Raw genomic sequence first — 288358 nt, 5'->3', positions numbered from 1 at the left:
AGCTTTTAGTCTAATAATTTCTAATATACTAATCTTTTAAATTATATAGAAAACAAAAAATGAAGTTACATATCATTGTTACAGCAATATTAGCTTTTATAATTGTCTATTTATCTACTTTTACTGAGATTTTTATTTCTTCCTGTGGCTTCAAGTTACTGTCTCCCTTTCATTTTAACCTGCAGGATTCCACTGGACATCTCTTGCAAGACAGGTCTGGGGATAATTCCCTCAGCTTTTGTTTATCTATGAGAGTCTTAATTTCTCCCTTACTTTTGGAGTACAGTTTTGCCAGATACAGGATTCTTGGGTGAAGAAGTACAGGATTCCTGGTTGAGGAAGAATCTTGAAGATTGGCTTTCTGAGTCTGTGCCTGTCCCTGAGCATGTACGATGACTTTCTCATTTCCCCAATATATATGGTTGCTTTTGAAAGTCCTAGTCTTTGATATCTGGCTCTCAAAGGAGAAGAAATAGAAAACTGAAGTGGGTAACAAAGGTGCCAGCTTTTTAAATACCGTGGAACTCAGCTCATCCAGAGGTAGACGGGCTTGCAATAATGTGGGAAGATGCAACAACAATAATGGCTTTTTCATTGCCAGCACCCCTGTGATCAGAAGCAGCCATCAGCAGTCAGAGTACAAATCCCTGATATTTGGAGGGCAGGATCCTTTTGCCCACCCTGCCTCCAACAAGCTGTGTGCAAACTTCTCCAGGAACACATGCATGCTGCCTGCTCAAGAGAGGAGGGTCCAGAGGTGAAAGATAGGTAGCAGCTACTGTGCTAGGAGCAGAAAATGATCAAAATTAAACAATTTACCATCCAAGCCTTCCCCTAGAAGTTGCAAATATTCAATAGACTCCAGAATCCCAAAATAATCATGTCAGACAGATATTGCCAATGCTATTATTGTCTAGATGGGGAGAGGGATTTCTGGTATTTCCTACTCTATCATCTTCTCAGAATTCTTCTGACAACTTTTAAAACTCAAGAGAGGGCTGGGCACAGTGGTATACATCTGTAATCCTATTGCTTTCGGAGGCCAAGGTGGGAGGATCCCTTGTGGTCAGGAGCTCAAGACCAGCATGGGCAACATAGAGCTATCCCATCTCTACAAAAAAATAATTAAAATTTTACCTAGGTATATGGTGGTGCATGCCTGCCATCCCAGCAACAAAGAAGACTGAAGTGGAAGGATCACTTGAGCCCAGAAGTTGGAGGCTGCAGTCAGCTATGATGAGGTCACTGCACTCCAGCCTGAGTGACATAGTGAGACCTTATTTCAAGAAAGAAAAAAAAAACCCAAAAGAATTTTTACTTCTCTTAAAAATGAGAAGATTTGGCAATATAGAGAGTATATTGTCACAGAGCAGCCATCAACTTAGTTGAGTATGACTAGTTACAAGAAGCCACTGAGCCTTCTGTTTCACCATATTGTCTTACACATGGCCCATTTAACTACTTTGTATTGCCTGCTGGACCTTGTAAGTAATCAATAAGGAAAGCACCATATCTGCCTCCCTTATTGATTATAAATTTTCTATGAAGAGGGTAAATCAATATTTACTAAATAATCCTGTCACAGGCAGAATTCTAAGATGGCCCTCAAGATTAAAGCCTCTGGTGTTCACACACGCCCTCCCTGTTATTCAGCAAACACCAATATAGGTGCCGCTGTGAAGGAATTTTGCAAATGTAGTTAAGGCCCCAAATCAATTGATTTTAAGATAGGGAGATTATCCTCTAAGAGCCTGACCTAATCAAATGAGCCCTTTAAAGGGATTGGGCTTTTCTTGGTAGAAGATATTTGAAGTTTGAAAGGGCTACCATGTGAAGGAGATTGTGGTTAGCTTAAAAACAGAGGCGTCCATGTGGTGAGAAATGTGGGTGATATCTAAGAACTGACTGATCCCCTGGCTGACAGCCAGCTAGGAGCTAAGGACCTCTGTCCTGTAACTGCAAGGAATTGACTTCAGCCAACACCTGAATGAGCTTGGAAGAAGGTTCTTCTCAGAGTCCCCAGAGAGAAACAAAACCTGCCATCCTCTTGACTTCAGACTTGTGAGAACCTAAGCAGAGAACCCAGCCACCCCATACCTGGAAGTCTGACCTACAAAACTGTGAGCTAATATATGGAAGTTGTTTTGAGCCTCTATGTTTATAGTAGTGTGTTATGCAGCAATAGAAGACTAAACAAGTCTTTTATTTTTCATCAAGGATAAGTGGTTAAAATAAAAAACATGTTCATGTTTCTCTCTTACATCATCTTTTTTTCCTAAACAAGTGAAAAAGCCACTGATTTTAAAAATCCAGTGTCTAGGCTGGGCACAATGGCTCATGCCTGTATTCCCAGCACTTTGGGAGGCCGAGGAAGGAGGATCACTTGAGTCCAGGAGTTTGAGACAAGCCTGAGCAACATGGTGAAACCCCATCTCTAAACAAACACAAAAATTAACCAGGCATGGGGGCACATGCCTGTGATCCCAGCTACTTGGGAAACTGCGGTGGGAGGATTGCTTGAGCCCAGGAGGCGGAGATTGCTGGATCACACCACTCCACTCCAGCCTGGGTGGCATAGTGAGACCCTATCTCAAAAAAAAAAAAAAAAAAAAAAAATCTAGTGTTTATTGAGTTTAGCTTTATATACAAACCTCACCATGAAGTTTCCCTTTTTGTTTAACAGAGTCCTTTGGTCTTTGGATGTATATGGTGATATTGTGCCATTTTTAACATTATTTTCTAGGTTTATAATATAAAGTGAAGGATAACATCTGTATAAAACTAACTGATACCAACTAGAGTAGGCTAAAAAATATTTAAAATGGCCAGCTGACAGGAGTGGTTCTATTTCTATAAAATCTTCCCTCAGAAGATATGCCAGTTCGGCACAAGAATTGTATGGCACCATATTCAAATGCATACATCTTTGTTTAAATGACACTGCAGTCTATCTGGAGACGGATGTTCAAACAACAGCCTGCATTCTGTCTGATGCTCTACTGGATCCTGAATTAGAGAGCTCCATGACTCATTCTTTTTTGGTGAGGAGCATAGAAAACAGAAGAGAAATGGTCTGGCCTCACATGCATGTGCTTTGAAGAACTTTTCACCCAGAAGGCTGCTGGAGTAGGGATGACAACTCCAACATGAGTCAGCTGCCCACTTCCAGATGAGAGCTCTTGGTACACATTTCTGCCAGCTGCTGATTGGTAAGTAGTTTTCAGCTACCCTGAAAGGCATTTAACCCCCACGGTCTAAGAAATATGTGCTGGGTTTTCCTAGAAAATATATGTCATGCAGATGGGCAGCAATACTGAAAATATTGAAAATGGTTCCCATACATCCGGAGCCACTTTTGAAAGCTGAGTCTCAGTTCTGTGATATGAAATTAGGCATCACAATAAACCATCATGGGCGGCGAATTCAATATAATACCTACTGATATTTATGGGATCATAAGGAAATGTCCTAAATAAATAAATGTCTCTTTCATTTCTGAAAGGAAGAGAAGAAATGAAACAGAGAGGAGTGGAAGTTCAAGAAGGGGAAGAAAAGGCAGGGAGCCCCAGTCACTCCCAGCTCAGCTTCTGGGACCTCTCCTGGGCTAGCTTAGGGTCCCCTGTGGCTCTGTGCCTTCCGCCAGTCTATGCTCCCTGACCTCAGCACTCGTTACACTTCGTTTTTAATGTTTGTTAAGTTGCCTGTTCAACCCAACATGCTGTAAATTGTATGAGAGCAGGAAACTTGGTTTGCCTGGGTTTTCTTAGGACCAGGAGGAAAGTATCCTGGGTTCCCTGAAAAGTAGAACTTGGGACAAGGAAATGAGGGTGAGGAGTTTGTATGGGAGGTGATCCCAGGAGGAGAGGGAGAAGAAAGGGGAAGAGAGACAGGGAAGGGAAGGCAGCCCAGTCAGGATGAGTGAGAGACCAGGTTATTAGTGTGGGCATCTGGGGTGCTGTTCCCTGGGAGCCAGCGCAGACATGCCGCAGAGTCGTCCCACTGGGGAATGAGGAGGCCGGGGTACTTATCCTCCAACCCTATCCTATCATTACCAGAAGGTTCCTCCTGCAGTACATGGCTCCCAAGCGTGCAGCCTGCCTTGCACAGCCGGAGAGGAAGCCCTAGAGCAGAGGGTGGAGGGCGCTCTCCCCCGGGACACTGTCCGCGTGTGCAGAAGGGATGAGTGCTGGGGGAGTGCGGGCTGGCACCAACAGCCTCGGCAGACATTTGTTAAGGGAATAAATGACTGAATGAGAAAAGCCACTGATTTTACTCCAATTTCCTTTCCAGGTTATGATCTGTTATGTGCATTGCTTTGATTTTTTCTTCATCTTCTTAACTGAGAGATTTCATAAGGAACATAAAGTGCCCAGTCTTAGATGCAAGCTCACTGGCTTCCGTCCATGCAAACACCTGCATATCCCCACCCAGATCAAAATAGCAAACTTTTTCATCACCCGCTTAGGTTCCCATCTGGCCTTTGTTAGTCAATGCCAACTTCCACCCAGAAATAACCACATTTTGAGGTCTATCACCATAGATTAGTGTTGCCGGTTCCTGAACTTTCTATGGAGGGAGGGCTTTATACAGTACATCCTTATTCGTGTCTGATTTCTTTTCCTAAACATAATCCATACATCCATGCTACTGTGAGTACTGGTTGGTTTTGGTTTTTTTTTAATTACTGTGCTATGTTCAGCCAATTCACTTTTGCAGTCAAAACAATGAATGAGTGAATTGCTGTGTTGCATCCAGCCCTGCCTTCTGGTAATGCCATGGGGCACAGCACTAGCTCCTGGAAGTTCTGCCATGAAAAATTCTCATTTTCCCCCACCAATGGCCTGGTATTTGGGGAATTATACCATCTTCCTGCCTATAGGCAGCTTGTATCTTTCTCACAGCCATGAATCAGACGATGTTTTACATGACCTGTCCAAAGTGGTTTGAGCACTGGAAAAGATGGGCTAAATTTTAAACCCAGATCTACCACTAACTAGTCAGGAACCGCTACACAAGTCATGTTAGGTCTTTGGTGTTCAATCTCCTCATCTGTAAACAAAGGCATTGGGCTGAGGCTTTCTATGGTCCCTGCTGCCCTGTCCAACATCATCATTCTCACGTACTTTCACAAGCAAATGGTGCAGCTCACTTACAGAAACACCAGCTCCTACCCTTCAATCCAATTCAGCAGGTTTGCTTTGGATAAACAGCAGTACTCACCTCACGCAGCAAAATCCTACAAACTGCATCAAGGTGAGAGCTTGCAATGGGATGAAGCTGGGGTCTGGGATCTGGCCTGGCAGCCTCAACGTTTTTGAAGCAGGAAGGAGAAACAGAGGCTCCATCCTCTGGGGAGGGGCTTGTTAACAACAGCAAATAAGGCGCAGAAGCAGGCTTTTTGATATGTTAGATGGAGGGAACAGGATTTTTACTTATGAGTTGAATGGGGATGAATATCTGAGCTCTGTCTTTCCTTAAGCATAAACCTGCGTATGTATTTTCACTAGAAAGCGAGCATCGAGAGGGTTTGCTTCTGCAGTTAATGCAATGAGTGACCCTTCCCCTGCCCTCTCCACCCCATCCATTTTCACCTTAGTGTGCTCCAACTCACTTCCCTGGTAGTTGCAGCTGCCCAGATAGACACTCCCGCTCAATCCTCCTCCAGGGGGATCCTCAATCCTCCTCTAGGGGATAATTCCGTGGTTACGTATTTTATACCATTTCCCAAGGTCTCCCTGAGGAACAAGCACTAGTCACCCCCAACTTGGTGACACAAGCATGTGCCCTGTACAGGCTGCCTTCCCCACTCTGCCTGCCACACTCCTCCCAAATGTACTTTTTCCTCCCAAACCCTCATCTCAGGGTCAGTTTCTGAGGGAACCCAGACCAAGGCAATCTCTTTCCCTATTAATAAAGTGCAAATCAGAGAAGTAAGAAACACCGTAGTGCTTCCAATGGCCATGATTTAACTATGAGAAGAAGAAAGTTGTGAACAAAGAGTTTTTAAAATTTGTTTTATAAAAGAAAATCTTACTTTTATTCTAAAAGCTTTCTCATCTAGATAAATAGGTGGGAAGACATCCCTATAAAAGGTAGGTTTCCACCAACTACTGTTTGTAGGAAGAACTGACCGAGTGGTGTCCTCATTATCCCTGCCTTCAAATCCACAGATGTCTAGTTGGCTTCTGAGATTTGAGCTTCTGTCCTGAACCCTGCAGCACTCTGGGTGCCTATGGTCAGTGACATGGGGTGTGAGGGAGGCATCGTGACAGAAACATTACTCTTGAATTCCACTTCTTCTAAGTCCGTTTACACTCATGCTTCTTTGCAGATTCTTCCAGGTTAACAGGTGGAAAATCTGCCTTTGTTATTGAAGCTACTGAGAACTTCTGGGGACAGAGGTGGGGGTTGAGAAGAGAGAGGCTGGGTTCATAAGCAAGGGCTGAGAGAGCACCATGAACCCCTCCAATCCTCACCATCTTTATATACTCCAGATATTTCAGACCTCAGCTCTGTAGCTGTTTTTATGAGGGGAGAAACAGCACACTAGGGGGAAGAGATGCTAGAACAATTGACAACCAGACTAAAATTCAAAGAGTTGTGGGCAAGGAGAAAATGTAACGTGGGTGCCCCACCCTCCGAGCCTCCGCCAGTTAGTTGAAGCTCGTCTCATTAACCGATGGGATCCTTATTGGCAGAGTGCTGAAGGGACTGCTCTGTGTTGCAGGAAACTGAAAGCCAACCCTGGGCTCCCTGAGCCTGCTACAGAGACCACGTGTGCCCAGTGGTGATCATCTGGTCTCAGTCACTTCATGTTTTATTGTTTCCTTATGATGGTTATTCAATTCATTGTACTTGAAAATATTAATGTTTTCTATTCTGTATGGATATTTTAATTCTTGGCTTTCATCTCTATAGTTGGGTTTGTTTTAAAAGTGCAGTTTAAAAAATTGAATCCACCAAAAATTCACCAGATCTCTTAAATGTGGTCCCCACTACATTTTTGAAGTTGTGACTTTAAGGCTGAGAAATTTTTTCTAGGGAATGCAAGTTCATCTTGAAAGGGAACAAGGTGAGGCTCCATATGGTGATCCTCCAGGCAGGCGGTATGTGGGGCTGAGCCTGGATTCAGGCGGCAGCACCCCCATCTCCTCTTCAGGAACAAGCTGCTCCCAGTTAATTCCTTACACCTAGAGAGGGCTTCACAGTATGCAAAGTGAGTGTCAGCTCATTTCTATTTAGACAATCGCTGCAACATGGGCATGGATCAGGACAGATTATGTTGTCAGCACTTGACCAGGGAGGACACTAAGGCTAAGAGGAGTTAGGTGACTTGCTTAAGGTCACACAGCAGAAAAAAGGGAGAAGGCACATAACCAAGACTTGAATCCAGAGCATCACCAGAGAATTTTGGTGATCTCTCCATTACTACCAGCCTCTTGCCTTGAGGAATATTGGTCCAGGGGAGTATGTGTACTAAGGATCTAAATCACTAGACAGAATATGCATATAAGGGCACACATCTGCTGGACAGACTTCTGCTTCCTCCACCATCTCCTGAACTTAATCTGTTTTATGGCCAGTCATGAAAATTTCTTTAGTGCTAAAGAGTAGCCCCCTTTTATCAAATGGGAAGTCTCAATATAATCTGTGCCCCAACAACATCAGTGGTATCCAAAGTGTATTCTGCAGACCAGCAGCATCGGTTATCTCCTGGGAAGTTGTTAGATATGCAAATTCTTGGATTTCACTCTAGTGCTAACCAGAATCCCTGGGTGACATCCAGCTATCTGTGTCTTAGCCAGCCCTCCAAGTGACCCTGATGTTTACTAAAGTTGAAATTGTACTTTGCATTTAGGAGATGTTTATACACTTTCAAAGACACAAATCCTTGGCTGAGTGGGCTATTTATAGTCTGACATAAGCTTCCCAGACAACAAGGGCTAAGATAGCTCCATGCTGAAATTCCCAAATTGGACTAACATGGATTGAATAAAAGGGCAAAAATAGTATCAGGAATAATGAAAATCATGGAGCTTAAAATCGTCACTGGAATACTTGGGCTTCTTAATAGAAATTACAGGGGGAAAGAACTTCTGAAAAGCATATAGAAACTTGCAGGAAGAGAACCCTGAATTTTGGGGAAACATCTCGGAGGACTGAGATTTTAAACAGCATGCAAACTAACCTTAATTCATCCTGAATAGGACCATCAGCCTCCTTACCACACCATCTGCACCCCTCCTTGTACTCCAGTGGGGCCTCTCTACCTGTGCTCCCAGAGATCTTTCCTTTCTGCTAAAAATCTTGGATAGATATAAAGATTTTTATACCCTTATATCAAGGATATAGATATAAGCCACCACAGTGTGATAATATTCAGTCTGTTCTTTCTTTTAAGACTCTACGTTTCATTGTAAAAATTTGATGTCAAATATTTAAGATAGAACTTTTAGAAGTGCATGCTTCTTGTTTTTTACGTTATTAATCTTAATTTTTATACCTCCATATTTCTAATTATGCCAATTTCTTGGCTAAAAGACATCATCTTCTTGCTTGTTTTAGCATTGAGGCTGATTTTGGAAATATTTGAAATGTAATCAATAAGAGGGAATTTATCTGGCTGTCCTGAAATGCACTATATTGCATTTTCTTGTTTTGCAGCACTTCTCAAAATCATCTAGAAATAAATCTTAGAATTGAAAGTCCTGTTCTTGGTTTGGCTTTATTACCATGAGTGGTGAAGAGAACATTTGAACTGCAAACCGACCCCATCGTGGGTAGAAAAATTCTAATCATCCTTTAACTCTAGATCACTGATCTTGTATTCACAAGAACTGGTGACCAGTTCTGACTCTGACACTTATTAGTTAATTCTCTGCACCTCGATGTTCTCATCTGGAAAAAGGGAATAATATAGGATGTGTACCTTACAGGGCTCTTGTGAAATTCAGTTTTTTGAATAATATAATATATATATGAAAGAGCTTTATAGACTGAAAGGTATTTATCTTATTTATTCTGGTGTTATTATTACATTAGTATAAATTATTATTATTATTTGTTATTATTATTATTTGTTATTAATTATTATTATTATTTCTTCATCCAGGCAATCTCTCTGGAAGATATTTTTCTAGATATGGACTAGCATCTTTTATGAGATCTTGATTTGATGACTGACCTCTGTGATCTGTTCTTTGTCTAGGAGTCTCTGATTTTGACTGTTCAGGGAAATAGGCTATGCCTTTGGTGGCCCCCCTGGTCCCCCAAGCACCCACCAATCCTGAACATGCAGCCTGATTCTGGCTGAAAGCCCAAGTGACCTTCTGCCTGAGGGCTTTCTCTGGCCATGGAGCTCTAGGGTAGATTGAGTGTTCCAGGGGCTTACGCCTCCAAGAGCACCCTCAATTGATGACGGATGGGAACTGGATAATAAATACCCCCATCTTCCTTGCCCCTCAATTGAGACCACTCTGCAGTATGTTGTACCCAGCCTCCGTGTGACTGTGCTCCAAGTGCCCACAGTGATCACCTGCTCATTAAAGCACAGGGTGCTGTCTGCCTTCCCTGTTCCGCCCCACCCTCCACTCCCCTACCTGTGCATCTTGAGGCCACCTCTTGAATAAGCCACTTGCATTCAAATCCTTGTCTTAAATGTGTTTCTGGGGAAACCTAAACTAAGACAGAGGCTTTTATTAGAGTTAAGGGCAACATTAAAGACAAAGAAGAGCCAAGGAGCAGCAAGCAAGCACAGGGAGGCGTAGACAGTTTTGGCAAAGTAGAAACATGTTGAAGAGTCCAAGTTCTGCAGGTTTTGCATTTAACGGAACATTCCTACTAGCAAGGGTGGCACTACATAAGTGAGAGAAATATTGGTCTTCAATTGCACAAAGATAAATGTACAAGAATGCTTACTGAACAACTATTTGTAATAGCAGAACAATGGGAAATACATAAAATATTAATTTATAGAAAAATAGAAAATTATGACACCTATATTCTATAGAATATTACACTGTCATTAAAAGTAGTAGAGTGTATTTTTATATACTGATAGGGAAAAATGTTCTTGATATATTGAGTCAAAAAAGGCAGAAAAATCTTACAGGATGGCCCAATTTTTTATTGTTATTAATTCATCTTTAGAGACAGAGACTCGCCACATTGCTCAGGCTGGTCTGGAACTCCAGGGCTCAAGTGATCCTCCCACCTCGGCCTCCCAAAGTGCTGGGATTACAGATGTAAGCCACCATGCCAGCCCCAATATTTATTTTAGATACGTCTATCTGTGTGCTTGTACCTGGATTTACATTGTTTTAACAAATGAAAATACACACACCACACAATTTTTTTTGTTTGTTTGTTTGTTTTTTGAGACGGATTCTCACTCTGTCGCCCAGGCTGGAGTGCAGTGGTGCAATCTCGGCTCACTGCAACCTCTGCCTCCCGGGTCCAAGAGATTCTCCTGCCTCAGCCTCCCTCATACCACCATGCTCGGCTAATTTTTTGTATTTTTAGTAGAGATGGGGTTTCACCATGTTAGCCAAGATGGTCTTGATCCCCTGACCTCATGATCCGCCCGCCTTGGCCTCCCAAAGTGCTGGAATTACAGGCATGAGCCACCACGCCCGGCCCCCACTCTTAGTAATAGCTCCAAGAATTAAAATTAGAAGAGAGCTGAGGGAACGGGAAGCTTTTATTTTCCTGTATTATCTGGACTTTTGCAACACAAATGTATTTTACACTTGTAGTTTTAAAAAATGTATTTTTACAACTAAAAATAATAGCTTTAATTCACTGTAAAGCAATGAATGCCATATGGTAATACATCATTTCTGCCTGGAAAGTCAGGGCCAGCTTGGCAGAGGAGGTGGCATCTCTTCTGGATCATGAAGTGTGGCTTTCAGTTAATGCAGCAGTAGGAAGGGGAGCATCTCAAATGGCAGAAATAACAGGAGAGGAGGTGCATGTGGTCAAACAGAGAAGCATGCCCCTGGCCTAAGAGCTCATGTGGACAGGAGCAAGGGAAGTGTGGTGAGGTGTCCTGCCAGAAATAGTGGATTGAAGTAAGATATGTGAGGCCTTGACTTCCAGGCCAAGAACATTATAAGTAGAATTTGTAAAGCCATGGAGCATTTTTGAGCCCAGGAATGATGTCATCAGAGCTCTGATTTCAGGACTTTTGTCTGGCAAGAGTGTGAAACGATAGTGCTATGGTTTGAATGGCCCCTCCAAAATTCATGTTAAAATTTCATTGCCATTGTAACAGTATTGAGAGGTGGGGCATTTAGGAGGCGGTTCGGTCACGAGGGTTAGTATCGGAGGAGTAGGTTCCTGACAGAAGGATGAGCTCAGCCCCCACCCGCTCTGGCTCATGCAAGTGTGCTTCCTCACCACGGGATGCCTTCCCCCACAGTATGAGGCAGCAAGGAAACTCTCACCAGATGCAGCCTCCAGAACCATGAGCCAAATAAATCTCTTTTCTCTATAAATTACCCCACCTGTGGTATTCTGCTCTAGCAATACAAAAGAGACCAAGACAGATGGATATTAGGAATAAAGCATAGAGACCAGGAGGCTATTATAACAGTCCAGACAAGAGGTACCAAGGTGTTGGGCAATGTAGCCCACAGTGAGGTCCTGTGGGGGGCACCCCAGTGCAGAGCTTGTGCAGAGAGTGGACTCAGATCCCACAGGGCTTAGAGGCCAACCACCAGAGAGCAGGAAGGAGTCAGAGGTGTTGCCACAACAGCCCTTAGAAGCCAGACAACTCCATGCCATCAGCAGAAGAAGGGAACCAGGTGGCAGGGTGGCAGGTTTTGTTCTGTTGTGTCTGAGTTAACCATGGGGCTAAAATACATCCCATCCCGGTACAGCATGTATTTTGGATCACATTTCAAAGGAGCGCAGAAATTAAGCAGAGATTTTAATCTCTAAAAAAAAACACTCATGCCCTTTAGGTCAGACCAAAACTACATTTTTTTAAGTGCATGTAGACCCATTTCCTTTTTTCTGGAAAATTCCCTCTTTTACTCTCTCTTGCTGGAGCCTAACAAAAATTAACCAGTCACACTTCCTCCACTGTCAGAACTTGTCACCTCCGAGAGAAAATAAAATATCCAAGCCCACAGAATATCAGCGACTTGTCCCAAACACCATGGCGGAGAAGCAATGCCTTGTGTGACTTTTGAGGTCAGTTGCCACTGTTGTGTCTACTGCGTTGTACTATGATGGTATTTGGGGTAGGAAGAGAGCAACGAGGAGAGGCAGGAAGAAAGGGAATGAGGGCTCCTTGGCCCTCCCAGCACCTGCCAGTGAGGAAACTCTGCCAGCTGTGTGTGAACGTGGGGAATCCCTTCCCTGTGGTGCAGGCGCACAGTGTGTGCGGTGTCACTTCCAGCTAATACGCATACAGAAATGATGAACAGCAAAGAAATGCAAGGATGGGATCTCATGACCTTGATTTTTTTAAGTTGAGTTATCTGTGCAGTTTGAATGCACTCCTGCACTGTCTCATGTACTGTGTGATGGTATGATTTTTCTTCTCATTCTACAAAGAAGAGACAACACATGCTGAAAGGTGGAGTTCAAGAATGGACTGAAAGCCCTTCGGAAAGGCCACATTGTGCCCCCCTGAAGCTTGTTTTTCTTGGGAGATGGTGATAATGAAATTCTCTCAGAACTCTGGACCCTGAGGAAGGCTCAAGAAAGATACGAACTGTAGCTCTGGTTCCAACAATAATGTGAGTTACTCTATGTAAGAATGTAACAGACTTGAGTCTGAACAAGTGCTCTGTGTCTTAAATTATGTTAAATAAAATCTTATTTTTTCATGGGCTTAGTATTTCACTTCTCTTTTTCACATAGCCCAATAATAATAGTAATAAAATCAAAATTTTGATTAAGACCTTAGAATTTACGAAGTGCTTGCACATAACTTATTTAAGGGAAATAACCTGATATTTAAAGAAAATTGTTATGATTCCTAAGTTCCTATAATTCTTTAAATTGCAATGCTTAGCTTCTAATTTCTGTTTGCTACCTACAGAAATGTTTATGTGAGAGTTTCACTAAAATGAGGCACAACTAAACTAATTTAGTCCTCAGAATTTGATCATAGAATCTCTGTTCATTCCAAATGCTTTTTTTTTTTTTTTTAAGATGGAGTCTCACTCTGTTGCCCAGGCTGGAGTGCCATGGTGCTATCTCGGCTCACTGCAAACTCCGCCTCTGGGGTTCATGCCATTCTCCTGCCTCAGCCTCCCGAGTAGCTGGGACTACAGGTGGCCACCACTACACCTGGCTAATTTTTTGTATTTTTAGTAGAGACGGGGTTTCACCATGTTAGCCAGGATGGTCTCGATCTCCTGACCTCGTGATCTGCCTGCCTCGGCCTCCCAAAGTGCTGGGGTTACAGGCGTGAGCCACCACGCCTGGCCTCTAAATGTTTTAAAGCAGGATGATCATTACTAATTGATAATAGCATCACATGGTGAGGAAGCACATGTGCATTAGACAGAGAGGGTGGGGGCTGAACTCATCCTCTTATCGGGAACTTCCTCCTCTGATAACTAACCCTCATGACTTAATCACCTCTTAAATGTTGTACCTCTCAATACTGTTTAAGGGCATTAAAATATTAGATAAATTAGTCAAAAATGCTTGACATAAACTTTCTCATATCTTAATTCCAAAAGCTGGAAAACACTCAAACTAAAATCTAACACTCTTAGAAAATGAGTTAAGATATATAGGGAGGAAACTGTATGGTTTTCTACTAACAGCCAAAAACTTTCACACTATATGACAACACCATAAATAAAGTTAAGATGAACTACAAAACTAGAGAAATATTTACAATGCATGTAACAAAGATTTAATCGTCCTAATACACAAATAACTCTTAAGTTACTAAGAGAAAAAGAACACCCAACAAAAGACATGGGCAAGAAACATAGACCTTTCACAAATAACCAGAAAGAGCCAATGAGCTTAGATATATTTTCACTATAATGAAGCTACCAAGGAAATACAAAGAAAAATAAAAGTGATACATATGGACCTGTCAGACTGGCAAAGGTAGATTCAATCAAGCATACCATTTGGAAGAAATAGGCGCTTCTATGCATTTTTATGAGGATGACAAATTGGTAAACTTTTGACCTGGTACACTTTTATCCAGCTGACCCATTTCTGGAAAGCTGTATAACAAGATTCACATTTAGCATTGCCAAAAGGGATGCTATGGTTTCTGTAAGTAAGAAAGAGAGAGAGAACCTGAAATTCCCTGGTGATTCTGTCCCCCAGCCCAGCCCTTTCACACAGTAGGGACATGTCAGGAGGGGCACAGGGGCCTGCTTCTCTCTTCTCTGGTCTCTTGTCGTCTAGAAAGGCCTCAAATGAATAAGAGTATCTCACCGTATTGGGCTTGGCCCTGTATTTAAAGGTAAATGTATTGTTCATTTTTCACACAGCACATGACCCCCGCCAAAATGCAAGCCAGCTATTTCAACAAGTGCTTGCTTCAGGAAACAACTGTCTTATCCAATACAGGAGAAAAGACTGGCTATGCTGGACTAATTGGAGAGGCCACGTCTTTCTCCAAAGTGGCACCAAACTAATTTTGCATGGTGATATTGACTCCTTGAAAACTTTACTGGACATATCGCCTTTCCTGAAACCCCCATGAAATGTGACTTCACTGAAAAAGAATGTCAATCACGGCGAGGGTTTATAGTACTGAAAATCCGGGAATAACATCTAGATCCAGCAGCAGACATTTGAAAAACATTGGGAACATTCATTCAGGTGAATACTCTACACCCATTAGAATAGAAGACGCCAAGTATTGTATATTGTTATGAAGGTGTCCAATACGTTGAGATACAAAGGAGGCTACATAAGAGCAGGTAAAATGTGAGTCACTTAGGCAATGTTTAAGGTGTTTTCAGAATAGATGAATATATGAAACTGAGCATGTTTATGTGTTTATGTGTGTATGCATATGCATGAGATATATCTAGAAGGATATTTACCACAGGATAACTGTGTTATCTGTGTGGTAGCATTTAGGGTAAATTTTGCTTTTAGGTTTTCATTTTATCTTTTAGTTTTTTGGTCATTTGAATTTTTCATAGCCAATATGTATATATTATAAATCAAAAATAAATAATACAGCTATTTCCATTTTTATGTAAAGTTTTTTTAAAACTTTTAGATTTTTTTTAAGTAAACTAAGGCCAGGCATGGTGGCTCATGCCTGTAATGCCAGCACTTTGGGAGGCTGAGGCAGGAGGATCACTTGAATCGAGGAGTTTGAGACTACAGTGAGTTATGATCATGCCACTGCACTCCAATTTGGGTGACAAAGCAAGATTCTGTCTCCAAAATCAATAAAAATATTTTTTCAAAAAAGTAAACTGATACTAATAGGACAATCTTCACAGGAGCTTTCCAAGGCTTGCCTACCAGTGATAAGGCATGACACCTGCCAACGACCACAAGGAATTCCTGCAAAAGACCCTGACAAAGTGTAGCAAAGAGGCCAGGCCCAGAAACTCATGCTGTAATCCCCACACTTTGGGAGGCCAAGCCAGGTGGATGACTTGAGCCCAGCTCAAGAACAGCCTGGGCAACATGGTAAAACCTTGTCTCAACAAAAAAATACAAAAAATTAGCTAAGCATAGTGGCACATGTCTATAGTCCCAGCTAGCCAGGAGGCTGAGGTGGGAGGATCACCTGAGCCCAGGAGGTAGAGCCTGCAGTGAGCTGTGATCACGACACTGCACTCCAGCCTGGGTGGCAAAGCAAGACCCTGTCTCAAAAAAAAAAAAATGTAGCAAACAAAAAAATCTCTGTTTCAGGATAGCCCAGCATTGAAGATATTTTATTGTTGTTCTCTTTTCTCTGTTCTCTGCATGAGAAATATTGATGATCTCATACAAACTTCAACAAACACATATTGATTACCAAGTATATTGCTAGGAACTGAAGATATGGAAATGAGCAAAATGCTTTCCTGAAACCCTTAAGAAGCTTTTTGGGGAGATGATCATACAAACAAATAATATCACTGATAATCTGCTCTAAAGGGAGAAGCAATTAATATTTCCTAGAGGATTGAAGTAAGATTTCCCAGACAAGACGGCATTTAAGTTGGGTCTTCACTGAACAGAGGCGAGTTAGATAAAGCAGGAAAAGGGAGGCATTCCAGGACAGGGGCCCTGCCCAGGTAAAGACCGGGTGCAGGATTATATTTTCTATTTCATGACCAGAACAAAGAGTAGAGGGCAAGAGGGCATCCAGGAGGTTGGAAGTGAAGGTGGGGACCAGAATTCTGCTAAGTGGTTTGGACTTCATGCAGCATTTAAAAGGTCTATGAGAGGAGGCCAGCATCATCAGGTTTGTTCAGCTGGAGAGAAGGACAGAAAGTCCCAGAATGGGACCACCTCTGGCCTGCAGAGCTGTGGGCAAGTGTCCCTGTCCGTTCTCCAGCTTCCCAAAATTTCAGATCGGAAGTAGTGGGTAAACACACATCGGTTGAATGTGAATGTATGACCTGGATTTATGGAAGTTTCCACTGGCCTAAAAATGTGGGTGAAAGTGAGAAGCTAGTCTAAACAGTGGAGCTAATGTCCCCAGAGTAGAGACATGGGGGGATCTTATCCCTAGGAGTGGCTTCAGCCTCTGACTTGGCTCAGCAGCCCCTGTTCTTAAGGCTGATGGACACAAGAGAATCTGCATACACCTTTCTGCTCCCTCTCGTCTGCTCTTCTGTGTCACCTTTCTCATGGCAGCCCTACTGTAATCTAAGTTACTTTAAAAAGAAAATAAAATTCTTACATGTCTGTCACCACAGCTCTTTGCAGTGAGAAATGGAAGGTGTGGCTTCTTTGAAAGAAAAATGACAGGACAGAGAGAGTATTGGGTAACCACAAGGTGTTGGCATGTAGGAGTTGAGTTTATTCACCAAGAGAGACGGAAAACCCTGGCTGCCCTTCCAACTCTTTTTATAATAAGTTTTAATCGCTGTTTATGCTTTCAGGATGTGGTGCTTGGCATGAAAACTAGTCCCCTTGCAGTCCACATTTCAGGGGAGGCGCTAGGCGACTGTGAGTAAATACCACGACAATGGAATTCCACCGAACCCAAGTAGGTCTTTCATCTGTTTGCGGGACTGACAAGCAGGTCTGGCTTTTTTCAGCCTGCAGTGGACGCACAATGAGGAAGCTGAGGCTCTGCGGGCTTGTTTGCAGAACTTACCTAGGAAACTGATACCCTCTGAAAGTGCCCCTTCATTCCAATGTCACTCCAGATCAGGCAGGTAAAAGGATTACTCTGGTGTCTCTGGCCTCTGCCCCATTGTCTGCACAAGTCGGCACTAAATGGGGTAACTTAACCCCCAAAGAGATAACCAACTGCTGTGTGTGTACTCACATTTAAAGCTGCCAATTCCCATGAAGTGACTGGGTTGTTTCCTGGGCCTTTTGCTTCTAACATGTTGGTAGCAGAACCTTGAGATAGTTCTGGACCAAAGAGGTTAGGTTGTCTAAGAAGAAGTCCAGGGTCCTGCCCCTAGATCCCTCATGCCAAATAAATCCACTGGGAGGTGTTAACAAAGGGAACCCATGTTAAGACAATACACACATCTTTCAAGAAAATTTTTTTTTAATTGTGAACTTGACTTAAAAATCTCAATATGCTTTCTTTGAAGAAAAATTTGTTTTTAACCCCAAAGAAGAGAGAAAATGCATTTTGAGGCTGTGATAAAGCTTGTGGTTTCTGTTTTGATGAAACAAGCAGAAAAGGCCAAAGTCTGACCCAAGCTCTTCCTCTGTGTATGACTCTGAGGGCCTCAGGGGTCTGCCCCACCACCAGCAGCCAGCCTAGACTCACCCCAACCAGCACCAGCCAGCCAGAAAACCCAAAAACTAAATCTCCTACCATTAGCCTGGACATTCTCTGGTTTTCCTTTATTGATAGAAATCTTCCACAAAATAAATAACATTTACTGTGTTTTTGAAACAGAAACATATAAGAAAGCAAAGATCATTCATAATTTCACTATCCAGGTAACCTTGTTGACAATTTTTCTTTAAAAATGTAAGTAACATAATATACACATGGTAAAAAACACTCAAACATAAGGAAAGTAAAAATAATTTTAAATAAAATAAACCTTTACCTCAAAGGTAACTGCTATTAACATTGTGTTGGGTTTGCTTCCAGACCAGAAAAAGAAATGTGCAGTGGCCCACGCCTGTAATTTCAGCACTTTAGGAGGCTGAGGCAGGCAGATAACCTGCAGTCAGGAGCTCAAAACCAGCCTAGCCAACGTGGTGAAACCCCATCTCTACTAAAAAGGAAAAAAAAATTAGTCAGGTGTGGTGGCGCATGCCTGTAGTCCCAGCTACTTGGGAGGCTGAGGCATGAGAATTGCTTGAACCCGGGGGGTGGAGGTTGCAGAGAGTTGAAATCATGCCAGCTGAAATCCAGCCTGGGCAACTCTGTCTCAAAAAAAAAAAATGCATGTGCATTCATATACCAGCAAAATATACACAGCCTTTTATAAGCAACATCAAGAAAATAGCAAAACACCCACCCTATTCTACATCCTTCCCTTCTCACTTAGTTATACATTTTGGGAGCTGGGCACAGTGGGTCACGCCTGTAATCCCAGGACTTTTGGAGGCTGAGGTGGGTGGATTACTTGAGGTCAGGAATTCGAGACCAGCCTGGCCAACATGGTGAAACCCTGTCTCTATTAAAAATACAAAAATATTAGCAGGGCGTGGTAACTTGCACCTATAGTCCCAGCTACTCAGGAGGCTGAGGCACAAAAGTCGCTTGAACCCAGGAGGCAGAAGTTGCAGTGAGCCAAGATCATGCCACTGCACTTCAGCCTGGAAGACAGAGTGAGACTCTCTCTCTCTCTTTCTGTATATGTATGTGTATATATATATACACACACACATATATGCACACACACATCTTGGGGAGTTTGTCACATCTACTGAATATGGATCTACCTCACTCTTTTTAATGGCCCATTCTATGGATGCATCATAACTAACCTGTCAAGTCTCCCATGGGAAGCTTAGAAAGGCTGCATGAACTGTGGCCCATCCATTCCTCAGTTTCCTCATCTGCAAAATGGGAGTGACATAGTAACTGAGTGGACACACAGAAAACACTTCAGCGAGCATGCAATACACACAGTAAGCCATTAATTTTACTAGCCATTAGTATGAGTACAGTTCTCCACTAGAAAGTTTTTAGACAAATATTAGCCATTATTTTAGGTAAATCTGAAAGATGTCACTACTAAAAGTAGACCAACGTGAAAGCCTGCCCTGTATTTTTGAGCCAACCCCTTCAGAACACCTAGAAAGACTGAAATGTCTATGGCCCATTGTGATGACAGCATTACATTTTCTAAAACACACAGAAATTTCCCAAATGAAGCCACAGCTTCAGACAACATTGTCAGAAGGCATGTTAGTCAAGAGAAATCATGAAGAATACTGTAGCCAATTGACAATGCAAGGAAAATCACAGTGACAGAATGTAATTACCTGAACTGGAACTCAGCCAAGGTGTCTATCTGCCCATCAAAATGAAATTAGAACAGATGTGTGGGGAGAAGGTTTAGTTTTGGCCAACATTTCCCAAGATAATCTTTCCATCAGTAGTAAGGTCATTGCATCCAGGCATTAAGGAGAACCACAGAAGGTTAGGTCTTGAAGAAACAATTTCTAAGAGACCAGTTAGTTTAGCCCCATCATTCTACAAACGAGAGATTAACTGACTTCCCCAAGTAACAAAGCCAGTTATCAGAAGAGCCAGGGTTAGCTGAAAATCTCTTAACATCCAAATCAGTGTTTATTCCATCAAATTACACTGGCTTATTTGTATAGAATCCTAGGGTACCCATTTGCTACTCTTTATCAAAAATAAATCAAGACATGTGTGAATTGGGGAATAATTAAATCTTTTAAATTAGTCCCTGTCAGTGATGTCATACAAGTATTTAAGAACCTAAGAGATTAGGACATTTTTGCTGTTATTAGAGGGCAGTAGTTGAACCTGCTTTACAGCCTAGGGGTCTTCACCTAAAGGAGAGGCCAAAATGATGGAATTCTAGATCTCCGTCCCTCCCTGTTCCCACTTTGACTTCAATGGTACTGTTTCTGCAACATTTTATATATTAGATGGTTTTACTTAACATATATTGATATAAGGATTCACTGCTAAAGCAAAAGATTTCAATGCTGTTGTTTTTGGCACAAGATTCCAATGCTATGTAATTTTTAAAAATTCATTTGGGAGAAAATTTGGAGAAATTTGAAGGAGGAATATTGAATGTTCCCAAAAAAAGACAACAGTTGTCTAAGTAGGTCTAGCTTTAAGAGAGTTGTTTTCCCCTTATACCACTTTTTATTACAATGATGACCTGGCATTTCCCAAAAGCCGTTTATTGGGAATTCATAAAATTTATTTAGAACCAGCCAATAAGGAGAAAAAAGCCCAAAAGCTGAGGAGCTTTACAGGTGAATGTACAGAATTTATTCACGTGGTGTCATTGGTACATCAGCCTTAAAACTATATCTCGGTACACTTTTTGGTAATAGTTTCTTAAAATTTTCCAAAGAAGATGACAGAAATCTTCTGGAGGGACATTGCAGCAAGATGTGACTATATGTAACACTACTGAACTGTACATTTAAAAATGGTAAAGATAGTAAATTTTATGTTTATGTGTGGGTCCTTTAATCAAAACTAAAAATAAAATAAATTTAAAATGAAGAAGGGTGCCCTTCAGTTCTTTCTCCTTCCTGTTGTCTGGAATGCAGATGTGATGTCCGGTACTCCAGCAGCCATCTAAAACCATACAGTGGAAGCAGCATGCTGAAGATGGTAAAGCAACAAGATACTGAGTAAAGAGCAATAAGATGTTATGTAACAGAATCTGATCTCTGACATTGAAGGCACCATGCCAAACCCTTCATGGCCTACCTCTAGGTCCATTGTGTAAGAGAAAAATAAATTTCTATTATATCTAATTTTTTTAAAAATTACCAAAGAAGATATTTGTGTCATATGTATTAATCATATCAAAAGAATGAGACTGTTGTCCCAAATCACTTTTATCCTACTTATTTTCCTCGAATGTTCAAATAGACCCATAATACACAGCCATATTTCTCAAAGTGTTGTCCCTAAATCAGCAGCATCAGCATTACCTGGAACTTACTAGAAATGCCCCTAGATATCCTGGCTTAGACACAGCAGGTGCTGAGCCTGGCAATCTGTATGTTAGTCATCCTTCCAGGGTATTCTGATGCACAGCAAAATAAGAGAACCATTAACACAGGGTAACACAAAGTATTCCTGTTTGTATAGTGTCTGTGATAAGAGCTGGGGGCCTGCAATCAAGAGTCCTGGGTTTGAATTTCTTCTTTATCACTTAGCATCTATGTAGCACTTGAAAAGTGACTTCATCTCTTTAAGCCTCAATTTCTCCAATTGTATCATGGACAAGAATTAACATTATCCATATCCAGAAGTTGTTGAAAAGACTTAATAAGAAAATTTGTGTAAAGCTCTTAATTGGCAAATGTATACTATTAAATGAAGGATAAGTAATAGAATCTTATTCTTGTTTCATGCTCTACAGAGCCCCACGGCTTGACACAAAACAAGCATGATAAACAGTTTCAAGAAAATGGAGGAATGCTGGGGAAGCTCTTTAGAGAAAAAAAAAATGAATAGAACTGAAGGAGACTTAAAACTATTTGCAAGAAAAAAAGGAAAACAATATTAATCATAATAGGTAACATTTATAAAATGCTTACTACATAACAGATGCTATTTTAGCCACTTTGCTTGTTTAACTTATTAAATCCTCATAACGATTCCCTGCTACATATACTATAGTTCTGCCTGTTTTATGAGGAAACTGAGGCATGGGGACCTTAAAAGATGAACCCAAACTCACACAGTCCCCGAGAGGGAAGGCCAGTTTCCATCGCAAGAATTTAGCTCTAAAGCCCATTCTTAACCATGGCCCCTGCAGTCTTGGGTATATTTCTGCCTCTCTTCAGTAGGATCACAAATGGAATGATGACCTCTTACTTGGGTTAGAATGAAGGGGAAACTCAGTTTATTGATTTCTACTGAACACTTGCAGTAGGTGAGTGTCTTCATTTGGGGCCCCCAAGAAGTATTACTGATGCAAGGATTTGAGTGTAGCTTATTTGGGGGTGTAGGGAACACCTTCAGGGAAAGGAAAGTAACACAGAAAAGGGAAGGCAGATTACAAAAGCGGGGCTATTACACCAGCTATCAAGGTGGTGATTGGAGCTAATTCTGCAAGGGAAACTGAAAAAGTCACTCCTAGAATTATCCCCCACAATGGAGAGGGAGCTGGGATAGTTAGATCTTGAACAAGGGCTGCCTTTGTAGGTGTTAATTTCCTGGACACTTCTGGCTTGCCGTGTTGCCCAAGAGCAGAATCCTTCCAGGATTTAAAAAAAAAAAAAAAAAGAGTTTTAAGCTGAAGTTACTTATTTGTAAGGTAGCATTATACAGATCAATCGTTTTTACCCATGAGCATGCCTCAGAATCCTCAGCATGTCAAAATGTAAATTGCTAGGCCCATTCCCAGAGTTTCCGATTGATTAGGTCTACTTGGGGGCTGATACTTTGCTACTTTGCATTTCTAACAAGTACCCAGAGAATGCTGATGCTGCTGGTTTTGGACCACATTGTGTGAGGCCATCTGTTTTCACAGCCAGGAAGGATTGCCACAGGCTTCTGAAGAAGCCACTATACAAATTGTGTGTGTGTGACAAAAATATTTAGAGGGAAAATGACAAATAGCTCAAAGGCTCACTTTGATCCTGAAACTTCTAACTAAAGAGGAAATAAAGCATCCCACTTGGTTGATCATCAGTCTTGGCCAGGTACGCAGTCTTTCCCCGGGTCCCCAAGGTATGGAATAATTCCCTGGGCCCTAAAAGATCTCTCTTACAGAACAGAAAATTATATAAGCCTAAGTAAAAATAAATAAATAAATAAATTTACTTTTCAAAACTACACTCTTGTTCGTTTTCTGTTTTAAAGGAGAAGTCGTAAACTGCTTGTTGACACACATGGAGTCATCAAGAACTCATTCCTCTGTTAGCTGATCCCGAATGCCCCACATTTCTGAGAAACCAGCCCCTGGAGCCACCAATTTGCAGACTCTGTGCTAAGATTACAGTGGACTCACGCAGGATAATAATCTGTATTTTGATGAAACTCAAAATTATCAAAATACCATCTTATGGTTTGCTGAATACTATGCAGAGGAATCATCTTAAGTTACGAATTTCCAGAATCAACAGTGTATCACTTTACTAATCCAGGAAAGCAAGTCAAGTTTTAGTAATTTGATAAGGCACTGAGAGAGGCTCCTGGTGAGTTTACTTTCCTGGCACACCGGTGAGGCGTGATTAATTACTAACCATCTTTCATATGTCTCTACCATTTGACTTTGGATATTGTCCAACGACCCGGAATTAAGAAGCTCTCATTCCTAAATAAAAGTTTGCAATACAAAGCATTTTATTTCATCATATGAACATTTCTAAGCAATTGCTCAAGATTCAAAACCAATTAGGTTTCTAGTGTGTGTGTATTATTTTTCTCTGTTACTGCTAAAAATTAAATGTTTGAAATATCCACAACTGAAAAAATATATAATAAAAATTAAAATTTAATGTCACAAATTACTGGTCATTAAAAATTTAATAGTGGAAATAAAATTACGGAAGAAGGTAGAGAAATGTTTCAACTCAGTCCTCAGACTTTCTCATGCATTTGTTTGAAGGCCACTTAAGACCAATCCACAACTGAGTGCTCCATAATGCTTTTATTTTGAATAGGCTGGCTTGGTCTAGCAATTATGATACCTTTTATTATTTCACTTCATATTGCTCTTTGAGATATTTTGGCACACTCTTTTTATACCCTAAACGTTAATTATTTTTAATTTGGACAAAATGATGTCATTCTTAACCACAAGCTATGCTTTCTAAAAATTGCTGAATCTTCATTTTAAAAGGTGGAAAAATCACAGTGGATTGCTAATTTGATGAATTTGACTTGAAACACTGTTCTTTAAATCCAAATGTAAGTTTCTTTCCAAATAAAATTTTTGCTATTAAACCAATGCTGTGACTTCATGAAACTATTCATACAGTCAAGAGATTTCCTTTTTGTCATTGAACTCTACATTCCTGTATGTTATTTGATATTTGATTTTCCTAAGAATCCTGAAAAAAATTAAAAACACTCCTTCTCTGAGAATAGTTGGTTGCCCCAGTGTCCTTGCTTATTTTAGAGAGAAGTTGATTTTGTTTCAAAACAATAAATCTGCATAATTATGAGAACAGAAGACGCTTATGGCCCTCTCATCTGATGATCTGATGCAAACTGATGGAACTTGATATCATATCAAATAGTGTTTACTCTCAACAGTGGGGTCTGCATAATGTTGCCACAAAATTCTGTTGATTTAGTGGGTCTTGGTGAAACTATTTTTTTAATTGACATATTCATGGGGTACATAGTGATGTTTCGATACATATAATGCATAGTGATCAGGTAAGGGTAATTAGCATATCCATAATCTCAAACATCTGTTATTTATTTGCCTTGTGAACATTCAATATCCTCCTTATAGCTATTTGAAACTGTCCAATATATTAGTGTTAACTCTAGACATCCTACAGCTATCCAACACTAGAAATGATTCCTCCTATCTAGCTGTAACTTTGTATTCTTTAACGTATCTCTTCTTACCTTTCCCTTCCCTTTACCCTTCCTAGTCTCCAGTGTCCTCTGTTCTGCGTTTTACTTCTGTAAGATCAACTTGTATTAGCTTCCACATGTAGGTGAGAACATGCAGTGTTTAACTGTTCCTGGCTTGTTTCACTCAACATAAACTTCAGTTCCATCCATGATGCCTCAAATGACAGGATTCTTTTTTAACCACTGAATAGTATTCCATAGTATGTATATATACCACATTTTCTTTATCCATTCATTTGTTGTTGGACACCTAGGTTGATTTCATATCTTAGCTATTGTGAATAATGCTGCAATGAACATGGGGTTTGGAGGTGTCTCTTTGATATACTGATTTCCTTTTCTTTGGATAAATGCCCAGAAATGGGATTGCCAGATCATATGGCAGTTCTAATTGTAGTTTTTTGTGGAAACTTGGTGGGCTTTTTTCTGTTGAGATGTTTGAATTCCTTGTACGTTCTGCAAGTTTCTATTGCTCGCAGAAGCCACTACAATGAATTGCTTCTGTTTAAAATATGGTACTTTCTGTGTGTCAAGTTACTCCAGGACTATTCCACATAGCAGAAGGAATGCTAAGCATAGAAGAACAATAAAATCCTTCTTACATGAAAGTTTTGCAATCGACCTTCACACTTTAGTTGTGATTTTTTAAAAGGTAAATTTACTTACTCTCTTGTTATTCCTCAGCAGAAATATTACCAAGGAAATTCCTGCACACTTGCTACCTGTACTTATAGAGAAATTTTGTCTTTAAAACCTCAAAGAACTCTGTGATATTCATAGTACTTTCACCACTTGCTGTGGGAGAGAAAAGTGAACACCTATATGTGAAAACATCAGACCTAGAACCTACTTCTGTAGTAAAATCACAGAGTATGCAGAAATAAAAATATGGTGCTTTAAAAACATGATTTCTTTTCAAACATACATTTACTATGCAACCCACTCCTGAGTATTTGTCCTAGCAAAATGAAAACTTATATTCACACACAAAGAAACTATAAGCAAATGTTTATAGCAGCTTTATTCATAAACACCAAAATTCTAAACAACCCACATGTTCTTCAAGGGATAAATGGTTAAATAAACTGTGTGGTACTCCGTGACATAGGATATTATTCTGCAATACAAGAAAATGAGCTACTGATACATAGCCACATGGTCAACAGGTATCCAATGCTGAGTGAAACAAGTAACAGACCATACAGGATATTGCCTTGTTCCATTTATTTTTCCACTTTGGAAAAGATTAAAGGGACAGAAAACACATCAGTGGTTGCCAGGGATTGGAACGGGGGGAACAGATTGTCTATAATGGGAAGCAAGGAAATTTAGAGGGGGATGGAACTGTTCTATATATTGATTGTGGTAATGGTTATATAATTATTTATTATAACTACTTTTTTTAAAAAATTATTATTCTCCTACAGTGAAAAATATTGTTGCTTGCTCCAGGAAGCACTCATCTGCCTTGGTGCTTTTTCCTCCTCCTTAACCTTGGAGAACTTGGACAATCACAGAATTTCTAAGTTTTGTCATTCAAGTAATCTCCCACTATTCCAGAATCCACCGTAGATGTTCATTAGAAAAGGAGATATGTCTAAAATATCTCTACAATATGCCCAAAAATATGTCTAGCCTTGCTCCAGACCCTCAGCAAGAGAGAGCTGACCTTTCCTCAAAACTCACAATGTGATCCAGGACTTCCCTTGTCTTGGGCAGCACACGCTTATATGAGCTAATTTAGGAAAACGATCCCATTCTTGCTGTAGTTGGAACCCCCCAAGTTAGTTCCATGCACACTGCTGTTAGGCTACCACCCCTTCTCGAACTTGGCCTGCTGAGCATTGGAACCTACCTTATGAGACGTTGTGCTGATCCCCTCTAAATGCCGTTTTATTACATTCTGCATTAGCCAACATGCTAAGCCTTTGATTCAGCTGCCCAGATTGCTAATGGCAAACTTGATCAAAGTCCACCTGTGTTTTCACCCACCTTCATGATGAAAATGTTAATCCGTCAAATCACGTGAGGATGAGATGCCATTTCCTGTCCACCAGATAGAAAAAGAATAGATTTTAAAAATCAGAGAGGATCCAGATAACATGTTCTCCCTTAAACGGCTGGTAAAATTATAAATAGTTAAAGACCTTTAAAAGGCAGTGCAGTTGTAGCTACCAAAGGCAAAGGATTTGCTTCCGAAATTTTACTTCTAGAAAGTTGTCCTAGAAAACGATTCACATATATACAAAATTATACATATGAGGTGTATTAGTCCATTTTCACACTGCTGATAAAGACATACCCAAGACTGGCATTTGACAAAAGAAAGTTTTATTAGACTTACAGTTCCACATGGCTGGGGAGGCCTCACAATCATGGCAGAAGGCCAGGAGGAACAAGTCACAGCTTACATGGATGGCAGCAGGCAAAGAGACAGCTTGTGTGGAGAAACTTCCATTTTTAAAGCCATCAGATCTCATGAGACTCATTCACTATCACAAGAACAGCACAGGAAAGACCCGCCCCCATAATTCTATCACCTCCCACTAGGTTTCTCCCACGATACATGGGAACTGTGGGAATTACAGCTCAAGATAAGATTTGGTTGGGGACACAGCAAAACCATATCACAAGGATATTAATTGAAACACTATTCAAAATAGCAAGTAATAGGAAACAATTTAAGGAAGTCGTTAAATGTTTATACAATTATTATAATAATAAATACTTGGGTAGAACTTACTATGTGCCAGGCGTTTGTTCTAGGGCATTCCTTGCATTGTTTTATTTGAAGTAGGTGTTATTATTATCCCCATTTCACAGATGAGGCACCTGAGGCATGGGAGGTGGTTATTTTGCCAAGGTCACATGACCTGTCCACGGGAAAACTGGGACTCAAAGCCAGACTCCAATGTACAAACTTTTCACAACTACAATCCTCTGCCTCTCTAATGATTGAGGTGGGAAGAGTTCTCAGATTCATGAGTCAGAACAAGAGCACCCAAAACACATGGTTGAATTGAAAAGAAAGGAGATCCCTGAACAGTACATATGGTTTGATTCTACTCACACTGGGAAAAGCAGAGTTGGAAGAGAAGTGAAGAGGGATTTTGAGGTTTTCTCTGTTGTATACTGAGTAACGACAAACAAACTTTAAAGTGGCTAATGCACAGAACTCATCCTCATACTCTAGGCTTAACTCACTGTTGAGGTGAAGGCCTCCATCAAAATGCCACAAGGACACGATGGATCCTGTCTAGTTTAACATCTTTTTTCTTTATTAATGCATTAGTAATATATTAATATAACTAATATACTGATGTATTATATATAATAGACATAATACATTGTAGTATATTAGTATTATATTAGTATTTTGTACTAATATATTAGTAATATTAATATATTAGAGCCTTTGACACTCATAAAACAAATGTATTTGCAAATATCTCATCGGACTAAAATAGATTAATTATGTTAATATTCTAAGCAAACAAAAGTTATTTAAATCCTCCATTTTCTTCAACAACATTCTACCCTTTAATGAGAAAACCCATGGCTTTCTAATTTCTAATTTTCTAAAACACTCTGGAAAAATGCAGTAAGAGCCAAAAGCCACTGTTTATTAATAGTTTCCTAACGTTTTCAAGATGCGCCCAGCTCTCCATCAGAGAGCTTTGTCCTCTTTGTCCTCTAGTGTTTCTTCTTTCGATCTCAACTTAAGTTTGTAGAACCGCCAGACTGGATTCAAAGACAGGGTTTGAATCCTTGTTTGGTCACTATCAAATTCTGGGCCACTAGAGAATGAGGGTGTTCACAGACACTGGGAGGGAAACATCACACACCGAGGGCTGTCAGAGGGTGGGGGTCACAGGGAGGGAGAGCATTAGGACAAATACCTAACGCATGTGGGGCTTAAAACCTAGATGACAGGTTGACGGATGCAGCAAACCACCATGGCACATGTATACCTATGTAACAAAACTGCACATTCTGCACATATGCCCCAGAACTTAAAGTATAATAATAAAAAAAAGAGAGAGAGAATGAGGGTGTTAAAATGCATTCTTCTACTGCTAACATTTGCTAAGGTACAGACATCCTGTCTGTGAGTAATTTGCATTCTGTTGGAAATAAAGACAGGCCTTCTCAAACATGAAGCTACGATTTTTAAATGTTGAGGAATCAGGTAAGATTATACCATGAATGGATGCATAAATACATGTACACTAGGGAACCATTTAGTAATTTACAAATCATGTAAATTATGCCAATGTGAATTACAAATTATGAAATGCTTTCCTGTTAATTGAAGATTTAATGTTGCTCCCAAAATAGCTTATCTTCAGCCCTAGGAATAATTTCCCCTGCAGACAGTGGCTAATGACTTATCATTTGCTACCCCACAGGCATCTATTTGTGAGTTCACTAATGACTCTAAAAGCATCACTTATGCCCCGCAACAAATATGGAATGAATTAAATATCAGTGGCTGGTTTTGTAGTGTCGCTAAGAGAAATTAAAACTTTAAAAATATGATGAGGCAAACTTACTTTCATAAATGAATACAGAACTGTTATCTTTGAAGTAGTTAAAATAGCACAGAATAAATTAAAACAATACTCATAAATCCAGTGAGCTGTTTCAAGATTTGACGATGGTGTTTAGTAAGCAGAAATTGCATTTGATTTAACTTATCTACCTATCAGGATGAAGTATGGGTAGTGGGTATGAATCTTCATCCACAAACTCAAGCGTGCAAGAAAGATGCACTTTGTGCTGAAACAGGTGAGAAAAAGTCTGGCTTCCTTTGTGAATCAGGAAAAATAAAAACACAAATCAGTATCTCAGAAAGTCATCCTTTTCCATTTGCCCTCACAAGTCCAAAGGGCCTTGTCAGCACCTCTTGCTGGGCAGGATTTTACCTACTGGATTGCAACCGTTGTCATTCCCAGGACTGTTTAGCAAAGGAGATTTTAGTAAAATAGAATTTCATATGATAACATTTTATATAAAACCCAGTGATTCATTCAAGAAATACTTATGAGCAACTACTGCATGCTGCATCCATGGGGTAATGCTAATGGTGAGACAGACCTGTTCTCTACCCTAATGGAGCCAAGGGGCTCTTGAGAGAGAAGACTACAGACCAGTAGACAAATAAATATTGAGCTTCAAATTGTGCTAAGTGCTGAGAGGCAAGGGTCACCCTCAACGGAGCACAGTGATAGAGAAAACATGAGATGGGAGTTCCCTTTGGAAGGAGTGTTCAGATAATGCCACCCCAACATGAAAACATGAAGAACAAGGAGGAGCCAGTTTAGGGAAGAATGAAAGGAACAGCATTCCAGACCAGGGAACAGCACATGAGCTGGTAATGAGCTGAGTGTGCTTGAGCAGCCGAAAGAAGACTAGTGCAGTTGAAAGGCAGTGAAAAAAAGCAGCAAAGGGAATGAGATGAGGCTGGAGGGGAAGGCAGGGGACTGGATACCTGGGACATCAAAGACAAGTTGGGATTTTACTTTAAGGGAAGCAGTTTATAACAGAGTGACTTGACCTAATTTGTGTTCTTAGATGCTCACTCTGGTTGCCAGGTGGACAGTAGATTAGGGAGGGGCAGGAAGCCTACAGGGTGACCAGTGTTGATGCAGTAGAGTAGTCAAGAGATGATGTGGGCCCTGCCTAGAGAGCTGGGATAAAGCGATGATACAGGAAACAAATCTGAGAAAAAATAGCAGAAGAATGACAGGACTTGGCCATCAGTTGGAGGTAGGAAAAAAGGTGAAGAGGGGAATGAATCAAGTTTTGTTTTCATGCTTTACAGATGTCCATGCCCTCCATCACCAAGACTTGGAACAGCTCAAATGCCCATCAATAGGAGAATGGATAAACAAACCATGGCACACTTACATAATATAATGCTACTCAACAATAAAAAGGGTGAAATAATGTACACTTAGCAACGTGAATGATCTCAGAACAATTACGCTGACAAAAAGGACAAAACAGAACACACATTTATTCTTCCATGTTTATGAGGGTCTAGAACAGGCAAAACTAATCTGTGGTGTAGATGTCAGAAGAGTGGTTGTGTCTTGGGCATGGACGGATGAGAAGGTTCATGTGGAACTTTCTAGAAATATGGGATTGTTTCTGGATAGGAGTGTAGGCTACACAGTTGCCTGCATTTGTCAAGCTGATGGAGGTGCACACTTAATATGTGTGCACTGCATTGTAAATTATACCCCCATGAAAAGTTAATATTTTTAAAACAACAAATGTTTATTATGTTATTGCTATGCAAAAGCTAAAAATATTCAAAACAATAAAGGAAAACTCTAATTGATATAGCTATTGTCATTTTGTCCACTTAGCAACTTAACATGAGTAATTAGAAATTAAAATTATAAATGTGAAAAAAAAAACCTGTCCATTTATACCCTCCATCCCACTTGTTTCTGTAAAGTGCACAAAGCTAGTTTTGTTCAGAAATAGTAAATGAGCTAGTCAGAGCTCCAGGACCTGCTTATACCTGACTGCCGTGTTTTCATCTACACCAATGAGACACTCCAGGTATTGGAATGGATGGAGGGAAGTCTATGCCTGGGTTAAAGAAGGTGAGGGTGCAGTGAGATTCTTTCTGATCCTAGGCTCTCAGCACAGCCTGCTTCTTTTTAATCCCCCAAGGTTCTGTGGTGCAGCACTCTTTATCTGCCTTTTCTTTCCTTTCCCCCATTGGTAAAAGATAGATACAGACAATTCTGAGCAGTAGGGAGAGATGGATGTCAAGGGTCTGGACTTTCAAAAAGGTAGAGCTGTTTGGGAAAGATTTCTAACAGCACTGGGCTAGGAGCCAGGCAGGCAGGAACTGTCAGGAGCTGTGTACACAGACACTTCCAGTAGGAGGAATGAGTGGCTTTTCATATTGTAACTTGGTCACTCCAGAACCTTCAGTAAAGACTCATCAAGGGTTATGGCCTGGTCTTGGCTGAGCTGTGAGGATGTAAGAAGTTTGTGTAAAGCCTGGCTGTGAGGGGCAAATGGGGGAGCAGCAGACCCAGACCCACAAGCTCACCGACCTCGGGTGGGCAAGCCACAAGCAACAGCATCCCTTAATGTCCTGTGCACCTTGCTCTGAGAACAGACGTCCCAGACTGACCCCTGAGTGTACCCGAGCTCCTGCTCCCTCAGAGGGAGGGAGAACATCCAGGACCAATTTATATAAACACAAAATCAGCCCTCCAGATCCGTAAAGGACGACTCAGGGAAACAACTCGGCTTCCTGCTAACCTTGCACTGCGAGAGCCACTGGGAGATCGGTCAGGATTTGTGTATAAACAGTAGCACCTGTGACATGACATTCGCATGTAGATGTTACAACAAAAGAGGAAAGATGATGATAGTTTTCACTTGAGCTCCTCAAGTTCTTTCAGTCTGCATTATAAACATTGCATTAGGGGTCTCAGAAGGAACCATCAACAGGCACTGAGTAAATGAGGGCATTTGTATGTCAACTCTTCCAGAAGACCCTTGCAGTCCACACTATTGGTGCTCCATTTGTACACCCTTGGCTCTCACTTTCCTGTACCAGCTGCCACTTCCTATGGCAAACACATGTGACTTTTGGCTAGAAGGCATTCTTTGGCCCCAGCAGCATGTGTGGCCCACATGCAGGGCTGGACAGAAGTGCCAGGCAATTGACATGCCCAGGAGCCAAGCTTAAACCATGAATAATGGGAGCTGGTGGAGAAATAGCCCCCAACCCCCTGCTCTTCCATGGAACCACTCTGAGGAGTGTTCTGCCCACTCTCCCAGAAGTCCCCGCAGGACTGAGCCTAGCTGCCCAGAGTGGTAAGCTCTTCACCACTGCCAAGGTTCCTCCCCTTCCCTGCCCCACTTCCCCACTCCCCTGCTCACACCCCCTGGGACCCCTTCATTCAAATCCTTGTCTCGGATGCTGCCCCTTGGGAACCCAAGTTTAACCAACCTCAAATTGTCCAAGTTCCCTACAGTTCCAAAGACAATTTTTCTTTCATTTTTCTAAGCATGATGAGGTGAGATTTACATAAATAATTCAATAAAACTATTAAATAAAGACGAGTAAAGGAAAAATGAAGTAAGATAGTTCAGTGAAGTCCAGGGTAGCATCAGTTCCCAAAAATGTGTTCACAAAGGCTTAAGTTGGGTGGCCTACAAACCTGGAGCTGAGCTTTGCAGGCAGACAAATGCTGTTATAGGATTCAGGGGAACCACAATTTTTTTTTAATCTGGTAGCTCAAAAGAAAACCATTTTTCTTCTGCCAGAGGCTCCTACAAGGAGTTTCTCTTGTGGTGTCTCATCAAAGGGTCTCTGTATGAACAGTACACAGTGTCTTCATGACACACAGGCCCAATGAACACAACGCACACTCCACATGATGCTACCCATGGGCAGTCCTCAGCAAACTCAGACCCAAATGCAACCCTGCACGCATGGTTCTCCAGGACCCAAAGCAAGAGTATGTCTGTACATGGCTGTCTGATGATGGCTCCAATTTGGGGTAGATTTAACCTATCGGAAATGGTGGTTTTCAAACTGGGTTCCATTTGGCCACTTGGGAAGGTGGCAGTGGATGGACGGTGAATCTGACATTCAGAACCCTTTCTCCCAGCAGCTCCACCTAAATCTGTTTGTATATTAGGTTGGATATAATGCCCCATTTGAGGAAAGGATTATGTCAATTTTTAAAACATGAAAATGACAAAAAGTAAAGAAGTCCTTCTTATCCATCCCAGTCTAGCGCTGGATGAAAGTCAGGCAGCACATTTGAGGCTACACTCTCTGGCAGGAAACTAAAGAAACAGCCTCAGAACACAGAGAACTGGCTCTGGCCATTCCCCTGGGACATGCCAGCCCCAGGGGCCTCAAACCGGAGCCTTATCTCCAGGACCCACAAAACTCTAGACACAGCCAGGACCTGCCAGGGAGACCAGCCTCCTCCGGCAGCCTGGGCGCTGCTGTTTCCAACACACAGTGATAACCCGGAACCCATCCTCAGAGTTACTCAGAAACACGCTCTGGAGATGGTGCCTTCCGAAAGACCTCTACTCCCAAGGACCCTGGGGACAAACTTTGCAAGAAGCTGTGCAGCCAGCCGAACCCACACCAAGCCATGGCCCTGTCCTGCTGGGGTGCAGCCCAGATGGGCCCCTCTGCAGGCACCTGCATGCCCATGCTGCTCTGAACTTCTCCCCATATCTCAACACACCGCGTCCCCTCTTCCGCCTCCCCAGAGCCCTCGGGAACCTCCTTTCTAGGCCGTCACTCTGCTCTCCATCCGCAGCCCCTCCCTGGTCCTAGCCCTCTCTGAGGCCTGCTGCAGGTCCTCGAGTGCCTCATCTGTCTCGGGGCGGGGAGGTGAGAGCAGCTCCCTTGTCATCCACAGCATCCCGCTCGGGTCCTGACACTCCTCCTGCCCCTCCCACACCCATCTCGCCCAACAGGAGACCTGGCAGCTGCGGACTGAGTGTGTCTCCCGCATTCGCATCGGGAAACCGAATCACCCATGCGCTGGTATTAGGAGGTGGGGCCTTTGGACGGAGGTTATGTTTTGAGGTCGGAGCCCGTGACTGGGATTCGCGACGGTATAAAGGAGGCCCCAGCCTGCTCCCTCGCCCACGTGAGGGCAGAGAGAAGGCGCCACCGGGAACCAAGATGCAGGCTCCACCAGACACCTAACCTGTTAGCACCTCGATCTTGGACTTTCCAGACTCCAAAACTGTGAGAAATAATGTTCTGTCGTTGCTAAGCCACTCCGTCTACAGCATTTCGTCCATAGCAGCCCAAACAGAATAAGACCCTGGAGTGCCCGCCCCGACGCCCTCAGCCTCTGTGGCCCTTTTCTGGATGGAGGTCCCGGAGGACGGCGTCAGCCCCAGGTTCTCCGCAGCCAGCAGATGACAGAGGTGTCGGGAGCTCCTTCTGCCTGACAGAGCCAGGGCTGAGGCTCTGCACACAGGCCCGGGAGTAGCCCCTCCATCCTTGTGCTCTTCACTGCCCTTCCTCCCTTCTCTCCCTTCCCTGCCAGCCCTGCTCCTACCCTGTGCCTCCTGCAGCCATCCCCCAAATAAACCGCTTGCACCCAGGACCTTGTCTCGAGGTCCGCTTCTAGGGAACCCCCAGGAAGCCCCAGCTCCCGCCTTTTACGCGAGCTGTTACGGCTTGCTGCTCTCTCGCGCCCCCTGGTGGCGGCTTCGGACTGAACCCTCTGCTAGTCCTTTGCCCACCGCCGGCTTCCCCTTGGAACACGGCATTTCTGGGGACCACTAATCCCACTTCTCATCTGCAGGTCCTGGGCTGCTCACCTCCAGCGACCTCCCTCTCCATCCCACCTTGGCAACTCTTTCACTTGGCTACACCTTGGATCTTGCCATCCCTAGAACCACCGAAATTAAAATTCACACTTCGACTCTTACCGGAAGCCCCTTTCCTGCCCCCTTAGTCGCTTGGTTGCACCCACCTCGCTTTTCCTTCTGCTCACTGAGAGCTCAACTTCCTCAACTGCAGCAGGCCCTTCTTCTCCTGTGTTCTGGGACCTCCCAGTCTATCCCATCAGCCCCATTCCTGTCCATCACATCAACTTTCTTGCCTCACTTTTATGGCACGTACCCAGTGAGACCCCAACCACTAATCAATCCAACTGCTGCTACGTGGACCCAAGCCCACACCTGCTGACAACATCGTAACACCTAGTGGGCTGGAACCACCATGTTTGATGATGGTTGATGGTTGATGATTTCCAGCATCAACCTCAACCAGGCCCTTGACACAGCCCAGGGCTCCCTTTGTCATTCCCATTTGTCTTTGACAAAGTGGATCCTTTGTCATTGACCCACTTCCTTCAAATAGTTGGCCAGCTCATAGTGCTCCTCTCGGCTCAATCCTAAGACATCACCACCCACTCCTCCCCACCAACAGATAACAACCCCTGCTACTAAGCAGACAGTAACAGCCTTCAGAGGCAGACCTGTCAGCTCCCTGTTCCAACCCAGTCTACGTGCCTGGCTCAACACCCCCCACATCCCATGCATTTCACAAATATTTATTGCACACCTATTAGAAACCTGGCACTATGCCAGTCACTGTGGCTCCTGGAGCTCCATCTCCATGCCAGCTCCCTCCTGGAGGCCACATCACCACCCAGGTGGCCACAGGCACCTCCAGCTCCACAGACTCAAAGCGAACTATCTGTCCTCCCAACCTTGTCTCCATCTACCCCACGGCCAAAACCAGAAACTTGGGAGTCATCTTTGGCCTAACTCCCCCAATTTGCCAGGCCACCTACCCCCAAGTCTGGTAGATTATACTACCCAGATGGCCTCCCACCAACTCCCATCTCCATCATATCCCACCTGTGTTACATGTTCAGTCTCCCAACGTGATCCCCTCCAATCCATTCTCCTTGGGGCACTTGAAATGACTTTTCTAAAACAGAGGCATCTGGCAAGGAGATGGCCTTGAAGCGTCTCCAGAATCTCTTGAGTGGGAAGAGGGGTGTGCTGAAGCAGGAAGGAGGGAGAAATGATTTCCTGTCCATCTCAATTCAGGTACAGTCATGTCCCCAAATTCTAAGCCATAAAGCATGATTTTCCTGGAAGTCTTTCAAAGCATCTCTGCACATGGCCCACCGTCACCCTAAAACCTTATGAATAATTAGCTACTGAGTGTTGGGAAAGTATTTCTTGTGTGGCCACAGATGTGGCTATGATGCGATAGGGGTAAAAAAAAAAAAAGAGAGAGAGAGAAAGAAAAACGCGTATTTAGATGAAGGTAAACTTTAGTTCAAATCCTGGTTGTGCGATTCATTTGCTAAGCCTCAGACTCCCCAGTTTAAGGAAAATCCTCCTTCATGAGGTCAGATAAGATTATACATGAGAAATGCGTTGCACAAGGCCTGGCTTAGGCTCTAAATAATCAATAAAATATCATTCCCTCCATGCTTGCTCTGTGATGCTGTTAAAACAGTGTTGATTATATTTATAACCTATTTGACTGTTCTTCCATATGTTTTCTTATGGTTTTATTCATTTACAGGATCCTTCAATAAAACCAAAGGATAAAAATGTAAGCTGTTACTATGTTAAAGGAGTGGATAGTATACGTGTATATACACATATGATCATATGAATATACATCTGGCTCCTTGATATTTTTGAGATTCCAGATGTGACGCATATGCCTACACACACATACACACATACACAAAACATTTAACATATTTATATTCTAGTATCACAAGAAGGAATATGTCACCATATGGCACTAGGGAGTCAAATAATTGCCTACACCCATGTACCATGTTTCAGATGTGCCATCTGCTAAACAGTGGAAGTGTGTGCTGAAAATATGCATCGTTATATTTGCTTGACAAACTGAATGGCAAAAATGTCCCAGTTGGATGAGCAAGAATGTCAGTGGTATTTACAATGTAAAAGAAAGTCTGCATTTGCATGGGGTCCTAAGTTTTCTCCCATAACTCACCTGAACAGGCAGGAGGCTAGAACACTGGTCCAAAGATGGGCATGGGGCATGGTGGGACTGATCCCATGATGATTAAGTTTATGTGTCAACTTGGCTAGGCTATGGTACCCAACAGCTGTTTGGTCAAACACCAGTCTAGATGTTGCTGTGAGGGTGTGTTTGGATGAGATTAACATTGGACTCGATGGGCTTTGAGTAAAGCAGATTCCCCATCACACTGTGGGTGGACCTTGTCTCATCGGTTGATGGCCTTAAGAGAAAAGACTGAGGTCCCTGCATAAAAGGAGAAAATTCTCCCTCTGGACTGCCTTTGGATTCAAGCCTACAGGACTGCCCTGCAAACTTCAGACTTAACAGCCACACAGTTGCATACATCATTTATTTAAAACAGATCTCTCTCTCTCTCTCTCTCTCTCTCTCTTTCTCTCTCTCTCTCTCTTTCTTCTCCCGCTCCCCCTATTGATTCTGTTTCTCTGGAGACCCTGACTGACAGATCATCAGGCTTCAAATTTGGAACTTGAGATGCAGAAAAATGAAAGTCAGGGGGCCACCCCAACCAAGACATCAACAGGAACGGGCTGGGAGAGAAAGAGATCCTATTAAAGGAAACAATACCAGGGAAAATCAAGCCATTTTTCCCCTCCATGCAAATATTTATTTTATTGCAACAAACTAAAACAATACATGAGCAAGCAGAACAGTGATTCTCTCATTGGATCCATTCAGCAGGAATTGTCACAATAAGATCATTAGCCTTCTCCACCCTTTCTTTCAGATTCCCTCTGCTCTCTGAAGTTTGACAATCCTGGACTGGAAGAAATGGAGAGGTTTGGTACTGCTCAAGGGCAGTGAGGAGGAGCTGGAGGAAGGAGGGTGTAAGAGACAGACTAAAGGAGGGGCTTGGCTGGGGACAGAAGACCAGAGTCATTTTCCATAGGCTCTGAGATTCCAGCCCAGAAGGTAGTGGGGAGTCACTGGATGTTGGAGGCCAGGGAGTAACCAGATTCAAATGTGCATTTTTACCTACAATCAGCTCATGTAGGGAGAGTCCTGAAGTGGGGGACAGTGAGAAAACTGTTCATCTATTCAAGGATGATCAGTATCTGATGCAGACTTGTGACGGTGGGAATGAAAAAATGAAGTGTGGATGGGAGACCTGGTGAGGTAGGAGCATGAGGAAGCTGATTGGATATGAAGGGAAAGGGAAGAGAGAAGACAAAGATGACTGGGAGGTACCCAGCCTGCAGGAAAGCAGCATCACAACAGAAATGGGAGACCAACTGGAGGAATTGGTGTGGAAGGGCTGTGAAGGAAGAACAAAATGCAAGAATTACTTCAAGTTGAGACATACAGACTACTCTACATCTTCTAAATCTACAAGCACCCTGTGATCCAGGGAATCTGCTTCTAGGTACATACCGCAGGGAAGTCCCCACCCCGGTCCATCGGAAGATGTGAACCAGGATGTTCACCCAGCATTGTTTGTACCTGTGGGAAGCTGCAGGTGATTGAGAGACGGAGAACTAATGCAGTAAGGAACAGTCAGGAATACCATGAAGAAGTTAATGCAACCAACCAGGTGCATCGGGCGCAACAAGGGTAGGTCTTAAAGCTACAGTGTTGAGTGAAAAAGCGTCAGGAGCCAGGGGACATCCCCCATACACATCCATGTCAAATAAAAATGCCCTTCAGAGCTAGCAGGAAGGCAGGAAAGAAGGACACACATCAAACCTGTGAGGATGGCTGCTGAGGAGAAAGGAGAGTAAAAAAGAAGCAGGAACAAGAGAGAGGACGGCGCACTCCAGGGACAACAACAGGCAAGCCTCCGCGCCTGAATGGATTTCCCGCCCCCATCCACCGCACGCCCTGCCTTGGCCCTGGCTACATTTGCACCTGCCAAAATTCATTTTTATGGATTAGACTGCTAACTTTTTAAAGGATGTTTTTATAGGCAATTATGTTGTTTCTGCTTCCCTGCAGAATGTCTCTCGATAAACACAGTGTCCAACAGTCATTAAACCTTGTTGTTGCATTCACTTATGGGCCTGGGGTGGAGCCAAAAGTCCCCAAATAGCTGAAGAACATCCTTTTTTCTTTATAGACTCAGAAAACCAATCACAAAAAATATAGGCTAGGCACAGTGGCTCATGCCTATAATCCTAACACTTTGGGAGGCCAAAGCGGGAGGATCACTTGAGCCCAAGAGTTCGAGACCAGCCTGGGCAACATAGTGAAACCCCACCTCTACAAAAAATAAAAAATTAGCCATGTGTGGTGGTGGGCACCTGTAGTCCCAGCTACTCATGGGGCTGAAGTGGGAGGATTGCTTTAGCCTGGGAGATCAAGGCTGCAGTGACCTATGATCGCACCACTGAACTCCAGGCTAGGTGACAGAGTAAGATCATGTCTCAAAAAAAAAAAAAAAAAAAAGCCAAAATACTGTCCAAGACTTTTGTTTGAGCCAATTAGATAGAATCATGGCTGTGCTTCCATGCACATGTCCAGACTCTACCTTAAGCTCTCATCCTGGACTGTTCCTGAAAGTAGCAACAACATTTTTCTTGGAGAACTGAGTCATGGTGAAGAAGATGGGGAGAAACCCAAAAGATGAGCCTCAGTGTTGTTGGGTCTGCATTTGCGTGTGGATCTGTAACCTGGACATACAGTTAGCACCAAGATTTTTGGCAAACTGGCCTCGAATGTTGGGGAAGAGAATCTCCAGTCTCCTCCCTCCACAGAGAACACACACACACACACACGCATGCATGCACACACAGGCAAACACGCACATAATGCACACCCATGCATACAAGCACACGTACATGTATATGCATGCACAAGTGCATAAACATACGTAGTCATTCATGTGCACGTGCACTTACACATACACACACACATTCACATACACACACATGCACATACACACACACAATTTTATTTATCCATCCCAATTTCTATTCATTCTTTCAATGAATGACCTCAGGATTTGTCCTCAGAATCATGGAGTGGTTTTCTTGAGATACAAGTAATTACTCTTGCAGTTCACTCACAGAGCACTGTATTACCTGATATAGTAATCCGTTCATCATCAGTAACGTCTTGGAGTCTTCAAATAGGGTCTTGATCTTAGGGGAAGTTCATATCCTCTTATTAGAGTGCTTGCTTATTCCCATTATCCCCAGCAATTCAAAAGCCTCCTCCTGAACTTCTTCTCACTTCCTTCCCTCTATCTCTAAGGATATATTCACCAGGCTTCTGCTGCAATAATGTTGAGTAATGAACAACTTCCACATCGCATTTACCTATAAGAGCAAACATTTATTCCATATGCACAGGTCCCAGCCACACCTTAGCTGATCTCAGCTGAACTCCAGGCTTTGTTTTAGGTTCCAGACTGTTCCATGTGTCTTCATTCCAGGACACAGGTTGAAGGAGCAATGCCTACTCAGGGCATGATTTTCCCATGGAGAAAGCTGAAGCTCAAAAAGCCAAGCCAAATCACGCAAGCACATTTGAACCCTCTGGCTAGACACAACTCACGCCTCTGCTCTCGGCTCATTGGCCAAAGGAAGTTCCATGAGGGAGCTGATGTCAGAGGGTAGAGTGAGATGTACCTTCTGTCTGCTGTGGTGGGAGGCACTGCTAAGTCTCCAGGCAAAGGTAGAAAGGACAGCCATTACATGGAGGAAATGAGAATTTGAACCGTAATCTAATCTACCTCAAGGATAGATTGATATTGAAACTTACTGTTGCATTTACCCTGGGCTTGATTTTGAGGACATTATTTATTAAATCCTTTCTGTGAGGACCCACAGGAGAAATTTCTCTTAATCTCAGGACTAGGATAGTTATACTACTAGCAAAAGATTGTTTTCTTTCAGTAGACATCCTGCATCATGTCTCACCCTGTGACACTTCCCTTCACTATTTTATTTGCTGCTAGGAACTTCAGCCCACCTGCAGCATCCACGCATAACACAGGATTTCACCCTGGCTTCATCCTAGTGCTCCTACCTCCATTTTCCCTTTACATTCATTTATCACTTTCTTATCATTTAGTTTGATTTGGATTAATTTTGTAAGCCATTTCTTCTTATATAGTGAATTTATAGTCATTTATGCATCAACAAATATATTTTTAAATTATCTTTCTGTGACTATATAACACAGGCACATGCTTAGGAAACCTAAACAATACAAATGGAACAGAGAACAAATGACTTTCTCTCCCACCCTGCCTCCTGGTATCCAATTCCCAACCCCAGAGTTAGCCACTGTACCATATTCAAATTCTGTGCACATGAGGGAGTCTTTCTTTTTTTTCCCCAGAACAAAAGTTATAACTCCCAGGTTTTTTTAAATTAAACTTTCAGTTCTGGGATACATGTGCAGAACATGCAGGTTTGTTACATAGGTATACATGTGCCATGGTGGTTTGCTGCACCCATCAACCCATCATCTAGGTTTTAAGCCCCGCATGCTTTAGGTATTTGTCCTAATGTTCTCCCTCCCCTTGTCCCCAACCCCCTGATAGGCCCCGGTGTGTGATGTTCCCCTCCCTGTGTTCATGTGTTCTCACTGTTCAACTCCCACTTATGAGTGAGAACATGCTGTGTTTGGTTTTCTGTTCCTGTGTTAGTTTGCTGAAAATGATAGTTTCCAGCTGCATCCATGTCTCTGCAAGGGACATGAACTCATTCTTTTTTATGGCTGCATAGTATTCCATGGTATATATGTGCCACATTTTCTTTATCCAGTCTATCATTGATGGGCATTTGGATTGGTTCCAAGTCATGGCTAAAACACCAAAAGCAATTGCAACAAAAGCCAAAATTGAGAAATGAGATCTAATTAAACTAAAGAGCTTCTGCACAGCAAAAGAAACTATCATCAGAGCGAACAGGCAACCTACAGAATGGGAGTCTTTCTTATCTGTTAGAAGAATTCTGGTGGAATTTCTGGGACAAGGAAATCCATGCATTTCAAATTTGGAAAGATATTGCCCAATTGTTTTCCAAAAACCTTGTACTAGTTTACACTCCAATTAACACAACCTCACCAGCACTATGCATTCTCACTGGTTACCTCAGTGTATTTTCAAAGTTTTCATCTCTGTTCAGCTAATAAGTGATAATCTTTTAAAATCATTTACACTTCTCTTTGCGTTCATAAGCTTTGACCTTTTTATTGACTTAAAAGAGCTCTTTGTATATTAAGGAAATTAGTTCATAAAATAGCATATCATCATTGCACCTTCAAAGCATTTTGAAAAGAGATGAATAGATAAATGCATAGGTAAGTAAAATAAACAGAAAACGCGCATTTAAAACACATACTAGGAAATGAGCTAGTCTTTGGGCCTTATCAAGAAATCTTTATTTTCTCATACTTCAGTTATTTTTCTCACTCCTCACTTGAAACCCGTACATTTTGGTACCGTGGTCCCTCTCAGGCAAGACAGAGCTCCTTACTCAGCAAGTGGAAATGAGGTTAATGAACTCTCCAGGGGAGAAGCCTGCTGCTTTGACAGCTGTCTGGCTGTATATTAATACATTTCTGAGCATTCTGAGCATTTGTCAAATACTCTGGATAAAGATTGCATTTTCAAAAATCAGCGCCTAAGTAGACAGGCCCCATGTTAAGTCAATGGCATGTTTCCAGGTAATGTGAGTCTGTAATCAGTTTGCCCCTCTCCAGCAGGGCCAGCCTCAATGTGCGGGTAGGAGAAAGGAGAAAAGTTTTTTTAACGTGGGCATGCAAGTGCCAAACTCACATCTGCCTGCAATCTCGGCTCCCTCAGATCCAAGTGCTGCTGTGGTCACGGCCAATTCACTTGAAAGCCAATATGTTTCCAACCTCACATTAGTAAGAAAACAAAGTTTCTAGTCCTTTCCCAGTTTCAGTTAGGAGCGTTTTTGTTGTTTTGTTGTTATTCAAAAAAGAAAAGTTCTAACACAAATTTGGCTTATAGATCACAGCGGCTGTGACGGGTTTGTGTGTGAGCGAGTTCAGAAATCTTCATGCCACCTCTGTTTTTCCAAAAATCTAAATCATCCTTGATGCTTTAAAATAAAGCAATATCTTCAGGATTTAAAAAGAGCATTCTTGCAATGTTTCTGGTATTCTTAACCATTTGCATATAAGTTATGTTTGTTTAAAACAGTATGAAAGCATCTACAACTTCAAATATTTGAGTCCATTATTTATAGACTATTAACAGCATTAAACCACGTGCAAATCAATTGCAGTAGATTGAATTTTGGAGGGGACTTGTTTTTTGCTAAAAATTGAATGTTTCTGAAAAACCTGTGATAATGCCAAATAACTAAATCCTGGTTGCCACTTTCCAGCCATTCAGTTTACCTGACATTATGCCCTTATTTACTTACTTATACATACCTTGCTCAAGAAAAAAATTTAACAATAACATTGTAAAATGGTCATGTCCAGGATTCAAGGTTCTTGCCAATCCATCACCACATAGTTCCATTTGTCGACGGCCTACTGGCCTGGTGTCTGCGGGCGTCTGTTGATGTCCTCCTCTACCGGTACATTCCTCTCGACGTCCAGCTACTTGTGTCTCTGCCTGCTAATGTCTCAGGGTTTTTACAGGCACAGGATGGGGGCATGGTTGGCCAGAGCGGTCTTGGGAAATGCAACATTTGGACACAAAAACAGAAATCCCTGTCCTCACCTAGGTCCATGGGCACAAACCCAGGGATGGATTCCTAGCCAGGGACCATGCCCTTCCCTTCCCAGCACTTCCCTGCTCCCCTCCTATATCAAAATAAGGTTCTCAGATCACTTTCTAATTAATGTAATAACTTAATTTTTTTGTTGCTAGAACAATAAAATATTGCTTTACTAAATTTAAAGCTCAACAAATATCCCAGAACATTTCACAGTATATAAATAGAGTTCAGGCAATGTGATGAGAGGAAACACACTGCTTCATCCAGCACATCCTTCAGTGGACTGCAAATAATCTACTCTTCTGTCAGATGTGGTAGCTACTTGGTTCTAGTTGAGTCTCCCTTTCCACTTGCTCTTTTGTTCTAGTTTCAAAGACTTTTCTAGTCAAAGTCACGTTGCACTGTGGAATTTGGGTTAGAAAAGCAATGTGTCATACACTTCATTTAGTTTTTTATTCAATAGAAAAAGTGAAATTGCAATTACTACCTCCTCATCTCAAAGAAACATCAAGAAAATAAGGTCAAAAGTGTCTAAATTATTTTAGATAGTTACTAAACTATAAAAGAATTATTCTTCTTTACGATTCTGAAAAATCCAGTAAAATCATGTTTTGCAATGTCCTCAATATTTAAAGAATCAAATACTCGCTCATGAAATCTAAAATAAATATATACAGAGAAAGAAATGTATTCAAAGCCAAACTCTCCTTATATATCAATTATGTTTCAGCAATAGAATAGCAACATTTTTTCTCTAAACTACAATTTAAAATTAGATATCACCTATTAGAAATTCAATGGCACATGAAGTAAGTTCACAAAACTCCCCTAATAGTGGTTGGTTTTGAAACAAATTTAGGTAGTTAAAGTAGGAAATCTATTGTATGGTTAAGAAATGTATATCTGACACTGCTAATGCTCTGAACATCCAATGATTGGAACTTTAGAGTTGGAGGGGGCTTTCGGAGTCACCTGAAACAACCCTCTCTGTGGTGTTCCTGATGGTGAACCAGTCTGTATTTGAAATTTTCATGTTTAAAAAATAAAGAATTTAATGTTTGGCTCATAAAATTCTACATTCAGAAAAAAGACAGAACTCTGGTTACTACAGCAGTGACCCAGGTGTTGGATACCACATCGTAATGTCCTTGTCACCTGCTGGTCTTCCAGTGCCATCCTATAAGAAGGTGCTCACCCAGGACAAGGCCCCAAGCCCTCAAAGGAAACCCAATCAACAGTGGCCCAAGAGCCCCTCCCTCCTATCCCCAGAGCCCCCATTTCCTCTGCTTTGTCTCACATTTTCTGCTGCCCACCTGGCCCCAGGTTCATGTGTTTCTCCACACGGCCCTACAGCATCTGATCTTGGCAGTGTCCCTGTCACCAAGGTCACTGCACAAGTTCTGGTGTCCTGGGACCTCTGGAGCAAGGGTTGATGATTTCTCTTGCAACCCCCCACCTCTGGCCAGTGACACACTCCACCTGTCTGCCCTTCCACTGCGCCATTTGCTCAAGCCTGCATCTGGGACTCTTCCTAGAGTTCTCCCCATTCATCAACTCCCACCCACACCACACACACATACACACACACAGGCACACACACACAGAGACACACACACACGCAGCCACACACGCACACACAAACACACATAGGCACACACACAGGCACACACACATGGAGACATGCACACACACAGGCACACACACGCAGACACATACACACACACACACACACACACACACAGGCACACACACTGCCTCATTCAGCCCACAGGTTTTGATACTTCTAACTCCCAAATAGTCCCCAGCTCCCTCCTCTGGTATGGTTAAGAAATATATATCTGACACTGCTAATGCGCTGAGCATCCAATGATTGGAACTTTAGAGTTGGAGGGGGCTTTTGGAGTCATCTGGAACAACCCTCTCTGTGGCGTTCCTGATGTTCATCCTCATGGCGGCTGCCCCTGTCTCAGCCACTGCAATCTTAGCCCGTACTTTGCCTGAGTGTCTCTTGTGGACTCCTCACTTTTTGCCCTGCCTTCCCACCACCTGCTCTCCCTCCACAGCAGCCAGAGCCAAGTCCTTCCCTGCAGCCCTCCCTGGGCTCCCGCTCCCATTCCCACAGATCTTGAAGTATCAGCCCCTCACTGTGTCCTACAAAGCAGGCATGATCTGGCCCCTGCTGGCCTCTCAGACCCATGACTGTCCCTCTCCACCCATGTCCCTCGGTGGTCTCCCTCAGACCCTCACACTGCTACCTAGAGAGCTCCCATCCTCACTGACTTCAGGGAGGGAAAACAGAAACAAAATTGGCTGGTGTCTTAGCGCAGGCTGCCGTAACAAAATACCACAGACTGGAGGGCTTAAACAATGGACATTTATTGTTTGCTTTTTCCCAGTTCTGGAGACTGGAAGCCGAAGGTCAGGGTACCAGCATGGCCAGGTCCTGGTGAGAACCCTCTTCTTGGTTTGCAGATGGCTGCCTTCTCCCTATATCTTCACATGGCTGAGAGAGAGAGGGAGGGCCCCACCCACAGGACCCCACCCTCAGTGTTCCACACTCATACCCTCATCTAAACCTAATCACCCCGCAAAGGCCCTACCCCCTAACAATGTCACATTGGGAGTTCGGGCTTCTGCATATTAACTTGGTGGGGAGGGGCACAATTCAGTCCACAGTGGCTGGAAAATGCAGAGCTAGGGGAGTTTTTGCACTTTTTTTGGAGATGTGAACAAAATCTATATAAAACATTTGCAGGTACTTTATTGCTACTTTTCCCAGCTTTGCTCCCCTTCCACTCCTGAGGGTTCCCCTCCAAATGAAAGGCAGAGAATGCCAGACCTCTACTTCCCATCCAGAGTAAGAGCCAAAGTCTTCACAAGGCCTAACCTGATTGATAACTGATCTCACCTTCAGGCCCTCTCTGTCCTCAACTCGTCCCCAACACCCTGCTCAGCCCCACTTCAGGTACTGACCCTGACTCAGGCCTTAGGTTTTCTGATCTTTTGTGTTTTCTAATTGGGACCCTCCGTTACCAGACATCTGCATTGCCTCCTTAGGTCCTCCCTCCATTCCACAGGATCTTGTCTTAAAGGCATTTTATCTGAGGGTCTGCCCTGGGCACAACACCAAACTAAAACACCACTCCTGAACCTCTACACTCCCCTACCCTGCCTCGTTCCGATTCCTAAAATTTCTCTTTCCTGACACTGTGCATTTAGTTAGTAGTTTGTTTATTGCCTGTGTCTTCTCACTAAAAGGGAATGTATTAGTCCTTCTTCACACTGCTATAAAAAACTACCTAAGACTAGGTAATTTGTCAAGAAAAGAGGTTTAATTGACTCACAGTTCTGCATGGCTGGGGAGGTCTCAGGAAACTTACAATCATGGCAAAGGGGAAGCAAGGTGCGTCTTACATGGCGGCAGGAGAGAGAGACAGCCCACGCCAAAGGGGAAATGCCACACTTTTAAACCATCAGATCTTGTGAGACTCACTCACTATCACAAGAACAGCATGGCGGAAATCCACCCCCATGATCCAATCACCTCTCGTCAGGTCCCTCCCCTGACACATGGGGATTATAATTCGACTTGAGATTTGGGTGGGGACACAGAGCCAAACCATATCAGGGAAGCTCCGTGAGGGCCAGATTGTACTGGTTTTTTCACTGCTGGGTCCCCAGTGCTGGAGCATGGCAGGCTCTCGAGCAAGATTTATCAGGTGAGCAAATTTCATGAACAAACTGAAGAGCAGATTCAAGGAAATAGGAATTTGGGTCCACTTCTCTTTCCTCATTATTGGCAGGATTTTCAATTATTGGGGAGGTATCTGACTTGAAGTAAATTCTCTGTCAGGGAAGTTTCTCAAATTTCCCAGAAGCACTTGAGTCTACCTGAGTTCTCTTTGGTCATGGTTCCACTCAGTCAGTCTGCTCTGCACACACAACAGATGTCATTCCAATATCTGTCATACTTGATGCCCTCTGCTGGGCACCTGGGGCTGTGCATTCCTGGAGAGCTCTGCCAACCCTTGTTCTCTTGCTTGAGGAGTCAGGTCAGAACCCAAGAGAGAATGAGATTGTGACAGCAAGACATCATGAGGATGACGTGGGTTTGCTCTAGCCATATAATAACAAGTCATTTCAACATGTACTTGTATATATTTATTAACAAGGCTACATACTACCAATACTAGTGTTCTGAGATGCTCTTGGTAAAATCATTAGACCAAATGGCTTTGCACAGTCACCACTAAGATTCTGGTTTTGTTCTGCAATGACTCTCACTTTGACTAGACAGAATCAACACATCTCTATAAGCCCCAAATCACAGGCAGATCTGGGAGGTCAATGTGTAGCAAACAGCAGGTGCTCCTCTCCTACACCACTTCAGGGAATAGTGCCCACCTTCTCATCATCAGCACCAGTACACTTCAGCCAAAAGGACTTCCTGCACTATTTTCCTCCATGTGGCAGACCAGAAGAGCCTTTGAGAACAGCCCTCAAGCTCTGACTGACAGGAGTTGGGGTGTAAATACCCCAGCTCCCTCAGTCTGAGGCATGTCCCACACTATCTCCCAGGGTTTCCAGCTGGATGAAGCTCCAATGGCCCCAAGAGGTAAATGGATTGGTGCTGCACCATTATGGGCTGCCTTCTCTTTTGTCTCACTTCCCTGCACCCCTAACAGTGCTTCCTGAGATTGCCTCCCAATTAACTTTTCCTCTCTGCTTCTCAAGAAACCCAAACCAAGACAGAGTAATAGAAATATTGGAATGAGGAGGAAATGGAAAGGTCACCCAGTGCCATTCTACAAATGGGGAACTAAAACTCAAGAGATAATTGGTTCACCATGAATGCAATAAGTATTTGAGATTAGAATCCAGACTTCCAGATTCTTAGTCCAGAATTCTTTCCAGCATACCCTTATCTCCAGATACAACCTGGGCATGAGATAATCAAATGTCTACTTAGTATTTCTTTCTATTTATTTATTGTTTGTTTGTTTGTTTGTTTGTTGAGACATAGTCTCCCTCTGTCACCCAGACTGGAGTGCAGTGACACAACCACAGCTCACTGCAGCCTCCCAGGCTCAAGTTGTCCTCCTACCCCTGCTTCCTGAGAAGCTGAGACTACAGTGTGTTCCACCACGCCGGGCTAAATTTTTTTTATTTTGGTAGAGATGGGGTGCTTAGCATTTCATATCCTAGAATCTGTGACGCCCTGATTACAGTGTCATAACAAGTAAATGTTTTATGTTCACAGAAACATACTTTATTTGAAATAATTTCTATGCATTGACATATGTGAAATTCTTAAGGAAGTTGATTTCATCATTATAATAAATGGCAATTTCATACTTTTCAATATACTTCTTTTGAGATTTAGGGGTAAACTCAAAACCTGAGCATAAGTACACACAACAAAACAGGAACAGTTTTAAAAAGTGTAAGTGTATACCTAAGATAGCCCTCCCTCGGCCACATTTCCTAGAAAATCCAGTGTGAAAATATTCGAATTACAGCAAGAAATGGAATCTGGCTGGGATAGATGGATAGAAAATTGCATAAAGGAACATCCATGTGGAATAATGGTCAGACTTTGGAGGGGGAGTTAGGTTCAAGTCACTTGAGTAAACTATAGCAAATCATCCTCTATAGATTTCCAAATATCTTCACCTATTAAAATGGAGAAGCTTAGGCTAATGCCTTAATAGCACAGTTCTAAGTGTTTCAAATATTAACTCAGTTCAACTTCACAGCAACTCTTTGGGATAGGTACTAGTCTTACCACCATTTCACAGATGCATAAACAGAGGCACAGAAATGTTAAGTAGTTTGCCAAAGGTCACACAGTTAGAAAGCGACAGAGCTGGGATCTGAGCCCAGGCCCAGTTTGTGCACTTGGCCACTGCTCTTTACTGGGCTTCTGGGAGTGGCCTCAGCCTCCAAGGGAAACTCAGAAGCAAGAGTGCCTTGTAAACTATAAAGACACACCAAATGAATTACTAGAGCTGCTCAAAGCGCAAACCCACTAACTGATTTTACGGCAGTTTGAGTGCACAGGGGCTGGAGAAATTCATCATGTGGATCCCCGTCCATAAGCCTGGCCAGTCACCTCCTCAAACCCAGGTCTCTCCTCCCACCAGCAGCCTGAGAGCACCAAGTTCCTCAGCACTCTAGCCAGGAAGCCCAAAGGCTCCTTCAGCCCCTGAGGTAAGTGGTTTCTCCTCTCTGATTCCAGAATTCCTGCCTCTGGCAGCCATGTGCATCACAAAAATCATTTCAGAAGTCCAAACAGTAATATTGCTGCCACCAGAAATGAGCCGCCTAGAGAGAATTCTTTAGTGACCTGTCATCGATGAGAAGCCACTGCCAGCAGTCAGCCTGAGTGACCTCGTAGTGGTTGAAAATGCTTCCTTGGACTTCTAATTTATGGTTGGCTATATAGGTTCGAACTCCCCCTGCTAATGGCTTCCTTCTGTTTGTAGCATGCTTGGTGAGTTCAAAGAGTGATCATTGGGTGAAGAAAGTTAGAGACTTGGGACTGCTGTCTTGACTGGCACAGAGGTTAAATGGAAATTGGGACCTTAGAAAAGGTCAATGAAGTCTTAAAATAGTGGAGGGAAAGGGAAAGAATGTATTTTTGTGGGCAGTGAAATGATGCGATACTTGCCTTTCTTCTGATGTAATCTTGACACTAATTTTCCCATTTAATCCATGATCTCTTGATGTTCACTGCTCAAGAAGAGTTTGACAATAGTGTGGGTAATACGGAGGGCTTCCAAAAATAAAGCAGCAAATCATCTCAAGCACAATTCTATTGGGCTTTGCAATTAGGGCTACTTTTTGTTGCTGTGTTTGCATTTCTACTTTTAAAACATTAATGGGTTTTTTTTTTTTGTTTTTTGGTTTTGTTTTGTTTTGTTTATTCTCCAGTACCATTCCAATTGCTTCAGGGGATTAAATTCTTATAAGACACAATTTCTGCCCAAATGGAGGTAGCAAAGAACACATAAAATTTGAAAGAGGACATTGCTGAAGACAGAATTTCAGAGACATCACATTCTCCTGAAATGGGATGTTCCATTCTCCCTAAGTCATGTGGTGGGAAAAGCAAAGACGTTGGGGTCCAGTTGATCTGCACTGGAATCCTGACTCATCTGTCAGCTTGCTGTGGGGCTTTGTCAAGTTACTAGAACTCACTGAGCCTCAGTCTTCTCACCTGTAAAATGGGATCACCACGTACCTTTAAGAGGCATTTGGAAGCGCCAATTAAATGACTTATGTAAAATGTGCCTACCATGCCCTTCACTCTTTTGAAATTATTTCTTAATGTTCCATGACAGTTGTAGAGAAATAATCCACTAGGCTGAAGCTTCACAAGGACAGAAACTCTGTTTCTCTGTTTCCCAATGCCTGGCAGAGTAAGGGCTCAAAAAACGGGTCTGTCTTTACTGACCTCTCACTTCCACTCTCACAGGACGCTTGTTCCTTGGAGATGCTGAAGCAGTAGCTTCCCAACACTCCCAAAGCCACATGGATGACCCATGGCAGCTGGACCCCAGGTCACATGCCTCACCATCAGGTGTGGCATCCATGGCTGCTTCATCAAGTCAATGGCTGATTAATAACTGCCAGAAGCAGGGTTCATCAATAACTGTCATCTACTTCTCTTTATCAGTGTGTTCTGGGAGGAAATTGCTGTAAACAAATTTGTGAAGGAAAATCAAATAGCTTATATCAAATTCCAACTAAATTTACAACTAAATTCAGAATATCGTTGCAATATTGTTAGAGACAGAGAGAGAGAAGAAGAATAGCCCTTGACATGGAGTGAGAAAACCTGGCTTCTAGTCCATGCCATTTGGAATTGCAGCTTTAGAAAATCCTGTGTGCCCTATTATCTTGTAGCCAACAAAATATAGTAAATTTGCATGTCCTAAAAATACTTAGCTACTGCACTGCTTATACCTTGGGATATGGGGGTGGCACACAGAGCAATATCAAATTTCCTAAAAATGGAAATTTCCAAATTCACAAGCCTGGGCTGTACTTTAGGCTACTTGGATTGTAGTTCCTAATATACACTCTCAGCCATGGGCCACTGAGCTCCAGTGTATAATGCCACCCCAGTTGCCAAGAAAGTAAGACTGACCTTGGCCCTGCCAGGCTGACTTGCTTGAGTTACCCTGTGGGGTAAACTGTATTCTCTGCTTGCAACCCTTGCTTCCTTCCCACCCTTGCCATGAGTCACTGTGAATGGACTTCATTTTCTCCGTTGATATTGGGCTTGTCTATATATTGTGCTTTGGCCAATAAGATATGGGCAAAAATGACAGTGTGCCAATTCTGAGCCCAGGGCTTCAGAAACATCACATTTCTGCTCACCCTTATTTGGCTTCAGCAACAACCATGAGCTGACTACATCCTGGGTCATCAAGGGTCCCAGAATGACAGACAGATGGAGGAAGCCTGAACCCACTGGGAACTTGAAGCCAAGATCAGCTCTCTGACCTAGAGGCCCAAGATTTTTAAAGAATCAGTGATTGTTGTTTTATGTTGCTGAGATTTTTGATGGTGTTTATTACACAGCATTAAACACCTCCCAAAGCTAAGAATTACATGAATTTGCATGGTCTGTGATTTAGTGCCTCCTGTTTTACCTTCAGCTCCATCGCCAGCCTTATTGATTTATCTGACTTGATATTTACTAAGAACAGAAAGATTTCCCAGGGACACTGTCAGGATCTGAAAAGAGATTGTCCCATAGCTCTCATGTCTAAGAATCTCCTGTGAATAGACAACAGTTTGACCAACTCATAAATGAATGTGGGGGAAAAAGGGAACTGTCCCTGGTTATCGTCCAGTCTTGTTCAAGAGACCTGGATATTTCTCCATTGTGAACCCCACAGCTCCAGGATTTGAGACTAAAACATGTTTCATTTACACCCACAAGATTTCATGGGAAATGAAGACATCAGGCTTCTACCTTGTTTTCATAACTCTGTGTGAAACCCAAATCTTTCTAACAACTTTTGTATAAACTCTTGCAGTGATTGGATGCAAATCTAGACAATCAGGGCCAGAGAGAAATCTGGAAATGGTCCTGATGCCTCCTGCCCCTTCCGCTCTGCTGTGGACTCAAGTGTGGTTTCTGGAAAGCTGTTCTCTCACATGTGCCTCAAATGCCTCTTTGGTCAGAGCAGGAAGCACAAGGAAAGCTTTTGGGATTCGGATGGACAGACAGATAGCTTGGTATGTTGTTTCTTTGGGGTTGCCCTTAGCAACCCGATTAAGGAAATTGCTTGCAGGCAGTTTTCTGGAAGAACATGGCCCGGGGCAATAGAGGAGAAAGATTTTGAAAAGACCATCTTTGGAGCTTGAGGGGGTTTGGCAAGACCACGTCTCAGCAGGAGCCCCACTGCTTCTGCAAAACACTTGGAGAGCACACAATATTGTTGGCTCATATCGATGTTTATACAGTGCTGACTTCAGATATAAATACTTCCCCACTTTTCTAAATTATCCTATGTCATTTTATGAGATGCTAGTTGCCATTTTCAATCTTCTTCCAGCATTTAAAAGTGGGAGAAAAAAGGATATTATACTCTGCAGGCATAAAAAATGAGAACAGATAATATTTATTGAGCACTTACTAAGTACCCAACACTGCCTTGTGTTTTCGTATCTCATTTAACCCACACAAAAATCCTAGGAGATAGGTACTATTAGAAACTCTTTTTCCTATAAGAAAACTGGATTTAGACACATTAAATAACTTGGTTGAGTCTATAAGGCTGGAAATGGAATTGGTACTTTAAGGTCCCTGTCATCCTGACTTTAAGATTGGTTTCCTTAATAGCTACTTTGAGTTAGAAGAGTGTCCATGAATTGTAGAGTACTGGCCTTTAAATTCCATGTGTCATGAAATGAGCTCCTTAAAGTTAGATGAGATTAACATGAAATCAGCACAAGAGAGCGCTACCTTCTGCAAGTGTCAGTGATAGCCAATAATCACAACATCATTTAATTGATTCATCAATCAATTCATTAATAGGGAGCTGAGCACCCTTTGTGAGCATAAGTCTACAACTGTAGGCTTGTTCATGACAAGGGTGTCACAGCTCCATCCTGTAACTTACCATCTGATATTAAAAATGTATTAATAAATTTAAGTAATAAATTGTATGATGGTTATTTTTTAAGTTTCCTTAGCTGTTAAAAGAATATGGTGAAATATTTATAGTAGAAAGATATCTGAGATTTACTTCAACATAATATGGAGGAGTGACAAAGCTGGGTGCTAGGGATGTAGGAGTTCACAGGCTATACTCTCTATTTTTGTATATGTTTGAATATTTCTACAGTGACAAATTATTTTTAAAAAAACTTATCACCTAATGGGCAGGCCTAATAATTATTTGGAAATAAGTTGAATTGAGGGAAATAAGGTTAATACTTAAAAGATAGACCCAATTTACAAGGATAACTTTTTAAAAGACAGATCAATTCAGTTCATGATAATTCAAAGAAAAGAGGGAGAATGAGCCTAATTGGAGCCCAGAAATAGGCACTTTCAACACGAGGCTAGACAGGACGCATAAAACAGTGGTGTAGAGGAAAAGAGGAGGGGACCTCAGTGAACCCCACTGATTACCTCAGGGGTTCTTCCCACAAAAGGAAGCATTAAAGAAAGGATTTCACAATTGTGAAGTCTCGTGATCAGTGGAAAAGAGGAAGAGAAGAGCTGTCCAGGCTAAGGGAACCAACTACACACAGGTTCAGAGCATCCAAGTGCAGAGACCCCTTAGGAAATGAGCTTAAATCAATACAATAGGTTATAAGGACATGTGGAGGAAGCTAGTCGGACACCCAGAGGTTGACACTCTATCCTGCAGACAAGAGGGACCTGCAACAACCCATATTTCAGGAATGTAATGCTGGTTGCTGCATGAGATTGGTGAGAGGGGGAGATCCTAGAAATAGGCAGCCCAGGATGGTGAGAGGCCAGATCCTGACCCGGACTGCAGCAGGGATGGAAGGGAAATTGAAAGATATGCATCTGAGATTCTGGAATGATGACCTGGCCAATGGGATGCTCCCACAGAGAAGAAATACTGACCTGACTCTAATCATGACAGCATCTTCAGCTGTCTCCGCGTGACTCTCCCTGGAAGGAGGCAGCCTCCTGGTTGAAGGAGCTCTCTCCCAACCAGCCTCCTCCCCAGGTGCCTCATGGCCAGAAAACGCATGCTTAGGGCTTCAGGACCAAACTTTAAAACAGGCCTCCCATCATCAACCAAAAGTTGATTATGTTTCTGACCCTCTTGAATTGAGAACATTCTTGATCACCTCTTTTTCCTGATTAACAGTGGCCCTGGCTTGAAGGGAGCCTGTCCTGCCGCTAGAGCAGAATGAGGGGGTTCTAGGGTGAATCACGCAACTCTCCCAAGAAATTCAACCAGGGCCAGGTGCGGTGGCTCATGCCGGTAATCCCAGCACTTTGGGAGGCCAAGGCAGATGGATCACCTGAGGTCAGGAGTTCGAGACCAGCCTGGCCAACATGGTGAAACCCCGTCTCTACTAAAAATGCAAAGATTAGCTGGGCATGGTGGTGGGAGCCTGTAGTCCCAGCTACTAGGGAGGCTGAGGCAAGAGAATCACTTGAATCCGAGAGGCAGAGGTTGTAGCAATGAGCAGAGATCGCGCCACTGCACTCCAGCCTGGGCAACAAAGAGCAAAACTCCGTCTCAAAAAAAAAAAAAAAAGAAAAGAAAAGAAAAGAAAAGAAGAGAAATACAACCAGAACCCAACCATAGGAAACTCGACAGAATGGTTTGGGGGGTTCTTGTCTCCTCCTCACGGCACAGAGCCATGATTATGTGTGTTGGGTGTTTGGATATCCAGCTGCAGCCATGGAGACCAGCAGGGCTAGGTTAGGACAGGACAATGCCAGGATGACACCACATCCCCTGAAAGGAGGAGCTGGGAAGGGTCAGCAACTAGAGAAATACTGCACTCAAATTGTCTCACGTCCAGAAGAGGCAGCCAGTATCCCACGGGGAGCATGCAGCTGTCTCCAGTGCTGATATTCCGGGTGTCAGAGTGAGAACTCAAGGCGGGATGGAAGGGTGAACTTGGCCCTTGGTCACAGCCATTTGGAGTTTATGTGGCAGCAAATAGAAGCCAGTGGGAGGTGTAAAGCCCAGGTGTGGCAGCGAAGAAAGGGGCCAGGATAAAGATGTGAGGTGAAGGCCTGCTAAAAGGAACCATGTGAATTCCCAGGCAGTGAGACCCACAGGGTGGAAAGAGATGACAGGCTGCCAAGGCCTCTCCAGTTAGTGGTCACAGCAAAACCTGCACTAGAAAACTCGGTATCCAAAGGAAAATAAGTCATATATCAAAAATACCTGCATGCGTATGTTTATCGCAGCATAATTCACAATTGCAAAGATATGGAAACAACCTACTTGCCCATCAACAGATGAGTGGACAAAGAAAATGTGGTCTACATACACCATGGAATACTACTCAGCCATTAAAAAAATGAAATAATACCTGTTGCAGCATCTGGATGAAACTGAAGGACATTATTCAAAGAGTGAAGTAACTCAGGAATGGAAAACCAAATACCACGTTTTCACTAATAAGTGGGAGCTAAGCTATGGGTTCACAAAGGCATACAGGGTGGTATAATGGAGACTCAGAGGCGGAGGGTGAGGGATTAAAAAAAAAACTACATATTGGGTACAATGTACACTACTAAGTCAAAGGGTGCACTAAAACCTCAGACTTTACCGCTACAGCATTTATTCATGTAAACAAAATCCACCTGTACCCCAAAAGCTATTGAAATAATATATATATATATATATATATATATATAAAAAGAAAACTCAGTAGTCCAAAGTGACTTCAAATAGTTTGATTTTCATTTTCTAAACAGGAACTGTACCATTTAAATAAAGCACACAGCCTCAGTTTCCATTTTTTGCTTCCTCTCATCAGTGCTTTTATTCTCTAATTCATTGCATTGTTGTCTCTGTATCTGTTCTGGACTATCAGCAGTGTTTAGCTAAGGCTTACAGATGGTAAAATAAAAGGTGTTTTATAAGCATAAGGCATAGTCCATTCATCCTCTTACTTACCAAAACATAGATTATGACAGGAAACAGAGTAGGAAGAAAGCCTGCGTCACACTGAAAGGTTGCATTTCATTTTGGGTTGGAAGTGAATGTGCTGAGATTTTAGTTCTATTAGCAACAAAAAACACCCTGTAGAATGAAAAACATAATATTTTTTAAAATCATATTAATTAACTTCATTTTGTGTGTCAGTTAGTTCAGAAAAGATTTCATAGCCCTGACTATGGAAAGAAGTAAACCAGACAAGGGAATATTTTATGTACTATATCTGTTTCTCATAAACTGACATGTCACTAGTGCTGTCATCACCGATTGAGAGAATATTCTATTTGAATTCTCCCTTCCTACACCATATGGACTATCACTGTTCAATTCTAGAAATCTGTTTATAATTTAATCAGAGTACAGATTACATTGAGATGAGACCTGAAACTTCTTTAGTAACCATTGTCAACAAATGATTCTTGTGCTGATAGCTAGTGTACAAAACAGAACACCAACATCGCAGGATAAAAGTCTCAGAAATAATGTCATTTGGGCTTTCACTGTGAAAAAGGAGATTTTTTGAACTATGCCAGTCCTGTCTGCCTAGGTCACTATTCTAGGTCAACCTGTATCCTCTGATACAAGTAGATGGAATTTCTCTTGATCCATTTGTCTTCCGGAAAGAAACCCACTCTTCCAAATCCACCTTTAACGTGTTCTTCCCCTGTGACAGGAAGGGCTGAGCCCCCTCACTGCCTTCTTCCCTTTCAGACTTTGCTCTTTGGTACTATGTCCAGTGAAAATGAACTCTTGCTTACTGTCAGACGTATTTACTGCTTCCGTTTTACCCTTTGCCTTTTACCCTTTGCCTCTCCTTGTCCTCAGTTCTCAAGTAACAAACACACACAGACACACACATACACACTCGCATACACATGTGCAAGCATGATTCACACACATTCACATACTCAGGAGCACACGCACGTGCACACTGGCAGGTCCGTAAACAGTCCCATGAGAGGCCGACATTCATGCCTCTGAGACTCTGTGCTCTTCTGGGCTTCCTGTCTTGCTCCTTTTGCCGGTCTTGTCAACTTTCTATTTGTCCTCCTCACAATTCCATGCTGCCTGGACTCTGGCCAGAGGTTTCTATGAATCATAGACTCCCTAGGTTCTCCTCCGTTCACCTACTCACCTGTATCCCCCAAAAATGTGAGCTCAGGCTTTAGACATTGTTACATTCTACAAATATGGTTAAATATCACTGGGGACCCACTGAAATAATAGAAATAAAATATGATATAAAATGGAAATAACATATGTAAATTATATAAGTACATAATATCTAAACTTGCAGAGAGAAAATCTAATAAAAATAAATCATGACACTTTGGGAGGCCCAGGCGGGCAGATCACGAGGTCAGGAGATCGAGACCATCCTGGCTAACACGGAGAAACCCCATCTCTACTAAAAATACAAAAAAAATTAGCCGGGCGTGGTGGCAGGCACCTGTAGTCCCAGCTACTTGGGAGGCTGAGGCAGGAGAATGGCGTGAACCCGGGAGGTGGAGCTTGCAGTGAGCCGAGATTGCGCCACTACACTCTAGCCTGGGTGACAAAATGAGACTCTGTCTGAAAAAAAAAATAAAAATAAAAATCAATAAATCATGAAACTTTGGCTCAATCTAAATTCAATGAAGGAGAAAACAGAAGCATAGCAAAGAGTCAAATAGAAATTAAAAAGCAAGATGAGAATAGGCAAGCTCAAATGTATAAATAATTACAATACACCAGAATGAATGAAACTCACTAATGGAAGGGGGAGCTTATCAGCTTGAAATAAAACAAAAACATAAGCCAGCTCTACACTGTTTACAAGACACATAACTTAAGCTAAGGACATGGAAAGGTTGAACAAAAGATGCAAAAATAAATGCCAGGTAAATATTAATCAAAAACAAGCTGGGCAAACTATGTTATAATTAGACAAAATAGATTTGAAGACAAAAATCATTAAGAGGGATAGAGAGGGTGGTACATCATGATAAAACGGCCCTGTCTTCAAAAAGCTGTTAACAGTTCTAAACTTGAATGCACTTAATAAAGTAACCTCAAAATTAGTAAAGCAAAAATTGATTCAAAACCAAAATGAGACATTGACAAACTTATTATCATGGTAGGAAATTCCTAATTACTGCTCTCATTGATATGGCCAATGGACCAAAAAATATTAAGGATTTAACAATATCAACAAATTTAAAGTCATACGTCAATAAGGTGACCATATTTATGTAAAATTAGAATAAGAAGAGAAACAGAGAAGATAAATAGGGAAAAGAAGATGAAAATAAGAATTATCTAAAAATTTAAAACACTGAACCAAAGAGCTAAAACTCAAACTATAAATTATACACTATTAATAAGCCATGTAACATTTTATATCAAAGCATATCAGATAAAGATTAATCTGTACTCAAAGAAAAATTTACAGCACTCATGCATTTATCTAAAAACGAGAAAGACTAAAAATAAATTATCTAAACTTTTAGCTCAAGAAGCTAGAAGAAGATCAAAATAAGCATACAGGAAATTTATGAAATGAATGAATGAAGGTAAAAGAAGCTACTAAGATATGACACCAAAGAATTATAATTAATCTATTAAGCCAAAAGCTATTTTATTAAAAACTAATAAAATAGGCAAAGCCTTAGAAAATCTGACTAAGAAATTAGTAGAGAATAAACAAATTTAAGAATAAGAAAGAGAATTGTAGAGAAGACTTTTTTAATTGGTAAAATTAACTTTAAGAAAAAGCAGAAAGGCTGAGTAGATGATAAACTTTGGAAGAAACTGCAAAAGCATTCAAAGCTTTAGTCCTTCAATAAAAAAGAGAGGGAAAAAAGGACACTAGGCCCACACAGATTTAGGCATGAGATACTACTGAACATTAAAGAAACAGACCCTCTAATACAGGAATTGCTCAGGGGAACAGAAAAAGACAAAAAATTACTAATTCATTTCACTAGTTAAAAAAAACAAGAATATCCAAATCAGGGAAAGACAATTCCAGAAAACAAAATAGTAGGTGCTACTCTTTAGTGAATATGCACCCAAAAACCTTAGTATAATACTATCAAGTCAAAATCAACAATATATATTAAAAGAATCATATGTTATATCCAAATAAGGTTTATATTAAGAATACAAGACCCATTTGAAATTACAAAGATCTATTTATGTTAACAACTGTGTTAATATATTAAATTAGAAAAATTGTATGATAATCTCAATAGAGGTCAAAAATGATTTAATAAAGTTCAAAACAATACCTGGTTAAAAAAAAACATGTTTAGCAAACTAGACATCAAAAAGAATGTGCTAAATTCAATCTACTAGACGTTTCCAGCAAGTCTCATGCTTAATGGAGAGACATGTAAATGACAAGACCAAACTACTCTCACCATAACCATTCAATATCCTATTAGAAGTACTTGTCAACACAATAGAATAAGAAAAAGAAATAAGACACTGACAAAGGAAAGGAAAACTGTTATTTTCTGTACATGATATGATTATCTAGAAAATTCAAGATTAACTGGCAAATTTCTTTATTTACATGAGAATTGAGCAAAGTTGCAGAATATAAAGATCAACATACACAAATCATTTAAATTCCATTCAATCTACAAAGACAAAACCAACTATTAAATGGCTAGAAATAGAAATAAACAGGAGGAAAAAAGAAAATGAAAAAAAGGAAATATTCAAAACCTACAGGAAAAAAATTACAAAACTTTACTAATAGCCATAAAAGAAAGACTTGAAAAAGCAGAGACATGTACTGGAGTCTAACAAAGGCAGATTTACCATAAAGCTAAAGGAGCTTAAGCCTTGGGATTCCCACTTAGAGACAAAGCCCAAGTCTCAGTGGGCAGCTCCTATTTAGGGAGTCACAGGGACCTAAGCCCCTTTCACTTTGTGGCCCCCTGTATCAGTTAGCTATTTCTGCATAACAAATTACCCCCAAAACTTAGCAGCTTAAAACAATAGGCATTATCAGTTTCCATACATAAGAAATTTGGGAGTGGCTTGTCTGGGTGGTTCTGGCTTAGAGTCTCTTGCAAGGTGGCAGTCATCTGAAGATTGAACTGGGACTGGAGCATCCACTTCTAAGATGATCTCTCACATAAATGAGAATTTGTGCTGGCAGCTGGCAGGAGGTCTTAGTTCCCCACCACATGGACCTCTCCACAAGACTGCTTGAGTGTCCTTATGACATAGTGACTGGCTTCCACCAAAGAGAATGATGCAAGAGAGGTTACAGCAGAAGCCACATAGCTTTTATGACCTTGCCTTGGGAGTCACACACTGCCCTTTCTGCAATATCCTATTGGTGGCACACATCCATCGTACTCAGGACAGTAGAGAATTATATGGGGCATGAATACCAGGAGGCAAGGATCACTGGAGAACATCTTGAAATTTTGCTACCACACCCCCATCTTCAAAACATGGCACCCAAGTTTGCTGCAGAAATGGAAAAAAGCACGGAGGATTGCACAGGAAGTTTTCACGGGTCAGGCCCCAAAATGGCAAACATCACTCCTGCTCACACTCTTCTGGCTGGAATTCTGTCACATGACCATACCTAATCCTAAAAGAGGCTGTAGAATTATGTCTAGCTGGAAAAAGTGGGTTTGGAGATTAGCTAACAGTTACATAAATTCAATAATCATAACACTAACAATGAATAAAAGAGAGAAATTGGATACCTTATGCAACATCAAAGTGAGAGAGAGTTGCAGAAGCAATATTCAAGACCAGATCTGCTTGGATGCTGCCAAAGAGAGACGTGGCTGGTTAATCTGATAGGGATTTTACAATACAGTTGAATCATAAATATGTCAACTTCCAATCATAAGATAGATTAGAAAATACTAAGGGCTATAGTAGAAGATAAGGAAACCACTCTGCAGGCAGAGATGATGAGGGAAGGGGGCCTTCCAGGTAAAATACCTTTTGTCTTGGTCCGTAAGAGAAGCCTTCATGGAAGAGAAGACACTTGCTCTGCATCATGGAGCGTGCTGAAAATCGATTTAAATCAGAGCTAAAGGAGAGAAAATAGATTCCAGAATGAGAGAACAAGAGCGAATCAGGTGTTGTTTTGAACTTTCAGGCTTCCAGGGTGAACAAGGACACTGAAACCTGAAACCCTAGCCGTGAGAGGCCCCAGGTGATTGACACAGAAGGGCTGCAGGTGGGTAGCGAAAGTCCAGTTGAGTAGGTGAGCTGGGATGAAGCACGATGAGCCTTGAACGCCGTGCTAGCCCCGTACCCTGCCTCTGTCTGGGAGTTTACGGACGGGGTTTGTCTATAAATCACTCGCTCCGCCCTGTGATTCCCACATCACTTCCGCAGCAGTGGTAAGGGTGGCACAAGGGGACCTAGGGCTGGCCCGAGGGAGAGCAGCTGGGGTCTAACGGGCGGCAGAGGGAGATGGAAAGGAGACTGCAGCTAGGCAGCAGCAAAGCGTTAAAGAGGAGAGGCTGGATGCGAGCCTCCAAGGACACAGCCTCAGTGGGCTTCGGGGTCATGGGCGATGGCGACCCTCTCGGCTCCTCATCCGCACAAGCAAAGATCTGCAGCTGCACCTGTTCCCAGACTGTCATGGGCTCCGTGTTTTCCAGATACCTTTTGTCATCAGTCCCAGATTTTAAAGAGGGAGGTTTTGGAGTTTTGTGTTTTTTGTTTGTTTGCTTGCTTGCTTGCTTGTTTTTCAGAGGAAAGTGGGATGCAATTTCAGAGTTGAATTTATTCTTTCCCTCCCTCTAGTGAAAAGATGAACTAACAACTTATGTGCAATGCTTCTAATCTGCATAACCACAAGCTGGCAGCCATATGAGGTACATCACACATACTGTAGACTGACCTAGTAAAAATATTTACTAGTTGTTATTTTTATTCACAAAGATTGCAAAATATGTGGAATTCAACAGAAAAAAGGATACCCACTTCACAGATAAAAGAAGTGAGGTTTAGGTCAGCCTTATTTGGCTCCAGACCTCACAATTTAGTGACAGTGACAAATATAGATTTCAACACCAAAGTCTCCTCCAATCCAGCAGTTTCTGGTATCCTTTTTTCTGTTGAATTCCACATATTTTGCAATATTTGTGAATAAAAATAACAACTAGTAAATATTTTTACTAGGTCAGTCTACAGTATTGTGCGATGGTTAAGCAGACCACAGGCTCTGGAGTGAGACTACACAGCTCAGACCCCAGCCTTGGGTTCATCATCTGTAAAATGAGAATAATAACATGTACCTCATATGGCTGCTGTGATGATTAAATAAAATTGTGCTTGCAGTGCACTTAGTATGGGGCCTGGTACCTGGAGACCGCTAAGTACTTGTCATCCATTATCACTGTGGGCGTCATCTCCATCACCATCTTTATTATCACTGTGGTTTTGAAATTTATGGTACTTAGCTGGTACCATGCTAAGCCTCCTTCCACCACCACCACCATAGATTAACTCATTTAATTCTCACAACAGCCCTGTAAAAAAACTGACGCTCAGAGAAGCTCCATAGATTGCCGAAGTCACCACCTTGTGGGCAGCCCAGCTGGTATTCGAACCTGATCTAACCCAGAAGAAATCATGCTCCTCTGTTGCTTGTTGTTCACAGAGAATAATGACCTGAGGTAAAATCAATTCAGAAAGAAAAGCTTGATCCGTCATTACTTGCAGTCAATGTAGTTGTGCAGCACTGTAGGTATCATTTTTTAGAAAAGAAAATTAAACACTGTCCTCAAAGATCTTGCAGTTCAATAAGTATGTAAGTTGATTACACTACAAGACAGAACAAAACCACTCCTTTCACAGTGGCACCAAAAGTGCCGGGCAGGGATGCTGGGGGGTCTCGGAGGAGGCTGCATGATGAGTGTGGCATCTGAGCTAGACCCCAAAGGATAAGTGAGGCATTTAAGAGACACATTGGGGTAAAATCATTTAAGACTAAGTAAAGAGCTTAAGGAATAATAAATAAATAAAAAACAACTCTAGTCCTGGGGTTTGACATGTTTCAGATGTGAAGTCTGGTGTGGTTAGAAAAAGTGGCATGTATCCAACAAATACTAGTCCTTTACAAGACTAATAATAGCTGCTATTCTGTAAAGGGGAGAAACAGATTCCATGGTCACATAAGTTGGGAAACATTAAGTTAAACAAAATTAAACAGATTTCTTCATTTCAGGACTTCTCAAGAGTCTAGAATGTCCTAATGTACCACTTGAATATCCAAGAGTGAGGCAAAGGGAGCAGTGCTCTCCAGTTTCTTACCCTGAAACCCTTCTGCAGAGGAGCATCTCAAAGTATCCGCATTCTGTGGAACACACTTTGGAAAAGTGCTGGTCTCGAGCACATGGAGCATGGAGATAGAGGAACATGCAAGATAGGAAAAGAGGGAAGAGGGGAAAAAATGGAACGATGACAGGACAGCCTTGAATGCCAGAAAAAATGATTTAAACCTTTATTTGTAAGTAATGGAGGTTTTGGTGGTAGGGATGACATGGTCAGATTCACCATTCAGGAAGACTGCTCTGGTTGCAAAATGGAGGGATAAATGAAGGGGGAGAGTGCAAGGAGTCATGAGATGACTGAACAGGTGCGATGAGGGATGATGGGAACATGAAACCAGTGATGGGGAGGAGAAGCCTCATTCGGGAAGTATTCACAGGACAGAATGGAGCAGTTTTGGTGAGGAGTCAGATGTGGAAGATAGGAACAGCAAATAGCTTAGAAGTGCAGAGCTTGCTTTTAGCTAAAGGAAGTAATGCTGAAGATGGAAAATATTCAGTGTTTTGTGGTGGGGTGAAAAGGAGGATTATGGAGGGAAAATAATGAACTTGGTTCAGGACATGCTGAGTTTGAGGTCCACCAAGGGTGTCAGGTGCAGGAATTGTCACTTATTGTGAGGAGTGCTGTCAGCATCTCTTAGGTGTTTGTGTAGAGGTAGAACTAGACATGTTAGAGTCATCAGCTCATACATGGAGGGTAAAGAGAAGACAGAAGAAGATGAAGTGCCTTGCCAAGTATGCAGAGAAACAAGACTCTCCTGGCCAGTGTCCTGTGGGCTTAGACCTCTGCTCCAGGTTAGTAAAGTTTCACCCTTCGTCCACTCCGCTGCTGATCAGCGCCCAATTCTCTGCTCCTCTCTACCTTGTCTCTGCAGAAACATGCCTTGGAACTCAGTTCTCTCATCTGCTCTTGGGTGGTTCCTTCTGCAAATGGGCCAACCAGTAATAACCTACTCATCTGATCAGCAAAAGAGGCTTTACTCTTCAGGCTTAGCTCTCAAAGGAAGACCTAGCAAGTACAAAGATGAAGACCATCATCTTGATTTGGGCTCCCCCAGTGCAGACTATGAGACAAGGATTCATGTGCAGAGTCTAGTTGGGAGATATTCCCAGAAAGCACGGCTAGGGGAGTGAGGAAGTAAGGGAAGGGAAGGAATCCAGTAAAAGGTTGGGCAAAGGAGGAAGTTCCTTCTATGGTCAACTGGGCCCCAATCCCACTGGGGAACTATAAGGAACTACATGGAATACACCTGATGGTTCTCCCTCATGGTGGCAGGGTGTGGCTGTGTATTTACCCATCAGTTCCTATCTATCATCTACCAATGGCTACAGGCCATTGCTTCTACATTAACTCCCAAGAATTTACAACTTGCATGTGCCCAGGCCAACATGCTCCCAAGTCCAGGAAAAGCTCAGGAAGAATCTCAGGGTTCTAGTAGGAAGATGTTGGTACATAAGGTGATCAGTGCTAAACACCAAGGATGCACCAAGGTGGGGCAGCCACTAATAACCAAAGAAGCAGCTCCCTGTTTAACTGGAGACAGAGTCTTTGGTAAGGGAGAGGAAGAGGGCTTCTCTCCTGAGAAACTGACCAATACCATCCCCAAGGAGAAACTTGAGTCAAATGTGCTTATTTCATGCAGTTAGCAGTATATTTTAATGATCCTGAAAGTTCAGCAGTCACCACCAGCACCAAATTTCTCTTGGCTCTCCCTCATTTTCAATGTATAGGTCAAAGAACTCTCAGCCTCGCATGAAAGCATTATTGACCAAAATTGTTTCAAATGTCAAATACACATCCCAAAAATGAAAACCAATCAAGCCAAGGCTTAGAGAAAGTATGTATATGTCGGACTTACCCTATAAATTACTTCTACCTTTGATTAAATTCCTTTCTCTCTAACAAGTTTCTAGACTATCAATTATTATAATGGACAGGGCTGCTGGACTTCTAAAGGAGGCTTAGTAATTGCATTCAAATGTATTCTTTAGAAACATGGTCAGGACCTGGCATTTGAATGCCAGCCTGAAGTAGTCAAAGACACGAGGAGGAATGAACACAAAGAAATGGTTAGGCAGCTGGTCAACCAGCAATCATGATTCATGGCGGGGTATGTTTAATATTCAAATACACAACCTGGGCAAACATAATTTCCATGGAGGTGATGTTTACCAAATTGAGCACTGCACTTTTCTGAATTCTGGAAAATGAACATACAGCTGTAGAATTTTGCAGCTCACATATCTCAAGGACTTTTGGGCTATCATTCGCTTCAGTGAAATAAACGGCCATGCAAAGAATTTGCAGCCACAAGCCTAACAGAGAAGAAGAAAACCATCACTGTTAGTTTTTTTCTAAGTCACAAACTTAAGTGAAAATAAGTCAATGTTGCCTTTTCCCAATCTCAACAGGGTGCTGAAGTTTTTTGGCTGGGCTTCTGGTATTTACTGCTCTCAGAAAATTTGTCTCCAGAGTCATATTTTTACAACGACAGATTTTCCATAAAAAGCAAATTTTGGACATCAGCTTGTTCTAAGACAAAAAAAATTATTTGTAGAGCTAGCCCTAAGAAAAATAGAGCTGCCTTACCTATAAAATGATAATAATACCTGTTGTGAAGATTAAATGCAATAACCTTGCTGAGCCAGGGCCAGGTCCTTCACCTCCCCCAGGTCCACGAAGGAGCTGCACTGCCAAGTCTGAGGGATATCATTTCTCTGAGTCTGATAATTTCTAGATCAGTAAACAGTCAGGGCTTACTCAGGGAGTTTGAACCTCATGGGTGGCATAGAATTAGGGACTCACTACATGGACTAGATCTTGGGCAAGCAATGTGGGAGCTGGTGGAAAAGCCTAGAAAGGCCATGGCTTCTGCATCTGACAGGGGCCTGAAGTCATTGAGGTCAGCAGGAAGGGCTAGCTGGAAGAAAAGCTAGATGTGAAGAAGGAACCCACAGGGACAGACTGGAGCCCATTTCTGTTCTCACCACCATCGAACTTGATGACGCAGTTAACACTGAGAAGATAACGGGTGCATATGCCATAGAGCTGCACCCATGCAGCCCAGGACTTGGAAAAGCTGAAGGAAGAAGTGGATGGGAGCTGGGGGAACTGAGGGTCCAGCACAGCGCTGCCCACATCCTCCGGATGAGTGAGTGTTCACAAGTGTTGAGGCTTCCCTTCTGCCTTCCAGACCCACACAGCAAAAGACTAGAGCTACGCAGGGGAGGGAGCTCTGGGAAATGTAGTTCCACCAAAGCTAAGTTGACAGAGCAGAAAGCCATTACAACTTTCCTGAATAACGGATTACTGTGCCTGCTCCCAGAAAGCTGCTGGGAAGCAAGATAATGCATACAACAATATCCTATATATTTTGCCTCAACACACAAACTTGAGTTCCCCATTCTTTGTTACTATATAAATCTACCCAGAGACTTAAAACACACACAGCTATCCCTTGCTGAAAAACTTTAATTTATTCATGAAAACTTGTCCATAACTTAAAAGTCATTAACCTTCAATTTTTTCATAAATACTAATGGGCAGGGAATAGAATGTACTTCATTTCAACCTAAGTTTTAAAACATTTACAGATAGAAAAATGTATCTCTTGAACAACAAAAATAAATTGACATAAGCAATGAACAACAATATGAAAATTAAAATTAAGTTTATACATAAAATGTAAAGTAGTAAAAATTACTCCCTCTTTTCTTTTTTCTGCACATTTTCTTTACCAATTCTTCAACTTTGGGGGAATTAATGGTTATGTTGCACACAAATTGCACTTAATAAATGTGGTGCAGAAAAACATAGGGCAAAATAAAGGCTGAACATGAAAGTGCTTTAACATGTATGTGAATGGCACACATGTAGAAGAGACTCAACATGTGTAGAAGATGCTGCCACTTCACACCTCACTTGGTGTAAACACATGAAGGAAAATTTTGTGGGTTCACCCAAATAGGGCACACAGTTCAAATGTGTCCCATGAGATATTCTTTGACTAGTGACCTTGGCGTTGAGTAAATTGATGAGTGTGTCTTTCCCTGACACTGTAATATCAAAAAATTAATTCTTATATTTATTTAATGTATTTTGGAATAAGAAGCTTATTATACAAAAATAAGGTGATGAAATTTATATGGAACCCAGAAAGAACCCAAACAGCCAAAGCAATCCTATGCAAAAAGAACAAAGCTGAAGGCATCAAATTACCTGACCTCAAATTATACTGCAAGGCTATAGTGACCAAAACGCATGGTACTGGTATAAAAATAGACACATAGATCAGTGGAACAGAATAGAGAACACAGAAATAAATTCACATATCTACAGCCAACTGATCTTTGACAAAGTCGACAACAGCACACACTTGGGAAGGGACACCCTTTTCAATGACTGGTGCTGAGAAAATTGGATTGTCATATGCAGAAGAATGAAACCAGACCTCTGTCTCTCACCATAGGCAAAAACTAACTCAAGATGAATTAAAGACTTAAATGTAAGACCTGAAACTATAAAAATACTAGAAAGAAACCTAGGGAAATCATTTCTGGACATTGGTCTAGGCAAAGGATTCATGACTAATACCTCAGAAACAAATGCAACAAAACAAAAGTAGACAAATGGGACTTAATTAAACGAAGAAGCTTCACAGCAAAAGAAACAATCAACAGAGTGAACAAACAGCTTGCAGAGTGGGAGAAAATATTTGCAAACTATCCATCTGACAGGGGACTAATATGCAGAATTTACAAGGAACTCAAACACTCAAAAAAAAAAAAAAGAAAGCAAATAACCCCATTAAAAAGCGAGCAAAAGACATGCAGAGACATTTTTTGAAAGAAAATATACAAATGGCCAAGAAGCATATGAAAAAATGCTCAACATCACCAATCATCAGGGAAATGCAAATTAAAACCACAATGACATATCATCTTACACCAGTCAGAATGGTCATTATAAAGTCAAAAATAGGACGGGTGCAGTGGCTCACGCCTGTAATCCCAGAACTTTGGGAAGCTGAGGCAGGTGGATCACCTGAGGTCAGGAGTTCAAGACCAGCCTAGCCAACATGGTTAAACCCCGTCTCTACTAAAAATACAAAAAATTAGTTGGGTGTGGTGGCAGGCACCTGTAGACCCAGCTACTTGGGAGGCTGAGTCAGGAAAATCACTTGAACCTGGGATGTGGAGGTTGCAGTGAGCCAAAATTGCACCATTGCACTCCAGCCTGGGCAACAAGAGTGAAACTCCAGCTCAAAAAAAAAAAAAAAAAAAAAAAGTCAAAAATAGCAAATGTCAGCAAGGATGCAAAGAAAAGGTAATGCATACACACTGTTAGTGGGAACATAAGTTAGTGCAACCTCTATGGGAAACAGTATGGATATTTCTCAAAAGAACTACCATTCAATTCAGTAATCCCACTACTGGGTATCTACACAAAGAAAAAGAAATAATTATATCAAAATGATACCTGCACTCGTATGTTTATTGCAGCACTATTCACAATAGCAATGATATGGAATCAACCTAAGTGTCCATCAGTGGATGACTGATTAAAGAAATATATATCACGTTTTAGATATATAAAGAAAATGTTATATATTATGTGGTATATACATATATATATATATTACACTATTCAGCTGTAAAAAGAATGAAACCGTGTTTTTTGCAGCATTATGGAGGGAACTGGATGCCATTATCTTAAATGAAATAACTCAGAAACAGAAAGTCAAATACCACATGTTCTCACTTACAAGGCGGAGCTAAATAATGTGTACACATAGACATAGGCAGTGGAATAATGCACACTGCAGACTCAGAAGGTGGGAGGGTGGGGGTGTGAGTGGTGAGAAATTACTTAATAGGTACAATGTACACTACTTGAGTGGGGGGTACACTAACAGTCCAGACTTCACCACTATGCAGTACAGCCATGGAACAAAACTGTACTTGTACCTCTTAAACTTCTACAAATTTTTTAAAGGGGAAAAGTGGAAACAAAAGCTGGAAAGTGGTACAGTTTTTCAGAAGTCATGATGATGAATGTTTGACATCATTTGAGTCACTACGTCAGGGAAGTCTTACAGGTCCTTCACCTATGTGCCTCATCCAATTCTCAAAACCACTGTCAAAGTGAGATTTTCATTTTAAAAAATGAAGTATGATAAGTTCCTGAAACACTATTAACATTGCTAGAAATATCTTCTGTGTTCAGAAATTTGACTCCCAAAGCAAAAGAAATTGCGGAACATGACAAACCATGCTAACTGCCTATCCAATATTCATTCTTCTCCTTTCCTTACTAAGAGAAAGCCAATTTCGTTTGGGACAACAATGTGCCTGGTTAAAAATATTGAGCCTTCCAGACTTCCCTGCAGCTAAGAGTGGCCATGTGACTCAGTTCTGTCCAATTAGACATAAGCAGAAATGTACCAAATGGAGCTTCTGGGGAAGTATTTTTCTCCAGATAAGCAGTGTAGATTCAGCTGAATTTTTACCTTTGCTCTTTCCTCTTTTCCCCACCTGGAATGCAGTCTCAACGCCTGGAAACCCATCCTGTGATACTGAGAGCAAAAGTCTCCAACTTAGGGTGCCGAGCCTGAAGAGGGAGGCAACCTGGACATTTATAACATCAGGAGCCCTGCGCTGGCCCTCAGCCATCCACCACTCACCTTCTTGCTGTATGGGAAAGAATAGCTGCTGTCATTTAAGTTTTCTGTTCCATCCAGCTGAATTCATAATTATTATAGAAAATATATTATTTCAGTTTACAGCTTATATTTCCATACGTTACAAACAGGGCTTACTGTTTTAAAAAAGTAAACTGGCTCTGTGATAACATAAAACAGTAACTAGATTTATCAAAAAATATATATTTTAAGAAATATGCACAAAATAAGAAAGATTTAAATTAACAATTATTTCATTTTCATTGCCCACTAAATTTAGCCTACTAAAAAACTGTATTTCAGGTCAATGATGATAAAATAATGCTAATGTATCTCTGAATAGAATGGGTCATGGCCATGGGATCTACTTGTTCGTTTATTGATCTATTATTTGTTTATACCTAGAATCTTCACACACACATTTCATTAAAAATGTTTTTAATGAAAGATGAATGTACCACCTTGATTAAAATAGGGAGAAAAAATTAATAAAACATGTTTTTAGAAAGAAAACATAATCATAATTAAAAGCTAACTTAAGAATACTGAGTAGCCAGGCATGGTGTCTCACACCTGTAATCCCAGCACTTTGGGAGGCCTAGGAAGGCAGATGGCTTGAGTCCAGGAGTTCAAGGCCATCCTGGGCAACATGGTGAAACCCTGTCTCTACAAAAAATATAAAGATTAGCCAGGCATGATGGTGTGTGCCCGTAGTCCCAACTACTTGGGAGGCTAAGGCAGGAGGATCACCCAAGCACAGGAAGTGGAGGCTGCAGTGAGCTATGACTGTGCTATCGCACTTCGGCCTGGGCGATTGAGTGAGAGCCTATCTCAAAAATAAAAATAAGAAAAAAGAAGAAGAACGAGTACAGCTAAACATTACGTTTTGCTCTGAGCCTCCTGTAAGTCAAAGCAAAGAAACAAACATATTGTGTGACAGTACCCTTGTCAACTACCAGAAGGAAATGTGCCAGTTTATCAAAAAACACAGTCTGTTTACAAAAAGAATCTAAGATAAATTTATTATATAAATATTTAAATAAGGTACCTCCAATTCTCCAATGATATAACAGTAGTTTGCATTTGCACAGCACTTTACAATTGGCAAAGCATTTTTATTTTATCCTATGGCAACCCAATAAAGTAGGCAAAGCAGTTATTACAATGATCCTTTTACAGATGAAGGAACTGAGGCTCTAAGGCTGATACTATTAGCATAGCTCCGCTAGACAGATCAGAAACTGAGGCTTACAAAGGTTAATAGAAAATGTGTCTGGGCAACTGAAGAGATAGTAATGTTGGTTACTGAAATGAAGAAGGCTTGGGATGAAAGGAATACCATGGATGGATAAAATGCTTAGTCTATGTTAAGCTGGAGTTTCCTAAAAGACATGTTAAGGGGGAGATTCATGCATGAGTCTGGTGTTCAGGGGAGAAGCTCAGACTGGAAAAATTAATTAGGAATCATAAAGTATACACAATGTTTAACATTATGGATCTGTTGACATCATCAGCATATGAAAAAGTACATGTGAAGGCCAAGGACTGAGACATGCCAACATCTAGCAGGAAACGGGGTGGAGGAGAGGTGAAGGCAACAGAAAAAAACCAGGTAAGCACATTGTGATGGCATTTCAAAAAGGAGAAAGTGGTCACCAAAGTCAAATACTGCTGAGATGTCAGGTAAGATTTGGAGATTGGCTTTGCCAAGACCAGGCCACCGGTGGTCTTGATGAGAGACAATGCAGTGATGGGGATGACAGCCCTACTGGAAAACACAAAGAAGGGAATAAATCAAAGAAGGGAGACAGCACCCATGAAGATCTCTGGACATGTGTTACAAACAGGAGCAGGAAAGTAGGTGATAGCTGATTGTGGACTTCAAGTCAGGAAATAGGCAGAGAAAGCAACCAAGGCAAACTCTGAAGGCGCACAGGAAGGATGAAACTTACCAGCTTCTCTTTCCAACTCAGAGCCTGAGGTCACACTTTGTGTTTTCATAAATCTCATGTTGCATAGATTTCTTTTACCAGCCACAGCAAGAAGAGTATGCAAAGGATATTTCTATCTGTCCAAAGTCTAAATAAGAGATATTCTAGCAATTCAATCAATACATTCCTATAGTGCCCCTCTTTTATTTTTTATGCCTCTATGTGGCTTTTTTACTTCCAAACGTTGCCTCCTGGTCCCCACCTCATCTCCATGCCCTCACAGCTCTCAGAATAGTTGGACAAAACCTAAGCATACCTTTATGACTCAGGGCCCAGGGCCCAGGGCCCAGGCCCCTGCAGGGGAAGGCAGGAGGTAATGGGAAAGGGGAGATGACATTTAAAAGTTATATCGTGCAACAAAAGCAACAAAATGACAAATGGGATCTAATTAAACAGAGCCTCTGCACAACAAAAGAAACTATCATCAGAGTGAACAGATGACATACGGGATGGGAGAAAATTTTTGCAGTCTATCCATCTGACAAAGGTCTAATATCCAGAATCTACAAGGAAATTAAACAAATTTACAAGAAAAAAACAAACAACCCCATTTAAAAGTGGGCCAAGGACATGAATAAACACTTTTCAAAAGAAAACATTCATGCAGCCAACAAATATATGAACAAAAGCTCAACATCACTGATCATTAGAGAAATGCAAATCAAAACCATAATGAGATACCATCTCATGCCAGTCAAAATGACTATTATTAAAAGGTCACAAAACAACAGATACTGGCGAGGTGTGGAGAAAATAGAATGCTTTTACACTGTTGGTGGGAGTGTGAATTAGTTCAACCATTGTGGAAGACAGTGTGGTGATTCCTCAAAGACCCAGAGGCAGAAATACCATTTGACCCAGCAATCCCATTACTGGGTATATACCCAAAGAAATATAAATCATTCTATTATAAAGATACATGCACACTATGTTCATTGCAGCACTATTCACAATAGCAAGGACATGGAATCAACCTAAATGCCCATCAGTGAAAGACCGGATAGAGAAAATACTATGCAGCCATAAAAAGGAATGAGATCATGTCCTTTGCAGGGACATGGACGGATTTGGAAGCCATTATCCTCAGCAAACTAACACAGGAAGAGAAAGTCAAACACCGCATGTTCTTACTTACAAGTGGAAGCTGAATGATGAGAATACATTGGCACGTGGGGGAGAACCACAAACTAGGGACTTTTGAAAGGAGTGGAGGTGGGGGAAGGAAGAGCACCAGGAAGAATAGCTAATGGCCACTGGGCTTAATACCTAGGTGATAGGATGATCCGTGCGGCAAACCACCATGGCACACGTTTACTTATGTAACAAGCCTGCAGATCCTGCACATGTACTCATGAACTTAAAATAAAAGTTGGAAAAAAATAAAATAATAAAAATAATAAATAAATAAATTTTTAAAAAGTTGTATCACGGCTAGGCCCAGTGGCTCACACAAGTAATCCCATCACTTTGTGAGGCCAAGGAAGGAGGATCACTTGAGACCAGGAGTTCCAAGACCAGCCTGGGCAACAAAGCAAGAACCCCATCTCTACAAAAGTAAAATAAAATACTCAGCCGGGCGTGGTGGCCCACACTTGTAGTCCCGACTACTTGGACTTGGGAGGCTGAGGTGGGAGAATAGCTTGAGCCCAGGAGATAGAGGTTCTAGTTGCTGTGATTATGCCACTACAACCTGGGCAACAGAGGGAGATCCTGTCTCAAAAACAAAGACAAAAAAGGTTGTATTGTGTTCCTAGTGCTAAACCAGGACTCCCTGATCTCAAACCCACTTCTCCTTGCACCTCACTAATAGGACTTCTCAGCACCATTTACAGAATAAAGGCCAATTTACCTGCAAAGGAATTCAAATCATTGGTACCATTACAGTGAAACCTGGACAAACAGAAATACGAGACCCCAAATCAAGCATGTGCTTTTACACCCCCTGCCCAATGTTAGACAACAGAAGCTCAGAGGTGGCTATGCCTTGTCCAAGGAAGAAAGATGCCAGGATTCCAGGGCCAGCTAGACAAATGGGAAACTGAGGAGACAAACATTTTGCTCCCAAAATATAAAACTGCTGCACAGTTTCATTTTTATTGTTTATTTATAAAACTACTTATTGAATCTACAGCTTAACAAATTTGCACAAACTGAACACACCCATGGAACCAGACCCTAGATCAAGAGACAGACCCTTCCAATTCCATTTTCAAAGAGTTAACTGCATTCTATTTGAGATCCAGAATTCTGATGAGGCTGAAATTGTGCGATGGTTAAATTTTGTTCTTTGGAAATATTTATACTGTTCTTATTTTTATTATCTAGTACACATTTAATCAGATGATCTTAAGTTATTCTGGATAGTTTTACAGTAATGGTGCAAAAGAACTCTAAGAAGTCAAAATTAATTTCTGAGGCTTGTGAATCAAAATAAAATCCCCACATTCTCTGGATAGATGGATACACATACGATGGGGCAAGGACAGTACCATGTTGGTAGCAGGACTTAAAGAGTGGGTATAACAGTTTCCTGTAGAAATCTTTCATCTTTGCTATGTGTTTGACAGTTTTCATAATAAAATTCTTGATTGCTTACAGTGATAATATTCGAGTTTTAGTCTCTCCCTTGGAAAAAAAATCTAATTGGGTTAAAGCTGATTTTTTAATGATCAGCTTAGTTTTAAACAAACAGATTTAATAATATTGTATCTGAATACTTTTTAAAATGTAAATTATTATCATTACTAACAAAATGCAATGCCTATTAAGCATCTTTTCCAGATCCTATCCCTCTGCCAGCCTTTCACTGTCTCCACCAAGGGACTTTAAAATGAAGTCCTTTAGCTCAAGCATCAAAGGCCAACCTAGAATATCACAGCACACCTGTATTGTGCAGATTCCTTCCATTTAGGCTCATCAAAAGCTCATTTGAGGCGTGATTGCACTGACCCTGTTCAGCCAGTGGTCGGAAGGTCACATTCCTGTGGCCAGGGAGCCTTGATCAGTAGATAAGGCAGTCAGCAGCAGCCAGTTCAGCCCTTCCAAGAGCAAATCTCCTACGTGGTTCTGCCTCCATGACTAGCGCTCTCTGTGACAAAGGAAATCCAGAGCAAGTATATCTACAGGCACGACAGGAAAGCGGAAAAATGCTCTGTGTGGTAGTGTGACTCTAATCCTACACTTCTTACAAATGTCTGGGACAAAGGTGCAGCAGGGCAAACACGCATTTGAGGGCTGTTCACGCAAGCGCAGCTCCGGCGGGACGAGGGCCAGAAGGGGGCGCCGCTGTGCGCGGAGCTGGGTCGGAGGCGTCAGCGCTTTCTCCCGGGTGCGGCCTCTCCGAGGGACACCCATTAATCACATCAAATGAAGAAAATGAGTTGCTTTCTTACAGGCATTAAAAGTAAAAAGCACAAAAAGTGTGCAACATGCAGCAGTCATGCTAGCTGAGCACGGCCTGGACACACACCTGAAACAGCCACAAGCCCCCAACTCTTCTTCCAAGATAACTGTCCACAAAGCCAGGAGGCGTGCAGCCGAATGACCGCCAACTCCAGGCTCCTCGTGAACATCAAACAAGGAGGTAATACTGGCAGCCACCGATTATCGAGTATTGATTGCGTGCTCAGTATTTGCAAACGTTTCCTCGTTTATTTCTTACCACAAACCTTCCCAGAGCTGCTAACCCATTTTACAGATGATGACACTGAGGTCTGAGTGAAGACAAGATTTCAAATCAGTGAGTGGAGAAACCAGATTTCAAACCCAGCTTGGCTTAACTCCAAAACTTATATCTCTTTCAGAGATATGCTAGACTGTCCAGGGTTCAGTATAACTCACTCCCTATAACTTCCTCCTCCCAAAGCAAAACCTGAATAAGGTAAGGGGGTTCAGAGTTAAAAACAAAAATCTCACAGCATCCAGTTCAGCTTGGACAAAATGCTGTTTCAAAGTTAATTTTGTTCCTTTTCTGCCAGAACAAGTTTCGAAATTAATTTTTCCCATTCCATCAAATATCAGTTATTTGCTTACCACCTTGACTGTTCAGCTAGTATTTAATTAAAACATGCCATTAAATCTAGTTGCTTTCTTACTTAAATAAATATATTTTAAATGGAAACTCGACATCACTACCATAAGTAGAAAACCAATATTACCATAAATAGAAGGTGACTTTCATAGCTGATACATAACTTTGAAAGGTGATATAAAAATATCTACTAATGCTCCAGCTAAAGTCATTCTATACATTCTATAAGAGCCAGGCATGGTGGTACACACCTATGGTCCCAGCTACTTGGGAGACTGGGGTGGGAGGACCACTCGAGCCCAGAATTCAAGGCTGCAGTAAGCTATGATTGTGCCATTGCACTCCAGCTTGGGCAGCAAAATGAGACCTTATCTCTTAAAAATAAACACATAAATAAAATAATTCTACAAGAATGCACAGAAAATTAATACTACAGAAATAATACCTCACCGACCAATAGAAAACCCCCTAAATGTGGTAGGAAGGAAGCTTAAGGCAAGGAATTTTTTTTTTGTAGTAAAGCAGATTCTAGTTTATTAGGTCTGAGATGGGGTCCACTGCATTTCTAACAGGGTCTTGGAAGATGCTGATGCTGCTAGTCCAAGGGCCACACTTTGAAGTAGAGAGACATAAGATGGATCCAATGGCCTCTCCAGGTTCCTCCGGGTCTAATGGTTTTGAGATTTCGTAGCATATACAAAAGGATACAAAACAAACAAAATCTCCATATGCAATCAATTCTAATTTGTCTCCACTTTGCATAGCAAATAGAAGTCACATTTTAATGATCACATATATCCAAAACCATAAATATTATGAAAACATTCATTCATTTAGGAAATACAATTCCATTTCCTGCCTTGATGGGGTTGGGAGAGGAAATATCTTCATTGAATTTTTCTAAAAGAATCATACTTTTGACCAATGTTGGCAAGAAAGTAACTTTTTCTTTTGGGGACTGTGAGCTCTCTGTTGTCTTACTGAAAAAAAAAAAAAAAACTGCTGCTGATTCTACTGTCAAGCTAGTGACTTATTTGTGCTTTACCTGAGGAACCAATTAAGGCAAGGAACTTTTTTACCTGTTGCCCAAGAGAATGATCATTTGAACAGGTAACTAGTGCACACACCAACAAAAACAGTACACCTCTACTTGGTCTTAGGAGACCTGGGCCTCTATGACAACACTGGTCCACGGGACAATGGATTGTACCATACCTGATTCCAAACAAACCAGGAGCCTCAACTTCTTGGTGCAGCCAGTTCCAGGGAAAGCAGGGAAGTTTGGGCTCTGCCAACCCCCAACACCCCCTGTCATGGCCCCACCAGCCTCTCACCCTCCTTCACTACCTGTGCCACCCCAGTTCTTCATTCAGTCCCCAGAAAGCCTTGAGCACAGTTAGCTGTCACCTAATTGCTGACAAGGTGTGGATGCTAAGACTTAAGCCTGATACTATGCAGCAGCAGATGCACTTAAGAAGCAGGGCTGGGAGCCCTCAATGCCCTCCAGACCCCAAGGAACTGCATTTCTAATGCTGGACATTCATGCACTTTGACAAGTAAGAAATGAGATATTTAAACCAATGGGGCCTCAGATCATGCCATATAGACAAGCACCTTTTAATGACATGAACTTTACACCTTACATATAACCACATATTATCTTTTCCTTAAAAGCTTTAAAAGTCAAGCTGAATTAACCACAAAGAAATTCTCTTCCTGATGAATTAATGGCATTTGCAGCAAGCTGGATGAGATTGGAGACTATTAATCTAAGTGAAGTAACTCAGGAATGGAAAACCAAACATCGTATGCTCTCACTCATATGTGGGAGCTAAGCTATGAGGATGCAAAGGCATAAGAATAACACAATGGACTTTGAGGACTCAGGGGGAAATGGTGGGAAGTGGGTAAGGGATAAAAGACTACAAACTGGGTGCAGTGTATAATGCTCAGGTGACGGGTGCACCAAAATCTCACAAATCACCACCAAAGAACTTTCTCATGTAACCAAACACCATCTGTTCCCCAATAACTTATGGAAATTAAAAAATGTAATAAAAAAAATTCTCTTCCTGGCTATTACAGGAAAAATACAAGAGAATGTCCCATATTTTAGAGACCATAAAACATGCAGTGGGTAATCCACAGCCTAAGTTTGTTGAGGTAGAAAAAGTAGTGTGTATGTGTGTGTATTGTGTGTGTGTGTTCTTTGCACTATTTCCTGACTAGAGGTAGCACTGTGTTGATACCTCTATTTTACCATTTCTCACATAAGAAGTCTCTCGTTTTGAGCTTGGGAGAGATCAGAATCATTTCTTATCTGGATCACTAGCGTAATGGCCTGATCATCATATTTAATAAATAAATGAATGAGTGAATAAATCTGCTATATTTTTTGGAACCCATTCTCACATGAATTCAGTGCTTTTTCACTCATTTTATTTCTACCTGTGAATCCTAAAATCAAGACATTTGACGGAGCAAGTTTTGAATCACTTTCCTTTGAACTTGTAAGCAAAGTTATATTTAGCTTCTCAAAAAAGGGCCAACGACAACTTTGGCCAGGAATCAACTGACCAGGTTGAGGTCCTGACCCTGTCATTTATGAGCTGTAGGTCCCTGGACTTCTCAGCCTCTGTGTTTGAGCTTTCATCTATAGCGTGGGTGGGCTTTTTAGAAATAAACTCTACAATGATGGGGAGTACTGGAAACAGTCCGAAATCCCATGGGTAGAGAGGTAGGAGGTTATTGGTGTGTCGGGAACTCTATGGGAAGAGCAACAAGTGAGTGCCACAATTCCCCTTCTCCTGGACTACAATGGGACTGAATGCCCACGGTAGTCACTCATTAGCAAGGCCTATCCCATGTGCTGCAACATTCCATGAAGCCTGAAGACCAAGGCTCCCTCAGGGCACTGCACAGAGCACATGCCATTGAATGCAGTCAGTGAATGAATTAATGAATTAATGAAAATTACTAGGCTTATTTTGCCCAAAGTGACACCATAAAGGCAATAATTCTATTCATTATCTATTGCTATGTAACAAATTTCCCCCAACTTAGTGGCTTAAAACAACAAACGTCTTACAAAGTTTCTGAGGGTCAAGAATCCAGGAGTGGCTTAATTGGGTTGTTCTGGACCAAGATATGTCATGAGGCTGCAGCCAAGCTCTCAGCCACAGCCACAGCCATCTGACAGCGCAACCTGGGCTGGAGGATCTGCCTCCAGGAGGGCTGCCTCACATGGCTGTTGTCAGAAGACCTCCATTCCTTGATGACTGTTAGCAGAAAGACTCAGGTTTTCAATCCATGGGCCTCTCCATAGGGCTATCATTGTATCCACAAGACAGGGCACCTGGCGTCCTCCAGAGCAAGTGACCCAAGAGAGAGCAAGAAGGAAGCCACAGTGCTTTTCATCACTTAGTCTTGAAAATCACCCACCATCATCCTCACATGACTTTGTTCTTTAGAAGCAGCTCACCAAATCCAATCCAGTCTACACCTAAGGGAGAGGAATCCAGTCCCATCTTTTGAAGAGGGTATCAAAGGGTTTGTGGATATATTTTAAGCCACTATAATGACCATGTTTTCCTCCAACCCCCTCTAAGCCTATGACATAAAAGACATCATTCTCAGCCTACATTTAGATCCCCCAGCCCCGTCATTCTGGATGGATCCCCTAGCCCACTCTTGCACATGCCCAGTTGATCTGCTTGGTGGTCCTCATGCATGCACAGTGCTTTCCCATATTTCAGCCTTTCTTATCAATGTTCCTTTGAACAGGAATATTCTACAGACATTTGGGCATAGTTGAACCCTATCCATTCATCAAACTGAGCCTAAACTTTTCCATGGTGCCTTCCCCAAGGCTCCACTGAAATCCTGAAACCCTTTGTATTTTCCAGGGCACTAGTCATTTTCTTCCTCCAAATTGTACTAATGCCCATGACTTAACTTTCCCAATTAGACTGTAAGCTTTGTGCGGAAGGCCCAGGCATATCACGGTATGTTCAAGAGCACTCTCCTGCATAATCAACTCTTTACTGGCAACTGGATCAAGCATCAGAAAATGTTTTCTGTAAAGGGCCAGATAGCAAATATTTTAGGCTTTGCAGGCCATTTGGTCTCTGTCACAGCTACTCAACTATGTCATGTAGTATGAAAGCCGCCATAGACAAACTATAAACACATGCATGTGGCTGGGTTCCAATCAAATCTTATTCACCAAAACAAGCAGCAGGCTGGATTTGGCACAGGGGCCATGGTTTGCCAACTGCTGAACTAAAACATCTCCTAGGTATCATCAAGCTCCAGAATTCCAGGCTTTCAATATAGGAGTTGCTGTATTTTAACATGAATTTTTTCTCTGTTTTAAAGTGTGTTTATTTTCTACTATTTCTACAATCTAGGCGCTCTTCCTTTATAAGAGGAAAAAAAGTAATACAACTTCACAAGTCTTTCTCTTTCATAGTTTTAGGAATTATTTTAAGGAAAAAGGGGCTGGATGAGATACATACATGTAATAATATAGTAGTCACTTTCTTAGCATTCTTCTAATATGAAAGTCTCTTAATTCTTCCATATTTTCCTACCTCACGTGAAAAGCAATTCATTTTATTCCCAGTTACAATGAAACTACAGTTCTATCATGGCTAAACTGTAATTTCCATTCAAAGCTGAGCTTTAGATTGTTCTAAAAGACAGTCTTAATATCATTTTTGACTCATATATTTAAATTATTACCTTCTTTTATAAGAAGAGATATGAATGAAAAGTAATAGCTGAAGAATCAGTGACCCACAATCATAAACATGAATACTAATATGATTATTTAAAGAATGAAGTTGAGCTTAATAAGCATATAATACAAAAATAAATAATTGTCAAGTTTCATGGAGACAGCAAGAGGATGTGAAAGGATATAAGCTTGAAAAGTCAAGTTATAGGTTTTCATGAGGAAATAACATTGCTGAACAAAGCCACTCTTAAAAAGCTCAACTCACCTTTACAACAGTGGATATGAAGCTTGAAAACCACCCGGGTGACAAATGAAACTTGCTATTTTCAGGGAAACGTCAGGATACAAATTATATTCTTGTTTGAATAGAGCTAAAAGAGAGGCCACTATGTGTTTTTGACAGTGACAAATGGCTTCCAAAGAAAACAGGGCAGAGTCTGTCCGGTCCTGCCTTTGGGGAACCTGTTTTGCCAGCTGTCAGTCCTTCAGCCCCCTTTCTGTCTCAAGTGATCATGGGAAATGATCATGAATTACTTATTGTCTTAAAATTTACATAGACCTCTTCATTTCAACTATTTCATATCACCTGAAACTCTCTATACAAGGGGAGAAGAATGTTACCTGAAATGTAACAAATGAATAAATGTTCAAGGCATTCAAACCAGTTTTGACTGTCTTCTCTGTCTTTTCTGACCACAATTCTTTCCTGATTACCAGTGGAACTTTGAGGAAAGCATATTTAAGCTTCAGTATCTCAATGTTACAATAAAATAAAGAAAAAGATACTTATATCATAAGTGAGAAGATACATACTTCAGTCAATTCTGTGATAATGAACTGCAAAGGGTTCCAATTTGGTGGTTGTCTTATTATTTTGCTGAGTGAGTTAGAGCTGGAAATTAATGGAAGAATCTAAATAGAGTTTTTTTTAACACAATACAAAGATTCCTATTTTAATTATGGGATATTGTTACTAGTGAAGCTTACTAAAATGCTGTATAAGAATATGATTGTCTTATCAAGAAGAGAATGAATAAATTATGGGATGGGGGGCTGTTTTGTTTTTTTGTTTGTTAGTTTTGAGATAGAGTCTCACTGTCACCAGGCTGGAGTGCAGTGGCGCGATCTTGGCTCACTGCAACCTCCGCCTCCGGAGCTCAAGCAATTCCCCTGACTCAGCCTCCTGAGTAGCTGGGACTACAGGCACACACCACCATGACCGGCTAATTTTTTTTTTTTTTTTTTTTTTTTTTTTTTGTATTTTAGCAGAGATGGGGTTTCACCGTGTTGGCCAGGATGGTCTCAATCTCCTGACCTTGTGATCTTCCTGCCTCGGCCTCCCAACGTGCTGGAATTACAGGCATAAGCCACCACACCTGGCCCAAATTATGGTTTATTTTTATAATATAATACTACCCCACAATAAAAAAGGACAAACTACTAGTACCCATAAAACATGAGTGGATCTCACAGACATAATGATAAGCAAAAGAAGCCAGACACAGGCGAGTGCTCACAGTATGAGTCCATTTACATGAAGGTGAAGAACAAGCAAACCAATATATACTGATAAAAGTCAAAACAGTGGTTCATTCTGGGTAGAGATGAGGTGTAGACTGGGAAGGGGCATGAGAAAGCCTTATTAGATTCTTGATCCCAATGGTAGTTACATGGATCTATACCTTCATAAAAATTCAGCAAGCTGTACTTAAGACTATTGTACTATGTGCACTTTCCTGTATCTATGCTAACCTTTAATTTTAAAAAGCCCTAAAATGAAAATTTAAGAGACTGTAAATAACTCTAAAACAAGAAATGGTGATCATAGAAAAGATCCAACAGGAAACCAGCAAATCAAAAATGGGAAGTAAAAGTTTCAGAATATAAGTGGATAACAGAGGAATACAGAATGAAAACAGAGAGGAAAGAAGGAGGAGGAGAAGCAAGAAAGAAAAGCATTAATTTTGAATGAAAGAAAAGAAATGAATTAACTATATGCTTAACCTGTGTAGAATCTTACATGATCTACAGTTTCTTCAAACCTATCTTCTAGTCTCCTATTTTCTCATCAGGAAGAGTAAATTTAATAACAACTAGAACTTTGAAAGAAAAAAGTGAGGTAGAGGAAAGTGGCCTATAATTACATATCAAAATATACTAAAGAAGTAAGAAAACTCAATGTGCAAAGGTGCAAGAGTACACAGACAAACTAAGTGAATAAACTAGACAACCCTGAAAAAAACACCACTTAATTTATTATAAAAGAACTGTCCAACATGAGCAAGGATGGAGAAAATGTTCAATAAGCTAGGTTAATACAACTGGTTAAATCCTGCATATCCAGCCTAGTGTGGAATCAGATCCATTCCCCTGAGAGGCCAAAAAGCCCGGAGGTCTTAGGAGATCTGATTACTAGGAAAGATAAGCATTTGCAGAAAAGCTGAAATAAATATTGATTATGAACACTGAGTTAACCAAGAACATATTCGAAGAAGTACAAATGTTTACATTTGTAGTGTGGTCAGAAGCTCACAGAAATATCCACAGGTCTTCCTCTCTCAGGGGTTCAGAGGCTACCCAAGAGACATATGCCTGTTACTGTCCATTTTCTATTTTGTGGCAAAATCATCCACTTATCAGTCCCATTTCGTACAGATGATGTCCCCTGGGGGTCCTCCATAACCATGCATAAAAGCATGGTCTCTTGTGTGCCCAATTTTTAGCTTTTGATAGTGGTACCCTGGTGAGATAAAGATGAGTAGAAGTAGGAGGACCTGCTCATATATTAGACTTCATAACCTTCATTCTTACAGGCTCTGATGCAATTTAGAAAACAACACACCCTAAAGAAATAATCTAAGACCTAGACAAATCCACACATTCAATAATATGTATTGCAAAGTGATTTATAAAAATAGTAAGATTTGGAAACAACCTACATGTCCACCTAAAAGGAACTAATTAAACCGTAATATGTCCATATCATGGAACATCATACAACCAGTAAAAGTTATTTATTTGAAGAATGCATGGAGCACTTGACAGGGATTATGTCATCTGATTCTCATAAAATTATATGAGGTGTATCTTATTATCATTCACACTTTACCGAGAAGGAAACAGGCTCAGCATGGCTGTTTTCAGGAGGCCTCAGTCCCTAAACACATGAACCTCCACATGAGGTGCTTGAGCCTCCTCACAACATGGCAGCTGGCTTCCCCCTCCCCCAAGCAAGTTGTCCTTCTGAAGCACAGTGGGAGCCACAGTGTCTTTTATGACCTCATCTCAGAAGTCACACACTGTCATGTCCACAGTGTCCTGTTGCTAACATGGATCAGCTCTAATCAGTGTGGGAAGGGACTACCAAAGAGAGTGAGCAGCAGGAAGGGAGGGTCAGCGGGTCCCACTTGGAGGGTGGCCCCAAAAGGGGTCTTCAGGAAGGACAAGCTGCCCCCAAGAGTTTCCTTGGGTTTCGCTGGGGAATCAAAGACCAAACCATAGAGGCTGTTACTGAATACTTCTGCCAGATTTTTGGTTGCTGCATCTCTCCAAGCTATTCTAGGAGTCATTTCTTGAGGGACTAAGGAACACATTCTCTCCTTGCTTGGTGATGTTGAGGACTTGGCAGGGTTGATTACCTAACAGGCATGTATGTGCATGTGTCAGGCCTGCAGGCACAACGGCAAGCTGGTCATCTCCTCAGATGAAGCCAACCCCTAAAAAGAAGCAGTTCTTCAGTCCACCGCCCCTTTTCCTCCTTAGGCTGTCAATTCCTCGCCTTTTCCACATACACCTTTCCCACTCCACATGGGTACATTTTCTAGGAAAAGTGTTCATACTTTCATTCAGAAAATAGAACAGAATGCTTGTTACCTACTAAGCCTCCCTGACAGTTACTGGGGACTCAAATGCTGAGCGTACTCAGGAGAACAGGCAGCAAGTGACAATGTGGACAGCGTTCCAAATCTCTTAGCCTCACCAGTGTAGAATTCACAGAACCACCTGCAATTCAAGTTAGAGGATTGCAGTCCGGTTTTCTGACAGTAAGTAATTTCCATCACTATGAGTGCAGACATGTGCCCTGGGATAAGATGAGTGATGTTCCAAGTCACCACCCTGAATGAGGACCAGGATTGACAAAGATGGACTTTACCTTCCTCAAGTTCTTCTTCCAAAAACCCAGAGATCTCACTTGCCCAGAGCTCAGGCATCAGAACTGATGGAAAAACAAGGTAATCTTATGACATACCAGCAGGTCAGCACCCGAGCCCCCAAGAGCAACTGTTTTGAGGTCTCCTGTAATATAATTTTGGTTGAGGAGTAACCTGAAGCCCTATACATTTTGTAACCAAGACCGGAAAAAGGGTATGAGGAATGTGTGAAAAATATCTATCTTATTTCTATTTCAGGTAGCACCTTTCTCCGAGAAGATCAGGGGGCTGTTTGAACACAAGTCAACATTATATATGGTTCTTCTGTTCATGCCTGTTTGCTTGGTTGCTCAATTCTGCTTCCGCTGTGGGTTCTTTGTTCCCTTTCTTTTGCTTATTGCTGCTCATGGTTGTAATGGTGTTCTGTTATATCCATTTACCTAAAGCACTTGAGACTTATGTTTTAGGAATCTAGGAGACCAAGAAGACATGCTTAAAAATTGAATTTTTTATGATTGCAACATGGTGATTCACCCTTTTATATATTACAAGTTCAATAAATGCATCAGCACACTGAGAAATATTTACAGCATGTCCTGCTTTTGTCAAAGTGCCAGTGAATGCACATCCAGCCGCTGGGAGCAAAAATGTCTGAAGAAACAGAGACAGATGTTCTTCTTCCTGTAGGATTAGGTTCAAGGTGATTCTCCCCAGAGAATGGCACATAACCCTGTGGGGGTCAAAGTGACAGCTTTAATAGGAGATTTGGCAGTATTTAGATGGAAAGATGTAGATACTAGATTTGAGGCTGCAGTGGGGCTCTCTAAGCCTGACTCTGAAAGAGGGAAACCTACACCTCTTTGGCTCCCTGTCCAGTTCCATGTAGATTCACTGGATCTCCCTGCAGAGGGCTTCAGAAGAGTGAAAGGAGGAGAAAGACTTGCCCTGGGTTGCCTGTGGCACGGGAGCCAGGGGATCCAGGGATGTTTTACTCACTCATGAGAGAGACAGCACAAAAGAGGAGAAACTGGGCCCTGGGGTTTGTGTTTGAAGCCCCATAAGCCCACCCTTGGGCAGCACAGACCTTAAAAACAGTAGGTCCTTACCAATTATATTAGCTCCTTCCTTGGGGGAAGAGGAAGAAGAAGAGACACTAAAAGTCCCCATTCCAATGTTGCTTCCCCCTGAAAAGCGGAGAGAGAACATGAGAAGGGAAATACAACTGACCCTTGAATAATCTGGGTCTGAACTCTGTGGGTCCACTTATACATGGATTTTCTACTTGTGCCACCCCTGAGAAGCAAGACCAACTCCTCCCCTTCCTCCTCCTCCTCAGCCTATTCAACGTGAAAACAACAAGGATGAAGGCCTTTATGATGATCCACTTCCACTTAATGAAGAGTAAATATATTTTATCTTCCTTATGATTTTCTTAGTAATATTCTTTTCTCTAGCTTATTTTATTGTAAGAATACAGTATATAATACATATAACATAGACATATGGGTAAATTGTTTATGTTATCAAGAAGGCTTCTGGTCAACAGTAGCCTATTAGTAGTTAAGTTTTGGGGAAGTCAAAAGTTATAAGCAGATTTTGGCGGCAGATGATGTTGGGGGTGGTACTGGTACCCCCTAACCTCCGTGTTACTCAAAAGTCAACTGCAAGTCTGCCCATTTCACATGCATTTGTCAGAAGAGGGGGGTCAGTGAAAAAACTTTTTCATTTGTAAACATAACTAATATTCTTCATTCTTGAGGGTGGAGGGCAAAGGAATTGGGGCAAGAATTTAATCCCAGCCTCCATTTTGACAATCACAGTTACCCAGCTACCATGACTTTGCAGGGAGAAATGAGAGAAACAATCAAGACCATGTCATCCCAGTCCTCTGGAGCCACCAAGCAGTAATCTTATGATTTTTCCTCTTCCACAAAGTATCAAATTGGCTTCTCCCTCATCGTACTCAGTGCCTCCCCATCCACACCCAACCCTGAGGCAGCATTCTCCATGTGGCTCCAATTCAGGTCAAACTTCATCCCACACTGGTGATTTCTGTTGGCTTGGTCCCTGGAGGAGGGAACATGGTAACAGTAGTTTTGTGGCTTGCACTATTTATGTTATGAATAAAGCACTTACATGCCTAATCCCTTTTAGGCCTAGCCAATTGTCTTTCCGGCCTAAGGTACCATTTGTATCACTGCCTATATGTCCCAAAAGCAATAAAAATCCTTGCCCAGTTTTCTGAGTCAACTGACTACTGGGACCAATACTGCCTGAACAGCTTTCCTACTGTATATACTTCTTTGGATCTGTCGCAGACACAGTCATATGTGTGGCTGCAAGTCGTAGGTTGTGTTTGTGTATGGGTGATGAATGTGACTGTCTCCATTGGAAGTGTGGCTACAACCAAGCTCAGGATAAGAACACCAGCTAGATGAACAAACAAGCTAAGCTGACCCCTGTTGGCAAAACAGCCACCACTCAGCTCACTCCTTCCCTCCCTTTTCTTTTTTTTTTTTTTTTTTTCAGCTAAAAGAGCAGAAGAGGTGATTTATTATATGGTTGTTACACTCGGCCACAAATAAACACAGAAATAGTCCAGAGTGTCACAGGTCCAGGGCAGAGGACCAACATGGGCATTTTGTTTATGAGCAAGGTGGGTCTCAGAGGTGATCGGCGATCAGAGGGCGATGAAGTTCTAGATCCATTGAGACAAGCTCTAGACAGTAGCATGCAGTCCCACAACTTGTACCAGCATCCCCAGCGTCTGGCATTCCATGTTTCTGCTCCTGTGGCCTCCACGGTGCAACAAGCTAGCGGTTTACTTGGACCTCTGCCTCATCTTTCTTCTTTTGCGCTTCAGCCTGCGCATTCGCTTCTTCCTCCACTTGGCTCTCATGGCGCAGAGGTTTCCAAAAAAATGGCGCTAAGGCTGAGAGCCCTTCCCTCCCTTTTTGACATGTCCAAACACTTTCACTGTTGCCTTCACTGAGGTGCCAATCCTTAGATGTGGTTGATACATGGAGCTGGGGAGTCTTAAATAGGACTTAATTTCAAAAGACCTGGTTCAAATTCTGGTTCTGCACTTAATAGGCATGTCACCTTGAGTAAATCATTCTTAGTCTCAGATTTATAATCTACAAGACGAGAATTTATTCTTTAAAAACAGGGGGTGGGGGTAGAGACAGAGTCTTGCTCTGTCACCCAGGCTGGAATGCAGTGGCACAATCAAAGCTCACTGCAGCCTCCAACTCCTGGGCTCAAGCAGCCCTCCTACCTCAGCCTACTTAGTAGCTGGGACCACAGGCATTTGCCCCTATAGCAGGCTAATTTCTTTATTTTTATTTCCTTGTAGAGATGTGGGTTTCACCATGTTGCCCAGGCTGGTCTTGAACTACTGGCCTCAAGTGATCCTCCCACCTCGGCCTCCCAAAGTGCTAGGATTACAGGTGTGAGCCACTGTGCCCAGCCTTCTAAAAGTTGTATGTGTGAATCCAGCTATGGTGGGCTAGCTTAGAATAAACCAAACCCTCTATCCAGAACAACTAGAAAACTTGGAAAACAAATCATGAAAAATACCTGTTTGGAGATATCAGAGTACTGTGAAGGCTGCTTGAATCTGAAGAGCCATGATCCAAGACAGAAGAAAAAAGTCCAGCCTTTCTCCTTGAGAGACTGACGGATTCCAAAGCAGCAGCCTAGGGACCTAGAAACTGAAGGGGAGGAGAACAGAGAAGGAAGTGACAGCTCCAAAAGTCTGAGATATACTAGGCATAGCTTTAAGCAGTCTCACAAAGCTGGGTGGGAGGAACAAAAATTAGAACTCAGAGCCTGACAAAGAAGAGAAGCTCTGGAAAACACCACAGGCTTTGGGTTGGGACTGTCACAGGGATGAACCCTAGGAGTAAGGCAAACTAGAATTAAACAAGCCATGACAAACACTGGCTCACCTCCTGGGGCTAGACTGATGATCTCTCCTTCCATCACAGCCTGCCTGAAGCACAAGTAAACCCTATCTACAGGAAGATACGACTGTCCAGAACCTCCAATTATCACTAAAATATATTATATATAATATCTGGTATTTAATAAAAAATACCAGGCATACCAGGAGATAAGACAAAATGACAATATAGAAGTTTAAAGAACAGTCTTATAGAATGTAATGTAAATGTAAATGTAATCCAGTTAACAGAGTTGTCAGAAAAGAACTTTAAAACAGCTGTGATAAACATGTTCTAGAAAATAGAAGACAAAAAATTTCAGCATATAAATCCAATTTTAGAAAAGAATTAAATCCAGGTTCCGTGCTGAAAAATAAAGAAACTGGAAATAAAAGCTAAACTAGATGGGTCCAAAAGCAGACTAGACTTGGGGGAAGAAAGATCAGCAGAAATTAAACAAACTGAGGCACAGAAGAAAAACAGATGGAAAATACAGAAAAGAACATAAAAGAAATACAGGACACATGAAAAAGCATAATACATAGTATAACTGGAATCTCAAAGTAGAGGAGAGAGAGAATGTGACAGATGCAATATTTAAAGAAATAATGACCCAAAACTTTCCAAAAGCAATGGAAGACAGAATGTCTTACATTTAGGAAGTGCTATGAACCCGAAAAGAAAAACATACAAAGAAAACCACATCTAGGCCTATCAGGGTTTTGTTAAATAGAGCAAACAGAAGAAAAAATCAGGAAGAATATAGAAGATTTAAATAAGGCAATGAATAAGCTTGAATTGTTTGACATATGTAGAATATAGCAGAATAGACATTGTTTTCAAACCCATGTAAAAAATAAGAAAAGTAAACATAAAGATAAAAGTAAATGTAAGTAAGGGGTAATAAAGCAATCTTAATGAATATCAGAAGTTTGACATCAGAGATGTCATGTTTTTGGTCACAGCAGAATTAAACTAGAAATTAATAGAAAAAAGATAACTAATAAAATCCCAGTGTTTGCAAAGTAAGTAATACACCCTAAATTCCCTATGGGCTAAAGGAGAAATCACAATAGAAATTATAAATTATATGAAACTGAATAGTAATAAAAATGTGACATGAAAACCTTTGGGATACAGATAAAACCATACGCAGAGGAAAATGTATGGTCATCTGTGAATATTTTAGAAAATAATAAAGGTAGAATTAATGAGCAACCAAAGAACTAGGAAAACAACAGCAAATTAGACCCAAAGAAATGACAAACATGAGAATAATAAAAAGGATAACAGAAATTGGTGAAACAAAACTAACATACAATAGAGAAAAATCTAGAAAGTCAGAAGTGGATTCTAGAAATGAAGGGAGGAGAACACAAACTACTAATATCAGGAATGAAAGAGAGAACATCTCTACATAATGAGAGAACATGATAAACAACTAATTTAAAACCATGTACCAAAAACCTGGGCAATATAGTGAAGGACCTGAAGGACCTGCCTAAGGCTGACTTACATTAATTTTTTTATAACAGAAAAGAGTACACTAAAATAATAAACAGTATAGTATAGTAGATAGTAGATACTATAATATAGTATAGAAAAGACATTAATCAATAACATAGTCATTTATTATTATTATCATGATAATAAATGAAAAAATGTGCAAGATCTCTACACATAAAACTAGAGAACATTATTAAGAGAAATTAAAGAAAACCTGAATACAGTAATGCACCACATAACAATGTTTTGGTCAACAACAGACTGTATATACAATGGTGGTCTCATAAGATTATTATAATAGAGCTGAAAATTTTCTATGACCTATATACAGAAAAACAGAAAAAGTTTTTGAATCATTTTATTAGGCCAGCATAATCTTGATGCCAAAATCTGAAAAAGTCATTACAAAAAAGGAAATTGGCAGACTAATGTCACTTGTAAATACAGATGTAAAATTTTTAACAAAAGATTAGAAAACCAAGTTGTTATACATAAGAGAATAATATATCATGACCAGCTTGAGTTTATTTCAGAAATGCAAAGGTGATTAAAATTCAAAGATGACAACATAATTTACCACATTGTTAGAATAAAAAGAAAGTTATATCATATGACTATATAAGAAATGCAGAAAAGCTTTTGAAAAAATTCAATACCCTCATAATAGAAAACAAAAATTGTTAACAAATTAAAAATATAAGGAAACTTTCCTAATATAATAAAAATGATATGTGAAAATCTAAAACAAATATGATACATAATGGTGAGCTATTTAAAGTTTTTACCTGCAATGAGGATTGACACAAGATGTCCACTGTTAAATATTAGTCTAGAACATTATAAAGCAGAAAAGGAAATGTAAAAAATACAGGTTGAAAAGGAAAAAGATAAAGTGATTAATTACAGAATACATAAAAGCATGTATTTAAAATACACAATAATCTACTTATAAATTATTTAAATCAGTAAGTGAATTTTAGCTGGGGCAACAGAAGTCGATACACTGCAGTAAACATCTAGGAAATGAAATTTTAAACAGATCCTACTGATTCTACAGATGCTAATAATAGCATCCAATTTCTAGAAATAAACCTAAAAAAAGTGCAAGATCTCTACACATAAAACTAGAGAACATTATTGAGAGAAATTAAAGAAAACCTAAATAGAGTAATGAAACACATAACAATGTTTTGGACAACAACAGACTGTATATACAACTTACAACGGTGGTCTCATAAGATTATTATAATGAAGCTGAGAATCTCTATCTTCTAGTGATGTCTTAGTCACTGTAACATTACTCATACTTGTGAAAACAAGCCTACTGTGTTGTCAGTCATATAAAAGTATAGCACAAGCAATTATGTATAATACATAATACTTGATAATGATCATAAATAACTATGCTATTTGTTTACATCTTTACTATACTATACTGTTTTATTACCTTAGAGTGCACTCTTTCTACTCATAAAAAACATTTTAATGTAAAACAGGCTCAGGCAGGTCCTTCACCAGGTATTCCAGAAGAAAGCATTGTTATCATAGGAGATGACAGCTCCATGTGTGTTATTGCCCCAAAAGATCTTCTCTTGGGACGAGATGTGGAGGTGGAAGACACTAATACACACCTCATACAAACGGGTGCCTCTCTGGGACAAAGCTTCCAGAGGCAGCAATATTTGCTGTTCTGCAATAGTTGATCTTCTGCAGCCTCTGCTGGTGACACCCAGGCAAACAGGGTCTGGAGTGGACCTCTAGCAAACTCCAACAGACCTGCAGCTGAGGGACCTGACTGTTAGAAGGAAAACTAACAAACAAAAAGGAATAGCATCAACATCAATGAAAAGGACATCTACGCCAAAACCTCATCTGTGGGTTACCAACATCAAAGACCAAAGGTAAATAAAACCACAAAGATGGGGAGAAACCAGAGCAGAAAAGCTGAAAATTCTAAAAACCAGAGTGCCTCTTCTCCTCCAAAGGATTGCAGCTCTTCGCCAGCAATGGAACAAAGCTGGACAGAGAATGACTTTGATGAGTTGACAGAAGTAGGCTTCAGAAGGTCAGTAATAACAAACTTCTCTGAGCTAAAGGAGCATGTTGAAACCAATCTCAAGGAAGCTAAACACCTAGAAAAAAGGTTAGACAAATGGTTAACTAGAATAAAGAGTGTAGAGAAGATATTAAATGACCTGATGGAGCTGAAAACCATGGCACAAGAACTTCATGACACATGCAGAAGCTTCAATAGCCAATTTAATCAAGTGGAAGAAAGGGTATCAGTGATTGAAGATCAAATTAATGAAATGAAGTGAGAAGACAAGTTTAGAGAAAAAAGAGTAAAAAGAAATGAAAAAGCCTCCAAGAAATATGGGACCATGTGAAAAGACCAAATCTACATTTGATTGGTGTACCTGAAAGTGATGGGGAGAATGGAACAAAGTTGAAAAATGATTTTCAAGATATTATTCGGGAGAACTTCCCCAACATAGCAAGACAGGCCAACATTCAAATTCAGGAAATACAGAGAACACCACAAAGATACTCTTCGAGAAGAGCAACCCCAAGACACATAATTGTCAGATTCACCAAGGTTGAGGTGAAGGAAAAAATGTTAAGGGCAGCCAGAGAGAAAGGTCAGGTTACCCACAAGGGGAAGCCCATCAGAATAACAGTGGATCTCTCAGCAGAAACCCAATGAGCTAGAAGAAAGGGAGGGCCAATATTCAAAATTCTTAAAGGAAAGAATTGTCAACCCAGAATTTCATATCCAGCCAAACTAAGCTTCATAAATGAAGGAGAAATAAAATCCTTTACAGACAAGCAAATGCTGAGAGATTTTGTCACCACCAGGCCTGCCTTACAAGAGCTCCTGAAGGAAGCACTAAACACGGAAAGGAACAACCGGTACCAGCCACTGCAAAAACATGCCAAATAGTAAAGACTATCGAGGCTAGGAAGAAACTGCATCAATTAACAGGCAAAATAACCAGCTAACATCATAATGACAGTATCAAATTCACAAATAACAATATTAACCTTAAATGTAAATGGGCTAAAATGCCCCAATTAAAAGACAGACTGGCAAATTGGATAAAGAGTCAAGACACATCAGTGTGCTGTATTCAGGAGACTCATCTCACGTGCAGAAACACACATAGGCTCAAAATAACAGGATGGAGGAAGATCTACCAAGCAAATGCAAAAAAAAAAAGGCAGGGGTTGCGATCCTAGTTTCTGATAAAACAGACTTTAAACCAACAAAGATCAAAAGAGACAAAGAAGGCCATTACATAATGGTAAAGGGATCAATTCAACAAGAAGAGCTAACTATCCTAAATATACATGCACCCAATACAGGAGCAACCTGATTCATAAAGCAAGTCCTTAGAGACCTACAAAGAGACTTAGACTCCCACACAATAATAAAGGGAGACTTTAACACCCCACTGTCAAAGTTAGGCAGATCAATGAGACAGAAGGTTAACAAGGATATCCAGGATTTAAACTCAGCTCTGCACCAAGCGGACGTAAAAGACATCTACAGAACTCTCCACCCCAAATCAACAGAATGTACATTCTTCTCAGCACCACATCACACTTATTACAAAATTGACCACATAGTTGGAAGTAAAGCACTCCTCAGCAAATGTAAAAGAACAGAAGTCACAACACACTGTCTCTCTGACAACAGTGCAATCAAATTAGAACTCAGGGTCAAGAAATTCACTCAAAACTGCACAACTACATGGAAACTGAACAACCTGCTCCTGAATGACTACTGGGTAAATAGCAAAATGAAGGCAGAAATAAAGATGTTCTTTGAAACCAATGAGAACAAAGACACAATGTACCAGAATCTCTGGAACACATTTAAAGCAGTGTGTAGAGGGAAATTTATAGCAGTAAATGCCTACAAGAGAAAGCAGGAAAGATCTAAAATCCACACCCTAACATCACAATTAAAAGAACCAGAAAAGCAAGAGCAAACAAATTCAAAGGCTAGCAGAAGGCAAGAAATAACTAAGATCAGAGCAGAACTGAAGGAGATAGAGACACAAAAAAATTCTTCAAAAAATCAGTGAATCCAGGAACTGATTTTTTGAAAAGATTGAAAACAAAGTTGATAGACCACTAGCAAGACTAATAAAGAATAAAAGAGAGAAGAATCAAATAGATGCAATAAAAAATGATAAAGGGGATGTCACCACCGATCCCACAGAAATGCAAACTAACATCAAAGAATACTGTAAACACTTCTACGCAAGTAAACTAGAAAATCTAGAAGAAACGGATAAATTCCTAGACACATACACCCTCCCAAGACTAAACCAGGAAGAAGTTGAATCTCTGAATAGACCAGTAACAGGTTCTGAAACTGAGGCAATAATTAATAGCCTACCAACCAAAAAAAGTCCAGGACCAAACAGATTCACAGCCAAATTCCACCAGAGGTACAAAAGGAGCTGGTACCATTCCTTCTGAAATTATTCCAATCAATAGAAAAAGAAGGAATCCTCCCTAACTCATTTTATGAGGCCAGCATCATCCTGATACCAAAGCCTGGCAGAGACACAACAAAAAAACAGAATTTTAGACCAATATTCCTTTTGAACATTGATGTGAAAATCCTCAATAAAATACTGGCAAACCAAATCCAGCAGTACATCAAAAAGCTTATCCACGACAATCAAGTCAGTTTCATCCCTGGGATGCAAGGCTGGTTCAACATACGCAAATCAATAAATGTAATCCATCACATAAGCAGAACCAACAACAAAAACCACATGATTATCTCAACACATGCAGAAAAGGCCTCCGACAAAACTCAACAGCCCTTCATGCTAAAAACTCTCAATAAACTAGTATTGATGGAACATACCTCAAAATCATAAGAGCTATTTATGATAAACCCACAGCCAATATCATACTGAATCAGCAAAAACTGGAAGCATTCCCTTTGAAAACTGGCACAAGACAGGGATGCCCTCTCTCACCACTCCTATTCAACATAGTGTTGGAAGTTCTGGCCAGGGCAATTAGGCAGGAGAAGGAAATAAAGGGTATTCAATTAGGAAAAGAGGAAGTCAAATTGTCCCTGTTTGCAGACGACATGATTGTATATCTAGAAAACCCCATTGTCTCAGCCCAAAATCTCCTTAAGCTGATAAGCAACTTCAGCAAAGTCTCAGGATACAAAATCAATGTACAAAAATCACAAGCATTCTTATATACCAACAACAGACAAACAGAGAGCCAAATCATGAGTGAACTCCCATTCACAATTGCTTCAAAGAGAATAAAATACCTAGGAATCCAACTTACAAGGGATGTGAAGGACCTCTTCAAGGAGAACTACAAACCACTGCTCAAGGAAATAAAAGAGGATACAAACAAATGGAAGAATATTCCATGCTCATGGGTAGGAAGAATCAATATCGTGAAAATGGCCATACTGCCCAAGGTAATTTACAGATTCAATGCCATCCCCATCAAACTACCAATGACTTTCTTCACAGAATTGGAAAAAACTACTTTAAAGTTCATATGGAACCAAAAAAGAGCCCGCATTGCCAAGTCAATCCTAAGCCAAAAGAACAAATCTGGAGGAATCACACTACCTGACTTCAAACTATACTACAAGGCTACAGTAACCAAAACAGCATGGTACTGGTACCAAAACAGAGATATAGATCAATGGAACAGAACAGAGCCCTCAGAAATAATACCACACATCTACAACCATCTGATATTTGACAAACCTGACAAAAACAAGAAATGGGGAAAGGATTCCCTATTTAATAAATGGTGCTGGGAAAACTGGCTAGCCATATGTAGAAAACTGAAACTGGCTTCCTTCCTTACTTACCCCTTATACAAAAATTAATTCAAGATGGATTACAGACTTAAATGTTAGACCTAAAACCGTAAAAACTCTAGAAGAAAACCTAGGCAATACCTTTCAGGACATAGGCATGGGCAAGGACTTCACGACTAAAACACCAAAAGTAATGGCAACAAAAGTCAAAATAGACAAATGGGATCTAATTAAACTAAAGAGTTTCTGCACAGCAAAAGAAACTACCATCAGAGTGAACAGGCAACCTACAGAATGGGAGAAAATTTTTGCAATCTATCCATCTGACAAAGGGCTAATATCCCAGAATCTATAAAGAACTTAAACAAATTTACAAGAAAAAGACAATCCCATCGAAAAGTGGGCAAAGGATATGAACAGACACTTCTCAAAAGAAGGCATTTATGCAGCCAACAGACACATGAAAAAATGCTCATCATCACTGCTCATCTGAGAAAGGCAAATCAAAACCACAATGAGATACCATCTCACACCAGTTAGAATGGCGATCATTAAAAAGTCAGGAAAAAACAGATGCTGGAGAGGATGTGGAGAAATAGGAATGCTTTTACACTGTTGGTGGGAGTGTCAATTAGTTCAACCATTGTGGAAGACAGTGTGGCAATTCCTCAGGGATCTAGAACTAGAAATACCATTTGACCCAGCCATCCCATTACTGGGTATATACCCAAAGGAATATAAATCATGCTACTATAACTACACATGCACACGTATGTTTATTGTGGCACTATTCACAATAGCAAAGACTTGGAACCAACCCAAATGTCCATCAGTGACAGACTGGATAAAGAAAATGTGGCACATATACACCATGGAATAAAAAAGAATGAGTTCATGTCCTTTTCAGGGACATGGATGAAGCTGGAAACCATGATTCTCAGCAAACTATCACAAAGACAGAAAACCAAACACCACACGTTCTCACTCATAGGTGGTAATTGAACAATGAGAACACTTGGACATGGGGGTGGGGAACATCACACACTGGGGCCTGTTGTGGGGTGGGGGGAGGGGGGAGGGATAGCATTAGGAAAAATACCTAATGTAAATGATGAGTTGATGGGTGCAGCAAACCAACATGGCACAAGTATACCTATGTAACAAACCTGCACTTTGTGCACATGTAACCTAGAACTTAAAGTATAAACAAAGTAGAAAAAAGCTTATAGAATAAGGATATACAGAAAGAAAATAATTATACAGTTATACAGTGTGTTCATGTTTTAAGCTAAATATTATTACAGAAGTCAAGACTTTTTTAAAAATTTGAAGTTTTAAAAAGTAAAAATGTCATAGTAATCCAAGGTTAATTTATTATTAAAGAAAGAAAAAAATACTTTTATAAATGTAGTGTTCCCTAAGTGTACAGTTTATAAAATGATACACTCTGTATAAAGTGTACAAAGTGTTTGTAAAGTCTACAGTAGTGTACAGTAATGTCCTAGGCCTTTACATTCACTCACCACTTACTCACTGACTCACCCAGATCCACTTCCATTCCTGCAGTCTCCATTCATGGTAGGTGCCCTATACAGGTGTGATATGGTTTGGATATTTGCCCCCCACCAAATCTCATGTTGAAATATGATTCCCAATGTTGGAGGTGGAGCCTGGTGGGAGGTGATTCGATTGGGGTGTCGATCCCTCATGAATGGCTTGACACCATTCTCTCGGTGCTGTCCTCAAAATAACCAGTGAGTCTTGCTCTGAGTTCACATGAGCATGTGGTTGTTTAAAGTTGGCACCTCCCCCTTGGCTCTCTCTTGTTCCTGCTTTCACCGTGTTACATGTTGGCTCTCCATTGCCTTCTACCATGAGGGTAATCATCCTAGGTGTCACCAGAAGCAGATGCCAGCACCATGCATCCTGTAAAGCCTACAGAACCATGAGCCAATTAAACCTCTATTCTCCCAGCTTCAGATATTTCTTCATAGCAATGCAAGAACAAGCTAATACAAAGTACATCACTTTTTATCTTTTATATCATATTTTTACTGTACCTTTTCTATGTTAGATATGCTTACACTCACAAACACCATTATGTTACAGTTGCCTACAGTATTCAGCAAAGTAACATGTTGTACAGATTTGTAGCCTCAGAGCAATAGGCTATACCACATAGCCTCGGTGTGTAGTAGGCTAGGCATCTAACTTTGTGTAAGTACGCTTGGTGATGTTCACACAATGACAAAATCACCTGACACAGTTCTCAGAATGTATCCCCATCTTTAAGTGACATCTAACTATAAATAGAGGGGTACACCATCTTCAGGAATTAGAAGACTCAAATTTGTATTTATATCAATTATCTCCAATTTACTCTCTAGATCTGAAGCAATCCAAATCAACACCCTGACAGACTTTTTCTATGTAGAAAGTTGTGAATTTATATGTAAATGCAAAGGGCCAATGTGGTCAAAACAATCTTAAAGAAAAAGATGGAAAATTTACATGATCACATATCAATAGTATCCCAATAGTATCCAGACATCTTTTTTCTTTCTTTTTTTTTTTTGAGACAGAGTCTCGCTCTGTCGCCCAGGCTGGAGTGCAGTGGCGTAATCTTGGCTTACTGCAAGCTCCGCCTCCCGGGTTCACACCATTCTCTTGCCTCAGCCTCCCAAGTAGCTGGGACTACAGGCGCCCGCCACCACGCCCAGCTAATTTTTTGGTATTTTTAGTAGAGACGGGGTTTCACTGTGTTAGCCAGGATGGTCTCGATCTCCTGACCTCATGATCCGCCCACCTCGGCCTCCCAAAGTGCTGGGATTACAGGCATGAGCCATTGTGCCTGGACCCAGACTTCTTTTTTCTAAAGATACTTAAATTATCCAATCTACAGGGTAGAAAGAAAAAAGATGGTTTCAGAGACCTATGGGATGATATCAAACAATGTAACATATGTGTAACTGGAGCCCAACAGGAGAAAAGAGTGAGAATGATGCCAAATATATATATATTTGAAGAAATAATTTCCAAAATATAACTAAATACAATGGAAAACATCAATTTGAGATTCCAGACATTCAGCAAACCCCAAACAATACAAAGAAAGCACATCTAGATATATCAGAGTAAAGCTGCTAAAAGTAAAAAGAAAAATCTCAAAAACAGAAAGTGGAGAGAAAAGATGCATTACATAAAAGAAAAAAATAATTACAAATGACAGCTGATATGGTTAGGCTATGTCCCCACCCAAATCTCATCTTGAATTGTAGCTCCCATAATCCCGTAAACCCCCCCAGTGGGAGGTAATGGAATCATGGGGGTCAGCTTTTCCCTTGCTGTTCTCGTGATAGTGAGTAAGTCTCATGAGATCTGATGGTTTTATAAAGGGCAGTTGCCCTACATATGCTCTCTTGCCTGCTGCCATATAAGATGTGCCTTTGTCTCCTTTGCCTCCCCGGCCATGTGGAACTGTGAGTCCATTAAACTTTTTACTTTATAAATTACCCAGTCTCAGGCATTTCTTCATAGCAGTATGAAAATAATATACAAATACAACAGCTGACTTCATGTCCTAAACAATAGAAACTAAAGGACAATAGAACACTACATTTGTAGTGCCAGCTGAAAGGCAGAGAGAGATTGTCAACCCAGAGATTAATATCCGGTGACAATACCCTTCAACATTGAGGGTAGCCTTTGGTCCAAGGTGGCAGGGCTGAGCCACCAGCACCTCCCTCTGCTCCCTAGCTCTCCACACTCCATTGTCCTGCCTGCCACCATGATGGAACAGTCCAACTCCCTCACCAATGATTCCCAAATGGCCGTGGCTCAGATCCAGCAGGTCAAGCTGCTGCTGCTGCAGGGGCAACATGCCAGTAGCAGATTGCAGCCCACAAGCAGCACGAAGTGTGGTGGATGGACTGCGTCCTCTGCATCTCCAAGGAGCATGGGGCTGTCTTCCTGGAAGGGCAACCTTGCCAGTGCCATCCATTACTTCCCATGCAAGCCCTTAACTTTGCCTTCAAGGATAAGTACAAGCAGTTCTTCCTGGGGGTGCAGACAAGCGCATGCAGTTCTGGAGGTGCTTCGCTGGCCACCCGGCCTTGGGTGGCCTGGCTGGCACCACCTCACTCTGCTTCATGTACCCCCTGGATTTCCCAGAACCTCCTGGCAGCAGACATTGGGAAATTGGGCACAGTGCATGAGTTCAAAGACCTGGGAGCCTGGCCGGTGAGGATCACCAAATCCAATGGACCCAGGGCCTGTACCAGGGCTTCAGCATCTCATGCAAGACATCATCATCTACCCAGCAGCCTCCTTCTGCTAGTAGGATACAGCTGAGGGCATGCTCCCCAGCCCCAAGAACATGCACATCCTGGCAAGCTGAGTTACTGCAAAGACTATGAGGGCCATGGCCAACATGATCTCCTATCCTCCCACATGGAGCTCAAAGGAGCCCACATCATGTATACAGGGACCCTAGATTGTTGGAGGAAGATCTTTAAAGATGAAAAGGGCAAAGGCTTCTTCAAGGGCGAGGTCCAATGTCCTTGGAGGTGTCAGGGGCTTTGGTGCTGGTCCTGTAAGAGGAGCTGAAGAGAGTCATGAAGTGCGTTTGTCTCCTCCACAGAAACAGGAAACAACAGAATCATGGTGAGTGCTCAACAGCTGCAGACCATTGACCTTCAAGAAACTCCAATTGTCTGTCCTGGCCAGATATGTCTGTGGAGGGTGGGGGAAGGCTCTAGAAAATGGGTGCGTTGTGATCACGTTCGACCATCAGCATCACTATCAATAACCATGATCAATTCCATGAACTGATCGCTGGGGGGAAGCAGGCCCAGGGGCATTTTCTCTGCTGCTCAGACCTAGAGTCTAGTTGTTTGTAGGGCCTGAGTTGTGTGTAAATATTTATGTAAAACAAAAGAAACATGTGTCCCATTTGTACTTAAGCACTGGCTCCTCATTTGCACTGCCAAATATTTGCAATTATGTTCTATGTGGGCATTCTGCTGCAAAACAATAAAAAGAGAACACTGAGAACCTCAAAAAATGAGGGCAAAGACATTTTCACAGAAAATAAAAACTGAAAAAAAATCATCACCAGCAGATCTGTACTATAAGAAATAGTAAAGAATGTTCCGCAGGCCAAAGGCAATTGATTCTAGATAGGAATGTCTATCTACAGGAAAGAAGGAAAAGCATGAGAAATGATAAGTGAGTAGGAAAACATAAAATAACATGGAGTTTCTTTTCTTCTCATAATTGTCTTAAAACACAACTGACTATACAGAGAAAAATATAACACTGTAAGGTGAGGTTTACAAAGTATATTGAAGTTCATGTCAGGGGAACAGGTTCAGGGGAGTTTACTCTTGTAAGGTTATGACATTTGTAAAGTAGGAAGTGAAACATTTCAGACCAGGTGTGAAGTACAAACTGAGAGATGGTACAAGGTTGACTTTAAGTAAGCTTTGATAATTGAAGGATGCATATTGTTAGTCATAGAGCAACCACTTAAAAATTAAATTAAAAGAGATATTCCTAGGAAACCAATACAGGAAATATAGTCTTATAACCCAATAAGCAGATGGCAAACAACCCAATTAAAATATAAGCAAAAGGGCCATGCAGGGTGGTTCATGTCTGTAATCCCAGTAGTTTGGGAGGCCAAGGCAGGCAGATCACTTGAGCCCAGGAGTTTGAGACCAGCCTGGCAACATGGTGAAACTCTGTATCTACAAAAAGTACAAAAGTTAGTCAGGCATGGTGGCACACACCTGTAGTCCCAGCTACTTGAGAGGCTGAGACTGGAGGATTGCTTGAGCCCAGGAGGTCCAGGTTGCAGTGAGTTGTGAGTTGTGATCATGCCACTGCACTCCAGCCTCAGCAACAGAGCAAGACCTGTCTCTTTCTCTTTCTCTCTCTCTATCTCTATCTCCCAAAAGATTTTTGGCATACATATATGCAAAAGATTTACAAAAGAAAGTATACAAATGTCCAGCAAGTCAATAAAAAGCATTTGCATAATTAGTCATCCAAAAATACAATTTACACCAAAATGTGGTATCACTGTACACCCACTAGAATAGACATAATGAAAAACGCAAAACTTTCTTAGTGTGGGTGAGGATCTGGAGTAACTGGAGTAACCCATTGCTGGTGGGAAGAGTATGTTGAAGCCAACAATTTTGGAAAAGTGTTTCGTAGTTTCTAGAAGCATATACACACTCTATGACCCAGAAATCTCACTCCTAGATATTGAAGAGAAACAAAAACATGCCAACAAAAATACTTTTAAAATATTCACAGTAGCTTTATGCATACCAGCCCCAATCTGGAAACTACCCAAATATATATCCCCATTGGAATAGATAAATAGTGGTATATTCTACACAATGGAATAGTATACAGTCATAAAAGGAATGCTAACTGAAAGAAAACATACACAAAATTAATCCATAATGAATTATTCCACAATATAAATGGAAATTAGGACAAATTGGGAAAAATTAATATTCATTTGGGATAAGAAATCATGAGAGCAGTTAGCATTGAGGGAAAGTGGGATATGGAGACTGAGAGGAACAAAAGGAAGTTTCTGGGTGCAGATATTATTCTCTTCTTGAGCAAGTCAGAGGCCAAAAGGATGTGTTCACCATCTGAAAATTCATCAAGATATGAACCTTTAATTTGTACACTTTTCTGTATATGCTTTACTTTGATAAAATAGTTTACTTTAAAAATATATTTGGCTGCCACCACAATAATCATTCTTTCAAGCAAGAATCATCAGTTGGGGGAAATAGCTGATTGGAGGCAGGTGTAACTTGCAGCCCCACTCAGACAGAGCAGCATGCAGAGACCACATTGTGAAATTTTGCTCCAGGAACTACCACAGGAACATACCAGGAAAGCTGAGAGAATCCACAGGCCCTTTGAAGGAGGTGAATTGCCCCTGCAGGCTCTGTGAGACAGCTGAGGAACTGTGAGTCGACTTGCTTTCCCAGCTGGGAGGCTTATAGCCTGGGGCAAGTTCTCAGCCCTGCTCATTGGCTGCCTGGAAATAAACTCAGTGCTGTTGGGGTGTGGCGGGGGGAGCGGGGCATGCTGGGAGAGAGACTAGCTTTTTGGGCTGCATGGGAGCTGGGGGAAGCCTGTGGCTGCTGGCTTTCTCCCACTTCCCTGGAAACCTGTATGACACAGCAGAGACAGCCATAATCCTCCTGGAAACATAACTCCATTGGCCTCCACACCTCCATCCCCCTCAGCAGCTGCAGTAAGCCCTGCCCAAGGAGAGGCTGAGCTCAGACACACCTAACTTTGCCCCACCTGATGGTCCTCCTCACCCACCCTGGTAGCCAAAGACAAAGGACATATTATCTTGGGAGCTCTACCATCCACCACCTGATCCTCCCTATATTTCTGCAGCTGATGCACTCTTGCAAGGGCCACCTCCTGGCTGGAGGCCAACCAGCACAAAACCAGCGCACTAAACAAAAATACAACCAAGAACCCTCACTGAGTCCACTTCACTCCCCGCTGCCTCCACCAGAGCAGGTGCTGGTATCCACAGCTGAGAGAACTGAAGACAGATCGTATCACAGGACTCTTTGCAGACACTCCCCATTACAAGCCCAGAGCCTGGTAGCTCTGCTGGGTGGCTAGATCCAGAAGAGAAATAACAATCACTGCAGTCCAGCTCTCAGGAAGCCACATCTCTAGGGGAAGGGGGAGAGCACTACATCAAGGGAGCACCCTGTGGTACAGAAGAATCCGAATAGCAGCTCTTGAGTCCCAGATCTTCTCTCTGACGTAGTCTACCCAAATGAGAGGGAAACAAAAAAACAATTCTGGTAATATGAAAAAACAAGGTTCTTTAACATCCCCCAAAAAATCACATTAGCTCACCAGCAATGGATCCAAAACAAGATGAAATCTCTGAACTGCCAGAAAAAGAATTCAGGAGGTTTACTATTAAGCCAATCAAGAAGGCACAAGAGAAAGGTGAAGTCCAACTTAAACAAATCAAAAAAAAAATTATACAGGATATGAATGGGAAAATCTTCAGTGATAGCATAAATAAAAATCAATCACAACTTCTGGAAAGGAAGGACACACTTAGAGAATTGCAAAATGCACTGTAAAGTCTCAGCAACAGAATCAAACAAGTAGAAGAAAGAATTTCAGAGCTCAAAGACAAGGCTTTCGAATAAACCCAACGGTGACAAAAAAAAAAGAATAAAAAAATGAACAAAGCCTCCAAGAAACTGGGATTATGTTAAACAACCAAACCTAAGAATAATTGGTGTTTCAAGGCAAAAGAGAAATCAAAAAGTTTGGAAAAATATCTGAGGAAATAATTGAGGAAAACTTCCCTGGCCTTGTTAGAGGTCTAAACATCCAAACACAAAAAGCTCAAAGAACACCTCAGAAATTCATCATAAAAAATAAATCATCACCTAGGCACATAGTCATCAGGTTATCTAAAGTCAAGACAAAGGAAAAAAATAAGAGCTGTGAGGCAAAAGCATCAGGTAACCTATAAAGGAAAACCTATCAGATTAACAGCAGATTTTCTCAGCAGAAACCCTACAAGCTAGATGAGATTAGGGTCCTATCTTTACCCTCCTTAAAAAAATTATCTGCCAAGAACTTTGTATCCAGTGAAACTAAGCTGCATAAATGAAGGAAAGATATAGTCTTTTTCAGACAAACAAATGCTGAGAAAATTTGCCACTACCAAGCGAGCACTACAAGAACTGCTTAAAGGACCTCTAAATCTTGAAACAAATCCTCAAAATACACCAAAATAGAATGTCCTAAAGCGTAAATTCCATAGGACCTGTAAAACAATGACACAATTTAAAAAAAATTAAAAATTAAAAAATAAACGAAGGTTTTCAGGCAGGCAACAGATAGCATGATGAATAGAATAACACCTCACATCTCAAAACTAATGATGAATGTAAATGGACTAAATGCTCCACTTAAAAGACACAGAATGGCAGAATGGGTAAGAATTCACCAACCAAGTATCTGCTGTCTTCAAGAGGCTTATCTGACACATAAGGACTCACATAAACTTAAGGTAAAGGAATGGAAAAAGATATTCCATGCAAATGGACACCAAAAGTGAGCAGGAGTAGCTATTCTTATATCAGATAAAACAAACTTTAAAGCAACAGCAGTTAAAAGAGACAAAGAGGAACATTATATAATGATAAAAGGACTAGTCCAAGAGGAAAATGTCACAATCCTAAATATATATGCACCTAAAACTGAAGCTTCCACATTTATAAAACAGTTACTACTAGACCTAAGAAATGAGATAGACAGCAACACATTAATAGTGGGGGACTTCAGTACTCCACTGATAGCACTAGACAGGTCATCAAGACAAAAAGTCAACAAAGAAACAATGGACTTAAACTATACCCTAGAACAAATGGTCTTAACATGTATTTACAGAACATTCTACCCAACAACTGCAGAATATACGTTCTATTCATCGGCACATGGAACATTCTCCAAGATAGACCATATGATAGGCCAAAAAACAAGTCTCAACAAGTTTAAGAAAATTGAAATAATAGCAAGTACTCTCTCAGACTTGGAATAAAATTGGAAATCAACTCCAAAAGGAACACTCAAAACCATGCAAATACATGGAAATTAAATAACCTGCTCCTGAATGATCTTTGGGTCAACAATGAAATCAAGATGGAAATTTAAAAGCTCTTTGAACTGAATGATAATAGTGACATGACCTATCAAATCCTCTGGGATACAGCAAAGTTGTGCTAAGAGGAAAGTTCACAGAATTAAATGCCTACATTAAAAAGTCTGAAAGAGCACAAATAGATAATCTAAGGTCACTCCTCAAGCAGCTAGAGAAACTAGAACAAACCAAACCCAGACTCAGAAGAAGAAAAGGAATAACAAAGATCAGAGCAGAACTAAATGAAATCAAAACCAAAAAAATACAAGAGATAAGTGAAACATAAAGCTGATTCTTTGAAAAGATAAATAAAATTGATAGACCTTTAGTGAGATTCACCAAGAAAAGAAGAGAGAAGAGCCAAATAAGCTCAATTAGAAATGAAATGGGAGATATTACAACCGACACCACAGAAATACAAAAGATCATCCAAGGCTACTATGAACGCCTTTACACACATAAACTAGAAAACCTAAAGGAGATGGATAAATTCCCAGAAATATACAACCTACCTAAGTTAAACCAGGAAGAAACAGAAACTCTGAACAGACCAATAACAAGCAGTGAGACTGAAAGGGTAATTTAAAAGTTACCAACAAAACAAAGTCCAAGCTAGATGGATTAACAGCTGAATTCTAGCAGACATTCAAAGAATTGATACTAATCCTATTGACACTATTCCAAAAGATAGAGAAAGAGGGAATCATTTCTAAATCCTTCTGTGAAACCAGCATCACCCTAATACCAAAACCAGGAAAGGACGTAACAAAAATGAAAACTACAGAACAATATCCCTGATGAACATAGATGCAAAATCCTCAACAAAATATTAGCTAACCAAATCCAACAGCATGTCAAAAAGATAATCCACCACGATCAAGTGGGTATCATACTAGGCGATGCAGGGATGGTTTAACATCTGCAAGTCAATTAATGTGATACATCACATAAACAGAATTTAAAACAAAAAATCACTGGATCATGTCAATAGACACAGAAAAATCATTTGATAAACTCCAGCATCCCTTTACGATTAAAACACTCAGCAAACTTGGCATAGAAGGGACATACCTTAAGGTAATAAAAGCCATCTATGACAAACCCACAGCCAACATTATACTAAACGGGAAAATTTGAAAGCATTCCCACTAACAACTGGAACAAGACAAAGATACCCACTTTCACCACTTCTACTCAGCATAGTACTGGAAGTCCTAGCCAGAGCAATCAGACAAGAGAAAGAAATAAAGGGCATCCAAATCAGTAAAGAGGGCGCCAAACAGTCACTGTTTGCTGATGGCATGATTGCATACCTAGAAAACCCTGAAGACTCATCCAAAAAGCTCCTGGAACTAGTAAATAAACTCAGCAAAGTTTCAGGATACAAACTTAATGTACACAAATCAGTAGCCCTGCTATACAACAACAGCAACAAAGCTGAGAATCAAATCCAGAACTCAACCCATTTTAAAATAGCTGCAAATAAAATAAAATACTTAGGAATATACTTAACCAATGAGGTGAAAGACCCCTACAAGGAAAACTACAAAACACTACTGAAAGAAATCATCAATGACACAAACAAATGGAAACACATCCCATTCTCATGGATGGGTAAAATCAATATTGTGAAAATGACCATACTGCCAAAAGCAATCTATAAATTCAGTGTAATTCCCATCAAAATATTATACCACCATCATTCTTCACAGAATAGAGAAAAAACAATCCTAAAATTCATATGGAACCAAAAAAGAGCCTGCATAGCCAAAACAAGACTAAGCAAAAAGAACAAATCAGGAAGCATTACATTACCTGTTTTCAAACTACGCTATAAGGCCATAGTCACCAAAATGGCATGGTACTGGTATAAAAACAGGCATATCGACCAGTGGAACAGAATAGAGAACCAAGAAATAAGCCCAAATACTTACAGTCAATTGATCTTAAACAAAGCAAACAAAAACATAAAGTGGGGAAAGGACACCCTATTCAACAAATGGTGCTGGGATAATTGGCAAGCCACATGTAGAAGAATGAAACTGAATCTTCATCTCTCACCTTATATAAAAATCAACTCAAGATGGATCAAAGACATATCTGAGACCTGAAACCATAAAAAAAATCTAGAAGATAACATTGGAAAACCCCTTCTAGACATTGGCTTAGGCAAAGACTTCATGCCCAAGAACCCAAAAGCAAATGCAACACAAAGATTAATAGATGGGACTTAATTAAGCTAAAAAGCTTTTGCACAGCAAAAGAAATAATCAGCAGAGTAAACATACAACCCACAGAGTGGGAGAAAATCTTTGCAATCTATACATCTGACAAAGGACAAATATCCAGAATCTACAAAGAAACAAATCAGCAAGAAAAAAACAAACAATCCCGTCAAAGAGCAGGCTAAGGACATGAATAGACAATTCTCAAAAGAAGATATACAAATGGCCGACAAACATATGAAAAAATGCTCAACATCACTAATTATCAGGGAAATGCAAATCAAAACCACGGTGAGATAACACGTTACTCCTGCAAATCAAAAAATAATAGACGATGGCATGGATGTGGTGAAAAGGGAACACTTTTACACTGTTGGTAGGAATGTAAACTAGTACAACCACTATGGAAAACAGTGTGGAGATTCCTTAAAGAACTAAAAGTAGATCTACCATTTGATCCAGCGATCCCACTCCTGGGTATCTACCCAGAGGAAAATGAGTTATTATATGAAAAAGATATTTGCACATGCATGTTTATAGCAGCACAATTTGCAACTGCAAAAATATGGAACGAGCCCAAAGGCCCATCAATCAACGAGTGAATAAAGAAAATGTTATATATATAACATGGAATACTACTCAACCATAAAAAGGAATGAAATAATGGCATTTGCAGCAACCTGGATGGAATTGGAGACCATTATTCTAAGTGAAGTAACTCAGGAATGGAAAACCAAACATCATATGTTCTCACTTACAAGTAGGAGATAAGCCGTGAAGATTCAAAGGCATAAGAACGATATGATGGACTTTGGGGACTCGGAGGAAAGGGTGGGAGTGGGATGAGGGATAAAAGACTATACATTGGGTATAGTGTACACTACTTGGATGATGGGTGCACCAAAATCTCAGAAATCACCACTAAAGAACTTATTCATGTAATCAAACACCACCTGTTTTCCAAAAACCTATTGAAATAAAAATAAATAAATAAAAGTAAAGCGAAGCCCCACAGAGGGGAAAAAGACAGAATCATCAGTGGATACTGAACTGTGTGGCCTGAAGGCATGATGGAGAACAGGAGATCTGGAGTCTCACTCTCTCCCCACAACACACTTATCACTCGCAAAGAAAAAAATAGTAATTTTACAATAAAGAGAATTGAGGACACCATCTAACCAAGTGATCAACTTATCAACATTAACATATGTGTTAGTTTGCAAGGGCTACCATAGTACCACAGACTGGGTGGCTTAAATCACAGAAATATATTTTCCCATACCTGTGGAGGCTGGAAGTTCAAGATCGAGGCATCAGGAGGGCTGTTTCCTTCTGGGGGCCATGAGGGAAGGGACTGTTCTTCCAGGCCTCTCTTCTTGGCTTGCAGACAGCCACTCTCTCCCTGAGTCTTCATAGCATCCTCCATTTGTACATGTCTGTCCAAATTTTATCTTTTTTTTTTTTTTTTTTTGAGACAGTTTCACTCTGTCATCCATGCTGGAGCGCAGTGGTGCAATCTCAGCTCACTGCCTTCTCTGCCTCCCAGGTTCAAGCAATTCTCATGCCTTGGCCTCCCAAGTAGCTGAAACTATAGAGGTGTGCCCCCACACCCAGGTAATTTTTGTATTTTTAGTAGAGACAGGGGTTTCACCATGTTGGTCAGGCTGGTCTCAAACTCCTGACCTCAAATGATCCACCTACCTCGGCCTCCCAAAGTGCAGGGGTTACAGGCACGAGCCACCGCACCCAGCAGATTTCCTCTTCATATGAAAACACCAATCATGTTGGATTAGGGCTCGCCCTAATGACTTCGTTTTAACTTAATCACCTTTTTAAAGAACTTGTCCCCAAATCCTACCACATTCTGAGAAACTAGAGGTTAGGGCTTCAACATCTGAATTTTAGGGGACATGACTCAGCCCATGACAATGTGTACCAGTCATGAAACAATAGGGCACCGTGGGCCTCAAGATAGAAGAAATTGAAATGCTCACAGCATCATTTTTGCAACTTTCTTGCCGGAAATCTCAAACCTGCATCTCATCATTTAAAAAAAAAAAAAAAGAAAACCTAAATCGAGGGATATTCTACAAAATAACTAACCTGTACTCAAAAGTCTCAAGGTTATGAAAACAATGGTTAAGGAACTGTTCCAGATGAAAGGAGGCTAAACAGACACAAATTAAATGCAATGTGTGATCCTAGACTGGCTTCTGGCCCAGACGAAGGAAACAATTGATTGAAAAGTCTATCAGTTGATAACAATTGATAGAAAGTCTATCAGTTGGATAATTGATAGAAAGTCTATCAGTTGGATAATAGCATCATATGAATGTTAATTTCTGATTTTAATAATTGTGCTGTGGTTTATAGGAAATGTCCTTGTCTTTTGGAAATTTTCACTGAAGGATTTAGACATAAATATAAATTTGGGGGATCTTGATGAAGAGTCCTTGTATCATTTTTGCAACTTTTCTGTAAGTCTAGAATTATTTCAAAATTAAAAAAAAAGTTACAGAAAAGTAATACTTTTAAAACTCTGCAATTGAAAAAAAAGTGTGTGTGCGTGTGTGTCTGTATGTGTGTGTGTGCCTGAACACATCTAGCACCCACAGTACCTGATAAAATTGAGGATAACCATTTGCTCATTCTTGCATATTTATGTAACTAGGAATTATTGATATAGTAAGTTGAAACCAAAGGCAAAATGTGCCTAAACTTATACCATCTAGGAATCAAATTAATTGACAGAGTGGCCCTTTAAAATAGGGGTGAGTGGGTAATTTGCTCAAAGACCTTCATCTTGGGTTCCTCAACTGTTCCCACAGCTTTGGCTCAAATTCTGGTTAAAAGTAAAATTTCAAGAGCGTGAACCCTAATTAAAATGTCCTGGTGCTGCCTGGATTTATATTTAAAACCAAAGTCAGAGTATAAAATTTCATGTGACTCCGTTCTCCCATGTTTTACCTCTGAAAACATTATATGACTGTCACACAATCCCCAAAATTAAGATGACAGACATTTCCCCTCCAAAGATGATTATTTCAGCATTGTGTAGGTTCAGGTTCTAACCTCCCTCAATCAGGATTTGACTCAAATCTTCCACGTGGTTATCTCCTTATTTGTTCAGCCAGCAATCATTGAGTGTCCAACATATGCCAGGCACAGTTCTGTAAACTACATGAGTGGAAAAATAAATCAGACATAGAAACTGTCTTTGAGGGGCTTGCCTTTACCTAAGATGTTGAGAATAAATGTTTTCCCTTTATTCTTAAAATTATTAAAAATAGGAATTATTTGGCATTAAAAACTAAGGCATACTGCCTTAGTTTCCTAGGGTTGCCATTCATAACAACAACAACAAAAGCCCAAAACCAAGGTGTGAGGAGGGCCAGGCTCCCTCTGAGACTCTGGACAGAACCTTTCCTTGCCTCTTCCTTGCATCTGAGGGTAGCTGTCAGTCCTTGGCATTCTGCGGCTTGTAGCTGCATCAACTCCAACCTCTGCCCTGTTGTGACACTGTATCCTCCCAGTATGTCTGTCTCCACATGGCATTTTCCTCTTCTTATAAGGACACCAGTTATACTGGATTAGGGCCCACATTAATGACTTCATGTTAATTTAGTTGCATCTGCGAAGATCCTGTCTCCAAATAAGATCACATTCCCAGGTAATGGGGATTGAGGCTTCAACACATCTTTCGACAATTCAACAATTCAACTCCTACACGCACATTTCAATAAATGAATTTGGTCTTCTCCTCGGGGAACTTAAATCTTCCTAATGAGAACACAAATTTGTGTTTTAGACTTGTTTTCCAAAATACTATAAATGACTCTCCAGGATGTGAAGGGCATCTTTCTGGGCCTCAGGAGAAAGTTTAAACGTAATACTTGCTTAGTTAGATATGTGGGTGAAAGGATCTGTTCAAGTGTAACGCTAAGTATGAGGTCTCAAGGCTGCTCTGATCCGTTATTACACAAATATTAAACCTGTATTATCCATTATTACATAAATATTAAAAACCTGTACTTTGAGCTGGGAACGGGGGATGCAGGGAGGAGAGGGGAAGGGAAAGTGCGTAACTGTCAGGGTAGAGGCGGCTGGATCCCACCCCCAGGCAGAACAGCCATCATTACTACCTTACCTGCTGTATACACTGGGCTCCTGCGCAAAGATCCCCTCTAGAAAACAAAGCAAAACAGGGGTTCCCAACTTAAAACATTTGAAAATCAATGGCTTAGATTTCTGGGAATTTTTTTCATACATAGATTGAGGGGGTACACATGCAGATTTATTACATCGGTATATTGTGTAATGCTGGGGTTTGAGCTTCTAATGAGCCCATCACCCAAATAGCGGACACAGTACCCAGCAGGTAATTTTCCAACCCCTTCTCATCCTCCCAGCTTCTGCAGTCCTCAGAGTCTCTTAATTCTGTCTTTATAACCTTGTGTACTCATTATTTAGCTCTCACTTATAAGTTAAACACAGCCACATTTTATTCCTATGGTGGTATTTTCCTTTCCTTTGTCTTCTTCATAAAATTAGGCTGGTCAATTTATTTTCCAGTTTCAATTATATTTTCCAAACCATTGTTTCTCTGCTCCTGTACTAATAAAATGCTGTCATCGTAGGTCCCTGCTAATAGTAAAAATGTTTAAATAGCGGAAAACTAAAATATTGTTCCTCAATTTTTCTGACAATAATTCAAAGATTCTTTCCTTAAAAAAAAAAATGAGTTCTCTTTTAAAATTCAAATTCCGGTATTGATTTAAATGTTATTACCACTGATGTATGAAAATTTCAGATCTTTTTTTCTTTGCATTTTTAATCTTTTCTCAATATACTTTCACCTTCTAACTTCTTGACTCACAGAAGAAAAATTGTATGAATAAAGTTAGTTTTCTACCTTCTTCTTGCCATACCTTCTTTTTTCTTACCTCACTGTCTTTACATCCTCCCTACATTATTCCTTTACTGTTCTTTTCTACTATGCTTACACTTCCACAGTTTTTCATTTATTTATTTTTCTAAACCTTCTTTATTTCTAATTTTATAGTCACATATTTTAATAAATTTGAATGATTCTATTTGGCATTTTTTATTACTGTTACACCACTTTTGGTAGAAATTTAAAATATACTGTCACATTAAACATCTTTATTGAAAAATTTTCGAAACACAGATAGATTTAAAATTTTTTTTAACTCCTGAACGACCGCTTGGACAGCATTTTCAATACTTTGATGTACTGTATATACTTCCAGACCTTTGCTATGTAAATAGTTTTTATTAAAATGTAAGCATACTGTAAACTGATATTTGTGGATAGGCCTAGTGAAATTGCAGGCAATTCACAAGGAAATCTACAACTGGCAGCAGCGAGCCGGCCTGTGGTTGGCCCCGGGGCGCAGCGTGGAGAGGAAGCGGCTATGTCCCAGCACACCCGTGGAAGCGTCCGCGTGCCCCACTTCTGGGCCCAGACGTGCTGTCAGCTGCATCCGTGGAATCCCATACTGGCCCTCAAAAAGCTAAGGGAATCATATCCATCCACCTCCTCCCCGCTCCTCCCCAGCACCCCAGTCCTCACATCCTAGGTCCTCCGTGCTCCGCCTCTGATGGTGTGGAATGTGCTGGAACGCAAGACCCATCAAGCAGCTGCTGAGAGTGCCACAGCGCCCAGGCCACAGCAGCCAACCCTGAGGGGTGGCCTTAGCTGCAGAGTCACCCCCAAACCATGCTCAACCTGGCCTACTTCCGGGATTTAAAGTTCCGACTCTCTCGCCGGAAGTTGGGACGGCTCTGGAGGGCCACTCATCTTCAGAGCTGCCCCGTCCGTACAGCCTGGCAGACAGTTTTCTGCCGCCCACTCCTGCTTCGTTCTTGCCCCTTGCCCTCCAGGTGCAGATCCCAGGAACAGCTCCCAATGTGTCCAGAGTTTGCTCCTGCCGGTGGGTTCATGGTCTCGCTAATTTCAAGAATGAAGCTGCAGACCTTAGGGGTGAGGGTTACAGCTCTTAAAGATTTGGGTCACGGACCCAAATAGTGAGCCGTAGCAAGGTTTATTGTGAAGAGTGAAAGGACAAACCTTGCACAGCCTGAAAGAGGACCCGCACGGGTTGCTGCTGCTGGCTGGGGTGGCTAGCTTTTATTCCCTTACTGTCCCCTCTCATTTTCCATTTCTGTCCTACCAGAGTGCCCTTTTTTAAATCCTCCCCGCGATTGGCTACTTTTAGTATCCTGCTGATTGGTGCACTTTACAGAGTGCTGATTGGTGTGTTTTACAATCCTCTTGTGGAGGGAGAAAGTTCCTGATTGGTGCATTTTACAATCCTCTTGTAAGACAGAAAAGTTCCCCAAGTCACCACTCCATCCAGGAAGTTCAGCTGGCCTCACCTCTCACCAACAGGCATCCCTCAGGCTCATCTCCATCTGAGTCAGCTCACTGGGGACCCCAGCCTTGCACTGATATATCAGATGGGATCCCAGGAACAGCAGCACCGATTTTCCTCCCTCTGCGGACCACCAGGCTCCCCTGGCCCCTCAACATTTTAACAGATCTTTGTATATTCAGTTTAAAAAAAAAATGGGGCCAGGCGCAGTGGCTCACGCCTGTAATCGTAGCACTTTGGGAGGCCGAGGTGGGCGGATCACGAGGTCAGGAGATTGAGACCATCCTGGCTAACACGGTGACACCCCGTCTCTATTAAAAATACAAAAATAATTAGCTGGGTGTGGTGGCAGGAGCCTGTAGTCCCAGCTCCTGCGGAGGCTGAGGCAGGAGAATGGCGTGAACCCGGGAGGCAGAGCTTGCAGTGAGTCGAGATTGCACCACTGCACTCCAGCCTGGGCGACAGAGCGAGACTCCGTCTCAAAAAAAAAAAAAAAAAATGGTAGCTGATTTTATTTTGCCTTTCTTTGATCACTACTGAAGTGGACATTTGTTTCTCTTGCTTACTGGGCATTTTCACTTGCAGTTTGTGACTGTTATATAAATCATATTATTTTCACTCAACCACTTTCTCCTACTGATTGGTAAGAGCTTCTTAGATGAATTGTTAAAGCTTTGCTATACATTACAATTCTATTCCTAGATGTATTCTTTATTGTCTAATGCTATTTATAATGTTTTGAAATAAGCTGAAGTTTTTGTTTGTATTAGGCCAAATGTCTCAGTCTTTTCCTTTGTGACTTAGAGTTTCTAATATCATATATACAAAATTCTCAGTCCCTCCATGATTATATGAATATTCACCAGAGGGAAAAGATGTCTATAACTATTTCAGTGAACATTATGAAGTTGTCTATAAATTGGAAAAACTATTATTTGTTTTGTCAATGTTTAAAAAAACTCTTAATTTATCAAGGGAGAAGATAAAAATCAACGACTATGACATTTAGAAAGGTCTGTGCCCTCCCTCTTGCAGACTCTGAACTCATTCATTTTCACAAGCCAACCAGGTGTCCTGGTGCAGTCTTCTCCAGGACTATCTTGGCCTTTATTGCCTTGTAAACTGTATTTCCTGGGACCAGGACCAGCAACATAATTTGCAGGGCCCAGTGTGAAAAGAAAATGTGGGGCCCCTTGCTCAAAAAGTATTAAGAATGTCAAGAGGGTAACAACAAAGCATTAAACTAAGTACGAGGTTGCACAGGGGTCTCACACCCATGAAACTACCCTGCTCAGAACACAAAGAGCAAACCTTCTAGATCAATTCCTTTTACCAATTAGATTAGTCAAGTCAGTCAAAAATATATTTCATGAGTTTTTCACTTGATTAGTTCTTAAAAAGATGTGATTGAATTCTTTTTAACTGAATTAGGTGGATCTATTAGGACGGGGGAAAATGTGAGGATGTCATTAGGCTGAAAGTTCTGCAAACAATTTGGGGGCAATATTTGAAGTTAAAATCTGAGATCTATTATCTTTGAAGACCCCAAAGTGTAATTCCATAATTAGATAATAACTGCCAATAGTGATCTCTGGCCAAGATCCTGGGCTAAGAGTGTTTACAGGGAAACCTTCATGGCAATCTCATGGGTCAAGGAGTCACCCATTTTACCGATGGTTCACCCATGGATGGCTCACCGATTTTACAGATGCAGAACTTGAGGCTTGAAGGAGAGCAAGTAACTTCCCCAATTAACACTGACAGTCAGCAGCAGAACAAGGGCTCAGATTCGGGTCTGAATTCAGAGCCTCACTCTTGGCCTCCGTGTTGTTCTGACATCATGATGACTGGTCCCACCTTCTACAAACACAAGTGAAAATCTGGATTTGGAAAGTGCTATGGTTTGAATATTTGCCCCCTCTAAAACTCATGTTGAAACTTAATTCTCAATGTGGCAATATTGAGAGGTCAGACCTTTAAGAGGTGATTCAGTCATGAGGGTTCTGCCTTCATGAATGGATTAAGCCATTCATGGATTAAAAGATTAATGAGTTAATGAATTAATGGGTTATTGATTAATGAGTTATCAGGAGATTAGGACTAAAGGCTCTATAAGAGGAAGAGAGACAAGAGCCAGCACAGACAGCCCTTTGCCACGTGATGGCCTGCACCACCTCGGACTCCACAGAGTCACCACCAGCAGGAAGGCACATAACAGATGCAACCCCTCAATCTTGGACTTCTCAGCCTCCATGAACTGTAAGAAATAAATGTTTTTCTTCATAAATTACCCAGTTTCAAGTATTCTACTGTAAGCAACAGAAAATGGACCAAGACAGGAAGGCAGTAGGGAGGCTCACCTGGTCGTATTGCATGTCATGCATTCTTAAGATGATCCTCGTACTTGTAAAAGAGCCAAAGCTCCTGAATGCCACTGAACTTGTATGCCTGCATTTCAGGGCTGAAGGAGGTGGAGCTACTCTGTTTTCATATAAAGGCAAGGAATTTTTTTCTCCTCTGTATAAACAGCAGGTTGTTTTCCTAGTTCTAAACTGAATGCCAAGCTTCAGTTAAAAAAAATTTTTTTTTTTTGCATAGAACATTAAGGATTGGGCAATTGCATCTCAAAATCCCAAGTGTTCAGGTTCCATGTAAGTGGCCAGCATTTCAGGTGCTTACTTAAACCTTGCCCTCACCCAACAGAGTTTAAAAGCCGACAGTTACAAGCATTTGCATTAGATTAACCTTCTGCCTTTGATCCTACCAAAAACAGTAGAATCAAAATGACCTGTTCATAACACTGTGTTACTTATCTGCTTTTGTGGCTGCCTACAGACCCAAAACAAAGCTAAAAACAAGAATTGAACCATCTGCATGATTTAAGCCAAAATCAGGAAAAAAATATATATATTTTAAATATGTTCCATGTATATATATAACTTCTTCAGTTTTCCAGTTTACTTTCTGCATATAAACATCAAAATAAAATATCAAACATATTTACCTTTTCATACTTCCCACAGTCCCTTCAGGATGCAGACAACTGGACTGAAGTTTTCAAAAGACATTTATTTGTTTTTCTCACTCATATCTCATTTGATAAGAATTCAGAGGATCCCCCAATTTCATACCTAATGTTTGTTTAGCACAGTGATAGCCAGTGCTTTTAATGAGAACCCTGAAATAAGATGCAGAAGTGACTTCCAACCATTAAAAATAACATTGTAAATATGATGTTGCAAAAACTATATTTTATAATATTTTAGAAATTGAAAAACCCTTTTAATATCAATTATTTATCTTTTTAGTGGTGTCTACTCTGGTAGATCGCCTAACTTGGCCATAAGTTTCTCCCATCCAGGTATGCATGCCCCTTTGTAATGTGACTTTGCTGTTCTTCCATAAAGAGGTAGAGTCTACTTTATCATCTCTTGAATCTGGGTTGGCCTGGTGATTTGCTTTGACCATTAGAATGCTGTAGAAGTGATATTATCCAACTTTCAAGGCTGGCTCTTAAGAGACCTTGCGGCTTCCACTGTCACCCTCTTAGACTGCTGCCCTGGGACTGCTAGGTAAGAAAGTTGGTCTAGCTTCCTGGATGAAAAGAAGCCATGCAGAGCAGAGCTGAGAGCCCCAGTCAACAGTCAGCAGCCACGGCCAGCCACGTAAGTGAGGTCACTTTGGGCCTTCCAGCCCAGCCAACCTCCAGCTGAAGGAAGCTGCATGAGTGAGCCCAGGGGAAACCCGCTAAGGAACCACCCAGCCAACACACAGAATCATGATAAATAATAAATTGTTGTTGCTTTAAGCTACCACATGTTGGTATGGTTTGTTACACAGCAATAGATGGCTGATATATATACAGTAATGTTGCAAATGTCATATACAAATAACTCTGCATTGCATTGGAGGCTATTGCAAATGTAGAGACTCTCCAATTGTGACATTATACAGACATCAGAAACAAGTAAGATCTCAAGGGTAGACTCTTCACTTGTGGGCAGGGAGAGAAGAGCCACTGAAGGACTTACAAGTATCTCCTGGTTTTGCAGGGATTAAGCAGGGCTCTGAGGCCAAACTGTGTAAGTTCAAGTTTTGGCCCTGCCATTATTAGGTGGGTAACCTCAGTCAGGTTATGTTACCTCAATTTCTTCATCTGGGATGCAGGGATAGAAACAGTACTTCCCCTGAAGTCTGCAAGGACTGAATTAGAAAGTGTTCATATTTTGAAACATACATGGTACCTAGTAAGAGTGTAATAAATATTAGCCTTTATCATTGGAGGTAGAGAAAGCCTACATACTTCATAAAAGCAAATTTAATATCAGAAGATGACAGCCTCCATTTGTGCAGCTGGCTTTCCTGTACTCTGACTTTTAAAACTGTAGCCTTCGCACTGGATGCCGTCAATGTCACATCTTTCTTTCCAGAAAAGTTTGGGGAAAACAAGGGACTCCACATTTATACCTATACAAGAGAGTTTCATAAAAAATATGGCTCTTTCAAGCCTTTAACTTTTTTCTCCTACTATTCTCTCTTTTGTAAGCCATAATACTTCTTTTGAATACTTTACACATGTGAGGGTATGAGAAATTTATTTTTATCCAAGGGAATCACAAGTTTAAAAGCTCTACATGGATAAAAACAGATGGAAGTGAACTAGACCATTTATTATTTTCATTTATATTAAACTCTCAAAATAAACGTTTTACCGGACCAATACTTACCACCATTACCGATTGTAACATCACAGCTAAAAATGGAAATTGCAAGAAAAAAAAAATCTATGCTAATTTGTTTTTATTTAACTAAACAAAATGAAATTCTTGCAGCCAAAATTCCTTCTGATGCTGAGCCTAGTGTAACCTGAATAATTCTCTAAGGCTATGTTATCAAGACAATTAAAAATAAAATGTTGGCTGCATTCTTGACTGAACTGGTAGATCTTAATTGATTCCAAGCACCACTCAGATACAAATGTTATTTTACGTTCTCGACAGAATCCATTCCATGTGACCACGAGGAGCTGAACATGCTTTCCCTGCACTTTTTTCCTCTCTCAGTCCTCTTATGCCTCAATGTAAATATTATCATGAAGCCTCAACTGTTAGACTTGACTATGGTGTTATCCAAATTTAAGAGAGTGATAGTGTGCTGAGCATAGCAACCTGGAAGTTTATACAGGAAGAAATGAGACTGGCCATAAGCTGTGGAATGTGCTTAAAAATAGAAATTCAAATTGCAAGTGCCTCTCTGGAGCTTCTTTCAGAAAAGCATCCTTTTGGGGTAATATTAATCACTATCTGATGGTTCAAATGACATCATAGGATAGAGGAGTCTGTGCGGTTTTGAATATGTTAGGCACCTTTGATTATTTTCAAAGTTTCAACAAGAACGTAAAACATATTGTAGCCAGCACATTTTCTTTTAATTTTTAAATTCATGCATATTATCAGAGAAATGAAATCCATATGCTTGTAAAAATTCATTTACACTTTGCACTTCAAAATGTGTGACAGAGTCTCTTCATAAATCTTTTAATGTCTTTGTTTACTTTTGCAAGCATCCGGGTTGTGAGAACAAACTCCAAAAATTTGGAATCAGAACCCAGCTGCCATATTGAATTAGCATGCACCCTTCACAGATGACTAATAGGGCTGTAGACATCTGGAACAAACTCGTGGACACTCTAAAACTAAGACGCACTGTTAAGTAAGAAGGCCTGATGAATGCTTGTGAATGTTACTGTAACAGTAAATTCTACTGCTACCTTTTAAGTCATCTTTTGTCACTAATTTGGTGTGTGTGCCTTGGAAGGCTTTGAGAATTTGAGGATTTCCTCTAGTTAAAGTTCAGCAATATATGAAGCTCTTACCTACATTTTGAATTTCAAATGACATCTGAGAAGGACAGGACGTTTCCTCTCTCAATGGCCATAAAAATCTGATAGGATCTTTCAAAGAGGGAAGATTTGAAATGTAACTCTTCCTGAAGATGATGAGTTAAAGGCTTTTGTGCTATCTTGTGTTGTCTCCAGTAGCAGCTAGAATACGTAGCTTTGCCTTAACGAAAGTCATTTACTCATCAAAGAGACACAAACTGAAGCCCAACATGGCTGCCCATAATCATTGCACTAAAGTCAGCAGCAGATGCAACAGGCTTTTCAGCCCCCTGGAGGTGAATGCGTTTTCCAAGCAGGACGAGGTCTCTGCACACCAGTTCTGGATCTGTAGACATGACACAAAGCATGATCACATAAAATTGATCTAAGTGGACTTGCTACACAAACTCTGCTTCAATGCAGTAATGGCAGTAACCTGCTGGCTGTTAATCCTCACAGGTCTAGCCATGAAATCATCAAGTAGTCTTAAGGTCTTGGTGAATGTCCCAGGGCCATCAGATATGATTAGTAGGTGATGGTGGCTCTTCCCTCTGATGCTGTCGAGTGCTCCAGTAAATTCAGAGACTTGCGTTAGCAGTCTTGATGGGCTCTGGATCATCAATGAATCTAATATATAGCCAAGGCCAGGTGCGGTGGCTCATGCCTGTAATCCTAACACTTTGGGAGGCTGAGGTCAAGGTGGGAGGATGGCTTGAGCCCAGGAGTTCAAAACCAGCCTGGGCAACATAGCAAGACTGCATCTCTACAAAAAATTAAAAATTAAAAAATTAGCCAGGTGTGGTGGTGCATGGCTGTAGTTGTAGCTACTCAGGAGGTTGAGGTGGGAGGATCACCTGAGTCTAGAAGTTCAAGGCTGCAGTGAACTATGATCAAACCATTATACTCCAGCCTGGGTGACAGAGTGAGACCCTATCTCAAGAAACAATTTTTTAAAAAATTTTATATATATATATATATATAACATATATATTATATGTGTATTACATATATGTAATACATATATGTTATATATGTAATACATATATGTAATACATATATGTTATATATGTAATACATATATGTAATACATATATAATATACATTACATATATAATATATGTATTACATACATATTATATACATTACATATATAATATACATTACATATATATTATATATGTATTACATATATATTATATACATTACATATATATACATTACATATATATTATATATGTATTACATATATAATATATATGTATATATATGTATTATATACATATATATATACATATATACATATATATATACATACATATATATACATATATATGTATTATATACATATATAATATATATGTATTACATATATATTATATACATTACATATATTATATACATTACATATATAATATACATTACATATATATATTACATATATATTATATATATATATGTAATAGCCAATGTGGTCTACAAGGTTAAAACACGATTTAATTCACCATAAAACGTTGATGTACAAAGAAAAAGAAGAAAACAGCAACAATAATAACACTAATAAAAGCTGACTGTGACCCAAAGCAAGTCCCTACTCTTTATGTATATTATTACATTTAGTTCTCACAGCAGCCCAGGGAGAGAGGTATAATTTCCATTAAACGGATGAGGAAACTAAGGCTGAAAGGTTTTGCCTAAATTTACCCAAAGCAACACAACTGGTAAGTGGTAAAACTGAGACTTTGAACCAGATAGCTCTGCCAACTTTTAGCTACACATCCCCTATCCTTTCCTAAACTGCTTCCTGCATAAAGATGTTCCACAGCTGGTATTCTGAGTTAAATATGTGCAAACGACCACATTACAGATGGTAAGAGAGGCTCCTTTTTTTAAATCTAAGAAATAAATTATCGTTGCCTCACCCATGGTAATCTTTCTGGATTTTATCCTAAAATAAATAGAGAGTGAGAAGATAATCATTTTCCTTGCTGTTTGTTGCCTCTGTAATACGTTGGTCCTTACAGAGAAATATTGTATTGTCACTTTAAATGATTAAAACTTTCAAAAAGATCACTAAATATAGATAAGTTGCTTAAAATGAGAGACAAACTCAAATGAACCAAAAAAATTAAAATTTCACAAATATAAATGAAATTGATTTTATTTCCCAAAAATATCAGTTTAGATTAGGTTGGTTTTTTGTTTTTTGTTTTTTGTTTTTGAGACAGAGTCGTACTCTGTCACCCAGGCTGGAGTGCAGTGGTGCAATCACAGCTCACTGCAGCCTCCCTCTCCTGGGCTCAAGGAATCCTCTTGCCTCAACCTCCCAAGTAGCTGGAACTATGGGCATGCACACCACATCCAGCTAATTTTTTTTTTTTTTTTTTTTTTTTTTTTGATAGCGATGGGGTCTCGCTAGGTCACCCAGGATGGTCTCAAACTCCTGGGCTCAAGCAATCCTTCCTCCTCAACCTCCCAAAGTGCTGGGATTACAGGTGTGAGCCACTGTGCCTGGCTAGTTGCTTTTAAAATTCACATATGTTTATTTTAAACTCAAAGACTTCAATCTATGTATATATTAGAGTCAAAGTTGGAAGTGAAACTTATTTTCAAGGTGCTATTGATGTCTAAGCTAACTTGTTTGCTAAGTCATGTGTTGATGAGCCTAGAAAGTCCATTTTTTACCACATGTGCGAGCATCTGGCTAACAATAATAATAATAACAACAACAACAGCAAGAGCCCTTCTCTTCTAAGTAGACCTTCACAACAGGAAAGTCGCCACTTTAACAAAACGACAAATCTTTTACATTGTATTATTTATCTTCATGCTTGTCTTCATCTCCTGGAACAATATGTGCTCCCCCTGGTGGCCAGAATAATACTTTCAGCTTCCCGGTTCAAGCTAATCATATTACAACTTGTTTGCCAGAGAAGCATTTTATTTTTTATGTTTCACAAGTTTCAGGCTCCAATTCAATTTTTTAAGAAGTCAATTTCTTTCCATTCATTTAAATATCTTGCTTACTTTTCATCCAAGAGATTGTTGTTAAATCAAAACCATCTAGTAATTTTTGTTTTGCTGTTTGTTGTTTGGGGTAAAATAAAATCTTACAAAGCTAAAACCACATCCGCAAATGACTGGAAGAAACTCTGAAAGTTAAAATTGTGAGGTCTATATAAGAAATGACACTGCAGATAATCCATCAAGTCAATATATTTCACCAGAGAAAAAGGAAATAAGACGTTACAGGATGGAAATGTAATTTAATAGCTGAATGAATACTTATCTGCCTATTTCATCCTTAAGAAGAAAAAGAAAAGTGAAGGCAACCCAGGTGGTTACATTATAATGAAGTTGAAATTCTGCCACCCATGAAAACTGCAATTGGGATTCCACTTTTGGATTTGGCCAGCCAGAAACAGATGTGTGTTCCAACAAGAATCACAGGCTGCATCTCCTGGACAAGAGCTCTTTAGAGTGCAGCAGGAGTTTCAACTGGTTTCAACTCCAAAGAAAGGACTAGACTAAACTGAGTATAATTGTTCCAAGTGTTTAGAATTCCCAAGTTGGACTGGGGCTAAATGTGTGGTTCTCATTTTATGGCCTTGAAAAAGAAGACAGTGTGATTCTTCCTTGTTCTGTTAAAAAAAAAAAAAAAAAAAAAACGAAAAAAAAATTTAAGGTTGAGATACAAACGTTTGGCTAGAAATATCTCAACCATAGGACATTTCTTCAGTGAGTAAGGCTATGGTTCAGACAGCAAGGTCAAGGTGAAAACCAAATACCACTTTGTGCATAAATCTTGCCCATTAAAAGAAGGGATTCAAATGTTTCTTATTATATAGCCTGTCTGGATGCACAGTCCTTTCAACTGAGTTCCTCAGGCACATTCTAGCAAGATTCTAAATTCATATCATCCAGCATTACATGGGGCAGGTAGAGTTTCTTTTGAAAAGAAACCCAGGCCAATGTAATCCTAGCTAGGGAAGCTGATGCCAGGAAATCTACAGTGTGCTTTACCGAAACCACAGTTCAATTAAATAAATTCCATCCTTCTTACCAGAAACACACAAATGGCAGAAATACTGTTGTCAGTGAGTGGGGTTCACTCGTCAGGAGGTTAATTCCACGTGGATTTTAGTAAATTGAATTTGGGATAGGTTTAAAAAAATGCTTGTGCCAGTATTGAAAATCTAAACTTTATTTGTAGCCAGTATTTCTTCACACAAGGTTTTCCCGCACCCCTCTGCCTCCATGTCTCTTTCCTGGCCCAGAGAGACTGACTCCCTCCAAAGGAGAGGAAGCCTTCCCCTCACACCTTCAAATGCCCTTCAGTGATCTGTAGAACAACTCGGGGCATATTCAAGAAGGGCAAAACTTCATGCCTCTTGCCCCTCAATCCTCCTTTCCTTTGGTTTGTTTTCCTTACTTCTTGCCAAAAAACAGCTACCTTTGGCAGGGAAGTTATTACAATCCATTGCAAGTACTTCCTCCAATAATGAACACAACAAAATCCTGTCTTTATTCATTTAAAGCACGAAGCTGGCCCTCTTTACAAATACCCTGTTTTTAATAAATCCTCGGTAATAGACATCCATTCACGAGAATAAAGTGGGTACATTGGAGCTGAAGCTGGTGGTACGCAAAGAGCAGATCTTCAGCTCATGTCTGTGTGTGCACAGCACAACTCATTAGTGTGCACTTTCAAATAACACATAGACAGAAACATATTTTCCCGCATGCATGTTTTTCCTGGAAAGATTCACAAAAGACTATAACAGCATTCACCTTTAAGAACAAAAATGAGAGCAGGAAGAACTTCCACTTTTCATTTTAATGTTTCTGTACTGCTTGAGTTTTTTAGTGATACGCATATATTATTTCTATTCTTTCAAAAAATCAGAGGGCTATCTGATTATGTCTTTATTTTCTTTGGGTTACATCTCTATATTTTTCTAAAAAAAACTTATTCTTAAATTAAAAAAATGAAAGGCAAAGACAAACTGCGTTTAGGGAGTGATTGTTTCTCAAATTATTCTACCTGACGTGGTGCTGCATAATTTTATTATGAGCTCTCAGTTCCTCCACAGATCCATACGAACAAAGAGCAAAAGTGCAATATTCCAATGGGATCTTTTGGAAAATATTTAAATTCTGGGTCTCCCACCAACCTTACAAGTGATTCCTCTAACTTTTGTTAACAGATAAGCAAAATTGTCTCCAGAGAGGTGAGGCCACACCAGTGGCAGTCTTCCTACAGGCCAGGTCACCGTGCGCGTTACTGCATTGAAGGCTACATTTCACAGACAGGTTCCAAGAGGTCCCAGTCCCCTGACACATACAGTGGAGCAGAGATTTAAGCCAAGTTCACTAAGATGTTCCGTGACCCCCAGCCGCGAGAGAGGGGGTATGTCCCTCCACACCCCACATGAAATGTCAGAGCCTGCTGGCTCTGGGACGAAGGCTGCCTATCCTCAGTGAATGCTCGCCCCAGAGCCAGGGAACTCAAAGACCCGCCTCCAGCCACAGGATACAGGGAACAAGAGGCAGATTTGAAAAATGCCTCCCTTTGCAGGTGGCACTTAAAACACAGGTGCTTTGCATCCACCCTGGGGCGCATTTCCCAGCTCTTCTCCCCCATAACCCTGATCAGCTCAAACACAGAAGTGGGCCATAGCAGGGAAATGGGGATGGTGACAACTCAAAGGTAGAAGTTGTCATATAGATTCTTCTCATTCCTTCAGAAAGGGATGTGATGTCTTCCTCCTGGCCTGAGCAAGCCAGTCCTTCTCCAGGCAGCACAAATGGGTGCATGAAAATTCTGTCCAGGATGTCACCACTGAGCATGCAATGCTCATCTAAGCACAAGGAGACAGGCTGAGAGGATGGGGGACTTGGGAACATGCTTCTCTGTCATACTTTTTTCCTATTATCAGTATGACAAGCTCTTCTACAGGATATGCTGCCATGGAAGGCTGAGGACTTCAGTCTCAAAGTCCAAGTCTCAATCCTGCCTCTCTGATGAGATAGTGTCACCCAGTTTCCAAGCACAAGCCCTCTAATTCATACCTTGCTATGTGGTCTAAAGAAAATAAATCAAATCCCTAGCCATCACTAACACTGTCTACAAAGTGAAACTTTAAAAAAAAAAAAAAAAAAAGACAAGAGACTTTGAATCTGAGAAGAAGAGTCTCTCTAGGAAAAAAGTAAGTACTTTTTTATAATTGATACCTTCAACAGATACTATCAAAAAGAGTTGAAACAAAAACTGTTTACCACTAGTCCCCTAGGTGGGACCAGTGCACACACCAAGCAGGCAGCTCCACTCACAAACAGCAACTTCAATTCAAAAATCTCTTCCATCAGTTTTAGAAGGTCAAACAGAGGCAGGAAAAAAAAACAATTAGCCGGAAGCCCCTTTGTAGTGCAAACCCCCTAGATTACTTGGTAGCCTGGGATTGTCTTCTTTAGCTTTTAGAATACTAGAAATGTTCTGAAGAAATCCTCCATTCTGGCTCATTGCCTTTTGCCCATTTTACTCTTTTCAGAATTAACTGCATTTCAAGGTGGTTTCTGCATAATTTCCCTTGATAGTGTTCATCCTAGGAACTCAGGGGAGAGGGTAGCTACGGAGTAAGAACTCAACACTCTGCGCTCAGAAACAGACTTGCTCACCTCACCACACACCTTTCAGACGCTTTCCTTTATTCAGAGGCAGCCACCTTTAACAGGCGATGTCAGGCTCTCGCCAGGGATATTGCTCTGACTACAGAATTGCATTATGTCCAGGGTACCACCACCAGCTCGCCTAACTTGGAAGCAGCTCACAGCTCTTGCGGCTGGCTCTAGAAGATACTTTCTGGGTTGTTTTTGTTGTTGTTGTTGTTTGTTTTGTTTTGTTTTTTTTAACCCTCATCCCTTGCAAACCAGAAGTCCAAATGAACCTTTGTACCTGGAAGCAGTCTGTGGTTTAAATTAACAAATGTGCTGACCCCTGAACACCAAAAAGTGCTGATGTGTTTACCACTGGTCGGATTCCCTAGCAAGTGTTGCGAGTGGAGGGGTGGGAGGAGACACCTGCAGGACAACCCAGTTTTCTAAGCACTGAAAACACCAACAACCCCTGTGCTCCCTACTCCTACCCCAGTCTTCTTTGGGGTGACATCATCTCAGAAGGGAAGAGAAGCCCGGCGGCCACTGGGCTCTGAGAAAGAAAACAGATTTCCAGACAATATGCTGCGGGGATCGACGGGAGAGGACAGTTCATGGAGGGTTTTTTAGGGTTTGTTATTACAAAAAAAATACAAAATAAAGGCTGTGGCTTTTCTGTCCACTTCCTAGGTTTGAGCCCCCCTCCATTAGGGCTGGTGGGCTCAGAGGAGTGAAGGCTACAAAGTCCCAGGTGCCAGAGAAGGGACTGTCACCGAGATGGCTCTAGGGCTCTCAGGGACTGAGGGAGGGTTGGGGAAGCAGTAAAACAAAGGGAACTAGGGCCCTTGACAGTAGAACCAGAGACAGAGAGAGAAGGAACGACAGGGATGGACCAGGAAAAAGGGCTGATAGCATATAGAGGACTAGAAAGAGGAGACGGGGGAAGAAGCGGGACTGGAGCAGAGGTCGGAGCAAGGAAAAGAGAGTGGAAGGGCAGAGGGAGCCCTGGAAGGTCGGGGAAAGCCGGGGTGGAAGGTAGGGAGGAAGGGAAAGAGAAAGGGAAGGGAGGGAGAGTGAGAAAGAAAGAGGGGGGAAGGAAACAGGGAGAGAGGCGAGACGGAGACGGACAAGGGAGTGACAAAAAAGAAATTTGAAGCTGGCAGAGCGAAGGAGGCCACGTCAGAGCAAGGATTGTGAGGAGGGTACGGCAGTCTAAAACCCAAGTTCAGAGAAGCCTAAAAACCCAGACCAATAAAGGAAGTGTGGTGGGTCCGGCCAGAGGCAGGGCTGGGCCTGGGGGCTGGCTGGGCGTGCACCCCGCGGGCCGGCACTGGCTTCCTCCTCCGCGAGTCCTCCGATCCTGCCCGTGCCGATTGCCGGGGCCGCCGCGCAGACCTGTGCGCCCGGGTCCGCCTGCCGTTCCCTCCGGGCTCGGGTCCGGGGAGAGCTGCCCCTAGGAGGTCGAGGCCGGGATGGGCAGTCCGTGTAAGCTACTGAGGGCGTCCGGGGCCTTGCTGCCGGAGCTGGGAGGCTTCCTGTCAGCCACTGCGGGAGGAAGCACAGAGGCGTCGGATCACTACCTAGCGCCGCGCAGTGCGAGAGGCACTGGGACTCAGGACGCCTGCAGAGCGAGGTCGTGAGCGCTCAACCCTTGAAGGCTCTGGAAGAGTGAAGCAGAGACTCGCGCTCTCCAGAGACCCCAAGCTTCCGTGGGCGACCAGCCCTTCCTCTCCCGCTAGGAGAGCCACTTGCAAGGAGAGCCTTGGCAAGCGGGACTCCTCGCAAGGCCATTTGCAAACACTGACCGCTGGCCAGGTGCAATTCCCGTTGCCGTCCAACCCCCTCACCACCTGCTCAGTAAAGGAAGTGAAGGGCGCAGAGGGCTGGGAAGGTTTCAGGTCTGATGGCGACTTCCGCAGAAGGGAACAGGACTCTAACGTTGCGCGGACCCTCACCCTTTCCAAACCCCAGGCGCCCGCACAAGTGCGAAGAGCAGCCAATGCGTCGAGTCCGCTGACACCCGCGGCTCGGAGCTCGCTGTGGGCAGGGGGAAATCTTGCGGGAAATGAGCCACCAGAGATTTCCCTGGAGCGGCCTGGATTCCTCCGACGTAGGAGGCAGTTGCGCTTTAAGTGAGCGGCAGACTACGTTGTGCCCACGAGGTCCGGGGATCCAGATGCGCTCACCACTGTGGGCACAGCACGTCCTGGGACCTGTGGGCCTCCGGATTAAGTGACAGTGGGATTGCCAGATCGGGCAGTATTCTGCGCCTTACTCTATTATTTAGGGGCTTGGGAAGGGGCCCAAGTTTTGCCACCGGAAGCCAGAAAGTGACGCCACGATTGCGCAAGCCTGTTTTTCCTTTCCCAACCTTGAGCCACTCTGCTTCTCCTACACTAGGATCCACAGTTTGTTTATACCTACAGGGGCCTATTTTCAATTTTCTTTTTTCCCCAAGTCCTCCTTTAAAGGGGGAGCTTGGAGCGCCTCGATTTGAAGTAAGGGGAACTCTGGATTTTTTTTTCTCCTGCAGCTTCCCTCGCCTCAGCCTCAGGCGCAACTTGCTGTGGCTGCGCAGAGCTGGGCCAACCACCTCTGTGCAAGACACACACACACACACACACACACACACAAAAAAAAAAGAAAACACACGGTTTCGTTGAGGTTTTAAAGAGGTCTAAAGACCTTCCCAGGACAGAGCGGCCCCTCTGCTTTTCCCTGGCTCTCAGCTCTTTTTCCTAAACAAAGTTGTGGCCGCCCAGCCAACAAGTATTCAGACCTTTTCTTTCTACCGTGGACACACACTTCAAAGTGAGGACCTGTTTAGAAAACATCTGAGGAGGTGGAGGTTTCTCAGCCAAGGGACGGTTACCTTAGAGACAAGCAAGAAACTGAACTCATGAAAAATAAACACCCAGGAAGACTGCATCCCACCCTACAGGGGCGAATCCTGCTGTGTTTTTAGCCCTGTCCAAGCCATCCTTCCTCATAGGGCCCCTCCTGCCCTCCATTCCCTCCATAGGACAACAAGGGTGGGTACTTCTGGGCCCTCGGAGGCCGGGGCCTAGGTCAGGCTCATTTAATTCAGGGGCTAAGAATGGGGAGAGGCATTTTTTAAATATTCAACTGCAATTGCAGGGCACTCTGAGACCACCGCTGAGGGGAGGCACGGGTCTGGGAAGGGATCCCCGGGGCTGGGTCAAACGGAGGCCGGGGTTGCCAGCGTCCGGGTGCGACAATGCCAGCGACCTAGTGCTCTTTGACAAAGTTTACTTTTAGGATCTTCCAAGAACCAATCCCGAGGCAGAGGTAACTGGAGCGAAGCTGCAAGTTATCTTTAACAAATAAAAGCAATACATTTTCTTTGTGCGTATGCAGTATCTTATAGATTTGATTTCCAAATCTTTAGTCATTCCAGAGCCCCACGAGGAGGGACTTAAAACCCTGAGGTTTCGAGGGTCTCTGAAAACATCCTGTAAATACCAGCTGTCTTGAGGGAGCATCTGGTGGTGTCTGTCACCTAAGGGTGGGGAAGGGGAGATGGTCGTGCCCTGGCTATGAAAAGACATTTGGATGTGGGTGGAGATTCCTAGAATGTCAGCCTCTCCAAGTGAAGATTAAGCGAAACTTTTTCTATTCTTCTCAATTCCCAAAAATTAAAGTTTCCTTTCAGGGGATGGGAAATGTAAATCATGCTTTTTACCTACATAATAGGAAACCCAGACTCACTACCTTTTTAAAAAATAAGAAAAAAATGAATTATAGTATTAAATAACACAATTAATCAATTAATATCTAATTAAATGCTAAATTTTCGATTTGACATTTGATTAAGTTTCACTTAGGGTAACTGTTAAGCTGTTCATTTGCACTAATTTGGAGGACATATTGATATATATTGCACTGTGCGTGTGTGGTGTGTATGTGTTAGGTGATCAAAGGTATTTGCTTTTACTGAGCATTTATTGTATTAAATTGCTTTTCATTACACAGAAGAATTTTTTCTTACTGAAAAGGAGTTCACTAAATACTATTCTCACTATTCTTATGAATTGAACAATTGCTGATAGTAAATTGTCCTCTGGGACAGGTTTCTTTGAAGATATTAATTTCTTAAGAACTGATCAGAAAATAAAAGGCAGTGATTCTTATTATTTTTCTGTCTTTCCAAAGACCAGTTGTGTTGAGGGAATAGATCTTTGAAGTCAGCTGTTCTACCAGTAAGGAGTAAAAATCCATAACCCAAGCATGTATGTAATTCTCAGGCTATGAATATAGATAGATAATGAATGATTATTTCTACATTCCTGTTCGAACACAAACAGTTGCATGCCAGCTTGAGAAATCATTGCTAATGGTGTCCCCAAGTTATCTGATTATCTTTTATTAGAACCTTTAAAGAAGTTGGAGGACCACAAAATTAAATTATTAATTTAATAACTAGAGTAACAAATTATTGCTGTAGCTTTTAAAAACAGGTGGGATATTACATAATAGGAAACTGATATAATGGTAAAAGGGACTTATGCCAGCACCATTCAATGACCCTGTATTTCTGAAAAGGAAAGTGTCTTCTAAAGAAAATCAATCACCAGTGAGGCTTAATGTTAAAATCAGCTTCCCCGCAACTTCCACCACAAATTAAGACAGGTAGTTTAGAATTAGGAACTGTGTGTGTTACCTTTGGCTTATTATCTGCACTTTATAATTTGTGTCTAATGTAGAGCTTAAAATGCCTCCAGGGCAAAGTGGCTCTATTGAAAACAAATGCATTCCTCTGAAGACTGTGGGTCTTTTTTCTAAGTCTTCCTTCTCCTTAAGATGAACCCAGTGAAATATTTCAAATCTGTGGTTATACATTTTTAATTCAAAAGAACCTGCTTATTTAAGTGATTTGTGTAATGTGGTAAATTTTATTTTGATTTCGATTTCGACAGATAACCTCAGTTGTTGAGAAAACAGGTTGATTGGAGGCTGAGGATGAGTGAAGCGCTCATCTGCGACCCCTTAACTATCCTTAAACATAAAGCTTAAAGGAGTTCTTACTCTCAACTTTTAACATTTCCTTCACTTGGATTTTTCTATAAATGAGTAAATGATAGTATCCTATTTAAATTAAACTTAAAGTTTAAAAGAGCTCTAAATCCCAATTTTTATAAATTTTCCTTATTTGGATTTGTCTGTAACTAGGCAAGTGAACATTATCCTAATATCCCAGGATGTCTGTGCTCTAGGAAAGGTAGAAATAGAAAAAGTATTTTTCTCCCTTCATTTCACTGTTGTGGATGGCATCTTTATTTCCTTCCTGCCCCCCACCCCACCCCCACTCCCCAGGGCATGCCCTCCTATCTTATCAAGACTACTTGGAAATAGCACTTTTTGCCTGGGCAGCACCAAGGAGGATGGCCCTCCTGTCCCCTGCCTGCCCACTGCCACCTGCCACTACATCCACCTCGCTTCCAGCCCTGGACAGGTGGAGGCAAAGCAGCTAGTAAAAATCCTTTTATAATCTGGGAACTCCACGCTGTCCCCCAGGTTTGTGCCTTGTCTCTTTCTCTGCTGGGGCTGGGACGACCTGGGGTGACCCTTTCCTTTCCCAGGTTGGTTGAAGTTGCAAATTTCTGGTGCTCAGAACCTAAGCACTGGCAAGTTTGAACTTAGCAAATCAAGCCATTCCTTTTAACAACAAAGAAAATGAGGACTCAAGGGCTGGTGAGCTTTTCCCAAGTTAAAGGAAAAACTGGAACCCTCCTGGTTGTGTGAGAAGATCCCCCTCACACTGCTGACTGTCAGTGAAATACCTAAAATCTGTTCCTCGACTTTTCAGGAAGTGGACTTATGGAAAAGGAAGAGAAGGAGGAAGCGGAAAAGGAGGCAAGACTCCCAGGCACATTTTCCACAGAAAGAGAGAACCCCCCCACCCGCCCACCACCACCACCACCCACAACCACAGAAAGCTCCTGAGCCTGGAGTAAAGGACACTGATTCACATGGCCTCTACTTTCCCACAGTGTGTATTTAAGAAAAAGAATCCAAACGCCTTTTTTTCTCTCTAAGGAACCTGGAAAAAACAGATGGGCAGTGGGGCAGAGACGGGAAGGGTCTGGGGATGGAGGTTAGGTGCCACTAGCAAGTCCAACCCCACCTAAAGGGCTTAGGTGCCAGAACAGGTCTACAGAAAGGTGAGCCTGGAGGGTGCCTGCTAGACGTGTCTCTGGATGGAGAAACAGAAACCCAGAAAGAAGCAGGAACTTGGTCGAAGGTGCCAGAACCGGATCCAAACCCACGCGTCCTGTGTGCCAGAAGGACCTCCTTTCACCTCTCCCATCATAAGTGGAGGGGACAGTCTTGGGGCCAGTCTCTCTCAACCTCGGGTACCTTTATAGGGACACCTGTCAGAACTAATCTGCTCCAAGAAGCTACATGCTCAAAGGTTAACCCAGAAGAAGGGTTCATGCCCAGGACCCACCTCTTCCCCACCCGCTCTCCCTTTTCCCAGGCTCACACCCGCTCCCCAGTACCCTTCCTAACCCTTCCAGCATCCACCCGCCCCACTCCCTGCGCTCCTCACCTTCTCGGCTGGGATGCTTGAAGGTCATTGCTGCCGCGAGTTCCCCGCCATGCACAGCTACGCCGGCCCCGGGGGGCGCCAGAGGAGGACCTTGCGCAGGCGGCCACGGCGGGCCCGGGGCGAGGTAGCCGCCGCCCGGGGCGCTGTACACGCCGTGCTGGTTGGAGGCCGGGTAGGCGCAGGCGGGGAGAAAGCCGCCCACGGCAGAGAGGGTGGAGGCCGACTGTGGGGATAGAGAGGGACCGTCAGCAGCAGAAAATCCTGCCTTCTCTAGCCCACGCCATCACTGAGACGGGGGTTTTCGTCCATTATCGCTCCCCCACGTCCTGTGCCCATCCATTATCCCCATGCGAGGCCTGGCCTCTAAATTTCCTAGTCAGGACTCTTTGGCAAAGTGATTTCTAAGAATTCACTCAAACTGTTACAAATAACGATGTGAAGGGGTCATGGTATTCATATCGGGATTTAGAGAAAGAAGGCCCTTGACTGTGGATTCGTCATCTGGAGTTCCAGCTTTTTTTAGCTAAGCTATCTTGGCAAAGGCAAGTCAACCCCTCTAAAGTCAGACTCTCCCAAACTAGTACGCTTGAGGAAAGGACAGAAAGGACGCTTGCTAGCCGGCTGCCAGATACAACCATCTCTCTGCCTGGAAATTTTTTCTTTTCTTTCTCTCTCTTTTTCCCCACTTGCCCAAACCTTCTGCTTCCCTACTTAAGGTCACGGCCTCACGTGCCTCCTGGTTACCTGAGTGTATTTAATGTCTGCCTCTAAGGCAGGTTTCTCTAGCCCATTCACTGCGGGGGTGGCGGGGAAGGCCGTGCGGTTCACGCCGGCCCAGTCTTCCATCTTGGGAGAGTAAGCGGTGCCTTCGCTCCCAGCCAGGGCCCCTGCAGGAGAGAGAGGACGGATTAAAAGGTGCCTCCGAATCTGCCCTGGGCACACGTGTGGCCAACCACCCAATTTGTATCTGAAGACACGGCCAGGGGTCCCACAAAATTTGTAGGTGGCCTGACACTCCACCAGGAGGCGGCAGGGACTGGAATGTTCACCACTCCGGGTGGGGCGGAGGAAAGGCAGCCAGGCCTGCTGCCCGGTCCTCCTAGCCTTCAACCGGTTTCCCACGAACGGGAGGCTGCTGCTGAGTCAAAGCCTGGGCAGACTCGGCCAAAGCGGCCGCTCCATTGTCCAGACACGGCTCCCAGAAACTTCCGAGTTCAAAGCTACAGCAACCTCATGAAAATTGTATTGATTTCTCAACATCTGCACAAGCCTCTGGAGGGCAGGGAGACGATTCTACGAGAACTGCCTCTGGAAACGCCCAGGGTTTCCCAAAAGAAGCGTCAACATTGTTGTCCCCACGGGTCAGATAGAAGCACACAGCTGCTCCCCGGGCCCTTGTGTGTGCCAGGAACCAAGGGAAACCTCCAGATCTGCGTGCAGGCTTGGTGGGGTCACCTCCAGACCCCTGCCATTCCATGGGAAGCTTTAGCCTTAGGCTGGGTTAGAGCCACCAGGAGACACAAAGCCAGAGCAGGGCCACAGAGGCGCTGCTGCTGCTGGAGCTGAGCACTCACAGTTTCTTTCCAGCCACCACTCTTTCCTCCTAGGCTATGGTGAATTTTGCTTCTTGCCCTCCTCCTGAGTCTGATCACCTAAGAGTGTGCCATCCCCTGGCCAGCTGCTGGCAGCTGGGGAGAGCGCAAAGAAATCCAGACCCGATTCTGGCTGGTTTCTTTCCCAGCCAGGCATCAAAGTTGTTCCAAACCTCCCGCCTTCCCCATCTTCCTCGTCACCCACTTGACCTATAGTGTGTTAAGCTTTAGTTGCAGATAAATGACAAATCCTTGTGAAGGTGGCTGCAGCCCCACCAGCCATCACCGCAAACTCCAGGACCTGCAAGGCCACAGGACCTTAGAGATGTAGGCCACTCAATCGACCACAAGATCCCTTTTCCTTTAACTCAGAAGAGCCACTGGGCCTGGGAGTGGGGGACAGAACCCTTGGGAAATCGTGAAGGATTCTGAGAGCTAAAGAAAGGGTCTCAAAATTGAGCGGGTTTTTTTCCCCCTTAGATTTGGCAACAGGGGCTTGCATACTTTTTGCAAGAATGAAAAAGCACAATTTCAGGCCTCCAAATTTGTGGTCGGCGATTGCTCTTCTATTTGGGAAATATTTTCCATATTTGTCATAAAAAGTTCAAGATGTCCGAGGTCTCTTACAAAAGGCCCAGGACCCCCAGCCTCCCTGGCCAGTGTGGAGCCCTCCCCTGAGCCAGAACCGGTCCCGGGAGGAGAGCGAGTGTGAGTCCTCTCCTGCAAGCCTGCCCGCCCCAGGTTCTGCCCCTTAATAGAAGGCTACGGAGGCCGCCACAACTGACCTGTTTGCTCCATAAACGTCCGGATGCCCAGGATGTTGCTGACCGAGTGTGCCGAGGGCCATGAGCGCGGGATGCTGACGTGGCCCGCCGTGCCCGGGACCCCGGGGTGGCTGCCCATCTTGGCGCCCGTGGGCGACACGGGACTGGGGTAGGGGTACTGGTAGATGTGGTTGTAGGGCAGCGTAGGCTGCGACGGCGGCTGCTTACTTGCCTCGTACGGTCCGGGCTGCGCCAGGCTGCCGATCTTGTTGCGCAGGATGCGGCTGATGGAGCTCACCGAAGGCACATTGTACTTGTCACAGACGCCGTCGGCCAGCAGCCGGTCGCGGATCTCCCAGGCAAAGATGCCAGGGTCTCCTTGCTTGTAGTCCCGGATGTGCTTGACCACGTTGGGAGTGGTGACGCGGGGCTTGCTCCCCCCGATGGCCCCGGGCAGAATGGAGCCGGTCTCGTTGTAGCGCGCCAGGATCTTGCTCACGCAGCCGTGGGATACGCGGAGCTGCCGACTGATGTCACAGGGTCGGATGCCCAGCTGCGCCAGCTCCACAATGCGCAAGCGGATGGCGTTGGGCAGGGGGCGGCCGTTGACGAACACACCGCCCAGCTGGTTCACCTCGCCATACGTCTGCTCTGCGGATGCGCCAGACAAGAGTGAGCCGGAGGGGGAGAAAACACCCGGCGGGTTAGCCAAGGGTCCCCACGCGGAGCGAGGGACTGCACCCAGGCGCACTTCCAAAGGTGACCTGTGGGTCCCCAGACAGCTCGGAGTCCAAGGGCAAACCGCCTGGGTCTGGCTTGGAGTGGGCAAGGGCGCAGAGGAGCCGCGGAGTGGAGCGCGGCGCATTGTAGCCCTCCGTGCCCTTTCGCGACTTTTAGCGCGTCTACTTGGAACACTCCCTTCCCAGACTTGCTCAACTGCCCCCTGAAGGCTGGGGATCAGAGGAGAATGCAGCTTCTCCAGGACCCAGGACTGGGTCGCCCAGGGAAAGCGGACGAGAGGGAAGGGAGGCAGGCGGACCCGACCCACCTCATCAGCCCTCCCGAGCCCTGCCTGTCGCCCGCCCCTTACCCATAGCGAGCGGGCCGGCCAGCTGCCTGGCGCCGGGGTGGCCGGGGTGGCCGGGGCTGGGCCCGGCGCAGTCCGGGAGAGCTTGGGCGCCGCCGCCGCCGCGTGAGAGGCATAGAGGGAGGGCGCCCGAGAGCCGAGAGCCGCGGCGGCCCAGCCGCGGGCTGGAGACGCGCTGTGCGCGGCAGCGGAGCGCGCTGCCGCCCGCTCCAGGGCCTGCCGCCGCCGCTGCTGCCCCCTCCCAGGACACTCTCCACGCCCGCGACCCCAGGCCCAGGGTGAACTTCATCCGATTGGGAGAAATTCGTCTGACCGGGAGGCTGCAGCGTGCGGGAATCAATTTGACGTGTCCTCCACGTCAATCTCGGCAGTCACGCCGGAGACGCGCGAGTTGGCAGCTCATTGGTTCCCGTCACTGCGCCCCAGCGCCCCCCTCCCCGCCCTGAAACTCTACCCCCTCCTTCTATCCTCCCCCCTCGGCCCTCTTCCACCACCCCCCCGGAACCCACCCCTCTACACACACACACACACACACACACACACACACACACACACACACGTCCCAACCCCAGCTGGGCCTGGGACCTTCCACTGCTCTGAGCCCCTTTCAGCCCCCTTCCTCCTCTAGCTTTGGGAATGAGGGGGAAGTCATCTCAAATTGATTAGTGTGTTAGTACTAGTACTCGTTTTCGTTTTGGTTTTAGTTTTATTTCCGCCACCATTAATAATAAGATAGAGAATAAAAGTTTATCGTGGAAAGGTGTTTCGGGTGTGGCTCTCTCTACCTCCCCACTCCCGGGGCAGCGGCCGGGGAAGGGTGGGATCAGTACCCCAGCTGGCTGGGAGTGTCAAGGTGAGCGTCCAGCGCGGTGCAGGGCTCCTGTCAGGAAGACACAAGGCGGAACTTGTGTCCCATTCCTGGCCAGGTCCTCAATCCTTCTCTCAGGAAATCTTCACGTTTAATAGCCAACCACTCTTGGAATAGTGGGGGTGATTTCGGTGATGCGAGAGGGGCACGGTCCAAATCCTGTCTCCTACAGCCAGGCCCAGCCACCAGAACTCATCCCTCTCCAAGCAGTGACAGAAGGGGCAGGAGGCAAAAGGATCCCGATCTGCTGCTAAGGGGCGCATAGATCCGGCGCCCTCCTGTCCCCAAGCGCGACCGGCGGGAGGCCAAATGCATAGCTCCAGCTCTAGGTCTGAAGGACAAGTTCCTTTCTCCCTGGCGGTGGAATCTCGCACCACTCTATCCCAGGTGGCCTGGCCTCGTCTTTCTCCCAGCACCTGCAGCTTCAGGAAGTCTCTGTTAAACCACAGAATGGTCATTTCTCCTTCATTTAAATGAGGTTTTGCGCAGCCCTGAATTATTCACCCCTGAGATTGAACATCAACAATTTCTCTGTTTCTACCCTGCACCAAAGCAGTTCTGAACTCCCCAACCTGTGCAGCTAACTGTGTCCGGGAGCCATGCGGTGAGGGCCAAGAGGAGGAAACTCGTGGTTTTGAACATGAACTGATTTGAGGGGGTCAGGATCTGAGAGCTCTGAGGTTGAGCCCAGTAAGCACCAAAGGCATTGGGCTGAATGTGCTAGACCAGGAAGAGGGCATAGGGGAGAGAGTAGGAACAGCCGAGGTTTCTGAGACTCCCAGCGCTCCCCTGGAGGAGAGAACCCTCTTCCCCTCCCTCCTGCCCACCCCAAGGGTCTAGCTCTCCTTAGCCACCCAGAGTTGAGTATGGCGCCAGCGCGGTGACAGTGGCTGAGGAGCACATGGACCCTATCAGCCCACCCTGGGGAGCCATGGCTGCGGAGGCCCCGACCCCTTTGCCTCCGCTGTAGGGCCAGAGAGCATCCCTGGCTCCTAATCCACCTGTCTAAATGTATCTGTCAGGAGTGACTGGCTCATAATTCCTGGACTCTCTAGAGAGAGCACGCGGTGGGGCCACAGACAAGAATTACTCCTGGAAAAAGAAAAATCAGGTTTAAAAGAAGTGAACTCTTCCTCTCCGGCGGCATGAACACAGTACAGTCTCTGGCTCTGGGAGGTCCTGGAGACCTGGAGGAGGTTTGAGGGTCAGTGCACTGGCAGGAGGGTGCGAGAGTGGGAGCAGGGGAAGCTATGTAGAAGATTAGGCCTGTCCATGACAGCGTAGGTTTGGAGTAAGGAACAGGGAAAGGGAATGGTTTGGATTAAAGTGGGCACGCCTAAGCCAGGAGTTCCGCGAAGGCAGCGAAGAGAGGACTAAGCACGCACAGTATGCTCGGGGCTCCGGGGGTGCGGGGAGTGGGGACGCACCCTGCCCAGTGCTCTCCATTGCGGAATCTGCTAGCTTCGTCGGGCGCGAGATACCAAGAAAGGTTGATTTCCAGACCTTGGAGTCTCTGAGATAAAGGAACGCCACATCCCTGCCTCAGTCCAGTGGATACTCGTGATCCGGAAAAGCAGCTAAAGCCGCTTCTTCCCCCCAGTAGGTGAGGAGTCAACAGGCACACTCTAAAGACGAGGAAATAAAGCCGGTCGTGACACCGTGAGAGCTGGTTCGCCCAACTACCCTTTCAGGGGAACGTCCACCCCACCTCTGCTGCCGAGCTTGGAAAAGTGGCAAGGAGTCGCAGTCCAGGACAAAACTCCGCCCCCGTCCCCGTGAAGGCCGCCCGTGGCTGGGGGCTACTGTAGAGGGGTGAGTCTGGGGATTGCGCACGATGAGAGGGGGTGGTTCTCCCCGGTAGCAGAGTCCGCGAGCCTTCGTCTCAATCCTGGCCCCTTTCCCGCAGCCAGCTGTGCGCGATCGGGAGCACACAGCCCTCGCTGCAGCCTTCTGCACGGTCGGGCATAGGGAAAACCTTACAGTTTGTCGCCCCCTGTCGTCCCCCGGCCGGGTATCGCGGGTTCCCGAGCTGCAGGCTAGGCTTGGTGAGAGATGGCCCTAAGATGAGATTGCAGAAGGAAAAGAAACGTCTCTCCCACCTCCCAAGGAGGCAGCTTAGCCCTCTCCATGGCCCGGGGACAGCTACTAGTCAGCGCTGAGCGCACAGAGGTAAAGAGCTCGCGGATTCTGCGTTTTTGCTTGGCTGGGTTTGGCACCGTATTTCAGCGTCCTCTGGAAGCGGAGTGCAACAAAGTTCCGCTTCCAGGGTCGCGGGAGCCTGTTAGCTGAGGGCGCACTCAGAAACCTGGGGCAAAACTCCTCCGCCTGGGGCTGGACTCCTAGCAGGGCAGAGGATGGATCTGAGGGTACCCCAGAGGCTTCGGGCCCTCGCCCAGTTTTCCCAAGGCAGGAAAAGAAAGAGAGGTAAACTCTTTGCCGAAAGCGGGAGTCAAAAAGGAGGCGCGAAGGGGTGCCTGCCCTTCTGGGGACTGGGGGTTGGCGGCAAGGGGGGTTACTGATGAGAACTCCCTTGCTGCACGCCACCTGAGCCGTGAACTCAACACCCGAAACTTCACACTGCTAAACACCCAGGGGTTCGGTGACAGGGCCGCTCTTGGAGCTACAGTCGCCCCCACTTCATGTCTCATACTTGGCTTTGATTTTTGGTGGGTTTGTTTCCGGGAGTTAAAACAAGCAATAGGCCGGGATGTTCCCCGGGCCCATGCATTTCAAGGACTCCAGGAGAAACCTTAAGAAAAAGCTGATTTAAGTCCAACTTGGGCATACAGGTGCGCATTTCGGTTCTTGCGGGAAGTAACAGAGGGCAGAAAACACAGGTGGCACTCCCCGAGAGCCCTGGCCAGACTTGGGCCTAACAACGAAAGCTGGTACCCACCAGCAGCAGCCCGCAGGGGCCGCAGGGCCGGGATCCCGGGTCTTCCTCACGACGTCCTAGCCTCAGGCCTTAATAGGCCCGCTTTCGCTCCTGCATGAGTCCTGGCTCTGCTCAGGACCTGCGCTTTTACTGTGTTTTTAAGAGTTTTAAGAGCACTGAGCCATGAGTCCTGTGGTTCAAAATCAAAGTCAAATTGAGTCTCTTAATTTTCTTCTTAAATTTACGTTTGAAGGGGAAAATAAAAAAGCAGCTCGGGCTAAAAACGCACTTTATGCATCAGGTTATAGTACCAAGCTCCACACGTACACATGCCCGTAGTTTTGCAAAAAAGATCCGCCACATCATACTTAAAAATAAGAAGAAAATTGACGAAAAGAGAAATGAGGAGCTGCTAGCTGCAAAGAAACTATGGGAAGAAGAGCTGAGCCAGATCGGGGAGCTGCAAACCCTGGGGGAATGCGAACAACTAACAAACCAAAAGCTGGCTTGTGTAACAACACAACGAAACTCCGCGGGGAATGACTGCGGCGGTGGAAGGAGGGAGCGAGGAAGGGGAGAGGAAGACTAGATTCTGAATTGGCGCCTGTGAGCGCCGCCTCGGAGCGCAAGGTCAGAGCGTCCTCCCAACAGAGTGGATCCTCAAGGACGAGGTGGGGAGTGCGTTTTGCACAGAACCTGCCTCTCCTGACTAGGACACACAGACTCTCCAGACCCCAAATGGAAGGTGTTGAGGACCCTGCCAACTGGCATTAAAACAGAGCCCCCAAGAGCGAGAAATAACGTCCTTGGCTTCGCGGACCCATTCCCGCGGCTTATTTTCCTTTGGCCTGCTGCTGACCAAGGCGGTCGTAAAGTTGGTTCTTTGCCTAGGCCTCCATGATGTTCGCTACCCTGGAAATGTTTATTATCGAAAATGAGTCGGGTCAGCTGTGGTGGATGGAGCACCGTTTCCGCTGACACTGGCCACTACCAGCGAGCAACGTCCTTGGCAATGCATGGCGAGAGAAGCCAGGACAACTTTTTTCATTTTCCTAAAGTGAAATGAATAAAAAAGAATAGGTGAACATTTTCAATGTGATTAACAAAACGGTGGAAGACCAGTGCTCCTCAATTCTGTTCAGAGATGTAAGAAAAAAGCAAATTAGAAAACAGATTTGCTGTGAAACCTGCACTAGAAATAAATAGGGGGAAATTGAGTATTGGCAACGAAGATCTGAGATACTTTCTACCCTGCAATGCAGGGATCTGACTACTACATTAATAACATTTACTTTGGAGTAGATATATTTTAAACGTGGAATTTGGCTGATAAAAATAAACTACAGAGGGTTGGTGCCCTTTGTAGGAAGAAACGGTTTCTAGAGCCTTCAGGAGGATCTGGCATTCTTGCCATTCTTGTGTGTATATTCTCACTAGCCCCAAATCGAGTTCTGCAGATTGCTATTATGTCTCTCTCTTTCCCTGGCAATGAGCATGTCAAATAAGCCTCAATTTCCTCTTATATAAAATGACCTCTACTGTGCAATTAGATCTGATTTAATTTCATTTCATCAACATTAATGCCTGCAGAAATTTCCAGACATGGGTCAAAATTCCACCTTCGCAGTGAGCACTCAAAAAATGTTTAAGTGACAGTATTAAGTCTAAATGTCACTAATAAAATGGAAATTATTTGGGAAACTTGAAATGTCCATGTGGCATATCTCCCAGGTATTTGGAAAAGGGGAGATCTAAGAGTAGCCACAGGGGTACAAAGGATAGAAATGGTATTTGTGAAGGGAGGCGAGAGGGAGGTGGTGTAAATGCCTGCAGGATTGTTCACAAAGGCAGCAGTAAGAAGGGTCTCCTGCTGTCTAGAGGATACCCCTGCAGATCTGACTAGCTCAGCTGCAAATATTGACGCGTGTGAGACATCCACACTGGCCCAGCCTAATTGGAACCAGCTTGAAGTGTGTTGCCCTTGAATGCAAGGGTAGTGCTTTGGAAATTCTGTTCCTACATGGTAATAGAACCTGAATAATGGACAAGGAAGGTGAAGGACCCATGTGGAGCCCTTTGTCTTGATTAAAGACAATGTCAAGCCAGTCCTTGTTTGCCTGGACTTGTCTAGTTTCTTATTAAAGATCAGTCCTCTCCAATCTTCAGCACACACCCACACAAAAACATAATTCAAGCCCTGAAAATGAGATAGGTAGAAGGTTTGCTAAAGGAACGCTAACACCTGCAGCTACTGCAGGTGTTAAAACCAAAGTACTGCTCCCATCTTCAGTTATCCATTTCTTCCATCATTAAAATTATGATTAGAATTAGATGTTAAGGCTTTTATTTTTTATATCCAGCATACTATTTAGAAACACCGCTATTTTGGAATAAAGACTTTGTTACACGGTTTTGTAAACTCAGAAGTCTTGAAGTCCTTTATAATTGAATATTCTCATGAAAGTAGGATCTCCTTCATGTTCATTTAATTTATCATATGTATATCACTGTTATTTCCACCCACCTTGGCATAAATCATTTTCCTTGTTAGGAATCAAGGATCTTTTATGATGAGCTTTCTTTAAGGCACAAATGGATTCTTTTTACTTGTGAGTAACTTTTTACTGTCTGCCTAGCCAATCACTTTTAACTAATTATTGTTCTACATATTTTTGTCTCTAATTGCTATGACATCCCAATGCTTGCTACATATACATACATACATACATACGTACATGCATACATACACACACAAAAAAAATGCACACACTCACACATATAATATGTCCGCAGCTTGGTGATGGTTTTAATTTTCTTCTCTCCCCCCCCTTGTGTACGGACTATGAAGTTTTACTGAAGACCTGTAATGCCTCCGGTTTTGATTTAATGTTTTGGAGTTTGTGATCTCATTGCCTGGCATGGAAAATATTAGACAGGGTCTGTAGATTTTATGCAGGAAAAGAGCCGCATCACCACCGCGGGTGAGTGCTTCTCCCCAGTCCTGCAATAAGCCGACTGAACAGTCATTTAGAGCCGATGTTCAGTTCTGTGCCGTTGAATAGACACCACTTCAACCAGTCCTGCTTTTGTAAAGGGTTCTTTAAGAAACACTGAATCTCAACTGGTGCTGCATATTGAATTCACCAAAGGGAGACTTAGAAGGCCCTGATGCCTGGGACCCATCCCCAGAGATTCCGATTGAATTTTTCTGGGCTGTGGCCTGGACACTGGGATTTTTAAGAGCTGCCCAGGTGATTCTAATGCGTATTGAAGTTGGAGAATCTGTTTTAGGAGAAACTGGGAAGAGAAGGGCTGGTGTAACATGATACTTCTTGCTTCACAAGTGTTTTCCTGGATGCCAGAGGAAAGGCGGGTGGCTCACTGGTCTCACCTCTGTGAACACCTTACAGTGGCTCATGAAAATATATTTAAATCCATGTCTAAAACAGCCTTCCTGGGCATTGTCACACTATGTCACTTTGACCCCTCCTGGAAACAGGGAGAACACTGCCTTCCCAGGCTGGGTTGGCTGCCTGACGTTTGTCATCTTTAAAGATCCCTTTGTCTTCCTGCCCTCACACAGGTGACCCCAGCCTCCTGCTTAGGTATAACCGTCCGTACAGCTTCACTGTACAGTAAGCTGGAGGGGTTGGGGAGCAGCAGAGAGTCAGCAACTGACTTAGCCTCTCGGGCTGACAGATCAAATTTGGGAGAGGTGGCAATGAATCATAAATGCTACCCAGTGAGGGAGTCCGAATGATTTCATTGTCCGAGGAGGTGGGAGTTGAACTCTACTCTTAGCACTGTTAAATAGCACAGTTCTCTAGATATGTAAGGTCACAGAGCAATCATAACCCTCAAGCTTCTGATGCCATCTGAGAAATACAGAATCTTCTGAAGGGCTCAGTGTAGTTTGTATCTTTATGACTAGTGGGGTTGTTAACATTATTTCATTGCCATGCAGCTTAGAACGGGGGTGACTTTTGCACACTGGCTAGGGACTACTGCATTGCAGATCTGAGTGTTGCTTTTATCCAGACCCAGACTTGTGGTCCTCATAGAACACTTCACATATGCTCTTCCAAGTCTCAGAAATCAACTAAAAGAAAGCTCCTTTTCATTTTCGCTAGCCTCACCTTGGTAATACATGTTAAAATCTAAACTGCTTGATTTGATTTGATTTTTATTGTTTTGTACGCTTATTCTAAAATACAAACGTCATTTCATTTTTTAAACAAGTTGCAAAAAATATGGAAGTAACCGCATCACTGTAGGACCTTTCTGTCCTCAAAAGGTACATAAAAGTACAGCATTGTAAGCAATGGTTTTTCAGATTCTTTTTAGCTGTAAAATGTTGTTACTAAGTCACTATTAAGACTAAAAGAGCAAGTACACAAATTCTTGAGGGGCTTTGGGTCTCATTTATCTTTTAAAATCTTGCATGGACACCTCTTGAGAAGATCTTGAAATGCATATTTTAGAAACCTCATCGGTTTTTTTAAAGTATCTTGTAAAATATTCTTTACATTCATCCACTTTAGTAAAATTAACTGTGTGTTATATGATGATGTTAAAATAATTTATAGGTACATGAAAATTAATAATAGCAACAACAGAAACTAAAATGTCCTTAAAATGACATTTAATATATGGTATTTCTCGGCAACACCCAGAAGCTTAAGGGTTATAGGGTTACAGGAAATGCAGTAACAGATGCTGAACGAGGGTGCAGGACTGTAGATTTTATGAACGGGTATGCTGAGGAAATGAGTTTTGACAAGGTTTCTAGGCATTTCAACATTGGCAAAGTGGCTAATTGAATTAACATCCGTCAGACTGGGAAATGCTCTACACTTGGAATATCTCTTTTTGGCAGGCCAACAAGGCGAGAGGTTTGCTCCCCTGTAATGGGTACCCTGTAACGGTACTGTCCATTTCGTTTTGCATAATAACACCTCTGGCTGAGCCCAAATTCTGTGTGGTTTAATCTCTGTTATGCAATTTTGTTATCCAAAATATAACCCAGTTCGTTTTGCAAGGGGCTGGTCATTTCATGTGCGGGATATGTGTTCATGTTTGCGATGTCAGCCAGCTGATTTGGGCAGAGTGAATCAGGCACTTTCGTCTTACTTTCTCTTTAAACTGGGGTGTAGGTAACTGTGGAAGAGGAGCTGTGGAATTGGCTGGGGCTTGACATTCAGCAGAACTTTAATTTGGACGAATAGCTTTAGGCAGGGTTTGATGGCGTTTTGTTACGACTCAGGCTTGAGGTTCTTCTGCCATTTTAGGCTGTACTCACCTGCCCTTCATTACAGAGGGAGTGGGGATTTAATGAATGACCCTCTGTTCTCATTGTGCCTTCAGAGCTTCTCTTTGCAGCTCTAGTATTTAGGCTGCTAGGAAGGTTGAAAAAATTTGTGACCAGACACTGTTAGAGCTACTACCCATGGCTAGTGCCTGCATGTGTGTGTGTGTGTGTGTGTGTGTGTGTGTGTATTTCATTGTCGAGTAAGCACACAGAGGATCTACACATGCTCTTTAAGGCTCAGTGTTTATAGGTCAAAAAATGCATATGCACCTCGAACTCAGAAAACCACCTGGCTACAGAAAAGTACAATATGGACAAGTCCAGCCATTTTTTTTAGCTCAAAAGTCCTCAGGCTGAAATCCATGTTCTGGATTCCACCTCCTGAGGCTTAATCTCATGGATCTCATGGACCTCAGTGTTTTCATCTATATGATAGGGTCATGGCCAGGGCCAAATCACCTAACCACAGAAAACACTTGATGACAGGAGATGCTGAATCACTGGCCATTATTCTCATTACACTATTTTTCTATACTTTTTTTTTGAGACAAGGTCTTCCTCTGTCAAGCAGGATGAAGTGCAGTGGCACAAACACAGCTCACTACAGCCTCGACTTCCCAGGCTCAAGCCATCCTCCCACCTCAGCCTCCTGAGTAACTGGGACTACAGGTGCACGCCACCACATCTGGCTAATTTTTTAATTTTTTCTCTCGCCATGCTGCCCAGGCTGGTCTTGAACTCCTGGCCTCAAGAAATCCTCCTGTCTCAGCCTCTCAAAGTGCTGGGATTACAGGCATAAGCCACTATGCCCTGCTTATTTTTCTATACTTTTAAAAAACTAATACATTTTAATTTGTGTCTTTTTTTTTTCTGACGAAGTTTCTCTCTTGTTGCCCAGGCTAGAGTGCAATGGCATGACCTCAGCTCATCACAACCTCCGCCTCCCAGGTTCAAGTGATTCTCCTGCCTCATCCTCCCGAGTAGCTGGGATTACAGACATGCACGACCACGCCCAGCTAATTTTGTGTTTTTAGTAGAGATGGGGTTTCTCCATGTTGGTCAGGCTGGTCTCGAACTCCCGACCTCAGATGATCTGCCCACCTCGGCCTCCCAAAGTGCTGGGATTACAGGCGTGAGCCACTGCTCCCGGCCTTTGTGTCTCTTTTATAGGACATCTGTTAAACATGCAGTGAATGATTTGCCAATAGAAATATGTACAAATCAAGCCATCTTAAATTGAGTCTCGAGAAGAAAACAGCCCTATTTTTCTGAGTTTCCATTAGCTTGTCATGTTCTTCCTTGGTTCAGAAGCACTTCACAGGGCTGCATTCAAGACCCTGAAGTGACACTCACTAGGGAAACAGGGTTAGCAGCGTCTGTTGCCAATAGAAGATGAGTGATGGAGGTGGTGAGTGACAGCTATACGCTCTCCAGTTTCAGAAAGCTGAGGAAGACGGCAATCCACAGCTGGCCAGGTATTTTCCTGTACCATGGGAGAACTATGGTTCTTCCTGAGGCCCAGTCCTCTTGAAATGCTGGGCCCTGTGCTAAACAGGTATCACCGGCTTGTTCTGGCTAAACCCACTGTAACATCAAGCTCTTCCTTTGCCAGAAAGAAGAAGATATTTTACTTCTGTGTTTACTGTTATGCTTTTTTGTCCTGAGTGTGGTTTTTCCCCTTCCTTGTTTGCCTTCTGAACATGTTCTTTCACCAGGAGCTCCCTCAGGGAATGGGCCCAGTCCCTTACAAATCAAGCCTGGGCTTGGGGTTCAGGGACTGGCTCTCTGAGCAGGCCTTTGCTTGTGACAAGCGTTCCTGACTAAGGAACAGTGAGACTTGACTCTTCCATTTATCCCAAATTACCATTTTTCAAAAAATTCACGCCTCTCTTGGGTTGCCCCCATCTATAACTTCTCCGCAATCCCTGAGGTGCCTGATGTCTAAGATTTTAGTGAAGTGACATCTTCTATTATGAAAATGTTGTACTCTTGGGATAAGCAGGCTCCTAGTTATTCGTCCTTATTAATGCGGTGGAGTGCTGTAGGGAGCTCATGGCCTCTGTTCACCATGAGGTTGGGCAGCTGTGTATTGTAGCTAACGTTGCCCAGCATGCCCAGATCCCCCCACCAGCACTGAGACGCTCATTCCCTCAAGGCTGGTGGCTCACAGCAGAGCCTCCTTTCCATTGCCTTAGGCTAAAGAGAACCATAAAACCCAAGCAAACACCCCCTTCCTGGGGACCACTCACTGTGGGGTACAAAAGCTTCAATGGAGGACAACTCTGAGGACCATCCCAGCACCAGAGCTCCACGGAAGATCAGCTTGGATCTGTTTTGCTACTGCATCACAGTCAGACTTCTCTCCTGGTCAGCCCTGCTCCTCATCCCTCACAGGCATCAATCTCCATAACTCTTCCCAGTACACCAGCTGCCTGCCGGGAAATCCAGCCCATGCCATGCCAACCATGTGGGTTTGTTATAACAGTTTTGTTGCTGCAAAGATGAAGGCATGGAGATAAAATCATTGCTACCCAATCACACAGAGATTTCTATCTCTGTGGCTCCAGCCACAGCCCCCATGCCCTGGCAGGAGGAATTATTCTGAGAAAGTGGGAGTTCTTGCCCAAAGGAAATGATTTAGCCTGTGGTGCCCCAAGAGCAAGGAGGGGACAGGCTGAGCTACAGCAGGGCCACGTCAGAGTTAGGTTAACATCGGGTCTCTTAGAATCTCAGCAGCAAGAGAAAGGCAACGAATATGGAGGTGGGAGGGCTCTGTGACAAATGCAGCGATTTAAGAATGTGGTCTGGCTCTGTTTCCAGCACATGTAGATTTCTGAAATGGAAAAGCGACAGAACTTCCTAGGGACCCCACAAATTAGAACTTGGGAACATAAACTATGTTGGTGGGCTCATACCAGCTCTAAAAAATAGCTTCATTGAGCAAATTAATCAAGTCATTTTGATCACAAGGAAAACCCACATCTGCTGAGAAATAAATGATTTTCAGACCCTTTAAGAGGTGATGTTAACGTGTAATCCATTTGAGCAAATATAAAGTTCATTCTTTCTACAGTCGACACCCGCTGGTGAGGCAGGGCGAGAGGCAGTTTTTGCCTTTGAGGACTTTGTGTTCTGCTCACCTGCTTCTTAAACTTGGATGTGCCTCTCCTTTTAGTACTTGGCAGTGGGATGGAGGAAGGGCCCACCACAGGAAAGCACGTCTTCCTGAAATCTCAACCTCACCTAATGATTTTGGAAAATAACATTATTTTGATATCAAAACAAGTGTAAACTCTTCCTGGCGCAGGATAGAAATTTTTGTCCATTTGAAGGACAGAATAGAAAACATTTAAAAATGCCGCCCTGGTTGTCTAGAACAGGTTGAGGTCCCTTTCCGGAGTGGCAGGGCATTTACCTCTGGGAACCAGGAGGGGGTGCTGTAGCAGAATACTTTGAGCCCCACTGTAAGCAGAAACAAGGTGAACACACATTTCTGAGACTGAGGAGGCCAGGGGCCGCCAAAGAATACGGGGCATTTCAGGAAGGAATTGGCATCTCAGACGGACCTTGACCAATGGGTGGAGTTTGACAGGCGGAAGTCCAGAGGCCAAAGGAAGGACAGGAAACGTCTCCCTGGGAAAGCAAAGGTGGTCGCAGAGGTAAAGTCACAGGAAAGCAGGCTTGAGACAGTTTGGCTCAAGAAAGGAGCTGGGCAGTGTGGGATGTGGTGGCGCGGAGAGCAGGAAAGAGGGTTGAAGTTGATCACTCATGAGCCCAAAAGGCAGGTTAAAGTGCGGTTACTGAATTGAGGGGGGCATCCAGCGAGGGGAGAGGCCCAAGTCCTGGGAGGTGGAACATTGACTTCAGCCTGAAGAGGCCTCCTGACTCACCCACTTGCATCCTGTGACCCAGGCAAGTCATCTAACCTCCAGACATCAGTTTTTCCATCTGGAAAATGAAGTCACAACAGAACCCATTTTGTGAGGATGGCCAACAATTAAATGAGATGAAAAAGATAAGGAGTTTGGTACAATGTCAGCTGCATAACAAGTGCTCAATAAATGATTGTTATTATAATAATATTATATAGCTATAATAGATGACAATTTTCATATAATACATAATTGTTATCATGGTTTTCAAGACTAACCATGAGGGTACTGAGAAATCAAGAGGAAGCCAGATGAGCTGTGAGCTCGGAATGCCAAGAGAGGAAAGATGCTCGGACAGACTTCCTTGCTTGGCTAACTGTGAGACGATCTTAGCTATTCACTAAGGCAGAATTTCTGCAAGCCTTAGCCTGCTGGCATCCTAGATATTCCTCCCTGGAAAGCAACAAAGCCTCATTTTTAAAATCTCTTCTGAGTTGAGTTGCACTTTCACAATGTTATTCCTCTCTGTGCTCCCACCCTAAAACACTCAGTCTTGGGAGCAACCCCTGGAAATCAAAGCAGCCCTTGGAGGATGGCCTTGAGGGGTCGGACCGCAGAGGGAAGCAAAGGCAGGAGTCAAGGAGCCCAGTCAAGGGCCCCCGTGGGCTTCAGTGGGGGAGGACTGTGGGCAGAATCACCTGTTTGCTTCCTTTAACTTTGACTTTCAGACACCAACTTCTCCGCCATTGTCTGTCTTCTGGGTCTCTGCCCAGCTGCTAGTAACTGGGGGTTCCCCAAAGCCAAGGGCTGGGTCCAGCCTTCAGGCTTCTTATGTGATGGTGGGGTCAGCCCTGCAGTTCAGGGAGCCCCATCTTCAGCCTGCTGTGGGACCGTGCCGCTGCTTCGCATGGACCCCTGGCCTACCCTCCTGTCTTCTCTCACTTTCGAGCTCCATGGAAAGGACAGTGCTGTTTCCCTCCTCACTCTCCTCACCTCTGGCTCAGCCAGCCTCTCTTGCTGTGGTTGTCCGTTGCTGCTGCCTTTGTCAGAACGTGCTCCAGGCTTCTCCGGAGTGGTCTTTGCGCCATGCCTTGCCCTCCGTCCCTTCTGCCTTTCTGCTCTCAAGGCTCTAATCTCCCCAAGATCGCCCAAATCTTGTGATTTTTTTCTCTTCCTTCACTCATTCCTCCTTTCAGCCCCTGCACCCTAAAATGTAACAATTCTCAATCTCTTTAGTCTTACTTTTTCCTCTCTGGAGGACCTCTGCTGTATCCACTGCTTCAAGCCATGCTCACAGGAATTCCAACATCACAGCCCCCTCCCCAGCTGCCACCTCTTCCCAGAGCCCTGATTCTCATTTCCAGCCACCAGCTGCACTCCTGCCCCATGACACAGGCCTTCGGGACCCTAGGAGGCTGACAGGCTCTTTCTCCCAGCTCTGCCCCTCTCCTGGCTGTGACTCCGGCACCCTCTTTTCCACTTCACCACCTCCCCATGACCTCATCTCAACCACCATCACCCCTAATCCTGTTTGTCCTGCTTCACTGGTACTTTTCGTACAGTTGGAACCCCCTTCATTCCATCTCCAGGCAACTTCTCCTAGATGCCTTGATTCACCTGCTTTGCTGATTGGATTCCTGACTCCAGCATCTTCTCTCCTCCCAAATCTCCACAACACTAACCATTCTCTCCTCCCGAATCTCTACAACAGTAACCATCCACCAGATGAGCCTTTCCACTTTTTATTTAAGCATCCCAGCTTCTCTGGAGGCTCCCCTAGGCCTCCATCTTCCCCTAAAATGAATGAATTGAACCTGTTTCCTGTTACTTGGTTCAGACTTCTAGTGCCTCCCTCAGCACATGGCCCCTAGTCATTTTTGATAAACCTGTCTCCCCAGGAGATCACCAGCTACTGGCTGGGTGCTGAGTGGTGTTCATCTCAGTGCCCCAGCACCTGGAGCAGTGCCCACTGTCTTAGGCACACAGGAAATGCATGAACAGATAAATAGAACTGCAGCTCCAATGGATTCAAAGAGACTCAAAACCCTTTAATGGCACCCCACCACCTGCAGAATAAAGTTCAGGCTCCCATCTGGACAGGTGGGGCCCCCCAGTGCTGACCCCAAGGGCCATTTTTGTCCTCCAGTGCCCTCTGCTCCCAGCAGGCCCATGGTGCTCTCAGCTGCTACCCACACTCACCCAGACATTGCTCCTCTGAGCTTTTCCTCCTGCTATCCACTGCCTGTCAGCTTCTCCTCAATCAGCACCTGTTGAAACCAAGATCCAGCTCAAGTGCTTCCCCTTCCATGACACATTTTTAAAATTGCCCCCTCAAAATCATGGGCCACTGTTCCCCAGTGAGTGCTTTTTGCAGGGTGCACCTTGTTGCTGGGGCTTCCTGTTACACATACTGGTACACAAGACTTCTCCTTCCTGAGAAGCTGTATACCTTTCAGACCCAGTACCATTCATGTTTAAAATGTTTTTTTTTTCTTTTGAGACGTAGTCTTGCTCTGTTGCCCAGGCTGGAGTGTAGTGGCATGATCTCAGTTCACTGCAAACTCTGCCTCCCAGGTTCAAGCGATTCTCCTGCCTCAGCCTCCTGAGTAGCTGGGATTACAGGTACCCACCTCCACTCTCGTCTAATTGTTGTATTTTTAGTAGAAACGGGGTTTCGCCATTTTGGCCAGGCTTGTCTTGAACTCCAGACCTCAGGTGATCCACCCACCTCAGCTTCCCAAAGTGCTGGGATTACAGCCACTGCGCTCAGCCGTTTTTAAATTTTATTTTTTGTAAATATGTAAGATATTCGCATGACTTGAGGGTCCACACGATACATAAAGGTCCACCTTGAGAAGCCTTCTTACTCACACCCTGCCCTGTCCTCCCTGAGGTCAGTTTTTAATCTGCTTCTTTTGTTTCCTTTTATGCAAATACATGCAAATAAGAGTACATGGTCTTTTCTTTCCCTTTCTTACCCAAAAGGCGGCATGCCAGGTACTCTTTCTGCACTTGCCTGTATTCACTGACTCCAGTGATTTTTCCATAACAGCACATGGAAAACCTCACAGCCTCTGTTAATAGCTGCGTGGTGTTCCACTTACTGAGGTACCAAAGTGTTTTTAGCCTTTGAATTGTGTCTAGTTCTTTGACATTTTGTGGGCACACAGGTATGCATCTGTGGGATAAGTTCCAGAAGTAGGATTTCTGTGCAAATAATATATGCATTTGTAATTTTGATAAATATTCCTAAATGGTCCTTTCCAAGGGTTGTACCATCTTCTGCCCCCAACGGTCACTTTTTTTCAGCCAATCTAATAGGGCTGGATGGTAAGTTATTATTACATATCATGACAGTTATTACAATTACATCTGCATTTCTCTTCTTCAGAATAAGATTAAACATCTTTTCACATGTTTAAGCCCTTTTGTAGTGGTTTTGTGAAATGTTTTTGTTTATTTTTATGTTGGGTTGTTGGCCCTTTTCTCAGATTCTCGGAAATCTTCACATACTGGAAAGATTTGTACTTCTCTGTCATATAAGATGCAAATATTTTTTCCTAGATTCTCAGTTGTCTTTTGATTTTGCTTATGGTGATTTTTTTTTTTGATGTACAAGTTCTTGACTCTTAGGAGTCAGAGTAGTCTTTTCTTTTTAATGGATTCTGGATTTTTGTGTTACAACTAGAAAAGCTTTCCTTCCTCCATGATATAAAAAATTATTCCATGCTTCTGTCTAGTACTTTCATGGCATCATTTTCCATATTTAACCCGCTAGGGTTAACCTAAATGTGTGGTGTGAGCTATGAATCTGTCTTTCTTCAAGTCACCTAGTAGAGGAACAACCCATAGAATTGGAGGTCTGAGCTTGACCATTACCAAAGCTCTGAACCCACTCTCTTGGCCTCTTATCCTGCCATTCTATGCCGTTCCTTCTGTGTACAGTAATTGACCAGTTCTTCATTCTAAAATGCCTTTGACAATGCTATTCTCCAACCTACAACTTTCAATACTCCTCCTCCCTACTCTGCAGCACCTATGGCCAAACATTCCACAAATTGTCCAGGCTCAATGTTACCAAAAACAGAAAGGAGAGGAGTTCCCATTTCTCACTTTTGAGCAACCAGGTCATTCTGCCTAGGGAGGAATCTTCACCTCCTCTGTATTACCAGGCTGACTTAGGGAGGTAGTAGAGTAAAGTGGTTCAAGCTAACAATGGCAATAATATCATTATTTAGTCTTGCAATGCACCAGACTCTGTTCTAAGTATATATATGCAAAGCACTTAGCACATGGCCTGTTATATGTGTTTTTAAAGTATTATTATCCATATTTCTAGCTTCATCTTGCTTTGCTTCCCTCTATGAGGTTTCTATTTTTGATATTAGTTTATTAGCTATACCCGGAACACTTTAGAGTTAAAAAATTGTCTTCAGGTCTTTCACGGCCCTAATGATATCCTATTCATCAATAAGGCTGTCAACATCTGAACCAAATGATCAATCTTTTTCTTTTTCTTTTTCTTTTTTTTTCTTTTTGGAGACAGGGTGTCTCTCTGTTACCCAGGCTAGAGGAGTGCAGTGTTCAGTGGCACGACCGTAGCTCACTGCACCTTTGAACTCCTGGACTTAAGTGATCCTCCTGCCTCAACCTCCTGAAGCACTGATATTACAGGTGTGAGACACCATTCCTGGTCTCCAATTATTAATCTTAATATCACAAAGAGAGAAACAACCGGACCTTATGTGTCTCTGTATGGTGCAGTAGGAAGCCCCAGGCCCATGGAGTAAAACTGAATCTGATAAAAACTTTGAATCTAATCACCAGCTTACAGGAATTATAAGATAAAGGTTCTTATTAAATGACCTCATGAGGATGCAATTAGCCAAATCTGAAATGTGGGAAATTTTACAGAACAACGGCCTAACACGTTCTGTAAATAAATGGCAGTGGAAAACAGAAGGGTATGTAACACATAAAAGTAAAATTAGAAGAAATAAAAGAGACCTAAGAGATAGATCAACCAGTGGAGAGGGTTGACCTTGTTTGAATTCTGATTCAAACAAATCAACTGCGAAAATTCATTTATTGATCCACCACAGAAATGTGAACACTGACAAAATGTTAGAAAATATTTTTAAATTATTGTTAATTGTTTAGGTGCATAGTAGTGTTGTGTGTTTGTTTTTTTTTAAATCCTAATCTCTTAGCGAGACATACTGAAACATTTTCTGATGAAATGGCATCTGAGATTGGCTTCAGCACAATCCAGCAAATGTACAAGCTATATTCCAATGCATTTCTTGCCCATGCTTATTATATCAGAAGCCACTCAAGGTCAGGAAGCAGATCGTACATTCTTCCACTGGGCCTTGAGTGTAGATTTTCCAGGAGGCATATGTTGAATTTTCGGAACACATTCACATCAGCAGAGGAGCAGAGCTTGGTTGCCAAGTGTCCCTCATTTTGAGGGTTGGGTAAGTTGGGTCATCACATGAATATGACAAGATGATAGGAGTCTGGTGAGAGTTGGCCTTCTTAGTTTTTCATGGAAAACATTGCCAAACTTATGCTCAGCACGTAGTCTCCTTCCACCAACAGAAGCCTGGGAAATGGCAGTAACAAGAGCTTCATTATTGTAACATCCAACCCCCCTTGTGTGGAGCACAGGAAAATAAAACACTATGTAGTCCACTTAAAATGGTCTTTAAGGCTTTTAGTGTTTTGTTCCCAAACATAGTTGAACTCAAAGAGCTCTCTAAAGACAGGCCAGAGTCCATTGCTCTGTTTCTTTTCCTAAATGCTATCCTCCTGTTCACCTACAATTTAGAGAGCTACAATTCCTGCTTACTTAAAATACACAGATGAGGCCAGGCGTGGTGGCTCACACCTGTAATCCCAGCACTTTAAGAGGCCGAGCCGGGTGGATCATTTGAGGTCAGGAGTTTGAGACCAGCCTGGCCAACATAGTGAAACCCCATTTCTACTAAAAATACAAAAATTAGCCGAGCATGGTGGCATGTGTCTGTAATCCCAGCTGCTCAGGAGGCTGAGGCAGGAGAATCACGTGAGCCAAGATCATGCCATTGCACTCCAGCCTGGGCAAAAGAGTGAGACTCCATCTCAAAAAAAAAAAAATGTCAAGTTTGAAGCTGAGTTTATTCACGTCATATGAAGCACAGTTTTCCAGCTTTAACTTTATCAGCAAATCAGCATGAAGAACACCAGTAAAACATGTCCATCAAGGAGAACATTTTTTAGACCCAAATTGTCTTTCTTAAAGAGCTGGCCTGCTTCCTCTTCAGATGCGCTGTTCTATACTCCATCATGTTTCCCCAACATTTTAATGTTCAACTTCAACTACTATATTGGCTATCACTGCTGGAATATTCATCATCCATTTTTGGCCTTGCTATTTAATTTTTTATTTTATTAGCTTTATTGGCATACGACCCTACTGACACACCAATATAAAATAAAGCAGATATTTAGAACTTTTATGGAAGCCTAACATGTGTAGAAGCTGTCAGATGCTATTGGATATGATTTTGAAAAATGTCAGGTTTTGATGTAATGGGAGGCAAAGATGGGTGATGGCCTGGTAATCTGAGGGGAAGTCCTCTCACCATTCATAATGATCTTGCATAAAACACTCTACCAATGGATACATTTTGTTTTCTCTGGAATGGGACATTGGCCATCCCGTTCCATTTGTTTTTCTCATCTCTAGTCTCAGAAATTTTGTGTGGGTAACTTTGGACAGCAAAGAGATTATCACATTATTCCTGATAACCACAAGCAGATTCTGTTCAGAAACCACAGAGTGGCTTGGAGCTCAGATGCAGCAATGCTCTGACCATGACCTTCAGTGTGTCATCATTCCTAGGACTTCTTGATCCTTTGCTTCAACTGCACATTCCGGCACAGAGGCATCTGCATCTGACTCTTGGCAGTGCAAGGAAGTCTGAGTTCTCCCACCACTGGTGGATTGACTTGAGTCATTTCTACTCCCAAGCCAGAGCTGCCCCAGATGGGAGCACACACTGAGAAATGGCTGCCCAAGCCAGGGTGTCAACTGTAACTCATTAATAATGAAGGCCCCTCTAAGTGTCCCTTTCTGCAGCAGTCACTGGAGCACAGAAAAAAAAAGTGTTGTTTAGTATTTCCAGCTGGGAATCACCTGAATTGCATTATACTCACCATTCAGGTCATGAAAGCAGAATTGGAACTCTGAATTTCAAAAGAGGTGAAGAGGCTTCCTGTGTTAAAAAGATAATAAATTTTAAAAAAAAGAAGATAAGGTGTTTATAAGTTTAAAAAAAAAAAAAAGACTATTTCCAGGGAACATTCCTTTTACACCTAAGAATAGAAGCTGTTTCCAAGGTGAAACTCGTGAGGTGAGGATAGTTTTATGACCTAGTGCTAAGCCCCTGCATGAGAGGACCTGCATCTGAAATACTGGAAAATCACAGCAGCCACACACATAGAGCAAATGAACAATTAAAGGGGACAAAGGAGACAACGCAGTCACTTCCAAAGGAAACAGGCCCCTTTTGGATAAAACATTCTTTACCTTACCAATTTAAGTGAAGAAAAATGCCAACTTGGATGTTTAGCCCCACAAGGACTATAAATGCAGCTGATGAGCAAACCTCAAGGTCGGGTCTTGCCTGGTTACCGAAGAAATTACAGCAGCTGCCTCACTGTCAACTATCCCACTCCACTGGGTCCATATGGTTGTAAACTGATGTGCTCCTTCTTGGCCTTGCTAGGAAGAGCTGAGGCTTGCTGAGCAACTTTTCTGTGCCAGGCATCGTTCCAGGCATTTCCACTTACTATCTTGCTTGAGCTTCACAACAGCCCTGGGAGGCTAAACTAACCAAGTTATCTCCATTGTACAGACGAGGAAATTGAGGGCTATAAATGACAACTCACCTCCAGCCATGCAAACCAGGAAGTGCCTGAACCAAGATTTGAACCTGGCATTTGACTCCAGAGTGCACATTACTTCCCTGTGCTATTCAAGGGATGAGAACGTTGGGGCACAAACACTTTGTTCTCAATTCAGGAACATCAAACCCTCCTCTAAGGTTTAATATGCAGCCCACTCAGAATTTCCCAGAGGGATTTCTGACCAGCAGGCTACCCAGTCCCTGAACGACTCCTGTAGCCCCCTCTAGAGCCCCACTGGGATGCTCTGAGTGCTCACCACTACCTCCACTAGGAGGCGGCTGATGGGAGGAGAGGCAAAGAAGGCAATTGGGGAATTTGACTAAGCCTGTTTTCAAAAATATTTAGTAGATGATTTGTAAGGTGAAGACCTAATAGAATTTACAGATTTTAATTATCTATCCATTACATTTTAATGGAGATCCCAGGTGCCATGGATGGCTTCTTGATCCACAAATCCACTAACACGGATTGCAAATTTGTGTACCTTAAATAATCGTTTGTTTTCATTATATTGTCAAAAGTCTTACTAAAAAATTTCTAAAATCATTGCTATCTTTGTTATTCAAACTTATGAATAAGTAAAAGTGTATTGTGAAATAGGCAACACAGTGGCAAATGCAGTCATTTAAGGTAGCACAAGTTTTATTCTGTTTCCTACCAGGAGTCAATTTTGCTTTTTAGAAAAGACATTGATCTTGAAATCAGAAGACCTCGGTTCTTATGCCGGCTCGGCCACTCACCAGCTGTGTGTCCCAAGGAAAGGCCTGTATTTCTCAGCCGGCTTGTTTCGTAGAAGGAGGATAGCAAGATTTTGCCCTGCCTGCTAAATCCAATGGTTCAGTTATGGGTTTAAAAAATATTACATTGTCTTGTGAAAGAACATTATAGCCCTTGAAAATGTCCATGGAGTTTAGATACAATATTTTCCTAAGCTTTGTATAATATTTCCTAAGGACAATATTTGTCCTTCAGGGAATGATCTGAAGGACAAGCAATCCTCTTGCCTGGTCAAATTTACAACAATCTTTCACTTCCATGAAAGGTGGGCATTAAAATGAAAGGAAAAGCAGGTACTTGTCCTTATGTTGAGCGTTGGGAAATATTGCTGCCTTCTCAGGCTGCAAGGACTCTGGACTCTTGAGCGGCCCAAGTGCCATGAGGTCTGTCTACGGCCAGAGGAGACCCTCGCTGAGAATTCAGGGCCTGGCAGTGAACATTAAAGGCTTGAGTCTCCTTTATCTTTTTATGAAGTTGTCTTGCTTGGCCCCACCTCTGTTTCAGGTGATGAACCACACTGACCTTGTAGGAGGAAGGTGGAATCACAGTACCTGGGCCTAACCTTGTCCAGAAATTTTTAGCCAGATATGGCAATTGCTAACAAATTGCAGGCTCCTCCGTCGACAGTCTCAATGTATTCATTAATAACCGTATTCATTAATACTGATGGCCCTAAGTGCCAGTGACTACTCACCCCTGTTGAAGAACCTCATCTCAGACCCTGTAACACTTTTTTGAGGCCTCTATTTGAAATAATTTATAGTCTTTGGTCTGGTGGCTTTGTATCGCTGAGCCTAATGACTGTCTCTATTTGAATTTCAGATGCTTAATTACAGTGGAACACTTCAACACCATTAAATTAATGCAAGCTACTAGCTTGTTCTTGATCATGGCCTGGCACACATTTATAGTAATATCATATATTTAATTCATACCACACATATTGCAAACCTCGGAACAAAATGGGAAAATGCCTTCAAATCAGCTTGTGATCTAAGAACTCTTCCACCAGGGAAAGAGTTTGGGGCAGCATGTCTCATCTGCTAATGAGATTTTAGGGTTTTGCGGAGATCAGAGTCCCTTTACTTGAGGAATAATGATTTTCCAATTTGGTTTTCATAAGGACTGCTTATATTATATTTTCTGAAAACTAATTAAATTACATATTTCTTGTAATCATGGTCTTATTTACACCACCATGTGACCAAGCCTATTATTTGGACTTGGCAAATGAGCAGATAGGCCATTAATCCTCAGCCTTTTGGTGTAGAAAGCAAGCTTTTTACGTGCCACAAAATCCTGCAACACAAGTACCTATGTTGGAAGAGAGTTAAAGGCAACATCAGGCCCCTGTAAGATAATATTCCTTGGGAATGGATGTTAAGAGTTAGTTTGTGTCTTTACAACATCAGTCATATGGGTATTGTTTGCATCTGACAGTTTTTCTTTTAAGATTAATGTGCTTATGAAAACCTTGTGCGTTACTCTACGAGGCAAGCTTGAAATCCATCAGCATTACCATCGGAATGACACAACGCTGGGAGAGCAAACCAAATGACAAACAGAATCTGGTTTTCAGAGGCCAGTGTGTGTTGAAGAGAAATGATCCGAAGCCAAATTTGGCCTCCTTCCAGAAATTCCTCTTGCTACACTGTTGGCACAGCCCACCAAAGGGTGGGGGCTGAGGGAGGAGGGAGGGTACTCGGACATGGAGCGGGAGACAGTACCATGGGGACAGGGGAGTCGGAAGGGAGCATGATGGATTGCAAAACTTGATCTTTATTGCAAACAATAGTCATATGTAAAACTAAGTCATGGAGAAAGAAAAAAAAACCTTTGTGAAAAATGGGACTTTTTCTGGATCATTACGGAAAGTCGTTTCTAACATCACCATTTGACATGCAGTTGGTGATGTCCATGCAATTGGATTTGAGGCGTAAGAGCGGAATGGGGAGGGGACGGTGCACCAGCTTAAGGGGAGGAAAATCTTGAGGACCTCCACTGCGTCAGGAACCTTTAGATACTGCAAAGGGATGCTTGCGCTTATGAGAAGAGGGAGAATTGTGGTGTGGTCTGTAGGCCAAGGGGAAATCAAAGCAATGTCCAGCTTGAGAAATCAGGCTGCTGTCTGCGGCAGCCAGAGATGCAGACAGCACTCACTGGGCTCAGGGCAAACAATCATATAGAGATGGAAAACGGATGCCAGGCCTGGCAGCAAGAGCAGCAGGCAGGGTTAGCGAGGCCCCACTCAGGCGTCCGGACTGACAGTCCACGAAACTGAGAGGGAGGAGGGGATTCTCACCACCCACTGCCGTCACGTTGGCTACTATCTTTCTTGATTTCAGCAGTTTCACTTTGGCTCAACTTGGCCAGATCCCACTACCTCAGCTCAGAAATAGGTGGCCAGAAATAGAAGGGAACAACGCTTTAGAGTTTCCTCGATCCACAGCCTTTTTGAGTCCCAAATCAATTCCAAATGTGGCAGCCCAGCGAAGCGCCAAGAGATCGCACTGCCTGCAGCAACTGCACATTGGAGATATGATGAATTGGTGGAACCCCACGGCAGGCGTTGCCAGTGGAGCAGGCCAAGAGGCTGTCACTGCCTGGGAGAGTTAGGAAACAGCGGGACGGGCAGGGTTTTCACACCATCTCAGCCCAGGCCAGCACGCTGCGGCACCAACAGCTTCCAATGGGTGTTGCCTCCTGTCTGGCATGGGAGAAGCTGCACAAAACCAAGTGTCTGAAACAGAGTAGATGCAAGAGTGGGGAAGACGGAAGAGGCATGAGCAGTAACCAGAGAGCAAATCCCACCAGCTGCCTGGGATTTGTTCCTAGACATCTACATCTGGGGGCCCCTTCTCAGCTCACACCTTAGAAAAGTGTGTGTGAGTGGAGTTCAGATTGGCTGGCCCGAGACCAGATTTCTCAACAGGCTGCAGGCATGCACATCTCTGCAGCTTTCAAGGAAGGGAGGGAGGCCTGGTGGCTGAGGCTACTGTGAGCCACAAGCCTCCACATGGGCTTCAGTTTCCTCTCTTGACCTCCCAGGCGTCTCATCTGCTGGACAGATGACGGTCATTCTGTGTGCATTTGGTGGGTGGGCTACTTAGCCTGTCCCAGGGGTTTTGAAAGCAGAATTATTATAATACACCTTGGCTTCTTGAGAATCCAGAGCTGATTCCTCTGCTGATTTCTTTCCTATGGAGGTGGCCCTCATCAAAGCTAGCTCTGCAGGGAGAAGCAATGGTCCGGAACTGGGTGAAACCCCTGTCAGGCTCATTTTATTTCAATCTACACGTTCTGCGGGAGAGAGGCAGCCAGGTGGGGGTATACAGTGTTCCAGTCTCACTCCTGACACTTACTTCCAGCAGTCCCTGACCAGCTCATTAACAACCTGGCACCTCCACTCCCTCATCTGCAAAATGGGAGTAATACAGTGACCACCCATGCATAAGGCAGTGGCAGTGAGGAATGTATAGGTTACTGGGTTTAAAAATCATCATCATAAACCTAGTCTATTGACAGAACATGGGGTTTTCTAAGTGAATTCAGCTCAAACTCTTGAAAAGTAAATAAATGGAGTATATTTCAAAGGCTTGAGTGCCTTTGCATGATGGTGACATGGACATATATTTATTTCATTTTGGTGACCCAAAGCTCTTAAGAATTCCATCTTTCATTTCTTTTCTTTTCTTTTTTTTTTTTTTTGGTTTTTTGTTTTTGTTTCTGTTTTTTGTTTTGTTTTGTTTTGTTTTGTTTTTGAGATGGAGTCTCACTCTGCTGCCCAGGCTGGAACGTAGTGGCACGATCTGGGCTCACTGCAACCTCTGCCTCCTGGGTTCAAATGATTCTCCTGCCTCAGCCTCCTGAGTAGCTGGGATTACAGGCACACACCACCATTCCCAGCTAATATTTTGGATGTTTAGTAGAGATGGGGTTTCACTATGTTGACCAGGCTTGTCTCAAACTCCTGACCTCAGGTGATCCACCTGCCTCAGCCTCCCAAAGTGCTGGAATTACAGGCATGAGCCACTGCTCCCAGCCCTTTCTTTTATTTTCAATAAATAAATCTATTTATCTATTTCCTCTCTCTTCCCATAAGCCTACACCATAAACCAGCCTATTCTTCTATTATGCCATAAAAAGGTTGAGGAGACATTATACTTTTATTTATTTTTTATTTTTTATTTTTTTTTTGAGACGGAGTCTCGCTCAGTCAACCAGGCTGGAGTGCAGTGGCACGATCTCAGCTCACTGCAAGCTCCGCCGAGGAGACATTATTCTATACAGGTCCTAGAGAGCATACCACATCACTTGTCTCTGCCCTGTTAAGTGGTGCATTCCGGAAACATTTTTAATCCATAGGAATGAATTAACCACTCCATCCTCGAGGCATCCTAAGTCTCAGCGAAACACTTAACTTACGTGCTCTCTATGCAGCCAGAGACCACGTCATACATGCGGTCTGACATTGGCGGAAACATTGTTACATAGCACATGACTGTATCGAAAATGTTTAAACTATGGTACAATAGAGTAATATGCAACCAAAATTAACATGATATCAAAAAACTAACATGTGGTGAAAAAAATCAGAGCAGTACTTTCTTGAGAGTGGAGTGGGGGTTTGACCAGGAAGAGACACGGGAGAACTTGTAGGTTGACTATAATGCTTTATACCTTGACAGGGGTGTGTATTACCCAGGTGTATTCATGTGTCAAAATCCTTTGAATTGTTCACTCAAGATTTGTGCATTTCAGTGTATGTAAATCTCCCTTAAGCAAAGAGCCATAAAGAAATATTGAGCTCTAGTTACTTGTGTGCATGCTGAAGTGTACTAGTTTTTGCAACTTACTTGAGGCTAGTCTGAATGTATGTGTGCCCCGAACATTCATGCACTGCAACGTGATCCCCAATATTATGATGTTGGAGAGTGGGGCCTTTGGGAGGTAATTAGGTCATCATGGGGTCTCTGCTCTCTGCTCTTATGAACAAGATTGGTGCGCTTGTATAGGAGACCCCAGAAAGACAGCTAACCCTTCTACCATGTGAGGACACAGCAAGAAGGTATCATTTATGGACCAGAAAGTGGGTCCTTACCAGACCCTGAATCTGTTGGCATTTTGATCTTGGACTTCTCAGCCTCTAGAACTGTAAGAAATAAATTTCTCTGGTTTGTAAGTGACCCAGTCTGTGGTATTTTGTTACAGCAGCCCAAACAGACTAAAACCTTTGAAATCTGTTAAACAGAAGATGGAATGATCAATGGATACAGTGATGGAGAAATGAATAGATATTTAATAAAACAAATATAGCAAAAGATCAGTAACAGAAATAGGTGGTGGATATGCAGGTGTTCTCTGCCTATAATTTCTGTCACCTTTCTGTATTTGAAATTGTTATTAAAAATATAAGGAACGGGATGACAGAGAATATTTAATGACATTTCTCCTGATATTTAAATATATTTCATTCCATTTTTTGTGAAAATGTCAAAAGGGGTTATTTCTAAGTATTGGAATTAGAAATGGCTTGCTTATGTTCACATTCTGAGAAAATGTGTCAGTTTGAATTAGAAGTTGCTTTTTATAACCTTGCTTCTCTCACTGCTCGAAGTGGAAATTGAGGCCAGTGTTGCCAGGTAGAGTAGACAGGTTCTGCACCTCCAGCCCACCCTATAAGGGCCACTGAGGACCTCTCCTATGTGAAGTCCAATAGATTTTGTGATCACGACCACAAATAAATGTGTGTTTGTCATGCAGTTTCTAAAGCCTCAGAGGTGTGTTGCTCAATTATAAATTGAGGCCAAACTTTCTTTTCTTTGAGACCAAACTACAGATGGCTTGAAGATAATCATCAGAGGTGATGTGATAATACACTTGGTTTCCAAACATCTCCATGAAGTTGTAAATTAAATCCCAGTTCTGTTTTTTCGCCAGTGTTTCCTATGGGAATGATAAGGCATATTCAATGTGAAGGGGGGAGTGAATCCTAGAGCTATTGTGGCAAATGTGCTAAGTGAGTCTTGTACCCTCACTATGTGGTGAGAAGTAGATCTCATAGAATAATTTACAAACACGTCATTTTTGATGAACTACTGAAGAGAACATTTGTATTATTTTCTGCCCTGACACTTTTAAGTAGACATGAAAGATTTATTTTCTTCTGTTGAATTATTGACACAAATACTTACGCCCTTTCATTCTAACTTTTAAAATTTTCCAATTTACATACAGTGAAATTCCATTTTCTTGGTATACAGTTCTATGAGTTTTGACAAATGCATAGTCATGTAACCACAACCCTAATCAAGACGTAATCTTTTCTCCCAAGAAGCATGCATATAAATATTTGAACCTCTGGCTGTGGCAATGCTTTGGAATGTTGTTTCAGTTCTTTATTGTTTTAGAGATTGAGTCTCACTACGTAGTCCAGGCTGGTCTCAAACTCCAGGGCTCAAGCAATCCTCCTGCCACACCCTCCAAAGTAGCTGGGATTACAGGTGTGAACCACCACAGCTGGCTCAGTTTATTTTATGCCTGGAGAAATAGAGGCTACATAAAGATTGTGGAACCTCTTTGCTGAAAAATAGTATTTGAAGTTTTGACTTTTGAACATTATCCTCTTCTTGAAATAAATCAGATTGTAGGAAAAGTTGAGTAAGGTGTGGAGTGGGGGGAACTCTGTATGAGTAAATAAGGTGATATTTTTTGCAATATAAGTTCAAAATCAAAATGTGGAGCATAGCTGGATGGTGCAGGAGCCAACGGTGATATTTAATTAGGGCATGGATGCTGATGCCAAACTCCCTGGGCTCAGACCTTGCTCTGCCACTTGCTAGCTGTGTGACCTTGGACAAAATGCTTCCTTGCTCTGTGCCTCAGTTTTCTCATCTGTAAAATGGGTCATAATAACATTAATCGCATAAGGGCACTGTAAAGATTAAATGAGGATTTAGGTACATGGTAGGCAATTGATAAACTTTTATCACACAATCAGGAAATCCTATTTCTATGCATATAATTCTATTTCAAATGTATATGCTGGGCCCAGTCACATGGAATACAAAACTGAAAAGGTTAGGAGAGGGGAATGTGCCTCAGACTTCAGGCAGCTTTTTAATGGAAAATTCTACCAAGAGAGAAGGCTGGTGAAGAAAATCCCAAAAGCTTTTGTTCCAGGGAAGATGGGAAGCCAATTGGGAAGACATTCTCTTTAAAGTAATTGACAAGCCACACTTGCCTACTACACCTGACCACAGTGTGCAGGACATGGGCTCAAGAACGTCACACATTGGGATGCCTTTCCCCACTGCATCAGACTGGAATGGGAAGACTGTGGAGGATGCCTCTTAGGCAGGGCCACTCTGTGTTGCCTAAAAACACTGGCTTTGACCAAGAGCTGTCTGCGGTTTGTCAGGCAGGCCCGCCATCAACAGACACATTACACCCCTGCTCGGGCCTGCAGTCCTGCTCACCAGCACGCCCATGCTGAGGAGATGAGGGGGATGTTGTAGTCCATGCTTATCATATTTCTGTAGACGTTGAAATCTCAAATCTCACTGGGGATTCAAAAACAGTTCCAGGAAATGGCTCTTGGGGAGAAGAAGGATCTCACCACCTGTGTTTGTGGAGTCATTGGTTGGGCTGGCTTGAGCCTGTCCTGGTTCCCATCTCCTTCTGTCATGCTCTGAAGCCTGGTACCATCCCTCCTGCTCACCAGCCTTGCTTCCCACCGCTCCCTAACCTCGATGGCTGCTCCAGTCCCACTCTCCCGTCACCATCACTCCACTCAACTTGTGGCCCAAGACTCCAGCCCTGCCTTCTGAACTGGGTTTTCTTTCTGAAAAAGCTCCCCTCCTCTCCCACCCTGACATCCTAGATGTCTGTTCCATTCTACAATCCAATTACATGGTTGAACTGACAACCCAAGTCTCTCCAGACACTCTGCCCATTGAATCCCTCTGAAAACTGAAGAACAACTTAGGGAAAAGCACAGTGAAGAGTCCAGCTGAGGGCCAGGAACTAGAGGCTACCAATGGGGAGCGGGGGACGGATTCTGGACGAGGCAAGGCAGAGGGGCTGCTTCATATGGGTCCAATACTTTGTTTCTTTCTCCTAAATTCAGGTATTCGAAGAACTTCTACTGAGGAATGTTGGCCATTGTCTCACCTAACTCTAGTCATGTCAGACACAATCAATTCTCCAGAGCACTAGGCATGGAATTTATGACCTTGATGCGTGTGTTTGTGTGTGTGTGTGTGTGTGTGTGTGTGTGTGCTTGCTTGCTTGCTTTGGATTTCTGTTTGCCAAATTCTTTTTCTAAAAAAATAAGGAAGAAAATTGACCTCTCCATAAGGTAATCAGGAACTGTCCACAATGTGAAACTGTGACATTTTTACTTAAATTTGAATATATATATACTCAAATTGATCACAACAGTCTAAGCAAGAATGGCCCCCAGTGAGATAGAGCAGCCAAGTTTTTTTAAGTGTTCTGCTAAAAGTAGATTGGCCTAAATTTGCAACTACACATTGAGCATTGAGGGTTGAAGGAGGTTGAAGGCACCAGGTATGTCATAAGGTTGAGAACACACTGGCAAGAACAATGCCATCCCTGCTCTTCTGTGATCCCCGCTGCATAACAAACCACCCCAAAATTTAACGGTGCCAAAGAATACCCATTTGATTTCACCCAAGTATTCTGTATGTCAAAGTGGGAAAAAGGGAGGGTGGTTGTCTCTGCCCCTCCATGTCTGAGGCCTCAGCTGGGGATACCTGACTGGGAGTGACTGCAGCTGCTGGAATCATCTGGAGACATCTTCACTCACATGTGTGGTTCCCAGGCTGGGGTGACCAGAAGAACGAGCCTGCTGACTGGAGCACCAACACAAGGCCCTGCACATGACTTGGGCTTCCTCACAACATGGTGGCCTCAGAATACTGGACTTCCTACATGTGGCTTAAGACTGAGATGTTCCAGTGTCCACGTTGGAAGCTGCATGGTCTGTCATGAATTTGCTGCAGAAGTTCTGTGACATCACTTCCAAAAAAAAGTATATGTGCAAGTGTCCTTTGCTGGTGTGTTTCATATTCACTCCACTCAGATGTACAAGAAAATGCAACTTCTTCTTTTTTTTTTTTTGAGACAGAATCTCACACGGACCCCGGGGCTGGAGTGCAATAGTGTTATCTCAGCTCACTGCAACCTCTTCCTGCCGGGTTCAAGCAATTCTCCTGCCTCAACCTCCTTAGTAGTTGGGATTACAGGTGCCTGCCACCACGCCCAGCTAATTTTTCGTATTTTTAGTAGAGATGGGGTTGCATTATGTTGGCCAGGCTGGTCTCGAACTCCTGACCTCATGATCTGCCTGCCTCGGCCTCCCAAAGTGCTGAGATTACAGGTGTGAGCCACCGTGCCCAGCCGAAAAATACAGCTTCCTTACTTTCCATCACTGCTTCCATCATTCTCTGGGGCCCCACCATCCCCAGTGGGGAGACATAGGTTGCTAATTCACAGTATTTTTGCCTTCTTTGGTTTAATTAATTACCTTCTACTTAAAAGAGGCTCCATCCATGAAATATTCAATATGTTCAAACTGCAGCACCCTGCCTCCTTCCCAAGATGTCGCCTGGGGCAGCTGAGAGTCCCCCTGGAGGTTGCGGCAGGTCTCCCTGGACTCCTGTCTATCCTTGTGGAGATGTGGCTGAGGGGCAGTGGGTCTGGTCTTTGAGTGTGTGCAGGCTGATTTAGCTGAGGTGTGGCTCATGTGAGTCTATCCCAGGGAACCTTGCTGGTGATTTCTTCTAGTCTCTGCACCTGGAGAACTCATGGTCTTCTCTCAGCTCTCTAAGGGTCAGATGGTTTCTCTTATTGAGTCACAACACCAAGGCTCTTACATGACACCATGACTGCAGAGCCCTCCTGGCTCCTAATTGGTCTTCAGCCTGGTTACCTTCCCTGGAGCTTTCAGGCGCTAGCATTTTCCCCTGTCCATGTGGTTCTCAAACCACACTCTTAGATACATTGTTATAACATAGCTGCACATTTTTTAACATGGTTTCCATTGAGAAGTGGTGTTTCTGTACTTTCTCTTTGAATCTGGAAGACTTGTGGATACTTTGACCAATAGATTATGGCTGAAGTAAAGGTTTATGACCTCTGAAGCTAAGGTATAAAAGACCATGAAAGTTTCTGCCTTGTTTCACTGGAATGCTCTCTGTTAAAACTGTGAGCTGCCATGTTAGAAGTCAGCTGCCCTGTAGCGGCCTTGTTGAGAGGAAGCCCAAGCCACATGGAAAGGTCATATGTAGGTGCTCCAGTCAACAGGCTCAGCTGACCCGTTCTTCAGGCATTCCAGTCCAAGCACCAGCCATGACGGAAAGGTGATTTGAGATGATTCCAGCCCCCAGAAATTTGAATCTTCCTAACCGAGACCTCATTATGGAGCAAAGACAAGGCATGCCCACAGTGGCCTTTCTGGATTCCTGACCCACAGAATCCTTGAGCATAAAAATATGGTTTTTGTTTTTATACTACTAAGTTTTGAGATGGTTTGTAGGGCAGCTAAATAAAGATAACTGAAGCCATTGTCATCCCACTTGGTCATGTGGCTCCTTCTGTGCCACATGTGAACCATGAGATGAGAATACTAACTCTGGTTCATCTGTCTGGCCACCTCTTTCTTCTATCATGGCACCATTCCTTCCTGCATTCATGGAGTCCACACATCACCCTGTGAGTGAGCTCCTCCTTCCAAGTCTCAGAGCAAGCAAAGGCAATAAGTCCCCCTGATTTTACGTTTAACCCTTCAAAATCCTTTGCAGGATTTTGGTTCAGAACCAGAAAACCAGAGCATGTGCACATCTGACCACCTGCCTTTCCTATTGTACCAAGTCCAGCAGGTACTTCATCCATTTATCTTTTTTCTATGTGTCAAGGGCTTCTCTTACATCATGTCTTGAGATTCCCTCTATTCCTGACTCATAGTAAATGTCTTGACATTGCCCACAGTGTTGGGCTTTTGATATTAGAAAACAATTTGGTCTCTCCCCGAAGCCTAGCTTCCAATATTAAAGTTGAGAACCAAAAAAGAAAAAGAAGACTTCCTTTCTATCTCAAAAGCTGGACATAGATTCTTGTCTCAGCATTCTTTTTGTAATGATCCTGTTCTTCCTGGAGGCAACTGGGGGGAAGCCACAAAGAGCAAAGACAGTGATATATTCATAAACATTGTCCCTAGTACTTCAGTTATGCCTTAAACATAGATGGATACTCAGACTGATCATGAGCTCTAATGACAATAATAGCAAGATCTTACATTGTGAGTTGTACAATTTGGAATGTGATTTCTTCGACAATAACTTACCGCATTTTCACAGCCATCCTGTGATGTAGCAGGGGCGAGCCTCACTACTGATGAAGAAACCAAGGCTCAGAGAGGTTCAAAGGCTCTCCTTGGGACAGGCAGCAAATAATGTGAGCAAAGGAGCACATGGATTACTTGAGCCCAGGAGTTTGAGACCCATCTGGACAACATGACGAAAACCTGTCTCTACAAAAAAATTAGCCGTCCATGGTGGTGCTTGCCTGTAGTCCTAACTATTTGAGAGGCTGAGGTGGGAGGATCACCTGAGTCCTGGAGGTTGAAGCTACAGTCAGTCATGATTGGGCCACTGCCCTCCAGCCTGGCTGACAGAGTGAGACCCTGTCTCAAAATAAATAAATAAAAATAGATGATAAAGGTGTCTCTGAAATGTTATGGTATTGACTGGCCTTTCTTCTTCAGGGCAGCAGAGGATCCCAGAGTATAAAGAGGGGATACTGGAAGACAGTGGCAAGGGTGGCATGATTTTTGAAGACTTCCCATCGCCCCCTTCACAACACACAGAAATATTAAAACGGAGAAACCAAAACCCCAGAAGCCGAAAAATACCAGCATATAGAGATGAACCACCCAGTAGCTACAGGGTCAGCATGGGCTGTGCAAGGGGAAGGAGAGGGAGGTTGAGGGGGTGTCTGAAAGCCCTGAACCCAGTTTTCTCCTCAGAGCCAGGAGGCATTTGCCACAGTGCTTAGTTAAGGTCTGAGTGGCCGGAGCAAACAATATGCTCTCAAAACTGACCCCTCAAGCTCTCTCAGAATAAACTGCAGAGATCAGAATCCAACCTGAACAGTGCAGGTGCAGAAGAGACAACAGAAAGGAAAAGTCCAGAGAAATGTGGAAGAGGCACAGACCCAGAAGATCTCAATGCCAGCTGCCAGGCTTGTTCACACTCACACCGACAAGGGAAGAGCCCTCGGGAGCCATGACATTAGAAAACTTCTCAAAGTACACTTCCCTTTTAAAAGCTCCAAAAGTCTAATTTCATGGAAAAATAAGAACCAAAAAAATGATTGAAGTCAAATCTGATACAAAATTATTATAAGAAAAAAAGAGAAGAAAGTAAAGAAAGAAAAGGGTGCACACCAACAAAAACTCACACTTCAAAAAGTCTTTACAATGTAATTTACATCAATACAAATATAACTTTACAATAATTCCTAATGCTGTTCAAGTGATAATATATTTTAAAAGCCTAAAAAAGGTTAAATAAAAAATAACTCCCAGGCACGTGGAATTTATCCTTGTGACCATGAGCAAAAGCCACTCATCATCAAAATTGTCCTCATGATGCGCACGGTGGCTCATGCCCGTAATCCCCAGCACTGTGGGAGGCTGAGGCTGGAGGATCATTTGAGCCCAGGAATTTGAGACCAGGCTGGGAAACATAGTGAGATCTCAGCCCTACAAAAAAAAAAAAAATAATAGGCAAGTATGGCAGCACATGCCTGTAGTCACAGCAACTCAGGAGGCTGAGGTGGGAGGATCACTTGAGCCCAAAAAGTAAAGGCCGCAGTGAGCCATGATTGTGCCATTGTACAACAGAGAAAGAGAGAGACTCTGTCTTTAAAAAAAAAAAGTGTGTTCTGAGTCCATCCTGCTTCAGGCCACATTCACAAAGATAGGAGTCAAGTTCTGGCTTATGCCAGGACCCACAGAATCAAAGGGAGGTGTGAGTGTGAGTGTGTGTGTGAGAGAATGTGTGAATGTGCAAGTGTGGGGGGGCTGTATATGTGCATGTGTGTGGGTAGATGTGTGTGCATGTGTGTGAGTGTGTGTAAATGTGTGTGAGTGCATGTATGTGTGGGAGTGTGTATGCATGTGGGAGTGTGTAAATGTGTGTGTTGGTGTGAATTTGTGTATGTATATGTGGGGGGGGCTGTAGTGTGTGTGTGTGTGAGTGTAGGAAGGAGGTTGGAAACCCGATAGACTGACCTTGTGCTTATCAATAACTCTCTTCTGAAAAATAAAACACAGATGATTCCCCAGTTTAAAACCTGTCCTGGGTGAATGGGGGTACCTTTGACAGTAGGGTGCTAATGTAAGCAGATGGGGAGGGTCTCCAGGGACCATAGAAATTTAATTGACTTAAGCAATCGGCCTGTTTTACAGCCTCCTGCCTTGCAGCTGGTTTTCTTTTCTTTTTTTTCTTTTTTTTTTTTTTTTTTTTTTTTTTTTGAGACGGAGTCTCGCTCTTTCTCCCAGGCCGGACTGCAGTGGCGCTCTCTCGCCTCACTGCAAGCTCCGCCTCCTGGGTTCACGCCATTCTCCTGCCTCAGCCTCCTGAGTAGCTGGGATTACAGGCGCCCACCACCGCGCCCGGCTAATTTTTTGTATTTTTAGTAGAAACAGGTTTTCACCGTGTTAGTCAAGATGGTCTTGATCTCCTGACCTCGTGATCCGCCCTCCTCGGCCTCGCAAAGTGCTGGGATTATAGGCGTGAGCCACCGCGCCCGGCCTGCAGCTGGTTTTCTCCCAAACCTTGAGTGGAATGAGGTCACCTAGTCATTGGAACCAGCTCCTGACAGACCTCAGCAACTTACAGACAGGCCCAAGTGAACTTTCCACATGACCATGCTAGCGTCTCCACCCTGGGAGGAGCCACAGCTTCATTACCATAACATGCGACCTACATGCTGGCGTGATTGATGACTCGCTGCCTCTGTGCCACTGGGACCCCTCCTCCACATGCCATGACGCATCCTCTCCCCTCACCATCGCCCCATAAAGCCCTCCTGTCGCTTTCCCTTGGGGAAGCACGCCTTTGGAAAGTATTCCTGTGCTCTCCTTACGTTAGGAATAAAAGTCCTGATCAAAACCTGAATTCTCATGGAGATTTGTTTGTTACTCACCAGGCAAACAAACCCCAGGTTTTGGGGGGTAACACTAGTTCGGAGATGCATATGAAATTTGACTTTGGGCCTGTCGAATCTGAGAGATGACGGAGATGCAGGCAGAACTGCCCTCCTGGCACCCAGAAACCTGAGACTGGGACTGAAACGAGTTGGCAGAGCTGGAAGCTGCAAGAGGAACTCGTGCTTGGGGCTTATCGTTCTGCATTTGCCATCTTGAAATTCTTGTATTATTTTTGGATTTGTGTTTTGCAGCTGAATCCCACGGGACAGTGGGGCACAGGCCAGGTAGTTGGAGCCGCGTCTCGCACATGGTCTTGCAGTCCAAAACCTTGGATGAGTTCTAGGCCACCCGCTCCCTGACCCCAACTCCCCGGCCCCCCCAGGCTTCCCTTTGCTCTTTCCTCATGACCATGGCCACCCTCTGCTTGGGGCAGTGACCTGGTTACATCAGTAGGACAAAACTGTGTCCTGGCATTGCTCTCTGTCCCTAGTGAACACCTGAGTGAGGCCAGGAGAGGTTAGGATCAAGTGTTCACCTGTGGAATATCAGGGCAGGACAAAGCCATCCTCAACCCCCTGTAAGGCTGGCAGCACCTACACATTCAGCCAGGGACTTGGCAGAAGGCATTTTGCCCATCACCAATCCAGATGCCTTAAGATGCCAGGGATGGTCTCCCAGCTGCAGCTGAAGTCAGAGGTGGGTCAGGGGAGACAAGCTGAGTACCTGGACTTTTGGCGACTTAGGGGAATATTTTCAGTAAGGTGGAAGGACACATCACATTGGAAGGGGCTGTGATGATATCAAAACAGAGGCATACCTAGAAGCAGAAGGAAGGAATGAGAGCAAGTGTCAAGAAAAGACTCTGAGATGCAGACAGCCTGGAGGAAGAAGACCTAGTAGCACAGGAGAAGCAGAGAAAGGAGGGGTGTGGTGGACAGCAAGGCATGCTGACCCCATCTCCTTCCAAGCTTGCAGCCCTGCTGGGGAAAGCACTGCCTCCAGGGGCCTCCAACCATCAGAGCCTCAGGGTCTGGGTCAGAGAGTGCCCCACCCACAATGAAACCCCTTCCCAGGTGGTCCCAGGTCCCACAGCTGATTGTTATGGGAGTGGAGAGCTGGCTATCTTGACCAACTCAGGCCAACTCGAAAAGGCCGTCCTGCTGCAGATCTCCCTATGGAGCTGGCCAAGGGTGTCCTTGGATGGGAATCACAGCTCCACTTCTCCCTCTGCCCTCTCCTGCCTCCTTCCCTCCCCTTCTACAAGGGTGCTGCTTCATATACGGCCTGCACACTACACTCCATGTCAGAGCCTGATTCCTGAGAACCCTTCTTGTGGTGGGTGGGATCAAGGGTCTGTGAGACTGTGGACAGAACAATAGGGACCTATGGGATCTCTGGGGCATGGGTGGAGAGGCCAGCCTTCTAAGAGAGGCCTGAGATTCAGGCACCAAACCATTGGTCCCACCCAACCCACCAGCTCTGAAGATCTACATCCCATGAACCCCATGGTTTGTGTGTGACCAGCCCTCTTGAGCCATCAGACCAGCAGGGTGGCACCTGAATTAGCTCTCAACACCCCCAGGCATTGGTCACACTCGTAGCCCTGAAATACTTAGAAATAAATGCTGTATGTAATCAATTGTGTGATATTGGGCTGTTCAAGTTTAATTACACTGGAATTACACCCTAGAAGTATGGAATTATCCATGATAATGCCAAAATAATAACAAAGGGAAAACAAGTATAAACAAGACAACTCCACTTAGGATCACGTCCAAAACTCACATACCAGGCCTGGCCGCTCCGATTCATCATTATCAATAAAAGATGGCATAGGGCCTGCTCAAGCCAGTTGTCTGATTATGTGGCCCCTACAGAGTAAGTTTTTGTTTTGTTTTATTTTGTTGTTTTTGTTTTTGTTTTTGTTTTTGAGACAAAGTCTCACTCTGTCACCCAGGCTGGAGTGCAGTGGTGCCATCTCGGCTCACTGTAAGTTCCGCCTCCCGAGTTCATGCCATTCTCCTGCCTCAGCCTCCCAAGTAGCTGGGACTACAGGCACCCGCCACCACACCTGGCTAATTTTTTGTATTTTTAGTAGAGACAAGGTTTCACTGTGTTAGCCAGGATAGTCTCGATCTCCTGACCTCATGATCTGCCCTTCTCGGCCTCCCAAAGTGCTGGGATTACAGGCGTGAGCCACCGCGCCTGGCCCAAAGTAAGTTTTTATGCTCCTCTCCAACATCTTCCCTTCCTCTGAGACCGAAGAGCAGGAGGAGAAGCTGGGAGCTTCTTTTGGAGAAAGGGGATGCTTCCAAGTGACTTTGTTAAAATGGACCTGCTTTCAACCTCTGGGCACAGGAATCATTTCTTATGCTTTACTATCAATGTGGAGGAAGGATAGGAGGTAAGATGCTATGCAAAACACAGAATGAGTCTGTTTTTCTTTCTATTGGGTTTATGCCCTAAATTTATTAATTCTAAAAATATAAGACATATACAAAAAGTTCTCAAATCTGTGATAAAGAGACAAACCTCAGAGGGCAAAGGACATGAACAAGAAATACACCTAAGGAATACAGCTAATGTGCAATGAAGTGTTCTAGCTTACAAACTGAAACAACAATGTGTCAGCCTTGTTCTTCTATCCTAACAGCAATAATTAAAAAATAGATGCAACCCAGTGTCAAGGGTGGAGGGCAAAGAATACTTTTGTACAATATGATGGGCGTGTACTACCTTTGTGGAGATCAGCTTGGCAATATGTGTCCTAAGGAAAGGGTCATTCATGACCTGTAAAGATTTGCCCACAAAGACGTTCGTTGCAACACCATTTGTAGTAGTGAAAACTAAAACCAACCGAAGTGTAATTACAGCATGGACGAAATCAATCATAGTACATCTAGAACAGAATAATACAATACAATCACACAAAAAAAATGCAGTATATTTGGGGAGTGGAGGAGAGTAAAATAACAGTGATTAAAAGCGTAGGCTCCGGAATCATACTGCCTGGCTTTAAATCCTACCTGTTCACTCACAGCTGTGTTAATTGCTCTCAGCCTTAGCTTCCTCCTCCATTGGATGAGGACAGTCACGGCCTCTTCATAGGGTTGTGGCAAGAAGGCAATGAGACAATGCTTGAAAATGCTTGGCAGAGGATTTGACATGGAATAAGTACTCAGTAGTAACAGTAGTAGCACCGGTATTTACCAACATGGAAAGATGCTCACTGCAGGTAAGTGATTAAAAAGATATATAATGTACTAACTAGAATCAATGGACAGAGCTTATTAAACAGAAATAAATGAAAGAGAAAGGATAGCTGAAAATACACTTAAGTCTTGCATGACTGTCAAGTTATGTGGTAAAAACTGGAAGCCTAGTGGAACATTTTGGCACAAAAAGAAATCTTTTGTCCGAGTGATCTAAATGGGAGCTTTCTTGCTTTTTTTTTTTTTTTTTTTTTTTTTTTGAGACAGTCTCACTCTCACCCAGGCTGGAGTGCAGTGGTGTGGTCTCGGCTCACAGCAACTTCTGTCTCCTGGGTTTCAGCGATTCTCCCGCCTCAGCCTCCCCCAGTAGCTGGGATTACAAGCACCCACCACCATGCCCAGCTAATTGTTTTTGTATTTTTAGTAGAGACAGGGTTTCACCATGTTGGCCGGGCTGGTCTCAAACTCCTGACCTCAAATGATCCGCCCGCTTAGGCCTCCTAAAGTGCTGGGATATAGGCATGAGCCACCGCACCCAGCCTCTCATTTTTTCTTGACGAAATATTTAATTTCCTATTCTTTGCCTCTGTTGGGGTTTCCTGCTGGTCAGGAGTGGCTTACAGACTCTTAGAGGAATCTGTTGGTGACTCAGGTGAGATTTTCTGGAAGACGTGGTGTCTTAGACAAGCTTCTGATAAACAAGCTCCTTTGAGAAGCCCATGAATCAGCCTGGCTGAGTAACCAGTGAACAGGAGAGAAGACAAACCTTGCAGGCAGTTTCATCCTCACTGGGGGTCATGAACCTTATATGGGAAACAGCCTGGAGAAGGAAAAAGGAATTTTGGTTAAAAGGATAGTAGAGGAAACTCAAGTTCTTCAAGGTTACTGGCTGAGCTCATGAAGTAAACACCCAGATCTGAATCACTGACGACAAAGGAAGTCAGTAAATACACAGCAGAAAGGGTCGGGGGTGAGCACATCATTTTAAAATGAGTCCCAGTATTTGTGGAGGTCACATGACACTGTTGCACAAAGGGTGGAGCTAGACCCTAATTCTACGCTCGCTGGAGCTTTTTTTCATCATCCCAAATCCGCATTTGTAGTATTTTCTCCCTTTGGGGTGGATATTCTGCTCCCTACCTTCCAGTAGAATTGATAGAAGCAATACACCAAAGGTAGTGAAGTGTGTGTGGGAAATGAAGATCGAGGGTTTATCAACATCTTTCCTGCTGTAATGCAAAGTGAGCTCCCAAGTTCAGCTGCGCCTGCAGCTGCAATCCTGACCCCAGACGTGAACATGAAGGAGACTGTTGATAACACTTAAAGGAAACTCAAGGTGGCTTAGATACCCCGGGACATCGTATTGGGTAGGTAGGAGCTTCCAAGAGAAGGTCAGCAGAAGCATTGCTCTCACGTCCTCAGACACTCCTCTACACCCCTGGTTGCAGCAGGGGTCTGCTGAGTGCAAGGGAGCCCTTTGAAGAGATGGAATGGGGCTACCCATGTGTGTTTGTCTCCTTAGGGTCAATCTGCTCAAAAAATGTTTCCCCATTGCCTACAGCGTGTAGGGAGTGAGCAGCCACATACAAGCTTCTCCCACAGGGCTTGCTATCCAGTGGACCTTCCGAGAATGGTTAAATAGAATAGAACCAAAAGAAATCAGAAACTGCAGCTGGAAACACAAAGTACAGCTCTAAGCCCCAGACAGTGCTAGCTGAGCCAGTGCTATGCCCACCCTTCAGGGTTCTTCTTTCCTGAGATTATAGAAACTTCAGGAAAATTTTAGCCTTTGAAATATTCCTGGTTAAACTGATACCTCTTGGTTTTTGTACCACAAGAGGTGTTTGAACCACAGCATTTCAGCATTAACTTACCGGCTGAGTTGAGAACCGTGTTTCCTTATTTGAGGCTGCTGGTCAACCCAGGCTCACTGCTCTGATAATCTTCCATGAACTTGGAATCAGACAAACCTGAATTTGAGCCCAGGCTCTGCCAAGCAATCTTACCATCCTTCCTTTGCCCAGCATTTCTCCAAGTGTGAATGGGGTGCCTGAGACCCTTTCAGGGGCCTGTGTGGTCTAAAAATATTCATAGTAATATCAAGAAGTTATTTTTTCCATTCTTCTTTTCTCACAACTGTACAGTGGAGTTTCCCAGAGGCTACAGGAAGTACGTCATCTTAGCAGATCAAATGCAGAAGCAGTTATGAGAATCCAGCTATCTTCTATTAAGCCAGACATTAAAATAATTTGGGAAAGAAAGGTAAAATTGCCACTTCACTCACTTCCCAGCCCTGGTTCTTACCACACTCACTATTTTTTTTTGTTTTGGATAATAGTTATTTTTTAATACAATGAGTCATGCTAATATATAATGGGTTTAGTACTCTTACTTTAAAAATGTATAATTAAATTTAATTTTTTTCATTTAAAAAAACAGTATATTTGGATAGAGATAACCCCTACAAATAAAAACTCCTTGAGGTCTTCAATTTTTAAGAGAGTAATGGGGTCCTGAGACCAAAAAGTTTGAAAACTGCCCAACCTAGTTCATTCACTTTCCCACTCCAATACAACGGCTTTGTTTCTTATTTCACAGAGAGAGCAAAATCAATCAGAAGAATGGAGAACTGGCTGTGCAAGGTGGCTCACGTTTGTAATCCCAGCACTTTGAGAGGCCAAGGTGAGAGCCCAGGAGTTCAAGACCAGCCTGGACAACATAGAGAGACCTTATCTCTACTAAAAAATAAAAATAAATTAGTTGGGCATGGTGGTGTACACCTGTAGTCCCACCTATTCAGGAGGCTGAGGTCAGAGGATTGCTTGAGCCCAGGAGTTCAAGGCTACAGTGAGTTATGACCATACCACTGCACTCCAACCTAGGAGACAGAGTGAGACCCTGTCTCGAAAAAAGGAGGGAGGACAACAGCCTCATATTCCCACCACTAACTTCCCAGCCCAGCTGCATCTGTCTCCATGCAGCCTCCTTCCCTCCAGCTCCATACATAAATTGACCCATCTTCTATCCAAATTTAGCTCACCACTCTTGCCCAGACACCATCTCCTCTACCTCTTCCCAGGGATTCTTCCCTGTAATTCTCTCTCCTACATCATGGATTTCTTCTTGGACTATCCTCAGCAGCATGCAAGCATGTTCCAGTTTCTCTGTCTTCAAAAGCTCCTCCCAGGACTCTACGTTCTCTACGTACTGTACCATTCCCCCATGTGCACTCATAACAAAGGCACATGTTTTGACATCTCCATTGATTCACTTCTCTTCTTCTCTTTAATCAATGCCACTGAGCACACTCTTTGAGGTCATAATGGATCTCCATTTTGCCAAATCCAATGGACAATGCCATATCTTTGTCTTACTGAAACTTTGAGCAACATTTGGAATAGTTGGTTACTTCCACCTCCTGAAAACACTTTCTTCACATGTTTCTAAGACCCCACACCCTCCTCGTTCTCCCTACCCTACTGACCACTTCTTCACAGCCCCTTCTCCAGGCTCCTCCTTCTGCACTTCTAAGTGTTAAGGTACCTGAGGCTCAGCCTTGGGCTCTTCTCTTCCCTCTCTACCCCCTTCTCTTGGCGATCTCTGTCCCTTGATTCCAAACACCATTTCTATGCTGATGACACCCATATGTATATTTCTGCCTCATACGTCTTCCCTAAGTTCCAGATGCAGCCATCAATTATCTCCTTAGCATCTCAATGTGGTTGCCAAATAAGCATTTAAAACTCAATATGTCCAAGCAAAACTTTCTTTTTAACCCATCCCAAGCTCCTTCTTCCTGCAGTCTTACCTTCTTGGAATATGGCACAACCATCCACCCAGTGGCTCAGACAAAAAGCCTGGGAGTCATTTTTCACTCCTCTGTACTTCTCACACCCCATATCCAATCCATCAACAAAGCCTGACTGCTTCTTGTCACCCCCATGGCTGACACCCTGTCCAAGCCACCATCATCTTACACAGGGACTACAGCCATAGCTCCTAACTGATCTCTCTGCCTTCAGCAGTTTGCTTTCTAAACCAAAAATCAGAACATGTCACTATACTCGAAGCCCAACCATGGCTTACTTACCATTGTACCTGGAATCACAGAACATGGTACAACTCCAAGGCTTTTGTGGTCTAGTCCATGCCTCCCTCTCCAGCCCTGGTTCTTAACCCATACTCACTCTCGCTATCTGCCTTGCCCCCTTTGGTGACCTCATCCCCCACCTCCCTGTGCCCCAGACACATTAGTCTTCCTTCTTGCTGTCCTGGAACAAACCAATTTGTTCTTGTTCCATTCGCCAAGAATGTCCTTCCCTATTCTTTCACATGGCTCACTTCTTCACATCAGTTAAATGTCACCTGCTCAGAGACCCTTCCCCAAACACTCTAAAATAATCTCTTCTATTAGTTAGGTTACATTCAGCTGCAAGTAACTGCTTAAACAATATAAACATTTAATAATTAAACAATATACACATTTAATAATTAAATAATATAGACATTTAATATTTAACAAGACCCATAAGAGAAATAAGCAAAAAATTTACATCATCTATGATCACACGTTATAAATATTTTTAGAAATCTCTCCGAGCCTTTTTCCTATGAAAATGTAATTATTTTAAATCTATTTGGGACCATTCTAGGAATATAGTATTATCTTAGATTTTAATTTAATATCAAATGATAAATGTTTTTCCAAGTCTTGTGCAAACCAAATCACAAGCTCCTTGAACTGTAGGAAACCTTGGAAATTATTTAGTTCTGGCTCAGCGTGCAAACTTTACAAGATGAGGCATCTGAGGGCTGAGTTGTTTGAGTTTCTCCAAAATGTTTTAATACCTCAGTGATTTTCTGTCTGATTAAGCTGACGGAGAGCCAGAAAGCCTGGACCTATTGGTTGCTTTGTGTGCATAACCAACTAAGGGCATGTGTCTCTTTATCCCACAGAAACTCGGCTGCCAGCAGAGCTCTGCTTACCCCTTAGCGATTTTGCTGACAAATATGTTATCCCTCTACACCTTTCTGTCAACAACTCTCCCTCAGGACAGGTTCAAGACCTCGATAGGATCTGGGCACTAAAGCAAACCTGTCAGACCAGCATGCATTGGGAGAGCTGCCTGCTCCGCACCCTTCTTGGGGATCTAGGTGTTTTGTCCAGCTGGCACATTTGCACTTCAGAGGTGGGAGGGGCACGTAGCCCAGGAGAGTATGCCAGGGGAGAGAGCACAGCCAAGCCTGGGGCCGTAAGACTGCTCATGGCAAGATGTATTTATGTTCTGTAATGGAATGCCATCACTCGCTATTTTGGAAGCATGATGGCATGGAGCAACTGAAAGATTGTGGGATGGGTTAAAAACCACATCCATTACTTTATTGCTATGGGAACAATAAAGGAACTGGAGCAAGTTCCTCTCTGGTCTTTAGTTACCTCCTTGGTAAAGAGGGAATCATAGTTCCACCTTGTAGAGTTATAACACCTCCAACATTCATGTAGGTACTCAATAAGCAGCAGCTGTTATTAACAAACTTTCTTTTTTTTCCCTCTGTAACAGTCTAAGATACAGAGTAGGGGCTCAGTTAATATTTGTTGCATAAATATGGAACCCAAACAAATAAGATCAGATCACATATTTTGAGACTAAACTACTGAGTCTGCAGGAATAACAGTAATAATTGTTGCCTACACATGATTCTAGAAAAGCCAGAAGCCAGGTCTCTTGAAATAGACATTTTCATGCCCTCTTATTCTATCAGGATTTCATTTTGTTCCCAAATCATTTTGACTTAATTAGAAAGAAGATTTTTTTTACTTTATTTGCCTCCAAAGAATCAAAATAAATAGTACTCTTCCAGATTTTCTAAGTCATTATCTTATACAATACCATTGGTTAAGTTCTCTTCTTCATTACAAAAGTGACAGTTAATTATAGAAAAATTGAGAAGTACAAAAAAGAAAAAAGGGGCCAAAGTATCACCAATAGCTGTAAAATTGTTGGCGTATTTTCATGCACACTTAGTTAATTGTGATCCTACATTATATCCAACTTTATCTTCTGGCTTTTCTCCTTAACATGATGAAATGTGGTTTTCCAAAATATTCCCCTATTGTTCATTCTGTTACCAATTGTTCACAATTTTAAATAATGCAAAATGAATATAATTCTTAATTATATACTGCAGTCAGGGAAACATTTCTTAGGCTAAGTTCCTAGAAGTGAAATTATTATTTTTAAAAATACAAACATTCTTTGGTACATACTATTAAAAAGTCATTCAAAAATTGTTGGAGAAATTTATAATCTTTCACCAGTCCTGTATATTCTCATGATAATTGGGAAGAAATATTTCATTTTAAAAATTATTATTTTTTTTACCAATGAGGCTGAAAAGCATAAAATATTTATTAAATAAAAGTATTTCTTTTTGGTGAATTATCATATTTTGCTTTTGCCCATGAATTTTTGTGGGGCGTGGTGTGATTTTTATTAAATTATATGATACTATATTTTAAGGGTTAACCTTTTGTCAAATGTTATAATTATTAAATGTATTTCTGGATGCATCTTTATTTTGTTTATACACCCTTTTGGAAATTAAAGGGATTTTAATTCCTGTTTGGAAAATTTCTATTAATATTTTCATTTATGAGTTTCTTATTGGATTTATCCTTTGAATTACCTTTCCCATTTAAAGATCAGATAAATACTCACTATCATATTTTAAAATGCTTTAATCATTTATGTTTTTTGTGGGTAGGGTTTCCTTTTACTATTTTTTAATTGTTGTGAAATATATATGATCAATATGATATAAGTATGATCAATGATTATTGCCATTTTACCATATTTAAGTGTATAATTCCGTGCTATTAATTACATTACAATGTTGTACAACCGTTACCACTATTTCCAAAACTTTTTAAATCACCCAAACAGAAACTCTGTACCCAGTAAAAAATAACTCCCCAGCCCCCAGCCCCTGTGACCTCTAACCTATGTTCGTCTCTATGAGGTGCCTATTCTATATACTTCATATAAGTGGAGTCATGCAATATTTTTCCTTCTGTGTCTAGCTTATTTTACTTTGCATAACATTTTCAAGGCTTCTCCATATTATATAGAGCATGTCAGAATTTCCTTTCTTTTATGGCTGAAGGTATTTCAGTGCCATTAATTATGTGTATACCATATTTGTTTATCCGTTTATCCATTGATGAACACTTGGGTTGTTTCCACCTTTTGGCTATTGTAAATAATGCTACTGTGAACACGGGTGTACAAATATCTGTCTTACTCCCTGCTTTCAATTGATATGTAGATATATCCAGAAGTAGACTTGCTGGATTAAGTAGTAATTCTATGTTTAATTTTTTTTTTTAGTAACTGCATGCTGTTTTCCACAGTGGCTGCCCCATTTTACATTTCCATCAGCAATGCACAGTGCTCCAATTTATCCACATCCAGGCCAACACTTGTTTTGTTTTGTTTTGTTTTGTTTTGTTTTTTGATAATAGCCATCCTAATGAGTGTGAAGTGGTATCTCATTGTGGTTTTGATTTGCATTCCCCTGATCATTAATGATGTTGAGTGTTTTCTTATATGTTTGTTGGCTATTGGTATGTATTCTTTTGAGAACTGTCTATTCTTGCCCTTAGCCCACGTTTTGATGGGATTTTTTGTTTTTTTCCTTGTTGATTTGTTTGAGTTCATTGTAGATTCTAGATATTAGTCCATTGTCAGATGGATAGATTGTGAAGATTCTTTCCCACTCTGTAGGTTATCTGTAATTACTCAACTGACTATTCCTTTTGCCATGCAAAAGCTCTTTAGTTTTAGTCCCTGCAATTTTTCTTTGTTTTTATTGCATTTGCTTTTGGGTTCTTAGTCATGAATGAAATCCTTACCTAAACCAATGTTTAGAAGAGTTTTTCCAATGTTATCTTCTAGAATTTTTATAGTTTCAGGTCTTAGATTGAAGTCCTTAATCCATCTTGAGTTGATTTTTGTATAAGATGAGAAATGAGGATCCAGTTTTATTCTCCTACATGTGGCTAGCCAATTACCCCAGCACTGTTTGTTGAAAACAGTGTCCTTTCCCCGCTTTATGTTTTTGTTTGCTTTGTCGAAGATCAGTTGGCTGTAAGCATTTGGGTTTATTTCTGGATTCTCTGTTCTGTTCCATTGGTCTATGTGCCTATTTGTATAGGCACCATGCTGTTTTGGTGACTATGGTCTTATGTAGTATAGTTTGAAATCAGGTAGTGTGATGCCTCCAGATTTTTTTTCTTAGTCTTGCTTTTGCTATATGGGCTCTTTTTTGGTTCCACATGAATTTTAGAATTGTTTTTTCTAATTCTGTGAAGAATGATGGTGGTATTTTGATGGGAATTGTGTTGAATTTGTAGACTGCTTTGGCAATATGGTCATTTTCACAAAATTGATTCTCCCCATCCATGAGCGTGGGATGTGTTTCCATTTGTTTGTGTCATCTATAAGTTCTTTCAGCAGTGTTTTGTAGTTTTCCTTGTAGAGGTCTTCACCTCCTTGGTTAGGTATATTCCTACTTTTGTTTTGCAGCTATTGTAAAAGGGGTTGAGTTCTTGATTTGATTTTCAGCTTGGTCGCTATTGGTATATAGAAGAGCTACTGGTTTGTGTGCATTAATTTTGTATCCAGAAATTTGCTGAATTCTTTCATCAGTTCTAGGAGCTTTCTAGAGGAGTCTTTAGGGTTTTCTAGGTAAGCAATCATATCATCGGCAAACAGTGACAGTTTGACTTCCTTTTTACTGATTTGGATGCCCCTTATTTCTTCCTCTTGCCTGATTGCTCTGGCTAGGACTTCCAGTAATATGTTGAAGAAGAGGGGTGAGAGTGGGCATTCTTATTTTGTTCCAGTTCTCAGAGGGAATGCTTTCAACTTTTCCCTATTCAGTATTATGTTGGGTGTGGGTTTGTCATAGATGGCTTTTATTATACTGATATATGTCCCTTGTATGCTGATTTTGCTGAGAGTTTTAATCATAAATGTTACTGGGTTTTGTTGAATGCCTTTTCTGCATCTATTGAGATGATCGTGTGATTTTTGTTTTTAATTCTGTTTATGTGGTGTATCACATTTATTGATTTATGTATGTTAAACCATCCCTGCATCCCTGGTATGAAACCCACTTGATCATGATGGATTATCTTTTTGATATGTTGTTGGATTCGGTTAGCTAGCATTTTGTTAAGGATTTTTGCATCTATGTTCATCAGGAATATTGGAATGTAGTTTTCTTTTTTGGTTATGTCCTTTCCTGGTTTTGATATTATTACAGGACCCCAGCACTTACTCAAAGGTAGCCTTTGGGTCAGGGTTTCTGCACTATAATCTGTTCTGTGACAGCCAGAAATATGTTACAGGACTCCAACACTTACCCAAAAGCAGCATTTAGGAAGGGAGTTTCCACACTATAGTCCCTTCTGTGGTTGCCAGAAGGATGTTATAGGAAAGGGGTCCCAATCCAGACCCGAACAGAGGGTTTTTGGATCTCACGCAAGAAAGAATTCAGTGCAAGTCCTTGGTGCAAAGTAAAAACAAGTTTATTAAGAAAGTAAAGTGGTGAAAGTACAGCTACTCCTTAGATAGTGTAGGACATTCCTGAAAGTAAGAGATGGAACGCATCCACCTTAGGTACAATGCTTGTATATATGGGGAGATGTGTTTTACTACAAGGGTTTGTGATAAAGGATTAATTTTCTTAATTACTATATTTTGCAAGAATCAATATTATTGTCTTTAAAGCAAAATTAGGAATGCCTTTGTTCTCCAGATATTGGGATATCTGGACACTCCCAAGTCTGGGTGTGTTTAGTAAATGTTATAAATTTGTTCCCTTAACCGTAAACATCTAGAGGCTAGGAATGACTGACTTTCTGAGAATGCAGCCCAGCAAGTCCTAGCCTCATTTTCCTAGCCCTCACTCAAGATGGAGTTGCTCTGGTTCAAATGCCTCTGATATATCTCCCCACTCCCTTTACAAGAAGACCCTCATTTCTAAGGGTTTCAGAACTTCTGTAACTTCTTCAGGCTGAATAGGGGTGGTCATATTCCTGCCTATTAGGGTCTCTTGCATCAGGGTAGAGAGAAGCTCAGTCCCAGAGTGGTGGTATGGTGAAGGTCATTACCAACTCCAAGTTCCGACAAAAGGTGATATCTGGAAGATTAATAAGTATTCAATTTAAAAAAGCATTGAGTGAGTTTGTCTTGCATTTCTACACAAAGAGTACAGCCACAATATATTCCACAACAGCAAAGCAAAATAAGTAAAGTCGTTCCAAGTAAACTAAACAGGAAAGCTTTCCAAGAACTGGACAGTTGTTGGAACCAAGCCAATATAGGGTTGACTGATAGCACGTCGGTGGCAGAGATCTGAGTGTCTAAAGCTTTCATAGCCTGAGTAATGTCAATGTGAATAGTCTGGAACATACACAAAACATTCAGTTTTGATCATACACAAGTTCCCCCTTGGGCCGCTGGTACGTTAAAATGTCCACATATCCAGCAGTTTGTCTGATTATGTAAAGAGGCTAAAGTCTATGCCCACTCAGTAAATAAGTTACTCTCTGCATGATTCCAACTTATACCCAAAAGTAGAATGCCAATTCGTATCTTTATGTTACTCATCCCTCTCATTTCTTCTGAACAGGAGTCAGAGGTCACTTATTGGCTCACAGGAATAAACAGGATTAGTCTCTTGTGTTCCACTGGCCTGTGGGACTTCATAAGAGACAGATTTAATTTAAGATAAGTGGACCCAGCTGTTTATTCACAGAAGTTTAACTTCAGTTGGGGTACTAAGGAGAACTTGATAGGATCCCTTCCATTTGGGGGGACAGTTGATCTGCTGGGGATCATTTCTTCCAAGTTTTTAATAGGACCCAGTCTCCCGGCTGGGTTGTAACAAGATTCTCTTCCTTAGTGGGGGAAGGGAGTCTTTGATTTCCATATTCAAGGAGTGCGTTTTGCACTTGTCCTACGCTGATCACATAATTCTGTAACTTGAAAGTATCTATGTCTATTAGACAGTCTGTAGTTAAGAAAGGTCTGCCGTACATTATTTCAAAAGGACTGAGCTGCAGATTTCCTTTAGAGGCTATTTAAACCAGTAATAAGACTACAGGTAATAAAGACAACTAGGTTTCTGATGTTTCTTGGCATAGTTTTGCAAGAGTCATTTTTAGAGTTTGATTAGCTCTTTCTACTTTCCCTGAAGACTGTGGTCTCCATGCTTAGTGAAGGTGGTACTGAATTCCTAGGGCTAAAGATATGTTTTGGGTAATTGTCGCTGTGAAAGATGGGCCGTTATCACTCTGCAAGCTCTTAAGGCAGACCAAATCTAGGAATTATTTCCTTTAGTAGGAGTTTAGAAACCTCAATTGCCTTTTCAGACCAGGTAGGAAAAGCTTCGATCCAACCAGAAAAGGTGTCAACAAATACTAATAAATACCTAAACCCTTTACATAGGGGCATTTGAGTATAATTTATTTGCCAGTCTTCAACAGGGTACGTTCCCCTGTGCTGAACAGGCCTTACTAGAGGAGGAGGTGAAGATTGGTTATTTGGGTTATTCCAGGCGCATAGTTCACAGGCCTGAGTTAGCTGCTTTACTGTTTTAAGTCTTTTCCTATAAAAAGTTAATTGAAACAGGAAATATCTTCCCAAATGACTAGAGTCACACAAATGCTTATTTTCCACTGATTAGCACCTGGTAATAACAGTTTGTTGTCATTGATAAGCCAGCCAGAGGATCTTTAATTAAACCCTGACCTTTAGCCCATTCTTGTTCCTCTTTAGTATATCTAGGGTCTGTCAATGCAGTGGCTGAGGGCACCAACATGCCAATAAGTCCTATTGGCTCCTTTAGTGCTGCTGCGTTAGCAGTTGCATCTGCAAAGGAGTTTCCCTTAGCCGCACCAGAGTCTCCTCTTTGATAACCTCTACAATGGTTTATAGCTACTTCCTTGGGCAGCAAAACAGCACCCAATATTCTCCGAATTTCTAAGTAATGTTTTGCAGGGGAACCCTTAACAGTTAGGAGTCCCCATTCCTTCCAGATAGCAGCATGAGCAGAAGTACCAGAAAGGCATACTTAGAATCAGTGTAAATGTTAATTCTTAGGTCCTTTCCCAGTTGCAGGGCTCTAATAAGAGCTATTAATTCTGCCTTTTGAGCTAAGGTAGAGGCTTGTAAGGCTTGAGATCCAATTACCTCATGTTGACTGACAACAGCCCCAGCTTGCCAGTTTTCCTGGTGCACGAAGCTACTTCCATCTGTAAACCATTCTACCTCAGGATTATCTAGAGGCTCATCCTTTAAATCCAGATGGCTGGAGTAAACTAGCTCCATAATTTGTATACAAGAATGATCTAGGGTGCCAGTTCAGGTAAATAGGTAGCTGGGTTCAGTCTGGCATACTTTAAGAATTATATAAGGATGTTTAGCAACAAAGCCTGACATTTATTCATAGGAAAGGAGAAGGAGCAATTTCTGTCTGCCTTGTGATTTATGAAAGATACTACTGTTTGCAGCTGAATTAACAAATCCCTTCCCAACAAGGTATGGGGCATTCAGGAGAAAAACCAAAGTCCCTGATGAGCAGCTTAAAGGATTCTTAAAATGGTGTCTATGGGATTGTCCATCTATCCCCATGACTATACCATTTTGGGGTGACAAAGTCCCATTATAATGGGTCAAAACAGAGTAAGCAGTCCATAAGGGAGTTAATATTCTTACCTGCCACATTAAGGGTTACCCAAGGCTTCTCTGGAGATATGGCTAGTTGTCCAATGGGAGCTTCAGTGGAAGGTCTCGGGCCCTATCACTCTTGGGCTTGCCCAGCTATTTCGGCCATCATTGGTTCAGGTCCCAGTGACTCCCTTCCGAACCCTGGGGAATCCTTCTTCCTACGGCCAGTTTTCTTACAGTGTGCACACTGATTATTCCCAAGGCATGGTGACTCAGACTCCCAGCTTTGGGCTTCCCACCTTTCAGCTTCCCTTGTCCAGGCCAACAGCCAGGAGGGCAGCCCCACGTGGGAGGTAAGTTGGAGGCTGCAGCCAAGAGCTGCACCTTGTGGGAGGTCCTTCTTGCTCTTTCTGCTTCCTCTGCTTTGTCCCTGTTGTTAAAAACTAAAAATGTCATCTCCAAAAGCTGTCCATAGGAGTTTGGGGACCCATAGCTGGTTTTTGTAGTTTCCTATGGATATCAGGGGCAGACTGGGTTATAAAATGCACTCCCAGAGGGTTTGTCCTTCCTTTGAAGCAAGATCAGTGTTAGTATATTTCCTCATTGCCTCAACTAAATGCCCTTGAAATAAAGCTGTATTCTCATCTTTGCCCTGAGAAACATCCTTAACATTTTCATAGTTAATGGGATTTTTCATACATTTCTTCATCCCTTCTTACAAACAAGTGACCTTACAATTCTCCTCCCCAAGTCCTCACTGCCCCTTTGATAGTTCCACTCTGGATCTTGATCTGGAACTGCTATACCTCCTGCCTGATACATATTATGGTTCAGATTATGAGCCAATACTTCATCTGCATGAGTCCTAGCTGTCCCCAAAATGCGTTGTTTCTCTTCCACTGTACAACACAGAGAACACAAAACATGCGGATCTTGCCAAGTTAAACCATAGGTCAGAGTTAATTTCTCAAACTCGTCTATGAATTTTCCTGGATCTTCAGAGAAATGACCAAACTTCTCTTTACATAGAGCCAAATCAGACATAGAAAAGGGAAGATGTACTCTCACAGTGCCTTCTTCCCCATCTGCCACCTCCCTAAATAGACAAAGATTTCCCTTTGGAAGCTGATAGGAGGCTTCACTATGAGTAGTACTCACTGGGCTAAGTTCCTCAGGGAGTCGTGGGTATAGAGTAGACTAGACAGGTAAGGAAGAGGGGACAAAAGGTTCTCAACTGAACTTTCAAGTGGACTGGAGGGAGAAAGAACCAGCTCTGAACCATCAGAACTGAGAGAAGGAGGGTCTGCTCCACCCAAAACTGCCCACTGAATGGCGGGGAGGGGAGGGGTGTATTAAAGAATCATCTGGTGTATCTAGCTCTTTTTCTTATTTTCCTTCCTTTCCTCTCATCAAACATGATTCACATTATCCAAATAACATAAGTGAGCCAAGCCATGAATCTCAGATAAACCACAACATGGACTTTGACAAAAATGTCAAATAAGGCAAAGGAAATGAAGAGGATTTAGATGGGAATGACCAGAGCAAGCAGGTTCTGGGAAATAGCGGCAGTGTGGATTGAACAAGCAAAGCCAGTTTGCCTGAATCCAAGAAAGGAAAGAAGTTTTTTTAGTGTGTAAAATAAAACAAAACAGCAAGGAGAAAAGTCCCCTGATTTCCATCCTAGTGCTTCTCGATCACACCTAGTCAGCATAGCAGCAACCAAACATAACCACATCTGTTTAATTTTATTGCTTATAACTGTTAAATACCAAATCTCAATGAACAATTTTAGAGACAGAGCCTTCAATGGTTTTTGCTCTCAATGTTTCACAAGTAAACAGACAAAAATCAGGAGGCACATAGGAAAAGAGTAAGTTAAAATCCCTAAGACCCGTTAAATAAAGTCTTCTGAAAATGACAGCGAAACAGACAGCAACCGAGAAATTGATTGATGCAGCAGGAAGAACAAGGAAGATTAATACAAAGAGCATAGCCTGCAGTGCCAAACTCATTCTTAGCTGAGAGGGACTTTACTGAGAGGGGCCTCCAGCCCCCTAAATCTTGGAAGGGACTTTAACCCTCCTAAGGCGGGCCTATAACCCAAGGTGGGTCAAGCGTCCTTGCCTTTCACTAAGAGGGGCCTCTAACCCACTCTGGCTTGGGAGAGACTCTAACTCCCCCAGTTGGGCCTCTAATCCCATCCGATTCTTTACCCAGGTACCCCACCACTTGCTCAGAGTCGTCCAATCATTGCTACAGTCTATATCCTTTGGGTTGGCGAGTTTCTTCAGTATTGTCCATTCCATGGTTTGCCAGAAATATGTTACAGGACCCCAATACTTACCTAAAAGTAGCATTTGGGAAGGGGGATTCCACACCATTGTCCCTTTGTTGTCGCCAGAAAGATGTTATAGGAAAGGGGTCCTGATCCAGGCCCCAAGAGAGGGTTTTCGGATATTGCACATGAAAGAATTCAGGGCAAGTCTGCAATGCAAAGTAAAAACAAGTTTATTAAGAAAATAAAGTGGTGAAAGTACAGCTACTCCATAGACAGTGTAGGACATTCCTGAAATTAAGAGGAGGAACGCATGCATCTTAGGTACAATGCTCGTATATATGGGGAGATGTGTTCTGCTACAAGGGTTTGTGATAAAGGATTAATTTTCTTAATTACTATATTTTGCAAGAATCAATATTATCTTCAAAGCAAAATTAGGAATGCCTTCATTCTCCAGATATTAGGATAGCTGGACACCCCCAAGTCTGGGTCTATTTAGTAAACATTATTAATTTGTTCCCTTAACCATAAACATCTAGAGGCTAGGAATGCCTGACTTTCTGAGAATGCAGCCCAGCAAGGCCCAGCCTCATTTTCCTAGCCCTCACTCAAGATGGAGTCGCTTTGGTTCAGATGCCTCTGACAGTATTAGGGTGATACTGGCTTCATAGAATGATTTAGGGAGGGTTCCCTCTTTCTCTATCTTGTGGAATAGTGTCAATAAGATTGATACCAATTCTTTGAATGTCTGGTAGAATTCTGCTGTGAATTTGTCTGGTCCTGAACTTTTTTTGTTGGTGGTAATTTTTTAATTACCATTTCAATCTCTCTGCTTGTTACTGGTTGTTCAGGATATCTAATTATTCCTGATTTAAGCTAAGAGGGTTGTATCTTTCCAGGAATTTATCCATCTCTTCTAGATTTTCTAGTTTGTGTGTATAAAGGTGTTCACAGTAGCCTTGAATGATCTTTTGCATTTCTGTGGTGTCACTTGTAATATCTCCTGTTTCATTTCTTATTGAGCTTATTTGGATTTTATCTCTTATTTTCTTGGTTAATCTTGCTAATGGTCTATCAATTTTATTCATCTTTTCAAAGAACCAACTTTTTGTTTCATTTATCTTTTGTATTTTTTTTTTGTTTCAATTTCATTTAGCTCTGTTCTGATCTTGGTTATTTCCTTTCTTCTGCTGGGTTTGGGTTTGCCTTTTTCTTGTTTCTCTAGTTCCTTGAGGTGTGACCTTAGATTGTCTGTTTGTGTTCTTTCAGAATTTTTGATGCAGCCATTTAGGGCTATGAACTTTCCTCTTAGCACTGCCTTTGCTGTGTCCCAGAGGTTTTTGATAGGTTGTGTCACTATTGTCATTAAGTTTGAAGAGTTGTTTAATTCCATTTTTATTTCATTTTTGACTGAATGATCATTCAGGATCAGGTTATTTAATTTCCATGTATTAAATATTGTATAAAATATTTAATATTCCATATATTAATTGCATGGTTTTAAAGGTTCCTTTTGGAGTTGATTTCCAGTTTTATTCCACTGTGGTCTGAAAGAGTGCTTGATATAATTTCAATTTTCTTAAGTTTATTGAGGCTCATTTTGTGGCCTATCATATGGTCTGTCTTGGAGAAAGTTCCATGCAATGTTGAATGGAATGTATAATCAGTGGTTGGTGGATGGAGTGTTCTGTATATATCTATTAAGTCCATTTGTTCCAGAGTATAGTTTAAATCCATTATTTCTCTATTGACTTTCTGTCCTGATGATCTGTCTAGTGCTGTCAGTGGAATATTGAAGTCCCCCACTATTATTGTGTTGCTGTCTATCTCATTTCTCAGGTCTATTAGTAATTGTTATATAAATTTGGGAACTCCAGTGTTAGGTGCATTTATGCTTAGGATTGTGATGTTTTCCTGTTGGACAAGGCCTTTTATCAATATGTAATGTCCCTCTTTGTCTTTTTTAGCTGCTCTTGCTTTAAAGTCTGATTTGACTGATATAAGAATAGCTACTCCTGCTCAGTTTTGGTGTCCATTTGCCTGAAATGTCTTTTTCCACCCCTTTACCTTAAGTTTGTGCAAGTCCTTATGTGTTGGGTGAGTCTCTTGAAGGCAGCAGATGGTTGGTGAATTCTTATCCATTCCACAATTCTGTATCTTTTAAGGGGAGCATTTAGGCCATTTACATTCGATGTTAGTATTGACATGTAAGGTACCATTCCATTCATTGTGCTATTTGTTGCCTGTATACATTGGTTTTTTTGTTTTTTGTTTTTATTTTTAAAATTGTATTTTTGTTTTATAGGTCCTGTGAGATTTATGCTTCAAAGAGTTTCTGTTTTGATGTGTTTCCAGGATTTGTTTCAAGATTTAGAGCTCCTTTTAGCATTTCTTGTAGTGGTGGCTTGGTAGTGGCAAATTCTCTCAGCATTTGTCTGAAAAAGACTGTATCTATCCTTCATATATGAAGCTTAGTTTCACTTGATGCAAAATTCTTGGCTGTTAATTGTTTTGTTTGAGGTGACTGAAGATAAGACCCCAATCCCTTCTAGCTTGTAGGGTATCTGCTAAGACATCTGCTGTTAATCTGATAGGTTTTCCTTTATAGTTTACCTGGTGCTTTTGTCTCACAGCTCTTAAGATTCTTTCCTTTGTCTTAACTTTAGATAACCTGATGACAATGTGCCTAGGTGATGATCTTTTTGCGATGAATTTCCCAGGTGTTCTTTGTGCTTCTTGTATTTGAATGTCCAGGTCTCTAGCAAGGCTGGGGAAGTTTTCTTCAATTATTCCCCCAAAATGTTTTCCAAACTTTTAGATTCCTCTTCTTCCTCAGGAAAACCAATTATTCTTAGGTTTAATTGTTTAATATAATCCCGGACTTCTTGGAGTCTTTGTTTGTATTTTCTTATTCTTTTTCTCTGTCTTTGTTGGATTGGGATAATTCAATGACCTTGTCTTTGAGCTCTGAATTTCTTTCTTCTATTTGTTCAATTCTATTGCTGAGACTTTCCAGAGCATTTTGCATTTCTATAAGTGTGTTTATTGTTTCCTGAAGTTTTGATTGTTTTTTATTTATGCCACCTATTTTCTTGAATATTTCTCCCTTCACTTCTTGTATCATTTTTTGGATGTCCTTACATTGGGCTTCACCATTCTCTGGTGCCTCCCTGATTAGCTTAATAACCAACCTCCTGAATTATTTTTCAGGTAAATCAGGGATTTCTTCTTGGTTTGGGTCCATTGCTGGTGAGCTAGTGTGATTTTTTGGAGGTGTTAAAGAACCTTGTTTTGTCATATTACCAGAGCTGGTTTCCTGGTTCCTTCTTGTTTGGGTAGGCTCTGTCAGAGGGAAAGTCTAGGGCTGAAGGCTGCTGTTCAGTTTCTTTTTTCCCACAGAGGTTCCCTTGTTGTAGTACTCTTTGTGGCTTCCTGAGAGCCCAGCTGTAGTGATTGTCATCTCTCTTCTGGATCTAGCCAACCAGAAAGTCTACCCAGGCTCCAGGCTGGTACTAGGGGTTGTCTGCAGAGTCCTGTGATGTGAACCATCTTTGGGTCTCTCAGCCATGGATAACAGCACAGTATTTGGGGTGTCTCTTGGGTCCTGCAGGAGCAATCCACTTCCTTCAGGGGGGTCTGTGGGTCCTCTCAGGTTTTCTGATTTATTCCTCTAATCACTCTGGAGCAAAAATTCACGATGTTAGCTTCCCCCTGCTTCTCTGTCCGTCCAAGTTGGAGCTGCAATCTAGTCCTGCTTCCCATCCGCCATGATCTCTAGTTTTTATATATAACATTAGTCAAAGGTCCAACTTCGTTCTTTTGCACATGGATATCCAGTTTTTCTAGTATCGTTTGTTAAGTGCCTTCAACAAATGATAATACTTCTGCGTTGAAAGTTTTGGCAATCTTGTCAAAAATCATTTAACCTTATGTGTGGGGTTATGTATTCCTGGGCTCTCTTTTCTGTTCCATTGAGCTATATGTCTGTGTTTATGCCAGCACCACACTGTTTTGATTCCTGTAGCTTTGTAATATATTTTGAAATCAAGAAGTGTGAGACTTTCAACTTGGGTCTTTTTCAAAATTGTTTTTGGCTATTTGGAACCCCTAGAGATTCCACAAGAATTTTAGGACAAATTTTTCTATTTCTGCAAAAGATGCCATTGTGATTTTGATAAGGATTGCATTAAGGCTGCAGATTGTTTTGTGTAGTGTTGTCATTTTAACAATATTAAGTCTTCCAGTTCATGAACATAAATATCTTTCTTTTTATTTGTGTCTTCTTTAATTTCTTTCAGCAACTTTTTATCATTTTCTTTCATTTGTTTGTTTGTTTTTTGAGATTGATCTCATTCTGTCACCCAGGCTGGAGTGCAGTGGTGCCATCATGGCTCACTGAAACCTTGACCTCCTGGGTTCAAGCAACTCTCCTGCCTCAGCCTCCTGAGTAGCTGTGATTACAGGCACATGCCACCACACCTGGCTAATTTTTGTATTTTTAGTAGAGATGGGGTTTCACCATGTTTGCCAGGCTGGTCTCGAACTCCTGACCTCAGGTGATCCACCCACCTCAGCCTCCCAAAGTGCTGGGATTACAGGTGTGAGCCACTGTGCCCAGCCAACTTTTTATCATTTTCGGTGTAGAAGTCTTTCACTCTTTGGTTAAACTAATTCCTAAGTATTTTATTATATTTGATGCTATTGTAAATGGAATTGGTTCATTTAATTTTATTTTTGAATTGTTCATTGTTAGTGTATGAAAATGCAATTAATTCTTGCATATTGATTTTGTATTCTGCGACTTTGTTGAATTTGTTTATTAGTTTTAAGACTTTTTTGTGGAACCTTCAGTGTTTTCTACATACAAGATCATGTCATCTACAAACAGAGATATTTTTATTTCTTCCTTTCCTATTTGGAGCCTTTATTTGTTTTCCTTGCCTAATTGCTCTGGATAGAGCTGGCAATACTACGCTGAACAGAAGGGGTGAAAGTGGGCATCCTTTCCTTGTTCAGGATCTTAAAGGAATTTATCAGCCTCCTACTATTGAGTATGATTCTAGCTGTGGATTTTTTATATATACCTTTATATTGTTGAGGTAGTTACCTTGAGTGTGTTTTTTTTTTTAATCATGAAAGGATGTTGACTTTTGTCAAATACTTTTTCTAAATCATTGAAATGATCCTGTGGATTTTTTTTTTCATTCTGTTAATGTGGTATATTACACTGACCAACTTTTTTTTTTTTTTTTGAGACGGAGTCTCGCTCTGTCGCCCAGGCTGGAGTGCAGTGGCGCAATCTCGGCTCACTGCAAGCTCCGCCTCCCGGGTTCACGCCATTCTCCTGCCTCAGCCTCCCAAGTAGCTGGGACTACAGGCGCCCGCCACTAGGCCCGGCTAATTTTTTGTATTTTTAGTAGAGACGGGGTTTCACCGTTTTAGCCGGGATGGTCTCGATCTCCTGACCTCGTGATCCGCCCGCCTCGGCCAACTTTTTTATTCTAATAATATATTGTATTTAGCCCAATCATATCCAAATATTATCATTTTAACATGCAATCAATATAAAAAGTGTTGAAATCATTTGCATTCTTTGTCACTCTAACTTGAGAATACCTTTATATTCACATATATTTTCTTGCTTTTTAAAAATGTCTTAAGCTCATTGGCGAAACAAAGCAAAATAAAGACAGATCCACATTGACCCATTTTTGCATATTGAACCGTCCCTGCATTCCAGGAATAAACCACATTTTGTCATGGTGTATAAACCTTTTAGTATGCCGCTGAATTTAGTTTGCCAGTATTTTGTTGAGGATTTTTACATTAAAGTTTATCATATATATTGATCTGTAGTTTTCTTTTATTGTAATGTTTTGGCTGGCCTGGTATCAGTCAACACCCAGCCTCACAGAATTAGGTAGGAAGTGTTCCCACCTCTTCAATTTTTTGGCAGAGTTTGAGAAGGATTAATGGTAGTTCTTTAAATGCTTAAGAGAATTCACCAGAGAAGGCATCAGGTCCAGGGCTTTTCTTTCTCAGGAGGTTTTTGATTACTAATTCAGTCTGTTTACTAACTACAGATCTATTCAGATTTTCTATTTCTTCATGATTCAGATTTGATAGGCTTTGTGTCTCTGATTTATCACTTCATCTAGGTTATTTAATTTGTGGGCAAACAGTTGTTCATAGTGCTCTCTTATAATCTACTTTATTTCTGCGAACCAGTTAGTAATGTCCCCACTTCCATTCCTGATTTTAGTTATTTGAGTCTTCTATCTTTTTTCTTAGCCAATCTAGCTAAATGTTTATCAATTTTGTTAACCTTTTTGAAGAGTGAACTTTTGGTTTTGTTGATCTCTATTATTTTTCTCTTCTCTATTTTATCATCTCTGCTTTAATCTTTACGATTTGTTTCATCTGCTAACTTTGGGTTTAATTTGGGTTTTTTAGTTCCTTAGTTGTAAAGTTCATTTGTTCACTTGAGATCTTTCTTCTTTTTTAATTCGTTCAAAGCTTTATTTATTTATTTATTTATTTATTTTTGAGATGGAGTCTCGTTCTGTCACCCAGGCTGGAGTACAGTAGCATGATCTCAGCTCACTGCAACCTCTGCCTCTCAGGTTCAAGCAATTCTCCTGCCTCAGTCTCCCAAGTGGCTGGGACTACAGGCATGAGCCACCATGCCCAGCTAATTTTTTGTATTTTTTTTTTAGTAGAGACAGGGTTTCACCACGTTGTCCAGGCTGGTCTCAAACTCCTCACTTCAGGTAATCCACCTGCCTTGGCCTCTGAAAGTACTAAGATTATAGGTGTGAGCCACCACCTCTGGCCTAATGTGTTCACAGCTTTAAATCACTACTTTTACTGAATCCGATAGGTTTTGGTATGTTGTGTTTTTATTTTCATTCATCTTTAAGTATTTTCTAATTTCTTTTGTGATTTATTCTTTGATCCTTTAATTGTGTAAGAGTGGCTTATTTAATTTCCACAAATTTGTGAAATTTACAGTTTTTCTTCTGTTATTGATGTGTAAATTGACCCCATCATGGTCACAGATGATAGTTTGAATATATCTGTTTCTTGAAATCCACTGAAATTTGATTTGTGGCCTGACATAAGGTCTGTCCTGGAAAATGTCCCATGTTCACTTGAGAGGAAGTTGTTCTGTTGTTGCTGAGTGGAGTGTTCTGTATATATCTGTTAGATCTAGTTGCTTTACTGTGTTGGTCAAGTCCTCTGCTTCTTTACTTATCTTCTTTCTGGCTTTTATGTCAATTGTTGAGCTTGGGTTTTGGAGTCTCCAATTATCATTGTAGGGTTAACTAAGTAATATTTGTGATTAATGTTTATAAGTAGGAGTTTGTCACAGAACAACATGGAATGAGTCAGGGATGGGGAGCAGGTTACCTTCTCAGAAGAGAAGATAACACCTACAAAGGAATTGAAGTATGGACTCATAGAGAATAGGTGTCTATGTTGTAGCAAGGTAAGTGCTCCTGAGATAAGTGAGCAGGGCTAGTCAGATGGTGAAAGGTCTCGCACGCCATGCTAAGGAGTTAGAATATCACTGTGAAGGCAGTGGATGTCCATGAGCTTACAACAATAACATGGTCAGCGTTTCATTTTAGAAGGATGATTATGATTCCAAGAGGGAGAACAAGTTGAAAAGGTGACACAGGAAACAGGTATAGGAGACAAGACCACTGCCATTATCTAGCTAAGGAAGGATATGGGCCTGGGCTAGGGTGACGATGGGGTGGAAGGTTAGGTTTTCCAGATAGGAAGTGACTGATCACCTTTAGCAGGTGCAAGACAGAGAGAAGAAACAATAATGCCTCCTACCTTAGAAATCTTAATGCAACCACAGCGAACCCCAGAAAAATAATCAAAGTGGATTTAGACAGAGCATCTCACAAGAGGAAAATTATTCCTCTCAGGTAGCCTGAGGAAGCCTCCATACTAGGCACCTGCGGAATACGCATCAATTGTGTTTGTGCTAATCCCAGGGATCTTGGAAAGCAACACGGATTACTGGTGTCCTGTTAGGTCAGAGAGGCCTCCTGTATGTCTTTCCTTCTCCTTTCTTTCCCCTCAGCCCCACCTTTCATTGTATTCCTAGGAGACAACTGCTTTCCTTCTCTCACCTTCTTCCCCCTTCCTGTGCTGCCCCAGGCTGACTGACAAGGGAGCCTTCAACCGTCATGCACATGAAGCCGAAATTTAAGTCCCTGCACAACGCTTACCCAAGCTCCTCCAAAAAACTTGTCCTTGCATGTTCGTAGTAGACAATACGCTGTTTGTTTTGGCTAACACACACACACACACACACACACACCAAAAAATGCTGATGGAACCAAGCACGCAACACTATATGACAGGTTTATTGCCCAAAGTTTTAAGGTCAGTATGAAGCTGGGCTGGAGAGGACAAGGAGAAATAAAAAAATTGGTTTTCTTTATCATTTTAGGAGAGGGCTCATTATTTGGGTATTTTTATATACCTGACATTCCCATGGTCACAACAGAGCAGTTATTAGGGGAGAAAATGCCACAAATGGAAAAATAAAATTTGTCAGTATATGGAATCATGTTGCTTGCCATGAACATCTCAAGGTAAGTTCTTTCATGCAATCTCTTATGAGTAAAACTATGTTGATTTTCTAAGTGTATTTTTTTTATCTAGTCCATTCCTATGTAGTTCAAGAAAGTGATGACTATTAGACAATAATTTGGAATCTTACTGACACTGTAGCCTGGTCAGTATTTTTTAAAGGGTTCCACTGTGACACATTGCTGAAACTTGTTAACCTGCCTGTATTTCATTTCTCTGTTGATTTTACTGACTCTGGGTTGGCTGTGAGATATTAACAAGCAAAACTTTTCCAAAAATTAGCTTATCTTATGAGACTCGAAAAGCCAGTCTATTGATGGAAAGGCCTATCAGAATTTATTAAAAGTTTAGGTTTATAGGGTTTTTTAAAGAAAGGAATATGCTTTTATTATCACTTCCAGCCTATTGCTGGAAGTAGGCTGGTAAAAAGATATTGTCTAACAGGAAGCCTCAGGGAGCCCTATCAGATACCAACAGGTGACACTCACATGTCCCCAGCACTGAGCTCATGTTACAGCATTCTCTCCTCTGGTCTTTTCAGTAACCCTGTGGTGTAGGTACTGTGATTATTGCCCCATGCAGGTAAAGAAACTGAGGCACAGACAGTTGAAGTTATACAAGTTCACACAGAAAAGACATGGAGGAGCTGGGATCCATGCTCAGTGTTGGAAAGCTGGAGTTCTGGCTTTTTAACTATTTTGCTGCACAATGCCCAGAAAGACACTAGGAGCTGCAAACTCACGTCCCTTAGGAAGGGTTCATGACATTGGTACCACAAGCCTATTTTAGGCTATACTGCCTGCTCCTTGACCCTAAGGTTTTTAAAATACAGGTGGGGGATGGGGGAGAAACGCTCCCAAAGAAAGCAACCAAGGCAATTACATGCTAAACACATAATCACATCAACTCTATGTGAATAAATCAAATCCTTGCTTCTAGGCTTTCTGTCACTGTTTTTGTCTTAAGTTCTACAATTTGTTCTCTCAATCTGCTGAGCACTGCTCTTTCTTATCGAGAAGACAAACTTCTGCCCAGTACCCAGTCAAGTGATCACAAGAAGCAGGTTAATGGCGGTCTCTGAAGAAGTGAGAGCATCTGTTTTTAGAAGTCAACCCAGAGGTATCTTGGTTGGAAAGAAAGATACAAACTGTAAAAAGAAAACTGCTGGGGTTATCAGATCCATTTAGTGTGTCACTGTCAGCTTTTTAAAAAATAAAAAAGATATAATACAAAGTGAAAATTGTTTAATGAACTTTTAATTTCAATTACGAATTGCACATTAAAATGTGTATACCGGGTTATATGGTAAAAATGTATTTTTTTGTATAACTTGTGGTCAATAACATTTGAAAGACATTGTTCTTAAAAAGCAAATCATTGCCCCCAAGTTGGGACATCTCTGGTCTTTTTATCCCAGTGGGGTTCTTCACCTTGTGAGTCTGTGTAAATCACACCAAATAGAAGATGTACGGAACACCTGCAGTAATAGGGGTCAGCGGAGCTACAGGAGGCCCCCTAGAGACTGTGATAGACTCTTTATGATGCCACCTTTTCTAATAAAGACTTGAGTCTAGAAAGTTCTGAAGGCCTGAAAGATATTTATTCGACAACAGGAATGTGGGATAAAAGGTGTCAGGCAAGTCAAGCTTTGTGAGTGCCTCTGAATCTGGTTTGCTGATGACATTCATATTATCCACACTGACGCGGCTGCCCCCGCCGATGGGCCATAACCTGGTGCACAGGAATCCGCACACTAATGTTTCTCACCATCAGCTCCCAGGTACCCCCCTAGTCAACAGCTGCTTTGGCCCGAGACTTCTCATCGGCTGAACCAATCAAAGTCCATCACAGCAGCTCCTCCGATGCTTCCTCCACCTCCACAGTATTTTTTCCCCACCAAGTTGGGTTCCTTCTTCCAAATTCTTCCCAAACTCCACATCTTCACCAAACCTTCCTTGAGCAGCCCAGCCTCATGCCAATCCCTGCCTCATCATCCTTCCATCATGTCTTTCTCATCCTCACAGCCTCCACATATCCCCACAGTCAGTGCTCATGGGATGTTTGTGCCTGTGTTTGCCCATCCAGCTGTTTGCATCTTTGTGCCTCCCCGCACCTTTCTGGGCTTGGACCACATGCCCAGGGTATGGTCAGGCCCTACCAGGGAAAGGAGCACAACTGGCATGTGTTCACAGCCCCCAAAGGCTGCACACCATTTGGCAGGTGCTCAGATGCAGCCTGGCTACTCCCAATGTGCCTGGCTACTCCCATCTGCCAAGAAGGTAGATAGATATTCTAGAGAGATATTCAGAGAGATGAAAAATCCTTGGAAGATGGAGTCTGTGCTAAGCCAGGCTGTTTTGAGAAGCTAGTGTCTGCATCACATACATTCAGACTTAAAGTTCTTCTCTAGAGGTATTCTTTGACTTAAACCACATAGCTGCTTCTATCGCCTTGACAGCTAGGCTGAACCACCCACCTTAGCAGGTGCTTCTTTGCTGGCCCGTTGCTACCACCTATTGGCTCCTGGAGGAAACAAGAATGAGCCACATGTCTGAGGATAAGTGCTTCCGAGTTCCCAAAAGGCTTCCAGGGGCTGGAAAATGATCACATGAGAAGCCACCATGTAGGGAATCGATGCCTGCAGAATGCTTTTGCCATCTTGGCTCTGTCTTCCTGCCCCTCATCAAAGTTGGCTCAGGGAGTTCAAATATAGAACCAACATTTGTTTTAAAAACATAAAGGCAGGCAAGCCCTACCCAATAAAAATTGACATAGAGAGATGAACTACCCCACATTCAGAGAAAAACTACTATTCCAGGCCCACCTTCCCAAGCACCTTGCTTCTGCAGAATTTTTATCCATGAGGCATCTGTTAGGTTACCTGCCTTTGCCAGGGCCTAAAATCCCACCCCTTAGCAAAGCAAAAACGTCATCTAGATCTTTCTAAGATGAAAGACAATCCTGTCTCTTCACATAGTATCAGCATAAGGATGGCCACTGAAGCAGAATCTCACATGATAAACTAAGCTATCCTTGGAAAACACAAGTATTTCCCAAAGTAGAATGTAGACTGTGTCACAACCCACCAAAAGTGGAAATTTTTGCATTCAAATTTCCTGGCTATGAGCTCAGACCACCGCCACTACCAAACAAAATCTGGCTAGAATGGACTGCAGGGAGTGAAGTTGATGCTGATTTTCTCAGGAAGCCAGGGTTTAAAGTTGGGCTTTTCCTGGTTCCAATTCGTTGTCTGCCATTGCTCCAGGAAGAATATAGCTCAATTGTTCCTAATTTTGAAAAACATCAGAGCTGACCATTTGCCACAAGAAGTTAATTTTCAGTGAAAAGAGAGGCAAACTCTTTTTTTTTTTTTTTTTTTTTTTTTTTTTTTGATACGGAGTCTCGCTCTGTCGCCCAGGCTGGAGTGCAGTGGTGGGATCTTGGCTCACTGCAAGCTCCGGAGAGGCAAACTCTTACAGTTATTTATTGCTGCATAAAAAACCACCTCAAAATGTAGCAGCTTGAAACAATTTATTATTAAACTAAAACAAGCTATTAAAGCTACACCATGTCAGCTGTGGCCACACCTGTGTTCATCTGGGTGGGACTAGAGCCTCCCAGACAGCTTCTGTCAGGTATCTGCACCTGCATGTGCTGCTGGGTGCCCTCTTCCTCCACATATTGACTCATCCCCCAGGGCCTCTTCCCATGGCATCACTCTACCAGGATAGCATGGATGTTCTTATAGCACAGCAGCCCACTTCCAGGAGGGCCAACACAGAAACTCCCAGATCTCTCAACCACTAGGCCTGGAATTGACACAGTGTCACTTCTGCTTCATTCTACTGATCAAAGCAAGTCACAGGCTCGCCCAGATTCAGGGAGCAGGAAACAGATTCCACCTATCAACAGGAAGAATGATAAAAGCCTATGTGGAGAGGAGGACTGTAGGCACCATCTCTAAGACAAGCTAACACAGACCTTAACAGAAGAGAGAACAAGATAGGCCTCATTATTCCACTGTCCATATGGAGGATCAAAGTCTTTATCTGCACAATGGCATTAACAATGCTACTTGGAGCATTGTTCAGATTCAAGGAGATAATGACAGTTAATGCTGGGCACATGGCACATGCTTGTGGCTCTCCAAGTGTAGCCAATTCCCATGAAACGTTGGGCTCCACCAGGAGCCTGTGAAGACAAAACCTGAGAGGAGGTGCCATTTTGGAAGCATGCAGGGTTCAAGGCTGGCTCCAAACCACACCCTGCTGTGAGTTTGCCAGGGAATGTTCATGCTTTGGTTGACTTTTCTCACCTTCGTTTTCTTCTCCGACCCATCTAAAAAGGCTCCAAATTTATTTCTTTTGAAATCAAAGATTCAGAGGAGACTAGTTTCTCACTTGCAATAAGGATGCTACCATACCGAAGGGCACCTCCAGACCAGCACACAGCAGGCCAGTGAGGCCATGCACACAGGACGTGGAGCCTGCTGGCCCTCCGACAGGCAGCTCCACTTTTATCCATTTTAAGCATTAGGGTCATTCAATATAAAATCTGGTGTGTGGTTGGAACCCCTGGTTTATTACAAAGTGCTACCTTGGCTAGCTGAATGTTAGCAGACTGGAACACCAGATAGCCAAGTTTTGATGGGGACGAGAGAGATTTATACTTTAAGAGAAGTGGGCAAAGAGAAGATGCATGATTGAGGGAAGAGGGCATGCATAAAATGAGCATCTTGGGAGGCAGCATTCAAGAGACGAAGCAGAGTATGAGTATGTAACGGATGCATACAAAAGAGCCTTAACAAAGGAGGAAATCCTGCCTTCGCAGCAACATGAAGGAACCTGGAGGACACCACGCTAAGTGAAATAAGCCAGATACAGAAGGAAAATTACTGCAAGATACCACTTTCATGAGGAATCTAAAATAATTAAACTCAGAAGCAAAGAGTAGAGTGATGGTTGCCAGGATCTGAGGGGAGGGGAAAAGAGAAAGGTATTAGTCAAAGGGCACAAGGTTTTGGTTATAAAGATGAGTAAGTCCTAAAGAGTTACTGTACATCAGAGTGTCCATAGCCAGCAATACTGTATTGTGTACTTAAAAATTCGTTAAGAGGATAGATCTTGTGTTATGTGTTCTTATCACAAAAACAAATAAATAAAAAGGGGACAAGGACAATTTGGGAGGTGATAGATATGGTTATGGCCTTGATTGTGGTGATGGTTTCACCTTGCATACTTATCTCCACACATACCAAGTTGCATGCATTAAATATGTACAACCTTGTACCCATGAAAATCAAAAATAAAAACTTTTAATAACATATATATAGATTATTGTATGTTAATCATCCCTCAATAAAGTGTTGTTTGTTTGGGTTTTTTAAGAGAGAGATGAAGCAGAGTTGGACAGTGCTGTGACCTCTGAGCCAGTCTCTGCCAGGCCTGCCACATCTCCCACCGGGAACTGTCCCTGTGCTTATTCTTGGCTTCCGGAATCACTGCATCAGGGCATTCTCCCTGGAAGTGCTGGGGAGTTACCCCTAGTGACACACTCAGCCACAGACAGGCAGGAGTGGCGGTGAATACCGCAGCTTTCCGAGCCCGCCTTCTTATCTCTGGGGGTGGAGGAAGAATCCCCTAGTTCATCCCCTTGGTCCTCACCTCTGCTACTTGTCCTCTTGACTACCGGTTTTAACCCATCCTAGCCACTCTTTCCATAGAGAGGGAGACAAAAATGAATGGAATTATGCAATGCTCTTGTAACTGTAAAGGGCAGAAGCCAAACTTATATTAGCTCAAAGAAATAGGAGATATATTGCTCACTTAACTAAAAATTCCAGCAGTCTTCTAGCTTCAGGCACCAGGAGCTCAAATGATGCCATCTCCATCTCTCAGTTCTGCTTTCTTAGGGGGGTTGTATCCTTAGAGGGCTGAGAATGATGTCTGCAGTGCCAGGATTAGTGGCCTCAGTGCAAGGAGGACTATTTTTCCTTGACGGTTCTAGTATAAGTCTAGGATGGAGTTCTCACGAATCTGGCCTGATGATGGGCCAACCCTAAATCTATCATGGTGTAGAGCAGTAAGGATGCTCTGGTTGGCCAACACCAACTTGCGTATGCACTGCAGGATTTAGGCAGCATTGGTTCCACATAAAACACATAGAGGAAAGTGATTTTCTTTTTATTATTATTATTATACTTTAAGTTCTAGCGTACATGTACACAACGTGAAGGTTTGCTACACAAGTATACATGTGCCATGTTGGTTTGCTGCACCCATCAACTCATTATTTACATTAGATATATCTCATAATGCTATCCCTCCCCCCTCCCCCCACACCTGTGTGTGATGTTCCACTCCCTGTGTCCATGTGTTCTCATTGTTCAACTCCCGCTTATGAGTGAGAACATGCGGTGTTTGGTTTTCTGTCCTTGTGATATTTTGCTGAGAATGATGGTTTCCACCTTCATCCATGTCCCTGCAAAGGACATGAACTCTTCCTTTTTTATGGTGGCATAGTATTCCATGGTGTATATGTGCCACCTTTTATTTATCCAGTCTATTATTGATGGACATTTGGGTTAGTTCCAAGTCTTTGCTATTATGAATAGTGCCACAATAAACATACCTGTGCATGTGTCTTTATAGTAGCATGATTTATATTCCTTTGGGTATATACTTAGTAATGGGATTACTCGGTCAAATGGTATTTCTAGTTCTAGATCCTTGAGGAATCCACACTGTCTTCCACAATGGTTGAACTAATTTACTCTCCCACTAACACTGTAAAAGTGTTCCTATTTCTCTACATCCCTTCTAGCATTTGTTGTTTCCTAACTTTTTAATGATCGCCATTCTAACTGGCGTGAGATGGTACTTCATTGTGGTTTTGATTTGCATTTCTCTGATGACCAGTGATGATGAGCATCTTTTCATATGCCTGTTGGCTGCATAAATGTCTTCTTTTGAGAAGTGTCTGTTCATATCCTTTGTCCACATGTTGATGGGGTTGTTTCTTTCTTATAAATTTGTTTAAGTTCTTGTAGATTCTGGATGTTAGCCCTTTGTCAGATAGATAGATTGCAAAAATTTTCTCCCATTCTGTAGGCTGCCTATTCACTCTGATAATAGTTTCTTTTGCTGTGCAGAAACTCTTTAGTTTAATTAGATCCCATTTGTCTATTTTGGCTTTTGTTTCCATTGTTTTTGGTGTTTTAGTCATGAAGTCTTTGCCTATGCCTATGTCCTGAATGGTATTGCCTAGGTTTTCTTCTAGAGTTTTTATGGTTTTAGGTCTTACATTTAAGTCTTTAGTCTATCTTTAGTTAATTTTTGTATAAGGTGTAAGGAAGGGATCCAGTTTCAGCTTTCTACATATGGCTAGCCAATTTTCCCAACACCATTTATTAAATAGGGAATCCTTTCCCCATTGCTTGTTTTTGTCAGGTTTGTCAAAGATCAGATGGTTGTAGATGTGTGGTGTTATTTCTGAGGCCTCTCTTCTGTTCCATTGGTCTATATATCTGTTTTGGTACCAGTACCATGTTGTTTTGGTTATGGTAGCCTTGTAATATTGTAATATTACAATATTAATGTAATGTATGGTAGCCTTGTAATATTGTTTGAAGTCAGGTATCGTGATGCCTCCAGCTTTGTTCTGAGGCAGCTTAGGATTGTCTCGATTATGCAGGCTCTTTTTTGGTTCCATATGAAATTTAAAGTAGTTTTTTCCAATTCTGTGAAGAAAGTCAGTGGTAGCTTGATAGGGATACCATTGAATCTATAAATTACTTTGGGCAATATGGCCATTTTCACGATATTGATTCTTCCTATCCATGAGCATGGAATGTTCTTCCATTTGTTTGTGCCTTCTTTTATTTCATTGAGCAGTGGTTTGTAGTTCTCCTTGAAGATGTCCTTCACAACACTTGTAAGTTGGATTCCTAAGTATTTTGTTCTCTTTGTAGTAATTGTGAATGGGAGTTCACTCATGATTTGGCTCTCTGTTTGTGTGTTATTTGTGTATAGAAATGCTTGTGATATTTGCACATTGATTTTGTATCCTGGGACTTTGCTGAAGTTGCTTATCAGCTTAAGGAGATTTTGGGCTGAGACGATGGGATTTTCTAAATATACAGTCATGTCATCTGCAAACAGGGACAATTTGACTTCCTCTTTTCCTAATTGAATACCCTTTATTTCTTTCTCTTGCTGATTGCCCTGGCCAGAACTGAGGAAGGTGATTTTCTAAAGGAAAGTCCAGGTACTGTCACCAGAACAAGAGGAAGATGGAGTTTGGTTGGGAAAAAACAACAGTTACCCACCTCAAGAACTAACAATGCTGAACATATATCATGGTTCTGCCACTTGCCAGGCTCTATTTATATGCTGTCATTAAATCCTCAGAGGTAGACATGATCCCCAATGCCCCCATTTTATAGAGGAGAATACTAAGGTCAAGGAGGTGAAGCCACTTGCCCAGTGCTGCACCATTAGAAGGCATGATTCGACCCGTGTCCAGATTAGAAGTTATTTGCTTTTCTTCCTGGAGCTCCTGTCTCTACATTCTGTTGGATTTGCGTATGACAAGTTGGCCCACAAGTCTAGCTTTGTAGTTTGGCGATCATGCACTTCTCTGTCTGTTGGTCAAAGCTGTCATCCAAGAGAAAGTAGCCTGAGAGGCTTCACTAGAGCCTCCAGCTTCACATCCCTATTTCCCAGAATTCAAGAGGCAGATTCCTGGATCTCCTAGCTCATGACTGTGAGGACTTCCAATTCTTTTTTTTTTTTTGGTGGGGGGGGGACAGAGTCTCGCTCTGTCACCCAGGCTGGAGTGCAGTGGCGCAATCTCAGCTCACTGCAACCTCCGCCTCCTTGGTTCCAGTGATTCTCCTGCCTCAGCCTCCCAAGTCGCTGGGATTAGAGGATGCGCCACCACACCCAGCCAACTTTTGTATTTTTAGCAGAGACAGGGTTTCACCATGTTGGCCAGGCTGGTCTCAAACTCCTGACCTCAGGTGATCTGCCCACCTCGGCCTCCCAAAGCGCTGAAACTATAGGCGTAAGCCACTGCACCCAGCAGGGATTTCTAATTCTCAGCCTCATTGCAGAAGAGAAGAGAGTCATTGCTTCCTCAATTTGACCTGCAGCTCAATTTGTTTTTTACTTTTCTGGTATAATCTGGGCAACAACTCTGATACTTCATGCATGTCCTGTTGCACATATGATTGCCCTTGGCAGGCCTGTCTGTCATCCACCAATCTGAAGACACTGGGGAACAGTTCAGATCCCCTCAAGGCCCTTGCCTTCCCACTGACTATCTCCATTTTCAGAAGGGCAGCAAAGGAAGAAATTATGAGTAAGAAAGCCACCTCACGTCTTCAGCCAGGACCCAGCAAGAGCCCCTGAGAAAGGAAAGTTACTACCCAAAGCCCGAGTAGCTAGAGCAGCAGTTCTGAACCATTTTTTGAACACAGGACACTTCTGGTAAAGCCCTTGAATCCCTTCTCAAAATGCTTGTAAGCACATTAAGTAAAATACACAGGAGTACAAAGGAAACCACTTATACTGAACTACAGTTATCAAAATATCTTACAACAAATTTATGATATGCTAATATCTGTGATTATTAATTGGCACACTAAATAGCAGGATCTAGCTGTATGTCTAAACGTTAACATGATTTTGAAGTCACGATGAGTGTAAATAAAGTTTTGAAATGCCTATAAAACTGTAATGTAATATGAAAATATCTATGGTTTCTATTGATGACAGTCACAGGTACTACTAACACTGCCACGAGTTGTTGTCCACAGAATTGAAGGAAATGCTAAGCTGTGCATCACTTTCCGTGTTAATAAAGGTGCAATTATATTATTCTCTTGAATTCTACTCCCAGAATTTTGAGGGACTCTCAGCAGATCCCAGGCTAAGAACCAAGTGACATTCTAGAGTGTCTGACATTACAGCATCCATGTATGGGTGTCTACAGCCATCCTCTTGGCAGCCCTGTGAGTGTTGTCATCCCCATTCTTCAGTTCAGGAAACTAAGGCTGGAAAAGGTTAAACCATGGGAAGGCACAGCAGTGAATGGACCCGGCTCTGGAGCCCATGGCCTTCCTGTTTTCCTGCTTCTGTCTCAGCAGCCTCATCGTGGTGAAGCCAGTGTCTCATGCCTTGTCTCTAGGAAGAGGGGAGATGAAGTGGAAAGTCCACACCCCCAATGCCAGGAACAAAACAAGCAACCCTGCAGCCATTTCTGCTTCCCACTTCCCCATGAGCCGTTCTCAGAGATGGAGAGAAATGTGGCTATACATGCAAGCCCTTCAGAGGGGAAATAAATGTGTGAAAAATTCCACTTGACTAGGCCTACAGTTAAATTGTGCCACCTCATGAGGAAACCCAAGCCTCCTGGGAGTTCATGCATTTGGGGCTGGTTAATATCAGCATGAGCAGCGTCCAAGGAGCACTGCTGAGGCCCTGCACATTTAGGAGGTGAAGAACTGCCTCTTGCCTGTGCAGGACATGAGGGCTCCTGAAGGCTGGGCCTTGGGAAATGAAGCATCAGGCTCAAGTCCTGCCGTCAGCCTCCCCATAGCCATTGAATGCAGGGAAGCGTAAAACTGCAGCCTCCTGGCCAAGGCCCAGCTCAGGAAATTGCTTTTTGCCTACTGGGACTCCACATGCATTTTCACTTTGCTGGCCTCTGTGCCAGCAGCCAGTGCAGTGAACATCTGCCAGCCATCGAGTCCACCTCACTGGCACCCAGGGCCTCCTCTCATATCTCAGCGATTCCTCATGGAAGATAATCTCAGTCTGCATGGAACAGAGCAGACCTCTGGGTTGGGAAGGCCCACTGCAGAGATGAACTGGAAATAAAGACTTAACTCAGGGTGTAACAGGGGTATCTACAGTTCCTGTCAGCTCTGTTGGAGTGTTAGGCTGACAACTCAGCTACCAGCCTTACCCAGCTTAGCTGAAATCTGTTCCAGAGGTGGACTATGCCATCCAGGCTCAATTCCCCTGTGCAATAGCGTCCCCGGTGTCGAAGCAAATTGAGAGCAGATTTCATTCAGTTTGAAGCCTTTAAAGGGGCTTTGAATTTTTATTAATCTGAACCTCCTCATGAGGAAACAATCAGACAAATCCAAAATGAGGAACATTCCAAAAATAACAGCCTGGGGTTTTCAAAATTGTCAATGCCATGGGGGAAGAAAGGGCTGAGGAACTGTTCTAGAATAGAGGAGGCTAAAGAGATAAGTCAGCAAATGCAATGTGTGAACCTGGGCTGGATCCTGGAGCAAACACACAGGAAAACGGTTATTAAGGACACATACTGGGACAACTGGGGAAATTTGAATATATACCATATTAGATAACAGTGTTGTTCCAATGCAAAATTTCCTGATTTTGGTGTAGGCAAAGATCCTTGGTCTTAGAGCATCTGCAGATCAAAGGTTATGTGTGCATAACTGCATCTCAAATGGGTTCAGAAAAGATTAGAGAAAGAGAGAGAGAGAGAAAGAAAGAAAGATATAGATAGATAGATAGATAGATAGATAGATAGATAGATAGATGATAGATAACTAAGCACAAATTGAGCAAAACGTTAATAATTGGTGAATCTAGATGAGGAGTAAATTTGTATCTGTTTTACTATTTTGCAACTTTCTGTAGGTTTAAAAATTTTCAAAACAAAAATGTGGAAGGAAACTCTTTAGAAAAGGAAGAAGGAAAAATAAATTTTGTACTTCCAAATAATGTAATGTAGACGTTACCTTCCAGGGAAGGTAAGTGAGTGGAATCAGGGAGATACATACAGTTAATTTCAACAGTTTTAGTAATGTACACTTTCTCAAGGTGGATGGTGGGTTCAATGTTTATTTTAATACAATGCTTCATCAATTCAAAATGAAATATATTAGAGTCTTTCATATGTATCAATTATTATGTAGAAATACATATTTTACCAAATAATTACCTTGCAAAAATGTTTTTATTAATATTTTTCTTTTTTCTTTCTTTTCTTTTCTTTTTTTTTTTTTTTTTGGAAACAGGGTCTCACACTGTCGCCCAGACTGGAGGGCAGTGAGCCATGATCATGCAGTGGCATAATCACAGCTCACTGCAGCCTTGACCTCCGGGATCAAGGAATCCTCCCACCTCTGCCTCCCAAGTAGCTGGGACCATAGGTGCATGCCATCATACTCAGCTAATTTTTAATTTTTCTGTAGAGATTGGGGTCTCACTACATTGTCCAAGCTGCTCTCAAACTCCTGGGCTCAAGCCATCCTCCCACCTTGGCCTCCCAAAATGTTGAGATTACAGGCATGAGCCACCACACTCAGTCAATATTTCTTTATATTTTTTATTTATTTGTCCTCAGAGGTAGATCAATGAAAGTATTTTTTGAGGAGGTCCTGAAATTCCATGTGTCTGTTATTGGCCAAAAAAGCCCACCCCAGTTGGTAGAAGGATAGAAGGTCTTTATTTACAACAACAGAACTGCTAGGCTGTTGATGGCTTGTTGGTGCTTGTTGGTGCTTGTTGCCAAAGATTTCAGGACTGCCTTCTCTAGTGATCACCAGCTCCCTGCTTTGATGGTTGGTTCACTACTGGCAGGGAAGAAGAGCACTTCTTTTTGCCTTAGGGGTTTTGCCCTGACTCTTTCTTTCCCTACAGCCACCCCCACCCCAACACCACCCCCAATGCCTAAAGTTGGTTAGGGGTGGCAGGCAAGTGCTGAAACCATGGGTGGAGAGGAGGATCCCCCAGCTGTGCGATTTCTCCCAGCAACTTGATGTTAATGGAAACAAAGCCTGGGGAGCCGCCAAACACAAAACCATGTAACAATGACCACACCAAGAGTACAAACCAGACAGAGCAGCCCCTGCCTAGACCTGTCCAGTGTCTTCCCAACACACCTCAAATGAACATCAGTCTCCTTGCTGTGACCTTTAAGGCCCAGAAGGGCTCCTATAAGCCTCTGTATCCTCATCTTCTACAACATCCTCTCCCTACCTTTTGCTCACAGTGTGGCGGCTGTGTTGGTTTTCTCTGCCCCTCATATGCACACACCTCAATACCCCTTGGGGATTTTGCATTTGCTCTTCTCGTCTCCTGGGATGCCTTTCCCCACAATCCTTACATGGCTGATTCTTCTGGTTGTTCAGGTCTCAGTGCCAATATCACCTCCTCAGAAAGCCCCTTCCTGACCCCTTAGTGTGAGACAGCCCCATCTTACATGTACTCATTTATTTTTTGCATAGTATTTTTTCTATACTTGTCTGGTTTATTTATTAACTTCTTTATTTTTCATTTCCCACCAGTGGGATATAATGGCTTGTTCATTACTGAAGCCCCAGCACCCAGCCAGTGACATCCTGAGGACCTCATTCACACATCCACTCACATGTGACTTAGGCAGTTATTCTCCCTGCCACCTTCAGTTTCTTGCTCCATAGAAAAAGTCCTAACACTTACAGCACCCATATCAATGTGAAGAAGAGAATATATATCAAGGGCAGGTATCACCGTAGCTACCGTGCACCTGCTACTGGCTGGGCGCTCTATAAATGCTGGTTTCCTTCCTGCCTCTCAGGTCCTTACAAAGCAGTTTTGACCTATGCTGTACCATTTGCCCTTTGTCAAACCTTTTAGTTAAGCTGTGTTAAACCTTTTGCAGTAGCTGGGGAAGCGATTGTTACCCCTATTCCATAGACAAGGAAATGAAAACTCAGAGAGATAAAATTACACAGAATCACACAGTCAGGGATAACATGGGCTATTCTTGAATCCAGTCTTCCTGTTTCAAAATTTTGAACCCATGTTCCTTACACTCCCTCACAATACAATGTGGTTACTTAAGGACACACAAAGATAGAAATGAGAGATGATGATGATGGGAAATATTCACCAGCTTTCCAGATGGTGGGAGAGAGAGACAGGGAAGTGCGGCCTTCCTTCGCACGTGTTTGTAGAGCTTGCTCTACTTACAGCCAGACCGCCCTTTCTCAGCTGTTGTGGCCCTTGGAGTCTGATTAGGAGAATGGACTTTTGTCCCAGAGCCCTTTGGTCTAGAGCCCTTCCTGGTCTGGACCGGGGGAGATGATCCCTGACACGTCCTTAGGAGCCCACATTTCTAAAAGAGTATCCAGAACAATCTCTGCATCTCCAGACCTCAGCACCAGGGATGAGCTCAGACAGGTACCAGGTTGCTGCCAGCTGTTCCCAGGTTAGAAATGACTGACTTCCTCATTGTCATTGTTCACTGAACAAAGCTGTGTTGCCTTGGTCTACTGGCACCATTGCTTCCACGTGGGTTATCTCTAATGTTTCTCCAAGAGCTAAAGATTTGCCTCCTCTCCAAGACCAGAAAGCTTCTTTTCCCAGCCATGGGAATGGACAGGATCCCCAACTCTGGCCTCAACCATCATGCACGCCTGGGCATAACCTCTCCTTCTGATGTTACCAAAACACCAGAGTTTCGGTCTAGGTCCCATTGCTTGCAGCACAGAAAGCCAATCACTGAGATGAGTATTGCCAGGAAAGAAGGCTTTAATTCAGTGCTGCAGCTGAGGAAATGGGAAATCAATCTCAAATCCATCTCCTCAACTGACTTAAATTAGGGGTTTATATAGCAAGGAAGAAATGTAACCATGTGTGGGAAAATAGGTATTAGGGAGGGTAGGGGAGAGGAACTGGTCCACAGGAAGCAGGTGGCCGGTCAGGCAGTCATGACAGGTGTGGGGGGGTGGTCTGGCATCTCATTGTCCAGATCTAGTGATCTGATGAGTTTCAGGTCCTTGATATAATCTGGGAGGCCTGATTATTGGTTTCCTGAGGAAGAAACTCAGGTAAGACAAATGTAACTTTCTCAAGTTTTAAGATTGGGAGAGTCAATTTCTATGTTTATTTAAAAGAAACCATAAACATTAGTTACATGGGACAATTGGGCCAGTGTCAATGTAAGCAATTCCTGGCAAGCCAGAAGTAAGAGGGGAGCACAGGTGCAGGTAATTAAATGATGTGTACCGGGGACTCAGTTTTGCTGCTCTGACTCAAACACCAACTCTGTGCATAGCAAGCTCTATGGCAGTAACATCAGCTCACAATGATGCTGATGACATGTGTAACACTAGCCTTCACTCTGCACTTCAGCTGTGCCAGGAGTGATACACATATGCCCCTGTGCACACTCACCCAGATAAAATCGAGGCTAAGAGAGATTAAATGACTTTCCCAGAGTTGAAAGAACTTTTAAAACTTTTACTAGTTTCTATTTTTAGCAAAGTTACAAATACATACAGTTTAAAGAGCGTAACAATTCAAGTTTTGTTATAAAATATCATTGCCCCTACTCATCAGCCCCCTTCATGGATCTTAGCTGACTGTTTTGGCATATGCTAACCTTTCTTGAAGAATATGTTTTTATTGCTACATCTTGACTTTTATATCACCCCTCTGCACACACGCCACTTTCCCATAACCCTGGCTCTCCCAACATAATTATTTCAAAATTTGTAGTTAGAGATAAATCATCAGTGCTTGAATTATTATGAATATGTAAATACTCCTCAGATCTTATTATGATTTAATTTTTGTAGTTATTAATACTCCAAAGTTAATCATTGTTTTCTTTTGATTTGCTTAGATTTCTGTGTATTTATCGTTCACTCAATCACAAATGCTATCAATTGTCTAAATTTCTTCTTACTGCATGAGGTTTTCTATTGATTTTAATTTCCTAAGGAGGTCTCCCCAGGAGCCTTCAGAGGGGCTCTAAATTGTCCTGATTTCTCTCTATTTCTATGTCATCCACAGAGAAAATGAAAAGAATGGCATGATCAGAAGTTGAGCAGTGTACATCCTGCACAGCCAAATGCAACAGGTCTTTTCCAGAGTCTGCTGCCACTCGGTAACCTCCTGTGTTGGAACTTCTCATTCCTATACCTCTTGTCTTCCTTTTTTGGATTTACTCTGTAATTTTGATGGAACACACACCTTGAATAGCTTTTGGTGGTGGTTCAGCTGGGAGTAGAATTCTAGTTGGAGATCATTTTTCTTCACTAGTTTGAAAGCATGCTTCATTGCCTTCTAGTTGGCATTGAGAACTTCAAAGCCTTCCTAATCCTAGGTTCTTTATAAGCCTCTCTATAGATGTAGGTATAGATATAGATATAGATAGATATACGTATACCTACAGATATAGATAGATATACGTATACCTACAGATATAGATAGATATACGTATATCTACAGATATAGATATACGTATACCTACAGATATAGATAGATATACGTATATCTACAGATATAGATATACGTATAACTATAGATACAGATAGATATACGTATATCTACAGATATAGATAGATATACATATATCTATAGATATAGATAGATATACCTCTTCTTTTTGACCACAGTGATGATGTGCCTTGTCATAGGCCTATTTTCACCCATTATGATAGAAACTTGGGGGACCCCTCCAATCTGAAAACTTATGTTCTAAAAAACTTGGAAAGTTTTTTGAATTTTTTCCATTTATTATTTTATTCCATAAGTATTCTTTAATCCTATTTCTGCAACTTCTATTAATCAGATGTTGGGTCTGTTGGACTCGTTCTCTAATTTTCTTTTCTCTTCTAGTTTCCATCTATTTCTTTTTGCTCTGTTTTTTGTAAGAATACCTCAACTTTATCTGGAAACTTATTTTGAGGTTTTCTTTGCTGCTATGTTATTTTCATTTCCAAGAGTTTATTTGTATTCTCTGAACGTTTTTTATAACATCTCGTTCTCTTTTGATTATTGCAGTTTATTTTCTTATCTCCCCAAAGCAGGGGTCCCCAATCCCTGGGATGCAAACCAGGGGCCATAAGCCAGGTCCATGGTGTGTTAGGAACCAGGCTACGCAGCAGAAGGTGAGTGGCTGGTGAATGAGCATTACTGCCTGAGCTCCGCCTCCCGTCAGATCGCTGGCAGCATTAGATTTTCATAGGAGTGTGAACCCTATTGTGAGCTGCACATGCAAGGGATCTAGGTTGTGTGCTCCTTATGAGAATCTAATGCCTGATGATCTGAGGTGGAACAGTTTCATCCCAAAACCATCCCGACCCCCAACCCCCTCAATCCCCCTAGTGGAAACATTGTCTTCCATGAAACCAGTGCCTGGTGTCAGAAAGGTTGCGGGCCACTGCCGTAAAGTATTAATAGTCTGTTTCTAGAGTGTCTTCTTCCTAACTATTCTGTGCCTCTTCTGTCTGATTACTTTCACCTTTATTTTATTCTAAGTCTGTCTTTCTCAACTAGGTTCTTCTTTTGAACCACAGATCATAGAAAATTATTTGTGACTATTTTCTTAATTCCGCCCCCTCAAAGTGGTACATAATAGGATGATTCTATGTCCATCTGGAGGCCTTAGGCTTACTTTCAAGGAAATCCTGATTATTCATGAGACAGTTGTGATATGCTGAATAATGGGCTTCCCATGCCCTAATCTCCAGGACTTGTATATAACAAAAGGAACTTTTCAGATCAAGTTAAGAATCTTCAGATGAGGAGATCATCCTGCATTATCTCAGCAAGACCTAAACTTAATTACCAGGGTCCTTAAAAGAAGGAGGCAAGATCAACAGAGACAGAAGGCCATGTGACAACAGAAGCAAAAATTGGAGTGAAGGGGCCGTAAGCCAAGAAATCTAAGCACCTCCAGAAGCTGGAAAAGGCAAAGGAACATATTCCTTGGACTCTCTAGCAGGAACCAGCCTGGCCAATACCTTGCCTTGACACAGTGAAATTGATTTCAGACTTCTAGCCTCCAGACCTGCAAGAAAATAAATGTGTATTGTTTCAAGCCCCAAGTTGATGGTAATTCGTTATAGTAGTCATAGGAAATGAATCCCATTAGTAACTCTTAGTTTTCTGCTAGCATTTCAGAGTAAGGAACTAAATGCTAATTGGAAGATCAGAGTGCAAGAACCACACTCAGCATCTGCAGCTCCACTGTAGGAGACTCCAGATGGGCCATGTTTCTGGGAAACTGCTGATTTCAGTACCTTTAACTCTTTCTTCTTTGGCTGGACAGACTCCCGAGAGAACACTCTCCAGGTCTCCTGACTGGAAGGTGAAGACTGACTGCAGCATCCTGGGAGCCAGGTCAGGAAAGCGGGCCGAGGCTCGTCAGCATCCAGCTGTCCCTCATCGCACTGCTGCAGTGCACAGCCCAGGTGTCCAGAGACCATGCCTTACCCTCTCCAGCCAGTCTTTGCTAAGAGAGGTGGGCAGTGGCCTGGCTGCCCACAGTGGGGTGAAGACATAGAGATCTGAGTGCTTGCTAAACACATCCTTCTTATTTGAGTCTTTCTGCCTTACCCCCAATTTCAGAGGTACCTGCTGCCCCTAGTTCCCAAGTTTTGTGGAATTTGCAGCACACATCTGCTGTTTTATAATTTTCCCCACTACGGCCTTCTGAGCTTTGTTTTCTTTCATCAGTTACCACTCATCTGTCTGTATTCCAACTCCCAAACCATGTTGTTGTCATTTCTTCTCCCATTTTTTCCATTGTAGTCGGTTTTGCCTTTTTCAAAACAATCCATTGCTTGTTATTATTCCAGTGGGACTTTAGGAGGAGAAAAATGCAGAGACATATGTTCAATCAGCAAACTTCACCTAGGAAAGTTTTTAATTCATTTATCCATCTTATATCTCATTTGTTTTTTGGTTTTTGTTTTTTTTAATTTAGAGACAGAGTCTCACCTGTCACCTGGGCAAATACAGTGGTGTGATCACAGCCCATTGCAACCTCAAATTCCCAAGCTCAAGAGATCCTCCCACCTCAGTTTCCTAAGTAGCTGAGACTACAGGTGCACGCCACCACACCCAGCTAAGTTTTTAATTTTTTGTAGAGATGGGGTCTTGCTTTCTTGCTCAGGCTGGTTTTGAACTCATGGCCTCCAGCTATCACCCCACCTTGGCCTCTCAAAGTGCTGGGATTACAGGTGTCACCCACCACCCCCAGCCTTATGTCTCATTTCTATCTTAATAACATCTATGTAAGATGGGTGAAGACCATATTCTCATTCCCATTTCATGAAAAGTGAGCCTCAAAGAAGTCATATGCTTTATCCAAGGATAAGAAATGTGGGGCTCTGAGTCCTGGTCTGGGATTCCATGGGCCAAGAGGTGCTATCAGTCACATTCTGTCACTGTCACAGAAACCTGCAATACCCCAGAACAGACATGGGGAAGGTCAGAACATAGAGACGGAGGCAGTGAAAACAATTGAGGATGCTAAATTGTCTCAGAAGTTTCATTGAGGCCAAATTTCAGAAAGAAACAAAGAAAGAAAAGAAACAAGACACAGAGATAGGGAGGGAGGGAGGAAGGAAGAAAGGAAAAAATAAGAAAGAGAAAGGAAAGAAGGAAGGAAGGAAGAAAGGAAGGAAAAAAGGAAGGAGAAGGGAAGGGAAGGGAAAGGAAGGGAAGGGAGGGAAGGAAGGGAAGGGAGGGAAGGAAGGGAGAGAAAGAGGGAGGGAGGGAGGGAGGGAAAAGGGAAGAAGGGGGAAAAGGAAGGAAGAAAAGAAAAGAAGGAAGTAAGCAAAGAAGGAAGGAAGGAAGGAAAGAGAGAGAGAGAGTCTGGCACAAATGAGAATTCCCCATGAGAAAGCAATCCCAGGAATGTTAATAAATTTTTGAATGAAAGTCAAAGCTTGGACTTTTATTGCATGTAAAATTATCCAGTCACTCAAAAATATCTATTGAACAATTTGCCAGTTATTGAGCTATTATCTCTAAGCTCCAAACTTATCCTTTTCTACCCAGCTTTGTAATGCCAGGGCTAGAACTCTGCATCCACCATTCTGCCCAGCCAGCTGCTCCTTGGGATCCACCAAGAGTGAGTAGTAAAAGGAGACCGTGAGGCTGGGGAAGGGAAAGTGGCCCTCTTCTTCCTGTTCCTGAGTACTTCCTGCTCCTGAATACTTCCTGTTCCTGAGCACTTCATGTTTCTGATTAGCTCCTATTCCTGAATACTTCCTCTTATTGTCTGCATCACTTCCTCAATGATAACCCAGGCACTGGAAGTTCTTTCCTGTAGCAGTGACTCCATCCAGTTTGCAGTTTTTACAGTATACACAGACCCAGTTTCAATGCGGCCTCACTCAGATATCTTAGTCCCAGCTCCATGGGGCCCCTCCTCTGAGCTTCTACATTTTAATAGTTTTCTGTTCTTCCTTCTATTTCATCACCCCTAGGGGAAGTAGCTATTTCCTGCAGTTGCCACCACCATGATTTCTTAGAGTTCTCTTTTTGCCTTTCTGCGAAAGAACCCAGTTAACAATTTTTATATAAAATTATGCCTGTTAAAAGGTATGGTTTTATCTCCTGACTGATGAAAGCACTCACTATGAACCACCACTAAAGCTCTATATTAGGTAAAAATCTGGGAAGAAAGAGTCCCCGCTACATAAATGCTGACACATTGCCAAAGGATGAGAAGGTGGCTTTCCTAGATGAATCAGGCTTTGTATGTATGCTGCATTGACCAAATGTTTGGACCAGTGCAGTTTGTGGTTCCCATGGACAGTGTCCCTTAACTCCAAGAAAATGACCTCAGATATCAAGTGCCCCAGGGCTGTCTCTGATGTGCCAGGAGACAGCATGAATCTTGGACAATGGTGCTATCAATTTTCTGTAAGTCAGCCAGGATGATGGCTTTGCTCAGTAAACAGATTTCTATTTGAGCACTTTCAAAAGCCAGATTCATTCTTTCAGGCATGGTTGCTATATGTTTCTGTGCTAGGCAGGTTATTTTATAGCTGCAGAACCAACAGAACATTTCAGATCTCATCAGAGTTCCCTGGACGGCTGTAAAATGTCTTCTTTAAATGTCCTCAGGATCCACATGTGAGACTGAACCAGTTTTTCAGGTTGGGAAAGCCAGTGCTGGAAAGGAAGAGGCAGTTTCCGGCAGCCACAGTTACTCAGAGCTCAGCTCTGGCCTCTGAAAGCTATCTCCTTTTCTTCCTGGGTCAGACTTATGTGTCATTTTGTTAAGACACATTAACCCCCATGGCTGGTTTTGTCTGTGTCTCCTTCCCACCCTGTCTCCACTAGAATGAGCTTCTTGAAAACAAGGCTAGGGTCTTGTTTATTTGTCAGAAGTGCAGCCTGGTACCTACAGCCTAGCTGATACTCTTGTTTTTCTAGAGCTGGAACAAGCTGAATTGAGCATGATAATTCCTAGTGGAAGTTTTAAGCACTATGTAGGAACATGACTCCATGCTCTGATAACCACACTCTATAAATTTTTGTGGGTACATACATAGTAGGTGTATGTATTTATGGGGTACATGAGATATTTTTACATAGGTATACAATGTGTAATAATCACATCAGGGTACATGGGGTACCCATCACCTCAAGTATTTATCTTTTCTTCATGTTATAAACATTCCAGTTATAATCTTTTAGTTATTTTTAAATGTATAATCAAATTATTATTGACTAGTTACCCTGTTGTGCTACCAAATATGAGATCTTATTCATTCTATCAATTATTCAATTGACAGAACATCCTTCGTTCAATTATATTTTGGTACCCATTAACCATCCCCACTTCCTTCCCCACTACCCTACCCCCACCATCACTACTCTTCCCAGCCTCTGGCAACCATCCTTCTACTCTCTATCTCCATGAGTTCAATTGATTTAATTTTTAGCTCCTACAAATAAGTGAGAACATGTGAAGTTTGTCTTTCTGTGCCTGGCTTGTTTCACTTAGTGCAACCACCTCCAGTTCAATCCATGTTGTTGCAAATGATAGAATCTCATATTTCTATGGCTGCATAGTATTCTATTGTGTATATGTACCACATTTTCTTTATCCATTCATCTGTTTATGGACACTTGGGTTGTTTCCAAATCTTGGCTATTGTGAATAGTGCTGCAATAAACATGGGAATGCAGATATCTCTTCAATACACTGATTTCCTTTCTTTCAGGTATATACCTAGCAGTGGGATTGCTGGATCATATGGTAGTTCTATTTTCAGTTTTTTGAGGAACCTCCAAACTGTTCTCTCTAGTGGCTGTACTAATTTACATTCCCAACAACAGTGTACAAGGGTTCCCTTTTCTCCACATCTTTGCCAGCATTTGTTACTGCCTGTCATTTGGATATAAGCCATTTTAACTGGGGTGAGAGGATATCTCATTGTAGTTTTGATTTGCATTTCTCTGATGATCAATGATGCTGAGCACCTTTTCATATACCTGTTTGCCATTTGTATATTTTCTTCTGAGAAACATCTATTCCGATCTTTTGCCCATTTTTAATTGAATCACTAGAATTTTTTCCTTTTGAGTTGTTTGAACTCCTTATATATTCTGGTTATTAATCCTTTGTCAGATGGATATTTTGCAAATATTTTCTCCCATTCTGTGGCTTGTCTCTTCACTTTGTTGACTGTTTCCTTTGCTGTGCAGAAACTTTTTTTTTTTTAGACAGAATCTCACTCTGCTGCCCAGGCTGGTGTGCAGTGGAGCAATCTTGTCTCACTGAAACCTCTGTCTCCCCAGGTTCAAATGATTCTCCTGCCTCAGCCTCCTGAGTAGCTGGGATTATAGGCATGCACCACCACACCCAGCTTATTTTTGTATTTTTAGTAGAGATGGAGTTTCGCCATGTTGATCAGGCTGGTCTCGAACTCCTGACCTCAGGCGATCCACCTGCCTTGGCCTCCCAAAGTGCTGGAATTACAAGCGTGAGCCACCACGCTAGGCCAGAAGCTTTTTAACTTGATATAACCCCATTTTTCCATTTTTGCTTTAGTTGCATGTACTTTTAGAGTATTACTCAGGAAATTTTTGCCCAGACCAATGTCCTGGGGAACTTCCCCAATGTTTTTTTGTTTTTGTTTTTGTTTTTGTTTTTAGTAGTTTCGTAGATTGAGGTTTTACATTTGTCTTTAATCCATTTTGGTTTGATTTTTGTGGGTAGAAAGTGACAGGGGTCTAGTCTCATTCTTCTGCACATGGATAGCCAGTTTTCCCAGCACCATTTATTGAAGAGACTGTTCTTTACCCAGTGTATGTTCTTGGCACCTTTGTCGAAAATGAGTTCACTGACCATGTCTGGATTTATTTCTGGGTTCTCTATTCTGTTCCATTAGTCTATGTGTCTGTTTTTATACCAGTACCATGCTGTTTTGGTTACTATAGCCCTGTAGTACAATTTCAAGTCAGGTAATGTGATTCCTCCAGGATTGTTTTTTCGCTCAGGACAACTTTGGCTATTTTGGTCTTTTGTGGTTCCACATATTATTTTAGGATTATTTTTTTCTGCTTCTCTAAAGAATGTCATTGGTGTTTTGATAGGGATTTCACTGAATGTATACATTGCTTTGGATAGTGTACGCTACAACCTGTAATTGGTTTTGCCCTTTCCACTTCTGCCTCCCCTCCTTTTAATCAAAAGAGGGAGAGAGAATGGGCTGGACATTCTTTCCCATCCATGTCCTCAATGAAATGAAAAAGCCTACAGAAAGAGCTGAGGATAGGAGTACAAGGGCCGCCAGTGATCCCAGAAATAGATAGAGGCAGCCCAAGATGAAAGACACCTTCAGGCAAGAACACACTTCTCTATCCGCTTCTCTCTCTGTTTAAAATTGAGCCCTTCTGACTTTCCTAATAATAAAAATGCAAAATTTTAAAGATCATAAATCATCTTTTTCATCTATGAGATTTGATAGTTACTTATTAGCATTATTAACAGTAATAGGTATTAATAGTATTATTAACAGCCAATATATATTGAGATTGACTTTTAAAATTCACCTATAACATTTACAAAGATAAAAAAAATGGGGGGCACTAAACATATTTTAGAATGGGTTAAAAAATAAAAAACCTGGCAATACCAAGCACTGGCAAGGACGCAGAGCAACTGGAACTCTCAGAAATTGCTGGTGGAAACGCAGACTGGCTTGGCTGCTCTGGAAGAGGCTTGACAGCTTTTAAAAAGTGAAACATACACTTACTGTGTGACTCAGCAATCCCACTCCGAGGCACCTACCCAAGAGAAATGAAAACTTACGTTCATGCAAGAAAACCCTATACATAAATGTTTATGCAGCTCTATTCTTAATCAACAAAAACTGGACACAACCCATTTGTCTTAATGGGTAAATGGATAAGCAAACCGTGGTTCATCCACATGATGGAATATCTACCACTCAGCAATAAAAAGGAACGAATTATTGATGCATGCAACAGCTGAATCTCAAAGGCATTATGCTAAGTGAAAGTAGAAGCCAGACTCAAAAGGCTGCATATTGTGCGATCTCATTCTTGTAACATTCTAGAAGAGGTAAAACTATGAAGACAGAGATAAGGTCAGCAGCTGTCAGGGATGAAGGATGTGTTTGACCACAAACAGGAAGCACAAAGTAGCTTCTGGGCATGAAACTGTATATTTTCTCCCCAGTTTTACTGAGGTATAGCTGACAATTAAAAATTGTATATATTTAAGGTGTGTAACTTGATGATTTGGAGTTGTTCTGTATCTCAATTACAGTGGTGGCTTCACAAACCTATACCTATATTAAGATTCCTACAACTACACAAAAAACGCCAACTTTATTTTATATAAATTTTAAAACTAATAATAATAAGAGAGATTAAATATTAATAAATATATAAACAAAGATGGGAGGGCTCCTGGAGAAATGGCTGATGCCAGGCCTGAGGCAAGGAAAATGCAAGATGAGCCTGGAGCATCTCGTGCCAGAGAGCAGAGAGGGGCTCAGAGGACACAGGTCCAGCTTGAAGGGGCTGCCACTTGCCAAATTTGGGATGATCTGGCTGTCAAAATGGATAGTTACAGAAATACACTGGATAGAGAAAGAAGCCTTGAGTACAATCTGATACTAAAAAAGTTGAGGGATAGGATAAGAAGTTTTTCTTTATAGAAGAGTGATAACTTTTTTTAAAAGTAGAAAGAATGGGAAATGAAAGAGCACTTTATAGCCGGCAAAACAGCAACTGATCCAGGCAAGAATGATCAATAGATACTAAAATCACTGGGTAAGAGATTGCTGGGAAGCACGATATTCTGTCTCAAAGTATCACCCAGTAGGTCACTTAATAATCACAAAAGATCAGGGTACATTTCCAATGGAGAAATATAGCAGACACTCACTTAACTGAGTGATCAAAGTTAATGTCACAAATTGTGGACAAATTGACATCTTGTTGTTCCTCCTGATATGACGCCCTGAGAAGGAAGCAACAGCATCTATATAATATGCCTGCCAACAATATTTATGCTAAATCTAATCCTGAGGCTCAATCAGGTAAATCCAGGTCTAAGTACACTCTATAAAACTCTTCAAAATGCCAATGTCATGAGAGACCACAAAAAGACTGGAGATCTGTTCTGGATTCAAGAGACATGACTGCGAAACTCAATATGTGACCCTTGATTCCATTCTGGATCAAGACAAAAATCTGTTAAGTACAGACAGTCCCCAACTTACAATTGTTCAACTTACAATTCTTCAGTTTTACAATGGTGCAAAAGTGATAGGCATTCAGTGGAAACCGTATTGTGAGAACCCATAAAACCATTCTGTTTTTCACTTTCAGTACAGTATTCCATACATTACATGTGATATCTAACACTTTATTATAAAATAGGCTTTGTGTTGGATAATTTTTTCCAACCGTAGGCTAATGTAAGTGTTCTGAGCACATTTAATGTAGGCAAAATTGTTATAATATTCAGCAGATTTAGTGTATTAAATGCATTTTTACTTACATTTTTTCAACTTATTATGGGTTTATGGGATGTAATCTCATTTTAAGTCAAGAAGTGTGTTTATTCAATGACTTGATATAGATTCTGTATTAGAAAACTGTATTTTAGCAATGTATTTTAGCAATTCCCAAGTGTACCAATTATATTATGCTTAGGTAAGGGTGTGTCTTTGTTCTTAAGAGACACACACCAAAGCATTTAGGCATCAAGTGTTATGATGTCTATAGATAATTCCAAAGTGTGATAAAAACTAATAGAGAGCAGATGTGGCAAAAGGTTAACACCGGGTGGATCTACATTTGGTGAAGCACTTACAAGCACACATTGCACTTGTTCGTACAATTTTTTTCAAAGGCTGTTTTTTTTTTCCTAAAGAAAAATAAAGGAGAGAAAAAACTGATGAGGAAGCCTAGTATTGACAAGGTCGTGGGGCACTGGAAATTCTCCTGCGCAGCTGTTGGGAGTGTGAGCTGGCACATGCTGCCTGGAGGGAAGTCGGGCACATAGTAAAGCATAAATCGAGCATACACTTTGACCCACAAACTCCACAGCCCACCGCTTTCAGGTTAACTTAGAGAGAACTCACTAACGTGCAAAGATGTATATGCCCTAAAGTTTCACTGCAATCTTATTTTTTATACCAGAAAAGTAGGAAATGGCTTAATGTCCATCACTGGAAAACTGGTAAGTAAATTATGTTCATTTCTAGCCTACTAGTCAAGATCCTGGGCTCTGAGGTCAGATACCCTGGCAGTGCTGATCAATTTTCTTGTGCCACAGCCTGTTCATCTGCTTAATGGGCATAATACAAACTCCCGTTCTGTAGAGTCATTATGAGATTATGCAAGACCATGTATGTGCCTGGCATATAGCAGGTATGAAATCAGTATTATATACCATTAGCTTTATGTAATTGATAAAAAACGATGAGGCCTACCTTTATTTATGGACCTGGAAAGACGCTTCTGTCATAGTGTTGAATGAAAAAGTAGGTTATGGGATAGAGGAGTACAAGGTCTGATTGCACTTGTGTAAAAGTACATTTTTAATTCCCGTTTGAATATATTCGTAGCAAGATGTCTGGAAGATTGGCCACCTAAGCGTTAATAATGGGTCCCTAAGGTGAGGACGCTTCCAGTCTTTTATTTCCTTCTTTGTACATTTCTATATCCTTCCTTTTTTTCTTTTTTTCTTACAACACATGTAACAGTTTTACAATCAGATTCTATTTAATTGTAAAAATATTAATAAATCAGATCCATGGATCTTGCCTGCTCAGACCTGACTTTGTCTGAAGGGTTGACCAGATGCCCTGCTGATTGAGACCCCAGAGGCTACTTGCCTACCTTTGGTACAAGTCACTGTCCCTTCTCTCAGCCTGAGTGTTCTCTCTGCCAGGCACGCCGGAGGCATTTACGTGTTCAGCTCTTTGTTCTCTCCATGGGATTATGTTTTCCCCACATTTCTACCTCATTTTCACGCAGCCTGCAGCGTGTGTGTGAAGCATGTGTTTGGCTCAAGGGATGACAACACACCTGCAGAGGATTCACTGAAGCCTACCTTGGGGGGCACTCAGCTCTTTTCTGGGTGTTTTCTAAGGGCATCCACACTGTCCGGCAGAAATCCAGTTTGCAGCACCGTTTCCTCCCCAAGCCTGGTTTTCTGCAGCCTGGTCCCTCACCAAGGTGCCAGGATTGAGCTGACCACGAGATGGCAGTCTTTCCTTGCATCAGGCTGGCCGAAGCCTGCATCCCCAGACCTGTGTGCTTCTGAATCCAGCTTCTGTGCTGCCCGAAGCAATTTCAGCAAAGAGATTATTGACTAAAGAGACCTTCACTAAAGAAGAAAACAGTAGGATTAAATATTCGGAAACAGAAGAACTCGAAGAAGAAAATACAATTTCCCAACGTCACATGCTCACCCATCCTTCTCCTCTTCAACAAAAGTCACAACAGTTGTGTGTCCATTTGCAGTCTGGGGTAGAATTAGAATTGCCAAGCATCCCAGTGAGGTCTGAATCCACATTCCTTTATTTCTTTGTGCCACTCAAAGCCAGATATTGATGTCTGAAAACAAGATACATAAGCTTCATTATTTAAGTGTCTCTTCCTTAAACAAGACCGCTTTAATACTTAACAAGGTAGGGAAGCTACATAATTTAAAATCTATGCGACAAGAAATAAGAAATTATTTGTAGCGGGCTCCACTTTTACACCCACCAACAAAGAAAGACATTCACAATTTTTTGCCTTCCCAGGGCCCCAAAATACAACACAGGCCTGTTCTCCTGCTCCGGGCAGAAGCCGCAGCTGAAACTGTTCTTTATCAGCTTTTCTTTCTCAATATTTACCAACCAATAAATCTTTTTTCCCCTAAGACAACTGACATTCGAATCCTGTTCATGTGGAGGCTTGTTATCCAAATAATATTAAATAAACTGCTTCATTTTCTACTGAAAAAGTATGAAGATGGTTTTTGTTTTCTTTGCTGGTCAATATTGCAGAAGAGAGGGGCTGCTCTCATCCATGGGAAGGACAGCTGCCTGCCTGCAATGAGCACATCTCAATCTCCGAGCCTCCTGCAGAGGTGCCTCCTCTCTGTCCTGTCCTGGAGCCATGAAAGCTCATCTTCAGGCTCCCACAGTCCCTGCTCTGTGGCACCAGCAGGGTCGAGCCTGTCTGTACCATTGTCACGGTCATAACTGAGGACCCCATAGAATGTTGCCGGAGCTGCAGGAGTATTTTGCCCATTTTCCAAAGTGGAATAAGTCAGTCTTTTGAGAAAAATTACAATTCTGTTGTTCCACAAGCCAATTCCAGCTTCCTTTTTTTTTTAGACAAGGTCTCACTCCATCGCCCAGACTGGAGTGCAGTTGCGTGGTCATGTCTCACTATAGTCCCACGTGATCTTCCCACCTCAGCCTCTCAGGTAGCTTGGGATTACAGGTGCACACCTCCACACCCAGCTAATTTTTTATATTTTTGGTAGAGATGGAGTTTCACCATGTTGCCCAGGCTGGTCTTGAACTCCCGGGCTCAAGCAATCCTCCTGCCTCAACCTCTCGAAGTGCTGGGATTCCAAGCATAAGCCAGGGCGCCCAGCTCAGCTCCCGCTCTTTCCTCTGTCAGAGGAGTGTGTAGTGCCAATGGTCACAGAGCTGGCCAGAGGGGTCAGGAGGGAGGACGTCTGGGCTAGCTCTTCTGCTAACTTCCTGGGAGGATCAGCAATGAGACTTGCGTCTCTGGGCCTCAGTTTCTCCATTCATACAAGGAAATGTTGGACCTGACTTTCTTTTAAACCTTCCCATGTTGCTACTTATCAAGGATCTGAAATAAAGGAGGAGGCTTTGGAGCTGGCTTGGTCTTAGTGGAAATTAAACATCTGAGTCCCTAAAGAAACTTCTAGGGAAGAAAAAAAAGCTTTTGAAGATTAATAGTAGCAGATAATATTTACTTGGAGATGTCTCTGTCCTAGGTACCATTCTAAATTTTGGTCATATGATTTAATTTAACTCCCATAACACCCCCATATTTTTGTACCCACTTGACACTCAAGGGAGCTGAAGCACTGAGGGGTGCCTGACTTCCCCAGGGATCGCATCGCTTGGAAAGATTGGAAAAATGGGAAGCCAGGTGGCTTGGCTCCAGGGTTCATTCTCTTAACTTCCTAACCCCACAGCTGGCAGCAAGCCCAGGAAACCTCTGAGGGCTGCCGCAGCCAGGGTGGGTTGTGGGGTGGAGCTGGAGCTAGAGGCTCTGGCAGTTGGAGTCATGGGCCCTGGCCTTGAGCACTGCTCTGTGAGTGCTCTTGTCTCTTTCTCTCGTCTTTATTTGGCCTTTACTCAGATAGACGTTGCCGGGGTGATAGTCATGCTCATCAGTATACCCAGATTTCTGACATGATTTTATTACTACATAAATAAGACATGAGTAATGTTTCCTCATTAAAAAAAAAACTCCAAGAATTACAAGTAAGACTAAAAATCCCCTTTGAGCACCACTGCTCTCGGTTTCCTCCTCTCCTACTACAGGAGATATTGTCATCGTTTTGGATGTTGCACTACAAATTATTTTCTATGAGGTATGTACCCTTAGAAAACCTGTGGTCACGCTTTGTAGTTTATGAGGTTCTGTTTCCTTCAGCAATGCTATCGTGCTGCGTGTATTATTTGGAAATCGCTTTCCTCGGTCAACAGTGCATCTTGAGACACTTCCATGTTCCCACTTACAGATATGTCTTGTGAGCATCCCATTGTATGAATGAATCTGAGTTTATCTGTCCATCCCCGTTTTGATGGCCATTTAGGGCATTTCTAAATTCGTATTTTTCCAGAAATTGCCATAATGTATTTCCTTTCACATACTGCCTCATGCATGTGTACAAATATTCCTTTGGTCTAAATGATGAAAGTGAAATTGCTGGGTATCATCATATTTTATTAAACTGACATAAATATCATATGAGATTTTTATAAAGGCTCCCCCCAAAAATGTTGGGATTTGAAACTCTTTATTAACCTCAAATTGCTATAAGTGGTAACAAAACATCAGTAAGATTTGAGGGCCATGAGATGCAATAATGGTGAGAGAGGAGTGGGTGATGCCTGTGAATTGTAAGGCTATGCTTTTCCCTTCCACGCAAGAAAGCACAGCAGAATGAAAGAGGGGTGAAAATGACGTGAATCATGAAAACTCTTAAATGCATTAGAATTGGAATTTTTTAAGTAACATACTTGCAAACATGGCTGAGATCTGCTGTGATTTACCTGCAGGATCCGTCCTTCTGCACAACCCATGCTGTCAACCAGGAGCTATTCTGTCCCCACCGACTCAACGAGGCAGCAACCAGTTCTGTACATGAAGATTCCAAGGGATCCCAAATGGCACGTGTTAGAACAGACACTATCCAAGAAGGAAAGGACATATCTGTCAACCATGCTACAAGTGTCATGCCACCATGGAAGTTGATTGCTAGATACTGAGCTGGCATACACCACACACACACACACACACACACACACACACACACACACACGCTGAAGCATCCTCAGAATTCCTGCAACTCCAAGGTTCAAACGTCCAAGAAGAATACTGTGGGGTGAGGACTGTGTGCTTGGCCAGGCTCTTTGGAGCCTACTTGGTGTCTCTGAAGGACTGGAAATAGAATTTGCTTTCAGTTAAAGGAGCCCTAATACCAGTCTCTGCCAGAATGCCAGAAGTTACAAATCCTCATGCCCTGTCCACCCTCTCTCCAGTGGAGACTCTTTGTGTGTGTGTGTGTGTGTGTGTGTGTGTGTGTGTGTTTTCCTGTTCAGTGTTTTTTCTTTTTCTTTTTTTTATTATACTTTAAGTTTTAGGGTATGTGTGCACAATGTGCAGGTTAGTTACATATGTATACATGTGCCATGTTGGTGTGCTGCACCCATTAACTCGTCATTTAACATTAGGTATATCTCCTAATGCTATCCCTCCCCCATCCCCCTACCCCACAACAGGCCCCAGTGTGTGATATTCCCCTTCCTGTGTCCATGTGTTCTCATTGTTCAATTCCCACCTATGAGTGAGAACATGCAGTGTCCGGTTTTTTGTCCTTGCGATAGTTTGCTGAGAATGATGGTTTCCAGCTTCATCCATGTCCCTACAAAGGACATGAACTCATCATTTTTTATGGCTGCATAGTATTCCATGGTGTATATGTGCCACATTTTCTTAATCTGATCTTAAGATCAACCTCAGGCTAAAAAACAAAGAGTGAACAAAGTCAGTCTGTATGGAACCCTAACATTCTCTGTCTTGGCGCTTCCCCTGCTGAAGACAGCCCACTTCTCTTACTTCTTACACCTGGGTCCCACATATTTTACGGCTTTTTCCTTCGCACCTTTCCCATTCCAACTCTGCCTTCCTGAAAATAGCTTCTGTTTGCTCTCTAGACCTGTGCTAGTCAGTGAGTGGTCCTGGGCACCTGAGCTTGTGCACTGAAGATTTGTGCTGATCTGCAGTGAGATGGGTGGAGATTTGGAGGGCAACCACTTAGAGACTTTGATACCAATTAAGCAGGGTAACTTTAGGTCTGTTAAATCTAATAATAATTTTAGGCTTGAATTTTAGTGTATATTTTTATTTCATTTTCTTAGTAATTCATTGTCATTGCATTGTATTTTTATTTTTATTGTTTTAGAGACAGAGTCACTCTGTAGCCCATGCTGAAGTGCAGGGTTGCCATCACAGCTCACTGCAGCCTCAAACTCCTGGGCTCAAGTGATCCTCCCTCCTTGGCCTCCAAAGCACTGGGATTACAGGAGTAAGCCACCACACCCAGCCTGTTATTGTATTTTATGAAAATGCTCACCTATGGTGGATTGAAAATGCACTTAAACATCTATTTTTAAGTCAAGATGTCCTCTCTCTGTCTCTTAACTTTCCATGACTTGACTAGCAGGCACATTCAAGGTACTTCATGCATCATGAAGCAGATGGAACAGGCGGCTCTCCATTCTAGAGATCCCTGGCTGTAAGGGTCTGTCCCTTTGCTAGTGTGGGAGGTCAGCCTGCCTTGCAGAATGAACCATACGGATTCAAAGACTAATCCCAAATATGCCAGGATTGTCACTTTCATTTCATTAGACTTTCTAAGCCCAATGTAAGTGTTGTTTATGCTGAATGGTTGTGTTCCCTACACCTGGTAGAAAAGAAGCCAAGTTCATGAAAAGGCAGGACAGCAGGTGGTTTGTATGATCGTGTGTTTAGATAAAGCCACCTGCTTGTAAAGAGGCACCTTGGATCTTTTGGGCTTTTCCTCTCCAGTGTTCCAGGAGGAGTGCAATTTTTTAAAAGTCCACATGTGAAGACTTTGCCTTTTGAATAAGACCTCCAAGAGTAACCAAGATTTTGCAAGGTTTGTCTCAGCCCTTAAGGGCAAACATGACCAAACATTTGCTTGAACTGATGCTCCAGTTGTCTGTTGCTGGGTACCAAACCTCCACAAAACTTGGTGGCTTAAGCCCACAGCAAGTTTGTTTGGTTCCTGAAGATGCCATTTGCACAAGGCTCTGTAGGAAGAGTGCATCTCTGCTCTACTAGGCATCAGCTGGGCAGCCCAAAGACTGGAATGGAGTCATCAGAAAGCCCCTCACTCATGGCTGGTGCCGGCCCTGGGGAGATGCTAACAGCTGGGGCTGGACAAGCAGGGGGTCCTCCCTGACCCCAGCATCTCTCTCTGTCCTTATGTGGTCTCTCCACATGGTCTCTCCAGCCCAGCAGCTTCAGGGCAGTTGGACTTCCCATGTGTGCCAGGCTCCCAAGGCACTTGACCCAAAGAGAGAACCATGAGGAAACCCTACCACCTTCCATGACATAGCCCCAAGGTCACACATTCTATTCACCAAGGTAGTCAACAAAGCCATACCCTTGCAACAAAGTGCAAGGGGAGGGAAACAGACACTACCTCTTGGTGCAGATGAGGCAAGGTTCTGGAAGAGCATGTGGAACAAAAATACTGATGCAACTGCCTTTGAAAAATACAGTCGATCACCACAGATACACAGCTACAGAAGAAAAACGTGCAAAGAGTTCACTGACAGTGTCGAGCAAGGCTAGGTGTGAAGGTGCTCGAGGGGCAGTCAGCTCTGCTTCTCCAGCTTTGATGCCTGCGGTGGCCCAGATGTAGCTGAGAATCCCCCAACCCACTGTGGTCATGGCAGGCACTTGAAGCCACCTCTTCAAAGAAGAATGAATTGATGGGACCCTTTGCTCTTTCCCACACATTCCACATGCATGTCTGGAGTCAGAGTCATTGCCTGTGGCTCTGACACCAAGCCCAGCTAAATGAGTGGTCTGCCCTGATCTGGCGGGGCCATCCAAATCAAGAGCCCCTGCCTCCATGCAGCCCTCCTTGATCCTTCTCCTCTGGCAGGATGCAACATTCCATCTTTTGTGCCACAGCTGGACCCTCCCATAAGCTCTCTACCCGAGTGTGTTAGCATGTCAGTGCCCTGAGTCATTGGCTTGTGTTCCCCGAATAGCCCATAAGTCTCTCAAGGCCTGAGGCCACATCAGCTGTTTGTCATATGCCTCACTGTGCCTGGCACAGTGACTAGCACACACAGGCCAAGGACTTTTGACTGCTGTATAACAAGAAAAGAACAGGCAAAATCCCAGAGATTTCAAGCTGTTTGTTTTGTTTTCATAAAGAGAAGTTGAAATTTTATTTGGTTTATATTTGTTTCATTGGGAAACCCACTCATATACACACACTTATATGTATCCTTGATGTGGTGAACATGCATTTGTATGTGAGTGTGTATGTCTGTGTGTAAATGTGTGTATGTATATGTGCATATTTTGGGTAAGAATAAGTCTGTGACTGTGTGTATAAGTGTACAAAAAGTGTGTAAGTCTGTATATAAATGTGTTTGTGTGGGTGTGGAAATATTTTTGTGTCTGAGTGTGCATGTGTTTGTGTGTGTCTGCATTGGTTGTTCATGTGTGTTTGTGTGTAAATGTATGTCTGTATGTCTCTGTGCATATGTATTTATGTTTTTGTCTATGAGTACATATATGAATGCATGAATATATGTATGCTTGCATGTGTGTCTACACATGTGCATGTGTATTTGTGTGTGTGTGTGTGTGTATGTGTGTTTGTCTGAGAGCATGCACAAAATCACCCATCCAAGAGGCTGGCAGTGGGTCTCTAGGCCTGGGCCAGGAGGCATCCTGCCTTCATTGGTAATTCCTCCAGCGTCCCAGGAAAGCCATCTTCACTTCCTCTCCGGGACGAGGAGCTAAGCAGAGGTCAAGTGACTTGCCCCAGACCCCACAGCAAGTCGGTGGCGGCTCTGCGAGGGTCTGATTGCCAGGCTCACGCCCCTCTGCAGGCCGAGCTGCCTCGCTGTGGCATGTTGGCACCCGGCCCAGGCCGCGCCGCCCGGCTCTGAGAGCTCCCATTGTGGCCGAGAAGTGGCCGAGTGCCATGGCCTGGCATCCGCAGGTGACGGCAGAGGGAGGAGTGACTCCCGAGGCGACAGGAAAAGGGCACCCCTCATTTTGTGTGGCTAAAGGGTTGGAAATAACAGACGTGTAAAAAGGGGAGGGGGAGAGAGGAAACCAAAGCTAATGAGGAATAATGAAGACGTGGAGAGGGACACACACGGAGAACGGTGGGAGCCGTGGGCAACGCGAGAACCCCGCACTCACACAGCAACAGGAAGCAGAGCCAGCCGGAGGCCGCCGGCTCAGGAAACGTTTTGTTTCCTCCTTTAATTGGTGACCCCGCTCAGAGTTGCTGGAAATGGGCACAGCCCGAGAGACTCGAGTGTGGCTGTGGCAAACAATGGGCTGCTGAATGGCCTGGAAAGGCAGCCAAGAGTGGGCGCAGTCCCAGCGCCAGTGGATCTTAGAGTGGCTCTGCTGGGCACAGAAGGAGGGCTCTGAAACTCTCCCGAATTGTGCTCCCAGCTGGGCTCTCCTGGAAACCCACCTGCACAGAGGTGCCCGTGAATGGGAGAGCTCTCCATGAGAGATGCCCAAACGCCACTGGAAATAGAATCACATGAAGAAAACTGCACTCACCGGAGCATGTCTCATCTAGTGTGGCCAAAGGAGATTTTTTATAATAAGCTTCTAGGGGTAGGGAATCAGAGTTCCCAGGAGTCAAGCTTAGGTAACTACAGGTGGTCAGTGAACTTCTACCTAGAGCGGATGGTGCTGGCTAAGAACTGGCTTTTGTTTTGTGGGCTGGGGCCTGTGAGTTAGGGACTAGGCACAGTCACCTGGGATGGCCAAGAACCTGTCAAGCCACCACCAGCTGCTGCTGTCCAGCACCCCTCCCAGACACCTCTCCTCAAATGAACAAATATTGAAACATCTGTTGAAAGGAACACCAAATTATTCCCCATACCTGGGCTTGGCCAAAAGCAAGACTTGTTCTAATACCAGGAAAATTAACCCAAAGTAGAAATCTTAAAAAAGGGACAAATTGTAGATAGAGACAGGGCATACTATTTGTCTTCCTCTTCTCCTAAGACACCTTGAACATGGAGGAATCAAGGAATAAAAATCTCTTAAGATCAAAGGATAACAGTAAGGAAACCAACAAGCAAAAGATGAGAGGTTTCTAAAAAACAATGCTAGGGCCTGCGTGGCCGGAGTGTATTGATGAACAAGGCTGTGTGAGGGAAACGGTGGCTCAGAAGGCACAGGAGGGGACAGCAGGGAAAGGGCCACCCTGCCAGCAGGACACAGGCTCCTCAGCCAGCAGACCAGGGCTGAGCAATTGAGGAAAAAGGACTGCAAAAGAGGAGAGGAATTAAAAACGTACTCCCAACCCACTGCACCATTCATTTCTTACACCCTGCCCTACTTTTCCTCCAACTCTGAGCACAAAGAGGGCAGGCTGCCCACCCAGCTTGTACCTCTGGCTCCTGGGGAAGAGAAAGACAACAGCGACGACAAAGCTTTCTTTTCTAAATTGAACACGCTTTCTAGGAGTTAGGATCCAGGACTCCTAGAGTGTGTAAAAGCACCCATGGCCATGCCCTCCTCATTCTGGCATTTGGGGGTCCCCAGGCCCAAAACCTCCTTGCCTGCCTCTTCTCTCTAATGTGAAGCCTATCAGTCAGTTAGCCCTGCCCTCATGCAGGCGCCTCACCCAAGCCACACAGCTTACAGCAGCAAAAGTGCACACCAAGTTACCTAGAAAAATGGATCCATGTCTTCCTTCTTAAAAATGAACACCGAAACAGATCACCAAGAATATGGAGAATACTAACTACTACACAAAGCAGAAGCACCAAACAAACAAAACTAAACAACGCCAGAGGAAACAAACACAATTCAGGCAACCAAAGAAGAAATTAAGAAAAAAAAAACTCTAATTAATGACCTCAGAAGGATTTGAGATTATATCACATCTACAAAACAAGAATGAAATGCTCTAAAAAAATGAACAAAAAATAAGAAAGAGCTCTTGGAAATTAAAAATATGTTTTCTGGTTTTGAAAATCAGATGGAAATGTTGAGAAATAATGTCAAGGTAATTTTCTGGAATCCAGAGTAAATACACAATGGCCAAAATCATAATAGAGAAGATACAATGCATAGAGAGTCAATTCAGGAAAATGATCTGAGCATTAGCAGTTTCAGATGAAATGCCGGGGCACGGGGGTAGTGGAGAGGGGATTATCAAAGACATGCAATGACAGAAGAAAGGCTGCCAGAGAATTTAATCTGAATCTTCATCTTTAAATGGCCCACAGCATGCCAGCAAAATGAGTGAAAAAGGATTCAGAACTGTGTACATACTTATGAAATATCAGAATCCCAAGGATATAACGAAAATATAAAATGCTTAAAGACAGAAAACTTAGATCATATACAAAGGATTGAGGATCATACTAACATCAACAATACTGGGTGTTATTAGCCAATGCAGAAAAGTATTGAAGTTTCTATCAGAAAATTAATTTACAATAATTTTATACTCAAATTAATGTATGTGAGAATTTTATACCCAACCAAACTATTATTAAATCTGAGATAAAATAAGCATATTTTTAATAATTCAAGGACTCAGAAGGTAAATTTCCCAATATCTTTTTCACAGAAATTACTTAAGGCTGTGCCACAACAAAAGAAGAATAAAAATTAATAGACTGAAAGAGTCATATACAAAAAAACAGTAGAATGAGCCCTAAAGTGCAACTAAAAGAAATGCAAGGGTGAGAGTTGTAAAGTAGGTCTATAAAGCAAAACTTCAAATCAGAACAGAAAATAAGTAGGCTCCACAAAGAATATATTCATGAAAGACTGGGATGAAACCAACTGATAGAATCAGTAAGAAGTTTAAAAATAGCTGTGATGTGGTGACATATCTCTACAAGAAAAAAATATATAGTAGTTTTCCCTAATTCTCAATGAATATGTTCCAAGAACCCCAGTGGATACCTGAATCCACAGATGGTACTAAACCTTATGTATACTGTTTCTTCTATACAGACCTACAATAAAGCTTAACTTATAAATTAGGGACAGTAAGAGATTAACAACAAAAACTAATAATAAAATAGAAAAAGTATAACTATATATTGTAATAAAAATTAGGTAAGTGTGTTCTCTTTCTTTCTCAAAATCTAAAAACAGTTGACTGCAGGTAACTGAAACTGCAGAAAGCAAAACCTGGGATAAGAGGAGGAGTACTAGGGAAATAAAACTGCACAAGAGAATCAAGCTCGCACTGCAAAACAGACTACACTGTGACATGATTGTGAGAAATCAATGGTGGGTAAAAGGGGGACTCTATTTGCCCTTGGTGCTAGAAACATCCTCCTTTGAGTGATGTAGGATTCTTGGCATGGAACTCATGAAGAAGGAAAGGCAAAACCACTTGGCCCTGCAATTCTAGATAGATATAAAGGCATAATAATGTATACTTAGTTTATTGGTTTTCAACTTTTAGAAACAACTTATAGGGAAAAAAATCTCAAGATTATTCAAATGTTATTACAGAAAGTAAATGTTAGCAACGTAAACACTGTAAAAATGAAGACAGAACTAAAAATACATATAGAAAAGTAGAGAAAAGGTGGAAGAGAAAGGAGGGGAAATATCTGATCTTAGACTGAAAAGAATCAGAAATACAAACTACCATCAGAGAATACTATAAACACCTCTACGCAAATAAACTAGAACATCTAAAAGAAATGGATAAATTCCTGGAAACATACACCCTCCCAAGACTAAACCAGGTAGAAGTCAAATCCCTGAATAGACCGATAACAAGTTCTGAATAGTTCAACCATTGTGGAAGACATTGTGGCGATTCCTCAAGGATCTAGAACCAGAAATACCATCTGACCCAGCAATCGCATTACTGGGTATATACCCAAAGAAATATAAACCATTCTACTAAAGACACATGCACACGTATGTTTATTGCAGCGCTATTTACAATAGCAAAGACATGGAACAACCCAAATGACAATCAGTGATAGACTGGATAAAGAAAATGTGGTACATATACACCATGGAATACTATGCAGCCATAAAAAGAATGAGATCATGTCCTTTGCAGTGACATGGATGAAGCTGGAAGCCGTCATCCTCAGCAAACTAACACTAGAACAAAAAACCAAATACCGCATGTTCTCACTCATAAGTGGGAGTTGAACAATGAGAACACATGGACACAGGGAGGGGAACAACACACACTGGGGCCTGTCGGGGAGTGAGGGGCAAGGGAAGGGAGAGCATTAGGACAAATACCTAATCCATGTAGGGCTTAAAACCCAGATGATGGGTTTATAGGTGCAGCAAACCACCATGCCACATGTATACCTATGTAACAAACCTGCATGTTCTGCACATGTATCCCAGGACTTAAAGTAAAATAAAATAAAAAAGAATTAAGATATAGTGTCTGTACTTGACGGAACAAAAAATAGAAATCCATATATTTTGCTTAAAATTAACTATAAATTTAAAACTAAATCTTTGTTTGGGCTAACCCAGAAGCAGATCCTAAATTAAGGATTCAGCCACAGGTGGTTTATTTGGAAGGTGAATAAAACATCGGTAGAGGAATAGGGAGGTGGGATAGGGAAAGGAAGCAGCCTTGAAAGGGCCCATTATCAAGCCTGCCATCCCTGTGGGTGATCGCTGCACAGGTGGGAAGTCAAGCTCAGATCAATAAATGCAGGTGCAGCCAGCTGGAAATCGGGCCAGTGTGCCCCTGAAGTGGTAAGGGCAGTGGGATATGGTTATGGCAACAACAGCCGCCATGTATGTCTATTACAAATTAGAAAGGGAGACACAGTTCCAAGTAGGCATGTGCCGTGCCATAGTCTAGGACATATCTAGGTAATAGGTGATGCCAAAGCAGAGGGAGGTGAAACTAAATGCTTAGAAGAGGGGATAGAGGAGATAGGCTGATTCACCCTGAGGAACCAGTTCAGGCTAAGGGGTTGGAGGAGCAGCTGTTAAAGAAAGGGGGTTGAGGTCTAAAGATCTCATGAAGAAGGTGGAATACTTCAGAGGGGAGCTGACTGAGTTCTGTTTAAGGAGCAGCCAGAATGCTGAGGGGAGGGAAAGGGAAATGGAGTCAGAGAGTGGAGTGGGAAGGGATTGGGGCTGCCTTTCTATTTCCCTGGAATTAGGGCTACCTTTCTGTTTTCCCAACAGTAATTCTAACTCAGATTTGCAACCACTTGCAGCCACTTCTGATGCTGAAATCCCTACCTCTGGCTAAGAGTAAGCACTCAATCAATATTTGCTGAATGGCTGAATGAATGAATGTGAATCCTATTGGAGTATAACCAGGTATTTCAACTGCAAAACACCCTCTATGAACTGAAGCTGGTTGCACCTTGTGAGGTGCCTGGTTGAGACATTTTGTTTTACCATAGCCATTCTGCTGTTAATAATAACCACAAACATACAATAAACCCCTATGTCTTCGATCTGAGAAAAGGATTGGAGTGTATGTAGTTATTTGAGAGATTACTTCAATAAACATGGGTAGGGGAGTGAGGAAATAAGGCAGGGAAGAGCGCCAATGAGCAAGTTAGTGCTATGAGCAATGGAGGCGCAGCCCTTCCAGCTTGGGAATTTGGGGAGACGGTGTAGAACATGAAGGTGGATTGTTGATTCACAAATTCCCATCCACCATGGTTGAGAGCTGCTTCCAGTGGATCAACGCTTTCCTTCTCCCCCCACCCCACTCCACCCAATCCCCACCTCCAGCCCTCCCTACCCACAGTAGAGCTTTCTTCCCAAGCCCCAGGAAGCCTCAGGTGGAGACGTCATATATGCTTAGGAGGAAGCCCTTGATAGTGAATGCTGAGGGGATATGAATGGGGCACTGACTGCATTTGCTACAGATTACTGAATGCCAGGCACATTGAACAATAAAAAGAAAAAGAGCTAGCTGGACTAAAAAACTGAATGAAGGCCAATATATCAAGAATATAATGAACAAGCGGGAGAATGGTAAGATTAAGCCAGAAAAGCGGTAAGAATCATGGAGGGCCCTGTCAGCCAAGTGTATTAATTGGGATTGGCTACATTATGCCAAGCAGTAACAATTGGGAGGAAGAAAAAAGAGCACAGATATCAGGAGATAGAGAAAATCTGGGAGTTATAGTGAACCCTAAGCTCAATAAAAGTTATAAAGGTAGCATGTGAGAATGGTGCCCTTAGGAGCACTTGCACATGTATGAAATGTGGGGGTCAGGGATCAGCCCTTTTGTTTTAAGCAGGCTTGGTTGAACTCTAATTGTGTCTAGATTTAGTCTTCTCACTTTCAAGTGTGTGTGGAAAAAACAGTAGAGGAGATTTGGCAAAGAGCAATGAAGAAAGTTGAGTTTGCATAACCAGCCCAGAAAAAGAAAGACAAAATAGCTGTCTACGAGCTTATTGATGTTTATTGTGAAAGGAACCCCAGCCAGAGGTTGCGTCATTCACAGGAGAAACGGTGAATAGAACCCTGAAGTCTGATTATCTCTGTCCTCAGAATCCCCATGATGCAGTCCATGCCACCTTCATCATCATCTCGGTGGTGTTCATGGTTCCCCTGCATTGGTCCAGGGTACTTCACTGGACCAACAATTCAGTTCAAACTTCCTTCAGCTTCCCCATGGAGTCATGGGAGATTTTTACGGGCTTCCCTGCCCCTAGAAGAATAAGTTGCAGCCCCTCCCCTCTAAAAGCTCTGATAGCAGGAGAAAATACCACGTTTGAGTAGTTTGGATGTTTGCTAATCTAAAGATGAGGAATTGATAAGACAGGGACATGGAACTCTTTCTGTTTTTATAATTCCATGGGCACTAAACTGTAGTCATGAGTCAGAATCCTACATTTTTCATTAAGGCTCTGTAGAGAAATCTCCAAAAAGATTTCTGTCTCCTGACTTTTTTGGTCCAGTTTCCAAATATCTTCATCAGTGGTCAGGAGGAAATAATGCAGTTTAAACAATAAGAATAATATTAGTAATAATAATCACTGTGAGCTTTCATCAAGTACTACTAAACAGCAGATGCTGTGCTGCACATCTGTTCCCATATATCTACTGTTGCATAGATAAACCACTCAAAAATTTGGTGGCTTTTTAAAAACATCATTTATTTAGTTTATGAATCTGGCATGTCAGCCTGGACCAGTGGGGAACATCATCTTTGCTTCATCTGGTGTCAACTGGGGAAGCTCAAATGGAGTCTAGGAGTTCATTTCCAGGATTCTTCAGATATGTGGCTGGTAAGTTGGTGCTGCTTGAGCGCTCAAGCAGGGTGGGAGGCCAGGATTCTCAGTTTCTTTCTTTCTTTCTTTTTTTTTTTTTTTTTTTTTTTGAGACAGAGTCTTGCTCTTGTCAACCAGGCTGGAGTGCAATGGCACAATCTCAGCTCACTGCAACCTCCGCCTCCTGAGTTCAAATGATTCTCCTGCCTCAGCCTCCTGAGTAGCTAGGATTACAGGTGCTCACCACATTTTTGTATTTTTAGTAGAGACAGGGTTTTGCCATGTTGGCCAGGCTGGTCTCGAACTCCTGACCGTATGATCCGCCCGCCTCAGCCTCCCAAAGTGCTGGGATTACAGGCATAAGCCACCGTGCCTGGCCTCTCAGTTTCTTTCTATGTGGGCCTCTCCATGAGCTGCTTGGGCTTCCTCACAATATGGTGGCTGGTTTCAAAAACAAACAGGACAAGAGGACCAGGTAAGAACTGCATCACCTTTTATGACCTAGCCGTAGATGTCACATAGTGCCATTTCCACCATACACGTGAGTTCAGATTTAAGATAGTGGAACACAGAGCTCATCTCTTGATGAGAAGAGTATCAAAATCACATTGTAAGGCAACCATGGGGATTGAAAATATTGTTGTGGCCATTTTTAGAAAACACAATCTTCCTCAGAGGCATTATTCCATTTAATTCTCATGGCATCCCTGTAAGGCAGATAGTGTTAGCCTTCCCTTTACCAATGAAGAGACAAAGAACTTTTGTTACTTGCCTCTGATCAAAGCACTATCATGTGACAGACTTAACCTAAGTTCTCTGTGGCCCCCAATCCTTCCTCCTTAAATGCTATTTTATGCCATCTTCCACAAAACAGCTACAACTTCTGACTTGGAGCGATGGAATTAGAGCCAACTCTGTCACTTAGCTTTGTGATTTTGAGTCAATTCTCCACATGTCTTTGGTTCTCAGTTGCCTTTTATATAAAATGGGAGCTAAGAATAGCTCCTTGTTAATAACTCTCTAAGTCTGTTTCATGATTAGATGAGATAACAAAAGTGAAGAGTGATGCATAGCCTAATAGGTGATCTTAAATATTTGGAAATATTAAATCTCATGTACTTAGTATTACTTAACATTCAGTAGAACTCTTAGAGTGACCACCATTCTGATAATTTCAGCTAGTACCCATCTGTATCAGTTAGGTTGACATTGGACTTCTAGTCAGAGACACAAAATAATAGTGGTCCGAAGAGATGAGCTGTTTGTTATCACTCACATTAAAGTTTGGGATTGAGCTAGGATAGAAAAGTGAAAGGTTTATGTGGACAAACAAAAATGCCTAGTGACCAAGAACCATTTACCTTCTTCATCAACCCACTGAGAAAATTTTCCAAAAGCCCTCAGATTAGGGCATGTCCTACAACCACTAAATTGAATTTGATTCAACTGGTTGGAAAGGCAAACATCAAAAATTCTCTAGCTAAGTTCAATAACTTTTAGCAAAAGCATGACCTTCAAATGTTGTTGGACATACTCTGAATAAGAAATGAGAATTATATCACAATGTAATATACATATGCTTTTAATATCAATATAAAACAATTTTATAAAATAATTCCTACACTTACCATATACAACAACCCTCATATTTTCTATTTTACTCCATTTTGTTCTAGTCTGTTCAATTTCATTAGTTAAAAAATCAAAAATGCCCATAATCCAATGAACTGATTTCACAGCCTACTAATGAATTAAGGAAATCATTTGAAAAATACTGAGCTAAGCTAGGCATGGTGGCTCACACCTGTAGTCCCAGCTACTCAGGAGGCTGAGGTGGGGAAACTAGCCCAATTGTCCCATAGAATTGATGTTCACTGGGTTTTTTTTTTTTTTTTTGGATAAACATAGAAATATACTGTCTTGGTCTTAAAGCTTGAAATGCATTTGTCTTATCTGAGTTCCTTCCTCAGAATACCAACTGTCAGACCTCCCAGATGGTATCAAGGAACTGAAACTCACCAGATCACTGCATCTAGACAATGAGACACCAGACCCCTCACTCATCATGATTGCCTAACTGACCACCTGCTTCCTGTAGACCAACTCCTCTTCCTTACCCCTCCATAATTCCTGTTTCCTACACTTAGTTACATTCCTACCCTATGATATAAATGCCCCAATTGTAGTTGGTCAGCGAGACAGATTTGAGACTAAGATTTCCTTGGCTGCAGCACCCAATTAAAGCCTTCTTCCTTGGCAATACTTGTTGTCTCAGTAATTGGCTTTCTGTGCAGCAAGCACCAGCACCTAGAATAAACTAGTGTTTTGGTAACAGCAGGAGGATCACCTGAGCCCAGGAGTGAAAGACAAGCCTGGGCAACAAAGAAAAACCCTGTTTCTTTAAAAAAAAAAAAAAAAAAGAAAGAAAGAAGGAAAGAAAGAAAGAAAGAGAAAAGAAAAAGAAAGAAAGAGAGAAAGAGAGAAAGAGAGAAAGAGAGAAAGAAAGAAAGAAAGAAAGAAAGAAAGAAAGAAAGAAAGAAAGAAAGAAAGAAAAAGAAAGAAAGGAAAGAAAAAGAAAGAAAGAAAGAGAAAAACTGAGTGGTTTTGTTTCTTATTACAGCAAACTAAAACTCACTCCCCACTTGGATTTCAGCAATACTTAGTGAATGGTGCACCTATACAATAAAGACAAGTCACACAATGATTAAAGTAGTAGAATTTTGACAATAGTTTGCTCTACCCAAATGCAAAATATATATTTTTTTCTTTTTTCTGGTCATAAAACATAGGGAACTTCCAGTTAACCCTGGAAGGTTGAACAAAAGCACTTATCAGTGCTCCTTCCTCAAACCCTTCTAAAATGATTTAAAGTGAGGTGGGGTGGGGCAGGAGGGATTAAAAAGAGACAAGGAGAATGGGAAAGTCGATTGCAGCAACAAAATTTGGGGAGGTGGTAGAGAGCTGATGAAGGAGTTGCAACAAATAATAGACTTCCTGACTTATGCACACCTGAGAAAGATAATTCTAACCTGGTCATGGGAGTGCCCAGAAGCAAAACCTCAGAACCCATGAAGTCTACAATTCTGGAGGTACCTACTCTACAGAATGGGAGCCCAGCTGGGCCTGAATTGAACATAGGGGAATTGGATGCAAACCTATGGAGGAAGATACACTTCCAGAGAGCTGCATGTCCCTCACTGTGTTAGAAGACTGAGCTTGACTCTCTTGGAAATAAAGTAGAACGTTTCTGGCCTGGGGGATACCAGGCACATGGGAGGACAGGTGTCCATACTACAAATAGTTCATTTTATGGAATTTCCATACTGAATATTGGAACCCTCAAACCTATTTACCCCCAGACTCACTGGCCAATAAATATACTGCCCAAAAGGAAATGAGAAGCTTATTCTCTGGGAAATTTGACCAACACAAGAGAAAGGACCTAGATCCTGACATCAAGAGTTCTCCTATGATGACCCGAAAAGATTACCACACAGTGGAACCCATAAGTGATAAGCCTTAACTATATGCTCAACATTTCCAATCTACTTTTCAATGCTCCACTTTTAAATTTCAGCAGACAGCTAAGGATCCCCAGACATGTAAGAAAAGCTCTAGCATGAAGTAGATCCCCCCTAAGAAAAAAACAGATCAAAGTAAATTAGAGGAAACAGAGCCCATGTAGAAAGACAAAAATTATACCAAAAAAGTATCTTTAATATTTTCAGAGAAATCAAATGAAGCTATTATATCAATGAATCTAAAACAACATTATGTAGAAAGGGAACGATCAGAGAACAAAAAATGAGCTCTTAAGAATTTAAAAATATGCTGGGCATGGTGGTACTTGCCTGTAGTCCCAGCTACTGAGGAGACTGAGCCAGGAGGACCACTTGAGTCCAGGATTTCAAGGCTGCAGTGCCCTATGTGATCCCACCTGTGAATAGCCACTGCACTCCAGCCTGGGTAGCATAGCAAGCCTCTGTCTCTTAAAAAAAATAATTAAAAATATGATAGTAGAAAAAAACTCAGAAGAAGTTTGGGAAGTATAGCTCTTCTAAAAAAAAATAAAAGAGTTAGAATTTAAATTTTAAAATACCTTTAAAATTAGAAGATCAGTCCAGGAGGGTCCATAACCAGCAATGAAAGTTCAAGAATGTAAACACAGAGAGGAGAATATTCTTTTTTAAAGTAAATAAATTAACTCAATAAGGTTTACCAGAACTGAAAGACATGAGTCTCCAGGTTGCAATCCCATATCAAATATTCTTCAAAATAGGTGAAAATAGATTTATACCAAGGCTTATTATTTGGGAATTTTAGAGTATTGGAAACAAAGAGAAGGCTCTAAACATTTCCATAAAGAAAATAAAATTGTGTATACAAAGGATTAAGAATCCTTTGTTGTTGGACTTCTCAACAACACCACCAAAGCTAGAAAAAAGTGTTTCCAACCTGAAATTCTGTATTCAGCAAGATGTCGACAAGCACAAGGATAAAATAAAGACATTTTCAAACTTTTGAGGCCAAACTTTTGTGTCTCTTTTGGGTACACTTTTGCAGAAAGCAACTTGAGAGGTGCTTCCCTACATGGATTTTACAAGTTGCTGGTGAATGGTACACCCACACAATGAAGAAAAGGCACAGAATAATTCAAGTAGTGGAATTTGAAAATATAGGTTTTTCTACCCAAATGGAAAAAAATCTTTATTTTTTTTTCTGGTCTTAAAATATGGGGAACTTCAGGTTAAACCTGGAGACCGAATGCAAGTATTGATCACTATTTCTTCCTCAAACCCTTCTAAAATGATTTAAAGGAGCGGAAATTGAAAAGAGGCAAGGAAATTGCAGGGGTGGAGGCAGTAAATCAAGAAAGAAAGATGTGAGATCCAGAGCACATTCTTTTGAGGTGAGATCCATCCCAAAAGAAAAGCAGAAAGAACCAGATGGCAGTTCAGGGAGCTTCTAGGGTGGCCGAGCAGGTCAGGAGAGAGGCCTGCAATCTTGGGACAAGAGGACGGGGACATCTAGGAGGGGTGTCATCAAGATGATGAAACTGCTCCCAAAATACTTGAATGTCCTTGAGGCAGGAGACTGGCAGGACTTATTTTTGAGTCACAACCCCGCTGATGGAAGCAGGATCTAGTCAGAACAGGATGCAGGGAAGAAGCCACCCAAAACCAGCAGACAGCAATGAAAGCAACCTCCAGTTGGCCTAACTGCTCATTACCATGAAGACACTTCCACTAGTGCCATGGCAGCTTGTAAACGCCATGGCAACAAGCCATGGCAACAGCCTGGAAGTTAACTTAAATGGTTCCTGAAACTTCCCGCCTCTTTTCCAGAAACTTCTCAATAACCCACCTCTTAATTAGCATGTGATTCAAAGTGGTATAAATACAGTTGCCAGCGTACACTGCTGATGCTGGGCACACTGCCTATGAGCCAGGCACTGCTTGTTAAAAGTTGCTTTCTCTCACCACTGACCTTGAATTCTTCCCTGGGTGAAGCAAAGAACCCTCTCATGCTAAGTCTCAATTTTGGACCTTCCCTGCCCTGCATCATCTTGAGAAGAAACAGGATCCCAGCAGAAAGCTTGAAAATGAATGAGTGATTTTCTTTTAATAACAAGCAAAAGTTTTTTAAAAAGAGACTATTACCAACTTTGGAGGAGAAGTTGTACATGAATAGAAATATAAGTCTACACAGCACATGGTGTGGCTTGGCTGCAAGTGGTATTGACCTAGAGTCATAATAATGTGCATATCTCACATTGACTAACGATATGACCACAGTGGAATGATGAGGGATGGAAGGAAGGTACGGAAGGGGTCTGAATCCTCATCTTCCACAGCAGGAAGTCAATATATAATATCTAAAACTAATCAATAACAAATAACAGTAAAACCACTCAATTTAAGATGGAGTAATAAATATCAAACCTGGCTCTGCTCTTCATTAGCTGTTACTAAATCTCTATGAACCCCAGTCTCCAATCCCTAAAACAGTGCTCTATAAGAGTTCAGAGTTGTTACCTTCTAATACTGGTGGGGGTGAGGGAGGTGACAAGGTAGAATATCTCTCTTATTACCGGCCTTATGGGACTGTATGATTTTTTAAACAATATCCCTGTATGACTTTGTATTTGTGTAAAATATATATTTAAAGAAACCATCTGCATTTATAAAATTTAAATTTAAAAACTAATAAAAGGAATTCAGGCATATGTAAAATAGAATGAAGAAGCTTTTCTGAAACTCTTACCCCCAGAGATATCAACTAACTGCTTAATATATGTTCCCTTCTGAATGCAATTAAACTAAAATGGTACCACATTAAACCATATTGTAAAAATCCATTCTTCTCAAAGAACAATATCTCTTGGATGTCTCTCTTTGTTGATACATGTGGGCAATCTCAAAAACACTATTGTGAGGACAATATTAATGACTGCCGAGCAGAGCCATTTTGGGGATTAAATGCTTATGAGACACTGAATGTGGAATCACTGTGTAAATTATAAAGCAAGATAAGTAGTGTTGGTTATAGCTATAATTATAGTTAAAAATATAGAAAATTTGATCTGCAGCCAAAGTGCTTGATTAAGTGGTGTACTCCATGATCAACAGATATTCTCATTCATCATACCCAGAGATCACAGAAATCACAGGAGAAGCTGCTGGGTTTTCAGAGTACACCTGAATTAGAGCATGCCGTGCGTTATTTAAAACCAGGAGAAACAGCCTAACAGATGTTCTAGATAATGGCTGTTTGTCATCGATATTATCTCCTTTGTCTGGGAACATGTACTCATGTTTATAGAAGCCTCTCTTGGGTTCCACATACTGCATAATGATGGAAATGATTCTTTAAAATGCAGCTGCTGGACTATATTCTTTCAACTGTGAATCTAGTGTGACCAAAACACAGCTTTGGGCTCACAAGCCAACTGGTGGGCCTGACGTGGTGCAAAAAGCAGTGTGCAACCTAGCTGTGCTCCTTCTTACCTGTTACTAAATCTCTATGAACCCCAGTCTCTTGATCCCTAAAGTGGTACTAACAAGGCTTTCCATTCAAATTTGTTATGCAGATAAGAGATAATATGCATGATGTGCCCAGCATATTGGAGGCATTTACTAAATCAAATCTATTACTAGTTTGTATGTATTTATGTGGAAGTAATGCTAGGAGATAACTTCATTTGCTTAAGCTAAAGCAGTGAAAAGAATTAATTCCTAGACCCATCAAACTGAATTTGAATTCTTCCCATATTAATTTTACGTCTGTACACCTAACGGCAACCAAAATCTATAGCAAGTAGGCCATTTACTTTGGTGTCCAACCCAGGTCTGAGTCCAGGCTCAGCAAACTTAGAAACAAGAGGCCTTGGGCAAATTACCTAATACCCTGAAGCTCAGTTTCCTCATCTGTAAAACACGGATAATAATATACACCTTAGAGTATTGTTATAAAGACATAGTGAGGGCATACTTGTAAAGTATCTATCACAGTACCTGCTTCATTTTAAGTGATCCATCAAACATAGCTATTGCTATTATAAGACTCAGATCCTCTTAATATCTCTCACTAACAGGAAGACACTACTGCAGGCATTTCCCAAGGGGAAACATACTTGCAGGCTAGTAGATATTAAAGAGTTGACATGCTTTTGTAATGAAAGAATAACAGAGGTTTCGTGTCAATATTAGTGTGCTGATGCATTATACTCCGCAGGCAATAAAAGACTGTAAGTAACTTTCTTTTCAGGCTTTAATACGTTTAAAATGAAAAGGGTCTGACAGCAAATTGTTTTTATGTTAACTAAATTAACCAAAAACAAAAGCAGCAAGAAGGAATAAAGGAAAAAGAAGTTTGTAAACCTTAGAATCTAGCCTTGACTCTGTTCTAATTCGCTGAATGACCTTGGACAGGCCCAAGTCTTTGTCTCTTTGCTTGCAAAATGAAAGTGTCCCTCTGTCCTTGCGAGAATTCAGCATTTTCTTGGAGGTCTTAGTCAATGCAATGAGATGAGGAAAAGAAGTTAAAGGTGTAAGAATGTTAAACAATGGGTCAACATTGTGATTATTTTGCAGACAATATAATTATCTACATAAAAAATTCTAGAAGATGTGCAGACTGTTAGAATTAATAAAAGAGTTCAAGAAGATTTTCATATGCAAGACACACTAAAAATTAGTAATGTTCTTTTACACCAGTAATGACCAATTCTTGGAATCAGAAAAGAAAAAATCTCTTTATCATAGCAAAACACTACAAGACGCCCAGGAATAAATTTAACAAAAGATGCACACAACTTTCATGAGGAAAATTATAAAATGTTATTAAAAGACATGAAATGAGATTGAGAAGATGTTGAGGTGAAACAGGTCCATGTTTGAGAAGACTCAATATTATAATGATAGTGATTCTTCCCAAAACTAATTTATAAATTTGACAGGGTTTCAATCAACACTCAAACCAAACTGTTTTTGAAATTTGATACACTGACTCTACAATTTATACAGAATTATAGTTTATAACAAAGGGTGATTTTTGGCCCCAGTGGACATTTGGCAATGTCTGAAGTCCAGGTGTAGAGACCAGAGATGCTATTCATCATCTAGAGCACACAGGACAGACCCTACCACAAAGAATAATCTAGACCCAAGTACCAATGGTACCAAAGTTGTGAGGCCCTAATATAAACAAGCAAAGGCTCTGGAATGGATAAAGACTAATTTGAAAAAGAACACAGAGGGAGACTTGCCTGCAGTTATCAGAACTTAATATAAAATGTTAGTAAATATTAATAAAACTATGTGGAAGCAGTACAGGGGTAGACACATTTGTAAATGCAGCAGAATCGAAAGCCAAACCCACACATAGATGGGATATGAAAGAGGGCAGCTGGACAGCCACCAGCTGTGTGGCCTTAGGCAAGGCACTTAACCTCTCTGTGCTTCCTTCATTCCCTAAGTTCAAAATGAAGATAAAAGTACTACCTCCCTCATAACTAGTGGGAAAATTTGATAGTTAACCCAGGCAATGTGTGAGAACACAACCAGAACCTGAGAAGGCTGGCTATTGTTGATATTGTTGCCTTCCTGGCTGGGCATCATGGCTCACACTTGTAATCCCAGCACTTTGGGGAGCCAAGGAGGGTGGATCGCTTTAGCTCAGGAGTTCAAGACCACCCTGGGCAACATAATGAGACCCTATCTCTACAAAAAATACAAAAAAATTAGCCAGGTACAGTGGCGCGCCCCTGTGGTCCCAGCTACTCAGGAGGCTGAGGTGGGAGGATTGCTCAAGCCTGGGAGGCAGAGGTTGCAATGAGCTGAGATCACATCACTGCACTCCAGCCTGGAAGACAAAGCGAGATCCCATCTCAAAAAAAAAAGTTGTTGTCTTCCTAATGAATGTTACTTGTCCTACTCACCTAAAGGATTAATTGGACTGGGGGAAAAAAGGTAGTCAATTCTCAATTATCCATACTATTGGAAACAAGCAGTAACACAGAATATACATACCACAACTAAGGACAACCTAAAACTGCACTATCCAAGATAATAGCCACCAGCGACATGAACCTATTTAAGTGTTAAAGTTAAATAAAATTTAAAATTCAGTTCCTCAGTAGCAGTAGCCACATTTCACAACCCAATGTTACATGCAGCCACCACCACCATACTGAACAGAACAGAGGATAAATATGTGCATCATCAGAACAGTAAGCTCTGTTAGACAATGCTGATCTAAAAGCCATATGTGAAAAATGTACCTCCCTACTTCTATATGAAAAAAATATGCATTCTCTAAGAACAGGTAAGTAGGTTTCGGGGAGGTAGGTAGGTCACAGGTGAGGGGTCTTTCTTGGGTTACCATTACACACAGCAAATCACATATTCTACTTTGTAACCTACTTTGGCTTTTTCTTCATTTAAAAATATTTTATTTTACATTTTTAAAACTTACTTCAATGGAACAGCCCTTTAAGATGCAAATCTGGAAGTCAGGCACAGTGGCTCATGCCTGTAATCCCGGCACTTTAGGAGGCTGAGGTGGGAGGATTGCTTGAGCCCAGGAGTTAAAGACTTGTCTGGGCAACATGGTGAGACCTCGTCTCTATAAAAAATCAAAAAATTAGCCAGGGTTGATGATCCACACTTATAGTCCCAGCTATTCTGGAGGCTGAGGTGGGAGGATTGCTTGAGCCCAGAAGTTCAAGTAAGCCATAATCATACCACTGCACTCCAGACTCGGTGACGGAGCAAGACCCTGTATCAAAACAAAAAAGAAAAAGTAAAAATAAAAACTCATTTCTGTGGGGAAAAAATTCAGTTAAAGACATCTGGATAGCTCAGCATTACCAATTAAGATGCCACTATGGGTGGCACCGTGACTCATAAGAGAGGGCCATGGTGCTGGGCCATTTGCACACGAATATCCTGGTCTGAAGTCATTACAAATCCAGTATGTTTGCGACTCAGTAAGATGTCCTTACTTAGTTTTTCTATTACTGTTATCATGGTGGATCAAAACAGACAGATGCATTTACTGGTTCCCCTCTAACGATAATAAAAAGAAACAGTTTATAAAATCAGATTATATGAAAAATTGCCTAATGATAATAATTTATAAGCTCATTGTGGAATAATGATGTATTCAAGAGTTGTCGTTATATGATGAAAGAAAGGTAATATGAAAGATTTTCTCTGTGAAGAATGACTACAGATGAATTGCACCGAGATACAATTCTCTGATAAGGGACAATAAGAACCTCTAGAACACTTCATAATAGACTACTCAGGGTGAATTGAGGATTGCAATAAAAGCCCATAAATTAAAAAGTTTCCATATGATTTCTGATAAAAGACATGCCAAGGTGAAATAAAGAATCATTGGAATCAACTGATATCCTGCCTGTAGCCAGCAGGTCATGAAGGAAAAGTTTCTAGGAAACTATAAAAAATATAATTTCTTAAGCTCAGAATTTTCAAAACCTGGGTTTCAACTACATCTGTTTAGAATTGTTCTGCTAGGGAAAAGAAAATTTTAGAAAAGAAGAAGTAAGGTTTCAATGCAATTCAAACTGCATCCATTCTCATGTCAAGACCTGGGGAAAATGTGGTAGATGGTGTCTACAGTATAAGCACATCTTGTTAATCTGTTGGATGACTTCAACAAGCTCACATTTTTTTAACAGATGAAGAACCAGGCCACAAATGAGAAAAACAAGCAACAGGGAAGCTAAGTAAAGTGTCCAAGGTCACATATGTACAAAGTAGTGAAGCCACAATTTCAACCCCAGCAGGCTGACAGCAGGATGAGAGCTTGTGATCACCACTCTATAGTTGCCTGAATGCAGCATATCTGTCCCAAGCCACACTACACAGCAGCCAATAGAATGAGGTGAAGCCAGACATTCCTGGGTATAAAGTTCTTCAAGACATATCAAGCTAAAAGAAAAAGAAAGTGTGGGAGGGGAGATGGAGAAAGGAAGTTGCAAAATAATACATATGATCACAAGGATTAGACAAATCCTGAAAACAAGATGATGCCTTTTTTACATGCATGTTTGTGCATGTAAACACATAGAAAATATATGTACACCAAATATCTAGAATATACACCAGAACGGAACTGCAGGTACATTTGGGAAGGGCGGTGGGTTTGAAAGTGAAGAGGGAGAGGGGTTCAAATGGTATTTTCACTTTTTTCTCTGTGCACTTCTTTATTGTCTGATGTTTTCTATGATGATAATATATTCTTGAATTATTTAAAAATTAAATAAATAGCCTATGTGTGCATAAATATGTAGCACCTCCCCACACAGAAATATGACTAGACAAAATGACTACCTTAAAGTCATAAAATCTTTTAAAACATTACCAATTTGGATAAAAGAGGCAAATGCCATTCTATTACTTGCTAGAACTTACAAGTCATTCAGTCAGGTTATTAGTGATTTTTTTTCCAAACAGACGTCCCACAAAAGGAAGGGTGTGGGAGTCCAGGAAAGCATGGACTAGAACAGACCCAAGCTTGTGTCAAGACAAGCATACCTCCACGTCCTTCTCTGCACAGTAAGGATCAATAATCACGCCCCTGCCCAGGAGGGCTTCTGGCATCTAGTCCTTAAAGGCATGGGATGGCAGCATCAGGATGATTCCTGGAGCAGTCTGGGTTGTGCTTGTGCATTTCACCGAGCTCTCTGCTCTCCCAAAGATCCTGTACACTATCTGATATAGTTTCAGAAAACCAGCCAGGTATAGTGGCTCATGCCTGTAATCCTAGCACTTTTTTTTTTTTTTTTTTACTTTGAGATGGAGTTTCACTCTTGTTGCCCAAGAGTGATGGAGTGCAATGGCGTGATCTCGGCCCACTGCAACCTCCGCCTCCTGGGTTCAAGCGATTCTCCTGCCTCAGCCTCCCCAGTAGCTGGCTTACAGGCACCTGCCACCACACCTGGCTAATTTTTTGTATTTTTAGTAGAGACAGGGTTTCACCAAGTTAGCCAGGCTGGTATTAAACCCCTGATCTCAGGTGATCCACCTGCCTCGGCCTCCCAAAGTGCTGGGATTACAGGCATGAGCCACCTCGCCCAGCCCAATCCTAGCACTTTGAGAGTCCAAGGCAGGCAGATCACTTGAGCACGGGAGTTCAAGACCAGCTTGGGCAACAGGGCTAGACCTCATCTCTACTAAAAATACAAAAAATTAGCTGGGTGTGATGGTGTGCACCTGTAGTCTCAGCTACTTGGGAGGCTGAGTCAGGAGGATCACCCAAGCACAGTGAGCCAAGATCGCGCCACTGCATTCCAGACTGAGCTATGGGAGTGAAATCCTGTCTCAAAAAAAAAAGACAGAAGTCCATAAATCCGAGTTTCTTAACCTCAGCACCATTGACAGTTTGGGCTGGGTAACTCGTTGCTGTCGGTGCTGTCCTGTGCACCGTAGGATGCTGAGCAGTGTCCCCATCCTCTACCCACTCAATGCCAAAAGCACCTTTCTCAGTTTTGATGACCCAAGTCTCCAGACATTCCCAAATGTCTCCTGGGGGACAAAGTCACCCCTGTTTGAGAACCATTGCCCTAAGTTATTATACTAGCCAAAGCTGATATAAGCCCATCGTCATGGCACCTTCTGAATAGAAGACCCCTATTTTATATACTCCCACAAATAAATATAAAATTGCTTCCAAGTAGAAGTATGTGGAAAATAAAAATAAAATTTAAAAAATACAGTAGGGCAACTATAGTTAACAATAATATAATGACTATTTCAAAATAGCTAGAAGAGAGGTTTCCAATTGTTCTCACCACAAAGAAATTATAAATGCATGAAGTGACAGATATGTTAATTACCCTGATTTGATCATTACACAAGGTATGCATGTATTAAAACATCATATTATACCCATAAATATGTACAATTATTATGTGTTAATTTTAAAAATAAAACAAAATAAAAAGTATTGGTGCAATTAGACATATCCACTGAAGTTCAATTTTAGGAGACATAAGCCATCACATCTTATTTTGTAGCAGAGAGTATTTAATTGGTGGGCTGAGTGCTTACAAAATCTTGGAAGAGCGGAAGCAGCAGACTCTAGGATAGACTTCCAGTTACTCTCAGCAATACCATGGGCCTGTTCCTCAAGGACAACCACCAACCATGGGACCATCAGAGAAACAGAATCGAGAGGCTCTGGGAACACACCACCTTCTCTTTGATCCAAAGATCAGTAAGGAAACCATTATCATCTCAACTATTGGTCTAAACCACAGCACACCAGATAGATACACAAGGACAAAATAATGAGTGACCTTCCCTCCGTTGATCTCTTGACACTACAAAACTTGACTGCTGGAAAGGAACCACAGAACAACCCCACATCTCCAGGTCTGCTTGCCAGAAATGCAGAAAGCACAAAGTGGAAAAATCAGAAGGCAGGCTCCACTCCACCTGTGCTACAAAGACACTTCCCAATGATGTCCAGAAGCCCAGCCCCACGGGAGTCTGGAAAATGTGGTTTTCTGCTGAAAAGCCTCTTGAGGAGCACTGGGCAGGCCTGTCCACCAACGCCCCCTCCGCATGTGGCAGGGGGACTTGCGCTCACCAGGATGCCAGGGCAAGCCTTTCTGAGAAAAGCGTGCTTAGATGAGATCTGATGGCTGAGGAGTTATCTAGGCAGATCCTAGAAGTCTTCTAGAAAAGGCAATAATGGTAAGATACTAAAGAGACATGGCCCAGTGCAAACTGATGAGGAACACAGTGTTTATGGCAGGTGCAGGGAGAGTAGGCACGGTTTAGACAGTGCATGAAGAAGGGAACCTGGTATGGCCTGTGTAGCAGTCCCTGCAGGTGCCCTGCCCAAGCCCCTCAGTGCTACCCTTGCACACCAAAGGCTGCTTCCTGTGTACTCTGGAATGCACTGACCACAAGCTCACAGGGTGAGCCAGGAGTCCTGGCGATCCCATGCTTCTGGACGCAGCCCTCACCCAGCCACAGACAGGGATTGGCAGCACCAGGACCTCAGCTTCCTGGCCTCTTCTTTGCGAGCTCACCACCATCTCCCAGAGTTTCCTAGAGGAACGGTCCTCCAGTTGCCAGTGTAACTGGCTTCCCTTTCCTGTCGCACTGCCCCATCCCCTGAGGATGTTTATCCAGATGGTCACTCGAATCTTTGTCTCAGGGTCTGCTTCTGGGGAAATCCAAACTAAAATATCCTGAAACAGAAGTTGTTTTCTTAGTCCTACCTACTCAAGGGTTATAAGTCAATGTGAGGCAGATGTAGGGAAGCGTCTGAGGGAGTCCAGCCATGACTGGCTTTTGTAGTCAAGACTCTGGTGCTGTCCATAAGACTCCAAGAATAATACCCAACACAGCTGACCGCAGAGGTGCCTGATTTTTCAGGTCTGGCTCTGGTGAGAACTGCAGAGAGACAATGCTGCATTTTTTCAGACCTACACTTGGACAAAACATTTGCTAACTTAGCAGGGGGCCTCAGACTTTGAGCAAGTCATGGGACTTTTGGAAGAGCCTTCAGAGCTTGGAAGTGTCCTCAGCCCACCTCCCAACTACTGCATGCATCCAATTAACCTGCTCTGACTTGGACATTTCCAATATTCTACACAAATAGTAAACATTCCTCTTTAAGTGCATAAAGAGTTCACTTACTCGCAAGTGTCATCAGTAAATTCTGGTGGCTCAGTTTAGGTAACTGGCAGAGTGGCTCTGAGGAAGTGCACAGCCATTTTTATAGTGCTGCTTACAATGTAAATCCCATTCCCTCTGCAACAGGGAAAAGAACACTTGACTGAGTCTGTAAAGCAATAGCCACTTGGTCTACATGACTTCAATCTGCAGTGCTATAAAGGAAAACTCCAAACTTTCTACTCCAAAACAGCCTTCTAATAAAAACTGCCCCAACATAATAATTGGAAAGCAAGAGTTAATTCATATATGTGAGATTCTAGAAAAGGCAAAACAATAGTCCCAGAAAATGGGTCAGTGTTTACCAGGTGCTGGAGTTGCAAGGATGGGTTGAATACACTGCAGCATGGAGAGCTTTTGGAGTAATGGAAATGTCCTACATCTTGATTGCGAGGATGGTTACATGACTGTGTACATTTGCCAAATTAATCAAGCTATCCAACAGAAGTCTACAGATTCTATTGTATGTAAATTATACCTCAATAAAACTAATTGAAATACTTTTATAATTTATGAGAAACCATTCGGTAATTGTCCCAATGATATGTTTTTATCTGTTGATGTATGGTAATACATGTTACCTATTCAATAGATTATCTGTAGTTAATAATAATACTATAAATTTAAGATAAGCCATTTTTGTTAAGTGTATTCTTTATTCTCTGGAAATTTTAAAAACTACCTGATTGAAATTCTCCATCCTCTAAGAGAATGAAAGGAGACAATAAAGATCATGGTTTTGGAATCAAACAGATATGGGTTCAAATATTACCTCTGTTGTTTTTCTAGCTGTATGACTTCAGGAATTTTACTTAATCTTTGGTCAACCTCAGTGGCCACAGCTAGCTGCAAGGGAATCTGGAAAGTGTCCCATTTATTCTATGCAACCATCTCTCCAGCTATAAATTTTTACAGAAGATAAAGCCAGCAGGTTTGGGTGAGGAAAGGGGGTGCAGCTAGCCATATCCATCACAGGGTGCATTTCCTTTAACACACATTGGCCTTTGGGAACAACCACACCAAAAGCAAATTCTGTTTCTGTTTTAAAAAAATTACCTATCCTTCTACCCCACCACTCACACCAAACACAAGAGCCCCATTGACCCATGAGCGTTGGAAAGCCTGATCCCTCTGTGCCCACACAGGGAACCTCTCTGAGGGAGGCTTTCTCCCAAGTCACCCATGTTAGAGTGGGATCCGCCTCCCGTGTTAGCAGCCAGCAGCCATGGTGCAGTTCCTACCCCAGAGACCACCATTTTGGACAATCTTTCCCTTTGTTCTATTTGATTTCTCTCCTCAACAAGATGCAACAAAGCCCATCTATGCTCAGCTCATTAGCAACCACCAATATGGTCACCCTTGTCAACCTAAGTCCTTTGGAAATACAGTGGGCACCTGTGCCACGTCTACTTGTGAAATCAGAAAATGAGGCAAACGAGAGGAAAAGATTCTTTCAACATGAAAGAACAACATGTTACATTTTCTATATTATCAACCCAGACAATGGCTTTAAAATCAGAACAGCATTGCCGGTGATTCCAGCCCCTTGCTATTTTGTGGGGCTCCCCAGGGAAGATGGAAGGACAGACAGTAGTAACATAAGAGGCAAAGCATTAAATATGAGGATCTCGCATCCTTTCGGTGCCAGCAATAGCCATGTTTGCTCACGGCTAACCAGTCAGGGAAGGAGGATGATTTATTATAAGCTGTTGCAGAATATATTATGCAGGGTAGAGGCATGGAAAGGTCTTTGATATGTATCTGAAAGAGCTTCAAACCCATAAAAGAGATAAATTTTGTATGAAGAGTGTCACTGAGAAGCCGGGAAGAATCTCCAACACATCTTCATATCACAGGGAATAATGAAGGGCTGCTCTAAGCACACAATCCAGGCATTAATTTCACTTAAAGAGGCCGTCATTAGCATATCGATGCACACAACTTCACACTATAAGCCGTCCGTGCAATCGGGAAACACAGCTAAAGACTTCATGGTCAAGGCCTTGATCCATGGTCAAGGCCCGGAATGTGTGTTTTATCGATTGTTTCGCCTTGAAATGCTAACCTGATCTCTGGTTCCTTTCTTCTAATCCTCCAAAACCACAATTTAAGAGCAGTAAACTGTCTTCCTTTTCTTTTCCCTTAACTCCAAGCTCCTGTGTAATTCCCAATTTCTGATCAAAGCCTCCTGGAATACAAGCTCCCCTGGCCCGTGAGCTTGTTCAAGGGCCTGTTCTCTGAGGGGGCTGCCAGCATGGCCCTAGCTCCCCACGGCCTGTCTCCTTCAATCTGGCCTCTCCCCTCTGTCCAGGCTTTAGAGAAAGCAGGTAAGAGCTCTCCTGAAGTGGCTCACAGCACCCTGGCACACAACCAGTTACTAGGCAGACAACATAATATTTGTCAAGAATGCCTCTTGTTCTTGAATTATGGTTTCCTGCTCCAAGCTGCTGCTGCTGTTTGAATTGGGCTGCACCTAATTATGGTTTTATTTGCTTTAATAAAGAGATATCCAAGTGTGCAGAGAGTGGCACACAAAACAATAATAACAATAATAATAGTAAAGTGTCTCTCTAAACATCTGCAATTAAGGCATTTGTTGTTAATTGCATTAATTAACCTCCCCCATGAAGCAGCTGGTGAGGTTTCCACAACAAGGAAAAGAGAAAGCCAATTCCCAGAAGTATTGGGTTGGCAGCTTCTCGAGAGCCCATCCCTGGGTTACCGGCTCCCTGTGCTTTCGGATGGAGGTGCATTCCCACTGAGCTGCCCATCACCCTGGCACCAGGGACCAAAGCACCCTTCAGCTGGAGCATCATGGTCAACCTCTTGCAGGCCACTGAATCCTGATGGGATGGCCGGAGCTTACAGAGAGCCAGTCCTACTGAAATACCAATCATCACAACATTAATAATAATAAGAGTGACACTGATTCAGCCCAGTTCTCAAGTCTCCAAAGCTGGAGGACCCAATAAAGCAGCCCCTTCCACTATGGTCCAAGGGGTGGCGTCCTGCCCTTTGCAAGACAGAACAGGAAAATTTGGTGGAATCCTGATCCTAAACATGATTGCCCGTTCCACAGTGGACTAATGTGATTTTATCGTTTTGCAGAGACACCCAAATATTATCCCATTCTCACAAGTCCTGGAGACCCCAGGGGCATGTGACTGTCCCATTCTGCAAACAAGAATAACAGCACGACCAGGAGGCATTCACCCTTAATAGCCACATGATTTTCAGGCTCCAGGCTCCAGGTCTCCTGCCCCTGCTCTGTAAGCCACAGAGTATATGACCACTGTCCAAATTTTTTTAAAAACTGAGGTGACATGAGTGAGCCTTTGTTTCCTGCCCAAGGAATTAGATGTCCCAGATTTATCAAAATATTTTTTAAAATCTGAGCCACAGCTATTACACTAATTCTCCAATTTTGGTACCTTGGCTAACATTAATTGCCTTCCATTAAAAAATTAGGAAAATGTAAAGAATGAAATTTCATGTACTCAGTCAGCAAACAGTTGTGTGTCTAATATGTGTCAGGCATTTCACTAGATGTTGAAGATCAAACAAAGGCAAAGGAAAAAAATATAGTCATGAAGCTTCCATGAGGAAGAGGACATTAATCAAAGATGCTCACAGTGAAATATAAAAGTGTGGCCATGCTAAGTATCTGAAAGGAGAGGCATGTGGCATCATGGGACACATAACATGAAGGAGGCATTTGCAAGGCAAGTTGTGTATATGGGGAGGCCTGGGCAGGCAAGGAGAGGGGCAAGGGCTTCCTGAAGAGGGAAGAGCATGGTCAGAGGCCAGCAGTGGGAGGAACCAAGGCATGATGGGCTGGTGAGGTTGGAGAGCAAAAAGTGTTGGGGTCAGGGGGTAGGGAGAGGGGCCTGAAGAGGTGGGCAGGGGCCTGACCCAGAAGATCCTTGCAATCCCTGCAAAGACAGAAGACACTGGAAATCCACTGGGGGGTGTAGGCAGGGGAGCACCAGGACCAGGCTAGTGTTTTGAGAACAGAACTCTGGCTACTGGGTGGAGAATGCATGCTGGGAGGGCATCAAGAGGGTGGGAGGCCCAGCTGGATATGAACCCTGACTATGGCAGTGGAGAGAAGCAGAAGGTGGCATCAAGACATAATTGTAAGAAGCAAAATCAATACAATTTGGCAATGGAGGAGGGACAAGCAATGCCCCCTGAGTTAATGGTAATGCCACTCCCTGTGCTGGGGGAATCCTAGAGGAGGATGCTGTGGTTTGAACATGGTTTGTTTCCACCAAATCTCCTGCTGAAGTCTGATTCCAGTGTGTCAATGCTGGGAAGTGGGGACTAGTGGGAGGTGTTTGGGTCATGGGGTAGATTTCCCATGAACAGAATAATGCCCTCCCATGGGAGTGAGTGAGTTCTCACTCTATTAGTTCCAGCAAGAGCTGCTTGTTAAAAAGAGCCTGGCACCTCCCGACTCTCTCTTGCTTCCTCTCTCACCAGTGATCTCTGAGAGCCGGGGTTCCCCTTTCACCATGAGTGGAAGCAGCCTGAGGCCCTCACCAGATGCAGAGGCCCAATCATGAACTTTCCAACCATCAGAATCATGAGCCAACAAACCTTTTCTTCTTTATAAATTACCCAGCCTCAGATATTCCATTCTAGCAACACAAAATGGACTAAGACAGAGAACAAGTGTGAAGAGGAAAGACTGATTCAGGTTTTGGACATGAACATGTTAGGTGCTTCTGGACCATCTAAGAAGGGGCACTGAGCTGGAATACAGGCCTAGAGCTCCAGGAGAGATGCCAGGCAGCACGCAAATGTGAGGGTCATGTGTGTGGGGGCAGAAATTGAAACCACAGAAGAGGATGAGATCATGTCGGTGAAAATATGGAGTCAGGAAAAAGTATGGAATTGCTGAGCCCTAAGCAATTCCAATACTTAATTTCAGAGGATAAAATGGTGAAGGAGACTTCAAATGAGAGAAAGAAAGTGGCCAGAGGGCTGGGGGGAAAGCCCAGGGAGCGTGACACCCTGCAAGTCAGGCAAGGGAGTGTGTCCAGAGGAAAGGAGCTTGAGGTGCGACCGAGGGCTAAGGAGAGTGATGACTAGAAAATATCCCTTGATTTGGTGACACAGAAGGAATTGGTAACCTCAGTGAAGATGGCAGGATGGGTAGGGACGGGGCCAGATGGGTGCAGGGAGAGGCTGGAGAGAAGAAACGGGTGCAGTGCTTTCGAAAAGTCTGATTGGAAATGAGGAGGAGCAATTCGGGGCAGTAGCTGAATGGGCCTGAGGTGAGGGCAGATTTGGCTTGGTTTTTTAATAGGAGAGATTAGCAGATGTATTAAAAGCTAATGGGGAAAACTTGCCCAATGCTACATGTGAGAATTATGCATTTCACTGTAAATTTTTACTTAACAGAAAAAGCAACAAAAATGAATCTTGAAATCTGGTCAGTGGTATGCAGGCTGAAGTGTGTAGGAAGCGAGTATATAATGTCTGCAACCTGCTTTGAAATGCATTTTTTTAAAGTCTTGGTGGGCGGTTAGAAGAATGGACAGAAGACCAGATGTGTGATCCAGCACATACAGCAAATGCCAGTTGTGGCATCTGGGTGGTAAGTGCGTGATTTTCTCTGTACAATTCTTTCAACTTTTGCAACATTGGTGAAAAAGAAAATAAGAAGAGTCCAGTTGACAGAAAAAGACTATTCAAAAGTAAAAAGAAAACAGATGTGGTAAGTTTCCCAAGGAGCTGGGAGGAGATGGGGTTGATGAAGACATCTGGCTGAGATAGGAAGGTGAGGAACTTCACAGAAACAAGAGAAAAAGGAAAATGACAGCAACTCTCCCTACTCAGCCGTGATTAATCAAGCAGTAATCCACAATGGCCCTCCCATGGCATCACTGAGAGGCTTTTTTTTTTTACATAGATAATGAATCTGCAACAATCCCCATGATTTAAGGTAAACCCTACAAGGTGATTCCAAACACACTACTAACCAGGCTAAATTTCTTTTAACTTCCCGTCAGATGCTCTATCAGCCTGACGACTCCCACCACCCATGTCTTGAGAAAAGATAAGTGAAATGAGTTCCTGCCACATCCAAGCCACTGCAAGTTCTATCATCTCTTGATCCTCAACAAGCACAAGCTTTGGGATCCACAGACTTCAGCTAGAGAGTCCCAGCTGGATCCTTCACTAGCTTAGGGATCTCCGTCTCCTCCCCTGTAAAATGGGGGCAAGAACCACTCCTGCCTCTCCCAATCACTGAAAGGGTTACACGAATGAGGTCCTGCACACATAAAACCTCTAGGCCCATACTGGGTCTATAGTAACCAGAAAACACAGATTGTTATTTTCCAAAAATACAAAGCTTAAGTGCAATTCATGCACAAGGATGCACTGTTGTCACTCAGAAGACACTTTATAATGTCGAGAGAGCGGCGGTGCTCGTCTTTTGAAATCTGTTTTGCTCTCTACTCACATTTCAAGCTGCATAAAAAGTGTCCTTTCTGGTATCCCTGGTGCCTTAGGTCATGTTGCTCGTCCACATAAAAGCCCATTCGAGAATCATTATCACCCAAGCAGCTTCCAGATTGGCGGCTTATCACTTCTGAAGGGTCCCAAGGCGGCCATGGAGAAGTGCCCCAAAGCCTTGTTTGCTTCCTTGGGCCAAAGGTCCACCTGTGGTAATTAGCGAGATTGGTCCTGGACCAGACTCAGCTGGTGTAGCCACAAGACCAAATGATGCCCTTCAACATGCTGCATGGAAAAAGTGTCTCTCTGATTATCTGCTCCCAGATCTGAAAAGCTACCTTCTGTGAGCTCAGTGGAAAACTCCAATTCATTAACTGATTTCAACAGAAAAAGACAATCTCAAAAGGCTTGTTGACAACCACTGTAGCCATGGTGTAACCTTAACCTTATCTTTCATTATTCCGCTTTTATGAGGAAAAGAAAAAAAGGCGTTTGTTTTCATGGACATAACCTCACAGAAAGCTTTCATACACAAGATGCACAAGATGAAAAAAATACACTTATTGGAGAACGCTCGATATATTTGAAAGTGCTAGGAACATCTTCATTCTCTCTGTAGAAGTCACATTTCCTTTAGGATTGTGTAGCCTCAGATATAAAAATGTTGTTAATTCAATTCATGTGAACCCTTATAATATCCCACTGAAGGTAGACTTTATAACTGACTGCAGCTCAACCCTGCTCTCAATATAGACAAGACTCACCCACGTAGCAGAACTTTCTTCAAACAGAAATATGAGGCAGACAATGTTAATGGGTCCAAGCAACAACACATGGAATGGACAGGCAGTGGGCAAGGGGGTCACCTGCACCTGCCGTCAGCCCCTCACCTGTATCCCAGCTGACCAGGCACCTAGGAACATAGCAGCTCATGTTTATTATGCCTATTTCATTTGGCTTGCACAATGGTTAGGGATTTTTGAATTTTTAGTTAGCTGCTTATATTTTTAAATCCTGACATTTCTGATTAAAAAAAAAAAAAACCTGGATTTCCAGCTTTCTCATGAAATATCAGGAACTCTGACAAAATGGAGTCCCAGAGGTAGCACTAAGGGAAGACATAGGAAGCCCTAGACACCCCAGTGCCCTTCAGCACCCCAAATTCACCCTCCAAATAAACAGAAAATCTCAGTCTGCAACCCCCTCTTCCAGAGACATCCCTGGCCACACTCACACAGATGCCACTATGGGCCCCTCCCAAGAAAAATTGATGAGGCCCCAACCCCTACCAAGCTTGCAGGAGGAAAGGAGCTGCAGCCTCCTTTGGACAAGGCCAGTGACCTCTGTTCCACCTGAGTCACCACCAGACCCTGGCACTGCCCACCTGACCCCTGGGAGGAATCACTTTTGAGACCTGGACCACGATGAATGAACAAACTGGAAAAGGACATTGTTTTTAAATGGCAATTAACTCAAGATGCAAACAACCCTTATTATTTGTGGACTCCATATTTGCAAATTCAGCTAGTCGATAAAATTTATTTGTTATCCCAAAATCAATATTCCCAGCAATTTCCTGGTCATTCAAAGACACTGGCAGAGTGGAGAGAAATTTGAGTCATCCAGTGCTAAGGAAGAACAAGATGACATCCTACTTTCTGGTTCCAGTTCTCATACTTGTTTGCAGTCAAACAAGCATCCTTTTTGTGGTCTATTTAGTGCCGTGATTTTCACATTTTTGTGGGGTTTCTTTGGTGATTTCACATTTATAATGGCCCTAGGCATCGTGCTACAGTGCTGGCTAGAGTTCCCAGGCACGAGAGGCTGTGAGGTGCCTTACAGAGGAAATCCATGTGCTAGAAAAGCTTCCTTCAGGCCTGAGTCACACCATTGCTGGTCCTGAGTTCAGTGCTAATGGATTCACACTATACCACCAACAAGGCATCTGTCAACAGAAACATACATAGAATGATGTTATGTACCGATCAGCTGACAAAACATGACCAGAGGCCAGCAGGAATCTAACCCTATGCTTCTCCTAGGAGCAACGATTCAGCGTCTACTAGTTCAGTGTTCGTGGCAGCTTTATAGAACACAACTATCATGAGTGATGAGGCTTTAAGTCATTGCTGCCACAGGGGGCCACCAAGAAAGGGTTTACAACAGAAGTGATTTCTCTATGTGGTTTCAGGGGTGCCAAGTTGCGGGGAGGATTCAATGAAAGGGTTAAGAGGAATGAACTGTTTCTTTTGACTCTGGGTACAGAAAGGAGCAGAAGTACCCCCTGGTCCCAGCCTTGGGGTCAACTTTGAGGCTGCCCTGCCCTTTGACTAGGGCCTCCTTTTCCCCTTCCTACCTATGCCAGGCCCTGTTTTGCTGTGTCTGGAACCCAGTGCAGAGCCCACCTCCCCGTGACTGGTGTTCCCTCCTTCCATGGATGGAGTCTGAAGAACCAGGTCTTTGCACCTACAGGAAGCCCCCAGATCAGAGCTGCCAGGGAAGTTCTGTGTCTGCAGAAGGGAGAGGCGCAGGAGTGAATAGATTGTTTTTTATGTCTTCAGGCTTTTTCAGCTTTCTCTTTTTAAAAGAGACTAACTCTGCATATAAAATGCATTATCTCTGTATACCTGCTAGCAAACAGCCTTCCTTAAACAAATCAACCTATCCAGGGCTAGAGTATACAGCTGCCCAGCCTGGGAACTGCACAATCCCAGGGAGGAAGAATGCTTTTCACATCAGAGTTTATATGCAGCACAGAGTCCTGACAGAGTGGGATATACTGTGAAGCTACATCTTCCATTGCATAATGTTCTCCTTTGGGAACGTGAATCTAAGTATCTGCCTTCCCCACCCAAGTCAGTGGGAAGTGGTTTCATTGGCCACCAGATTTCACAGATAATAAAATGGGAGTGTTTTCCCTTTCCTCCAGAAATACTTTTTATCACCAAGTCACCACCTTACTCCAACGTTTCTGGAACTCACTACTGTTTTTGTTGGTTTCCAAGCAGCAGCTGGAGACCTCCCTGGACCAACCAGCAGCTGGATGCAAACCCAACTCAGGTTAGAGCTTAACTCCAGCAAGCACAGCGCTGCCTCCTACAAGCCCCCACATAGCATTTGCCTCCAAAACTAGTTAGGCAGGATCCCATAGGCCTCCCTGTAACAATATCTCCATAGGAAGGAAGGAAGGAAGGAAGGAAGGAAGGAAGGAAGGAAGGAAGGAAGGAAGGAAGGAAGGAAGGAAGGAAGGAAGGAAGGTATCTGCCCCAAAGCTGTTCTTGACCTTTTTTTGAGTGACTTCACTTTATTTTAAGCTTTATGCAGAAAGTGCAATTGTATTAATATTTGTATCTTGCTATTTCATATTCACTGCAATTCAATGTGTAAAAGCTGCCACAGTGACACTAAGTGGTAAAGAGTTAGTGGTCTTCCCATCCACTAAGTGCATGGAACCAGAACAGAGCAGGGGCCTGAGCCCCACCGCCTGAGGCCAAGTTTCCATCCTTCTATGGACTTCTCTTCTCCCGTTTTTCTCATCATTAAAAGAGAGAGTGACCATGCCTATTTAAGAGGAAGGTTATAGAGATTAAGTGACATTATTCAACCTGTCTCAAGGGGCCACTGGGGAAAGTTTTCTATCTGTAATAATGGTGTTTCAGTAACCTCACAAGCTAAGAAAACCATCAATGTGGACAGATGAATCCTGAATTCATAAACAGCACCTTCCAGGTAGCAGGAAGGCAGGTGAAAGCTAGCTTCCCTCCAGGAACTCTTTGCTCATCCCACCTCTTTAATTAAATTCTTGGGCCAAGTGTAGTGGCTCAGGCCTATAACCCTAACACTTTGGGATACCAAGGCAGGAGGATCTCCTGAGGCTAAGAGTTTGGGACCAGCCTGGGCAACATAGTGAAGCCCCTGTCTTTACAAAATATTTTTTAAATTAACTAGGCAACTTAGGAGGCTGAGGCAGGAGGATTGCTTGAGCCCAGGCATTCGAGGCTGCAGTAAGCTATGATGGCACCACTGCACTCCAGCCTGGAAAATGCCTGAGCTATCTAGGTTATTAACCACCAACCAAAGGCTGAAATCCAATAGGTCTTTAGTTCTCTTTCTTTATTTCCCTCCAAAATGTGATGCAGCTTTTTCCCTGGGGCGCTGGAAGAAGCTAGGGCAGACAGATAACAGCAGTTGAAGGTGGAGATGCTGAAAAGCATGCTTGGCGTGGATGGAAATTTGGCCTCAGGCAGTGGGAATCAGGGAAGACCATTAACTCTTTACCACTTAGTGTCCCTGTGGTAACTTTTACATATTAAATTGCAGTGAATATGAAATAGCAAGATACAAATATTGATAAGATTGTACTTTCTTCATAAAACTTAAAATAACATTAAATCACTCCAAAAATTGTCAAGAACAGCTTTGGGCAGATTGCATTTTCTCTTTCTTCTTCTGTTAATTTTGCATGTTAATTTTCTTCTTAACTGTTTAACATGTGCTGCTATTTGATGATACAATTTTCAAGAGCAATGAGAGGCTGGGAAATGTTTCCTGGTGTGGCCACCACCTAGGAAGACAGTTGGTGCCACAAGAGCTTGTGTAGGGGAAGTTCATGGGCCCGAGGGTTGACCTGCTGGAGCGGGCAGCCGTGCACCCATGCCGGACTCAAGGAGGGCATCACACATGGAGGGGGCAACACAGGCCAGGATGTAAAGCTGGAAAAGTGCAGGGCATGTCCGGGGGCGTCCAGCTCAAGTGGCTGTTTGAGAATTGCTTGTGCTATCGGACGGAGAGGTCACGCACATTGGACGCGAGAGGATCGTGGGTCACAGTCTGGGAACCAGAGCACCAGAGCCCAAGGAGGGAGGACCACAACACCCAGGCCCCTTACCACGCTTATTCCAGCAAGGTAAAGTCCCTCTGGAATGGCTCATGCACCCGGCTTGTGGACAGGAGTGGGATGGCGTGGCTGAGACGGAGATAGGAGGGAAGCAAGGGGAATGGGAAGACAGCTGCCTTGGAGGCCACTCCCAAAGGAAGGAGAGCAGGATGAGAAAACCCCAAATCCACGTAATGCCCTAAAGTGCACTGGGGTCAGCTAAGGCGATGCAGATTGAGGAAGAGGCTCCGAGTCAGTAAGACCAGCACCTAAAATTCCTCTAAAGAAAGGCACTAAAACTCCAGGGCCCCTCATCAGTGTTTGAAAAGATATTTGGCTGCACTTATACTTTAACATGTCCCATAACGTGCCCTGAGATACCATTTTTCACTTATCCAGTTGGCAAATAACATAACGCTCAGTGACTCCGGTGCTGGTAGAGGTGAAGCAGAACACACAAGGGTACAAACTGGCAAGGCTTCCACAGACGGCAACTTGCAGTTCTTTTTAAAAAACCCTCTGAGACAGGAATTCCACTACCAGGACTGTATCCTACATGTGTCCCCACACATGCACATAATGACAGTTGTACAAGGCTACTCATTGTGGCACTGTTGTCATAGCAAAGATTGGAACCAACCAAGATGTCCTTCAGGTGCGGACTGCTTAAATAAATAACACCTCATCCACATAATGGAATGCCAGGCAGAGAGAATGAAGAAATCTGTTTCTTCCTAATGACATAATCTCCCATTATTTAATGAAGAAAAGGGGCAGGCTATGTATGTCAGGTACAATTATTGGTGGTTTTTGAAGGGAAAATGAGAAAGAGAAAGAAACTTTTTTTTTTCTTTTTGCTTATGCATGTACTATCTGTGGAAGGATACAGAAGACGCTGATTACTTTAGTTGGCTCTGCTGGGGAGAACGGAGCGGCTGGAAGACAGAAGAATAAGGAAGATGAGATCTAACACCTTTCTGTTGTTGTCGAATTTTGAACCAGATAGAAGTTTTATCTATTTTCTAAATAAATACAAAAACAAAAACCCCAGGCCCTGAATACAGCTTTAGGTGAAAACGGTGTTCCCAATTCCCACTCCTCACCCATACCCAGCCTCCTATCTCCCTCTCAGCCACGCCATCCCACACTTCCCACTCCTCATCCATATCCAGCCTCCTATCTCCCTCTCAGCCACGCCATCCCACACTTCCCACTCCTCATCCATACCCAGCCTCCTATCTCCCTCTCAGCCACGCCATCCCACTCCTGTCCAGCCTTTTCCTTCCATTCCAATTTTATAAAACTTCCCTTCACCTCACTCCTTTGGCGGGATGATTTTTAACACTTCACAGTTTTACAAGCTTTTGCATTTCAGATTTGAGTCTCTGACTTAAATGAAAAGCTGGAAGTGTTTCTTATAGAAAAACTCACATATATGTACAAAGTATTCTTGCAATGGAAGAAAAATGAAAGGCATCTAAATGTCCATCTGTAGGGGAGAAAAATCAAACAAATCAGATTATTTCCACACTGCACAACAGCATGCAGCGGTAAAACAGTCAGATCACTTTGTGTTTAAAAACCTCAGGCCGGGTGTGTGGCTCACACCTGTAATTCAAGCACTTTGGGAGGCCAAGACAGGAGGATTGCTTGAACCCAGTAGTTCAAGACTAGCCTGAGCATCGCAGGGAGATCCTGTCTCTACAAAAAATTAGCCAGGCATGGCAACTTGCACCTGTAGTCCTAGCTACTTCGGAGGCTCAGGTGGGGGGATCCCTTGAGCCCAGGAGTTCGGGGCTGCAGTGAACTGTGCCATTGCACTCCAGCCTGGGCAACAGAGCAAGACCCTGTCTCAAAAATAAATAAATAAAAATAAAAATAAACCTTATACAATATATTTTCAGACTTTATATAGTACATAAAAATATATTATCAATATAAGCATAAACTTTATATAAACATATTGTATAAAGCATAGAATTAAATGTATTATATTTTTATATATTTATATAAAGTTTTAAAATATTTTTACATTTGTAAATATAAAATATATACACATATATGCCATACAAAATATATTTTATGCTTATTTATAAGTCATACACTTCATATGTGCACATGTAATGTATATTTCTACATGTCTACATCTCTGTGTAACATATAGAAACGAATATATAATATACATATATATCATTTGTAAATGCATAGGAAAGGAATGTAAATGTTCTCTAGGGGTGTAGTAAGATCGGGATGATAAAAGGAAATGCAGGAAAGCTTGAGATTGTTACTGTATGAACCTGCATGGGCTTGTGTGATGTTTTTAAACAATAAAAATTATTAACCATCTTTTGGTGCCTGGCATGACAAGTATCTGCCACTAGAGGGCACTGGAGATCGCTAAATATTTCCCAGGATTATCTTTGAGGGAGGGGGCGCGGGTGCAGGGGATTTGAAGGAAGCCCCTTTACCTCTTTATAAGGGTCCCTTTTTCACGCTGGGGGACTGGGCCCTGAACCTGAACTTTCAGTGAGGGTAAAGCTTGGCTGGAAGCCCGCAACCCTTCTCTCTCCACTCCCTCAAATAGGCCCCTGCAGCCATTTGGGGTGGGAGTCCTTTATCCAGCCCACCCCATTTTGCCCACCAGTTTCGCCCACCAGCCCTGGTCTGCGGGACGCTGCTCCGGTGTGGAAGGTGGAACTGGCATCGAGTGCATTTCAGTGAGCTCACCTTCACTCCTTATTCCACATGGGTGTTCAACGGGGAGCCCTGAGACATTGGAAGGGGCCGTTTGTGATTGCTCAATTATAGTGGAGACATCTTCGCATTTGGGGGAGGAAGAGGGAAGCTAGAATTTCTGAAATGCTCAAAATTCAGCCTGAAATGCATGTCGGTGAACAACCAGTTGCTAATTACCTACCCTAGGCCCTAACTCTCTGACACGTAATCATAGAGCATTATCGCCTGGTTTAGTATGAGCGGAATATGCAGGAACCCAGAGTCAGTCAACGTGTGTTGTTGTGCCTAGAAATTTACTGAGCGTTTTTCACCAGTATGGAAAACCACGGCACCATGACGCCAAGCCGGTAGTGTCTGAGTCACTGGTCCTGTGCTCCAGGCTTGGCCTGGCTCTGGGGTTGTCGGGATCACATTCTTACAAGACAAACACCTGGATACTTTATTACGTCTTCTAGAGAGCTTGTGCCCAAGCATTTACCTATCGAATATGTGTGTGTGTGTGTGTGTGTGTGTGTGTGTGTGTGTTTACCAAAAGTTACCTTTTTCAACTTCTCTTTTGTTTCTCCTTTATATTACAGAAAGAACTTTTTGTAATGATGCATGTAAGTAGATTATACAATCTGTGAATTTCATTTCAAGATAGGACAGGAAGCGTTACAAAATATTCGTGGTCTCCAAAGTGATTCTGACACCTCATGATGACTAAGACCTTTGGTTGCCGTTGCCTCAAATAATTTCCTCCTAGAGCAGCAGTTCTTCACCTCGGCTACACATTGAACTATGTGGGAAGCTATTAAAAATACAGATGCCTGAACCCCACAGCCTTCATTATCTTGTGAGCATCTGGGCCAAGTTCAGTGCTGGTGCTCTTGTTCAGATGGATGTAGCTGGTGGTGCAGAGATCCATGAGCTTGCTTTTATGGGACTTTCTGCTGTTGTTGATCTGGGATGCAGTCAGGATACTAGGGCTTTTTTAAAGCTCCCCAGTTGACTCTAATGCAGCCAAATTTGAGAACCATTCTCTGCTCAATACCTTCAAAAATGGAAAACTAACAACCTCTCACTCAGTGCCACCCCAGGTATGACGTGCAGAACAGCAGCATCAGCATACCTGGGAGCTTGTTAGAAATTCAGAGTTTAGGATCTATCTCAGACCAGCTAAATCCAGATCTTGGGAAGTGGGGCCCAGGTACTTGTATTCCACTCCACGCCTCCACAACATTGGCTTACTTTTAATTTAGCTTTAAATTACAATTTTAAAATGGAATTAACCAGAAGGCAAGGGTATACGGGAAATTTTTTTTAACACTTCTCATGTAAACTCAAGTCTTTTATTCCTTTTTCAGGGGTAAAGCAGGCTTTTCCATTTACAAGGTTATTCATGAGTTGCAAAAATTCCCTCCCTTCCTCCATGCTTTTGTAATTCCTACATTCCGCCATTTAGTCTTGGTGGCCACAATCAAACAGAAATCATGAGGGCCCTTTCCTCTTGCATCCGTAGTGGCAACCTTTGCAGCAGACAGTAACTGCTCCAGATCTGTCAAATAAACGCAAGTATCTGTATTTCTAAATCACCTCTCAGTAATACTTTTGCATACTGGAGTTTTCACTTTGGCATGCCCTAATCCTTACACAAGCACGAATTCCTCTAAATCCCAGCCTGAATTTGTTTAACTTACCAGAGAAGGCTTGCCCATTGAAGATTGGTTCTTCAGCCACTGCTTTTCATTCTCATACCAAACAAGTGCATTTTTAAGAACTCGCGAGAGTCTTGCTACTCTTCAACAGAGAAAGTCATCTCCAAATTAATCCACAGTCAGGAGCACCTCGTGCTGCTTTTATATATCATTAAAGTCCTGTAAAAGCAAGCTCACGGATCTCTGCACCACCAGCTAAATCTATCTGAACGAGAGCACCAGCCCTGAACTTGGCCCAGATGCTCACAAGATGATGAAGGGCACCCCTCCTCCAGCCTGTTCTTGTCCTCTCTCCCAGGGAGGCTTAGTCCTTTGGCACAAAAGCAGTGGTGGCCATTCATTCCTTGCCCTAGTGAAGCCAACTTCCTCCACATTCATTCTGCCCATCAGCATCTGATGCCCCCACAATGGCAAACACTGCAGGGGACCAAAGTCTGACTCCAAAAGGAGGCAGAATGCCAGGTCTTCTGCAGTGATGCCCTCGAATGGCCATCTCTCACTGCCTGGGATTAGCCTACATTGAGATCAATGATTAGCAGGTAACTTGTGAAGCCGACTCCTAAAAGTCCCATTCCTCCATCTTAGCTCATTTGGGAAAACAGTTTTTCCAACACTTCTTACGTAAATTCAAATGTTAGATTCTTTTTTTGGATTTCACAAATAGGACTAATAATTGATCCACTCATGTAAATATGAATACAGTGAATTGCATATAGTAGGCACTGGATTATTTGTTAAAGTGTTGAATTAGGCCAGACACAGTGGCTCGCACCTGTAATCCCAGCACTTTGGGAGGCCAAGGAGGGCAGATCACTTGAGGTCAGGAATTCAAAACCAGCTTGGCCAACATGGCGAAACACTGTCTCTACTAAAAATAGAAAAAAAAAAAATCGCTAGGCGTGGTGGTGGCACACATCTGTAATTCCAGCTACTAGGGAGACTGAGGCATGAGAATCTCTTGAACCCAGGAGGCAGAGGTTGCAGTGAGCCGAGATCGCACCACTGCACTCCAGCCTGGGTGACAGACTCAGACTCTATCTCAAAAAAGAAAAAATGTTGAATTAATACATGTATGTGAATACACTATATGTATGTGTACATGTGCATCTATCTATATAGCTGTATCTCCATCTGTATGTTCATTGATCTATGTGTCTGTATATCTACAGATAGACTGCCCCACCTGACCCAACAACCAGTCCAATAAATGAGCCCTTATTCTGCACTGCCAACCAGACTTCACAGCATTCCTAACATGTTTCACTGAGTCCTCACACAAAGCCAAGAAATAGGTATTATTCCTGAGGTCTCATAAAACCATCTGAGAAATGTGTAGCAGAGAATCAAAGCCATGTATGGCAAAAAATAAAAAATTAAAAAAAAAAGGCACTGGTGCAAAGATTTCCAGAAGTACTGGAGGAGCCATGGGCCACCTGAGAACTATGGACTTCACAAGATCAGATGCAAGGGAGAGAAATTACCTGGTGTAGGGGAGGATTAGACCTTGGCCACCTGGATTCAGTTTCCAGTTTGCCAGGGCCTCAGCAAATTCTTCCTTTTGTGCACCTGTTTCCTGGTAAACTTCCTGCAGAAGCAGAGAAGCTGGTAGGGCTTGGAGGAAACTGAAAAACAGGGACAATGAAAACAGTCCTTTGTATGACACATTTGGCCCTTGTCAAGAAATACAAACGGGGAACCTAGCTTAGGAAAAGCAAGACGTCTTCATTCATTTCCTCAAGGAAGTGGCCCTTGCCTATGACTGCTACGAGTCAGTTTCCAAAAAGCTCAATATTAAGCTCTGATTGCTCCCTAGCAGAAATGGCTGCTTTCATTTATTCTTGCCCATCTGGCACAAAAGCAATATGCAGAGCTCAAAAGAGGTACGCAGAGGTGGCCCGGTAAACACTGGCCTCCATTTCATTTCAGTGGGGGTGGGTCATGGTTCTGCGGGAACAAACGCTGAATCCTTGCTCCGGGTGCATGAAAGGCCGCATCCAATTTTGCCTCCCGTTGCTTTCCCAGTATCCAGCATGCCTGGCCCCACAATAGATGCTCAATAAACACTTGAGTGAATAAATTATTAACATATAATCATGAACGTTGTTACCAAATATTAAACACCTTTTATAGACCAAGCTCAGGGCAAATTGATTTACATATCATTGTTTCATTTACTCCTCCTGACATCTGAAGGAGGTAGAGGGACCATGGTAGATAAGGACGTTGAGAGGTCAGAGGAGTAAAGAGATTGGCACAGGATTGCACAGCCTGTCCTCAGCGCCAAAATTCATACAGAGACAGTCTGACTCCAAAGCCTGTTTTGAGGAAGGTTTTGTCATGTAATTTTGTAATGTATTATGTAGTTTTTATAAAATTGTAATTTATGTGATTTTTATCTATTTGTCATTTTAAATTTTTTAATTATGTGGTTGCAATTTTACATGATTATAACTTATTACAATTGAAATTTTATGTAATTGTGTAAATTTTAATGTAATTTGGAAGATGGCCCTTTTTAGGTAATGAAGTTGCATATGTATAAATTTCACAAAATATTTAAGTGAGAAATAACTCCAATCTTTTAGACTGTCTTTCAGAAAATGGAAGAAAGTATATTCTTCAACTCATTTTTGAGACTAGTGTAGACTTGAAACCTTAATTCGTAGTGGAAGGGAGATGACAGATGAATATCATGTATGACCGTAGATGCAAAAATTCTAAACAACAGAAAAAGTCAGTCTGAATCCAGGGATATGAAATAGAAGGATACTTCATTACTAAATTTAGTTTATCTCAAAGACACAAAGCTGACTTAATGTTAAAAAAATCAATCAATATAATTCATCACACTGAGAATATAAAGCAAAAACGTGATTGTTTCACAGATCCAAAAATCAAGTATAAGGTGTAACATTCATTTATTATTTAAAATAAATACTATCAACAAACTAGAAAAAGAAGGGGACTTATTAATGTGATATTGTTTACCTACAATAAATCTTCAGCAAACATCTAACTTAATAATGAAATATTAAATACTTTCCTCTGGAAATCATGATGAGGACAAAGATGCCCATAATAACCACTTCCCTTCAACATTTAGAGTAGAGGTTTCAGCCAATAGAGTAAGACAAGAAAAATATACTAAAATGCACAAAGATTTAAAAAGGAAAGAGCAAAAGTATTCTTATTTTGAAGATAATGATTGAATACATAGAAAACTGACAGAATAAGATATTAGAAACTGTGAGTTTTACAAGGCTACTCATTACACAACAATCGACTACATTTCTCTGTGTTAGTAACAAATGGCTAGAATATTAATTTAAAAGAAAAATATATCATTTACATTTGTGTTGAAAGGAATATCAAGTACCTAGGAATAAATCTAACAAAACATTTCGAGACCTCTATGCAGAAAACTGTAAATTTTTATTAAGGAAGACCTAAATAAATGAGAAGCAACACCATATTCATGCACTGAAGGGCTCAATGTCATAAAAATACCAATCCTACATGAACTTGGTGTATAGATTTACTGATCCCAACTGAAATCCCAACAAGCAGATTCTAAAATGTATATGGAAATGAAAAGACCAAAAGTGGTTAAGCTATTCCTGAAGAACAAAGAAGAGAGTGGATTTGCTCTGCCCAGTATCAACTTAAAATAACACTACATTAATTAAAGCAGCCTAGTGTTTGTACAAGGACAGATAATAGATTAATGGAATAGGATAGAGTGTTCTTAAAGAGATCCAGATATATATGGACACTTGATTTATGGCAAAGATAAAATTGAAGGAGGATAGAGAAAAAACTATTTTAAAAATGTATGTGGCTGGGACAATTGAGTATCCACAAGGAAAACATGAAATGAGGCCCCTACCTCAAACCATATACAAAATTCAATTCCAGGTGGAGTATATGTGAAAACCAAGTTGAAAAGACCAAGAAAAAAAAGCTTTTAGAAGGTTAAAGAAAACTGATAAATTCGAGTACATTAAATATAAGAATTTTGTTAATCGAAAGACAACATTAAGAGAGCGAGAAGGCAAGCCACAGAGTGGGAGAAAATATTAGGGGAACATAAAACTGACAGAGAGCTCAAACTACATAAAGAATGTCTATAAATCAGTAAGGAATAAACAAAACATAGAAAAATGGGCCCCCAAAACCCTGATATGCGTTTCAAAAAAGGGAATCCAAATAGCCAACAGACATATGAAGGATGCCCAACCCTGTTAGTAACCAAGGAAAGGTAACTAACATAGTGTTCCTATTAGCCCAGATCTGGAACAACTCCAATGTTCATGAACTGTAGAATGGATAAATAAATGGAGGCATAGTCATACAATACAATACCATACAAACAATAAAAATAAATAAACTTCCCAGGCACGGTGGCTCATGCCTGAGTAGCTGGGATTACAGGTGTGCACCACCACGCCTGGCTAATTTTGTATTTTTAGTAGAGAAGGGATTTCACCATGTTGGTCAGGCTGGTCTTGAACTCCTGACTTCAAGTGATCCACCCACCTCAGCCTCCCAAAGTGCTGGGATTACAGGCATGAGCCACTGTGCCTGGCCTATTTCCACCTTCTTAATGTAAGGATTTTTGAGATTCATGAGCAGCCCTCATCAAATACCTGTGGATTCTTTTAGCAGTGGGATTTATGTGTTGTAGAAAAAACAGTAATAGCTAATATCAAGCCCTCTTCTAAGTGCTTTAATTGTTTTAATTCATTTAATCCTCATAACCACCTTGCGAGTCAGTGATCTACCAAGGGCAGGTCACTGGGGCATTGTCTGTAGAAAAGTTAACAATAATAGTAATCCTGATAAAACTTTTCTGCTTTTTATTATCATGGTCCAGCAATTCTTAAAGAGATCAGGAATAAAATCCTCCTCTCTAGAAAAAAAATATTTTGTTGATCAAAGGTCTAAATAATTCATGATGATTACTGATAAGTTATAATCTTATATAAATAAATGTAAGTTTCAAAATAGCATCTTTTTATTACAGATCCTTTAATAAACATTGCATCCTATTCAGAAGTTAATTCAGAGAATTCTCAGTTCTACAGCCGGCACCTGACTCATGTGGACTCAGGCTGTTTCAAAAGTGGGTTTCTATGGCTGTGTTGTCTGAGCTGCCTTTCCTTCAGGTGCAATCACAAGACAAGCCCTGGGATGCTGCAGATTCACCATGAATGGTGGATTCCAAATAAAAAATGATAGCAGGATGCCTAGAGAGGTGAAGATGCAAACTTTGAGTTATTTCAGTTCTGTCTCCATGGGACCACGTGGAGTTTTTATTTGTGTTTAAAATTCCAAATGACAAAACAGAATGCAAACTATGAGATGACTAATTTAATATGAAACGGGCAAAATTGAGTTCGGATCTGAAAAAACGGTACCGCATTTGAATAGTATCTTTAAAATTAAAATGTAAACCAGACGTTCCCCTTCCCCCTCGTAGCGCTCTGGCTCTGCAGGAGCCTCTGCACGGAGCAGAGAGCCTGGACATTGCACTCCTGATGCCCCTGGACGCACACCCGCGGGCACTGTCCCAGACCTCATGGGGCACAGGCAGTACTTGCCTACCGGGCAGTGTTTTGTGCCAGTGAACTCAAGGGGAAGTAACTTAAATAAACACTGACCATGGCTAAAATGTCTCGGTGTGAGAACAGGAGGTCAGAGTCCAACAGGGCACATGGTGAAGTGCAGCCGGCCGGAAACCTGGGGCAGAGCCTGGGTCTATTTTCTGGCACTCAGCCCTGGAAAGACTCCATTAGACCAGAGTCCCTGAGGGACAAGCACCCTGTCCTTCTTACACATTATCCCCTGCCATTCGCACAGGTGTTTCCCCCCAGATCATCTCATTCCACAGGTTCCCCTCTATTGACCCCGCCACCTCCCACCCATCCAGCTCCCCAAGCTTGAAATGCTGGTCTTCAGCATCTCCACACTAAAACAGTCGCTCTCTCCTCAAAGTCGCTTGAGTCTCTTATTTCCTTCCTTTTTTTTCCCAGTGGGAATACCCAGGAAAGGCCTCCACTGCCTGCCATCTGGGCTCTCCAGCCCCTTTCTTGGGTTCCCAATGTCATCTCTGCCCTGAGCCTCTCCTGCATTTCACACTTCGTTTAGTCACACGTCTGCTTCAGGGGCTGACTTCCTGCCTGAATTAAGCCAAATCCAAAACTTTTCTGGATTCAGTCAACTCCTGCATACTCTCTCCATCATGTACCCTCAGTCCTAGCCAGCTCGCCAATGTCATTTCTTCCTCTTTTCCACCTGAGATCCTTCCTCCACATAGACTTTCACAATTCTCCACAAAACTGAGCCCATCAAAAGCAACAGATATTCTGGTGGGTCGGGCACCGTGGCTCATGCCTGTAATCCCGGCACTTTGTGAGGCTGAGGCAGGTGGATCACTTGATATCAGGAGTTCGAGACCAGCATGGCCAACATGGTGAAACCCCATCTTTACTAAAAATACAAAAATTAGCTGGGCATGTTGGCGTGCACCTGTAGTCCCAGCTATTCAGGAGGCTGAGGCAGGAGGATTGCTTGAACCCAGGAGGCTGAGGTTGCAGTGAGCTGAGATCGTGCCACTGTACTCCAGCCTGGGCAACAGAGTGAAACCCCGTCTCCAGAAAAAAAGAAAAGAAAAAAAAGCAACAGACATTCTGTAATCCTATTCTAACCATCCCACTGCCTGTTTGTATTTTTGGTTTTTGTGCTTGTCTTTAATGGCTGCCTTCACCCCACTCATCATCTCCACTGAAGCCACCACCTGTTTCTCTGTTTGGGGTTTAAAGGTGTCTGAGATCTTTCCCATCATGCAAATAAAGAGAGATTTCATGGCTTCTCCAAGCTATCACCGAACTTGGCTTTCAACTGCAAGTCTTCTGGATTCAAATCCAGTGTTCCTGCCCCTACACCAGGGATACTTAATAGCATACAAGGTAACTTTAGCTGGTACTCAGAAGAAATTTTAATCAGTTCTATATTGATTTTAATGTGTATTAAAAAAACTAAAAACCGTCACATCCTCAGCTCAAGTTGCCATCTCCCAAGTCTAGTAATAGCTCTTTTAATGCACCACCATTCTCAACAGAAAAACTGTCCACAGTCTTATTTACTGCCATTTCATAAGTGAGAAGTAGCAGAGAACAAGAGTCTGTTTAAGCTAGTGGTTCTGTCAACCTTGGCTGCCATGAGAATTATTTGGAGAAACATTTTTTTAAAACACCAGTGACTGGATCCCCGTCCCCTCCCTGCCGTGGTAAAATTGGTTGGGAGTAGAGTCTAGATGGTGTAATATACCCCAGGTGATTCAAATTGAAATCACGGTCGAGAGCCTCTGGTTTACATCAGTGACTGCACAGCTGGGCCTGATAATTGCATTTCTTTTTCTTGTTCCTTTTTTTTTTTTCTTAGAGATAATGTCTCACTCTGTCTCCCAGGCTAGAGTGTAATGGCACAATCATGGCTCACTCCAGCCTCGAACACCTGGGCTCAAAAAATCCTCCTGCCTCAGCCTCCCAAGTAGCTGGGACCACAGATGCAGGCCACCACACCAGCTAATTTTAAAAATTTTTGTAGAGATGGGGTCTTGTTATGTTGCCCAGGCTGGTCTCAAACTTCTGGCCTCAAGCTATCTTCCTACCTTGGCCTCCCAAACTGTTGGGATTACAGGCGTGAGCCACCACACCCAGCCATGAATCGCATTTCTAAAAGCTCCCGTGTGATGTTGATGCTTCCCCTTAGATTCAGGGAACACACTTTGATCACCACTGATGCAGATGAATCTGGGAGGACCACTGTGGGTTTTTTCCTTCCCAGCATACTTTTGTTCTCTAGTAATAGCTCCTGACAACATGCTTTGGAGAGCCATGCCTCCTCAACTCTTAGGTGTAGGTGATACCTCACCACTTCAGGAGCAGAAACCAGACTCAAGTCTGGCCAATCCACAGAATCTGTGTCTGCTCCAGTGAGTAATGGGTTCAGTGATGGGTGCATAATATAGTCCAGTGAGAGTCAGTGCTGAGACTTTTGCTGAAACCCTTGAGAAAAGGTGCTAAGTTGGCAAGACATAGGCCTGGAGCTGCTGGTGACTGTTTTACCTTTGCCTGAGAGGAACCTGCCTGAGGATGGAGCAGGCAGGTGAAAGCAAAAGAGACTGTGAGACGAAGTAGATGGCACCCTTTTATTCCCTGGATCCAGCCAAACCTGAATCCAGACATACATTTTTCAGTGGCATGAGCTAATAAGTTTCCTTTCTTGCTCAAGCCAGTTTGAGGTGGGTTTTTGTCAAGTGCAGTTCAGAAAGTGCTGATACATGAAACATCACAGTGCACCCGCCACCCCACAGAGGGGGATTCCAGCCTCTCTTCTGGAGGCTGCCTCCATCAGGCAACCATCTTCAAAAAGGCCCCAGGATGGAGCAACAGAACCCTTAGATGTCAGTCAGTGTCATCACCTCCCTGCTTATATGGGAAGACTGGGGGACAAAGAGGGGTAAGGAATTGCCCCAAGTTGTGCCTTCGACAGAGCCAGATAGGATATCAGCCCTTGGCTCTATCAGTAGGCACACCCACGCCAGGGGGCGGGTGAGAGCCAGCAGGGAGCGCCACCCTGGTCTCCTTCACAAGGACACCCACTGTAGGGAGGGGATCTCACTACTTCATGAAAAGTGGCTTTATTATTGCCCACTTCTCAATGTCTCCGTGTTTCTAATTGCAATCTAAAAAACACACCCTTTTTTTTTTTTTTGAGACAGGGTCTCACTCTGTCTCCCAGGCTGGAGTGCAGTGGCGCAATTCAGCTCACTGCAAGCTCCGCCTCCCAGGTTCAAGCGATTCTCCTGCCTCAGCCTCCTGAGTAGCTGGGATTACAGGCTCCCACAACCATGCCTATCTAATTTTTGTATTTTTAGTAGAGACGGGGTTTTGTCATGTTGGCCAGACTGGTCTTGAACTCCTGACCTCAGGTGATTCTTTTACCTCGGCCTCCCAAAGGCTGGAATTACAAACATGAGCCACCACCCCCAGCCAACACACCTCTTTTTAAAAAGCCATATCAAATCCATGATTCCTGGGATGCTATTGCTTAGAAAAGTATTTGTCGAACTGTAGCCTTCTAATTAGCAACATCAGAATCACCTGAAAAATTGATAAAATGCAAATTCTCAGCCCCTCCCCAGACCTACTGCACCCTGAGGGGGAGATCCAGCCATACGTCATTGAACAAGACCTCCAGGTGATTCTGATACATGTTCAACTTTGAAAGCCACTGGCTACGGCTAAGTAAATTTTTTAAATTGGTTTAAAATTGATTTAATGAAAATTACAAAGTAAATGTAAATGATTTGTGAATATAGCAAAAATGTAGGAAGCTGTACAGAAGTGATTAAATATGAAGAAGTGCCATCCTATAACATTGAAGCCTCTAGGAGTGCAATGGAAGGAAGGTCTATAACAGCCCAGGGAGATTAAACCCACCCGCAAACACTGAAAGAGTCCCCCTATGCTGGCAAGGGGGGCTTTATCACTTGTTTGTGTGTTGTTTTGCTGAGGGACAGAGAGTTTACCTGTTTGACCGTTTATCCCTCACTATTTGGAAAACTATAAAATAGAAGAGTCCTCTCTTTTAAGATGATCTACCCAGATGACTTGGGGACTTTCCCTTTGTTATAGATAAACAGGTTTTGGCCCTAAGGCTTTGAACATTTCCCGGTGAATAACAGTCACTGCCGGTTATACAAACCCAGCTCACCTTGAGCACATGAGACCCAGTGAAACCATCCCGTCACATGGGAAGGGTGGGCCTGAAAGAGCCTTCACAATCACAGAGCATCCATAACGACCTTGAACGCAGATTCTTAAGAAGGACCAGGGATGCACGTGGTTTCCTTGATAATGAGAGCGTGGATTTCAGGCGGGGCCCTCGGAATGCTTGAACCCAGCCCCACCAGGGGCTGCAGTCCCTCGTGAATCTGACGCATCTGCTCAGAACAGCCTTGAACCACATCCATGAAAATCATTGTCGCCACCGTTGGACCCACCTCCCCACTGAATAGGAGAGCAGAGTGCTTTGTTGAGACCCCTTTCCTAAAGGGTTCGTCTATTTCTTTAACCATGTTTATGTGGGATTCTCTGACATTCAAAAGATAGCAGACTCGCATTTAATGTCTTTATAGCGCAGCACTGTGTGTACCCTCGACTCCAAATGCAGAATGTAACTCATGAGCATAAAAGCTCTAAAGAAACCTTGGTCACTCATGAGGATGGCATAAAATCCAGAGGTGCTGTCTCAAGATGGGGTTCATCTGTCCCTGAAATGAAGACACAGTGGTGGTCTTTAATCAGAAGACAGCTCTGGGGATTAATTGGTGTGAGAATGATGAAAAACAGCATTGTTTCTTTGTAGTCTATTTCTTTTTGTCGTTATTTTTTATTTTTTTTAAATTGGGATAAAATACATATAACATAAAAGTGATCATCTGAACCATTCTTAACCATGCAGCCCAGGGCATTAACACACATTGTTGTGCAGTCATCACCACCATCCATCTCCACAACTCCTTTCATTTTGCAAAACTGAAACTCTATGAGTGAAACAACTCCCCGTTTCTCCCTCCCTCAGCCCTTGGCAACCACCGTTCTACCTTCTGTCTCTACGAATTTGACCCTAGTCTGTTTCTGAGTGAGACCTTTACCCGACTCGTTACTGGGTAAATCCTAATGAGAGTAAAATTGTCTCAGCCCCTCAGCGAGCAAGTTTCAGATTCAGGCATCTCTGGGATACCGGTATGACCATAAAGCAGAACTCACAGAATGTGGCCACAAGTGGGGGTTTTCTGCTCAGTATTTTGCTCTGGATTTGTTTATGTGAACATCCCTGGGGTAGCAGCAGGCACACTGGGTTTAGATTCAGAAGAATTGGGATTGAAAACCCAATGCTTCATTATCTTGGAGAAGCCACCTGCTCTCTCTAAATCTCTTAAGTTGGTTCTCATTTTAATTTTTCTTTTTTTTTAATTTTTTTTTTTTGAGACAGAGTCTTATTCTGTCGCCCTGGCTGGAGTGCAGTGGTGCGATCTCAGCTCACTGCAACCTCCGCCTCCCAGGTTCAAGCGATTCTCCTGCCTCAGCCTCCTGAGTAGCTGGGATTACAGGCATGTGCCACCACACCCTGCTAATTTTTGTATTTTCAGTAGAAATGGGGTTTCACCATGTTGGTCAGTCTTGGCTCAAACCCCTGGCCTCAAGCGATCTGCCCTCCTTGGCCTCCCAAAGCTCTGGGATTACAGGTGTGAGCCATCGCGACTCGTCTGGTTTTTATTTTTAAAAATCAGAGGATTTCGTGTAAAAATCTCAATTTCCAGAATCTCTTGAAAAAAATTAAAAATCAAAACAAGCACCCATTTTTTTTAATGTCCAAAAACTTCAAAAAGGCACTTTACCAAAGAAAGATATACAAGAAGCTAATATGCCCAAACAAAGATGCTCAACATCATTAGTCATCAGAGAAATGCAAATTAAAATCACGATGAGATACCACTTGGAATGACTTAATCAGTAAAGCTGACAATACCAAGTGCTGAAGAAGGCACAGAACAACTGGAACCTGCATCCATAAGCAGCCTGGTAGCTTCTTATAAAGTTAAACATGCACTTACTGTATGTCCTCCCCTACCCTAGAGAAATGAAAAATTATCTTCACACAAAAATACACACCTAAATGTCTATAGCAGGTTTATTCATAATTACCCCAAAATAACGCAAATCTTCTTCAACAGGTGAATGAAGAGAAGCACTGGTCCATTCATGTCCTGGAAAACCACTCAGTAATAAAAAGAACACATGACTGGTATGACCAACATGAGTGAATCTCAAATGCCTCATGCAGTGGAAAAGAAGCTAGACTCTAAAGACTGTCCACTGTCTGATTCCATTTCCATGACTTACTGGAAAAGGCTAAACTTCAGGTCAATGGCCACCAGGGGCTGGGGTGGGGAGGGTGTTGCTTAAAATGAGCATGAAGGAATTTTGTGGGGAGTGCCAGAACTGCTCTATATCTTGATTTTGGTGGTGGCTACACAACTATTGTATTTATTTGCTGAAAACTCACAGAACTGCACACTAAAAAGAGTGAATTGTCCTACCGATAAATCATACCTCAGTAAACTTGACCACCGCACCCCACCCTAAAAAAAATACCTAGCACCTCTGGGCCCACCTTCCTGCACAGCCACAGTTGGCGGTTAGGCAACGGGCACTCACCTCCTGGCTTAGCTTGGGTTCCCTCCGATGCGGTTCCTGTGCTCAGGACAGGCAGCTCCCCTGTGAGGGGGTGGCAGGAAGCAAAAGTGACGAAGAAGAGTAGATAAGGGCGCATTGATGATTTGGTTCATCTGAACAGCAGTCACCCTGAGGCACTTTGTAGAACCAGCCTCCACATCCTCCGGGTTCTTCATTCGCAGGTCAGGAGGCTACCACACTTACCCGGTCACTTTCCTCGTTGTTGGAGTCACTCTGCACACCATGAGCAGCCCCCACCGCTGTGCTGGGTAACAAAAGCTCCTGCAACTTGGGAGAAAGCTCTGTTTAAAAATGTGGGGCCATGCAGCAAGCTCTGCAAGGTCGGAGCTGAGTATGGCAGGTGTGGCCAAGAGCAGCGGCGCCACTGGGGGATGACAGAGGCTGCAAAGCATGCCCCCCGCCCACCTCCATGAGGAGCCCCACCTCAGCCCTGTGCCCGCTTGTGTCCTTGGGCCAGCCCAGGGAAGGGTATGAGCTCATCACTGCTGCTGGGTGTGATACAGCGACTGCTTATAAACAACAATCGGGGTGGATGAGGGGTGGAGAACACGAGGCTGAAAATGAGTAAACCTGGTTTCTATTTCTGGTTCTTCCAACAACCAGTTCTGAGACCTTGAGCAAATCATGCCCCTATAACGGGCCTCAGTTTTCTTCTGTGTAAAATGAAGAGAGATAGAATTAAGTAAGCTCTCCAGTCCCTCTGCCATCCCTTAAAAAGCTATCATTCCGTCACGCCTCCAAGGAGTGTCTCTCTCTGCAAAGTAGTCACTTTAGAAAGCCATGGTACATGGTACAGTTCACTGGAATTGTTCAAAACATGTCAAGGCTTAGAACACATGCTTTTGGTTATCTCCAAAGGTGAGGAGCTCCCAAATCTGGGGACGGATTATATTTTGGAATTTCGATGTTTATGAACCATATGGGGATCAACCTGGAAAAAGCTTGATCCAAAACCAGGTATAAAGCAGTGCTTCCAAAACGTGGTCTGAGGACAGCCTGTGTCAGGGGCACTCGGGTGCTTGTTACAAAGCAAATGTGCAACAGACCCAGATTGAGGGACCTTCTACAAAATAACTGACCAGTACTCTTCAAGATTGCCAAGGTCATGAAAGGCTAAGAAAGACGGAGGAACCATCACAGATGGGAGGACACTACAGAGACATGACTGTGAATGCAATGTGGGGTCCTGGCTTCCACCTGAGAACAGGAAAAGGACATAGCAGAAGAGCTGAGGGAATCCAGATAAAACCTGGAGTTCAGTCACTAGTATTGCATCCATGGTAAGTTCCTGGTTTTGACCATTGCACTATGATTGCATAAAACAATAACAGTGGGGTGAGCTGGGTGAGGAATAAACAGAACTCTCTGTACTGTTTTTGCAACCCCTCTGTAAGTCTAAAATTACTACAAGATACAAAGGATTTACAAAACAGAAATATATATTGCTGCAGCCACTGTTACAATTACTACTAAAAGATAACACTCGTTGAAGGTTTACAATCCACCAGGAGAAAGAGTAGATGTGGGTCACCTCCCTACCACCACCATCCTGTTGAATCCAATTTCCTGGACTTGGAACTCAGAACCTTCCTTTTCACACATTCTCCAGGGGATTCTAACACAAGCTAAAGTTTAGGAGCACAAGCAGTAAAATAGTAAAAACTTTGTGTGTGAGTGTGTGTGTCTGTGTGTGTGTGTGTGAGAGAGAGAGAGAGAGAGAGATCCGAAGATAAGACAGGGGAAATATTAACATCAGTCAGATTAAGCTGGCGGGTACATGGGTATCGATCATTTCTGTTTGGGTAAAATATGAAATCCTTTTTTAAATTAAAAAATTTAAATTAATAAATTTTCTGAACTGATTTGGCCTCTCAACTTTTCCAGCCTTCAGCTCATCATGTGCACTCAAGCTGCAGGCCTGAGAAACACGTCTGGGAGTCGT

At 42.4% G+C, this 288358-nt stretch overlaps 1 protein-coding gene, 2 long non-coding RNA genes and 2 pseudogenes across 4 annotated transcripts, besides 7 other annotated features; 2 read left to right on the top strand and 3 right to left on the bottom strand.

Annotated features, from left to right (window-relative positions):
- Nucleotides 33520–34325: an enhancer, noted in NCBI's record as "H3K4me1 hESC enhancer chr20:21790631-21791436 (GRCh37/hg19 assembly coordinates)". NCBI's record gives its function as "activates a minimal SCP1, AML or CMV promoter by ChIP-STARR-seq in naive H9 embryonic stem cells {active_cell/tissue: H9 hESC(naive)}" and the evidence as "EXISTENCE:reporter gene assay evidence [ECO:0000049][PMID:30033119]".
- Nucleotides 34326–35132: an enhancer, noted in NCBI's record as "H3K4me1 hESC enhancer chr20:21789824-21790630 (GRCh37/hg19 assembly coordinates)". NCBI's record gives its function as "activates a minimal SCP1, AML or CMV promoter by ChIP-STARR-seq in naive H9 embryonic stem cells {active_cell/tissue: H9 hESC(naive)}" and the evidence as "EXISTENCE:reporter gene assay evidence [ECO:0000049][PMID:30033119]".
- RPL41P1 (ribosomal protein L41 pseudogene 1) lies at nucleotides 88666–89088 on the bottom strand (annotated as a pseudogene).
- On the top strand, nucleotides 101242–101966 carry SLC25A6P1 (solute carrier family 25 member 6 pseudogene 1; annotated as a pseudogene).
- Nucleotides 104590–105091: an enhancer, noted in NCBI's record as "H3K4me1 hESC enhancer chr20:21719865-21720366 (GRCh37/hg19 assembly coordinates)". NCBI's record gives its function as "activates a minimal SCP1, AML or CMV promoter by ChIP-STARR-seq in primed H9 embryonic stem cells {active_cell/tissue: H9 hESC(primed)}" and the evidence as "EXISTENCE:reporter gene assay evidence [ECO:0000049][PMID:30033119]".
- Nucleotides 125837–138654, bottom strand: PAX1 (paired box 1). Of its 2 annotated transcripts, none has more exons than NM_001257096.2 (5): nucleotides 138320–138654; nucleotides 137251–137880; nucleotides 135618–135760; nucleotides 134874–135096; nucleotides 125837–129847 (listed from the first exon to the last, which is right to left on the bottom strand). In NM_001257096.2, exons 1-5 carry the CDS (start codon nucleotides 138603–138605, stop codon nucleotides 129756–129758), a joined length of 1374 nt encoding a protein of 457 aa, NP_001244025.1. In that variant the 5' UTR covers nucleotides 138606–138654; the 3' UTR covers nucleotides 125837–129755. The 2 variants fall into 2 exon arrangements, with proteins under 2 accessions (NP_001244025.1, NP_006183.2); NM_006192.5 differs by having other exon boundaries at nucleotides 125837–129837.
- Nucleotides 130978–131477: an enhancer, noted in NCBI's record as "H3K4me1 hESC enhancer chr20:21693479-21693978 (GRCh37/hg19 assembly coordinates)". NCBI's record gives its function as "activates a minimal SCP1, AML or CMV promoter by ChIP-STARR-seq in naive H9 embryonic stem cells {active_cell/tissue: H9 hESC(naive)}" and the evidence as "EXISTENCE:reporter gene assay evidence [ECO:0000049][PMID:30033119]".
- LINC01726 (long intergenic non-protein coding RNA 1726) lies at nucleotides 140733–233531 on the top strand. Its single transcript, NR_109878.1, has 5 exons — nucleotides 140733–140996; nucleotides 216876–216969; nucleotides 217892–217975; nucleotides 231641–231966; nucleotides 233047–233531. It is a non-coding gene; the product is annotated as a long intergenic non-protein coding RNA 1726 (long non-coding RNA).
- Nucleotides 140811–141415: an enhancer, noted in NCBI's record as "H3K4me1 hESC enhancer chr20:21683541-21684145 (GRCh37/hg19 assembly coordinates)". NCBI's record gives its function as "activates a minimal SCP1, AML or CMV promoter by ChIP-STARR-seq in primed H9 embryonic stem cells {active_cell/tissue: H9 hESC(primed)}" and the evidence as "EXISTENCE:reporter gene assay evidence [ECO:0000049][PMID:30033119]".
- Nucleotides 142627–143232: an enhancer, noted in NCBI's record as "H3K4me1 hESC enhancer chr20:21681724-21682329 (GRCh37/hg19 assembly coordinates)". NCBI's record gives its function as "activates a minimal SCP1, AML or CMV promoter by ChIP-STARR-seq in primed H9 embryonic stem cells {active_cell/tissue: H9 hESC(primed)}" and the evidence as "EXISTENCE:reporter gene assay evidence [ECO:0000049][PMID:30033119]".
- Nucleotides 228596–274294, bottom strand: LINC01727 (long intergenic non-protein coding RNA 1727). Its single transcript, NR_109880.1, has 4 exons — nucleotides 274070–274294; nucleotides 231635–231770; nucleotides 228791–228935; nucleotides 228596–228656 (listed from the first exon to the last, which is right to left on the bottom strand). It is a non-coding gene; the product is annotated as a long intergenic non-protein coding RNA 1727 (long non-coding RNA).
- Nucleotides 269566–270066: an enhancer, noted in NCBI's record as "H3K4me1 hESC enhancer chr20:21554890-21555390 (GRCh37/hg19 assembly coordinates)". NCBI's record gives its function as "activates a minimal SCP1, AML or CMV promoter by ChIP-STARR-seq in primed H9 embryonic stem cells {active_cell/tissue: H9 hESC(primed)}" and the evidence as "EXISTENCE:reporter gene assay evidence [ECO:0000049][PMID:30033119]".
- Nucleotides 274295–288358: the final 14064 nt, after the last annotated feature.

The sequence above is a fragment of the Homo sapiens genome, chromosome 20 (genome assembly GCF_000001405.40).
Source record: "Homo sapiens chromosome 20, GRCh38.p14 Primary Assembly".
Lineage (NCBI taxonomy): Eukaryota > Metazoa > Chordata > Mammalia > Primates > Hominidae > Homo > Homo sapiens.
This window is presented reverse-complemented; position numbering and strand designations above follow the sequence as displayed.

Coding starts and splice junctions, on each gene's coding strand:
- PAX1 (NM_006192.5), bottom strand. CDS start 138,605: ATGAAGTTCACCCTGGGCCTGGGGTCGCGGGCGTGGAGAGTGTCCTGG. Junction 135,761..137,250: donor GACGTTTATGGAGCAAACAG/GTCAGTTGTGGC, acceptor TCTCTCCTGCAG/GGGCCCTGGCTGGGAGCGAA. Junction 135,097..135,617: donor CAGACATTAAATACACTCAG/GTAACCAGGAGG, acceptor CTATCCCCACAG/TCGGCCTCCACCCTCTCTGC.